Source organism: Anguilla rostrata, chromosome 7 (genome assembly GCF_018555375.3).
Source record: "Anguilla rostrata isolate EN2019 chromosome 7, ASM1855537v3, whole genome shotgun sequence".
NCBI classification, from domain to species: Eukaryota; Metazoa; Chordata; class Actinopteri; order Anguilliformes; family Anguillidae; genus Anguilla; species Anguilla rostrata.
This window is the reverse complement of record NC_057939.1, coordinates 27,715,878-27,990,504: the sequence shown is the minus strand read 5'-3', so window position 1 is coordinate 27,990,504 and position 274,627 is coordinate 27,715,878. Positions and strand designations below refer to the sequence as shown.

Below are 274,627 nucleotides of genomic sequence, written 5' to 3'. Positions count from 1 at the left end.
ATCCCGTGGAACAATGTACAATTGGCCCTAGCATCTCTCAGAAGCCGGAGGGTTTTGGTCGACCCGGGGAGACAGTGTCTCATCTTGCACCACTGACCCCTGCTGGTTGATTTGGTGCTTGTGGTTCCCCTGCTGAACTGCACAGGAGCTGTATTCCTACCCAACTTCCTGACCGTTGTGTGAAAACAAGTGGCAACATCATGTGCTTTGAAGGAAAACATGTTTAATGTGCTGTGCTGAACCTATAGTGGCAGTTGTGATAAGTGTAGTAGTCTGAGCACGATTGGAAATTGCACATTGGTCTCTCAGCGGTATGCACTTTTGAAGCACAGTGAAGGTTTTGGCCCAGAAATCTTTGCATTCCAATAGTGCAAATAGGATCTTCTCTCAATGGGCATGATGTTTGTCTCAGTTCGTGTTTTCATGAGAGATTTGTTGATGAAGTGATCACTGTGGTGCTTTCATGTTGCTGAAACTATTGCTTGTGACCCGAGTTTGCCTGGTTACAGGAAACGTTGGTTTCCTGTGCAAGTTATTTTGCAGTTCTTGCCTGATGGTGTGCTTGATTTAACTAGCTTTTGTGCTTTTATGTAGATCCACTCAGGCTACAGCTGGACTCCAGCGTTATGGAGACCCCCGCGTGGATATCGGCACCTGTTCCGATGATTGGTGGAGAGGAATCCCTCCCATGGTCACGTATGTGTGCTTGTGTGTACACACGTGTGTGTTCCTCAGGCTGGTTTTGTTGCTGTTTGGTTCAGTAATTGCATGTTTTGTGTTGTATTGAAAATGTGTATACATTTGCTAATGAACTTTAAAACAGCATAATTTTCACCAGTGGTTCTCAAACTCGGTCCTGGGGTCTTATCCAGAAAGGGCCAGTGTGGGTGCACACATCTTCATAAGAAAAATAAACAGCTTGCTAAAATTCTGGGAATCCAGTTGAGGTTGATATGAAAACCAGCATACATAGTGGTGCCACAGGACTGTGTTTGAGAACCACTGATTTACACTGATGTGGGTTTCAGGGCCTTTCCTGAAGCTTTTGTGCATCCTGATGATGTCATTGCTCATATTGGTGATGTCATTGCTCATACTGGTGAATAAATTATTCCCATGCAAACTGCGCCTGACCTGATTCTGATGAGCAGTTCTTGTGGTTCGTGCATGCGTGTGTGTGTGTGTGTGTACACACGTGCACTTGTGTTTGCATTAATGTGTGTGTGCATGCATGCATGCATATGTGAGTGCGTTGATTATTGTGTTGCCCCTTTACAAAAGCCAATGAAAGAAAAAAAATAATGTTCCTGTAATATCCTCTAAAGCCCCTTTCCCACTGTTGTGATTATTGGTTTTAATGTAGCCTATAAAAATATGTCTAGCTAAAAATTGACAGATTATTTTTTTCAAAAAATGTAGTAATGCAAGTGACCGTTCAATGAGTGCTTGGACTTCACTTTAAAAATTACAAAATAATTTCCATAAAACACCCATTCCCAAAGGGTTCAGATCTCTGAGGCTGTACTGAAATAAAATATATTAAAAATGTTGTTCTTGGTAAATAAAAAAATTAATTTGGCTTTTCTCATTTTAAAATCTTTTTAAATGGTCTGTGCTTGGTAACGCGTCCAGGTGACTCATCAAAGTTTCTGCCTGGAATGAAACTCTGAACCTGCCCTGCAGTGTGATTTCTTTCTGATATTTTAAAAATTTGTATAATGAAAATGAGGACTTGGAGAGGGTTAGTCATGTCCTAATATGTAAAAACCATAGAACTGAAAGAGGGTGTACTTCTCATCAATGTATAATGTCTTTAGCAGCAGACATGGTATACATGTAGTTTCTAAAGATTGTTAATAAAAGTTAAGGACAAAGTTGTGTGATGGTATTTTGTAGCAAGTCATGATGGTGCATCCAGACTGGAATAAATTTTTCATCGTTTGTGGGGGTGCGTATTAATACCAAAACCTTCCTCCATCACTCATCTGCCCCAATCTGAGGGCTGTGGTCATTACTGGGGAATACCCCTGTAGAGCATGCTCAGATTTCACCCGTGTAAAAGTTTACACAGCAATCATCTTCAAATGCTTATCACACTCACATCCAAAAAAGGAGGTTTGCAATATAAACATTTGACTGTTATGGTTTCCGTAACATCCTTAATGTAAAAAGCAAGAACACCCAATTATGAATTCTTAACATGTTTTTATTCCAGTGCTTCATCCCTGTCAATCTTGTCACAGTCAAAAGCAATGGTAAATAGGTTATAAATAAATAAATAAATAAATAAATAAACAGTTAATTATTTTGGTACTAGTAGAGCTTATGTTAAAACACATTCAAGGAGTAGCTTTCAGGAAAGAGTATTTCAAGAGAATATTTGGGGCATGTGTTGTCTCACAAGATAAAAACAAGCATTCCAACACTGCAGAACTCAACCCTGGAATTTTACTTTATCAATACAAAGCTAAAGTACTTAAAGTTCAGGAATAACAACAAAATAAAAACCAGTTATAAAAAATAAATACAAATTTTTAAAGACAGTGCAGTTAAAATCAACGGGGGCACATGTTATCCAGCCAGCAGTTTGGCATTTCCCTGTCAGTATCATGAATATGAACTCAAAATAAAAGTTAAAGTATTTCAAACAATCATTTGACCCAGGTGTTGTGTGTGTGCCTGTGTGCGTGCGTGTATGTGTATGTGTGTGCAGAACATTGATGTCCAAGGGAATGCTCTTTTCTGGTGATGAAATCAATGGTCCATAACTTCCTGAGATTAGGTTCTGGTTCTGGTTCTAGTGGAATGGACCTCTTTACTGGCTGTTCACCTGCTGTATCAGGCGTATAAGTTGCTCCCTGAAGTCCTGGAAGGGCATCTTTCGGTTCACCTCACAGGCAGACCTACCCGTAGGCTTGCTCGTCTGCTAGAGAGAGAAAGAGATGGAGAGACATGTGTTGGTTACTACAGTAACTGGTTGAGAGGAAGCTCATGAAAGGTTGTTTTTGTGCTGTGGCTTTTTGAGGGCTGTAGGTTTGCAGAAACAAATTTGCACACACTGACAGTAAGCAAGTCTATTACTGCAACAAGGCCTGATTCTATTAATCTTGAGTGTAGTTTGCAAATAATTAAAAAATATGTGTTCTGACCTTTTTTGAAATATAAAACACACATACACACACACTTTTTATAGTGTGAAGATGTACATGGTTTACCCCCTTCAGTCATCGAAATATACACTGTAGTGGGGGGGGGGGCATTTATACACACCATTGGTCCTGCCTCCAAAAACATGTAGAGGGCTTCGATGGTTTTCATGCCATCTCCCTGCTTCAGATCCTCACTGCATTTGTATGAGAGTGTGCGCAGTCCTTCTCGGAAGCTTTCCATAGCATCCCTGCGGCAGTGTTCCTGCAACGGAGAGAGCAAAAAACGATTCAGCACCACCAGAATGCCAGAATGCTCCTGTTTCCCTCAGAGCGGCCAGTGAGCGCCAGCACGTGCACCAGAGAGAAGTCGTGGGCCTTGAGGTTTTTCTCTCTTAGACTGAGATACGCATGGTATGTTTCCTGCGGCACTCTTCTGTTCCACAGAGTTTGCACGTGTGCTGGGCTGAACCAGCCTGTTTGCTGCTGCCGCCGCATGGTTGAAGTTACACCGTAACTGACTTTTTATAATGAACATATACACAAGAAAGAAAAGCAAAGCATACCTCTACATTTACAGGAGTGTACAGCTCCACAGCTTCTTTCTGAAATGAATAAGGAAATAAGTAAAAAATGTGGACACAAAAAAGTATATTTATACACACACACACACACACACAGGCAAGGGTATTACTTACGCAGCTTATGTCATTTAATTTCTTAAACCATATGGAGAGCTCTTTGATTGGCTTCCCTTGCAGGCAGGTTGACAGGGTGAGCAGCAAAATGGCAATCCCTGTGAGGCTCTTCATGGTGTATTCTGGAAGACTAGCTGTTCTCTTCTAGGCGTTGGGAGGGTCACCACTTGGTATTTGTGTTTCTAGAAGGGGAGCAGCCTGTATTTATACACCTGACAGTGGAAAAACAGTGGGATGGGCAGAACTAAAAGTTTAGGTATTACCTAACTGTTAGGTAGGGAGGAGCAAGAAATTTTTGAGGATGGTAAAATCCCTCTTCTGGCCGACTCAGATAGGGCTGTGAGGTTAAAGCGCTCACAGCGTCATCTTCCTGATTTCTCATAGGGAGGGGGGTGGGGGAAACTTTCCGCTCGGCCCAACATTGTCCCACTCTCATTGCACAGAATGCACACATTGTGAAAAAAACATGTGGTTGGTGTTCATCATGAACATTATGAAGCATTCCACTTTCTGACCTGGATGGTTTTTTAATGCATGTGAAATGCTTTTTTCATAGTGGTGAAAGGGCAACCACAGTGGTTCACTTTCGGACCCCGGACTGCTGTGTATCTTCCCCCCCCAAATCACAAAGTTCCTCTCTGTTACTGTTGGGCAGTTTACAGAAGTGTGCCACTTATCAGACCCCAAAAGGAAAACATAGGCTACTCTTTACAGTGCTGAAAGGCAGTCCTCAGGTTTTGATAAAGAGAGAGTTCTCTGTTACAAAATGGTGTTGTCACGATACCAAAATTTTGACTTCGATACCGATACCAGGTTTAGAATCACAATACTCGATACTGAAACAATACTTGAAACTTAAACGATACTGATTCGATACTTGGTACGTAACGATACTGAAATTACCTTAAAGAGCATCTTGCAGGTTACATTTTTTACGAAATGTATACTTAACCTTGTCTGAAAATGACCATTTGACAAGTTAATGCAGGATTGAATCATTTTTACAAAACATAGGCTAAGGGCACAAATTCAGAGGAACTAGTGGCCGTTTTGAGCAACGCCTTTTTTTTCCTCAACATCGCGTCATATTACGTAACAGAAGGGAGTGGCTCACTGGCTCTGCCTTAGCCCAATGTGCAGAAGTAGGTGGTAGTGAGTCTGAGCGGTCGTGATATAGTGAGTTGGTCTTTTTTTCAGTAGTTTTATATTGCATTTCACCGTGTATCATCATGGTAAATGATTGTGTTTGTGCAGGTTGCACAAACTCCATGTCACGGTACGGGGGTTAGGACCCAGGCGCAAAAAGTGGGGTGGGAGTGGGAAAAAACATGAAACTCAAAAATGTTGATACAAATAAAGACTTCACTAACAAAAAATAGAACAAACAAAGAGCCACGAGGGGCATATAACGAAAACAAAAAAAACAGAACTTCACAAGTACAGAAAGAAAACAGCAGAAGCACAAGCGGAGACAAAGGCAGAAACGCACAAGCAGGTCAAAAACACGGGCAGGTACATACGGTCAGAAACAAACACAAGGAACCAGCACCCGAGTCAAGGGGACAAAGAACTTAAATAGACAGGGGTAACAAGACACAGGTGAACTCAAAGAACAATCAAACCAGAAAAGGAGAGGATAACAAGACACAGGTGGGAACAATGATAGAATAACGAGACAATAATGGAAAACAATAATACAATTAACACGGGAAACCAATGAGGGAATGAACAGAAATACAAAAACTGAGAAGAGCCCCCAACTGGCGGCCCAAAAAGGAAAAAAAAGACAGAACCATGACACTCCAGCCTGTGAGGATATCGAGTACACAATGTTCCTAACAGGAAAATGAACGGTGCTAGCGTTTGTGCCTGGTGCGTTTTGTGCAGGTGAAGGGACTTCACTGCTGCATCTGCAAAAAACGCGGTCCATGTGGTGCTCATTTTAGACACCAACCCATGACATAACGGACAATATTGTCTATCTGGGCATTCATGAAAAATATTCTTTCACCACTCAAAAATCATATTCCATCATAGCAACAACATAAACCCGACAAGATACAGCAGTGAAAACGCTGCTCACTGAATAACGAAATAAACAATTTTGAAACATTTTACGAAATGATACCATGTCATTCTACAGTCAATATCTGTGACTAAATATTGAATAAATATACAACCTTACCATTGGTTTTACGCGTAGATGTGTTGCTTTTGAGACTGAGTGGTCATATATGGTCTTGGACAATCCGTTTGTGAAATATATGCACATTTGTGACGCCTGGGTACCTTCCAAAATAGCTGTGCGTAATACCACACGTGTTGATTACGGCGTTGTCGCCCTTTTTAGTACGGTCTGGCTTGATTGACAATTCATTTATTCAGTAGGCGACAGTCGGCCTATAAGCTTTCTGACGATGTATAACATGTCTATTTTTACTTTTGGAATAGTGTTTTATAGGTCAGCGTAACCAAACTTTTTCTCATCATCGCATTCACTTACGCATATTATGTAGCAGTAAAATACGCTGCACCTAACGAAACGTTGTCAACAATTTTTCGGAATTTCTTGGAACATACTATTATTATTAAGGTCACGAAAAACTAGTAGCGTCCTAGAAATGCGGTCCTAGGACTGTGGTCCTGAAACTGCAGCCTCCGCTACATGCTACTCTCTCAATCATAATAATGCGGCAGACACATTTCCCTGGCTTTTACATTCGACCTAAAAGTACTGAACGTCGGAAAATTCTAATACCAAACCATTGTTTTATTTTTTTTTAAGTACCGAAAAAGTAACAAAGTTTTGGTATGAGGTGCAACACTAGTTACAAAACATCATACTGGATCAGCATTATGTAAACCTTATGTTCTCCATAATACTGTGCAATCATGTTTGGTATTGTAGGAAAACCAATGTCATGCGGAATAAGTTGGTGTCTTTGCTGGTGTGGTACAGTGGGTGCTGACTAAAGATCTTGATGGGTCAGCGCAGAGTAATTCCACTCGCTACAGTGTTTAACCCAGTGGGATAGGCTTACAGAGATTGTGCAAGCAATCATTAATATACTCCCGTCCCTGTCCAAATATACTTTTGTTTTTTTTTTTCAATTTTAAGCATTATCTTTCCCAGAAAACACAAGCCCTGTTAACGTGCATATCCAATACAGTTTAAAGTCACAACTGTTAGTTTACACTCGTATTCACTTGTTTACATTCACCTACAATAGTTTATACCCATATACGATGGTTTACACTCATATCTGATAGTTTACACCCATATACGATGGTTTACACCTATATCTGATAGTTTACAACCATGTCCACAAGTGTGCCCTCACATCAGATATTATGCTGACGCGCTAGGTTGCTCAGCCTCAGCATAATAGTGGCATTACATACACATAAATTCACTGTGTGTTGACAATCTTTATAGTGTCTAACATTTCTTCTCTGTTTCTCTTTCCATGGGGCTCCCATCCCTTACCTCGCCCTCACCCTGAGTCCATGGGATTGCTCCAGCCCTGTCCCTCACTCCATGGTCATGGACTGCTTCAGCCCTGTTCCTCTCCTGCCCATTCCTTGACACAGCCTGGAGTTCCAGATCTATCACCCGGCTCCTCTAAACTGCATTATACTGAACGTAACAATTTGGTCTTCGAATATTCCTGTTGGCTATCACCTCAACTGTAAACCTGCTTAATTCATTTTATTTGCTTTGATACATCCCATGTAGCATTTCTGCTACATTCCATTCTCCATGCCAGTGGAGAATGGGCTCCCCCTCTATAGCTGGGTTCCTCTCAAGATTTCTTCCCAACGGGGAGTTTTTTCACACCACTCTTTAAGGGTTTCTCCCAACTGGGAGTTTTTTTTTTACCTCATGTACTTTCTAGTTGGGGGTTCAGGCCTGGTGTTTGCTCTGTTTGCTCTTTTTGCTCTGTCTCTTGTCTTGCTACTTTGTAAAGTGTCTTTGTGACAGTACTCTGTAAAAAGCTCTATACAAATAAAAATGAATTGAATTGAATATTACCCATTGCGTCACCCAGAATATGGAAGAGCTCATTTGGTCAGGGATCTGTGTTCCTTGCTATCCAGTGACCCCCTCAAGCTGCATATGAAAGGTCTCCATGTGACTCCACAGCTGGCGACGCCACGTGTTTCGGAGGGGAGGCGCAGACGTCTACGCAGTCCAGAATTGGCAGTGGGGTTCGCAGCATGAATGCAGCTGTGGTTCAAACGCCTGGCCATTCCAAACTGGGCTGGGAACTGAAGATTCCCAGCCCCATTTTGGGTACCAAATTTAAAGAAAAAATGAAAAGTAGAGCCTGGCAATCTGTGAACATGTTGCTTTATTTTTCCTCAAGTTAAAAAAAGGTGTTTCACCCCACACTTGGCCTTCATCAGATTTGATACAATGAAGAGAGCCTTAGTCTGCATAGGTAAAATAAAAAGGTAAAACAGGGTGGCGTTTTCATCTTGAGTTCACCTATACAAATTTAATATAGTGCCCAAAAGGAAAAGGTCTGGAGCACACAAATGCAAAATGAGCCCTTTATTGGTGCAATCCCAGGGTTCAACCATATTGAGGGTATAAATCCGAAATGGTTTTCTACGGAAAAGATGATTCACAATGTGTCCTCTAAAGGACGGGCTGATTTTTTCATTGCCTCAAAAAAGCAAAGAGGCAACAGAGCTATGATTTGCTTGAACATAATGATGTGCTATGGCATAATCAAAGTTTTTTGTTCCAATGGTTTGTGCTCTGAAATGAAAAACTTTCAGAGATCGTTTGAATTCTATTACAGTTTTAAAAAATATTTTATTATATACTTTTTACCAGTGTGTGGATACGTGAAATGTTTTGTGTTTGTAAAATTGGAGCATTGTGCACAATGACCACAAGGATTAAAAACCAAGGGGTTGGTTCAATAACCATGAGGAACTCATGGACAAGGCAATCACTCAAGTAATGAGAGTGCCTAATTTCAATTAGAGGAGGGATTAAGATAATTTTCTGCAAGGCTGAATCACTTTTAAGTACACTACATGGCCAAAAGTATGTGGACGCCTGACATCCATCATCTCATTCAAAATCATGGGCATTAATATGCAGTTGGTCCACCTTTTGCTGCTAGAACAACCTCCACTTAGGGCTGGCTCGCAGTTGGCTTTCCAATTGGATGTGGTTGAGGTCAGGGCTCTGTGCAGACCAGTGAAGTTCTTCCACCTTGTTCTCAAAAACCATATCTATATGTACCTTGCTATGTGCCCAAGGGGCATTGTCAAACTGTTGGGGAAGCACAGAATCGTCATGAAAGTGATTGTATGGTGCAGCATTATGATTTGTCTTCACTGGAACTAGGGGGCCTAGCCCAAAGCATGAAAAACTGCTCCAGACTAAGGGATGTCCAGATAATTTTGGTCATATAGTGTATATTCCCATGTTTTAAAATAATACACTTGGTATGTGAGAATTCTGTTGAAAAGAATTCAGTGGGTTTGAACTTTATACTGTCTGGCTAATTGGGATTTCCTATCTGTCTGCCTTTCTCTCTGACGACTGTGGAGATGTGTGTCATTGAAATGTTCGAAATGTTCCATTAATTATGTAGATTTAGACTGGAATTCTTTGTTGTTGCTGTAATTTCTGTGCGTTCTTGAAAATTGCTCTACAGGGATATTGCTGTTCAAATCCTTAGGGTGATTACTATTAGCCCTTAACAAGGTATTGCTATTCAACAGTTTACGATAGGTTGTGGTCTCAAGAGACTGGATGCTGTTGCTGTAATCTAGTGAAGGAGAGGTAATTGGTTGTACTGTAGCATTTAGGTAGTCATAAAAGTCTTTCAGTTCACTTGTAGTACCTTTCAATGTACATAGAATATAATTTGTGGATCTTTTCCATAAGTCAGTTTTACAATGAAAAGGATTTGCAGAATGATTTGCAAGTTTATCCTCCCAGAGGCCCATCAAAAGGCATGCACATGAAGGAGCAAAAGCACTACCCATAGCTGTGCCCTTAGATTGAAGGCAGTAGGCATCAGAACATTTGAAAAATTTATTTGAAAGAATAAATTCAGTAAGTGTTATTAAAAACTCTTCGGAAATTCTACACCAAGATAATGTGAGAGCGCTAATGTCATGGGGCATACAAGTCTGCCAAATAAATGTCTGCTAAATAAATGTAATGTAATGTAGTATATACATTTTATACATCCAACGTGACCAATAACTCATCTTGTTCTCAGCAACTATCTTTTAGATAAGATGAAAGATTCAAAACAAATTTTCTGATTAAAAAGACCTGAGTCAGGCTATGCTCAAGGTTTCTCCCCATTACCAGCTGGGGAATTTTTCCTTGCCACTGTCGCCCTAGGTGTGCTCAGGCTTGGATCTCTGCGAAGTCTGTAAAGCTGCTTTGTGGCAATGCCCTTTGTAAAAAGTGCAATACAAATAAAATTGAATTGAATTAAATAAATGTTAATAAATGTAATCTGTTCATATGTACAGGCTTTGGAAATATATCATCACTGTACAAGCTGCATTGGAGTTATGTGAAGTGAAACTTATTGCTTTAGATCAGGAACCCAGAGAGCAGGACTGCAGTGCACCCAAAATTTTTGAGGGAGCACAAACTCAAACGAGCAATATACAGGTGGTTTATGTCCACATTGCAAAAATTATTATTATTTGTTTTGACTTTGTTACTCGAGTGACAGTACTACACTTCCACCAGTAACAATACATGGTCAAATGGGAAAGGGGGGCATGGTTGTTGAGTTGCCAGAAGCAATTGCCGATCAGGAGCGGGGTCAAACAATTTGGAGGGGAGACCCAAGAGTACGCAATATCCTCCATTTCACACATAAACTGTCTGGGCCAATGGAAAACATACACTGAAGCTAAAATAAAATAAACTCCAGAATGTGATCAGTCCATTAATGGAAACTGTCGGAGGCTTGGAAATGGGACAAGTCAGACTTGCTCAGTTTAGTGAAGATGGAGATTTGAGCTCTGTGGCTTTGACAGGACCCCCAGCAGTCAGGTGATCAGTCTTACTATCCCTGGATTCCTGCATGCCAAACACGCTAGGCTTGAGCCTTTGGCATATTTTACTTAGAGCTTGTGGCTGAATTTCAATACTTCAGTTAGAAAAAAACTCTCCTGCCAAAAGAAAATTTTTAGAAACAAAATCCCAGTTTGCATATCTGCACTGGCATTTAAAAAAAAATGCTTTACTTAACCAAGGAACGTTCATTGACAACACGTTTATCTTTTCCAAGGATGCCCATGGAGAAAAAACAGGGGTAAAGCCTCTGGAGCAGCCTTTTGGGTTAAGGGCCTTGCTCAAGGGCCCAATGGCAATTTAGGATATTTTAGTGATCATCCCAGCTGAATTTCCCTAAATTCCAGTTGGCTAATTCTGTGCAGTGGACCACAATGCTTTTGACTACTATTCTTGTTGTGATTTGTGGCTATCTGTGCTTTTAATTGTCTGATTAATCTGTTTATTCAGTGTTTATGTCTTATTCTGTTTTATATGCGTGTTGTACATTAAATGATATTGATTTTGTCCAGCTGCATGAAAGCACCAGAGGTTTTTCATGAGGCTGGAGTCTGAGTAGTCAGAGTAGTGTGTGATGCTTTTAACTACTGAAGAAAGAAAACAGGAAGTTGGTTTTGGTGGGTTGCACTTACAAAAGGGAAAGGGGTTATGCTTCTTTGACAGTCAGTCAGATACCCCTTCACTCGAATTTAGGTTAGCTTTCCCTCAGACAGTATTGGTGAAAGCTTTTTTCTTTTTCTGAAAAGCTATGTGTGATGGAGCTGAAAGCAATGAGGGAAATAGATAGGAAACAAGTGTGTGTGTGCGTGTGCTTATATGTGTGCACATGTGCATGAGTGTGTGCTCGCCCACAGCCTGTGGGAAACAGAACAAGTAACAAGAAAATGGGCTTCAGTGGCCTTTTGGATGATGTGATCTGAGTCACAATCCTACTGAACAGGACTGGTCACTCATTGTGTGTGTGGGCAGGTATCTTTTTGTACTTTCTCATAAAGTTCCACTCATAACTGGGGGAGGTTGGTTATTGACAGAAGCCTTCATAAATGCTTATGTCAATAACTGCATATATTCATAAGGTATATTGTGTCACCGCTGATGCATCAAGTGACGTATCACATGTAACACATACCACCTGAATATTTGTGGCTATTGACATAAGAATTATAAAAATCATATATCGTGCAAATGAAAGTGTCATGTTGAGCATACGAAGGAGTCGTATTGGAAGTCATATTGCTTTTAGGAAGGACTGTTCATAGAAAGTGTTACCTAATTGTTGTTAACAATTCTGTTTTATTACAAATAATTAATCTTTACATTACATTACATTACATTACAGGCATTTAGCAGACGCTTTTATCCAGAGTGACATACACAACTTTTACATTATTTTCAGCATTCCCCTGAGCCTTAAGTTACATTACATTACATAAGTTATAGTGGAATGTGCATGTACATGTGCATGCGTGATGATGGTGGTGGCTTTAGGGCCATGTTGCTCAACAGTTGTTTCACCCTGTCTTGCAGCTTGAATGAAGTTTCAGTGAAAACACCCAGTCCTGTAAAAAAAAACAAGGAAATAAAACAGAATGACCTTACATTCACATAGCAGGTGAATTTGTGAAAAGTGGAAAAAACACATTGAAATGCAGATGGCAGAAATGCACACCGCTAAGTTAGGACTTGGCAGAGGGTATATCTCCTTTTCCTCAGCACTGGGAGTTTGGAGACTGAGTTTAAATGTTTTGTCCTGGCAGTGAAAGTGTGCTTGGGTTTGGCACTGACTGAGCGCTGGTTTTGCCAATTAAATTTCTGAACGCGCTACGCATGTCAAATAAAGAAAAAAAATCACACACTATTGGGAATTCAGTCACATTCAGCTTTTGGTTTAGTCTTGTTCACTAAACCTGTCTTCCATTAGAGACAAAAAACCTACCTGTTTAAACGGTGCTCACCTAGTGCTAATCTCTAAGCCAGTGGTTCTCAAAGTGGGGCCCGCAAAATAATTAGCTATAAATTATAAAATTGTGCTGTATCAAAAGTGCATATCTGCAGATGGGGACCATTTGCGCCAAGCTGCACAATAAAACAAGCATATTGTGTCCATTAAGTTACTCCCACGTTAGCTTTGGGCCAATAGAAACTCTGATGTGATTGTGACACATCACGTCAATCTGTCATGAATCACTCACTTCACTCAGGGCGCAACGAACTGTTCCTGCTGCTGCTTAACTTGGCTTATTAGCTAGCTAGCTAGCTGGCTAGCATGGAGAGATATTTGAGTCAGTCCACATCGTCAAGTGATTCTAAGCCCAAACTAGCTAAATTGAGAAAATATGACGACATATCGAGTTTGGTTTTATTGAGAACAGCGACGGGAGACCAAAATGCGTCATGTGTCTTCAGGTGCTAGCGAACGAAGCTATGAAGCCAGCCAAGTTAAAGCGACATCTGATTACAAAGCACCCTGAATATCAGGGCAAAACTAGTTAAAATACCAATTTCTGATATCATGAATTCAATTTTAACTAGTCAAAATTCCAATTGTTGATATCAGAAATAAAATTTTAACTAGTTGAAAATCCATTTATTGATATCATTAAATTAAATTTTGATATCCGTAATTAAATTTAAATTTTTGATATCAAAAATTGTATGTATGGGCTGTATGTCTTAGCAGTTGGTCAGCACTTGGAATTGGAACACCAGTGGGCATAAACTAAGCAAGGGGACCCCAGCCTTAGTCCTGGAGAACCACTGGCTGCATTTAATTTTTAACTTAAATACTATAATAAACCGATTTAATTGACCAATTGAGTGATGAATTTTAATTCTTTACTTCTTTCGTATGTCATTTTCTTTAGCGTTTATTTGCATTAGTTCATTTTCATTGAGTGCTTCAGTGATATATTTAGTCACATATACACGTTTGTCTGTGAATGTTGTTATTATCTCTGTATAAGAGCATCTGCTGAATTAATATATGATGTGATGCATAGCATAGGGGGACCCTGCTGCTTTACAATCAGTGTCTAATGTCATTATTAACAACAGATATAGTGTGCACACTTTTGGCATCAAACAAAAGAACATTATTGTGTTCATAGTCAGTTCAACTGTAGCTACTATACACTTTTAAACATAATGCTAAATTTTAAAAAAATCTATTGTGTTTTCACTTGCTAAAAACTGTTGAAAATGAAATCACTTCGTTTTCAAAAGAATTGAAATGTACAGTATATTCATTGGTTCTTCAGTGTAGGCTGCTCGAGTCTATCACTACCTCTTGCCCAAACTTGCTCTAGCAACAGCATCCGTCAGCTTCCTCCTGGGAGGGGTACAAGTTGAAGGTCTCTGATTTGCTCAGTTTCTGGTTAGGCCGCCCATGGTGTGGAAAAAGCAATCGCAGTGGTTATATGTGAAAGCGACCTAATTTTCCATGAGGGTATGTGGGAATCGTGACCTGCGGCAAATTGCCACGAAACGGAAACGGTCCAAACCGTCACAATGGCTTTTCTTGAGCATGGAAGGGGAGGGGAGGGTGCCGTTCCGGGCATCAGGTTGAAATGCAAATACCACCTCCTGTTAGAAAAGAAGCGTACTCATTGCTTTGACCAGCAGGCTTATCAGTTAATTAATAAATTTATTAAATAAATGTTGGTAGGCTAATATCATGTATACACAGGAAAGCTTGTAAATTTAGGCAGGAGAATGGTTGGAAGTTGTTGGGTTGCTTTCCAATGAAGAGGTAGGACACCTGTTATGCAACTCTCTCTGCCAGTGAATCTGGGGATTCCCCCTGATGTGTGCCGTGTGATCTGGGAACCCCGTTCACTACCTTCTTATCTGTAATGCTGAAACGGATTCAGTGACGTGAGCTGCTATTCATACGAGCCAGCCGTTGGTCAGCCTTGGTCATGCATAACACCTTTCCGCTGTGCATGTGTCAGCCACACTAAAGGGCAATCAAAGTGTGAGGGAAAATCTCAGGGGAAATTCAGGAATCAATTAAATGACAAGATGGAGACAAGTTATTTTTTTTCTCAAGAATAATTCTAATGATAATAATAATAATAATAATAATAATGGATACCCAACACATAGAACAAACACATACAAACGCACATACACACCATAAAACAGGCAGTATGATGGTCAGTACTACAATCAACATATCAAACATATTGTCTTAAACAGCCTACTCATCCCACCATGAAATTGTTAATCAGAGGATGATTAATCATTGTAAAGTAGGAAAGATCAATTATAAAGTGAGAACCTCTCAGTTACATTTGTGTCCAAATGACTGGAAAATCATTTAATCATGTAATAATACTCAGGTTATGTATTTACATACATCTATGGGTTAGGGTGGGTCCCCTGTACATAAAAATCTTCCCATCCATCCACTGTGAGGTCACATGATGCATCGTGTGAACCAATCAGCTTTTGACAGTGCTCAACCTGACAAGCTTGTAACTTGCCACCACAAGTATTAATGTAACCACCCTATTTCATTATATACTAATTTTCTTCCTTGTGTTTATTGTGTCACTCATACACATATCAGGATTTATTTTCATATGCTTGAAATCAAATGTTTTTACAATTCTGTTGCTTTTTAGCAGGCACTCTTAATCCAGTGTAAGAGACCCAGACTGAGCCCATGCTTAAATCCTTTCAGAAATCTGAGGTATGATCTGAAAATTGCTTCCTGCCAAATGGCATTTGCATTTGGACCTGTGGCAGTTTTTCTGTACGAATTTATGTTTTTGTTCAGCATGATTTCATGCTGGGCTGATGAAGCTCCACCCAGTCTTTCAGAAAGAAAATAATGAAGACAAAGCTGCATTCTCCAGTCCAAAAAGGTTTTGCTCATATTTTGAAATATAAGTCAGTATTAACCCTCTATGGTGTAAGATCAGAAATCATGTGATGTAATAGTCACTACTGGTAATTGAAAGCAGTCGAGTTCTACAACGACTTTGAAAAGACATTGCAAAAAACCTACTCTTCAAAGAGTTATTATACATCCATATAATCTGTGTGAAAATACTTTAAACAAATTCATTTTATTTAAGCAAAATATGCCATCGCATCAAGTTTATTAGTATAAGCCATAACCCCCTGTGAAAGTGTAATCTAAATATAGATCGCGCCAACTCTCATGACCACTTAACCAATAAAAGTAAGTAGACTTTGAAACTTTTCCAATCCTATTGCATCAGGCTGTGAGATGGTGGTGCTGAGTAAACTCTGCCTCGCACCCACGCGCTTGGAGCCTTCCCCTGCAACTTCCTCTATCTCTTTTTCCAATCTCCACTGCTCTCTCAGCTCCGGATCAAGTGGCCAATCACTCAAGTTAAATCTATGAATAAACGACTGAATAAAAAGTTGTTCACCCCCTGCACCTTGCAAGCATCCCTCGGTTCCCACACTATCAGCAGCTTTTGGTGGTTCAGCCCAAAAAAGGAGAGTAGTTTCTGTTCACCTGAATGGTTCCGCTTGAGGGGGGTGGGGTTCATGGTTAAAGCTGAATTAAATTAAAGCTAAAACTTTATAGATACACACACTTGTTTACAGACACACACAGTTGAATGTGCACAGATCTTCAAAAAAAGAAAAGAAAATGTCTTGAACTCATTTTGATACATCATACACAGATATATGAAAGGATAACTTTAGTATTTGTGTATTATACCAATTACATACACACATAACACCACACACATATACATGCATATGTATTATGACTGATCTCAGTAATAATGCAAAATGTGCAGTAAAAAAGAGTCAGAAAAAAACACATTTTTACAATGTTTAACAGAAGATGGTAAATGCTGAGCACACTGTGGTTGACCATTGTGGATTTTGAAAACCATTAATAAATTATTTTGTAATTTTGCAGCAACCAGCCTGCTTGTGTTTAAAATGTTCTGGAATCAGAAGGCCTCGAGGGAGGGGGGGCAGCTGGTTGGGGGTGTTCATATGATACTGTGACCCAGTGACTTGGTTATTTCATTGCCAAAGTGATTTTACATAAATTGTAGACACTGAAATGGATTTTTTTTTAAAACGATTGTTTGTGCTGATTTGCAAAACCTGAGCATATTTGTAATATTCAACTGGGAAACATGGTGGTGGAAACAGATGTGATTCATGTGAACTTATCACAAAATAAGCAATAATATTTTATTGACTATTTTATGACCTAATGCAGACAATTTACCTGTATGTATGGCTAAATCAGGTAGCCTAGGGCACTGTCTTGCTAATAATTGTGCATTCAATTGTACTGCAAATTGGTTTTGTCTGCAAATTTTACTACCCATTGGTTAGCTGGTTGCTGGTAGCAATATTGCCAAAATATCTAGCTTGTTCTGTCTTACATTTGTTAGGTATCTCTTGTTATAGCTATGAGGTTTAATGGAAGTGATGTTACTGTAGCTACCCACTTAGGTATTGCTATTTATCCATGTTTAGCCATCAGTAGCAAAATAGTGAAGAACTGGCAGCATACAACCAGTGCAATTAGACACGTAGAAACAGAATTTGCGACAACAAACTGCTTTACCTAACTTATGCCCCTGCTGGGACCATGGAGCCTATAGTGCCAAAAAAATGACACTAGAGGAAACCAGGGGAAAATATTCATCTCAGGTTTCAGGGCCACAGTTCTTCAGTGGGTTTTCCTGCAAGAGTGGGAGGTTAAAAGTGGCACTTAAAAAAATAAGAATGTTATACATTTGATTTGCATACATTTGGGTGAAAATCTGTGTAACACTTTCCATTGATTTTACTGACATCTGTTGAGACCTTATGGGCAGTGAAACTATAGTTTACATTTGACTTCCTGTTGATGAGTAATGTTCGATTGGTTAACTGCTTCGGTTCTGTGATTCCAGCATGTTGACGGTACTGAACCAAAGAGGACTTAAAATCAGACTGCCTGTACACTGCCCTGCGGGCCAGCCTGTGCATTGTGTTTACAGTAATTAATGACCCACCCAGGTCCCCCCTGAAATGTGACACAGGCCGAAATAATGTCTGGAATGCTCCTCTTAAGGACACCTCCTAACATAACCTTTATCAGGCAAAAAGGAAGTCTAGTTTCATACAAGTTGCTGCTGACTAGAAGAGAATATTTATTTAATATTTATATATTAATTAATATTTATGGAACCCTAAAAAGTTTTTGTGTAACATGAGAGGTCATATTATTTGTTGATGTAGATTTCGTATTACATTTGATGACAATGTAACGTTACTAAATTACATAGCTATTTGCACAGCTAACGCTAGCTACCGGACCATGTCAAGAAAGACATCATTAGTTTAGACAACGTTGCGCACAGTATCCATCTCTCATATCAGGTAATGTTGCGTTAGCTAGCTAGCTAATGTAATTAACACAATCTAATGTCAGCTAACAATTAGAAAAAACGCTAGCTAACGTTACCGACCGGTACCGATCTCGCAAACCGTCTCTCGAATGCAATGCTACCTTGCTGCAACGTTGCAGTGTAGCTAACTAAAGTTCAGATCAATGATTCGCAACGAGACTGGATGCAATTTGCAAAATTCCAAGACGTCTGATTGTAAACGTTCTAACTGCACTTGGCGATTTGACAAGGTGGGTCTTTTGAGACCCCAGGCAACGGCTTCAGACGCTCTGCAACTAACCAGTTCACATCGCTGCAATTTTCTCTGCAACATTCTAAAACCGTTTCGTCTCGTTGCGAATCATTGATCTGAATTGGCCTTAACGTTACCGTTATTTACATTGCCATCAAGTTCATCAATATATTATAATGATCGGAATAAAGCCGTCTTTACTCAGAGCATTAACCAGGGGTATAGGTGGAGCAGAGCCAGGTCTGGTTTCTGTGTAAAGATGTCAAGCCGGAGATAACTAAATAAAAGAATACAGCAGTATAGATTAGCGTTGTTATTATTTTATTACGCTTCCTCACATGTTCCTTCAGCCTTGATTCCCTTTTTTGACGAAATCTCCTTGTTCTGATTGCTAATTTAACACCCAACTCAGCTTTATTCTTGAACAGTTTAGCTAGCAAAACCAGAAACACCAGGGGTAACATTTTGCAAGGCAGTTTTTTCAAAAATATCACGCAACAATCATTCACGAAAAAGACTGTTTATTTTGCACGAGATGCATAATTGCACGAGCCACAGCGAATCCCGCGAATTCTTCTCTGCAGTGTAAAGATGTTCACACCGGGCAAAAGGTGGATAAAGAATGTTTGTGGAAATTGATCATCTCTAATTCTACCCCAGGTCTGCTACAGCATTTTAACCCGGCTCGGCAGTGTAAAGACAGTTTAAGTTAGCCTAATGTTAGACAACGAATGAGTATGTACATAACGTTACTTTCATAACAACCATTTTTTATTCAGTAAATAGTACTATAGTTGGCGTGGCCCAGGTGCCAACTGACTGACGTCACACAGGCGACACTGGTTGGATCCGGTTGCATCTATGGGAAGTGAGGTCCAAAAACATACCTGCAATTACAGCTTCTCGCCATTGGTACTGCCAAAGAGAACGAAATGGAAATCTTCGAGATTGTAACTTTAGCTGTGTATGTAGGCTACCAAACTCAGTGCTTGAAGTAGAACCGGTGTTTTGACATTTCATCCTACCTGTTGAGTTGTCCTACCAAGGTGTATTGCGCACGCACGCATCACAATTATGTAATTTTTCTCGTGTTTACCAGCATGTCCATAAATTTATGCTACCTGTTTTCTTGACCAAAGGTTTTTAATTGCGTGTTTTTCATCATCATTGTGGTATTTTGTAACCTTTAATTCCATTTGTTATGTTAATCAACCTTATTTCAAGTGTATTACATGAAACCACTTCATTTTATCAGTATTGTTATTGTTATCCAAATCGCCAGACATTGATTGTAGTCAGAGAACACAACAATAAGTTCAAGCATGCAGTTTAAGGCATATTTAAAAAGCAATGTTTTTACACTAATTGGCCACTTTATCAGGTATACATGCCACATAGGTGTGCCTATACTTCCATACCAAAAAGATGTTATGGATATAATGTAGGCTAATGTTAGTTCTGAGTCATGATACACCTCTTTTAGCTTTACCATTGCAAGTAGAAGTTAGGTGACCCAGGCGGACACAGGGAGAACATGCAAACTCCACACAGAAAGGCCCAGGTCAGATTCCAAACAAGGACCTGCTTGCTGTGAGGCAACACTGCTACCCACTGCCCGAACGATATATATAATTTGGTTTGATAATGGGAATGGGCTAGGCTGCCATACTAGGACTATGAGATTTTGCTCATATGAGTCATGGCATTTAATGTTAATCATGTAAATTCATCAGTGTATATTTTACAACAAGCTTGTATAATCACTGTAGGCACACACAACTTTTACAGTCTTTAAATATACCAATAGAGCAAAGATATGCCAGTGAGTAATAACTATTTGGATGAAAGGCTAAAGGAGTAATCTTAGAGGCTACTTATGCTAAAATTTGCCAAACAAGCAGCATCTTTAACCACAATGGGAATTCTCGTGCAAAACGGAGAGGGAACTCCCTCTGTCAGAACAGCTGTGCTCAGCTCCATTGCCTAGACCACATTCTTCACCACATTAAGAACCTTCAGTGCCTTTGTACAAACCTGGCTCATGCACTTCAGTCCTCTGAGCATGGCCTCTTGTGTGTGTACGTATGTGTGTGCTGCTGCCAAAGATATGCTTTGTACCTAGAATATAAAACATGTCCAGACATGTTTGTGAAATGGCGGTGTACCAGGGGTTCCAGGGTTGGTGTCCTGTATGTTGTTAGTGCATTTTACTCAGACGACTCGCGAATAACTAAGCAATATTGACTGAGTTGAGTTTAATATCAATGCAACTTTGGCTTCAAGACTCTGCCACTTATCACTCCCTGTTTATAAGCTAGCCAAAATGGTAACAGGGAGTCACCACTGCAAACACCCTTATGGGGATGAGAAGCAGAGCCCACAGGTGGATGCTGGCATGGTGGGGGAGTGCAAAAACTTTGAAGTTTATTTAAATTAGTTTTTATTCCCCATTTTTTCCTCTTTAATCCCAGCTGGGATTTGCCCCCTCTCTCCTCTTTCCCTCCGTCAGGTCAGCTGTGGAGCTGCAGGAATGCACAGCTGGTGGAGGTGGATCACAGGCAACATGGGTCACAACTGTTTCAATGGTGGACTGAAACTGTCCTAGCCCGGCCAAAAGTGAGATGAATTACATGCAAGACTGAAGGACCACCAGTTACAGGTGGCACTGAGGATGTGAGGAATCAACTCCATGCTGTTAGGCTGATAGATCTAGTTGTATGGGGTTTCCCAGTCCTAGTTGCAGGGGTTCCCATTCCTAGTTGCTGGAGTTCTCAGTCCTGGATATGGAGAACAGGTGACCGCCCTTCAAAATGGGAGACTTTGGAGCCAGCAATCCCATACTATTTACTTTTTATTTAGTTCTCTTCATTTTGAGTTCATGTTTTTCCAGTGGAGGTCCTTTAAAAAAATGCCTTTTTTGAACTCCGTAACAAATTTATAAACAAATTAATTCAGCATACAAAATGGACATTACAGTTAGCAGGCATGCCTTTGACCTTACTATGGGGTGGTTTTTAAGCAACACAACATAGGCCTAGGACAAAAATGAAAAGGCAGTGATCTGAAATCCCCAGCGGTGTTGGAATGTACAGATGCAGGTGTGGTTAAGCATGATGAGAGAAAGAGAGAATGTTTACAGGTCTCTGAAAAGTTTTTTAAAAACGTGCACCTGCAAAGGATCGCAATTACAGTGGGGTTACAGCGGTGAACCAGTTCAGTGCATCACTTTGAAAATGCCGTCTCAGCGTTCTTTTATGATCGCCACTTCACACGCATTCCCATGTGTGGTTTGAGGCAGAGGCAAAACCACAAAACAGCTTTTATTCACCTGCTGCAAAACTGATTGAATTTTTGGCAAAAATGAAAATTTTTATTTGGTAGTGCTCCATCCTACTAGACCTTAAATGTTTTTCACTACTAAGAGAAAAAAAATATACAAGATTAGATGACAAAAACAGGAATCAGTATACACACAGAGAAGAATTAAAATATTATACTGCAATATTATAAGTGCAAAGTTGACATGATCTCCTCAAAGTACTTCACAGTCAGTGTACTTTCTTGTGTAATTTCTTGTTACTTGTAAAGTTTATCTGAACAAAAACACATTTTCAATGTACAAAAATGTACAAAAGTTACTCACACATACAAATCACTATAAGTCAAAGCACTACAACACTAAGCAAAATCTAGGCCTGCCATTAAAAGTACTGATAACTAAATTATGCCAAGTTACAATAACAATATTGGCTCTTACCTAACACACATTAAACATGCTGTATTCTAAAGCAATGCTGCTACCCAATGCTAACTAAATTCTTACACGTAACTTGGCCCTGTGTTTTTTAATCTGACCGTGTGAAGAGAATTAGGTCATTTAAAGCATATGTGTCATATCGAAGCGTGAAATGGCAATCAATTATAGTGGGAATAATGTTGCTGAATAATTTCACATTGACAGTGTCAGTAGCTCAGTAGAACAGTCGATCTCTCTTGCCTTTGCAGGAATTTCTTAAGAAAAATGATGGCGTTGAAGATAAAGATACAAACGATAGAGTCAGGAGCTCCTTTTTATACTTTAATAAAAAGACTGGTTGGGAAGAGGTACAAGTGCAGTCTTCAAAAATATTAACTCTAACACATGAGTTTATATAGTTCTCAGAGTCAAAGAGCTGTTGGGACAGCCTATGAGATTCATTCAGTCATCATATGAAAAACTTCCAATTATAGCCAAGTGTAGGTTAGGGAGTCCATTCCAAAACTGACTGTGGGGGCCAGTCACACAGAAATAGAGGTCCTTTAACCTCTTAAGGCACAAGCCAAATCTTGCCAATCCTTGCCTATTTAGGGGGTACCCTATTTAAAGCTTTATAACTCCAGATGTGAACACCACAAAGACTTGAAAAATGGCTTAAAAGAAGCAAGACATTTGTACAATTTACAATACTAACGCAGATTAGTTTATATTCATAATTTTGGAAGAAATAAAGTGCCACAAATGCAATTGTTTTGACAAAAAAACAAAAATAAATTTGCACTTTTTAAGTTTGCAATGAAATACTGAGAGATTGCATATATACAGGAGGTTAAACCATACATGTGCTAGGTCAAAAACTTCTTGACCACAAGTTCATAAAATCTAAGGGTGGATATGTAGAACTACTATAGATGTATGAAGCAAAAACTAAGCAGTGTACCCAGCATCTCCAAATTTATCCAAAATGTCTAAATTATGCATTGCTGTAAATCATAACATATCCACGTATTTCACTACAATTCAACTGTTTTGACTCAAGAAAATCACTGTTGCATAATTTTCAAATGGGAATTACAAGCTTTCAGTCAGTACAGTGGTCTAAAATAGCTAGGTGTCCAGAAACCTATCCAAAATCTCTCCAAAATTGAATTAAATGCTTCTTGTCCATTATAAAGCAAATAAATGAGCCCCTTATGAGGGTTTAAGATGAAACATTGCTATCAGATTAAAAAGATAATGCAAAAATATTGTCACACAATGCGGTACAGTACCTAAATGTGTAATAATTAACTCGTGTGTATTTCTATACTCTGTACTCTCGTATGTTTTCTTGTATGGGGATGAGACAACATGAAAACAATTTTCACCCGTCCACCACGTTTTGGCAATGTTCCAGCTCTGACGTCATCACTATTGCATGCTTCACAAAAACTATTACACTTCCATCTAACGCTTACATTACAGTGTGAAATATTTACATTATATAACACCACTAACCTATTTAAAGATACTCAATTTCAAAAATAACGTATATAACCGAAATATTTTGAGCGGTAATACTTACATAGCAATGATGAAATCTCATCTATGTTCAGTAGATGGAGACAGAGACAGTATCAATGATATTGTTCTATTCGCTTCTGTTTTGCTCCAGAAAACGATGTCAGCTAGGTCTATCAGCAAACATATGGCTTAGCTATGTTCAGAAGTCCTCAATAATAATTGTATTTTCCAAGAAACTACGAAATATCCTTGAACACATTTCGTTAGGTGCATCGTATTTGTCTGCTAACAGAGTGAACGCGTAAGTGAATGCGATGCTAATAATATTTTCTGTTACGCTGACCTATAAAACGCTATTCCAAAGCAGAATTAGACATGTTATACATCGTTAGAAAGCTTATACTCTCGCCTACTGAATAAATGAATTGTCAATCAAGTCAGACTGTACTAAAAAGGGCGACGACGCCGTAAACAACAGGTGTGGTGTTACGCACAGCTATTTTGGAAGATACCCAGGCGTCACAGATGCGCGTATATTTCCCAAACAGATTGTCCAAGACAATATATGACCACGCAGTCTCAAAAGGGACATCTCTACACGTAAAACCAACAGTAAGGTTTTATATTTATTCAATATTTAGTCCCAGATATTGACTGTAGAATGGCATGGTATCATTTCTCGTTTATTTCGTTATTCAGTGAGCAGCGTTTTCACTGCTGTATAGGCATATCTTAGGGCTATTGTCGGGTTTATCTTGTTGCTATGACGGAATACGATTTTTTAGTGGTGAAAGAATATTTTTATGAATACCAAGATAGACAATATTGTCCATTATGTCAAGGGTGGGGGGTGTTTTTTAGATGAGACTGCAGGGAGGGGGTGCGTGTTAAATTAATGACTGGAGCGACAATGGTGGGGCTGCGAAACTCCGTTTTCGGCATAGTTGTCATGTATCGTCTACTAATGAAACTGAAACAACGCGTTTCTGTTTTCATCTCACACGTTGGTTGCAGTAGCACCGAATGTTTGACTTTAGTAATCTAGGCACCACCACTAGGGGCTGTGCGCTAAGAGGTTAATTCCTTAATGCACTGATACATTGTATGGGGTGAAACAGTGTACAATTAGATATTTAGGCTATTAAGTGTAAACATTCAGCCCTTGGTGAACTATATTTATCAAGTTATTGCATTTTATATAATTGCTTATATAGTATAATGCTTTATGGAAGTCAAATTTTTAACATGATCCTTCGCCTTGCTTGAAATGCAGATCATATTTGGTAGAAGGCATGTTCTTTTCTAATTAATGTGAACATTAGAGGTTGGGAATAGAGTTCCAACAGAATTTTCCCCTTGGTGTATCGTCTGGCCACTCGACCGAGACTGCACTCCTCTCGGTCAGTGAGTCACTCCATGCCGCACGAGCAGCCTCCCTCTCCGCTGCATTTGACACTGTGGAGCACTCTATCCTACTGTCCTCCCTGGCAGCAACAGGGATCTGCGGCACAGTCCTTGACTGGATTGAGTCTTACCTCTCTGACCGTTCCTTCCAGGTTGCCTGGGCGGGTAAGGTATCACCACCCCGTCCCCTCGCCACCGGAGTTCCCCAGGGCTGAGTCCTCGGTCCCCTTCTCTTCTCCTTGTACACCAGATCCCTTGGCCCTGTAATATCTGCCCATGGCTTGTCCTATCACTCTTATGCCAACGACTCTTTCTCTCCTTCTCCCCATCGGACACACAGGTCCCTGCCCGCATCTCCACTTGCCTGAGGGACATACAGAGCTGGATGGACAATCACCACCTGAAGCTCAACCCGGGAAAGACGGAGCTAATCTTTATTCCTGCTCTATCCTCTCCCCTCCTCGACTTTTCCATTTCCCTAGGGGACACCTTAGTGACATCATCACCCTGTGCCAAGAATCTCGGAGTGGTGATGGACAACAGGCTGTCCCTCTCCAAGAACATCGCAGCAGTAAGCCGGGCATGCAGATTTTTCCTATATAACATCCGCAGAATCCGCCCCTTTCTCACCACCTACTCAACCCAGCTCCTGGTCCAAGCAATGGTTCTATCCCGCCTGGACTACTGCAACTCTCTTCTGGCTGGACTACCGGCACCTGCCACCAGACCCCTGCAACTCATTCAGAATGCTGCGGCTCGTCTGGTCTTCAACCTCCCCAGACACTCCCACGTCACTCCCCTGCTCACTACCCTCCACTGGCTGCCTGTTATAGCTCGCATCAAATTTAAAACATTGGTCCTAGCATACCAGGCAGTCAAGGGATCAGCCCCAACGACATTTCAGGTTACGGAAAAGGTGGGAAAACACTTCTTGTTCGTGATTGGACAGAACCCAAGTCAATTCAATGTAATTTCCTGTTTCTATTGCGTACTACTCTCAGCAGTGTCCTTGCACAAATTTTAAACCGAGTTTGAAAGGATGGAAGAGGAGATTGAAATCATAAGGGAATATTTTAACAAAGAACATTTGTATGATGTAATTATCTCCGCCAGGCGAGAGCCTATCCGGCCGGTAGGGGCCGCCAGTGATCAACAACTGCTTCCGTTTGGAATGAAAGACCAGCGATGTAAAATGTCAATTTCAACGTTAAAGTTACATTCTCGAAGATTTCAGTTTCGTTCTCTTTGGCGGTACCAATGGCGAGAAGCGGTAATTGCAGGTGTGCTTTTGGACCTCACTTCCCATAGATCCAACCAGATCCAACCAGTGTCGCCTGTGTGACGTCAGTCAGTTGGCACCTGGGCCACGCCAACTATTACACTTATTATTTACTGAATAAAAAATGGTTGTTATACAAGTAACGTTATGTACATACTCATTCATTGTCTAACATTAGGCTAACTTAAGCTGTCTTTACACTGCCGAGCAGGGTTAAAATGCTGTAGCAGACCTGGGGTAGAATTAGTGATGATCAATTTCTACAAACGTTCTTTATCCACCTTTTGCTCGGTATGAACATCTTTACACAGCAGGATTCGCTGTGGCTCGTGCAATTATGTATCTCGTGCATCATCATCGTGAATAATTGTTGTGTGATATTTTAGAAACAACTGCCTTGTTTCTGGTTTTGCTAGTTAAACTGTTCGAAAATAAAGCTGAGCTGGTTAAATTAGCAATCAGAATAAGAAGAATAAAACAAAAACAAAGGAGATTTCATCAAAAATGGGCATCAAGGCTGAAGGAACATATGAGGAAGCGTAATAAAATAACAACGCTAATCCATACTGCCGTATTCTTTTATTTAGTTTTCTCCAGCTTGACATCTTTACACAGAAATCAGACCCGGCTCTGCTCCACCTATACCCTGGCTTTATTCCGATCATTATAATATATTAATGAACTTGATGGCAATGTAAATAACGGTAATGTTAAGGCCAGTTCAGATCAACGATTCGCAACGAGACGAAACGGTTTTAGAATGTTGCAGAGAAAATTGCAGCGATGTGAACTGGTTAGTTGCAGAGCCTCTGAAGCCGTTGCCTAGGGTCTCAAAAGACCCACCTTGTCAAATCGCCAAGTGCAGTTTTAGAACGTTTACAATCAGACGTCTTGGAATTTTGCAAGTTGCAGTCTCGTTGCGAATCATTGAACTGGCTTTAGTTAGCTACATTGCAACACTGCAACAAGGTAGCATTGCATTCGAGAGACGGTTTGCGAGGTCGGTACCGGTCGGCAGCGTTAGCTAGCGTTTTGTTCTAATTGTTAGCTGACATTAGATCGTGTTAATTACATTAGCTAGCTAGCTAACGGAAAATTACCTGATATGAGAGATGGATACTGTGCGCAACGTTGTCTAATGTTGCCTTTATTGACATGGTCCGGTAGCTAGCGTTAGCTGTGCAAATAGCTATGTAATTTAGTAACGTTACATTGTCATCAAATGTAATACGAAATCTACATCAACAAATAATATGGCCTCTCATGTTACACAAAAACTTATTAGGGTTCCATAACCCCCCCCCACCTTTAACGCTAGCAGACACCGGAAAAAACAGTACGCCGCTCACACACAAGTGAGTTGAAGAGCAAGCCTGTTGCGTTAGCTCCGCCTACCCTCTCTGGCGGACCAACCACTGATGGGTGATGGAAAACGCATCACTATCTATGCGCCGCTTGTGATTTTTTCCTGGGAATGTCGCCACAGACACCCAGTTCTTTAATCATAAATTATAATAATAATAATAATATAAATTAATATAATAATATGCTCAATCACCATTGTGTTACCTAATTCAGCGATAGATAGTGACTTAACAGACATTTATTTTAATGAAAATCTTCGAGATTATTACTTTAAAATGCCAACAAAATAATCCGCCATCTAATGGGGTACGTTAATGTTTGAATCTGTGGCAATTATTTTGTTGGCATTTTCACGTTGAAATTGATATTTTACATCGCTGGTCTTTTGGAATTGTTCCTGTCCAGATTTGAAACGAAAGTGCCAGACTATAACGTCAACGTTAGCTCTGTCTAACACATCGTGGCTGATATGAATCAAATTAGCTAACATGTCACCACATGTTTAGCGTTACTTCACTGAATCGGCGTTTTTGGGATTTTCAGTGGCACGTGGTATAAACTTGGAATATGGAATAAAATATTTAAACTGCTTAGAAATCAACTTTAATGTAGGTTGAAAGCAGACGTTGGGATCCTCACTGCCTCTTGTTCACACCCACTCAGACTTTGAATTAATTTATTCAGCCTTAGTCACGCCCCTCCCTTGAAAAACAATGATGCCTTTGACAAGCTGTCAATAGCTGCTGTCCTACTACTCACCAGTGAAAAGAATAGTACTTTACATCATTCTGAAAGTAATTAAGCTACCACGAACTACTGGGAAATGTAGCTACTAGAGTTTAAATAGATACCAAATTACACATAATGCATTGTGGTGGTATATTCTACCTATTTGATGTTGAATGCATGGAATACGTAAGGAATAAACCACGACGGGAAACTAGAAAGGTTACAATTCCTGAAGGAATTGTGTGGGCTTGCTTCAAATTCGAACTGGCCTCAAGCCTCAACGCTGTAGCTGTGTCCGTAGCTTCTCATGCGTGCAGGACAGCATCCGTACGCGCTAACTAACTAAAGTAGGTGAAACGCTAACATGTTAAGATGTAATCTTCTGTACAGATGGGATTTCTGTGAGTTCCCGCATGTTTGATGAATGGTGCTACTCATCTCAAGGCATCAAAACGCCTAGCACACATTCGGAAATAAGAGTACTGGACCCATACCATAACTCAATCAAATTCATCTCCCTAGCTCTGTCTTGCTTTTTAAAATGGTGCGGTCATGCACGGTACAGCGTTTTTCCAAGACCTCCTGAAACTGGGTTTGAATGCCAGCTAGTTTTTATGATAGGTTCGCTGTCACTTGTAACCTAGCCAATATTAAAATTCAGCTGGGTTTTAGCTCAAAATGGTCTCACGGCATGCTTTTTATCCCGGTTAGCTAACTAACTAACTAACTACTGAATTATATTAAAAACAGCAGTTACTATAAACGCAGTCATTAACAAAGATAGAGAAGAAAATGCGTCCCGTAGCCATGAGTTAAATACAGAACGCCTATTCTACCGTCCAAATAAGAGACGATTCAGTATTTCAGTATTCAGTAAAATCAAACAAAATGGCAATACATTTTCACTTAATTTAGTTAATCTCAGTCTAAAGGAACTATATTGTGTCATTCCATCAATTCCAGTTTCACTAGAGAATAAAAATGAGGTAACAAGAATACAAAATCCCTTTGTCATCCATCAGCATGGGAAAAGCCAAAAAACTGTCAATTCAGAAGAGACCAATGGTAATTTACCGTCACAAGTCTGATAATGGGTACAAAAAAAGACATAAACGGTTAAACATACCACTTAGCACTGTAACGGCAATAATCAAAAGGTGTAAAACATATGGAATGGTTGCATATTTGCAAGGAAGAGGAAGCAAGTGATGCATGGTGTTCCCACGGACGGTGAGGAAGATGGTGAGGAAGGCCATTAATAACCCAAGGATCACTGTTTAAGAATTGCAGAGATTGGTTTGTTTCTTGCGGTCAATAAGTAAAAAAAAACATAAAATGGCACCTCCATACCAATGAACTCTTTGGAAGGGTGGCACGAAGACAGCCCTTACTGAGCACAATAAACAAAACCATGAATCTGGAGCTTGCCAAACCTCATTGGAATTATGACTGGAAGAGAGTGCTATTGTCAGATAAGACCAAAATTGAACATCAACATGTTTGGCGGCAAAAGAGGAATGCATTAGTGTTGTAGTACTCGAGACTGGTCTTGGTCTCGAGACCATGTTTTGATGGTCTCGGTCTCGACTACATTTTTACTTGGTCTTGTCGCGGTCTCGGAGAGAGAGGACTCGGAATTTTAGGTCGAGACCGGCCGAGACCACAACTACAGTGACACATCATTACGTGCCTGGGCTTTGTTTTTTGTTTGTTTTTTTTCTGTGATTGGATGTAAAACTTCCCTGTTCAGTTGAAACCAATAACTTGGCTTATTTTAAGTACCGCAGGCACCCACCCCTCCTCCCTGCACGCAGGAGACAGCGAGAGCTGTGAGTGTTACCATCCAAGGACGTGCACAAGGCCAGGCTAAAGTTGCCCGAGCAACAGGAAAATAATAATAATAATACTAATAATAATTTTATTTTTGCTGTTGTGGCTGTGTCATGCCAATTTTTATCTGGGCTGCAAAAATGGTCCAGGTGACGCAATGACATTCTAAAACAGCTGTTATATCCATTGTGACGTAGTTAACGTTTCGTTACAGCATCCGTTTCTGTTGCGATTCTAAGATTCTAAGACAACTCAGCAATTTCTCTTGTTTAACAGGTTATTTTCCAGCCTGAAATGCAATCGTATTAGTAAACGGCTACACATGTGATCTAACTTTCAAGTAGTTGGCTACCTCCCTGGATATGAAGTAAATGTTTTTACCAATAAATAATAATAATAAATGCAATTTCATCCACGGAAATAGCTATACAAAAAAGGCTAAATAAATGTTGTGGTCGCGATTGGCGTTGTAGACGTCAGAAGGAAATGTCACTGACAAAAAAAAAAAAAAAAGTTGGCGCTCTCTCTTTTCCAGCGGAATAAACACCCCGAAGTGACGCACAACATCACCTACTGATCGTAGATAAGATCGCTGTGAGGTTGCTTTCCATAGAGGATTTCAGCTGCATACTCCCGTATTACTGAAAATGCTGTAGAGGTGGCTAGCTATAAATGCACCCAGGTGTATGAGTGCTGTGTGCGTGGTGTTGATGGTAGCGTAGCGCTGGCTAGTGCTAGAAGCTAGCTAATTGTTACAGTTTTGTACGATTGCTATGACCTTTTTATCCATTCTGTAGTCACATTTTCAAAACTCTTAACACAGTTACCACAACATCTGTCAGTGTGGGCTATACCATTATCCCATTTCTTGTTCCTTTGACACAAAATGCATTCAGTGAACACATTTTAAAAATGCTTGAACTTCTTTTACACACAAGCTCAACCAAGACCAAAACTATGGATTTTTACTGCCAATTTTACAAATGCTTGCACACTGTATGTCAGAACAGATAACCTCATGTTCTAAACCAAAGTTACAGGCTAAAGTTGAAGTGAACAGCACTTGTACATCACATTGTATATAAACACAAATATATGTCCTGTATATTTTTCATTGCTATTGAGAAACAGCTGATTGAAGTTATGCAAATAGACCAATCACAGCTGATTCCCGTCTAAGTTGGAGACACACACAGGTGTTGAGGTTCTTTCAGTTGCATAACCATATAAAAAGGGGAGAATGATCTTTGAATGATCTTGCTCAGTGTGGACACAGAACAATAGAGCAGCAAAAAAGAGAGAGAAAGAAAAATGCCTGGACGAGAGAGAGGAAGGGTAAGACGAGGACGGGGGAGAGGAATGGTTGGAGATGGACAAGGGAGAGGAATGGTTGGAGACGGACGAGGGAGAGGAATAGCTGGACGAGGACAAGGTAGACGGAGAGGAGTGAGAATGCGTGGTGACGGTCACAGAAGGGAAAGAGCTAGGGTCACAGATGAAATTAGAGCCACCATCATAGACCATGTCATTAACCATGGGCTATCACTGAGAGAGGCTGGTGAAAGAGTTCAGCCAAATCTCAGACGGGACACAGTGGCATCCATTGTCCGGACTTTCCGACAAACCAACAGGTAGGATATTGTACAAGGGCTTCTTCTATTACTGTATACAGTAAAATAATGTTACCATGTATTTCAGTAAGTGTAGGCCTCCAGCCCCACTGGATCTAAAGATCCAACGTCTACCTCCATCAGGGCGAAGAGGAAGGCTTCTGACTGAAGAACAAGAGCATACTATTGTGAACATGGTCGTCGCTGACAATGGATCAAGCTCAAAGAAATCCAGGCCAGAGTTATAGATGACAACCTTGTCTTTGGCAATATTGCAAGCATCAGCCTGACAACAATTACTCGGACTCTGGCTAAACACAGAGTTCGAATGAAGCAATTGTACAAAGTTCCATTTGAAAGGAACAGTGAGCACATCAAGGAACTCTGGCACCAATATGTCCAGGTAAGGTTATCCAATACAGCAATTACTGTACTATAGTGAGTTTTACATTACAGTAACCTAAACTTAGAGTACAGAGTAGCACATACAGTAGGTATACAGTAAAGCATTTACACACACTGTTTGATTTCTTTCAGAGAGTCATGGAGTTGGAAGCTAATCAGCGCCGACATGAGATAATTTATGTCGACGAGGCTGGGTTCAATCTCACAAAATGCGTCGGGCGGGGACGGAACATCATTGGGAAAAGGGCCACAGTTGACGTGCCTGGCCAGAGAGGGGCAAACATCACCACGTGTGCAGCAATATCCAGCAATGGAGCGGTCCTGCACAGATGTGAAATTGGCCCCTACAACACAGAGCGCCTTCTCTTATTTTTAGAGGACCTGCACAGAAGACTGGTGCCGCAGGCAGAAAGAGGACAAGTGGGAGACAACTTTGGCACATTTGTGATTACATGGGACAATGTGGCATTCCACCGTTCCCGTGTAATCACGGACTGGTTTGCCACCCATCACAGGATGGTGTCCCTTTTCCTTGCTCCAACCTCCCCTTTCCTTAACCCCATCGAAGAGTTCTTTTCAGCCTGGAGATGGAAAGTCTATGATCATCGCCCACACGACCAAATGACCCTCATCGAAGGTGCCTAGCCAGAGAAAATATCAGGAGTGATGTGGACGTGAACATGTGGCCAAATGCAGAAGACCGTGTAGATTAGAAAAGGACTGTGTTTTTTTCTTTTTCCTGTGCCTTATTCTGTTTGTATATTTTACACTACTTTTACACATTGTAACCAGCAGCTATATTGCAGATTTTTGTTGATCTCTTGCAGTAATTTACTATTGCAAATAAAGCCTTTACTGCAGCAATTCTGTCACTTATTTCTTTTTTCATATATATACATTGACACACATGTAAAATAATGCAGTTTCTGTAATACCATCTGCTGTTAGTATTTTGTATGTCATTATGCTGTGATTGAGTAAATGTGCCTGTGGGAAGAGAACATGTGCTAGAGTTTTGACAGAATTATTTGATTTGGAGACACGTTTGCAGTGTTTTGGGAGAGTTAGTATATTTTGTGTGTATGTGTGTGTGTGTGTTAGTGTATTCTTGCATTTTGAAAATTAGTGTTGGTGTTTAGTTTACAATGAGTGATTTTGAGCATAAAATTAACTGTTTTGCCAATTGTGTGTTGTAGGTTAGTTGGTGTGTTAAGAGTTTTGAAAATGTGACTACAGAATGGATAAATTGGTCATAGCAATCGTATAACTGTAAAAAGTCTACTTAGCTACACCACTATATCAATACATATTATATGTATTGATATAGTGGTGTAGATTTCGGGTGGACGCAGGGGATATGTCCCCCTCAATTTTTAGAACTTGTGCATTTGTCCCCACAATAAAAAATATGAAAGAAGCAACGAGGGAAAAAAATCGGTAAGCTGCAATTTAAATATCGTCATTTATATACTGAACCACAGAATCACAATAAAGTCACAATTTGGGTCTACAAATATGCAGCACAAAAACAAGCGCGCATGCAGACCTGTGTCACTATACTCTGGCCCCCGACATAAAATACATTTTTCAAAGTGGCCTTCCTGCCAATAAAGTTGAGTATCCTGTTATACATTATGATTAAGATTGCTCTTTTGATGTGATTGATGTTCATATTACCAACAATCATATAGATTCTTCCTGCCTGTATTTCAGGTTCTTGGAGTACAAGGCAGGACAATGGACAGATGTCACACAGCCAACTGAAAAAAATGTAATCCAGTAAAATCTGTATTTTGGTTGATTAGAGACTCTAAAACTAGTTTACCAAACTAAGTGCTACTTCACAATGGAAAAATAGTTAAACTAAATCTCAACTTTTCACTTAAGCAAGCACCATTACAGACATTGTGCTAAAATATTTTTGATAAATTGTTGTTATATTCTGTTCTGTTGTTAAATTATTTTTAATTTTTTACTGCAGGCCAACATTTTGTTGAAAATTTAAATTTCAAATAAATATATATGTTTAATATAACTACTGTGAATTAATGTTTCTGTTTATTAACAGCATACTCTCACATACAGGTCCAGGGTTCCTCGCTCCCCCTCGGTCTTGGGCTCGGTCTCGCTCCCCCTTGGTCTTGGTCTCGGTCTCGCCCCCCCTCAGTCTTGGTCTTGACTCGGTCTCCGACTAGGTGGTCTCGACTACAACACTAGAATGCATACAGGAGAAGCACCTCATACCTACTGTCAAATATGGAGGTGGGTCATTGATATTTTGGAGATGTTTTGCTGGCAGTGGTCCCGGGGTACTATTTTAGATCAATGGCACAATGAATTCAACAAAGTACCAGGAAATTCTGGCAGAAAATTTGGTTGTCTTTGCTAAGAAGCTAGGACTTGGTCAAAAGTAGATTGTCCAGCAGGACAATGACTCCAAGCATACATCAAAATCTAAACAGAAATGATTAAGTGAAATCAACATCCATGTTTTCCAATGGCCATCTCAGTCTCCAGACTTAAATTCCATCAAAAACCTGTGGTCTGAACTGAAGGGGGGTCCATAAGCGCAAACCCGAAGATATCAGTGTTTCTGAAAGGTTCTACATGGAGCAATGGTCAAAAACCCCTCCAATTGTGTTCTCACAAATTATAGGAAAAGACTAACGGCTGTCATCTTTGCCAAGGGTGTTTTCACAAAGTATTAAATCAGGGGTGCCAATAATTGTGGAACCTATTTTTTGGGGAAATATTTTCTTTAATTTAAAAAATGTAAGACTTTGGTTGATTCCAATGAATCATTAATTAAGCACACTAGTTTACGCATGTTGGAAAATAAAGCTTGTGTCAATAACTATTATTTTTTAGTTTAGCATTTTTTGTGCATATTTATCAAGGGTGCCAATAATTCTGGAGCCCACTGTATATGGATAGAAGAAGGTTCTTGGCATTTATAGCGACAGTGATCAATTGTGCTAGTGAAATAGACAAAATCAGAGAGTATCAAGATGGTGGTGGACACAGCGAAAGAGATTTTGGGAATAACGGATGTGAAGGGGGACGAAATACAGGGAATTTTGGAGAAAGGGTTTGGAGGTAGTCAGACACCAGGGATATAGGGAAATAGTGAAGAATCGCGAGTCAGATATGGGAGGGTTGAGCTGTTGTTTTATTAATTTTTTGAGAGAACTAAACCAGACAGCAATGCATACAATAGGTGGCGGTAATGCACTAATTTTAGTTTGCCAATCGCCATTAAAACCAAAGAAGAAGACTCACCTGAATGTGCGATGCAATGACGTATTTTTTTTCTCGACTTGCAATTTTTACCAATTCCCACAATTTTACCGCAAAAAAAAAAAAAAAACTTTGCAAATTGCATTGCAATTTTGAGAAAAGCCGCTGCAAAAATCAAGCATTTTTGGTCGGAACAATCACAAAAAAATTCTGCGAAATCCTGGAGGGACTACCTTATATAGGCTTGTCCCACTTCCGTCATCTTCGCTAATTATCTACATCACCCATGAAAATAAACGAGAGAGAAGTCACGGCAGGTGTAAGGGTTGGGGGACGGAGACCAAACGCAACCGAACAGGGATCTTAATAAAGCGTCTCACTAAAAGCTGAGCACGCCACAAAATCTCTTCCGAGATTGTGGAAGGGTAAAGATAACCAAACAGAAACGACTACTACTCTACGGGAATATCCCAACTAAATAAGGGAACCTCAAAAGGAGGACTCCGAACCAAGGGGGAGGAGTAGATAGGTTCTCCAAAACTCAGAAAATAAAATAAACAATAGCCCAACGGAGCGTGCTGATGCAGACCCGACCTCTGGGCACTGCACTCAAAAACCTCTGTAGCTCAGAGAGAGAGAGGACTAACTGCACAACTCACAGAACTGATCTCCTCCTAACTCTCTACCCTGTGACAATCCTGACTAAAGGAGTCACAGACATGCTAAACCAGATACCTCCCTTATATAATTTTCATGCAAGAGATGCATGCCTATGGGCATAATTCTTGGACGTGAGCTTTATATAAAGTATGAAGTGCTGAAAAGCACTTCAAAGCAAGTTTGGTTACGAGTACCGGCTCTTGTGTATAGATGACACTACAGCGCTGTCTCTGTGAACCCACACCTTAAGTAACATTAGACAGGTGCCGCAGCGAATGCAATCAACACGCCTGCCGAGCTCTGAACCAATCAGCGCGGAAGGGGTCTGTAGGCAGAGTGAATTCTGCACGCGTACGGACCATTAATCCAAACAACGTGACAAACTCTAATTAGAGAAGCAGGGGTGGAAAGGAATAGAGCAGAATGCTCAAGCCACCCAAAACTATGACAGCAGGAGCATGACAGATATCCCTAAACCTGATGTACTTTTTTCATTAGCTTAATAAGGCCAATAGGAATTGCTTTAATTACAGCTATTCAAAGTCAAGCAGGTTCAAAGTCCTGACCCTGGCCTACACTGCAGCCGGCAGTATTGTACCTTATCGGACCTGTGTTTCGTAGTTTATGACCTTTGGTATGTACTTATTGTATGTCGCTTTGGATAAAGCATATGCAAAATAAATGTCATGTAAAGATCTTGATACCTATGGGTCAGTGCCCAGCCAGAAACAAAGGTTACCCTGGAGTGGTATGCTTACAGAGATAGCACAAGTGTAATAATTAATGTACTGTTGTGTTATGTTTGTGCCTTCATTTGGTGTTTTTCTTCCATCTTTCTGTATATAAGGGGAAACACGCAGTGATTTGGGTAGACTCATCAACAGTCTCCTGCACATCATATATGTATGGCCATTTCACTACAGACACATTTTCCACTATTTGTAATATTGCCATTATTAACATACTGTACAATAAACTGTATGCAATTAAACCTGGTATACCTCTTTGACTGAAACCACTGTACACCTAGCAGTTTTCAGGTCCTAACATACAGATAGAACAGAGGATATTTTCATCCCATAGTCACTCACTTACACACTAGTGTTGTAACAGTATAGACAATTGTATTTATGCAGGCTACCCAAGCCAGAGGCATGTCTAAAATTTCAAAATAGATAGAAAGCTGTATAGAGCCTCACTACTGGAGGAAAGCAGTCTCCTTGTCTATGCATGACTGTTAACATATAGGAAAGGTTAAAATACTATTTTGGAGTCAGATAATCGCAATATTAAATTCACCCTGTTCCAGCGGCAGTGGGAAAGATTACATGCATTCCTTCACTACTTAGATACTTCCTCTGTTTAGTGGAGGGGTTTACAACTGGTTCTCTTGATGTGATAAGTTCTGGTTTCTTACAGTTGGTGACCTCAACGCTGTTTGGTGTATCTGAGGGGTCCTTACAAAGTCTATTCCAGGGAAACTTTCCCTGTGTTTGTCATAAGCGCTTGCAACACTGGTAAGTAGGGTGTTATAAAAAATTGTAATTTCTTTTTCAACAAAATTTTCCTGGATACTGAAGTTACAGGACATTGGTGCAGATTTAAATAGAGGTGCATTGACTTTACAGTTTGTAACATTATTATTGAAAATACAGTAATACAAACAACACTGTTTGAGCTACATAGATTTGGAATCTTCATTTGAATGTAAATTGAGAAGAGTGGAGTGGCTGAATAATTAACACAAATAAATTGGTTCATTGTATTTATTAATCTAAGTGATCACTTACTTCACTTAATACAAAGCCGTAATCAGTAAGTTAGTTGCTCAAAGCCAAAACTGGTCCCAACATAGGAGCACAATAAGGCAATCACCAGCAGCATCAGTGCAGGTCAGTAATAATACTTGTAGTAAATCATACGACCACTAGATGGAAGTCGTGTACAAAGAACAGGTGTCATACATCAGTGGTTCTCAAACTCGATCCTGGGGGACCCCTGTGTATGCTGGTTTTCATTCCAACCTCAACAGCAATCCCAGAATTTTAACAAGCTGTTAATTTTTCTTAATTAGGTGCTTTTCGTGTTTTGAGCTGGGGTCCCCAGTCTTATCCAGAAAGGGTAACACACACCTGATCCTGATTCTACTAATCAAGGTGCTTAGCAATGACTCTAGTGATTGATTGGTAGAATCAGGTGTGTGCACCCACACTGGCCCTTTCTGGATAAGACTGGGGACCCCTGCTTTAAAACATGAAAAGAACATAATTAAGAAAGATTAACAGCTTGTTAAAATTCTGGGATTGCTGTTGAGGTTGGAATGAAAACCAGCATACACAGGGGTCCCCCAGGACTGAGTTTGAGAACCACTGTCATACATGACATGTGCGCTGTTGAGCTGCCTCCCAACTGTGTTCTGAGAGGTGGGGTTGACTGTTGCACAGTGCAACTCCCCAATCCCTTTTGATGTGACCTACATGGTCACATGTAGAGCCCAACCAATGCCAGATTTTTGGGTCCGATGCCGATCCCGATTTTGGAGTCCTAGCCCACCGATTACCGATGTTTTGACCGATATTTTGTCAAAAAGTGCAACATTTTCAAATCAATTTGAAAAACTTATATTTTATTAAAGTTTCTATATTTAAGAACATTTAACTTACAAGCAAACAAATAAAAATAAAAATAAACACACAAAGAACGTTTTAGATCTAAAAGATGATATTAAATTAAATATATATATATATATATTAACACCATCTTTAAGTGTGTGAAATCAAAATAACTCCACACCTTGCTTTTACTCCTTTCTTTTCCAGCCATTTATAGAAAAATGAATTCAGTTTTCCAGTTTCAAACATGTATTTTTATGAATATTATTGTTGTTGTTATTAATTTGTTGTTATTTCTTAGCATCTATTCTCAGTAAATTAATTATATTTCCTTATTTTATTCCTACTACATGCTCTCAAAGAGTAAGACATTATCTAGCGAGCTTCCCTGTCCATAATAATTCGGTGGGGAAAATAACTACAATGCGCTCTGACGCGTGACTAGATGACACACTCGCTCGCAATAACGCATTAGCTATTGACACAGCCTCATTATTTCTTATTATATATTCTCAGTAAATTAAATGAATTATATTTTCTTATTTTATTTCTACTACATGATCTCAAAGAGTAAGACATTATCTAGGGGAATTAAGTGTAACGTTAGATGAAATTAAATTGACTGGATGAAATACGTGAAAAAAACTACAATGCGCTTTCGTGCAGGTTACCCGCGCTAACTGTTGGTTCATTAACTTCTCCAACAGCAATCCTTCTCTCATGTTATCACGACAAAGCTAGATAACATGGCTTAAAATGATCCACGTTAGAAGTGTTTTATCGGCGTTTTGGCTATTGACACAGCATCATATTGTGGCGATCTTGCCTGTGTGTAACTAAATAATTGTTAGCTTGTTAGCGGTTAACTTGTCCCGCTCCGCGATCGTGTAAATACTCGTTATTTTGAATGTGTGTAGCCTGCTAGGAATCGCTTCCGTAGCGCTAGCAGCCCTCGGGTTTATGATTTTCACCGTCATGTTTCTGTCATTAGTCAATTAGCCAATACTGTTGTTGTATTCCCTGCCTGTCTCTGTTTTGCGTGTCTCGTGCTGCTGTTTCCCGCTGTATGTAAATCCGACCTTTGTGTGATGTGCCGTTAAGGCTGTGTGATTGGTTAGTCCCGTTGCGCCGGGGCAGCCAATCACGGCAAACGGGGTTTGACAAAAGCAGGCTTCGCCCAGCTATGATGGTCAGTCTACGAATTACCGTTTTGAGGAGATGTCACAAATAAAGCGAAGCTCCCCGGGAGCGATTCGAAAACAGCCAAGCCAGTCTCCGTCTCTGCTTCCTCGCGAAATCGCCACATTGGTGTCCGGAAGTGGGATTCAGCTAGCTGAAGTGGAGAAGGCGATCCGAGAGCTGGAAGACAGACTGGGGGTACCGAGGCGGCGGAAGACCGAGGCAGCAGAGACGGCGACGGGCGCCGATCTGCAGAGCTCGGTGGCGCAACGACAGAGGGCCCCCAGACAACCAGACGGAGCCAGTGCTGTTCGACCAACGCACCCGAGGGAAGCTAACGTTAGCACGCCAGCCAGCGCCAGCATGACAACCACCACGGCAGCTAGCACACAGCCGAAGCTAGCCCGGTTCAGTGGAGCAGCACAGTGGGAGACGTACCTAGCCCAGCTGCAGCTGGCTGCCCGTCACTGCGGCTGGAGCGAGAGCCAGACGGCGACGCATCTAGCACTCGCCCTGGAGGGTCCAGCGCTGCAGGTCCTGCTAGACCTCGATGCTGCCGAACAGGGCGATCTGAAGGCACTGACGACGGCCTTGGCAAGGCGTTTCGGCCAGAGGCGGTCAATGCAGAGCAGTCGGGAGAAGCTCAACAGCCGCCGCCGCGAAGGAAAAGAGAGCTGGGGGACCGTGGCTGCAGACGTGCGGCTCCACGCTCGGCAGGGCTACCCGTCCCTCGACTCGGCAGGGCAGGACGAGCTCGCGTTGCACGCCTTCCTCCAGACTCTCCCCGGAACGGTTGCGCCAGCACGTCATCCTGACCACGCCCTGCTCCCTAGACGACGCTCTGAAGGAAGTAGAGAGGGCGGAAGACGTTCTCTGCTTGGTTCCAGGGCAGACAACCCGGCCCCGCGTCCGCGAAATCGACTGCTACGAGGAGGAGGAGGAAGTCCGTTGGGCACGCTCCACCCCACAACAGCGGCGACAGCGCCCACCACCAGCACGACGCGGTCGCTGCTATCGCTGCGACGAGCCAGGGCACCTGGCCCGCGACTGCCCAGCACCAGCGCCCAAGCCCCGATCGCCACGGCCGGCGGGAAACGACGCGGGGGCGGCGCTGTGAGGAAACCGCTGCCCCAAGAACCCATCCTCAACCAGGAGCAGCCTGCTGCGCCTGAAACCAGTTCGGTCCCACTCGCAGAAGCAAATGTTTCATCTGCCTTTGTGAAGGCGGGAACTGAGCAAAGTCCTTCTATTATGAGAGCTGAAAGCAAATTCCAGCCCGCCCTTTTCAGGGCAGGAGAGCAGCCTGCCCTTTTGAGGGCGGAAGAGCAATCCATCCACAGCGAGTGGGCCGACTGGGAGAGGCGGGCGGGCTATACCTGCATTGTAGGCTGGATGGGCAAGCCTGCTGGGCACTGGTCGACACGGGGGCCACCATCTCCCTGGTGCGACCAGGAACGCTCCCCAACACTGCCTGGTCCTCAACAACCACTCAGCTGCAGTCAGTGACGGGACAGAGGCTCGCCATGCGGGGCAAGAAGATGGTGAGCGTGGAGGTCGGAAACAGAGGGTGGTGACGCACGAGTTCTGGCTGGCCGACATCAGCGACACGTGCATAATCGGCCTGGATCTGCTGGTCCACTGGGGTGCTACGGTGGACATCGCCAACGCCAGGCTCTCCATCGGTGCCACCACCCTCGCCCTCCACGCCACCCCCAAGAGGAAACGCAGGTCCAGGAGGACCCGTCGCCGAGCAGCCTCAGCCCACCCTCACCAGCCGCCGCCAGCCTCAGCCCACCCTCACCAGCCGCCGCCCCAGCTAACCAACACAGAGCGTGGCTCGCCTGCCCCACTGTCACAACCTGCGCCCCCCTCTGTCGAGACGGTGAGTGCTGTCCGCGAGCTGTGGCGACGCAGCTGCAGCGGCCTCAACCCTCACCAATGCCAACAGCTTGAACGCTTGCTGAAGGACAATGCAGACCTCTTCGCTGCCCGCGATGAGGAATGCACGCAGACCGAGCTAGTGCAGCACGCCATTGACACTGGTGACGCTGCACCGGTTCGTCTGCGCCCTCACCGGTTGTCACTAGCAAAGCGGCTGGGGGCAGAGGAGAAGGTTAGAGAGATGGCCGCTGCAGGCGTCATTGAGCCCTCCAACAGCCCGTGGGCGGCCCCTGCTGTCCTAGTGCGGAAGAAGAACGGAGAGTGGCGTTTTTGCGTGGACTATCGGCGCCTCAACGCCGTAACGCGCAAAGATGCCTACCCTCTCCCCCGCATCGACGAGGCGCTAGACCACATCGCGGGGTCCAGTTGGTTCTGCTCGCTGGACCTCCGGAGTGGCTACTGGCAGGTCAAAATGGCCGAGGATGCGAAGCCTAAGACCGCCTTCACCATCGGGCAAGGGTTGTGGCAGTTCCGCGTGATGCCGTTCGGACTGTGCAATGCCCCTGCCACGTTCGAGCGGCTGATGGAAAGGGTGCTGTCGGCCGTCCCCCGAAGCTGCTGCGTAGTGTACCTGGACGACCTCCTAGTACATGCCAGTAGCTTCGAGCACGCCCTCGCTAACCTCCACAACGTGCTCGCGGCGATTCGCCGGGCTGGGCTACGGTTGAATCCCGGAAGTGCCAGCTGCTCCGGAGGGAGACGGCCTTCCTGGGGCACGTTGTGAGTGAGCGAGGGTAGCCACCGACCCAGCTAAGGTGACTGCTGTGCGGGATTGGCCGACCCCAGCAAATGTAGGCGAGCTGCGCAGCTTCCTGGGGTTGGCGAGCTACTATCGGCGGTTCGTGCGGGGTTTCGCCTCCATTGCCAGTCCCCTCCATCGCCTCACCGACAAGTACCAGCCGTTCATCTGGACCACTGCATGCGCAGAAGCCTTTGCCCGACTCAGAACGGCTCTCACGGAGGCCCCCGTACTGGCGTATCCCGATGTGCACCGCCCATTCATTGTCGACACCGACGCCAGTAACGTGGGGGTGGGAGCCGTCCTCTCTCAGGAGGACAGCGACGGAGAGAGAGCTGTCGCCTACTACAGCGGTGCCCTGAGCCGGGCAGAGCGGAACTACTGCGTGACCCGCCGAGAGCTGCTGGCCGTAGTCAAGGCACTGAGGCACTTCCGACCCTATCTCCAAGGTAGCCACTTCCGCCTCCGCACTGACCACGCTTCGCTCACCTGGCTCCTAAACTTCAAGCACCCGGAGGGCCAAGTCGCACGGTGGTTAGAAGAGCTACAAGAGTGCGATTTCCAGATCGAGCACAGGGCGGGCGACACCACACCAACGCCGACGCTTTGTCCCGCCGTCCCTGTGCTGAGCTGGATTGTCAACACTGCCAGCGACAGGAAGATAAGAGCCAGGTGGAGCTAGCGGTGGCTACCGCTAACATCAGCGAGGCGGGTGGCTGCCAGTGTCGCAGGAGCAGCTGCGGGAAGGCCAGGAGGCTGACAGCACGCTAAGAAAGGTGAGGGGCTGGCTGGAGGCAGAAACACCGCCGCAGTGGGCTGAGGTCTCGGCTGAGGGGCCCGAGCTCAAGACCTACTACGGGCAAAGGAGGAGCCTTGAGCTGCGGGACGGGCTGCTGTATCGGCGGTGGCAGGCACCCGGGCTTGGAAGCGACCTCCTCCAACTCCTCGTTCCCCGAGCGCTCCGGCCCCAAGTCCTCGGGTTGGTGCATGGCTCGGTGGGGGCGGGCCATTTCGGGAACAGTAAGACCCTGCGACGATTGAGGGGGCGCTTCTACTGGCCTGGGTGCCGCCGGGACGTGGAGCTGCACGTCCACTGCTGCGACTCCTGTACGGCATGCAAGGGGCCTACCAGGCGCTCCCGCGCCCCTCTACAACGCTACGTGGTGGGGGCCCCGATGGAGCGAGTGGGGGTGGACGTCCTCGGCCCCTTCCCTGTCACTGAGGCCGGTAACCGCTATGTGCTTGTGGCTATGGACTACTTTACGAAGTGGCCCGAGGCGTACGCGGTGCCGGACCAAAGTGCTGCAACAACAGCGGGGAAGCTAGTCGAGGAGATGTTTGCCCGTTTCGGGGTCCCCGCCCAACTCCACAGTGACCAGGGGCGAAATTTTGAATCGCGGGTGCTGGCTGAGGTCTGCAGTCGGCTCGGGGTAGCGAAGACCCGCACAACTCCACTCCATCCCCAGAGCGACGGACTGGTTGAACGGTTCAACAAGACCCTGACTGCACAACTCGCTATCCTCGCCAGCCAGCACCAACGAGACTGGGACCGCCACCTGCCCCTGGTCCTGTGGTCCTACCGAACTGCCGTACAGGAGTCCAGCCTCTGCACGCTCGCCGCCCTGATGTTCGGACGGGAGCTCCGGACGCCCGTGGATTTGGTGTTCGGGGCCCCGCCTGAAAGCAGGGAACCAGCCCGTACAGAGGCCTGCTACTTCCGCCAGCTGCTGGAACGACTGCGGGTGGCACACGACTTCTCTCGCCAGGCCCAGGACACTGCGGGACTGCGGCAGAAGCGCGCCTACGATCAGCACTGCAAGGGGCAGACCTTCAAGCCAGGTGATAAAGTGTGAGTCCACTGCCCAGTGCGCAAGAAGGGCCTGTCTCCTAAGCTGCAGTCACATTGGCGTGGGCCTGGCGAGATCTTGGAGCGGCTGAGTGAGGTGACGTATCGCCTGCGCATGCCAAATCGAGGGCGCCTGGTGGTGCTCCACCAAGACCGACTCGCACCTTACCAACCACTCGCCACCGAAAACGCAGCTGGCGGACAAGGTAGCAGCCCTGTCCCCTCTACACCACCGGCAGCAGAGGAAATGGCACAGCCCACCACGGGCCGACCTACTCGGAAGCGACGGCTACCGAATTATTTAATCGACTACGAGGTAAATCGCATAGAAATTGTGGGTCGTCGGGGAATAGCGACCCTTTAGGTGGGGGCTGTGTGGCGATCTTGCCTGTGTGTAACTAAATAATTGTTAGCTTGTTAGCGGTTAACTTGTCCCGCTCCGCGATCGTGTAAATACTCGTTATTTTGAATGTGTGTAGCCTGCTAGGAATCGCTTCCGTAGCGCTAGCAGCCCTCGGGTTTATGATTTTCACCGTCATGTTTCTGTCATTAGTCAATTAGCCAATACTGTTGTTGTATTCCCTGCCTGTCTCTGTTTTGCGTGTCTCGTGCTGCTGTTTCCCGCTGTATGTAAATCCGACCTTTGTGTGATGTGCCGTTAAGGCTGTGTGATTGGTTAGTCCCGTTGCGCCGGGGCAGCCAATCACGGCAAACGGGGTTTGACAAAAGCAGGCTTCGCCCAGCTATGATGGTCAGTCTACGAATTACCGTTTTCAGGAGATGTCACAAATAAAGCGAAGCTCCCCGGGAGCGATTCGAAAACAGCCAAGCCAGTCTCCGTCTCTGCTTCCTCGCGAAATCGCCACAATATAGTAGCTAATATCATTATCTCAGATAAAAAAACAAATGTGAGATGAATTCAATCACCATTTTATTTTGGCTGGTTATTTATTTGAGAATACAGCGATGTCCTCTGGAAATGTAGATTCTACGCTGCTTATGTGCTCACTGCCACTTCATAAAGGCTTGCTAGCCAGCTAGCTTGCTAAAGTGAACCAAATATGTTAGCTAGATCGCTCGCTTGATAATGAGGATTCATAACCATAGTGGACGTATAAACGCATTTAATTAAAAACTTTCACTAAATATACATACCTTTACTGCGGCAATCGAATCTGTGCAGGCAAGTCTTGCAGTGGAGAATATTGGATGAGGCACGAGTGACGAACGTCTTATTACAGAAGTAGTGCGTCAGCTGCTGCAGTTCACACTTGTAGTAGAGCTCCCTCTACTGGATAATTATAGTAAATAGCAATTACAACTTTCGAACCAGAGACTGTAAAAAATATGGACAAAGCTACTGTGACGTCACCCATTGACTCTCCGTGGGTCTCCGAAAATACGTTTTGAAGCTCAATGGCGGGCGCGGCCATTTTGGAGTTGGAGCCAAAACCACAGAGTTTAAAAGCCGCTCTGTGAGTTTACAGTGTGATTGACAGCCCGGTGCGGAAAAGCCCATGACCTTCAAGCATGTTTCACTTACCCATCAACCTGAACCTATACGAACCACGAACGAACTCGAGGTAAGCTAACTGTCTGCCGTTATGTTTTAAAATATATTATGAAATGTTTACAGAGTTTAATTTCCATCCGTGACTGTACTGTGTCATGTAATGACGTTATATGTATGACTTTAATAATAAAATTATGTTCAGTTAGCTTCAACTTATGTTTCTCTGCAAAACATCACCGTATATGCTTAGCTAGCATATCAGCTTGCCAGTGAGCTAGGTAGGCTATCCGTGGTTAGCTCACGCATTAGCAATATGAACCACAGGGGAATAACATCGAAGACACTGATGGTCAATAAATCAGAGATGTGTACTGGTGATTTTTGACTAGGCTGATTTTCATATAACTGTCTGGTAGACCTGCTGTTAACCCAGCAAGTTATCATCGTAGGTTTTCGCCACAAGTCAGTTAATGGGCCAATAACTGTTACTCTACCGCCGTTTGTGGTGTTCACTCGCTGGGTGATGCTAGCTGACCGATCGTTCGCAAGTCGCTTTTAAACGAATAAAAATTAACACTGTCAGCGGTGATTAACAAATCTACCAAGTATTTTAATAACTGATCTGCAGCCGTGTAACTATGGCAAAGCACTTTGTAGAGCAAGTTTTCCACCTGGTGCATGAAGACAAGAATAATGTACATTGAATTTCTAATTATTTGGTTTTTTTTCCCGTGTAGATCATCAATGGAGAAAAGCAAACGTCCTAACCGTGAGTTTGTCTGTAACTACCGATCTAAAAAAATGAGCAGGCAGAAAACTCCCGAAATTGATTAACGTTGCTATTGGTGTCAACTTGTTTTTAATTATTGTGCTTTGTCATTTGAATGAGCACAAGTTAGATAGCCTTTTGAGTTTATAATGTTGTTTCGAATTTATTTGATTGGCATAGCATGGCGAAGGACACGGTGTTTATCCTGTCTATACAATACATTAGTCAGATTGTGAGCAGAGGAAAGGAAAATGTCTGAAAGCCAAGACCAATAATCAGTTTAAGGGGTAGTTTTCGGCCTCGTTGATTTTTTAGCTCAGCAGCCACCACTGCTGTGCCTTCAGTTAAACTAGTCAGTACTAGTCAGTTAAGTAATGTATATAATAGAACACACCATGCCACACCACTGTAAAAACTGTGGATGTCTTTAAAATCTTACATCCAGACTATATATGTGTGTATTTATCAGTGTTCGTTTTGAATGAGAAGTATTTCATTGTCTTCCACAGCAAAGAATGTGTGGATTGTGGGAGACAGCTACATCCGGCGTGGGGAGGAGAGAGCACGGAAGACTGTGGGGACCAGCCTGGGTCTGGACACCATTGTCCATTGGTTTGGCTGGGGAGGCCTGAGGTGGGAGAGCCTTCTCCCTTTCATTCACCAGTCCCTGAGAGGAAGAGCAGCTTGTCTTTCAAAGAGGACACTTTTCTCTTCAGTCGCCTGGTCTTTTGCGAGTGTATCCTCAACTTCTTTCGACATCTTTGTAGCCTCTGCTCTACTGCTTCTGCTTTCCGCTTGAGGGTTTTTGGAGACCCCACAACGGCATAACAGTGATCATCAAAACAGCTGGATGTTAAGGTTGAGTAGTCATGATCCTGTAACACCATTGGATCTCTCTTTTCAGTAATCTCCCTTCTGCAAACACCACCTGAAGCACCACTGACCTCCCTACCAACATCTACATGCACATCAGCTGCCACAGAAATGTTGTCATCATTGGAATCATAGATGACACAATCCTCCATGATGACAACACTGTTGTGATCAGCTGCTAATATACCCCCGTTGGATTGTGACACCTTGTCATCACATGAAAAATACTTAACAGAAGGAACTGTAGAGCCACTTGCCTCTGCATTAATACTCACCTTACAGCGCTGCTTCCTTGGTTCTGCAGGCCGTCTCAGCAATCTAGCCGGGTAATCAAAAATGGTTGGCACTGCAGAGATGGTCAAGCAATGCTTTCCCTTGAAGGGGGATAAGGAACCACTGTTAATTACTAGCCACTGAATATTCACAATGAGAACTGGTAATCTCATGACCTATTTTCATATGTGTATATTACCTAGGTATTAAAAAAACAAAAGTAGCCTTCCTCGTCAATTTTGGCATTGCCACTACTGTGTTCACGTGCAGTCTTTTTTTCTGAAATGTGTTTTCTTGATCAACATTAGTATGTGCACAGTCTGCACACACACACACACACACACACACACACACACACAAAAACTGGCTATACAGATTATTAAAGAAAAAAAAAACAATGTCAATAAGTGCCTTTCCTAACCTTGGGGTCCCGGAAAACACATTGCTCCTCAAAGTGGTCGCTGCACAGACGAGATGCCGGGGTGGGTCTCCAGTTCTCCCTTCGGATGTTGGCTAACCACTGCTGCAGTCTGGCCTCATCACCTAAAGGAAAACTATGAAACAATAGACGCAGTAAAATAGACTGCAATTTTTTATAATCTATGGTTGCAATACAGACTGATGTAAACGGTAAATGGACGGCATTTATATAGCGCTTTTATCCAAAGCGCTTTACAATTGAGGCCTCTCATTCACCAGAGCAGTTAGGGGTTAGGTGTCTTGCTCAGGGACACTTCGACACGCCCAGCGCTGGGATCGAACCGGCAACATTTAAAGCAATGTACACTCCTATTCATTGCTAGACGTAAATAATTCCCTCACGACTACATTAGTAGCACTCATAGAGACAATTGTAGAAGTGCCTTAAAACAGTGGTTCTCAAACTCCCCCCGTGTAAATTCATTAATCTCAGTCCTTCATTTGATTTTTAAAAATGTTAAATAGGTAAAGACCCGCACACTCGCTTGATGCTAAAAAAATATAACGGTAGCCTATTTATTTAGCCATAAGCGCGGTTAACGTTTCAACCCCATCGGTATTCACTATTATATATATATAGCATTCATAATAGGCTACTACGATGATATTTTCAGGAGCATAAAGCGAATGTGCGAGTCTTTTCTTTACCTATTTGATGTTTCTATGATCCAGCACCGGGAGTTTATTGGGGTGCGTTTATTTTTTTTCCTACACTGTGATAAATGTTGCACATTTTAATATAATCAGTATATATCAGTATTGCACAACCTGAACATGGAAATTGTATTCTTGACAACATGCATAGCTGTTTCTGGCAGAATGTACCGAAGAGGGTAAGCGATCCCTCTTTTTGCACCGTGTGTACATGTTATTCAAGCATAAACCTTAAGACGTATTGCCCCGGTCTGGCTAAATTGTGAACTCCTGCAGTTTATCCCACAATGTCAGCAAATAAATCGGTATAATAGTTAGATTGTCACATACATGAAACATGGCACAGGTAGACATTTACGGAATGTACACGACTGACAAGCCGTCAAGCACGTTTGACAGGTTGTATATTTGCCGGCTAAGGTTAGCTAGCTAGCTTTGGCTTGCAAGCTAGCTAGCTTGCAAGCCAAATAGCTTGGAAGCCGAAGTTGCTAACTGTTTTAACATGCTAGACTTGCGCTAGCTGATTACGCTTTCTGTCAATTAATGATTTGGTTAGACAAAGTATGTTAAGGATATAGTTAAATGACTTAGCTACCGAAAAAACTTCAGAAAAGGATTCTTTGAAGGTCGATTAGTACAATTGTAAGCAACACACGCCATAATGATACTGATATGAAACTGCTATGAAATGGGACGTTTGTATTTGCCAACTTCACAGTCTCTGCTTCACACAGACAAGAGGTTGACGATCAGTCGGAGTGGCAATGTCAAGGTCATGAGAAGCCACCTCCCACCCAGAGACCCAGTGACCACAGATTGTAGCCCCTGCTGTAGCTCAGTCCGCCGCAGTAATCCGGAAGTGACGCAAGCTGTACCTCATTGGTCCAGAACAAATATTGGCCCTGTGCCCAAATGACGCAATAAATCATAAAATAGACCCATGGACAGTCATAAGACGAATAAAATACACCTATTATGACTATTTGTTCTTGTGAGAAAAAATTAGTGGCTTTGTATTTTTATTGCATTTGTACCGTAGACTTACATGGAAACCGGATATGAAAACACCTATACTGGAGCCATCCGTAGTGGCGCTAGTGAGCAACCAGGAACTACAACACCAGGAAATGAGCTTCAAAAACGAAGTCTGGTTTTGGCCGCTTGTTTCGAACAGACAAGTACAGATAAATAATCAATGTTTTTTGTTGTTTATTATACTTATTTAAAAATCGGGACACATCGGCTGCATAACTGCCGATCCAGATGTCGTCAAAAAAGTCAAATAATGGCCGATATATCGGCCAAACCCATATATCGGTCGGGCTCTAGTTACATGTACATTTTATGAATTGTTACAAAAAAACCAAGTTAACATTTATAGAAATTATTTACCTTATGGACTTGCTTAAGGGTATGTAATAAGTTTGCAGTCCTTCTCCCCACAAATCACACAATTCTACGTTCTCGGACGCACACAGGTTTTATTGCGCCTCCAGTCCGCACATACACAAACCAAACAAACCAAAAAAAAAACCGACACACAATAAGGAAGGGGAATTCGCACACCCATCGCTCTCCTGTGCGTCTCCCATTCCAGCGCCCCGGTCTCACTGCAGGCAGAGCATATAAACAATTAGCAATTAATTGTCATCACCCACACCTGGGTTGTAACGCCAGCAAAACCACTCCCTCTCCGCCCGCAGATGGTGCCCTAACCACGCCACTCCTCACAGGCTACAATAACAGTAACCCATAAAGAATCAAACCTACAATTGCACTGATATTGGTTAAAGGAATTAGCAAATAAAAGATTAGAGTGCACAACCATTCCACGTTGGGTTCAGGTGTAGGAGAAAAAGTTTAACTCCAAAAAGGCAAAAAAATGTTCGCACACTGAAATTAAAAGCTCCAAAGAATTTATTTAATTAACAACTTTAATGCTTTGGTGAAAAAGACCTTCATCAGGTATCAATGCTTGAATGGCAGGAGCACAGCTTACATAGCGTAATACAGGCCCCATTAACCCATCAACACAATGAATACACAGTAATAAAAAATGTACGTTCATCCCACCTAGAAACAGAAATGCCTGTTTAAACACATGTTGTCGATTGGTGGGAAATTATGTGAAATGTTTATTAAAAAGAAGAAGAGTACAAGGTGTATAATAATTTGTCCAAAGCTGAGAGAATGCCCTTATTGGATTTCAGCAAGGACAATACTGTGGTGGAGTGCCCTGCAGACAAAGGGAGGCACTGTTGTTCTCCAGAGGGCAGCAGACTACGAGTCAGAAATTAGGAGGCAACTTGATGATACAGTTTTCTACAAAACCTACCCTCAGACCTTACTCAAAGGTCTACAGTCCATTCTAAATTACAGAGCCACTATGAAAATGCTGAGTTTAGATAAAGTGACAAGTATTTTCTCAAGTTTCTCAAGAGTATCCAGTTACCCCAAGATTGAATATGCAGTTGCCAAAGGTACGTACTCTAAGAGTCTCAGCATGCCTCTTATAGGTAGACCCATTGCTAGCAGCATAGGAAGTCTCACTGAAAGCATTCTCATCCTATGTCGACCATTTTTTAAAACCTTGGGTCGCCATGTTGCCCTCTTATATTTGGGATTCCATGGATTTTATTGAATCATTGAAAGTTTTAGATTAAAGTCTCTGAGGACGTGTTACTGGCCACCATTGATGTTCAAAGTTCACACACTAACATCCCACATGAGAGTGGTCTGGAAGCCCTTCATCGCTTCTTATGCCAAAGACCTGCGACTTGAAGTTCTGACTCTATACATGACCTAGTAAACTCAGTCCTAACCAACAACTACATTTGTTAAATGATTACTTCCTATAATCTAAGGGTACCGCAATGGGTAGTACAATAGATCCTAACTTGCTTGCCTTACAATAGATTTATTTGAGAAGAATTCTGTTTTGAATCCTGTTAACGCAGTTAACAATGTTTTTGTTGTACAAAAGGTTTATCAATGACTTTATCATGGTCACATGGTCACTTCCACACCCAAGAACTAACAGTGTTTCAGGATTACTTGAACTCAAGGACTGAAAATTTGCATTTCATTTTGTTGGTTGACAAAACTTTTCTGGGATTTCTGGATATCAAGGTTTATAAGAAAGATTACATCGCTTATCTAGAGTCTGCCTGTGACAGCCAGTTCAATCAGATTGGCAGAACACAACCTACTTAGTAGGTTGTGTTAGACTGCTGTAGAGGTTCTAAAATGGAGTAGATTCAGATACCAGCCAAATGTATTTAACCGCAGGTGTAAGGGGCCACAACTTTTGACTGATTTAGGTGTTTCTGTTTCTATTACTGACAAAACCTTGTTTCTAACTTTAAAAAAAGTATTTATCGAGAGTAAGAAGAGACAGTACTATAACCACCATAAAGCCAAAATCTGTATTTTGTAAAGCTAACAGCATAGACTGGGGTTAATTTTTTTAAATGACTGCAAATATAAAATACACGGGAATTATATCAAATGCAAGTTGTATTAAATGCCACACCTGGTCAGCTCTTTGTGGGAACCCTATAAGAATTAAAATACAAAAGTAATGCAATTGGCTGGTGAAATTTCCCAAGCAAAAACAGCTTTAGAGCCCATAGTTAGGGATCCTGTGAATCAAGTAAACCACGCCAATGTACAGTAGAAGACTGTTTGAGCCACGTTGTTAAAATAATAAATGTAGATTTAGACCTGTATACGGATGGCTTCTCCTTCATACAGGACAGTAAAAGAGCTTGTAGCTCTCTTAAAGCAGCATATAAACACAAAAGGAAAAATGTCCATTTCTATACAGACAGCAGATATACATTTGGTGTTACATCAGATTATGCAGCGATATGTATAAATCTGGAAGCGCGATTAAAAACAGGTAGAGAGGTTGAGGAATTGATAAGCATACTATATGACTGAAAGTATCTGGACACCCCTTGGTCTGGGACTGTTTTTCATGGTTTGGGCTAGGCCCCTGAGTTCCAGTGAAGGCAAATTTTAATGCTCCCACGTACAATCACATTCTAGACAATTCTGTGCTTCCCCGACAGTTTGGGGAAGACCCTTTCCATGACAGTGCCCCCGGGCACACAGTGAGGTTCATATAGAAATGGTTTTGTCGCGAATGATGTGAAAAACTTGACTGGTCTGCACAGAGCCCTGACCTCAAACAAACACATATTAAACTTCTTCATTTTAATTGCACTTATACAAATAATTTTGCAATTGTAAAATCAAAATTAGCACGAATTACATTATTTAAAAATATTTTTATTGATAAATAATTATGTCACACAATACAGGAATATGAACATAGACATAATGATCCTTAATATTTTTGTATAATGATACAAAACTGCATTTTATCTCCATATGAGATCTTTATCATTCTGAGAAACAAAGCTTTGTAATGGCTTTGTTTATGATCAGCATTTCAATGACACAGCATTGTGTTTCTTTGCAAAACCAATTTCAGCAATATTGTACACACAGAAAGATGAACAAATGAATGAATTACCTGCTCTACTGCAGGTATTCCTGTAGGTGGTGCTAAATAACATTTTGACAAGAGACACTTAAGACTGTCGGCTGGGTTTCATACACACTGTGAAAGAGATGTAAAAAGGCATGCAGTCTATACATGCAATCTGGGAAAAACTAATAGTTTATAATGTTTCAGAATGTTCTATTTAAGCATGGAAAACAAACTCTTCCTCCATCTAGATTACTCTAAAATCCAGTCCTTGGCTGGGTGTTACTGCAAGGGCAATATCTGAATATTTACCCAAATAAACAGAACAGGTGCCCTGAACAGGTCTGTCAGCTCAGACAGATTTAGATTTACTGAAATTGTCAATACCCAGAAAGCAAGTACACAACCGTTCTTTGCACCAGCTGGTTTGCAAATATGCAAGATAGCGGTGCAATAGCGGCAGGACCATTTGCCAACTAGTTCATACTGGTGGCCGGTGCTCCAGCTCAACTGCCCAATAGCGGATTGCCATAGCGCTGATTTGTAAAAACTCTGATGGACTGACAGCTGTGCCAACAGCAGCTCAACAATGTGCAGCTGATAGGCGTTTGTACAGTATAACTCTGTTACATAGTAACGTTAGCAGAAGAAAAGCAAACAGTAAAAATTCGTTTTAACTTTGAAAATACTTCATAAAATCTATTTGATAAATAAATATTAAATAAATAACACAGCTTGAACATTGATTATGCAGAGCAACAATCTCATAATCTCCCATTTTCAGTAGTGTCTTGTGAAGTATCCTGCATCCTTTATCTTCTGGTCTGCTTCCACGTCAGTCTGGCTGTCGCCTGTAAATGATTTTATAACAGTTTTAACTGTTGTGAACTATGTATATATATTGTTTTGATTATACACACATGTAAAATGGGCAAATATTTTAGACCCACTCTTTGAGTTCAATTCCATTTGAATTCATGAAATGAATGGGTTCAAGAATTCATTGAAAATTCCTCATAGAAGATTATGGCATTTTTCCATTTGTGTACCAAAGCTCATTTCATTACCTGAATTGACAGAATTGAAATGTAATTGGTGTGTGCGTGCGTGTGTGCTTACGTGTGTGCATGCATGTCTGTCTGCGTGTGGGAGGAGAAAGTCTTCTGTGGGATTCAAACAATGGCCCTTGAGAAATACTCTGCACAGAAGATACAGTTAGCCCGCTGAGCTAAAGAGAACTAATCCTACTTAAGCAACTGTAAGAAAGTCAATGAAACTCACTTTCTGAAGCAGCAGCCGCAGTTCTTTCACAAACTGCTCGCTGTTTCTCTTTGGATAGGAGTTACAGGGTGGGCAGATGGCTTTCTGCAGATTGTAAAGACACAAACATTAACCACATCACAGCAACAGAACATTATTTCTGTTGTAGCCAAATAAAACCCTCATATGCATGGGTAACTACAGAAGGAACAGTGTTAACTGTTTATTTTATTTGGATCAAATCAAAATTTATCTGTAAATTTGACTTAAATCTTCACAATTGTTGTAAAAACAAAGCAAGACAAAGAAAAACACCAGCCCCTTTCTAACAATGGGTTCATTGGTCTCACAGCTGCAGGGGGCTCTTCCAGATTCCAGAGGTATTTCACATGTAGAAACTAACCTGTGTCTCCTCCAGAGTGCAGAAGTTCATGTTGCTCACCTAGGAAAACAACATGAATAAAATCACAGGTAAGTAACATACGTGCAGTTCATGTGTAGACATACCAGCACTGTACATACATGATCAGGACTCTTTTATAGCCTAACATGCCAAATGCAGACTCCCCTCCACAGCCTAACATGCCAAATGATTCATTATATAATGACTGAGTTCAGATTCTGAATCACTCACAATCATCGGATTCATGAGTTTCTTGAAGAGTTTGTGCTGAAGTTTCTTCTGGGTAGCCTGGAGTAGATTCACGTTCCCCCTGAAGCACTCCAGTACGGACAAAGAACAGCACTCCTAGTGATGAGAGAAAAATGTAAACCAACCAAAAACAATAAATGAAAATATGACCTGTGTGCATGCGTTCAAAGGGAGCATTACGAAAAAATAAAATGATAATAATCCATTGTATGGGGTGAAAATAATTTTCCTAATCATAGCAATTCTCAGCTCTCCCAGGTGGGGTTGCTGTATTTTTAAATTGTGAACTAACATTACATTTTCTACCTACCACTGTCAATATCTAAGGGATTACTATTTCTCATCCATCCATTATCTATACCCGCTTATCCTGGTCAGGTCATGGGGCTATTCTATTCTATTGTATTATAATTGTTTCACTGCATGGTGCTAGAGATAATGTGACGAATTTACCTGTCCTGTCTGATAACTGAGAAGCAGTACAGCAATACTTTTCTTGTCTATTTGTTCCCATAAGCCGGTGTGAGAGCATTTAATTACAAAAACAAATGTAAAATTGAGTGTATAGTAAAATAAGAATGTACCATACATGAGACAAAAGCATTAAAGTGTCATAAATTGGGATTATAAATCATTTTTTAAAAATAATATAAAAAAGATAAATAAAATAGCAACTCTGTCTTTAAACATAATAAGAATTGTGTGACAATCAAAATCAATCATGTAAAAATTGTGTTTTAAATGGAAGATTTAGCTGCTTTGATATCTTCTGCAAAACTGTTCCAGGTTTTGTCTAATGAGAATTAAAACAATTATTTCCAAGGTCATGAAATCTTCACTGTCTGAATGTCTCTCACAGAGAGCTCCTGTTTGTGTCTTTGTTTTTCTCATCTTCCCAGCTGTGACAACACACTTCACAGAACTCACTGGAAAATGTCTGCTATCACACAAACACACATTTTCCAAAGGAAAAAATAAACTATTTCTCAGTTTGCATTACATAGGTAGAGGGATATTCAGTTCTTGCCAATCACACCAACATACTTCAATAAAGCTTTAGTGTCCATCAATCAATTCTGCATGATGTGTGATGTCTTAAAGTGTGTTTGTGACTTGACTTTCACTGAAACCAGTGAAATTACCCGTGAGAATTGTTCAAACAAGGAAGCGGATGTCAACGGATGTACATGGACGCTATGATTTTCAGTCTTTCAGAGAACCATATTAGCTCATTTTAACAGATACCAATAATTAAGACAGTACAAAGCAACATAAAAGTATTATTATTAAAAGACAGATGCAATTGATTAAATCATAGCTTATAAAAAATAAATTGGTTTTATGTAATCTGTGAAATGATCGCTCATATTAATTCACAGACATGCTATGTTAATGACACATTAAGAGTCAACATGGTGTATGTTTTCAGTTTGACATGTTAGTACATCATCTTCAGAAATAGTGCCACTTCCTGTCTGTGTATCCATTTATTGGTCAATATGAAATGTCACACTGTCATAGCTGAATCAGGCCAGTGAACCTATTTTCTTCGAGCCAGAATGAATGTAATTTGTTGAATAGTGCTGCTTTTGAGTCATCATGCTATTCGTGTGCTGTTCACACATTTGTGAATAGCATTTGTATTGTGCATTTATTTTCTTTTTAAAATTGTGTAAAAAAATGTGGATATGCATATGAAAATGACTAGCACTCCATGTGAACTACACTTGATTGGTGAACATGCGAAATGTTACCAGTAAAATTATCAAGCCATTTTATCTCGCACATACACATATTAAACAGTTTCCCAATTAAATGATGAATTACAACAACTCAATACTATGTGTAATTCGGAAATTAAATTTGCCAATCATTACAATTCCAACAGATTATTCAGATCACTTCAGGAATGTTCGTACTTACATCTATATCGTTCGTAGGCGTGTGCAGCATCACCCCCTTCTGTTACAAGAAAGAATACAATGTTAAATGTCTGGTCTATACAGCTCATTTTTGGGTGAGGGAAAATTCAGAAATAAAAGTGTCCAGTAATACAACCTACCTGCAAACTTTTCTCCAGGCGATCCAGATCCATCGCAACTTCTTTCAGCATAAGCACGTTCTGGTCCATTGCTGCGCACATCATTATACTCGATGCAATTGCTAGAAGGCAACATACTATCTGTTTAGTCATTTTCGATCTGATAACTAAAGTGATTTTTCGAAATTGCTTTGCAAAAAGATTTTTTTGTTTTTACTATGCTATGTACAGGTATGACCTACCTTTATATATTTATCCAACAGGACACAAGAAAGCCACTCCTTCAAGATTGGAAAACTGCAAAAAAGAATAAGTGAGTAATTATATTTTCTTTTCCACTGGCCAGGTCGACGTGAACCTGGTCGAGCGTGCGCGGGGGCGCGCGGATGCGGCTATATGAACGAAAACAGGCAACTTTCTGCAAAACCAACAGGAAAGTAGAAACACTTGTGAATTCCGATTTTCAGAATGAATCAGAGAACAAGGTATGCTAGCTCACTCTTTCTAAACAAAATTGAGGTAATTTTTTTGCGGCCTCCCACTCGAACGTAGGTTAGCCTACCTGAAACAACAACCTGTCATTTGAGGATTACAGCAATGACTAAGAAAATGCACCATCAGATTTATTTGTGTAACACCTGCTATTCAAATTGAAATTAATGAAAGTCATACTTTAAGCGATACAAATAAGAATCTGTTTTATTATAGTATTTAATACAAGTCCTGTCACCGTAATAAGCGGTAGCTTTCGATGTGCTATCATTTAAAATATGCGCGGATCTCTTCTGCGTATGAAACCATGAGAGTCTCAGTGACTCTCAACAAAAGTACAGACACGGTAAGAGACAAAAGAGTAACCGTGCATTACATTCAAAGCTGGCGCTTATTTCCTCTGAAAATAACCACAGCCATGCCTTTTACTGCTCTGCACTAGTAACGCTTGTGGTTCAGATATAGCTGCAGTTGAGAGCTATTTTAACTTTTGACCTTATTTTCTGCATCATTCGGTTTTCTCGCTCACACGTAAAGCCAGTCAGGTGGCACGAGGAGACAGAACCATCATGCAAGCAGGAGCTGCAAGAAGAAAAAGAAGCATGCACATCATTGGTTTATTCATTCATTACGTGTGCTGTGTAAGGTCTGTAGTTTTTTTAATGGGTTGTTACTAGCTCGTGATCGTTCGCCTTATCCCTACGACATTCCTTGGTTGCAAAAATAAACTGGACGCAGTGACGCGAAACGCAACAGCACCATCATTCCGATGTCCACAAGTAGAGTTCTTGCATACAGAGCCGGTTTATAACTCGTGCGGACAGACATTTTTCCACACAATCCATTTATGCTGCCAGATATTTACTGAAGCTCCTTCCCGAGTGGTAGGCTATACCTCACCTGGGAGTAGAACTATATCCACTGAGATACAGTAATTCAGATTATGTAATAGCAGCTCATAACCTTGAACTATGCTTCTGAAGTCTATTAAAATGCAGTTACTCATGGATCTGATTGAATATATCGGTGGAATGCAATCAGATTTAACATTTTTTACTATTGTAAAGCTGTATATATTGAGTATCATAGATGTTTAAGTCATGGTCATTTATAGTGTATTGTTATAAAAAAAATGTTAACAGGCAATAATAAAACACAGAAATATTGAAATAAAAACGGAATTGTTTATTGTTTTAATATAATCTATAGAATAAAAGGTTCATATTTCATTTTTGTTTAAAATACATTTTGCTTTGCCTAAAGATGAGCATTTCTCATAAAATGCTTTTGGTGTCGTGATCTTAATGACAGGTAGCAGGGAAATGTGTCAGATTCTTTTCAGGGTTTTTTATTTATTTTTTACTTATGATGTTAATTGACCAATTATCCCCAACCTCACAATAAACATTAAAACTTAATTGAATGTGTAGGGTGGCCAGTCATACAGAGAGCAGATTTTTGGTCCAGTTTTGTTGGCAGATGAACTCCAGGCTCACATGGGCATATTTTTATTCATTTATTTTTTGACAGCAGAATTCCACTGGTAGTGAATACCAAGCATTCGGTGAAAGACACGCTTGACTGTTTCACCACCTGACTTGGAAGCACAGCAGCCCTGGGAGCCAGTCTGCTGCTGCATGGAAGGAAGCCAGCCAATTGCAGTGCAGGAAGTGGCTGAGTGTATGAGGGCTGGGTCACTCGGGGATGTCACTCAGCTTTCAGTGCTACAGAATCAGGGTGGAGGGGGTGGGGCTACCTATGTGACCATAATGTGGAAACGGGAATTTCGTCATGCCATTTTTGGACATTCCACTCTTAGGGAAGACCCTTTTTTTTGGGGGGGCATGAGAACCAGGCATGTGAGAGAACCCTGCCACCCCTGACACCCCACTACTGCAGTACTACTGGGTGACCCCTTACTTTTCAGCCTTCAGGTGCAACACCTTCAGAAATGGATTCCCCAGGTTGTCATTGCATTCATTTGACTTACTTGCTTACATAATGTAATGTAAATAAGCCCAATTGTATAAAAAAGACAATAAACAGTAAAATAAAAAAAGAAGAAACAACAGAGAAGGAAAATTCTGGTTCAGAAAGTAAAAGTCCTCCCCAGTATTAGTCCTCCCTTTTTATGCTTTTTATACCACAGATTTCTTGGAAAGATTCTTTATTAAGATTAAGAGTGTATTGTTAGAAATTGTTCATTTATTCACAACACTATAAATACAAAAGAAGAAAACAAAAAATGAAAATGACAAGATGTGAAATCCTTCCCATTCAATCAAGAAGGACTTGAAATGAGATTTCTGCTTTCTACAACAGATTGTGGTTTATTAGTATATAAAAAAAACAGCATTGATAAAGAATGAAACCATCCCTCAGAAGGGAGACTTGTCTACTAAGGAAATTACCTAATGACGTCAGACGCGTTACGTAGCATCTGCTCCAACACCTTATGAGGAGGAGCACGCTGTCTTTCATCTGACTCAGTGGCTTACGAACAGCGCCGGAGTGGATGTGGCCAATATCTTCGTGTGGCTTTGCACCCGCAGCGGTGAAGATGATCCATTTCTCAGTAGCGACTGTTGTGTGACGCGATCAGTTTAGCGTGAATCAGACACGGAACTCCACGACGTGCAGCGCGCCTTGCGCATGGAATTTGTCGGTCTCATTCCGGCAGGCGGGTATTCTGATGCGGCTCCTACAGTTATAGTCAAGAATTGCTTATCTGAGTGAAATTCAATTAGAAAATTACGTTTATTTATGTTAATTTTCAGTGCCGAGTGCGATGCTAGACATCCATTGCCATTCACACTTTAAGCATGTACCCACGCCGAAATAGTAAGTAATTTCATATCCACTTTAGACCGTGCGCTTAGATCATTAAAATATAGCACATGGTCTCTGTAAGCAAAAAGCAAACAGCTTGCCTGTCTGGATGTCCATTGTGAAACCCTCTGCCTGCTGTGGTGGTCCTTTGTAAAAGAGATTCTATATCCGAATGGGATTTGCTGGTTAAATTAATTATTATTATGTAAAGCTATTTAGACTAATGATGAATGATGAATTTCTCTATGGATATTCATGTTAGTCCATTGTGTTTGCACTGAAATACTCATATTTGAACAAATAATTCAAAGCAATCTATTAAAAAAAAAAAAAAAAAAAATACATATTTAACACCATTGTTTAAATAAAACGTCACAGTAAAATGTCCAGTGTTAATTCAACACTACCTTCAACATTTCTGGATGAATCTCATCCATCCCTGGTGCTCTGCCACTGAGGAGCTCTCCAACCACCTCTCCAACCACCCCAGTGACTTCTGCCACAGAGATTGCTACCCTGTATTTCCTAAATTATTTAAAGTAACTGAGCCTTTTACTGCATGTTTTCCTATTTTTGTCAGGATAAAAAAACTTTAATCACCAGGTTTATACTGTCTGTGATTAATGGTTCTGTTACTAATAAATGATTATTCAAAACTATTTATTCGAATAATCGAATAAATTATTATTCGATTTCAACACTTAACGAGTTAACGGAATGTTTTGCTTCTCGAAGAAGAAGAAAAAACTGGAAACCATACTACTATGTGGACTTGCGCTAAAAAAATAGGTCTTTGTTTAGACATTTAAAATGAAATAACTTATAGAAAAATGAAGGGCGACATATTCATTAGAAGGACAATATCAGTCATGAGAAGCAGAAGTGTTATAAAGTGCAAGCGCCGTTGAGGCTGTGGAGGCCAATGCGTGAGCCACACACTCGTCCACAGGTGGGGCAAGGGAGCCCAGATGTTGGGGTAATGCCGGCAGCCCTCTGGGGTTGTTGGTCATGTCTTTCGGTCTTCCTCTGTTGGATGCTGTGATGTAATTGTTCAGTCAACCTGGCACAGGTGACCTGCCAGGCCGATCTATCAAGTGCAAGAGGTTCCAGATGGGTGGGGTTTATGTTGCAGCGCTTCAGGTCTTTCGTGTAGTCCTTGTAGCGCCTCTTTTGTCCGCCAGCAGCCCGTTTTGCGGCGTTGAGTTGCCCATAGAGGGCTTGGTGGGGTAGGCGGTGGTCAGGTATGCGGACGGTATGCCTATCCAGCAAAGATATTTTTTTTGCCACTGCTGCTTCCATGCAGATGGAGTTGGTCATGGAAAGAATCTCAGTATGGGGGATTCGATCTTCCCAAGACAGGCCGAAGGCATCGGATGTGGAAGGCCTCCAAGTTTGTGATGTCCACGTTTCTGCCCCATAGAGCAGAGTGGAGGCCAAACCGCATTGTATGTGGCAACCTTGGTGCTGATCTTCAGGTTTTTGTTCTCAAAAACCCTTCTGTGGAGGCGCCCAAAGGCTTTGTTGATGTGGCTGCTTATTTCAGTGTCAAGGGAGCAGTCTGAGGAGAGTGTGGTGAACTGGCCCACTACTTTGAGTGGAACACCATTGATTTGGAAGCTGATTTGGGGTGAAGGAGGTTGGATAGTGAATTGTGTCATGACTTCAGTTTTTGAATGTTGACCTGGAGACCAAAGGACTGGTATAGGCCAGAAATTGTATTTAGAGCATGCTGCATGGACTCTGGGCTATGTGCCAAGACAGCGCAGTCATCTGTGTACTGAAGCTCACAGATTTGGCAGGTCTTTGTATTTGTATGGGCCTGGAGCCGTCGGATGTTAAATAGACTTCACTCAAGGCGGTACTCGAAGTGAATTCCATCTCTGTGTCACACACACACACACCTCACAATCACCTGTGATCTACCTGATAGGTAGTTCTGAAACCACTTGTGAGCTGTGGTATCGGGGCCAATTAAGGAGAGTTTGTGTAAAATAATGGGATGATCAACCATATCAAATCTACTAAAAGAGCTGCACAGAATTGATGACTGCCCAAAGCTGATACAATATCATATACGACTAAGGAGGTAGCAGTGATGGTGCTATGTCCAGACATAAAACCAGACTGTTGGTGACATAAAACTGAATAGCTAGCCAGGAAGGCACCATGAACAGGATCACATACAAGATCAAGATGAAGGAAACCGAGAGGGTATTGCTGCTTTTGCAGCCATTTCACCACTGGGGTATTGAAATCTAGCATCTTTCTGGGGTTTGATCTTGAAATTCAGCTTCCACCAAGAGAGATTTAATTGAAAGGACATCGCTCACTAGGCAAGTGGAAAACAATTTATTCTTCCTCTCTCGTAATATAACCACCAGGAAGCCAGGTTTAATTTCCATATTGGAATAGTTCTCACATTTGGATGCAGGTGAATGTCAAGTATAATGATTGAAATACACAATGGCTACTTAATTGGACATTTTTATTTTAAATGCAAACATTTAATAAAGGAAATGATTCATAGCTAAAATAATAATACTTACCATTTATGTCTGCTACAGGTTTAAACATTTTATTTTATTCAAATGTACTCATGACCACCACAATATTTTGTGTCATTGGGAGCTCACAAATTTTACTAAACATTATATTTTCCTTTTCCTTGACTTATAAGAAAGGAACTAGGTTACAATGGTCTTTCAAAATACACTTTCAGTGTTGAGCTAATCTGAACTTAACTATTTGTATCACACTCAGATAAGGTGACATGTACTCCAGAAAAGCAACATTTCACACATCGTGACTGAAGGCAAAAAAGGACTATAAAGAGTGGGTGACAGAATAGAAATATTAGTCACCATTTTCTTGAAATTCAACTTCATTTAAAAAAGAAGAAAAACTGTACCTAGCTGCTTTCAGCATTTGTAATAAACAAGAAAAAATAGCATTCTAACTACCAAAATATTTCCCTTCAAGGGGATAACACCACTGAGTTGTCTTGTATAGCGTTTAATGAGAGTTGTGAAGCTTATAGGGCTTCCAACTCAGCTCTCAAACACATGCATGCTTGCTTTCTTTGGGTCAGCTATGTGTCACATCATTCAGGCACTTTCTTTCCTGAGTTACAGGACAAGAGTGCGACCACCTTGAGGAAGAGGATGAGTTGTGAAGAGTGAAAATTGTAAAGAGGAAGTGAATAGTGTAAAGGTAGGCTAAAAATGAATTCAAATGGATAATCATATCAAGCAGGATTGATCTGTAGTTTGCACAATGATGTTTTTGCTTAAACCTGGCTTACCGGCATTTATATTACGAGAGAGGATGGACACACTGTTATTCACTTTTCTGGTGGTGAAAGGCTACCCAGCAACCCCCTCTCGGTTTCCCTTCTCTTGATCTGTTTATGAGTCCATTCACAGTGCTTATGATGACATGTATCTTTTGTGTGCACTGAGAAAATGAAAGAAAATGCTATGCTATTTCAGCACAATGAATACACAGCACAATGAATACACGTATGCGCAAACCTGTACTCGCACAAACATCCACATTACAGTTTAATGGAGTCAGGAGACACCAGAAATGAAGGATTCAATTATCAAAACAATTTAAAGAAATAAGAAACAGAAAAGTCCAAAACACAAATTATGGGGTGTGTACATCAGTGAACCAGTAATGTGAGTGAGTGGGTGCCATGAAATGTATTGAGCAAAAGTGTTGTAAGGTGCATAGCAAAACAAATACAAAAGAAATGAAACACCATGTCGGCTGGGAGGGGGAGAGAGTGAGAGCCCAGTTGAAACTCATGCTTTTTTGCACCAGGATGCACCGGGGCCAGGTCCAAATAGCACTAACGATTCCCCTGACTCCACCTGCCAACATACAAGACAGGGGGAAGAAAACCACAAAGATCCAGTAGATGGAGTCGGGGGAACGACGAGTAAAGGTAACTTTCCATTAAACTTCCACCTATTGTTGCAGTCCCAATTAGATTTTTTGGTGGGTTTCAATGTGCTCAATATCTCAGAGTCTTTTGGTGTTTCAATGTGCTATGCTAGAAAAAAAAATGTCTAAGTAGTTTGTCACTGTTTAGAATATTTTTTGACTGCACGCATCTCTCCCATCTGCAGTCTGGAGCATTGATCTCAAGCTGCAGTCCTGAAGGGCTGCAGTGTCTGCAGGTTTAACTCCAGTCCTGGATGCCTGCAGTGTCTGCAGGTTTATCTCCAGTCCTAGAAGGCTACATTGCCTGCATAATTTCAAGGTTTTCTTTCAGTCAGGAACTTATATTGCAAGCTCCTCGTGGACTCTTCACTGAGTCACTGACTTGCCTTAAAGCACTGAGCAGAAACACACCAGCAGCCATTCATTGTAACCCTCCAGGAGTGGGGATTCTGATCTCAACCACTGCCACAATACACAGCTGTTTTGCACAGCTAACAGGAAACACAGTCATGGTTTGCAGTTGTTTATTAGATGCGTTTGTGGGTTATAGGCCTACTTCATCATGTCTCATACTAGATTTGAATTGGATAGTAACCTACTCATTTTGTGGGTTCTCAGTAACCTTGTCACGTGTGTGTAGGTGGTTGAATTGCTTTCAGCCCTTTTAATGTGATATCCATGAACTACTACTATACATGAACTTTAAGAAAAATTCATGAGATTTAATGTGGTAAAAAAATTAATTCAAAATTACATTTTGCTTGCACAATGATGACCAGCTGTAGCTGTTCTCTGGATTAATCGAAACAGGAAAGAAATAAAATGGAACAGTTGCTTACGGTACGGTACAGTTGGTTACCCTGGTTACGGTAAGACTCCGTAGGTGGGGGACGGCCATTGTTTTCTATTACAGCAAATGGGATATGTAGATGACAGAGCTTCCACGCGCCGGCTACTTGACCGCCTTCCTCTGTGTTTGTCTCAGAATGGGAAACCATGGCTAACCACCGCGCACCCTGTCCTCAATTTTCTGATCAATAATGGAAGATGTTTTCCAGCATGAATTGCTTGTAACCACAGAGATCGTAATTAGTCAGGTCTGCTTTACTGTGCTTAAATGGTAATCAGTATTTGATAAATCAGCAGTTACTAACTACTAAACGAGCACGGATATTCTTCTGTATTTAGCAGAGGTCAGTTGCAGTAAATCCTGAATACATATGATAAAATTAATGTAATGGCTATGCCAACACGATTACCTTTCCTGGGTATATTCACTTAAACTGTTATTGGGGATGTGTTCCTGCTGCAGACAGAAGACACTTGTTTACATCCTTGCTCAATTAACAGTGAACTCTGAACATCTTTCATGGTTTTATTAGCCTTCACAATTCTGTGCCCTTAAACCCATTTGCTACATAAAGCACTACATTCTCAGTCTCCCTTTTGCACCAGCTGTGGGATCATGTTGAAGCTGCTTGTATTTATGCATTATTGTGCTATTGAAGACTTGGCACTGGCACTGGTTGTTGCTTAAAGCTTCATGGATGTAAAAATTCTGTTAAAAGCCTGGATCCATATTTAGATGTTTTTTTATGATCAAACATTGCCTTGACCTTTTCAAAGAAATAAAAAAGCAGCCATTCTTAATCAGGTTTCTCCGAACTGTGCCCATTATGAATGGCTGAGATCACTGCACAAGATAGCAGTGTCATTTCTGAGCACTTTGGTTTCAGTCACATCTGCATGGCTTTTGACTTCACTACAGTGTTTTCAATTGTGATTTACAATGCAAATATCCTGGCAAGAATAGTCTTTCATAATCTGTTTTGATTTAGATCTGAATCTTAAGATAGCTTTACAGAAAAAATAATGGAACAAGTGTACTGATAACTTATCTGACAGGCACTTTCAACAGGTTGTAAACTGTCTGACTGCTCACGTGCACCATGTTTGTTTTATTAGAGTCAGACATGATCACTTATATTAGGTGTGTGTGTTGTACACTTTAGTTACCCCTTTATTTATGAGCTCTTTCTTACTTTAATCTAAGTGCTTAGTTTTATTCCTAGAGTACAAATGGCTTTTTATAATACACAAAGTACTGTACAGTACAACCACCATTTATAGCCACTTAGCCTCTCGGGTGTGAGATCACAAATATGTGATTAGAACATTCTTAACTGAACATTCTAATGCTGATGTAAAAATCACACTGGAAATTGAAAGCAATGGAGTTCTGCAACACAGAAATTTTTGGGATGGCAGGTATGCCATCCCGCCAAGTTACGCCTTGGCGGGGGCATGCCCCATACCTATACAGCACCAAGAGTTTGGCACTTTTCAGGGTTCCCCACAGAAACAACCACAACAGCCACAGACACTCAGCCCTTAAAAACATTAAATTCTGTACATTCTCACCCCATTTCAACAGACAGAATTCATAAACAACTTCACATGTCCACACAATAAAGCCCCAAACTCAGGGGATTTTGCATTTTCTTCTTCTTCTTCTTCTTCTCATTCTTATTTTTCCTGCCGCCTATCCCACAAACAAAATGTCTCCCCATTGGACATTTTACCAACACCAGCCAAATCTTCACCTGCACTGAATTATGATGTACCGTCTGCACGTTCAGTTATTAACCGGCTACAATATTGCAAAGCCATATGGATTCAACGGGAGCTCTTCTGTGCTTACTGGCCTGTGTTCTTCTTTAAAACCACAGACAGGTTTGCTAATGATATTTCACGCATTGCATAGCTATGTCACGGTGCTGCACTAACAAAGTCACAGACTGGTAAACGTCCGGTTGAAGGACTGAATCCCGCCTCGCCCTCAGGCAGTTTCCTCTTTTACACTAACGTTTTCTTACACTTATATTTTCTTTACCAAAACTCACTCATGGCCACCCATATGCATTTCATGGCGGCAAATGTATTCCTTTTATTAAAAAGTTACACCAGTTCACCACTGTGCCATTTCTACTAACTATATTTCTTCACTTGGCTACCGTACAAAACCTTCTTATCAGCAAACGCCACATTTCTACATTCATGTTACCTCGCCCTGTTCTCTATCTAGCCACATACAAACAATTACTACGTACGTACGTTCTGCAACTCTGCATTAAAACATTACATTTAAAATCATGACTCACTCATAATTATAACTACTACTGAACATGACATAAGCACATCAGTGCAACAGATTACACATGTTACTTAACCCTCCACTTCAATGGTTAATGTTTTATACAGACTGTTATATATACCGTTCGATAAGGAAACTAAGCTCGCTCATGGTCACTTCATTTACTTCGCACTATAGTCTGTGATCATGTCAACCTTCACCTACATGCCCATTCTGCTAAAAACATATTGTTTCAACTACGCAATTTCATAATTTCTCCTAATTTATCTCACACTGTTGTTATTTTCTCATATGCAAAGCCTGCTGGGACATATGCGTCTGCTCTTATTCTCCACTATCAAGTTTTCCGGTTCTAGCTTAGCAAAACAGCGAAGAGGATTCCTACCTGCAGATAAGAAAATATAGGCTATCTTGCCTCACCAAAATTAAATAAGATGTATTCCAAAGCTATGCTACCCAATATTTCCCCAATTCTTTCAAGTCACTTGAAACTTGAAAGAATTGAGGAAATATTGGGTAGCATTGCTTTGGAATACATCTTATTTAATTTCGGTGAGGCAAGATAGCCTATATTGTTTGTAGTAAAGTAACTTGGCGTCATTTTGATATCAATACTTTTAATGGCAGGCCTGGATTTTGTCAGTCTGAATGAATGAGTTATAGATGGTGTATGTCTTGTATGTGTGAGTAACTTGGCATTTTTGTACGTTGAAAATGTGTTTTTTATTAGATAAAATATACAGCAAAAAACTACTCTTCAAAGGGTTAAAATCAAATCAGTATGATTTTCAGGATGAATGCTGTACTGGAGCTGAGCATAAGTTCGACAGATGCTTAACAGAGGAATCACATTCAATTTCACATCAGCTTGGTGCCCTGCCAGAACTCATCATATCATATAAGAAATCACATCATATAAGAAATTGGAAATGTATGTACATTTTTAAATGGCAGGTTTTGTGGTGTTTTTCTAAATCATTTATCCTGTGAGTGAACAAATACAGTTACAAAAAATGCATACATACCATTATGTTGAGACCCATGTCTAAAACTCCAGCGCATTTGTAGTTTATGAATGTGTCTTTAGGACAGCATTGCTCTTTGCTAAGAGTGGCCTGCAAAAGCATTTAGTCAGCGAGCAACACTTCCAAGTAAACAATGTTGTGCTTGCTTCTCTGAAGATGACAAAAATGAAAATGAAACGAAAATGAAAAAAAAAAAAAAACTAGCACACTTGCAGATTTATAGAAAATGGCTCAGAACATTCTGCAACTGTGGAAGTCTTGTTCTTAGCTGACCTCAACTGAATGTCACGAAAGGCCCAGGGGGAATGACAGAAAACACAGAACCAATGAAAAAATCATGCACCGTACATTCAGAAAGATAGTAATAATGTAAAATGAAACTTGTTTGCAAAAAGTGTTGCCTTGACTTGCTAAGGGGTCTGAAGTCTCCAACAATATGGGAGACATGAGTTTGTGTTTAGAAAACGGAAGAAAGTATGGGTCACAAAGAAGACATGGATCCAAAATCCTTTGCTGAAGATGTGTTACATTAGTAACGTCAAGAGTGGAAAGGTCTTGTAGCCACCTTGAGAAGTATGGGGCATGGGTGTACTATGGCCTTGTTGCTGTGTATGCACAGAGACCTTGAATTTTTTTTTTCTAATGTCACATTTTTGACCACAAGTGTGAAAAATCTGAGGGTGATATGCAGAACTACTGAAGATCTATGATTTAAAAAGTATACGGTGTACCCTATTGTCCCTTAGTGTTTTCAAATATATCCAAGATGTCCAAAATATGCATTGCTGTAAATCATAAAATAATCATATATTTCACTACAGATCAACTGTTTTGACTCTCAACACTCCCGTATGATGGTTTAAGATTACACATTGATATCACATTGAAATATCGTGCAAAAATCATGCAAATACACTGTGGTACACATTTCTAAATATGTAATCATTCACTCTTAATATGTTTGTCTGTACTCTACAGTATGCATCTTTTCTTGCATGGGGATGGGACTACATTTTACAAATGTCACTATTTATGATCACTCCAAGGGAAATTTTACTTTCATCTAGCACATATCAGCATACAGTAAATTTGAATGAGTATTTTCCATGTCCAAAGTGACAAGCATGGAGATACAAATAACCCACATAATGTACAATAACATGCCAGCCAGACCCCTCTGTTCCGCTACCTCAGGATGCCTGGCACCTCCCTCTCTTCGCACTTGCGCTTCCCGGTCACGTCTCCTGTTTGTTTTGGCTCCACGATGGTGGAATGACCTTCCCGTGGAAGTCAGAACAGCTGAGACCCTGACCATCTTCAAACGACAACAGAAGACTCACCACTTCAGGCTGCACCTCTCCCCATCCCTCCCTACCTCCCTGTAGTCTCTGATTGACTATGTAATCTTAGGGTAGTAGCTAGGTAAGCTATTTATCCTAGTTGACTTAGTTATTGCACTTGTGCCTACTCAACTATTGCTTGTTTTATTTGCATAGACTGCTTTGTTACTGTTTTTGTTGTGTTAATCAGATTAACCTACAGGGTCCAAGTTAAACTACGCGGTGATTCCCTGCACTTGGAACTGTACTTCCCTCTAGGGTTTTCAACACACTTGTTCCTGGTTTTGGTTATACACTTTGTTGTACGTCGCTCTGGATAAGACATCTGCCAATTGCCTGTAATATAATATAATGTAACAATAAGATTCCAATAAAATAATATTTTACCATAAGAAAAATGTTCTAGCTTCACAGTAAACTAGTGCATCAAACATGACTGCGCCACCTATGAATACTTACACAACAGAATCTGAAATGCTTGCATTACAGAATAGCACAAAACACTTGAAAGACACTCAATTTCATTATGAGTGGTATGAATTCTATCAAAGCAGGCCACTACGAGCCACTATGCTAACACTGCTCAGGGTATGCTAAAAATGCCCCTATACTAATAGCTAGGCTTATACAGTAAGTTAGCCCCCAATACGAATATACTGAACATCATTAGCAGAGGTTAACAGTTGTCTCTTACAACCAATGCAAATATAACAGTATCAAAAAATATGACACATCATAAATAATTGAAATGTTACAAGCAGTAATACACACATCTTCGCCACTTTTTTATAATGTCATCTACATGATAAAAGTTATCAATCAAAGCACAATAAACTGAAAACAGTTACGGCGGCATTAAAAAGCAAGTGGGGCTTGAGCAGGGGTGGACAGTAACGAAGTACATTTACTTGAGTACAGTACTTAAGTACATTTTTCGAGTATCTGTACTTTACTTGAGTATTTATTTGTTTGGAAACTTCTGACTTTTACTCCACTATATTTGAAAGATAAATATTGTACTTTTGACTCCACTACATTTCTATGAATGTTGTCGTTACTCGTTACTTTCAAGCATAGCTTTTAAGTGAACAGTTGAATATTTTTTTTTTTTTTTTTCTAAAATGCGATTGGCCACACGCTGTGTTCCTCACAGGAGAAAAAACAATCACAGTAGCCTACTCCTAATACGCTGTCGGTCAAATTCAAAGTGCTTGCTTGTTGCACCAGTGGTTGAACAGTTCAATTTGAATTTGGCGGCGGTAATTATGGCGACCAACCTGAAAAGGCATGTCGAGGTATGTAAAAGTTAGCTAACGGTAGCCCGTTTGCTAATTATGAAGTTGTCTGAGCTTGTAGTGATTGCAGTTTTTATGCTAGGATTGGTCAGATTGACTGTTTCACATTTCAGGCAATGCTATCTATCATCAGGGGTTAAATTGGGTAAATAATAAATAAATAAATAGCATAAATTTTGACCGGTGGTTTTACAAATAACAATCCAGTCAATTTAGGCTCCAGTCCATGTGTTCCCTCTAGCCAGTTACTCGCTCAACCAATCAAAAATCCGAAGAAAAAAACTCAGGAGGAACAGTCGTTTATATAGACAACACAGAAGGAAAAATATCGTTGATTGTCTTGATTGATTGGAATTGGACGCGGTAGGTGGTTTCATTAACATGTAATTTCATCAATGCAACATTTTAAAGAGAGGTGAATAAACAGCCCCCACAAACGTCGGCTATTATTAACGGCAACTTTGATTGCTTAAGCAAAATCAGCAGGTTGCTGGTCAGCAGCTAAGATAGGATTGAATATTTCCCACATAGCCTACATGACATTTTATTCAGTGGCAAATGGTGAGCTGAAAATTGGTGGGGCGCAAAACTTTACTTTAAACTAATCATTGATCTCAAATTGTTTTCATTAGTAATTTTCCTTTATAATCAAGCACGAACGATCGGATTAATCAAATGACAAGTAGCCTAACACACAGCGGCTTCATACCCTGTTAGGGGGATTAAATCATAAATTCAATTTATCCGTTAAAAATCCGTTTTAATCACCAAGTAGTCTACACTTAACAAATAAGATACACCAGTCTGTTATCTACTGTTAGCTCTCAGAATAACCAGCAAAAACAAAACCTGCACTTCAGTCGCGTTTACAATCTAGCCTACGCATTGCAGATATTTACCATGAATATGAGTGCGGAGAAAGAAGTGTATCCGCAGATAATGTTGATTAAAAATGTGCACAATTTCGAACTGCAATTGAAAATAAATGTAGGCGTATAAATGTATACGGCCTAGGCTACTCGCTAAAACTGCCTATTTGAGGAGAGCTGGCTATATATGATAGTATTGAGTAGCCTATTTTGTGGACTAATTGTATTGATAGGCCCTACTCAAGGAAAATCAGGGGAAGATTCCGCCACTGCTTAGCGATTAAAACTGATTTTTCTAAATCGCATTTATCATTTAATCTCCCTAACACAATGCAAAGAAGCTGTGTCCCTTTCCATTTTATTAGTCAGATGTTTGCGTGCTTGTTAATCACTGAAAATTAATTAAAACAGTTTGAGATCAATGATTAGTTTAAAGGAAAGTTTTGCGCCTCACCAGTTTAAGAAAGATGGATAAAGGAGGAAAAAGTGAGGACAAGAGGAGGATGACCGATTATTTTCGTGGGTAAAAAAAATTCTCAGCATTAATGACAATAAACTTGAAATATAATATGTAAAAGCTTGCATCAATAGTATACAGGGTTTCCCCCAAAAAAGTTTTTAGGCCCGGTGGCAAGTATCTTTTGACGGGGGCCGGCGGCCAAGTGTCTTTTTTGATGGGGGCCCGGCGCGGGCCAGCAACGGACTGATGGCGGCATAAAGGTAGGGCCCTATAGTTTCTGTGATAACAGAATCACAGACGGAATCGCGGAATTGAGAATTTAAAAAAGCTATAACACAGATTCCATAGGGCCCTGCATTAAGTCAGTGCTAAAAGCTGACTGGAGATTTGAAAATATAACTACGTAATGTGAATGTTGTTATAAATAAGTCATTTATTCAACACACATTTAAAAAAATCAACAACTATTTACAGCATAGCATAGTCTTACAAAGAATCTGACAACAATGTACAGACTTGGAATGCTGTGTTTTCACCAATAACAAAAGAAATGAAAATAAATAGGTTTTTGCACTCTACAAAAAACTTGTATTCAAGTCCTGATTGGCTACTGAATCTTACAACAAGCCTTGGAATGCTGGGCACATGTAAGGATGGGAATCGCAAACCGGTTCCAAGTTGTCCTATTCATTGGAATCATATGGCTCCGAACTTATCGATACCGCTTATCGAAGCCAGCATGTTTTTACGACAGCTGCGCATTGCAAAACAAAGACGTAACGCCTTGGGGGAGGCAGGCAGCCTCTCTCAGATGTTTGTTTTGGACTGCAGCTGTCACAACAAATTTGATCCGGGCTGCCAGCCTTGATACATTCTGTTGCGATAAAGATTTTAAGACAACTCAGCAATTTCTCTGGATTAACGGGTTATTTTCTAGCCTGAAATGCAATCATATTACTAAATGGCTACACATGTCATGTAACGTGCAAGTAGTTGGCGATCTCCCTGGATGTGAAGTAAATGTTTTTACCAATAAATAATAATAATAAATGCGATTTTATCCATGGAAATAGCTATACAAAAAGGCAAAATAAATGTTGTGTTTGTGATTACCGTCGTAGATGTCAGAAGGAAATGTCACTGACAAAAAAAGTTTGCTCTTTGCAGCGGTTTGGGCTGGAAACGAGCTGTAAGAGCGGGATATGCGCAACACTGCCTACTTATTGGCTACTGTACAACAATGTACAGCCTTGGAACACTGGGCACATTTCAACAACAAAATGTCTATGGATCTTACTGACTGTTTGGCTAGCTAGCTAAGTTAGCTAAATGACCATGTTGTCGTGCACATCAATGTCACCAAGCTAACGTTATTAATAAACAAGTGAAGTCGTTATTTAGATGGCGATTAATAAATCATGTAATGTTACAATGTATCGAACGTTACATTGATGCTACTAGTTTAACGTTACCTACACACTGCTTAAGTTAATATAAAAAGAATGTGCTTACCGACGAGATGAAGTGATAACACAGTTAAATACAGTAACTGTAGTTTAAAAAACATCTTAAAAATACATTTAAAAAAAAAAAAAAAAATCCCCGATTGGCCCGGCGGCGGGTCAATTTAGGCCCGGCGGGCTGCTGGGCTTACAATACACTGGCGGAAACCCTGACTGGAATGTCAGAGACTTTTTTCACCGTTTGTAGGGTAAGAAGTGGCTGTTTTAGAAAAGCATCACTTTCGCATTCTAAATCTATTTATGTACATAGAAATGCTTGTTTTCAAGTGCTCCTGAGAACAATACACACAAATAATGCTTTGACCTTTCCTAGCCTATGTACAAAGAGTGGATTGATTGTTTATGGCTCAGAAAGGGATTTTGGCGACATCATTTCTATTACTAGTAAAAAGTAGACTTGTTGCAGACAGTTATTGGATTATAAAATATCATAAGTATCAAGTATCAGCCCTTCTTTGGGGAAGGGGACTGCCTTGTTATTTCATTTTTATCTCTAGTGGTTTTACTGATCACAGGGTGTTTCGCATCAAAGTGTGAGTCTAAGCTTTAGATTCAGATTCAGATTCAGACAACTTTATTGATCCCAAGAAGGGCAATTCATTTGCAGCTTACGCAGTCCATGCACACAACTCCAAAACTCACAGACAAGGTAGTTATATGTCAGAGGCAACAGATCAACATAAATGGGTCAATACAAGGAAACAACCAGCAGCAGTAAATAAAATTAAACATTTTGTTATAGTTCATATAAGTCAGTGGTTCTCAAACTCGGTTCTTAACCTAAGAAAACTTAACAACTTGTTAGAATTCTGGGATTGCTGTTGAGGTTGGAATGAAAACCAGCATACACAGGACTGAGTTTGAGAACCACTGTGTGGTGTGGGGATGGCTGGTTTAAGCAGCCACACCTGCCCTGGGTCAAGCTAATTAGACCTGGCCAATTGGATAATTGGTTAAGAATTAGATAATTGGCCAGGCTAATTGGACCCAGGAACAGGAGTGGCTGCACCTGTGCGTAGTGAGGTAATCACTACGCACAGGTTAAATCTGCCATCCCCACCCACACAGGGGAGCTCTCTGTCATGACAGGGTTTTACATCTGCTCATTTGGCTGTACCATCTTGCCAAACCCTCGTAAAATAAATCTGGACTGTTGGAACATCTTCTCCCTGTGTCTCTGTGCTGGAGGGCCCCAAGGAAAGCCACTTCGGTGGCCTGTGGCAGGCGTGTTTTCCACAGTGGCGCCCAACGTGGGGCTGCTCCGGCACAGGAAAGAGGCACAGGAGGGCCAGCCAGGAAGCACACTGGAGGTGGGGCAGCTGAGGTGTTCCCGACAGGGCTTCGGGCAGATCCTCCAGGCCAAAAACAGGGAGCGGGAAATGACAACGGAGGGGAAGGAAGCGATCCTCAGCTGGGATGCTGGGGAGCTGGACCTGGCCAGGAAGGCAGGTCCGCTACAGGCGGCGCACGAGCGGTGGCCGCGCCGTTTTGCTTTCTTTTTTTGTCCGTTTGTTGTTTTAGTTTGTTGTTTTGGCCTGGTTGGTTTGCCCGGAGCCCATGAGGGGGTAAGCCTGCAGCAGCCCGCCAGCAGAGCCGACTGGCGGCCACCACAGCCACGAGTGTTCCTGGTCCCCAGCGCCACAAGAAGGCCAGCCCACCAGCCCAGCCACCCCACCACAGCCCCTGGAACAGCCCAAGCCGGTGACACCCCCACCAGCCAGCCGAGCAGCCCAGGACTCCCCGCGCTCCGAGAGGGAGGAGGGGGGAGGGCTGCCTCATCGTCCGGGGAAGGGTCACGACTGTACTGGACTGTTCCGGGGCCCTTAAAGTGTTAAGGGCGCTTGGAATTTTTTTTTTTTTTTTTTTTTTTTTGCTTTGTTGGAGTGCTGGGGGGGGAGTAGGCTTCGGCCAGGGATTCTCCCTGGCCTCAGTTTGGCGTTGGGGGTATGTGGTGTGGGGATGGCTGGTTTAAGCAGCCACACCTGCCCTGGGTCAAGCTAATTAGACCTGGCCAATTGGATAATTGGTTAAGAATTAGATAATTGGACCCAGGAACAGGAGTGGCTGCACCTGTGCGTAGTGAGGTAATCACTGCGCACAGGTTAAATCTGCCATCCCCACCCACACAGGAGAGCTCTCTGTCATGACAGGGTTTAAGATCTGCTCATTTGGCTGTACCACCTTGCCAAACCCTTGTAAAATAAATCTGGACTGTTGGAACATCATCTCCCTGTGTCTCTGTGCTGGAGGGCCCCAAGGAAAGCCACTTCGGTGGCCTGTGGCAGGCGTGTTTGCCACACACTGATATAAATAACAGAGTTTAAAAATTTAACAGTCATTTAGAATGACTACTGTCGGTGTTTAGTAGCCTGATAGCGGAAGGAATGAAGGGCTTAGAGTAGCGGTTTGTTCTTTTAAGGGGCACATTATAACGCCGGCCTGAGGGCATTACAGTGAATTCGCTGGACAGAACATGGTCAGACTGGCTGATAATTCCTTTTGCTATCTGGGCCACCTGTTTCTCCCAGAAGGAGCACAAGTCTCTTTGCTGGGCTCCAATTATCTTGGAGCAGACTTTTACAATACCATTTAGGCTATTCTTGTCCTTCACAGACAACCCATTAAACCATCAAATAAATTAGAAAGTTAGAAGACTTTCAATGAACGATTGATAAAAATTACATAAAGTAGTATCACAGACACGAAAAGAGTTAAGCTTCCGCATTAAGTGAATTCTTTGTTGTCCACACTTGACAACAGACTCTGTATTTACATCGAACTTGAGTTGAGAGTCGAACACTGTTCCTAGATACTTGTATGTGCCGACAATTTGAACATCCTCGCCATGTATAATGCTAGCTTTTGGTTTGTCACTATTCTGCCTGAAATCAATGATTAATTCCTTAGTTTTTAATACTTTAAGGTCGAGGAAGTTATCATCACACCATTTATCAAAGGCAGGTAGGCCACAACCATGATTTGACTCCGAGCCCTGAAGAAGAGACAATAGGGCGGTGTCATCAGAGAATTCCACAAGATAGCTGCCCTCTTGAGAATTCCTGCAACTGTCTGTATACATAATAAAAAGCAGGGGGAACAGGACACAACACTGGGGTGAGCCTGTATTTGAGACCTTGGTGTTGGACATATATCCATTCACCAAAACCTGCTGGATTCTGTAGAATGGTATGTGGGTTATAGCGCTGCACTTTCAATCATTGATGAAAATTTAAGACAATGTTATTTTTAGACACCTGTGTCTAATTTTATGACCATTGGGCTTTAAGGGTCTACTAACAGCATTTTGTACAAAAACCCTTGCTTTGGATTTTATAACATGGTGTTTATGTGATATGAATGTTATGTTTAATTTTTATTTGTTGTAAACCAAGTGAAAAGTTTGATAACCAAAGCACTAAAAGAAAAGTGAATCTGATGCACTTACTTTGAGCAGCATCATTTCTGAGCTAATATTTCCCTGGCTTTATTATTATTATTTTTTTGCAGTCACCTTTTTATTGCAATAAAAGTGTCCATTAAGCCTTTGGATTAGCTTTTGTCCAAATATTTAAACAGAAAAATAGCATTTACCTTTAACAGTTTTCTTTCAATTTCCAGACCTTTTTCTAGAAATTCAATTTTTTGTTGGTTTAGAAATGCCTGTCATGATCAATTTGCAGAATGTAATGTCACCCTCTGAGTCTTTTGTGATTTATGTAAAGAAAATGTATGTAAATCTTGCTAGGTCCTGACCCGATCCGGCAAACTGGAGGAATGTCTTACATATAAAATCTACTCCTACTCCTGCACATGATGCCAACCAAAACCACTGATTGTTTAAAATGTAATGCCATGTTGATTCTGCAATAAACATGGGGTCTAAATTACCAATACCAAAGTTGGCAGTATGAAATCTTTTAGAATAAAAAATTAATATAATCTCAATGTAAATAAATAGGCTTAATGTCAGAGTATTTGCTTTATGCACATTGTAACTATTTAAACATTTTTGGTTTCACAGAGTTTTAAAGTGTGTGGTCGAGCACATAGATGCAGTGACAGTGATCTGTAGCAGCACAACCACAAGTACATTTAAGCAATATTAGTCACCATTGCATGTCACTTTACCATAATTAGTCAGAATCACAAAGCTAAGCACACAGCCAGCCAGCTTTAGCTATATTTCTCCTTTTCACAGTGAAGGTGGAACCCTGTACACACAATATTCCGTGGGAGATTATGACATCACAAGGGACAGCGATTGCTCCCTCAGATGGGAATATCTGCCTTGACAATCTGCAATGAAACCAACAGACAGTTATGTGTCGAAACCAAGTGGCCAAAATGGGCATTGTTTTTGAAGTTCACTTCCTGGTCTTGTTGAGAGATGTTACTCAATAGCTAGCGCCATTATGATAGGCTCCAGTATAGGTCTTTTAGCCATCTATTTAAATGTAACTAATGGTACCGATAAGGTCAAAATACGAAGTCGATCATTTTTTCCCACAAGCACATGTCACAATATGTGTTTTTTTTTTTCTCTGTCTCCCTGTGTGCCAATTTTAAGTTAATGTGTCATTTTGACAATATTTTAATATTTTGTGGATGAATGAGGGACAGCTTGTGTCACTGGCCAGTCACTTTGTGTCATGGTATCACATAAGCTTAGTGGACTACCTGGACCCAGCCAGGTACCTTTTCCCAACTGCATAGTCTTTGGCTCCAATTTGAACAACATGGCAGGAAAAAAACTGACTTTCAGCAGTTTCAAAATGCTTTTCACAAGCCCACGGAAAGTCAATGTCCATATTTTTCTACAGTCTATGGTCAAAGCTGAGTGCCTACCTAATGTTATGTCAAGTGCCTTAACATAACCGTGAATGATGGTTCATCTAATGCTTCTCTTGTAGATTACAATTAAACTATGATTCAAGCTTGATTCAATCTACATTTCTCCATAACTTTGACTCGAGATTAATTCCAAGGATTTTTCTCCACAAACAGTTTCCCATCACTTCCAAGATGTTAATAAAGAGTTTCTTGCTGTTCTGCACCTTTTCCCTCTGCCTTGTTACCCTTACAAGGTGCGCTTATTGCATCCTGAGTTAACCTGAATAAATTCATCCATACCTAATATGTCAATTAACTTTTTGCACTTGCTCTCATATTAAATGTCCAAATGTTTTCATTAACTTTTACGAACCATTGGAAGCCAGGGGTAACCTGTAATACACTGGTGCTTTGTAGGTCAAAGATTGGCCTCCAGGATTGTGCAAGGATGCAAAATTCACCTTTCCAAAATCTCACGGCAAGTATTAACAGATGCTGCATGCTATCAATGTGTATTCATTCCACACTTGATTCAACTGATCAAAGACCAAAGATTATCGCTTGTTCAAATAAAACATTGTACAACTGAATGTACATCTACAAAGGTGATGTTTATTTTGAAATTTGCTGTCCACCAGTGGAATGTAAGATTATTGTTTGCGTATATACAGTGTGAAGTCTGCTGCTACAGAATTTTCCAGACTCTGACGCATGTACCTCTCTGTCATTTCACATTTTCCGGCCTCGTAATCTCATCGTTTTCATAAACAATCTTCTATGTCTCGCTCTCGCAAACGCGGAAGCAGAAGTGTCCCTTTGCTGTACTAAACCAAAAGGGGCAAAAGGTAGACCTCTGCTATGCAGACCTACTGTATGTCAAAGCCACATCTGAAAAACACTTTTACTGCCAGTTTTCTCTATTACAGTCTGGTCCACTCATTTCTGGCTGTGGGCAGCAGAAAATGCTTCTCTGGGTACTGAGACACCAGACATTATCAGACATTTCTGGTAATGAGACACCCACACGCAGACTCACTGAAAGCCAATGATAGCCCAGTCACTCTCAACTTCAACTTCAGTGAAATCTCAGCACTGACCCAATGGCGCGGTTAATGATTACGATCACAGTCTTTGGCTGGAAAGATCCTGGGCCTATCCACTGGTCCCAGAGCTCCTCACCTCCTCTAAATCTCTTTTTGCTGAACATGTGTTTAACTTCTTTAATCATTTTTTCCTTAAACGTATTAATACAATTCAGGTTTAGCTTATTATCATTTACTTTGTCTTTGAATTCTTAATACCAAAGGGTTAGTTTTACAGGCGAAGTATACACAATTTCACGAAGTAGGAGCCACTTTAGTCTTTAATTTGATTTCATTTTTTTTAGATTTTCATGTAATCGTTTGCACAAAATAAGCAAAATGTGAATATGGGACTTAAATAAAAAGTGCAATTAAGAAAAATTAACATCTTGTTAAAAATCTGGAAATTTAGTTGTGGTTAGAACAAAATCCAGCATACACAGGGATCTCCTAGGACCAATTTTGAGAACCACTGTTCTAGTGCATCTTGATGGTGGCACTAATTTAATTTTAAGTTTTGTGGCTCTAGTGCTGATTGCTTACTATGTTAAGTGAAATTTTTTGTGAGTTACCTTTGGCAAACTTTTGTTTATTATTGTAAAACTGCAGGTGTTTATGCTCTGCTTCAGAAAAAGGTTTTGACCTATAAATATTTTTGCAAAGAGGGGCATAGAGAAGCCCACAAGATGATAAAGAGGGAGTGATGCAGGCAGAGCTTGTTGCTTTCAGGGCTTTCAGTTGGGGGCCCGACTACAGTGGATGCTTAATTTGTTCCTGCTCAACCAGTTGAGCCTGTTTCATGAAGCATGATTTCTGGGTTAACTGGATAATTGCACTGAATAAAACCCAGAACCCTCTCAAGTCTGGAACATGGACTGGAGTAAAATGTGCTGTTCTGGGTTTTACTCAGTGCACTTATCCAGTTAACTCAACAATCCCACTTTGTGATACAGGTCCCCGATCTAGCTATCATAAGCTCTTCAGATGGATTACATTACATTACAGGCGTTTTATGAACAATGTTATCTAGAAAGACACTGGATGCAGCTTTCATATTATTACATAGTATCAATTTATACAGCCGGATATATACTGAAGAAATTCAGGTTAAATTCTTGCTCAAGGGTACAACAGCAGTGTTCTACCTTGGAATCAAACCTACAACCTTTAGGTTACAAGCCCAGTTCCCTACCCATTAAATTACACTGCCAGCATTGGAAGGCCAGATTCTGCCTCCAAGTTAACTTTATGGTCTGTCAAGTAAGATGGTGTGGATGTTATGACTTAAAGCACATCTATAAAAAGATGCTAATTTTATTTAACAGTGCACCTTTAAATAAAATTTCAAGTTGGTTAAAGATAAAATCATATCTTGAAGCATTTCTTTGAAGAATATGAATAGAAGCAATGTCTCAGACATGTGACACATGTCCATTGATTGAAGGACGGAAAACTAACAGAAATTCACACGAAACATCTGGTATAAATAAATATGTTGCACATTATGTGAAAGCAGTTTGGTGTGGCTGGACATGGCAGGGTAAAACCAGGTAACTACTTCCAAGACCAGCGTTTTGCAAACATAAAAGCTACAGCCCGTTTCTGATGAGTGTGAAATGAGATGAACGTGTGAGTGCTCTAAAAGTTTATTGCTTAAGTTTATAGTGGTCTGCTTCCAGAGAGCTGAGGCGAGGATCAGCTTTTAAGAGTCCAAAATAGTCGTTGAAATAGTCCCGCTACTGATGGCTGACATCGGTTCGACAGGTGGGACGGTAGGCTGTCACAGTTTCATCCAGTGATTATAACTGTACTGAGATGTACATCATTAATGCATCATAGAGTGCTTCATACATATTAATCGCACTGCAGAGATGAGGTAAGCCAATTACTAAATTTAGGGAGAAGCTTTTGATTCGTGTGTGAGAAACATATTTGATGACTTCCCTGGACATAGTCTTAGACTGAGACAGGGAAAGGTGGTCTGCTGTTATTCACATTTGCAGTACAACTGGACTTACATGAGAATTGGCAGTACTACTGTATCAAGATGAAGGGGAAGATGGCCACTTAAAAAAAATTGTGAGGAATATAATGGTTAATGTACTTCACAATGAAAGATACTGGCCCCAATAAAAGATCACATCATGGACTCAATTACATTTTTAACTGAATTATTTTAGTTTTTTCATTCTGTAATGTTTGATCACATATATCATCAGCTTGAATTCAGTAACACTTCAGGAAAACATCACCAATAAAAATCATGAATAAATAAAATAACAATGAATTCTACTGTTGTCTTACTGCGTGAAGAAATGTTTTAGAGGAGTCATTTAGTGAACTGACTTTGTACAGTGCGTGTACCTAGATAAGAATGGGGGTAAGATATTGTAGCTGTCCGTGGGAAGGGCTGTGAGTTCCCTGTGAAGTCAGGGTTTGGTAAGTTTTTAAAAAACATTCTTTCCAGGGTAGGGAGATAAAAACAGTGTTCTGTGCAGAAACAAAGGAGCAAAACTTGCAGATAGAGGTGGAATTTCATTTTAGTTTGGAAAGAGAGAACAGGAATCCAAGTTACAAATGGAAACCTATGTTAATGCTTTAAATGACAATTGATGATTAATGCAATGATTATGATGCTAAATGGAAGATGCATCATAGAGGTATGTGAGCCTGGCCCTGTCCTTCCCCACTGCTGATGCACCAGGCCAAGAAGATCAGTTTGGCCTCATCTGACCATAGCATCCAGTTCCAGTCAAAGTTCAGCATTGTAACTTTGACTGGAACTGGGTGTTATAACACTCACAAACACAAAGTCCACCCATCCATCCATTCATTCATTTTCCAAAACACCAATCAATCCATTGCAGGGTATACACAATATTCACTCACACATGCATACCTTTGACCAATTAGCCTAACATGTCTTTTGAACTGTGGGAATAAATGAGAGTACTCAGTGGAAACCCACATGCACATGAGGGGGCACACAAAGTGGGCCAGAAATCTTCTTGGGAAAGAAAACTATTACTTAACATTTTCTCTGGGCAATTGTATTACTATAAAAATATTGAATTTTCCCATTTTTGAGCACACAGTAGAGCTCATTACCACACTTACACAACGTTAAATGAATACTTTAGTAACTGAGTGCTAAAAGCTTTTCAGAATTGAATAGGGCAAACTCGAGCCCGTTAGCACGGCATTACTGCCCCCTATTGCTGAGCATTCAGAGAAACAACCTAATAATATGCAGAGGTTCTGCTTTGATTATCCAAGAATTGTAATAGTTAAAAATCCAGATTTTTTTCCCTTCCTAATCATTAATTACATTCTCACAGATTATGAGCAAACCTTTTATTGTCTTGAAAATTTTACAAAATATAAACATACATTTTTATTTTTTTCAAAAAGAAGAAACAAAAATGTACTTTTGTGGTAAACCTTGAAACGCAACTTCCAGTTCCATAAACGAGTACAAAGCACAAGTTTCGTGGAGAGTTTGTGAGCGAGCTTGATGCTCTGAATGCAGCACTCTAATACAGACTCGTCTTCTTCATTATCCTCAGGAACTCCTGTTCATTTATCTCTCCATCTCCATCCCGGTCTGCCTCATCTATCATTTCCTGTAGGATCAGAATGGCAAATAAATAACTCTCCTACTGAATGTCCACGGACCACTGGTTCTTTGGTAAGTTGTAAGGATCACTGTCGAGTCCAACTGCCTTTAATTTAAGCAGATAATCGTTTGTTTTACTCCCGGTTTTGCTGTTTCCTATACTAAAGACAGCCATGTCTTTAGCATGTTTTGCCACTCAGTCTCGACTGAGGGGGTGTGTTCCGGTGGGAAAGTGACGTCAATGCATACCCTCTATTGAGCATGTTGGTTTTTAACAGCTAGTTGGAAGTGGGTATCCTGCATCTGGGCCTGGCATTCTAAATTCATCTCTGGTCTTTTGAAATGTTCTGCTGTCTTTTAGTTTTTGAATTTCATAACATTACATTTTTGAATGTCTAGGCACATCCTTGGATTATTTTGGGCCAAACACGCTGTGGTTTGGTTATATTCTTTCATACGGTAGTTGAACCTCGTTTTTAGATTAGAGTATTTGTTGTAACTTAAGAAATACATTTCTTCATTTTATTTGGCAATTTAATTGATAAGCGATATCTTTCCCCACCAAATTAAATCAAATAAATACCGGACATTAAAGGGTGTTCTCGGTTAAAACAGCTGGGTTTGGAAAATTGAACATATTTCACTTAATCCTCATCGCTGACCGGGCAATGGCATTAAAATTTATTACATTCAATTTAAATGAACAACAATGACAAAACAAGAGAAATTCACATTGATTTCCCCAATGCCCCTTCTCTTGGACTGAACTGAATGATGCCGAGCCACTTGATGTGTTATTGTATACATTTTTTTTTTTAATTAAGCAAAATAAAGAGTAATGGAAAGGATCTGGTGAGCCTCGAACCAAGGTCGCCAGCAAAAGACTGTCACGCTAACCACCACACTAATTTTAATGAATGGTAAGTACTTGGGTAAACGAGGCTGCTGTCCAGGCATGTTGAATGATGAGCACGCTTCTATTCTGACTGGGTGCCTGATCGAACAAATCACATTTAATGCAGCCCCCAGAAGCAGTGTTGCCAAAAAAATCTCACCAGAAGTCGCTATTGGCTCACTGAAATGTCGCTATAAGCCGCTAGATTGCGTGATGATGTCACACAATACGTAACCACCTGCAGCTCCACAATAGTTACCTGCAGCTCCTCGTCTGTCAGGTTTTCTCCGAGCTCTTTGGCCACTCTTTTGAGATTTTTAAAAGAAATTTTCCCTGTGCCGTCATCATCAAACAACCGGAAAGCCTTCAGAATTTCCTCCTTAGAATCCTTTTCACTCTGAAATCACAAAACAAAAACAAAAACGCAACCATTATGAATCACTGTGGATTCCAATCAAACCTGAGTATAATGAATTATGTGAAGTACTAACCTTTTAGACACCAGTAAGGCTGGCAAAATGCTGAAAATTTTTAAGAATGATCTATCTTCACTAATATTCACTGTTCTTTCTTTCATATAAATACATTTCAGGGATCTGCACAGGAATGTTTTCAAATTTTACTTTTGCCGCAAGAATTACAATATTTTAAATATGTATTTGACACAGGCCTGACCGCTGTTGCAATTTTTTAAGTTTGTATTTTTAACCATGACCTTTTCATTCACCATCTCAGCAGGAAAAGGAGAATCACACGCTCTCCTCCATGGTCCTGCCAGCTGCCGCCACTGTTAAGCTGGAGGGGTATACTTTATGCATGACGGTTGTGGGCAACTTCAACAGCCTGATTGATAATGGTAGAAGCTCTTGTGTGGTGACACTGTGATAGTCCCATTGAATGAAAACCACCCTCCCTGGCTAATGCTGTAGCCAATCAAGCGCCACCCTGTAGGCTGCCTGCTATGATTGGACAGTCCATGGAGCACACTGCAATATATCGGCCAGACCATCCAAGTACCATATGTGCATATATACACATACAGTAAATATATTTATTTATTTAAATTTTTTATTTATTCAAATTTTTAAGGGGAATGAACTCACCATTTTCACCGTCATCATGGACAGAAAGTCGTTGAAATCAATAGTGCCAGAGCCCTCCTTATCAATGTCTGCAATCATCTTCTTTATCTCCTCTTTCTTGGGTTCAAAGCCCAAGGCTCTCATGGCCACCTGCAGCACAAATTGCATCACCCATGAGCAGGGACACCATCAGGGATTTTGGGCTACATGAAAAGACCTCACACTGGCACCTCACACTCCACCCCAGGCAGCCTTCTCCTTGCGTAATTACAACCTTTGGAAATGTCCTAATCCCCCCCATATGGTGCCCATGTCTGTGAGCACTGGTAACTGATATTCACTGAAAGTTGGCTTTCCAAATGCACAAGTAAGAAAGAACACAATTGTATGTGCAGGTAAAAACAACATCTATATGTTCTCAATACAAAACCTGATATATTGTTATGTCATTACAAGTTGGTGGGGCAGCCTGCCCCATATCTATACCGCGCCGAGAGTTTGGCACTTTTCAAGGATTCTACAAAAATGGTTTGTCATGACCGAAGGTAGAGCTGAGTAACGTTCAGGCCGAATGACCAATAGGGGGCGTGGCGATGGGCGTGGCCTATCACAAAAAGGCGCATAACTCCCGAATGGATTTACAAATTTGCACAAGATTTTGTGGAAAGGTTGATCATGAGCCAAAGAAGAGGTCACGTGTTTGTGTGAGGGTGTGTGTGTGGATGCATGCACGTGTGCAGTCGCAGCTATTGCGGATTTGCGCTTGTTTCCTTCTTCTTACTCTTATTGCTGCCAATTAGTACCACAATCAATAATTCACCCCATTGGACATTCAGCTACATCTACCAATAACATTTCATCTTGAAAGTAGCCAGTTGGAAGCAGGACACTTGGATACACGTTGTAAAAACTTTGGGCTTGTCATCTTGGTTTTGTGTGGAAGCTAGCTTACTTGCTAACTTATAATTGGCAAAAAAATGTAAATAGCTTTTACAGCTGTATAATCTTTGTGGGGAAACTTAACTTAACTTATTTAAGTTAAACGCATTCTCAATAATTTCATATGCAAAACCCACATAATATCATTTCATGGCTCAGACAGCTACATGGCTACAGGATAGGCCATAAAAATGAATTTGTAACTGTGGTGTGGGGATGGCTGGTTTAAGCAGCCACACCTGCCCTGGGTCAAGCTAATTAGACCTGGCCAATTGGATAATTGGTTAAGAATTAGATAATTGGCCAGGCTAATTGACCAGGAACAGGAGTGCTGCACTGTGCGTAGTGAGGTAATCACTGCGCACAGGTTAAATCTGCCATCCCCACGCACACGGGGAGCTCTCTGTCATGACAGGGTTTAACATCTGCTCATTTGGCTATACCATCTTGCCAAACCCTCGTGGAATAAATGTGGACTGTTTTAACATCTTCTCCCTGTGTCTCTGTGCTGGAGGGCCCCAAAGAAAGCCACTTCGGTGGCCTGTGGCAGGCGTGTTTGCCACAGTAACCTTTAGACTATCGAGGGCACAGCACTGCTACTTGACCCTGTGCGCTTGTGGCTTTTTGTTAGTTTGTTGGTCTGTTTCATTCAGATGTCTTTTAAGTTAACTAAAGCTAAGCAAATATGGATTTTTTAAAAGCATGGACACTTTTGTTCCTTGTGGCAGTTCTAATTTACAAAACTTGGGCTGAGTAATACTGCAAAACCTCCGACCTATCTGCGCGAACACCTGCTCTCCCTCCGACCCCCGACAACCTGCGGTCTATGCCTACAAATCCTCGATGATTGTAATGAGCTTCGAAGGAGCCATAGGACAAGGATGCAAGTGAAAGCAGTGAAAAAACACAGGGCCAAGTTACTTGAAATAATTCAGGAAACTTTGGGTAGCAGCATTGCATTGGAATACAGAATGTGTAATTAGTGTTAGCTAAGATATCCAATATTGTGTACAGTAACTTGGCCTAATTTTTATATCAGTACTTTTAATGGCCTATATTTTGCAAGTCTCAATGACTCATAATGCTTTGTATGTGTGAGTAACTTGGTATTTTTGTACGTTGAAAATGTGTTTTTTTTTTCCAGATAAAAATGACAGTACTGAGAGTAAAAAGGCTGAATATTGTAATATGCGTGCTAAGGTTAAAAAAGAACTATAGTACTTTATTAGGAAATGGAAATTCAAAGAGGATATCAGGTGCATCAGGAGTATTGTTTGCAGTTCTGGGGACCGTACTAAAAGAAAGGGGCTCTGGAAAAAGTTCAAAGAAGAGCAACAAAATTGATTCCAGGTATGAAAGATAAAAGCAATGAGGAAAGACTTAAGATGATTAACCTCTTCAAGCTTAGTAAAAGGAGACATAGGGGTGATTTGATTGAGGCTTTTGAATTCATAAAGGGGATGAGCAAAGTGAACTACAAGCGATTCTTCAGGTTGAGTTCTGTTAGTAGAACGAGGGGACATAAATGGAAATTAGCAAAAGGTAAATTCCATACAGACATTAGAATTTTTCATGCAGAGAGTAGTCAATGTGTGGAATAGCCTGCCAAGTCACATAGTAGAGGCAGAAACTCTGGGGATTTTCAACACTAGGCTTGATAATATCTAGTCTGTAGGAAATCAGACGTGCATTCACGACGGCAAGCATTAGTTAACGTTCACGAACATATTCAAACATATTCAAACTTTTTTCTGTTCGCCACAAACGTTAGCTAACATTACCAAACAGTCTGAAAAGGTAGTGCGCCGCAAACAAAAATGAAGGCTGATAGGATAGACGCCAAGAGAACAGTCATCATATCGAAGGATGACTTCCTCAGCATATCACTCAATTCTGCAGACCTCTTCATTATTGCACTACATGACAATACAGAGCATACTCGTATAATATCTGTCATGTCAGGACCACTATCAATGAAGTCCTGTAATATCACAAAGGTCACTGCGAAAACAACCCTCCATTTAGTCGCATCCATTTTTATTAAAAACGCATTGGTGGTGAACTAAATGGAATGTTCATTTAAAATCGTTCAGCATTAACTGTTCGCCAAAAACTTCATCATCTTGAACGCATGTCTGAGCACTAATTTAGTCAGGAAATGGCGAGAATTGTTGGGCTAAATGGCCTGCTCCCATCATTATGTTATGTTATGTCACGTGTCAGCACTACCACCTGATGGTCAAAAGACACACTCTACTATTTTTTTCATCTCACTGCCGTCATTGGAAGTGGAATGACTTTTTCTCTGCTGGCTTTGATCACACCTTCAGCTCTTTAACGTCGATGGTCCCCGAGCCGTCCGTGTCGAAGAGATCAAATGCTTCACGGATCTCCTGTTTCTGTTCCTCTGTTAGGTCAGGTTTGGGTCCGGCTTTCTTCCGCAGATTTGAAGAACTGGGCTTTCTGTAGCTAGATGCCTTGGAAGGGGAAAAAAAACATGGTTTTAGCCTAGCCAGCTTCCATAATATACTCAATATTACATTCTGGAACACTACTGGTACCCAATTGGCCAGATTGGTTTCACCCATCTGTACTTATAGGAGGTAAAACTATGCATGTCCTGAATCATAAGCTCCTGGACCTCAAGTATGCAAAATCTAAGGGTGATACACAAAACTACTAAAGATCTATGATGTAAGCAGTAAGCAGTGTCTCCAAATCTATCTAAAATATCAAAATTGTGCATTGCTGTAAATCATAACATAGTATGTTACATAATAGTATATTTCACAACAAATCAACTGTTTTGACTCATAAAACTCACTTTTGCATCATTTTCAAGTGAGAGTTACTATTGTTTAATCAGTGTAGGGGTCTAAGACATATTGGGATCCTAAAACCTATCTAAAAGCACTCACAATGACAATACCCCACAATGACAAAACAAAAACAAATTTTTAGAAATTTTAGAAATTTATTAAAAATAAATAACTGAAATATCACATTTACATAAGTATTCTGACCCTCTGCTATGACACTCAAAATTGAGCTCAGGTGCATCCTGTTTCCATTGATCATACTTGAGATGTTTCTACAACTTGACTGGAGTCCACCTGTGCTAAATTCAATTGATTGGACATGATTTGGAAAGGCACACACCTGTCTATATAAGGTCCAAAAGTTGACAGGCCTTGGTTTTTGCTCTGACATGCAATGAAGTCAAAGAAATTGTCTAGACCCCCAAGACAGAATTGTGTTGAAATACAGATCTGGGGAAGGGTATAAAAAAATTCTGCAGCATTGAAGGTCCCGAAGAACACAGTGGCCTCCATCATTCTTAAAGGGAAGAAGTCTGAAACCACCAGGACTCTTCCTAGAGCCGGCCGCCTGACCAAACTGAGCAATCAGAGGAGAAAGTCCTTGGTCAGGAAAGTTGACTAAGAACCCGATGGCCACTCTGACAGACCTCCAGAGTTCCTCTGTGGAGGTGGGAGAACCTTCCAGAAGGACAACCATCTCTGCAACACTCAACCAATCAGGCCTTTAAGGTAGAGCCGCCAGACGGAAGCCACTCCTCAGTAAAAGGCACCTGACAGCCCACTTGGAGTTTGCCAAAAGGTACTTAAAGGACTTTCAGACCATGAGAAACAAGATTCTCTGGTCTGATGAAACCAAGATTTAACTCTTTGGCCACAAAGTACAGAGAGGTCCTTGATGAAAACCAGAGTGCTCAGGACTTCAGACTGGGACGAAAGTTCACCTTCCAACAGGACAAAGACCCTAAACACACAGCCAAGGCCACGCAGGAGTGGCCTCGGGACAAGTCTGTGAATGTCCTTGAGTGGCCCAGCCAGAGCCTGGATTTGAACTCGATCGAACATCTCTGGAGAGACCTGAAAATAGCTGTGCAGCAACACTCCCCATCCGACCTGACAGACCTTGAGAGAATCTGCAGAGAAATACCCCAAATACAAGTGTGCCAAGCTTGTAGCATCATAAACTGCAATCACTGGCAAAGGTGCCTCAACAAAGTTCTGAGTAAAGGGTCTGAATACTTATGTCAATGTGATCAGCTTTTTATTTTTAATAAATTTGCAAAAATTTTGAAACCAGTTTTCGATTTGTTATTATGGGGTATTGTGTGTAGATTGATGAGAATAAAAATGAATTTAATCAATTTTATAATAAGGCTGTAACATAACAAAATGTGGAAAAAGTGAATGGGTCTGAGTACTTTCCAAAGGCACTGTATATCCTAGCTAGACTTCATAGTTCCTGTTCTTCTGACCACTCCGCAGAGAATTTGCTTTAGCCATGCTGATGAGTTGGCAAAAATAGTCTTTGTAATAAAATTCAAAGGAAACATTCCATATACTGTTAAATGCTTGTACTGTCCTTGACACGAGAGTTGTTAATTATTAATAATAATAACTCTCGTGTAGAGGTCATTGAGTCAACGCTGGAAAAGAGACAAGCAAAGCGGATTCAAAACGCCCGAAGTGCTAGCCTTAAAGCGAGTCTGTTTCAGTCATCTCACGGTCAATCTCCGCAATAGCTCGTAAAATCTGTTTACTTGCTTTAAGGCTAGCATTTCGGGCGTTTTGAATCCACTTTGCTACTACCGCTCATATCTTTTCCAGCGTTGACTCAATGACTCCATTTACAAAGCAGTAAATCACGATCAACAGCAGCACAACTTCAGTCTCCTCCATGCTTACTGTTGTTGCAGTGTCACACAAATAATGATGCCTGTCCGTCGCTTTATATGGCGTCATCATTGTTCTATAGACGCGCGCAAAAATGACGTGTAAAATAGCTGACGATTTTTCATACGTCAGCGGACTAATTTGCCAAATGCTGGCCCCACACTAGAGGATAATTGGGCCGATTTGGTGCCTGATTCGTTTTTCCCGACAATCGCGGGGGCGTTTCCGATCCGAGGTTAATGTGAACCGATTATCTGACCAAATGATCCTGTAGTGTGAGGGGTTTACAGACATAATCTTAATGTTACCGACTGGATCGGAGTCTCCCCGATCTCGAATCGTAAATATCAAACATGTTTGATATTTACGATTTGAAATCCTGTAGTGTGAAAGGAACAGCGTTGGAATATTGAGCAGAAACCCGCAACAGCCAATGACAGCGATCTGACTGGGAAGCCTCACCAACCAAATTTATTTCGGCTTGCCAAAACCGAAGAAGTTCTCTGCGGACGATATTGTTTTATACTCGATGCGGTTAGGCAACTGCACATAGCAACACAAGTATCAATATTATTGTATTATGTATATATGTAATTATTGTAACGTTGTGGTCTCCATGGAGACGGGGAATCACCTTGCGCAAATAAAAAAAAGTCCCTGGAACCGCCACTCAGAAATCGTTTAGTATAAACGCCAAGTGTGTGGTCCTGCGTCTGGACTGAATCATCTGGTGTGTGCCTTCTTACGATTAAAATATTAAAAATCGGTTAAATCTGTCGTTATGTCTGTGGTCTCCCACGTTTTTAAAATCGGTTAAGATTTGAAAATCCTCTAGTGTGCACCAGGCTTAATCTTCGCGGGTCTTTAGACCGCGCTGGAAACGCAGACAAGCTGAAAGAACCTTTTAGTTCCTTGAAAAGCAGTTACTGGGACTAAAAGTTCCGGGTACTTTGGGTGGAAACGTGGCTTTATTGTTCAAAACGGGACCCATCGATGGCAGGCTATCCAGAGGTGGAGCCTCGAGGTGGAGGGCAAAACTTCAAAGAGCAATTGAGCTTGTCAGCAGCAATGCAGGTACTCAATGGTTGACATGAAATTCCCTTAAACTAAAAACAAACAACTCATGTTTTACATATTATTATTATTTTTTTTATTATTATACTCATCATGTACCATTTTCCTGTGGCATAACTGAAGTTTTTTTTTAATCTGAGAGAGGCAGCGACCGCACTACGGTCATCCGCCATTACGTTGTTCTTACAGTTTTTTTCAAATAAAATGATGGGATTTTTTCCGGTCAGAGCATGCACGGATGCACATTTAAAATTTTGATCAAACGGAGTGCGCATCCGGGTACTTTATCCGTGCTCTACACTACCGTACTTCAGTTTGGACTCACACTCCAAGATGGATGCGTGCTCGCCATGCATACTCGGCGCGTGGAAGTATCCGGTTTGGGACACAGACAATGCTATTTGGTTAATAAAGCTAATGCAGGGGTGGCCAACCCCGGTCCTGGGGAGCCGCAGGGTCTGCGGGTTTTTGTTTTGACCTTAAATACAACAACCACTTACACAAAATAAACCAGGTGAGGTGAGTTAACTGTGTAATCAACTGCTTTAATTGATCAATTAAGCGCCGAGTAAAAACAAAAACCAGCAGACCCTGCGGCTCCCCAGGACCTGGGTTGGCCACCCCTGAGCTAATGTCTAAAAGGGTGTGAGCTACACTACTCGATGTAGTCGGAGTGCTTCATGCCCGTCCCCAATTTATTACATAATTCGTGGTAAGAAACTCAGCGGACCTGGGTCTAAAAATGCGAACTAGTCTATCCATTTAAGAGTAAACAAAAAATTAAAAAATACATATGTCTGGGTCTCACTAGGAGATCCAAAATAGGAAATGCACATAAATCTTACCTTGTTAAAAGGACTGCCGGTGATATTAAGGACAAACACGTGGTGAGCAGTATACTGTAATATCCACCGTAAATTTAAATCGTAAATAACATTTTATTCTGTATGGTTGCAGACGCATTGCCTCATGTAACAGTGTCAATGACATCAGAGGCAAGCATTGCAAGCAACACAAATTGTTGTGTGGAAACTGCTTTGTGTAACAAGACCCCCTAGATGGGCAGCAAACGGTGGAAGGTTAACTAGCTAGCTAGCTAGCCACAACCAACGCTCGGGGAAGCTATAGATAGCTATCGATAGCAAGCTAGATTAGATTTTTAATACTAGGTACAGTACGGCTAATAAAGGTAGCTAGCTAACACGTAACGTTAGCTAGAATAAAACAGGACTGACTGACTAGTGTGCAACCAACTTTCCGAGAGATTGACAGCAACTAACGTTAACGTTTGCTGGTTCACGTTAAGCGTGAAGTTCCACAAAACAGTCTGAAACAAAAATACTTTATATATCCAATCTTATTATACAGTTTTATAAGTTGGCTGTATTTCTGGTACTTACCATTTCCAAATACACAGGCTGGGGAGAAGCAGGCTTGCTAACGCTTTATGCAGATAAATGTGTTGCTCAGATGTAAACAAACTGTAGCTAACAACCGTCGTCCAGAAGGTTTAAATGACAATATATTTGACCAATCGGAAAACGATTTTGTCTTGTACGAAAGAATATTAACCTTTTGGCCAATTGTAAACACGCGTAGGCGGGATGAAACGAACATGAAGTGGCTTTTTCCGTCTCCTAGTAACAAACAGGCGGATTCATTGGCGCCGAACAAAAAAAAAAAAAAAGTGCGCATGCCCAGTGAAATCAGTTGTGCCAAAACTAAAAGGGATGTCTGAGTTGTATCGTTGAAGTGCTTGCGAGACGAATCGTAATTTATAAGCGATATCGGGTGTTATATATCGTTCTTTTTGCTTACAGTTATTTTGTTATGTTCTGTTGCAAAAACGTGTAAATAGCTAGATCTGTTAACATGTTTTGATTTCATGCGTTAACTCGTTGGCGAATTACAATGAGCTAACTGGCTGTTTACAGTCTCCTAGCTGTCTAAGGTGAGGAATGATCTCTGCGGCATAGATGTGAACACCTGATACCTTCACTCTTGTTATGATAGTATAGCTATAGAATTTTGATAATACAGACTGTGGATGTAGTGTCTATTTCTGTGAACGTTTATCTTCCTATGTAGTTTATTTAATTTTAATTATTCTTTTAGTTTGTTTAAACTTTGAAGGTGGAAAATTTTACCATTTCTCCTTGGAAAAGTTGCTTCAAGAAACCACCACAGAACATGAATGTACTGCAAAAACACCTATAAAATGAATGATGTATAAAAGCAACAATCATACTAAATTTTACACGTATCTCTGATTTAAGATGTCAATGTTGGGTTGCACAGCAGTAAACCAGGGTCCGCATATTGGACTGCAGCAGCTGGCGGCGTTAGCTGCAGCGGCAAATGCCTTCTTGGGTCCCAATAAAAAGTGCAAAATCGTGGATGGCCAGGAGAGCGGGGAGTCCAGCCTGGTGTGCTCCTCCTTCCGTCTACTGGTGCAGTTGGATCTGAGCTGCGCAGCTGGACAACTGCTCAATGAGACTACACAGGCACACCAGAAGGCGTTTGGCACAGGAACTGGCTGCCTGCTGTTCATGGCGGGAGTCTGGAGCACGACGGCTGTGGAGTGCCTCCAGGAGGGGGTACCTGTTCAGCACATAGTGTCGGCTATGTTGGAGGGGCTGGACTCATGCTTGGAAGCAAGCAGGGGAATCCGCCTGCCAATCAAGGAGGCTGTCCGCCATTTTGGCTCTGGAGGGGATAAACGACTGGACAAGCACAGAGATCCCAAGAGCATTGAAAAAGCGCAGAAGGGCGAGACTTGCGAGCCACAAGCTGTCCTGAGGGGAAAAGCGAACATAAAACTGACGCACAGCAGGCATTTCGGCTTGGGTGAAAGGACAGAGACAGGAAGCTTTGTACCAGGGATGATGTCATCATCATCATCATCACTTTCAGGGAAGCCTGAACCCCTGGATGTTACCCGCCTTGCTGTCTCTGTGAGTCACGGTTGTGAGGATGGGATGAGTCTGGTTGTTGAAGCCTACAGAATTCAGACGGAGAGTAGCAGGGTAGACGGCGACCGTGGGATGTTTGACCTCGACAAACTGGTAACGTGTGTCCTGCCTGGGCTGCCTGAGGGCTGTTCCTGCACCCTCCACGGGTTCCTCACTCTCGTCTCCGAGGAGCAGGCTCCAACCGCTAAAGGCCTAGAGGGCCAAAGTCTGCGTGTGGCTGTCATCAATGGTGACCTTACCAAGAGTTACCACCACCTGGGCTTCAGCAGGCCGACTGATGTTCGGCACATGACCGGAAAGCTAGATTGTCTGGGGTTCCATTCAGAGAGCGATTGGGCCCGGAAAGCATTGGCGACTCTGCAGCGGCTGAAGGTGGATGTGCTCCTGGTTGGTGGAATGGTTGCAGAGGGTCTACGCCAGAGTTGTGTTGAGCAAGGCCTCCTAGTGATCGAGAGGGTGATGCGTGGCGTCTTGCATGACTTCGCTGAAACTACAGGAGTCATGCCGGTCACCTATCTGTCTCAGCTGGATGAGGACTGCATAGGCAAAGGGGCAAGGGCATTCATGTGGCGGGAATGTGGAAAAGCTGTGGCTGTTAACATTCAGGCAAATGCAACCCGGCTTGTGACGGCGGTAATCACTAGCTGTGTTAGCAGTAAGCTACAGATGTTGGAGGACCGATTCTGGGGCTGTGCCCATCGCCTTTATCACGCAATGGAGGATGGCCACGTCCTGCCTGGTGCGGGGGGCACCGAAATTCTCTGCGCCCACCATCTTAGAGAACTCTCAAAACCTGATGGCAACCGGACACACCCACTGGGAGACTCAAACCCGTATAGGGGTGTGGTGCTCCAGTGCATGGCGGAAGGGTGGGTGGAGTATGTGGCTACAGTGATGTGGAACTCCGCAGCGGTTCCCTCAAAGCTGGAAGCCTGGACGGTTATTGACCAGTCTCTGAAGGGCTTGGGGGCTGGGACATTACCATGGACCCGCCTCTCGGAGCATCTCCACGGTGATGGAGGACATCTTGCAGTCGTCTACGACAACGTGGAGGCAAAGTTGGAAGCCTGGAGGAAGGCCTTAGATCTGGTCCTTCTGGTGCTTCAAACTGACACCGAGATCATCACTGGCTTCAGCACCAAAGATGCCAAGCAGGAATCCCATCTCATGTTGCTTTAAGAATATTTTTCAAAAATGCTTATGAATGAATATAGTTTGTCTTTTGTTGGGAGCTTGTTTTTAATACATTGAGTCTTGCTTGCCCATACTTAACATAAAAACACATTTGAAAACGGCAACACAACTGCAGACCACTGGGCCTAGAGCTTTTTGTGTAGTTTATAGATGATAGTGTAGTCTAAAAAGAATTTAGAAAATCTTTTAATTTTTCCAAGATTTATATTTTTCTAGCTCTTTTACTGCACCAAGCGGAGTGCACTGTCTGTAAGAACTGGTGCCACCACAAGATGGAGACAAAAGTTTGTGCACACTAGTGTTGCACAAACTCTTACCCAGTAAACAGATGTTCTGTTTGACATCCCACTGAAGGGAAATTGTCTGAAGAAGTGCAGTTAGTCAGAGGAAGAGGGAAATTTGTTAAGGATATAAACAACCTTACATGACGCAACAAACGGTCTTTCATCCACTAAGTTGTAAGATCCATTGTTCACACTTCGGATCGTTTGTGGTGCTCATTAATACATGGGTGGCAAAACCTGTGGGTGACATTAGTATCATTATTTACCTCCTTTATGAATGTTTGTGCAATTTCTGTTCTTTTTAAAGGATTTATTCACTCCTGCACATAAGTACACTTGTCAAACAAACTGTATTCTCTTAGCCAATGTGCTGTCTCGTCACTTAAACACAAACATGAAGTTTGAAGAAGGGGCGACATTTAAATTTGCACGTCAGCTTTGGCTTTAAAGTGCCTGTGCCCTTCCCGTCAGGTGACAGAATGCTGAGTGATGTAAAAACATACAGCATTCATTAGCTTGCTCACGATCACTCATCAAAAAGGCATAGAGCGTTACCTTCCTCTTCCAATTTATTTAGTTTTGTGTTTCCTGTAAATACTGTAAACTGAAATATTTCTTTGATGAACTTACAAACAGCACATAAAGTTAATCAAAGAAGCAAAAGGAGTAAGCTATCAAACAACTGTGCACAGCCAGACTGCCTATTCACTGAGTTAAGTGGAAATGGTGAATGCGTACTCAAATCCATTTAAGGGTAATGTTTATTAAGTGGCTGTTAAAATTACTGTCATTAGTAATTATAACGTCCACTTAACAAACATTACCCTTAGATAGATTTGAGTACAGCATTCACTATTTCCATTCAACTCAGTGAATAGACAGTCTGGCTGTGCACATTGGTTTGATAGCTTACTCATTTTATAATGGAGCAGGCATTAATAACCTTCTTCAAAGCTTTGCCCTAAGGCCTCAAATCATTCATTGTCCTTGTCTCTTGTAAAAATAAAATCTGTGATGTTGTTGTAAGTTAAGTAGAGGCACCACAGGTGAAAAGGGTGATTTTGAGATATTATCATATTTAGTTCTACGACTATTGTAGTTTCATAAAATATCTGAAAAAAATTTCAGAAACTACTTTAAATAGTTAATTAAAATGTTTTTATACCAGCAGCTTCATGTATACCAAACAATAAATTCGATTTAATAGCCATTTTCTCTAAATGACATATTCCCTGTATTCTTTTCCAACTTGACTTAGATATGCCAATGAAATTTTACATGGTGCTTCTTAACCAAAATAGTTGGTAATTTACAGAAGCTTTTTAAACTATATTTTGTAATTTCTATTGTATGGGGTATTTTATGAGGAAAAATAGCAATAAATAAATGAATTTTTGGGCATATACATAGGATTTTAAAAATAATTCATGAATAAAACAAAAATTTGAAAAACCCCTCTATGAATTACCAGCTATTGAGTTGTTCATCCAATTGAAACATAAAAATGAACTCTGACTTAATCCACTGAAGAAAAAAGTGCTTTAACTAATATGAAAATTTGAGCTTTTAACAATTAATGAGCTGATTTGCATATATTCCTAAAAATAAATGAAAGTCATAATAGAGAAAATGTATTTGTGTCCACGTTCAAAATAGAAAATGTCCTTTTGATTAGAGGAAAGGATTTTTTCCCCCTATTCACCTGTGGTACCTGTCCTTAACCACAGTGTTATGTTTATCTGTTTCATTAGATATTAACTATGATGGTGTAACTTGGCATAAATGATCTTAAATTCCACTTACTCTTCACAGTGCACTGTTTCTGATTGATAGTGCCAACACAGAGGCTACAATTCAGTCTGCCAGCTGAACCCTCCTCTGTTTGCTAATGCCTTTCCTAGCTCTCTTTAATTGCTGATCCACCAGTGGCATACATAGGGGCGACATAGCTCAGGAGGTAAGACCGATTGTCTGGCAGTCGGAGGCTGATAGATTCCCTCATGAGACGAGGCTGGAGTTTAATACACACATTTTAATCATTTAACTTTGATAATATTTCTTTTTTAATGATTTAACTTGGGTAATAAATTGCTTATATTTAATTTCCATGATACAGACCTAACAAAAGTAGGCTAAATAAATCAGCATTGCAAAATATAACATTAAATAAACAAATCAAACCGTATTACAAGACCGTAGCCTATCTATGACAGTACAAAATGATTACTACACAATAGGACAACAATATAATTTACAACTCTGCTAGGCAACTTATAACTATTGTAATCATTATGTGAATTGAGTATAGCTTTCTATTTTCACACTTTGGTGCAAGGTTATTCCAATTAAAAGCTTGGTCTGAAGGTAAGGATATTTGGTTTCCCCCACCAACAGTCCCCTCCCAAACACAGAACAGACACAGTCTTTTTGAGAGATGTTTGTTTGGTTTCCTGTCCCAAATGCAGCTTACCGGCTTACATGGGCCCTTAATGAAGAGGTCTGGAACTGGCCGGATCTCCGAAACGAGAGCCCCGTTTCCTGTGATGAGTCCAGAACTAAGCCACAAACAGTGGTTCTGTTTGTTTGAGGCTTTTTTTTGCACCTCACTCCAAATTTATGCAGCTTGGTCAACACCAATATGGGTACGCATAACAGAGTTCTCGGTGGCATAGGTGAGCCTCAGGTTTTGTGATTAAAATAGCCATGCAGAACAAGCCTGGCACCAAGAATCTTAGCCTGCTAGAAAAGACTAAAGAGTCTTTGTTTTATTTAAACTTTATTTAACAATGAAGGTGAACAGGCAGGTTACTGTAATTCATAGGTTAACAGAATGCAGTTGACCTGTGAATTAAATTCAACTGGGAATCAAAGTGGGTAAGGAATGCAAGGGATTCATGTAGACTCTCAGAAGTAGGGGATAATTAAGTAGGCATGATAAAAGCGTCTGCCAAATAAATGTAATGTACACCATATGACATACACACTTTCTGAAAAAGAACCACCGGTGAACACCATTGCCAGTATATTCAATACACACTATGTGTTCTTCATTTTATGTCACTCCATGCTGCTGGGAGGCAGACAACCTTGTTCAGATGTTTCTAAGTTGCTTGGCACAACTCGGGATCATTGACACACAATTTCATCAAAATTTTGTGCCAGGAATTTGAGCGCATTTCTTTGTCTCTACAACGCATAAAATGCACGATCAATCATAAAAATGACGAAATCCTAGCAAGAGTTCAGCAACTCTTTCAAAAGCATTCATCTCATAAGTACTCCAGTCATGTGGCAGAGGAGAGAGTGACACATTCGATCAACTAACCGAGACAATGCTCCCATAAGACAGTACAATGATGAGATGAACTGAAAAAAAATGAACTCTGTCCCCTGATCAGTGAACTGTGATGCAACCAAACATGTGATATTTGATGGACCAAATGCAGACTGGGGGAGGTCTGTGAATTGGTGGACTGTGAACTGCTTGCAAACAGTTTGCGCTGGGGGCACCACATGTATTTGTCTCTTGTTCAACACTTACTGTTTGGTTCAAAAAAGTTCTGTTCCATACATACAGCACCTTCAGGTTGGCTGTATGTAGAGAGCAAGCATTTCTGATTCATTGCACACCAGCAACCCTTGCTGACTGATCAGGCACCCACAAGTCTGTCTGTAAAGCTGCACATGAAGCATCTTCCTCTGACTGCTGTCTGTGTGAACCTGATGTGTGAGCAGCGGTGCGAAGAGAACTTGGCATTGTATGTTTTGGAGGACAGAATGTGCTTGTTTTCAGGGGATATTGTAGCAAGTATTGATATATACAACTGGGCATTCCAGATTGGGAGAAATGGGGGGCAGGCATTTGAAAAAGGTAGCTTTACAGTGGCGTAACAGACAGGTTTTTTGTGCTCGGCCTCATAGCTATCGGAAAACGTTTGCCTGTCATCAGAAACTAAGTTTTCACCCAGTTTCACCTCTGACCAGTATACCTACATAAAGTTCAGGAGTTGGGTCGACCGTCCCTGACCACAGCTTCCTCTCAAAGATCCAGACATGATGTTCTGCTGGACCGGAGACGCACATGCTCTCCACCCTTTTTTTCTTTTTCCCTGTAGTTTTTTTTCTCTTTTGCTCTCTTGTTCCCTCAATTTCTCATTCTCTCGCTTGCTCTTTCTCTCTCTCTCTCTCTCTCTTTCTGTCACCGTGTCTGCAGCCTCATGTGAAGACTGCTTTATGTCCTATTGCTACTCCAGATATTCAGCAATGAAATGCAATTATTTATGCCTCCTGTTTGGTGGGACAGACATATTTTGTGAGCAGAGTGTAAAGGGGCAAAGGAACTAGCACTCACTGTGTGTGTGTGAGTCTGGGTGAGAGGGTGTCTGGGTGTGAGACTGTGTGTGTGTGTCTGGCTGAGTCTCGGTGAGTGTGTGTTTGGGTGTGTCTGGGTGCATGAAAGTGTGTATTTGTCTGGGTTTGTGTGTGTGTGTGTGTGTGTGTGTGTGCACGCAGTAAATAAATAAAAAACAATGGGTGACATAGTAGAATGTTTGAGCAGGTCAGTGAGGCTGTGCTTAATGAATGAAGCTGCCCAGATGCAGGTGTGCTGTGCCAAGGAAACACTTATACACGCGGAGCACTAGACTATGTCATGATTAAACTCAGTTTCATTCAGTTTCTGTTCAGTTAAGTTTTATTTCAATATAGAAAGTTTCACACCAGTGTATCCCAGGGCAATTAGCAGGTAAAATCAATCTACAATTGATACAGTCTGGTCAATTGCCTGCAAATGAAAGCAGAATCAAAGAGAAGTACTTTCAGTTGTTATACAACAGCCATATTTTGGCATTCCTGTTCTTAGCTGTCAGGGAGTTCCACCAACATATTACAGTACTGTAACTCTGTTATGTCCCAGTGTTTTTTGTGCTTTGTATTTTGTTGCTGCCGTGTTTGTTTCTGTCTCCGCTATAGAGAGAGATAATGACGTCACGGTCCTGTTGTGGAGATGCCAATCCAAAGATATGCCTGAGACAGGATGCTTGCCAGCGCCTGGCAACCAGACTGAGGGATGCCTGTTGAAGACGCCCGGACCATCGTGGAAAAGCGTTATGAGAAAGATGCCGGACTATATTTTGAGAATGTGCATCTTTTCTGTCAGTTCTGAATTTTGCAGTCTATTGCCTACTGTCTGCAGCCTGCTTATCTTGGCAACACTATCTTTGTTTACAACCTTTTCTATAACATGTATATTAAATTGCCACATGTAGCCCTTGTATTACCTTTCAGTTATAGAAAGCCCATTTGAAAGAAGAGTGCAGCTTGTCAAGTTAATCAGCGGTTATATCAATTTCTACTTCGGATATCCAAGAGAAATAGGAGGTTGGATTTATCACTCTGGCGTAGATCACATCTATTCACTGACTGCCCAGTGATTTTCCTAACATTTTTGGGATAGAAGTATCTAGATCCCTGCTTTGCTGTACAATAAATGCCTGCTTGATTTTTATGTATCACTGTGCTTACCTGGGTCTTCTTTTGGGTTGTGGTTATTTTTGAGGTGGCCTCGTGTTACGTCCATTAGTAGTGTACACCTGGTTATTGTAACGCAGGTGGATTTTGGGTTGTAACAAACTTGCTTCAGGTTTGAAAAGACTCATACACAGACACACAAAAAATAGGCATCACAGAATTCTGTAAAAAAAAAAACAATTTTAAAAGCATAAAATTAAAGGTGCGGTTTCCAAATAAATGCCTTATAAACAACTGGAATGTCACATGAGGAATTCTTTGAATGTTTTTAATGTTTACAGATAGCCACCCACAGATAAGAAGGGAGTAAAAGAAATGCTGGAGGGAGGAGGGAATGAAAGAAGGGGTTGATGGAGGAAGAAGGGTGGATGTGGGAGGTGACAGAACTGAGAGGGCAGGATGAGGACATGGCAGCTTCTACCTAGTCATCCTGCCTGCATCCCAACTCCCTCACTACTCAACAGAGTAACTCTGGTATTTTACACAGCCTGGAAAACTTGGAGTGAGACAGCTGCTCTCCAGGGCTCTGATTTTCTCCTGTGAGGTAAACCATCAGTACTGACTCAACGCACACACACACACACACACACACAGGACATACACATGGCTTAGAAGTGAGATCTTGATCTTGGATCTCAGTGTGGCTCAGGTGTCAGTTGGGACTTTAACCAAAGTAATCTCATTAAGAGATTCAGTCTGCACAAATGAGAAACTAAAGAGACACAATCTCATCTTTAAAATGCTTATTTTGATGCTGTACTGCTTTCATTGTTAGCTTGCTTTTTTCCACTCAGTGAGATGCATCTAATATTTCCCCAGCTTCCCAAGTTGTTCATCCCACAGGTTTTATTTAAAGGAGAAGTGCACAGTTGTCAGTACTTGTACCTATACATATATAGATATCCATAGTTAGCTAAACAGTTTATATCCGTCTGTAGGCCCTTGGCAGGTGCACAGAAACAAACATACAATGCTAAAGATATCGGCATGAAAAAAAGAATCTTTAAGAAGATTAAAGGACATTGTGGCTTTATTGGAGGAATGCGGACTCTCCTTGCCTCAGTGAAAGGTTCAGTATTTAAAAATCTAGTGTCAAGTCAAGAGTAAAATTTACTCCTTCAGAGTTTATGTAACTCGGAGAATTTGCACACTTCAAAGTTACTTTAAGGTGGCTTACACCCCCCCACCCCACCCCTTCCGGGTCAAATACATATTTATCTGAACAAGAAGCAAATATACTGTCACTGCAGTCTGCATGGGGGGGCTGTTTCTGTTCATTAAAGGCCCCCCCTAATGGGGGAGGGGTGGGGCAGATATGCTGATTCAAGTGGTTGGGAGGTATGGGCCAGTCACATGACCTGTTTTTGTTGAAAAACCCCCTCCCAACCCCCAGCCTTTTTCTAAGACCAGTACTGCATTAACATTAGGTGGGCTGGCTTACTGAGAGGGAGGTGTGTGTGTGTGTGTGTGTGTGTGTGTGTGTGTTTGGGGGAGTGGTGGGGTTCAGCGCATGTGCAGGGGGGCCAGGGGGAGGTAAGATTACACAGGGTCTGGTCTCCTGCCAGCTACCCTGCTGTAAACACTCCATTACTGCGCCAATAGAGCGAGAGAGAAAGAGAGCATCAGAAAGCGACTGAGAGTAAGAGAGCAAGAGTGAAGGAGGGATAAGCCCCTGATGCAGGTCGGCGGTTGGCAAAACATAAGATCCGGACTCCTCTGGCGCAGCAGCCGTCTGTAGCGCTGGGAGGAGTAGCACTGAGGAATGAAGAGCTGAGTCCGTGTGGGGAGCAGTGGGTGTCTCCGTGCTCTGGAGGGCAGTCCAGAGCCACAACCAGCTGCTCTTCATTTGCTTTCACACCACAGCCCCGTGCATCCGTAGGGCTCCTCGCTCTTGGGAAATTGCCATTGGGGCACTTGTTCATTGGGAAGCAGCATCTCCTTGGGGCACTTGCTCAGTGGGAAGCAGGGATCCTCGTGCATCTCTCAGCTGGGAGAACAGGGGAGCTGGGAGTGGTAATAAGGAACCCGCGGCAGGCGATGGCTACAGGGGAGATCACCACACTACCCCCAATGCCCGAGGATGGGGCCAGTGCCACCTTCCCCCCGGGAAACTTCAAGGACCCCAAGAGACTGTACTGCAAAAACGGGGGATATTTCCTGAGGATCTTGGCCGACGGGCATGTGGACGGCATTCGTGATAAAAACGACCCCCTCAGTAAGTGCTTCCATATGCTTCGTCCTCTGCCTTCATCATCTTCTTTTCCAGGGAAGCAAAGCACTCTGTGCTTAAGAGTCGAGTTAATGCACATGGTGGGGGGGCGGACCTTACTTTTTTTTTTTTACCATTGTGGGTAAACTCCCCCCTGCAAAAATATATATATATATCTATATATATGTATATGTTACTGCAACATTAATGCAACATGGTTTTTCATTGGAAGTGTGTGTTTGCAAGTGCGTTACCTAGGTTAGACATTTTCAAACAGAGAGAGAGAGAGAGAGAATGTTTTCATAAGCACATGTAATCAGTAAACAGAAATAAATGGAGAAGAAATAAGCGGAGAGCAGATCTGAGTTCTTTTCTTGTCCTTTAGTGACCCCTTGCATGTGGGCTCATTCGCGCTGTGTTTCTGCCGTGGTCATGGCCGTGTTGTGGACAGACGTCACAATCAGTCATGGCCAGGAGATGCCAGGAGCTGTGAGAAACTGTGACACGGGCAGCCTGTGCTGTTTGTACACTAACTCCCACAATGCATTCGCATATTGGGCTTTTGAGTCCCTTCCCCCCCCACTAAGCTGTCTTTGGGAAGAGGAGAACAGACTAAACAAAAACATGGTGGCACAACTATTTTTATTTTTTCGTTATTTTAATTCAGATCTTGCCATTACACCTGCCTGTAAACTCCTGCTCTGTTACACCCTGGCTGGTAACTTGCTGCTTTAGGAATGCATCAGAGAAAACCAGTAATCAAAACAAACTTGTCATTTTGCAGCTTGGTATTATGTTGTTGTATGAACCTGGTCTTTCATTTTCTTGTCCTGCTCATAGCCATTATAGCCAGTAATGTATTAATCTGTTTGTTTACACAATTAAAAGCTCAGTGTTAATTTAGTTTTCTCCCAGAGTTCATTTACCACCTGAACATTTTGCTTTGTGGCCTGTATATACCTTACAGGCTTGCAACACTAGAGAAAGATTTGCTGATATCAAGCACATCTGCAGGGTTCAGGAAGCTCATCATAGCCAACATTTACTGTGAGAGGAATAGCTGTGTAGCAGTGATTCACATCCTGGTTGCTATCCATACCACAGTTTTCATGTTAAACACGTAACCAGTGGAGAACATTTAAACTTAAAAATAAAACTATTAAATAGTACATACATACAGTGACAGATCTGTTCATTTCAGAACAAAATGCTGGGAGGCTTAAGAATATTTGAGTGAGTCACAATCAAAGATAAGAAAGTCAGAAGGAAGATATTAATTAACATCACAAAACAGTAAAGCCAATCTGGCCGAAGTCTTGGCTAAATTCAGTTAGCTTACCATCTATACACTGACTAAAAGCATATGCCAAACAAAATGTTCTGTGAGTATTTTTCAAAGCAACTGTTGAATCTGCCCCCCTCAAACCCCCATTACTCCTACTCCCCAGCATTGATACAGTGTCAATTCGCTCTCAGGGACAGCAAAGCTAAAAGGTGTGTGTGTGTGTGTGCATGTTGCATGCATGCATGTGTGGCTGTGTGTAAGCAAGCGACTGATTTTGTGTGTGTGGGGGTCTGTGTTTCTGCACGCATGCGGTTTGTCAGAAATAGAGCAAGACAGGGGGGTGTGAGAGAGGTGTACTGTGTGCAAATGATCAGGGTCAGAGGGCTCTCAGATTTCAACACTGTCTGAGTTTCCCCAACAATTTTTCATGGCCTGAACTAAAACCTCCAATGGCTGTCGACGTAGAGTACATTTAATTCTAATATAGTACATTTACTCACATTTACAAACTCTAGTAAAATTCTAGTAAAATTAACATCGCTGTTGACCCCAACCTTTTTATTTGCACTCGAGCACCATGCATTACGAGCAAATAACTGCATATTTTTCTAATTCAGGTTCGTTTTTGTGCAGGTGTCCCTGCTGCTAAATGGGAAAAATTGTAGGTTACTGTCCTACTTCTATTTTTTATTCTTTTTGAACCAAAGCACTTGTGATAAAAACTACTACTACTTTACACTCAACAGGGACACAATCATATTTTTATTCTTTGGAATCATGCTAAATTCTTACTATGACAAACAATAATATTGACCATAGCACAGTCAAGATTAGGGTTTTTTCAATACATTTTTTACATTGTTACACTTCACATTTTTAGTGCTATTTCTCACTTTTCGCTCCAGTTATGAATGACCAGTCATATAAAAATCAGTGTTTGTTGCAGCAACTTATATTACATATTGTTTACCTTTGCACAGTTTGGAAGATACTTAACCTTTTAAGGTGTAAAATCACATATATGTGATTAGAATGTTCTTAACTGAACGCTCTAATTCTGATGTAACAATTACTATTGATAACTGAAAGCAATGTTCTAGAACACAGACTTAGAATTTTGAAGAACAAAAAAAACATTCCAAAAAACCTACTCTTTAAGGGTGTAAATGACATGCCAAATGGCTAGCGAAGAATTAGACCAACACATTATTTATGTTTCAGGCAAGGAGAGATTAAACCAAATGCATGGCTTCAGGAAACAAATTGGTAATCCAGAAAAGGGATGTAATGGCTCGTTATTAAGTGTGACTGGATGTTCGGCTTCTGAATAGTGTCTTATTAACATGGAGCAGCTATTTACACATTCATTCTGGGGTAAAACAAGGGTTGGTTCCCTCTGATTGGTCAGAGCACAAACCTTTAACTGTCTTAGCGGCCATGTTCCAGCAGGCATGCTTGCCTCCTGCTGTCTACTGCTAGGGTCCTTGCAGACATTTCACGGCTCTCCTCTGCCTTTAATTTAAATTTTAAATATGGGTCTGGCAGCCTTGCCAAAAAATGAGCATGGACACCTGCAGAAACATGCCCTGTATTGTGTGCTCCATGTTGTGTTTATGTTTTGTTTTGGTGATCTGTATATGGGTGTAGGTTTCATACTGTAGTGCTGAAGGGAACAATTCCATTACATGTTTAATAACCAATAGTCTTTATTCTGTTTGCTCTGTTGACATTTTTCTGTAACAGGTTCCACTCTTTATTTTTGTGAAACTCTTAATGGCATCAGTGGAATTGCACAGAAATCAAATAAAGTAAACAAATATGAATTCTGTACACACTGATATAAAATGTATGTTTTTACTTTGACTTAAACCAGTGTGAGGAAACGTGTTTCAGTTTAGAATAAAATGTACACTGCAGTTACATTCTGGTAACTGCGAGCTGTCTGTGCAGCATTAGCCATGTTTGGATGACCAGAATACGCTCCAGGGCTTGGTTTGCAACTTCGGCCTGCATCACCTAGGACCACGAACCCAAACCGGCAACTACTAGTGTTGCAAAGTTACTTGCCCAAAAACAAACTTGTTGCAGAACACAAAACCTCCTGATTGTTTGGTGAACTAAGTCAGTGGTAGATCAGACATACCCTTTCCACCACTGCGGAACCACATGAAAAGCTCAGCAGACACAGATGTGAGCACAGGCTTCCTGTGGAACGGGTAATCAGTGTTCAGTCATTGTCAACACCCGGGAAGTGAGGATGGTTTGGCGTTCCCTGATGTCTCGGAATCCTGCCATGAGCCACTTACATGGCTGTAATCGACCAATGGGTTAAAGTGAAGGGGCTCAGTCTTCAGGCTGTGAATTAAACTTGGAGTCAAAGACTAGGGTGGAATTTTAGGTGTGTGTGTGTGGGGAAAGGGGGGGAGGGGGTATACCCAAAAAAACATAGGGATTCCTACTGTGGCAACCATCCTGGTGACATGAAGAACGCTTTGGTAATATTTCTAAAACATGACTCCAATCATTTATTTCTGCCTGAAAGCTGGTACTATACAGGAGAGAGAGAGTGAGAGAAACATGCCTTTAAGCAATGTGTCTTGTCATTTTCTTTCAAAGTTCCTTGATAGCAATCCTGTTTATTGTCATACCTGTTTGATTATTACAAATTAACTAAAAGAAAGGAGGAAATTAACTGCTGGCGAGCAGATAGGCCAGATGATGCTATAAGCTCTCTGCTCCTTTGAAAGAGATCTAAATTCATCCTTGTAAGATTCTCCTGATTGTTTTTATAAGTATATTGACTTGCACTAATTGATGGCTACACCCAGTAAAAGAGGTCACCCGCATCCAATCGCAAATACTTCTCCCTGAGCAATAAAAATGAAAGGGAAATCTCTGACTGAAGCATTTAGCTTGCCTGAATATTAGCTCTGGAACAGGCCTTGCTAATAAAATTGTCCTAGATTCTGCTACGCAGTTGGCTCTAAAGGACATGATGGCCAAAATTCTAACTGAAGTTAGAGGGGTGAGACTTGGCCTGAAAGAGATAAAGAGCAAGATTTTGCTTTTGGAAGAACAAGGGCGACAACTGGTAGAGACTACAACATCCCTCAATACGCAACATCCCTTAATCCAAATGGTGCAGAGAGATGACTGCAAAAACTCATTGACAGTATGTCTGGTATGGAGGTTAACCTTTCTTGTTTGGAGGACCAGAGTCGCTGGTCCAACCCATGAATTACTGGGCTGAGCACTGGAGCTGAAGGGCCTGTTTGCTTAAATCAGTCAATAATTTTTTCCTTCGTCTGATGCCTCCTTATGTGCTGATTTTTTAAAGTTATTGTGTCATTTGGACAAGACTGTAATATTTTGTGGATGAATCAGGGACGGTTTGCATCACTGCCAAGTCACTGTATCTCACGCACTTAGTGGATGACCTCACTTCATGTCCCTACTGCGCAGCCTTTGGCTCCAATTTGTACAACATGGCGGCGCCCACAAACTACACTTCCCAGGTTTCAAAACCCTTTTTCCCAAGTCCATAGAGAGACATTGGGTGACGTCACAGTGACTATGTCTATATTTTTCAGTTTATTCCAGACCCACAGACCCTCATCTTCGAATTACTCTAGTTTAGCAACAGACAGGCAATTATCCCAAGTTGCCAGGGAAAGGGGAGGCCCGGTACATCATGGCAAGGACATATGTATGTATTAACATAATTTGACCTTGCTGCTCTTTTGTAAGGATGGCCATGAGTTCTCTTTTGACTCGCCTACTGCAGTATAGAGACAGAATCGTCTCAATATTATTGACAAATGATTATGTTTTACTATCCACAAACAAATATTTCAACTTGTGTAAATTGACATTTAAATGAATGTGAAATGCAAAATGTACAAAAGCACTGGCTACATATTTGTGAATACATATTTTCCCTTATACACAAATACCTCATACTTTGTATATGAAATATGAAAACCAAAACATGTTTACAACTTTTGCTTGTATATTTTGCATGAAGGTTCTGGAAGCACATGACCTCTACATCAGGAATGGAAGTGGCTAACCACTTTGGCTAGCTCATAAAACAGTTCTTTAAGAAAACAAAGGATTGATGCAATAACCACTGATTATAAGATGTTGTCACTTGTATGCCATGTAATTTATGATTGTATACCAATTTTAATTAACAGTCAATAATTGTCAGGTTACAAAGTAGCACTTAGGTTAAGAAAAGCCTAGTGCGCTGTACTAGGCCAATAATAGCAGGTCGTAATGCTGGCTCAGTGGGTTTTAATGTATTTCTAATATTTTTCAGTTGCATTCATGCTTATTGAATATAACCCTCTGTTGTCAAAAGGCAGATTACACTTAACCACAGGATATTTTCCACATTCAAACTTCGAGTCATACCGGGGACACTTACATCCAAAATGTAGCTGTACTCAAAGAATTACATTTCCTCAGTAGGTTCTTTATTCAAGCATAAAAAACAAACAATAAATAAATAAATAATCAAGACAATCAATTGCTTGGTTTCTGAAGCTTCTAATGGCAAAACGTCTTCTGGCTGAAACTTTCATTCCTTTCCAGGATTCTGATGATGACCTTTAAAACAGAAAACACAAGTCACTAGTCCCCTTTACACATCAATTATTGTTTATCATGTAACCAATATCAATTAGAACTCAGCACTCACATCTCACCTCTTTAAGTATTACATCAAAGAGGTAGTCCACGTTCAACTCACCTCAGCATTCTATTGGGAATCAGTGATAACGATTTGCCAAATTCGCATATTTAAAGAATTTATAAGAAATAACTTATTTTGTATTGCGATTTTCAAAAGCAAGGTTACAGACTGTTTTACATTTAGATATAACAAGATTAAAGAGATTGTTAAAAGATAAGCTTTAAAAGAACAGATTAATACAAATTTTTGATTCATTTACCTGGTTCTCATCAAAGTGAAGCATATTTGGCTTAAACCTCTGTTTTAGATTCAATATTGCTGAGGAATTTTTTTTATTTATTATCCAATAAGGTGTTGACCGGAACTGACCAGAAGTGGAAGGCAACTGTTATTGCAGCAGGCAAGGTTTTGCAGTGACAGTGGTGGGAAAAAAGAGGAATGGAGTATAACTAGAAAGAATAAAAGTAAAAAGAATCAAAATACTACTTCGGAAGATGAAGAAAGAACAGTTGTAGTGAGAAAGAAAAGAGAGGAATGCAAGGTAATTGTTAAATTGATGCAGGAGGGTACTTCATTCAAGTAATAGGGGAGGTAAAGAGCGCTAGAACTAAGAAATGGATCTTTGCTGATTATATGTAGGGATAAAAGACAACAAGCACCAAGAATGAATAGAATAAATGGCAAGAACTTAACGTGTTCAAAGTTGGGTGAAAGAAAGTGGGTTTGAGGAGTTATTGCAGGAATACCAGTACATATAACAATGGATAAAATTAAAGAAAATCCAATACAAAAGGTTAACAGAGGTTAAATGTCTGATGCCTGAACGTCAAAAATGGAGAGAAATGTGATAGCTTGTCCGTAATGATAAACTTTGATGAGGAAACACTTCCAGCAAAATATACATTGGGTGTGTATGAGCTAAGATGTTAGACCTTATATTCCCCCACCTCTTAGATGTTATAAATGTTAAAAAAAATATGGACATGTAGCGGCAGTATGTAAGGGAAAACAAAGATGTGCAGGTGGTGTGTCTTCTTCTCCGGCCACACCATGTTCTCACCCTTCTCTGTGGCCCATCACATCTGAAATGGCAGGCGTCCTGCCATTAAGCCTGTCCTCTCTGTACTGTCTGTCAGGCATTCATAAGTGTAAAAATAAATGGCTTTTCAATATTGTGTATTATTATTTAGTTTTAGAATTTAACTGTTTATTTTGGGCACAGAATGAACAGTTTTCTTCGTAATCGTTTAATAAGCAATTGTACAAGAGGGAGACATACAAGTACATGTATATAGTGCACTAGTTTACTATACTGGTATTTGATTGAATTTTTTATGTTTTTTTCCAGTCAGGCTGCAGTTGCAGGCCACCTCACTGGGGGAAGTGGTCATTAAAGGAGTCTCATCCAACCGCTATCTTTCCATGAACAAAGACGGGAGACTGCTTGGAGTGGTAAGATCAGCAGTTCCTAAACACTGTGGCCTGGAGGTCTATATGACCTGGTCTAGGGTCAGACCGTAACACGGTAAATGATAAGGGAAATTAGATAGTCTGAAACCAAAAGTCTATATTGCGTGCCCCCAACAGAATGTTAAATCTCCACCCAGGGTGCCCGCAAAAATAATGAAGTACGGAAGAGGATTAGGGCCACGTGCAATTTTTTTTTGAGTTCTGACTTTAAAGTCAGAATTTTGAGATTAAAGTCAGAATTCTGACTTTATTCTCAGAATTCTGACTTTATTCTCAGAATTCTGACTTTCATCTCAGAATTCTGACTTTAAAGTTTTAAAGATTTAAAAATCTTTCACATGTGACCCTAATCCTCTTCCGTAATGAAGGAAAAATAACAAAGCAAAATAACAAATTTGTGTCCCGATGGAAGGATTTGTAGTCCAGCTGGGAACACATTAACTAACTGGAGCACAACACGGCGAGCAGAGGACAAAACGAGAGTCGAGAAGGAGCAAATGGTCAGAAACAAAAAATCATGAGGCACACAATAATCGGAATGGAACGGAATGAGTCAGAGGTCATACATGAGATCTAATCAGCGAACAAACCAAAGGACTAGACAGGAATCGGAATCAAGCAAAAATAAGGTGGTAGCAAACAACGGCTTTTTCAAGTTGGGTAACCGAAGGCAGAAATGGCCATAATTTCTTGGTAAGTACTATTATTATTGAGGGCTTCGGGGCATAGCTAAGCCATATCTTTGCTGAAAGACGTATCTGACATTGTTTTGTGGAGCAAAACAGAAGCGGATAGGACTGTATCATTGCTTTACTGTCTCTGTCTCTATCCACTGAACACATAAAATTTCATCATTGCTATGTAGCCTAAGTATTACTGCTCAAAATATTTCAGTTCGTTCCGTTGCTACCATAATATAACAAACTTTCTTGTGTCTACAGCTGCAGTTTCTCGCTGCAATTACTAATATTGAATATTAAACAAAAGACACAATTTATGCTGTAGTCTGCCAACTTCAAAATAAATAAGGTACTCTGCGCGCAGCATGTAGGTAGCAGGGATGGCGAGTTGATATTTCGTTTTTTGTTTCGTTTTTTTTCAATGTTGTATTTATTATTTGAAATATGTATTATTATTCTATCTGTCTCTGGGGCGCTGTGAAATGTGCATTCTCTGCTAAACTGAGAGCCGTTTGCGTTTTCCCAAAATTCCATCAATGATAAGATCGGGACTCCAACGGCACCGAAAACCGATAGATTTCACTGAACATTCGACTGTTTACATTTATGGGGTTCTGAACCAGTGACATCATAATAACTCTTACTGGTTGATTTTACGCGGTCATTTCTGGCAGTTGGTTCTCTCAGAATTCTGACTGATAGCCCAGGTCAGTATTTTCACTGGACACTTGATACATCCCGCTTTATAACTTCAAAGTCCCACATCATTTGTGAATGGTTTAAATGGATTTTGAAAGTAGACACTTCATGCTACAATCATGGTAACGGAAATGAGTGTGCTGTGAAGTTTAGGTAGCAAACAACAAGGCTAAATCCTTCTGATGCAATTTACATAGCAACTATATGTTCAAATCGCCTAGTTTCACTCAATGTGGCCAAGCAGAATCGATAACGTTTCAGAAAATATAGGGGGGGTTTAACCTAGCAAGTTTTCACCGCAGGTTTTCGGTACAATCAGTTAGTAATGAGCCAATAACTGTTACACCACCGCCGTTTGTGGTGTTCGCTCGCTGGGTGACGCTGTCATAAATTTTCCCCGACAGTGAAGTCAGACTGCCTTACTTGTTTACATTTTGGACAGATGTGGCTCGTGGGTAAATCTATCACTGTTTCCGTCGCAGCACTTTCCTAAAATTTCTTCTTACCGTGAAGAGTGCCTGACCCGCAACCGTAGTAATGTGTTAACACTAAATTTTACGACAACGCTAGCTAACCTTTCGAAAGTCACATTAAACAAGTATAAATTAACGCCATCAGCGGTGATTAACAAATTGGAGAACAGCCAACGTCCTAATTGTCAAATTGTCTGTACCCACCGCTTACAGCAAAGTGCTAGTTATTTTTGGCTGGACCTCAATAGCGGGGCAGTCCTCAAAACCATATACCAGGTTTTGACCTGGTCTTGTTTGAAAGAAAACCACTGGGTGGCCTAGTGACGGGTGCTGAGCTGAAAAATGAGCAGGCAGAAAATCCCTTAAATATTTAGCATATTAAAAACTGAATAAACGTACAGACTCTGAAAATGTTCAATGCAAAGATCTGGAATACGCAGATTTTGTCATTTGAACGAGCACAGGTTAGACGGCATTTTTGAGTTTATCATTTATTTTTAATTTATTTTATCTTCATAGCATGGCGTGACGAAGGAAACTGTTTATCTACAATTGAATTATTCATATTGTGGGCAGACTCGTTAATCAAGGAAAATGACTGAAAGTAGAGACTAATAATCAGGGGAAGTTTTCTGCCTCCTCGATTTTCAGCTCAGCAGCCACCACTGTGCCTTAAAGTTACAATAGGCCTATTTCACAATATGGCGACCAAAACCGGATGTAGGGATACTTTGTTTCCGGTTACCGTTGCTACGGATGCAAGTCCATTTCTGACAGCGAAAAATTTAGCCTAAACAGCGACGTGTTCTCACAGTCTGCCAAAGTTCACTATGTCCGATGTTATCCGCATTGTCGAAGCATTGCCAGTGAATGTTAAGCGGTCTAAACTAGAAAAGGGCTATAAATTCTTTTTTGAGAAGTTTATATTCGGTTATGAAGGTAAGTATAACGTTAGCTCTGGTTTGCCAGAAGGCTAAATAGCTAGCTTGCTAACCACCGCAAGTTAGCCGATTAAAGAGATATTTCACTTCGACATAACATAAATTATTTTCTGGAGGCGACTCCATTGTGTTTTCGTAGCGTGAAGCAACATCTGCTGTCCGTTAACAGGGTCTCTGTTCCTCTCGGTTGTCCCGAAAATGAATTATTAGGGAGCCTGACAACTGTGAGGAAAAGCGATTCTGTTAACGTTGACGGTCAGCAGGGGAGGCGCTATGTAAGTACAATGTGTTAGGCTCCATACAATTACTTATGTTATACCGAAGTGAAATATCTCTGAACTAAGTTTTGTAGCCTACTACCGTTACTATTTTGTGACATGTTGTTTGTGCTGTACTTGTTCTAATAAAGATTTATATTGCTTGTCAAATCGCCTGTGTAATGTTCAGTTCACTACCGAGCTGTTTGTTTTCATCGCTGATAAAAACTACCCACACATTTTTAAATCAGCTGATATATCTTAAGTAGGCTTGTCAATGTCCGTCAATACATTTTGTAATTACAATTAACAACTAAAATAAACGTGCATCTGCAGTTTCAACATTGAATATCCAAATATGTGCTTGCTAACAAGCTAGCCGGCTAAAACGTAATTTGCTAATCATAACATAAAATATAGCTAGCTAACTGATTTTATGACATTCTTGAGTAACAAGTACCACATGGCTGACACTGCGTTAGTTCTCAATGAATGATAAAAAAAAAAAAAAACGAGTTGGTAGGGGACTCAGACATTTAGACTCAAATGTATGTGAGGAGAAAAGTTTAATATCGAGTGTAATCTTATTCACAAAGCAGTACCTAACTAGCTAGCTATCGTAATGAATGAGTTAGTTTATGTTAGTTTGCATGCTACCTAGCAAGTCTTTTTCTTATTTTGGAGTAAATCTGTGGGAAAGCTGTGAAAGGGCAAATACATTCTTTTTCGAACTGGTACACAGGGGAACGCTACAAAACAAAAAGCTCTTCGTGGCTGCCATTGTTTTGGTGGCTGTTAAGATAACCGGAAATGAGAGACCCCTACATTCGGTTTACATACCTGGAAATGTGAAATAGGCCTATCTCCAAGATTTCCATTTCGTTCACTTCGGCGGTACCAATGGCGAGAAGCGGTATTTGCAGGTGTGTTTTTGGACCTCACTTCCCATAGATCCAACCGGATCCAACCAGTGTCGCCTGTGTGACGTCAGTCGGTTGGCACCAGGGCTACGCCAACTATAACACTATTTACTGAATAAAAAATGGTTGTTATAAAAGTAACGTTATGTACATACTCATTCGTTGTCTAACATTAGGCTAACTTAAACTGTCTTTACACTGCCGAGCCGGGTTAAAATGCTGTAGCAGACCTGGGGTAGAATTAGTGATTTCCACAAATTCAAATTCAAATTCAAATTCAAAATGCTTTATTGGCATGAAATACACTTGTACTTATTGCCAAAGCGTACACATAGAAACAGGAACAGGAAACATGAAATACGAACAACATTGTGGAAACGACAACAATGCAATACATTGGCTATACAATAATAACAATAATAAAATCATAACAATAATAATAACAATAATAATAATAATAATAATAATGTAAAAAAAAAAAAAAAATCAAAATTTTTTTTTTTTTTTTTTTTTAAAGATAGAAATTAATAAATAATTAAAATAAATATATTTGTGGTGGTCAACCAGTGTCCCTCAGGTTATGGCAGGCCGAGATGTACTTTGCTGCTAGTGGAGCCGTTGGCCTTTCTCCTAGCAGGATTTGCATTTTTTCCTCATTTGTTTGGGAAAGGAAGTCTTTTATAATTAGAGAAAATTTGTTGAAATAATGTGTCCTAATTTCTGAATATTTTTCACAATGTAGGAGAAAGTGCATCTCTGTTTCCACCTCTCCTGTCTTACAGTGACCACATATACGTTGTTCTTTTGGTAACCATGTATTCCGGTGTCTGCCTTTTTCAATTGCAAGTGCGTGGTCACTGAGCCTGTACTTGGTCAGGATCTGCCTCTGCTTTGTATCTCTGACAGAGAAGAGATATTCAGCCAATTTGTAGTCTCTTTTAGGGTCCGATAGCAATCTAGTTTGTTTTGTGTTTTGGTTACATTATCCCAATATTCCAGATAAGAGATTTTGGTCTGTTTCATTACTTGGTTTACTTTGATTTGTTGGTAAGCAGTGCTGGTATGAAGCCGGTCTGTGATTTGTGTTAGTTGGGTTAATGGGTTAGTCAGCTTCATTACCAGCTGACTGAGGGGACTCTTTTCATGACTGAGCTCTTGGGCTTTCATTGCCTTAAATTGCAATGTGTCTTGAGGACTTGAATTGAGGTGCATCCAGAATTTTAACGCTCTTTTTGGATGTGAATCATTAATGGATAATGGCCTAATTCTGCCCTGCATGCATTATTTGGTGTTTTCCTTTGTACTTGTAGGATGTTTCTACAAAATTCTACATGCAGGGTCTCTATTGGATGCTTGTCCCATTTGGAATAGTTCTGCTGGCTGAGTGGACCCCATACCTCACTTCCATACAGTGCAATGGGCTGAATTACACTATCAAATATTTTTAACCAGATTTTAATTGGTATAACAATTTTTTGAAGTTTTCTTTTATAGCATAGAGGCTCTTCGAGCTTTTTCTTTTAAAGCATTCACTGCCATGTTAAAGCTCCTGATGCTGTAATTGTCAGACCAAGGTACGTATAATTTAAAGTGTGATCTAGGGCGGTGTTGCCTAGAAAAACTGGAACCTGTTTTCCTGACATCTGGCTTTTTCTGGAAGATCATTATTTTTGTCTTTTTTAAGTTTACTGTCAGTGCCCAGTTCTGACAGAAATCCTCTACCAGAGCTAGGTTCTGCTGTAACCCTTCTTCAGTGGGAGACAGCAGAACCAGGTCATCTGCATAGAGTAAGAATTTTACTTCCGTGTCATGTAGGAGGAGGCCCGGGGCTGTAGACTGTTCCAACTGCACCGCTAACTCATTAATGTAAATATTGAACAGTGTTGGACTCAGACTACAGCCCTGCCTTACTCCCTGTTTTGGTGTGAAGAACTCTGTTCTTTGGTCACCAATTTTCACTCCACATTTATTTTCTGAGTACATTGATTTAATTATATCATAAACTTTACCCCCTACACCACTTTGGAGAATTTTGTAGTATAATCCGTCATGCCAAATCGAGTCAAATGCTTTCTTGAAATCAATGAAGCATGCAAAGATTTTACCATTTTTTGTTTTGTGGACGTGTTTATTTATTAGGGTGTGTAGGGTGTAAATATGATCGGTGGTACGATGATTTGGGAGAAATCCAATTTGACTTTTACTCAGGACATTGTGCTCGTTAAGGAAGGTTACAATTCTTGAATTGATGATACTACAAAATACCTTCCCCAGATTACTGCTTACACAAATGCCTCTGTAATTATTGGGGTCTAATTTGTCTCCACTTTTATAAATTGGGGATATAAGCCCCCGGTTCCAAATGTCAGGAAACAAACGTTCTTTATCCTTTCGCCCGGTATGAACATCTTTACACTGCAGAGAAGAATTCGCGGGATTCGCTGTGGCTCGTGCAATTATGTATCTCGTGCACAATAAACAGTCTTTTTCGTGAATGATTGTTGTGTGATATTTTTGAAACAACTGCCTTGCAACAACTGCCCTGGTATTTCTGGTATTGCTAGCTAAACTGTTCGAGAATAAAGCTGGGTGTTAAATTAGCAATCAGAACAAGAACAAAAACAAAGGAGATTTCATCAAAAAGGGCACCAAGGCTGAAGGAACATATGAGGAAGCGTAATAAAATAATAACAACGCTAATCCGTACTGCCGTATTCTTTTATTTAGTTTTCTCCGGCTTGACATCTTTACACATAAATCAGACCCGGCTCTGCTCCACATACCCCGGCTTTATTCCGATCATTATAATATATTGATGAACTCGATGGCAATGTAAATAACGGTAACGTTAAGGCCAGTTCAGATCACTGATTCGCAACGAGACGGTTTTAGAATGTTGCAGAGAAAATTGCAGCAGTGTGAACTGGTTAGTAGCAGAGCCGTTGCCTGTCCTGGGGTCTCAGAAGACTCACCTTGTCAAATTGCCAAGTGCAGTTCTAGAACATTTACAATCAGACGTCTTGGAATTTTGCAAGTTGCATCCAGTCTCGTTGCGAATCATTGATCTGAACTGGCCTTTAGTTAGCTGCACTGCAACGTTGCAGCAAGGAGAGACGGTTTGCGAGGTCGGTACCGGTCGGTAGCGTTAGCTGACATTAGATTGTGTTAATTACATTAGCTAGCTAGCTAACGCAACGTTACCTGATATGAGAGATGGATACTGTGCGTAACGTTGTCTAAACTAATGTTGTCTTTCTTGACATGGTCCGGTAGCTAGCGTTAGCTGTGCAAATAGCTATGTAATTTAGTAACGTTACATTGTCATCAAATGTAATACGAAATCTACATCAACAAATAATATGACCTCTCATGTTACACAAAAACTTTTTAGGGTTCCATAACCACCACCCAGGATCTTTTCGATAGGCTATTGCTTGTGTCGAAAGTGTTGCGACGGAAACAACGATAGATTTACTCTCGAGCCACATCTGTCCAAAATGTAAACAAGTCAGGCAGTTTTCACGGTCGGGAAAATTTTTTATGACAACGTGGTGATTTAGCTAACTTAGGTAGCTAGCCAAACAGCCAGTAACCCATATACTTCCTTTGTGACATTTGGGGATAATGTCAAGGAGGAAAGGTAAAAGCCAAAAAACCTTAGACAGTTTTTTAAAAGTTTAAATGTGCCCAGCATTCCAAGGCTTGTTGTAAGATTCAGTAGCCAATCAGGACTTGAATACAAGTTTTTTGTAGAGTGCAAAAACTTTGATATTATTTATTTAATTTAATTAATTTTGTTGTTGTTGAAAACACAGCATGCCAAGACTGTACGTTGTTGTCAGATTCTTTGTAAGACTCTGCTATGCTGTAAATAGTTGTTGATTTTTTAAAATGTGTGTTGAATAAATGACTTATTTATAACAACATTCCCATTACGTAGTCATATTTTCAAATCTCCAGTCAGCTTTTAGCATTGACTTAATGTAGGGCCCTATGGAATCTGTGTTATAGCTTTTTTAAATTCTCAATTCCGCGATTCCATCCGTGATTCTGTGATCACAGAAACTATAGCCAGGGCCCTACCATGCTGCCATCAGTCTGTCGCTGGCCCGCGCCGGGCCCCCTTCAAAAAAGACACTTGGCCGCCGGCCCACGCCGGGCCGCCAGCCCCCGTAAAAAGATACTTGCCACCGGGCCTAACAACTTTTCTGGGGGAAACCCTGTTTAATATCGTGATTCGTGACAACACTATTTTTTACAGTCTCTGGTTTCATGCCTTTTTTAATTGCGGCGCGGAATCGCTGCAGTGGTGCGTTAAATTTCAGCGAACAGAGGCGAATGTTCGTGGCGAACATGTTTTCTTTGAACAGTTCAATTTGAACGGCATTCCAAATTGTTTGCATTAAACATAAACATACATGGCGACGAGAGTGTTTGTACTCAGCCGCTTGTGATCATCGATGATTTAAAAAAAAGCTAGCTAGCGAACAATAATAACATTGGCTAGCGTTAGCAATAACATTATTGAAAAAACTGATCACACTGTGGAATATTCAATTGAAATACCCGACTTGGAACATTTCCCTCAGTCCAGCGTCCATTTTTGTTCGCCGCAAACTACCTTTTCAGACCGTTCGCTTATGTTTGCAAACGTTCGCGGCAAACACAAAGCTAACGGAAAAAAGTTTGAAATAGTTTACAATCATCATGATATTCAGTAGATATGTTGGGTGAAGGTATATGATCATGAGGACAAAGCCATTTTAAAAATCGCTCCATAGGGGGTGCAATAGTGCCAATGCTTGGACCCCTCCCAACGCTGCTTGCGGCTTTAATTTGATTTAAATTTTGTTGGATGGAAGGTATATTTTTAATTTTGCTTCAGAATAGTCTTTTGTAAGACTTATGACCAGATTCCAAGAGTATGAGCCAAAATGCTCCTCTTATTTACAAGAGTTAATATACATTTTTGTTTGTTTAAATGTAGTTTATTTTGACATTGTTGTCTTCCCAGGTGGTGGCTACATTTGACTTTTCTTTTTGCTTGCTGTTGGTTTTGGATGTGCCAGGAATAATTTTGCACAATCTTTATTTATTTATTCATTTTTAAAAATTGATATGTTTTAGCAATTTGTTCACAACAATTTGTCTATTTGTACCCTTCAGTAGTCAGTATACTCCCAATAACATGCAAACTTTTTGAAAACAAACCATTGGAGAACACGTCTGCAAAAACCGTGTTCAATATGCTTAAAACGGACACTGTGCACTTTGTTTTATGTCAGTCCAGGCCGCTGGGAGGATGCAGTTATTAGCTGAGCCGAATATTACGTATGGAGCCTGCCCTGCCAAAACTATTGAGGGTGCATAAGAACTGGAGAGGGTAGGACCACTGAACTACATAAGATCCAGAAGGGAAATGTGGTCACGTGGTTCCATTCAATACTATTCAATTTGATACTTTCGCATGTGGCACCACCACAAGGTGGCTGCCATGGCTGGGAAATAGAATTATTGATGAGTCTGCCATGTATATCATATGATTGTTGTAGAAATTCATTGAACTTGCTCCAGCGCAAATTATGTGCCAAAAGCTCACATTGTGGTAATCAATAGAAGCAGGCACTAATTTTTTTTTAATTGTTCAGAATATATATATAAATGGCTCAAATGAATAATAAATAAATAAATATAAATACAAGAACAATACAACAAAAATTCATTATTGTACACAGAATCTGCATTTATTTATTTCCATATTTATTTCTTGATTCATTCATTTTTGTATATATTCATTTCCATTTTATTTATTATATTCATATTTATATTTAGCCTTTGTCATAAAGGGGGAAATGTATGAAGGCATATTACAGGCACAATGAGAAAAGCGCTAAAATGTGCAAAACACAAAATTGAAAGAGTAATTAAAGAAATACAAACTGCAGTGCTTTCAGTTAGTAATTTAATCAGACAGGGACCACACACAATTTGGTTACATTTCACGCAGTTGTCATGTTGTCTGTTCAGTTTATTCAAAGTCTGAACTGAAAACGTGTTGGCGGTGTTAACTGTCATTTTATAACTACCATGCCCACAATTATTCATCCCCTCAACTTAAGCAACTTCTTCACACTATTGCAATGAATGAGGTTTGTACGATTATATGTGTAAAATAGATAGTGCTTGATCAAGAAATATCAATGTGTCAGTCATTCAGTTGCTCAGCAGTGCAGCGAGGGATTAAACTCGAGCAGCAAGTGATGGAGCTCCATGAAGTTCCATTTTTATCCACATTTCCTTTCTGGTATTTTTTTTTAACTGCTGCTTTGGTTCTGTGGAGCAATTCAGGGTACCTGATCGTCAGTTCCTAAAAGACGGTGTGGTGGTGTTTTCTCTGTTCGGTTCTGGCGTGGGCAGAACAAGCCTAACAAGACATTACAGACATTTAGCAGATGCTCTTATCCAGAGCGACTTACAGAACTCTTTACATTACATTGCATTGCATCCATTTATACAGCTGGATATATACTGAAGCAATGCAGGTTAAGTAGGGCAGAACGGCAGTGTCCTAGCTAAGAATTGAACCTACAACCTTCAGGTTACAAAGCCAGCACCTTACCCATTACACTACACTGCCACCTCGTAGACTAAGACCCTTGTGGAGTTATGTTGGGTTTCTTAAACCTCTTTACCCCTGGCAACAGAGATCAGTGCAAGTTGTGTTATTAAATCCGCCACACGCGACTTTAGCTACAGGATCCGGTTGTGGTTTTGTCTCTCCCCCATTCATTCACACAGTCACTTGCGTTCTCTTTACTCCCTACGACTGCATGGCCAGTTATAAGACTGCCAATGACAATCATTGTTTGTGTGTGTGTGCATGTGTGTATTTGCGCATGTGTGTAAGCAACTGTTGGCTACTGTACATTGCAGTAGGCAGTGTACTTATGAAATGGAACAGTTTTAAATGTTATAACTGACCATTTCTAACTGAATTCATTACCATGTCCACACCTACAAAATTATCCATATTCTTATTAACATGTTCCTAGCTCAATATGTATTCAGATAAGTTTTGTTCAGAAGTGAATTTTGTCTGCAGTGTTACGAAGTACTGTAGACTGTTTTATAGCTGGCTGTGGGCAGTGGAGAGGATGTGCAAGGCCCCTGTTAAAGTAAACAACGTGAAGTAGAAAACTCCTGTCTCATTCCTTGCTGCTCAGAGACCTTGAGGTAATGAAGAAATGAAATGAAGACCAGATGAAGACCCCTTGTGGTCGGAAAGCCCTCTTCTGTTTTCACTTTCATTTTAAGGAAACTGTACAGCAGGGAAACTTTATTAAAAAAAAAAAGAAAAAAAAAGTGCTATACATAAATAGTCAGTTTACATGCTGAACCCCAATTTAATACAGTGCACTGGTAATATGGTATTGTGCATTAACATAATTGACTATGCAAGGCCATGCTGTAATGGTTTTCATTATATAAAATTATGTAAATTATTATAAAAGATGTAATGTTGCGAGATGACATACCTTTACATCTGGGTATGATAGTGAGCTCCACAATGTTGGGGACAAAGACATATTTTTTCTTCTGGCTCTGCACTCCACAATTTTAGATTTGTAATGAAACAATTTGCATGCAGTTAATGTGGCCATTCTCAGATTCTATTTAAGGGTATTATTCACACTGTGGATTCATCATGTAAAAATGACAGAATTTTTTATATATAGCCCCCCCCCCCCCCCCCCTCCATATATTGTTCATGCTGTTGACAGCATTCACGTTTTTTCTTGTTCAGAACAATGTGCCCTTAAATTCAGAACATGTTTAAAGGCCAAAGACCAAGCCTGGAATTAAACAGACCAAGAATTAGTGCTGTGACTTAGCATCATATGCTGATTTTAATATAATGAAATATGGTGGGCTGTCTTTTTGCCATCATTGACAACTTTTCCTTATTTCAAATATTGATCAGATGTATGCTTCATGAGAAGATTCTAAACTTTAGAATCTAAAGTATTTTTTTCAGACGGAACAATGGCCAACAATATGCTAAATATCCAGTTTTTTATAGCGACCATATTTTTCAAGCTATCAACACCGTTCAAGTTTTATCTTGTTGAGAAATAAATACCCTTCACATCAGAACATGGTTCAAGGAATTAATTAGTGATTTTAATGGGCATGCCCAAATCGGTCAATTTGATTGCCATGTCATTCAGTCATTTTTTGATCCATCAACAATTTAGTTAGGGACTAGTACAAAGATGGTTCACATAGATTCTGACATCAACAATACGTTCGATTCATGAGAAGATTTTTTCATGTTTTTCAGAAAATTCAAAACAGCAGAAAATTTAGTAGGCGATTTTAATCGGCCCTATGTTGTTTGTTCCTTGCAAGCAGGGGCATCTAGCCATCTTGGTTGCGTGTCTGTATGTCAAACGGTTCAAAATATTATGAATTTTCAAAGTTGAACATGCTCTATACCCCCACCACTTGGTCAGTTACTGCTGTGTTCTAGTAGATTTCAATATTACACATCCCTAACAAGCCTACCAAGTTTAAAGAGTTTTCACCATACCATCTGGGAGATATAAGTGTTTTCCGTGGAGGAAAAAAAAGACAAATACAGAACAACTACAATAGGTTTCCAGCAGCTTTAATTTGTTGTCAGTTCTGCGGGTGTCCCTGCCCTGCAGTTTGACCCTAGGTCAGTCCTTTAGTATTTAAATAGATTTGAACTTATTTCACCAGTTCTGCCCCTGAAAGACTTTGGGGGTATCTGTTGAAATAAGTTCCAATCTATTTAAGGTTTTTATAATATTCTCATTTGCATATTAGTAGTTTGCATTGGCTTGGTATTGAATGTAAACTAGGATTTAAAATAACTGTGGGTACTCTCTAGGAAGATAGAAGGCTCGTAGTGACATAGCCAAACGTTTGATGCCTGCACAACATAGTTCTCTCTGATAATAGCTGTGAAGCACCAGCTTTTCACCACCTGCCTCTTGCCTGTACTTAGCTCATACCCCCATTAGAATCCCCTCAGACACACCAGATGGTGGAAATACTGTATCTTAGTGGCATAGGAATGCATGTAGTCTTACCTGGTTCTACTGAAATGGGATTAATTTGATGTTATCTCAGTTATTTGACTACTGCTGTGGTAGGACCAGAAATGAGCAGTTCATGCTCAAAAACCTACCAGTTGTTTGAATTAAAGCAGTTCTGCAAAGAAGAGTGGGCTAAAATTCAGATGTGAAAGACTGATATCAAATTATGGGAAGTGTTTGATTGCAGTTTTTGCTGCTCCCAGTTATTAAGTTTAAGAGGGTAATTTTTCACATGGGTGATATGGGTGTTTGATAATTTTTTTCATTAAATAAATGAAATAATAATTTAACAAATGTGTTTTGAGTTTGCTCAAGTTCCCTTTGTCTCATATGACATTATTTCTTAAATATCTGGAACCATTCAGTGAGAAGAGCATTCAGTGAGACAAAGGCAATAATAGAGGAAATCAGGAAGGTGGAAAATACTCTTTCACGGTACTGTAAGTTCAGTAATCACAACATACAATGGTGCAAAATGTAAGTGTACTGAAATGGCTTCTGTAAACCACCCCTAGACCCACTCACCAGATAGCTCCACTCTGCATTTTCAAAATTGAAATGTTCTACGCTCTACCGCTGAAGTGAAAACATTACAATTTGACACATAATCTAAAAATGTATTGAGGTGTGGCAATGGAAGTTCAGTGTTGTTTTGAGCTCTGGAAATTCCTGTTCCCAACAGTTCTCCTATAGTTGAGAAGCAGAGAGGAGATGAAGGAATGTGTGAGATGAGTATCTGGTAAATGTAGGGAATCTGTGCTGATGGCTGGCTTGCAAACAGTGTGGTGTTTTGTTTCTGATCTATGAGCGATGGTGTTTCTTCACATCTTGTGCTTATTTGAAAGGGAAAAAAGTTTGTATATTAATTAAATGTGGTTCACTGAGAGCTAACCTGGCTCCAGCTCCACAGCTGAAACAATTGTGATATTGTCTGAAGAGCAGGGTTAAATGTCAAACCTGACAGAGAGCTGGATTTCAGCGCTAAAGAAACAGCATTATCTCACCGTAAGAAAGGCATTTTAATGTTTGCATCCTTACTTTTTAAATGTTTTTGAAATTTGAATAGTTTGCCAGTGGTCAGAACTCTGACTTTAACCATCTCTGTTGGCAGTTTCCCCCTTTTCTCCATCTGAAAAGAGTGGTTTGAAGTGTTTTCTTTTTAATAGAAAGAATGTAGAACGTAGCAAGAATTTATAACCTTGTGCAGTGACAACATCTATGGGGATAAATTATGACATTAACTTACCACAAAATAAATTTTAACCTCAAAGTTATTTTGGTATTCAGCCACCTTCTGTGCTAAATGAACACTTGGACATTCCACTTTAGGAAATTATAGATGAGTAAACCATTTCCTGTGGCTACACGCGGGAGGTCAGACAGATTGCAGTATGAATGAGCAGCATATAACAGTTCGGGAGCCACTTTTTAACTTTTCAACATTTGTAATTTTCTGTTGTAGTGACTGTTTAGTTCTTTTGTGTTTTACAAGTGGTTTAATTCCATAACATGTAAATAAACTGTAATTTCTTAAAAAGTAATTATTTGGGCAGCTGAGTGGTTTGTCCTGTTAATGTAGTGTTCCAGTGTGTGGATGGGCCCCAAGGTCTGGTATCTGAAATATGAATACTATAAAACAATACTGAACTCCAGGTCCTGCGGGCTGCCATGTCTGTAGTATTTGCTCCAGCTACTACACCAACTGACTTCACTAATTATTTTACTACCTTGGTTCAGGAAGCAGTGGCTGAGCTGAAAACCAACGGGGTGGAAAACTTTCTCTTACACTGATTATTTGTCTCAATCTGTTTTCAATGATTTTCCTTGGTTAACAATAAAACGATTAATTCACAAAATACTCATACCAATACCATCATAAACCAAGTTCTCCTGAATTAGGCTATTAGGCGAGTAATAAAACTCTTTTTTGCATGGCAAAAATTGGGCAAATTCTATCTACAATATGTAAAATTGTGCATACATGTACTCTTCGTTCTCTGCACCCACAGTCAGAGAATATTCATGACAAAGATCGGCAATTTGGAGGTTTCCTAATTTAAACAATCTCTAAAACATTGGCTTTTAGCCTTTATTGAAGGTTGTGCTGAATGCAAATGTGGTAGTTAAGAGTGGGTATCTTTTTTCGTTACATGCACTTAGTCATTAAAAATGATTTTCCTAAACTGAATTTATCATTTAATCTCCCTAACATGGTGTGGAGAAAGAAGCTGTATGTACCTGCCAATGGATTATTCAGATTGTTGGCACACTTGTAATCAATGAAAAAGAACAGGTTGAGACCAATTAAGGTCCTTCGGGCTCGATCAGAAATTGGAAAGTCAGCATTCCATTTTAGTGCCCATCCTCCTGGAATGAGCTTCAACAATTGCTGAAAGTCAGTCCTCTACCAACTTATGGGCAGTTTAGATTGCTGGTTTTGAACATCCCTGTCTCTGATTGTATCTGTTTTTGATCTTATCTGTGCTTGATTTTATTTATTTTATTTTTTATTATATTTTATTTTATTTTATTTTATTCTAGGTATTTTATTGTATACTATGTTGGTTACTGTTGCTATATTCTGTGATCTTTTATTATAGCCTACTTATTGTGTCTTAAATGTTTTTGTAATCTTGGCTACATTGAAAATGAGGGCCTGGCCCTCAATTGTACCTCCGAGAATTAAATAAAGGTTCTGACTGACAATAATCAGTATAAAGGTTTCTATGCTGTCTGTTTTCAGCTCAGCAAATGGCACTGTCAGGAAGTAAGCTCAGTAGTGAAATCTGGTGGTGTAGTGGATGGTTGGAGCATATTATCAGTTTACAGGACCTGGAGTTAAGTAGCGCTGCTTTAAACAATTGGGATGTCGACATTCCAGCACTAGGTGGCCATAGTCGATAGGGTTAAAGCACAGTGCCTGTGTGTGTATGGGCCCCAGGGTCTGGTATATGTTGAGGCACAGTTCTAGTGCTTGGATGCGCCCCATATTCCAATGTTGAATAGACAGTTCCAATGGTGACTGTGGCTGACAGCCCTACACGGCAATGTACAGTTGGCTGGATCATCCAGGGAGGGGTTTCAGTCGACAGAACGTATGTGCCTCACCATGCAATGATGATTCCCTCTGGCTAATTGGGTGCCAATTCAGTTTCATGTTACTGTTTCGGTCCCAAAATGGGTAACCCCAAACGGGAATTGTGTAGATCTGATGAAAATCTAAAGATGACAAATGGGGTAGGGCATGTCTGTCTCAGAAATGGGGGAAATACTATTCAGTTCAGTAGGAAATACAAACTTCTGCATAATCAACTAATTGAGTCACTTTGGAGCAAATTACCATGGAGTTTGACAGGTTGGCTGCACACCTTCACCTTCCCTCACGTCACAGGTTAAAGTATACTTTTTGTTGCTACTTCAATAAGTCCAAACAAAAAATCTTGAATGCAGTTGAATTAAATTATATTACATACACTACATGTATGTGGGTATGTGGACACCTGACATCCAACATCTCATCCAAAATGATGCTCATTAATAGAATTGGCCCACCCTTTTCTGCTATAACAACCTCCACTCTTCTGGGAAGGTTTCATACTAGTTATTGGAGCATTGCTGCAGGGATTTTCTTCCATTCAGCCAGGAGAGCATTAGTGAGGCCCCGGGCACTGATTGGGCGATTAGGCCTAGTTCGCAGTTGGCTTTCCAGTTTATCCCCCACAGGGGCTGAGGTGAGGGCTGTCCAGGGTGTATTCCTGCCTCTGGCCCAATGCACGCTGGGACAGGCTCCAGCGACCCCCCGCGACCCTGCTCAGGATAAGCGGGTACAGATAATGGATGGATGGATGGATGTAACTGGGGGGCATTTTCATGCTGAAACAGGAAGGGGCCTTCCCCAAATTTTTGGGAAAGCACATAATCTTCTATAATGCGATTGTATGCAGTAGCATTAAGATTCGCCTTCACTGGAACTACGAAGCCTGGCCTAAACCATAAAAAACTGCCCCAGACCAAGGGATGTCCAGATACGTTTGATCATGTAGTGTACTTCTCCACTGAAATAAGCACTTATTAGCCATTTCTAGATTAGGATTATTAGGAACAGTGCTGCTGAAAATGCATTTGATCGTACACAAGATACAAAAATAAATGTGCAATGTAATTGATGTAAACCTTGATCAAAGCTGTCCATAATCTTATATTTTATTACATTATAGAATTTAACTGATATTGTGTAGCATTTATTTCCCACTAAATATGTTTATTCCCTTGGAGAGCAATGCAAATTCTTTTCCAGGCGAGGAAAAAAACCTCACCAACCCTCCCCCTGGTTCAACCCTCTGTGCTTTTTCCTTCTCTCCAGTTATCCCAAATCCATTAGTCGTTTGTTACAATAGCCAAATGTAAATACCTATATATGATGTACATAAATAAATTTGACTTATTGAATAAAGGTGTTTTCAGTCAAAGTATTTTTAGAGTAAAGCTTTTTTCAGTTGATATTCATTGAACCAACAAAATGAAAGTATCCCCTTGTGCCCTGATGAGTTTGCAGGTCTGTGCTTAACAAGCTTGGACAGCTAGCTACTGAGTAGAGAAGCTGTTTGCCTCTGGGAACCTTGTTGTTGAACAGGATTCTGCAGGAATCATGGCATACAGAGAGCCTACACAAGCTGTACAGTATATAAAGGAGAGTGTGTGCTTATCTTGCTGAAGTCATGGCCTTGCGTAAAAAATATGGATAAAAAAACAAAAATAAGTTATATTAATGTGGTTCTTTTTTAAAACCCCTATTCAGAGACGTGTGACGGATGAATGCTTCTTTCTGGAGAGGCTGGAGGCCAACAACTACAACACATATCGCTCACGGAAGTTTCCGGACTGGTATGTGGCACTGAAGCGGAACGGGCAGCACAAACTGGGGCCGAAGACCAGTACAGGCCAGAAGGCTATCCTCTTCCTCCCCATGTCAGCCAAGAGCTGATCCTGCTCCGGACACATGAGGATAGCCTAAGGAGATATGAATACACTGTGTGTCTAGCCAACCGCCAACACCCCCCACCCTCCACCCCCCATCACCTTTCTCAATCCCACAAACTTTCTGGGAACCATCCAGATCGGGAAAAGTAACCAGGAACTTTGTTGGCTCTTCGAATGCCTCGCTGGTTATTTTCCTCTGAATTTAGAGAACTGTGAAGATGGAAGGAGTTACTGACAGAACTCGAACTAAGATGTGGTAATGTTGGTAATGGGAATGCCAACAGCATCTGGGATCTGGGTTTTAGGTTACCATACGGTACGGCGCAGGGCTGACCAGCCACCCTGCACCCTTCTGCCTTTGTGCTCCTTCTGGAATCTTCCTCTAAAAGCATTTCAAACACACCAGCATAATGTGAACTGAAACAGCATAAATGGGAAATTAAATGAATACACATATACCTATCAGGAGGAAACACAGTTACACATAATGTGTGACAGCCAGCAGAAACAAAGGCCCCTCCCATGAGCAGTGAAAGACGCACAAACGCAAGCATTTAGTTGTTGGCTGGTTGATCCAAAGTCTTTATTTAATTGCCAGCGTTTCGTTGGTTACAGTCCAAACACAGGTTATATGCTCAAACCCAACTCCATGATACTTATACCATCTGCACCTCTACTGAAGTCCTTCTAACTTGTGCTGTCGTAATTTAAAAGTCCAACCATTCACATTAAAAGATTATCATTTCCTGTATGCATCTCTACTCGAGAAACCATCTCCATGAATGGCATCATGGCATCCGGTGCTCTCACACAGCTGTAGAGGAGCACAGCACTCATAAATACCCCCAAGACACTGATGTACAGCACAGTATATTAACAGGTCTGAGACTGCAAGCTTCCAGCAGCCAGACCCCTACAGACCAGCCCCTTTAAGCCTGCAGGGAACAGAAAGGGCTGGTGTGGGAAACGGGGAAAGGGGTTTGTGATATCGCCTTAATCAGGCAAACACTCCTCACAGAGATGATCATCGCCTGCTCTCCCCCCACCACCATCCAGCCTCCACATAGCTAACAATATGTTTAATTAATGCATTGCCATGGTGGTAGAGAAAGATATTTCTGTCACTATTGAGTTGGGGAGTTTTGTGTGGGGATGAGGCCACCACAGCGCATTAGAGAGCTGAGGGGAGGGGGGCACATCTCGACCCGTTTTAGAGTTGAGAGTGTGTCCATACTGCTTTTTCTTCAGATCAATTATCCTGTCTTAAATTCCTAAACAGGATTACACAGTAAAACTGTTTTTACCTGAGGATATACATTGGCTCACAAGTTTATGGAAAAATTACAGAAGGCCAAATAAACAATTGGGGCTAAGTAAAAAATGAAGAAGTGGGGCGTGAAATCCTGAGAAAGCTCTCATCGCACGTCCCTGAGTCAGGCCGCAGTCACGGGCAGTGCCCTGTGGTAGAGCTGGTAGAACATTCCAGAGTAGACAGCGGGTAGCTGCTCCACAGGCAGGTCGATGTGGTGGAAGCCGTGGTGCAAGCCGTACAGGAGGAGCCTGGCGACACGGCTGGTGATGGGCGTGGTGGCGTCGGTGTGTGCCAGCTCCTCCAAGGGGAGCCACTCACAGCGCAGGCACTCCTGGGTGCAGAAGTCTATGTGGAACGTCAGTGGCCGCAGGCGGCAGATCAAGTACATGTCGGACATTCCGAACGCTCCGGGGTGGTTGTGCTGTTGCCTGATGCTCAGGAGGGACTGAAATTCCGCCTGCACCCCTGTCTCCTCCAACACCTCGCGGACTGCTGTGTCACCTGCCCAGTCCGGGACAAAGGGGAGAAAAATTGGGGGGATGGGAGGGTACCATTTCGTTGTTGATTTGAATTTGGTCCCAAACAAAACAAATCAATTTCATTTCAATTTGATGCTTTTAGAAACATTTAGAAAGTCTCCCTCCTCTACCCAGGTGGGTCAGGAAGGCAATTATAATAATCAATGGATAATTTTATTTTTATATACAGTAGCACTCTTCACACATAGACTGTCCCAGGACAGTGAACAATAACAAATAATGAGCAAAATCCAAATGGCAAAGACAGGGTACGTTGGGAATTACATACAGACTGCACTTAAAGCTTAAAATGAAATTTTTTTATCGAATTAATTACATGATATGCTGATTAATTAATCAGATTAATCACAATTAATCACATATATCAATATTTGCTTGGAAAAGCCTCCAAATGAATATATTTCAACTCAAAAACATTACATTATTGTGGCACATGAGTAAAACATTTAATATAAATATCAAAAGGGCATTAGAAATCAATATTGTTTTATTTGCAATCATCTTTTTATCAGTCTTTTTATCATTGAACACAAGCCTATCACTTAACCTAAAATGTGGCCATAACAGTTTAAAAAAAAATTATTTAACATAAGCTTATCACTTAATCACCAATGTGGCCATAACAGTCTTTTTCCCAGGCGCGCAGGAACTGGACGTTTTGTGGGATGCATGCGCAGGTGGTGCTTTGTTTAGTAGGACACATTAATGCGTTAATTTGACAGCCCTAGAAATGACTTAATTTGGTTTTTAAATAAAGCTGCCGCTTCAGCATTTCTGCTCTTAGATGGAAGTCAGATCCCCCATCAGGGATCAGGGACAGGGAAGGATCTCCATCCAGCTGACCTGAGGTGATACCTGGGTACTAGCAGAAAATGCCCTGTTCCCTGCTCTCCACTTGCCGTTTCCTGCCCCCTGCCTGACTACCTAATGCAAATAATGGCTCTGCCCATATTTAGGTGATTCACTCAAACCAGCGAGCCACTGATGACATCCGATGGCTTCACCCATGCTTCTTTAACTGATGCTTCATAGGACACAGGAAGTCTCTGTGAAGGTTAAGTTTCTAAGCAGCAGATTTCATTTTTTTATATTACGCTGGCCTATTTAAATTGTTATACTGAAGTGCACCAAACTTGAGAAGGTTTATAAAAATAAAATAAAAAGGCTTTTGAATATGTGTATTTGACAGGAGCTTGACTTTGAACTAACAAAACGTTACCACTAACAGTATGTTAGCATTAAACGGATGTTAGCACAAACAAGATGTTAGCAGTAATGGGGCATTAGCAGAAGACATTATTTACTGTATATTTGCAGATGGTCCCTAACATGGCTGGCGTGGCTCACTATCACTTAGTAGGGAACTATTTTTGTGTGTTTAATTTATTTTCAGCCCTCGGTTGCCATTGAAGTACACTGTACATGTTAGGTATTCTCCAGATTGTAACCACCCGTTTCAAGAATGCTGCTAAACCAAGAAGTGCAACAATGTTAAAACTGAGCTTAATGTAGCCATTTGATATATTGTTTTCATAGGGAAATCACAGGAGCAAATATGATACTGATGTGCCCACCACTTTTATGCCAGACCTTTTGAGAGACATAACAATAAACAGAAGAATGCTGTATTTATGTTGCAATTTTTAAAAAATATGTTTATTGAGACAAAATTGTAACAAAATGTATTGTAAAGCATTGCTAAATTCTCTAGTTTGATCCTTATGGGAGTGTGAATATAAATTCTCTTCAAAAATTTCCATCAGTGTGATTATAGAGAATATGGAGGATAAAAATAATCTCTTTAAACTTTCACACTATTTTAATACTGAGGGAATGGTTTTTATTTAACAGGTATTTATTTTACTTATTAATACATATAAGAGAAACTATCATCACCTCACAGTGCTTGCTTATTTACCTAGATTTAGCACTCACTTTTCATAACAGGAAATTAAAAATTATATAAATTAGTATTTTTTTTGGCATGGTTCATATTAAGAATTTGTCTGAAATTTTAAGACAAAATGCTCCATAGTATGAGAGCATTTTGTAAAAAGTAATGATTTCATCTTAATATTGTACATAAAGTGTTTTGTTTAAAAAAGAGTTGTTGAACATTTCTCGTTTGGTTGTATAGTTTTTCAATCAAATGTCCAGAGCTGCTTCCCTCAGCACTAATCTCGTTATCTGAACGTTATCTTAATGTGTGTGGAGACATAAAAAGCTGCCCTTGTAAAACAATAATTTAATAATCGAATTAGAATGATTTTTGGGTGGCCTATATTTTTTTGTTACGTAATCTCTCAGATGTGTATGTAATTAATCAGGCCAGTATATGAAATGCTTAAAAAAAAAGAGTCCTTGGAATAGAATGTTTAACTTGGGTGTGGGCACAGCAAATTGTGAAATACCTAAGATGCAACATACTGCAAATTAAAGAAACATCGGTGGTACAGTGTTAACTATTCACTATCAGTGAAGGAACGAGTGCAGATACTTGGCTGAATCCTGCAAAACAATATTTTTCACTTACCAATATTTTCTCCTGGGTCTGAGAGACCGCCAGGGAACTTCCATGCATTTTTTGTCTGAAAAAGCAACAGAAAGGATTCTGATTAAACAACATTTTTTGCCTTACTTTCTGAATGTGTTTCTGTGGTTGTGCATAGAAGGAACTATGCATTACATTCCAATCCATGTTTTTGCTGTGTAAATTATTATTTTAAAAAATGTGATAAAGGATTACACTACATCTTTATTCTCAATGTCATCTGAGCTTAAGATCCACGTTTCGGTATTACAGATATCTGGATATTTACATTTCACTTTTTTCAATACAAAATAAAAAAAATACGTAAATGAAATAAATAAATACCCACTCATAAAAATGCTGCTGGAGAGATGATAATGTGTTAATTGTTTTAATGTCCAGTTGTACTAATGAATGGTGTATTGTATGTCCTAGCCTATTGCTTTCCTTCATATTAAGAATTGCACACTTTGTAGTACTGTCAGCCATTGCACTGGGTATAGATGTGTTCCTGTCTCTTACACTTACACTTACACCTATATAAAGTAGTATCAATAAAGTGAAAAAACATTTTCAGAAAGATAAACATGTTTGTTTTTATTTACATCCACACATTGGACCTTTTTCAGTGATGGCTGGAATCATTAACTGCAAGTAAATAGCACATAGACCAGCATAATAAAATAAAGCAGCAATTCACTTTTAAATACCTAGTTAAAATGTGGTGACATTGTTACAATGTGATTGATTTTTCCTATCAGAGTGCACAGCGCTACACTTACAGTGCCATGATTTCCTCGATTATTGCATATTTGTCACGGAATAGTATCATCAGACATGAAACATTAGACAAAAGGGAGACCAGGTAAACACAAAACACATTTTTAAAAATTATTATTTCAAGTATTTAATGAAAAAAGTTATCAAACACTCATATCACCCATGTGAAAAAATAATCCCCCCCTTAGTAACACAATCAATCAATTAACCAAGTTTAATTGATAATTATATTCAGTTGATTAAGAAGAAAATTCAAAAGAAATTCCAGAACAGATGGGGAAAAAACTTGTTGAAATATATCAGTTTGGAAAGGGTGACAAAGCCGTTTCTAAGGCACTGGGACTCTACTGTACCACAGTGAGAGCCATTATCTCCAAATGGAGAACACTTGGAACAGTGGTGAATCTTCCCAGGAGTTGGCAGCCTGCCCAAATTTCTCCAAGGGCACAGCAACAACTCATCCAGGAAATCACAAAGATCTCAGAACATCCAAAGAGCTGCAGGCCTCTCTAGCCTCAGCTAAGGTCAGTGTTCATGACTCCACAATAAAGATACTGGGCAAAAATGGGATTCCTGGGACAGTAACAGTGTGAAAAGCCCTGCTAACCAAGAGGAACATCAATGCTCATCCCACATCAGCAAAAAAGCACCAGGAATATCCCTAAATCTTTTGGAATAATATTCAATGGACAGAGGAGTGAAAAGTGGAACTTTCTGGATGACATAGGTACCATTATGTCTGGCGTAAAGCAGAGAATCAACAAATAAAGAAGGCTCAACACACCAAAATATGCCTCAAATTGAAGCATTACATTTTAATAGAAGATGAAAACAACAAACTTTTCAGCGTTAGCTTTCTTCAGTGTAAAATGAAAATACATAAAGCAAATACGTAGAACATAATACCAACAGTCAAACATGGTGGTGGTAGTGTGATGGTTGAGGATGCTTTGCTGCCACAGAACTTGGATGACTTGCCATTATTGAAGGAACCATGAATTCTGCTCTGTACCAGAAAATTCTTAAAGTGAATGTCCAGTCATCTGTCCGTGAGCTGAAGCTGAAGCGTAACTGGGTTATGCAGAAAAACAATGATCCAAAACACAGAAGCAAGTCCGCATCTGAATGACTGAAAAGAAACAAAGTTCAAGTTTTGGAGTGGCCCAGTGCTTGACTTGAACCCAATAGAGATGCTGTGGCAAAACCTGAAATGATATATCAAATTACAAGAAACATTTGGTTGTCATTATTTCTGCTAAAGGTGGTGCAACAAGTTATTACGTTCAAGGGGGAAATTACTTTTTCAAATGGGTGTTTGACAACTTTTTTCATGAAATAAATGAAATATTGTGTTTACGCAGGTCTAATGTAACATTTTTCTTACTGATCTGAAACCATTCAGTGTCAGTAATATGCAAAAATAGTAAATTCAGGAAGGGAGATAATACTTTTTCATGGCACTGCATAAGATGACCTCCACAGCATTCACAGGGCTACAATGTAATTAGCTGACCCCTACAGAGTGAAAAGAGCTCCACTGATTCGCTGGCTCATACTGAATGCTGAGAACCAAACTATCAGCACAGGGAGGAGTCAGTACCAAATATTTAGTTCACATCACACACAAATTTATTATTATTACTATCTAACAAAAGGAATATACTTCTGTCTCACCAAAAAGGGGAATTAAACCATCTAAAACAATTCCACCTCCCCTCCCCAAATTACTGTACAAATCCTGTCCCTCTCTCTTTCACTGTTGCCATCTCCTTCAGAGAGAGGCTGGGTGCTGAGGGGCCCTTGCGTTTCGTCAGAACATTAAAAACAAGAACAGTGCAGGCCAACAGTGTGGCCCTGCCAAACTGGCACAGGGCCAAAGCTGCACAAACGAGGGCCTCTTTACAGACATGAGGCAGGGGGAGGGGCCCCAAATACTCCCCTCCCCTCACCCAGCCTCACCCACATCACCTAAAGACTCTCATTAACTACATCCCCCACCCCCGACCGCCCCCCCCAAAAAAAGACAACAAAAATAAACACACACAAACAGTGACCCACAGTCTCCTCTCCTAATTGGGCTTGGTTTGGGACACCAGAATAGGGTGGCATGGGGCGGTGCAGTGGTTTCCACACATCTGGCCAAACAGCCTAGCTTTTCTTTCAGAGATAAGTCTCTGCTGACTTCTGGGAGTGGTGGCAGCTATCCGTATTAACTGAGCAGAATGTGGAGGAAAATAAAGAAATGTTTTTCCTGTTTTTAATCAAATTCTTTATGACTTTTTATTACTTTTTTCAATAGACAAAAAAACAATGACATTCCATCTTATAAGATAACAAACCCCCCTCCTCCCACCCAAGGTATCTGCATATAATTCCATTTGTATGCAATTATATACGTACTAAAATACGTGCATACCTTCCTATGCACGCACGTATACATGCATATGAATTCAAGTGGAGCAATTAAACACTGTATATGCAACATTATAAAATTAAGTAGAACTGACATAAATAATAGCAAAAATAAAATAAACGTGCCAGATTTGACTCTAGGAATACATACTTCTCTGCGACAGCTATATGAAGGACTATTCTTGCCTCCTTCATTTTGGTGGAATGGGTATAAATCTCTTGAGGACTGAATCACTGTAACCACCAACTAAAAAAAAGTTAACTTTTTAGGTAAATGTTGCTTTTTAGGTTTAGTAATAAGTTCTTATAGATCAACAAATGGATCACTAGGTTACAGTCCTTCCTGATAAGAAAACAGTCCCATTTCTCACACTTACTGACTGACAAATAACCTTACATATATAAACGTAATCACAAATGCCCTCAAACAGAAATGAGCACACTCCTTAACAGTCTGAGCAGCCTCCGCCAGCCTCCCGTACAGGCGTTGCACAATTCCGGAATGCTACAGCAGTTACTGGAGCTGCTGATGCTGTAACAGTGTGAAAGGAACACTTGGGAAGCACTGATGGGAAGGAGCCTCCCTGCAAGAGCTGGGTACGTTTCCAGGGATACTGCAGGCACGCAAACTGCGTCTTATGAATATGAACAGAAAGAGCGAGGGAGAGGGAGAAAGACAAGAGATAACAAGAGTGAAAAAATAAAAGGGAAAGAAAAAGAAACCCTAAGAATGAAAGAGAGGGTGTGTGTGTGTGTATGAATGGCAGGGTGAGAGTGTGTGTTTGTGTGTGTGAGACAGAGAAAGAGAGCGACAGAGAGAGATGGTCCTGATATTAGGAGAGGGATCCGGGATGTCGACGGTTTCCAGGAAAGGGCTCTTAAATAAAGCATTGTTTGTTTTTAGCAGCGGGAGAGGACAGAGCAGCAGTTCACCTCTGAGGCCTCAGTGGGGTGATCCAGTACAAAGGCTCAGACAGTACCAGGGCTGTTCAGAGGGGAATGTGCGGCCCAAAAACCCCAATATCTCTGACTACAAGCGTTTAACGTTCCATCATAACCCTGCATATCTGCTCTTCTATTTTTTATCTCAACAAAACCGATTACTTTTTCACCATGACAAAATTGTTTTGGTCAGGCTCAGAAACATTGCATGCCTTTGATGTAATTCTTTGTGATGATTTTTTAGAAAGTAATACAATCCCCTTTATTGACCGATTTTTCATTAAAAAAAAAACCTAAACACAGAATCAAAACAGCGCAAAAAATTGTTTTCCTGCAAAGTCCCCCTAATCTTCTTACTATCCGTGTGTTGGCATGCACCCAAAAACCTTCTGATCCCAGCATGGATAGACTGTAAGCTAGAAAATGGGCAGCAGTGGTGCTCTGAAGGGCAATGCAAAGGGTATGTGAAGGGTTTTGGGTCATGGGTCATGCACGTAAGTTGATATCATTGTGTCTCAAGGCATTCCACAATTGTACACTTTTGTGATATTGCAGGGATGAAGGAATTCAGCAGACTGTCAAAATGTTAGAGAAATGCCACTGACACTGAAACGGATGCAAAAGCCATTAAATTATTCCTGAATATTTTCACAGATGAATGTGGGACATGCAGACAGATAGACAGACCTTGTTTTTGTCTTGTACGACCAGAACTTTTCTGCTTGACTCATCGAGGACCGCGCCTAAAGTGAGAAACAGAGCAAAGTGACTACAAAACCTTCACTGAAACAGCCTCTTCAGCTCACTCACTTTATGCTGCCCAAGAGGTTTTGGCCGGCATTCCAGTTGGTTTTAGTGATAGTTAAATTTGCCAAACTCTGTGATGGAAAAAACATTTCTTGCTCTTCATTGTTAGTCAAAATTGAGCAAAAAGTTGGAATCCCAGCCAAATTCACATTTAGATGCAGGCATGTACAGATGCTCTTATAAAGACAGACTTACACAAGAACGTACCTGTACATTCAAGCAACAAAACCAGGGTCATACAGGATGGTAGTAACCAATCCATACTCTCACAACATAACAATAGACGGCATAGTTGGTATAAGAGGGAAATAGAGAATGTTGTGTTATTAAGAAGCAAATTGGTTAGGCATTACTGTTTAAATTTACCATAGCATTATGGCCAGTAAACCTAGAAAAAATGTTCATAGTTCAGAATTAGGCAAGCCAAGGTGAGCTCTTACAGTACAACTGGAGGCTGTTGCTGGAGATTAATGAAAGGTGAATTTTTCCAGGTAAAGAGATTCATGCACTGAATGGCTTAGCAGGACTTTCAGGAGAATCAGATGCTTGCATTGTTCTAGACCAGTCTGGACACACGGCCGACGTGGGAGCAGGTTTTAGTTTCAGCCCAGCACAACGATACCTGATTCAACTAATTAACTAATTATGGCCTTCAAGCAAGACCTTGATAAGTAGAATAAGGTGTCCCCAACCCTGGTCCTGGAGAGCCGCAGGGTTTGGTCCTGGTTTTTGTTCTCACTCAAATATGTGGAATTAATTCTGAACCAAGAGACCAGGTGAGGTTGTTACTGTTAGTATCACTCACGTCGTATGAGGCGTGTGTGTGTGTGTGTGAACCACATTTTGGAAGTGTTGGTCTGGTGAGTCAGATCTCACACACATGCACACACAATGTAATTGGAGTGGGTATAATTTTGGGGAGGGTGTGACTAAGTGGATGAACTATGCAGAGAGGAAGTAAAGCTTTTCTTTTTTTTCCCTTAATCCATCTGCTTGTCTACAGTGCGCCTCCTACACAGGCTGCCTCACAAAGACACAGGAGGGGAGGGGAGCAGGACACTTAACCCCCACCTGCTTTGGCCTTTCCGTGTGGAAACTGACATCATTCCGGCTCTCTGAGCCCTCTGCTCCCCTTTCCGGCAGGGCCACGCTCTCAGAGGCTGTCATTAGACGGCAGCTGCGTGGGGAAAGTGGTTTGCCAGAAAGCGGGGTGCCGCGGCCTGAGGTAAGACAGCGCCTGATCAAAGGAAGGCAGTTACAGGTCACCTGCAGGTCGACCGCCTCGGCTCCACTCACTGCTTGGCAAGGCTTACCATTTGGCCATTGCAGGGGCTCACCGGACAGCCACAGATACAGCACAGGGAGGGACTACAGTGAGCTGCAAATCACTGACTTGACTTCAGGTACATTAAAATGGATTTCTATGCTGTGGACCAGGGTGTCCCACAGCGCTGAACAACTGCAAACACAAGCTGAAAACCGTTAGAAAGGTCCTCTCCTGTTCAAGGCCCTACATGTAGTGACAGCTACTACAGGCTACCACAGGTTTTCTTCACTGTATTTCTGATTATATTAATATGCTATATTAATACACCATTTAATATAAAACCATCAGTGTAAACTTGAACTCAATCAGTGAAAACCAATGAAAAGCGATGTTGCAGACTTCACAGACCAATTGGATACTGGGCTCCAGTTCTTTTCATGCTCTGTGTTTCATAACTGCAGGAGGTTGTGGCTGCAAAAGGGAGTTTGCAGTGCTGTATTACAGTACACAGCATCTAATGTATTATCCTTGGTCACATCCCTTCATAAACTTTTAGGCGATGCATTAGATTGGAATGTTTTGACTTGAACGACAGGGAGATGAGATTTTCAGTGTTACAAATACAGGGCTGAGTAACTGGTGTGGGTGAAAAATCCGAGACCCGGCTGAGCATCGTCTGCTGTTAATCATTAGTAATTAAAATGGAAATGAAAACACAAGAAATTGCAGGCCGACGTGGCTGTACAAAGGCACGTTATACTCCGGCCTTTAGCGATACGACAGCTGTGCTACAGCTGCAGACCTGAGCACAAAGACAGACCTGCAGCCCATTCCCACAGGGTAACATGTGGCTTCTCGATAAAGTGGAAGAAGCTTTTCACCTCTCTCTTCTCAACAAGCACTAAAAGTTCCTTGAAAATTGTGAGCATCTTAAATCAATTGTGTCACAGCAATCAATCAGACCATATTTAGGCTAGTAAAAAGGCAGAAAAAAAAGCCTCCTCACTTCCATTGCATCCAACTACCCCAGCAAGGCGCAAAGCAAACACAATCTATGACCGCACAACGACTAGGTACACTCTTTCCATTGAAAGTTTTGCTTCCCTACTCTTGAAGCCAAAGCATTGTGCACCTTATTAAAAATTCATTCAGGGGCATGACCAAATAGAATATGGACATTCTGTGCTTTAATATAACACCAGCAACTCCTGTTACCAACCTGAACCTCCTGTAATCAAGAAGCAGCAAGGATGGAGCTGAGTACATGGTCATTCTAAAGAATCTAATATGACATCCTGATAAACTTCTAGTAATAATGCTTTAGCAGGCTATGCCACACCACACTGAGAATATCATCTGTTGGTGTGGGTAGTTGCTTTGGATTTTTTAAGCATTTGCAAATCAGAGAGCAGGAATTCCCAAACTTATTCAAAAATGACCATCGTATCACAGAGGACTCTACTTCAAAAAAAAAAAAAGGTTGCCTGATACCTTTATCCAACTACCATAAGCCACAAATGAAGTGGTTATATAGGTACAGGGAAAAGCAAGAGTTCTTTCTGGTTGTTGTTCCATCTGAACTTGATTTTGGGCTGATGGGTAATTAACCCTTCGAACAGTAGGTTTTTTGGAGTGTTTATTCTAATTCAGTGTTCTACAACTCCTTTGCTTTCAATTACCAGCAGTGATCATTACATCAGCATTAAAACATTCAGTTAAGAACATTCTAATCACATAAATGTGATCCTGCACCTTAAAGGGTTGAAGCTCAGAGCCAGAACAGTCAGCATGTGAATGATGAAGTGCTGTGTGGCTCCAGTACTCAGTCATGTGAGGTCCTCCCTTGCAGGTGATGCAATCCCATCATGCCTTTGGAGAGGCTACAAGCGGGCCACCGGAGACAACCTGTTCCCTCCGGTCCCTTGAGAGGACGAAGTGAGCGCTAATTGTTTCCTCTTTCACACCCACCCCTGTTCTTCACTGCTCAATTTTCTCATGAAAAAGGGGTACTTAAAATGCAGAATGCAAATCAGCATTTACTTGTAATTTTCCCTGTTTGTATTTTGGATCTTAAAATGGCATGAGAGGCCTGTTCCAAATGGCTGTGATACAAAAATAAATGCATCTGTTCCTCTGGTCAGGAGCTCTAAAAGGGGAAATACCCACATGGTGAAACCTGTTTTTACAGAGGAGGAAGAGGAAGCTAGGAGATGAAGGTGGGCGGACAGAAAGTGTAATTGTGGCTGCCATCAAGTCTCTGAAGGAATGACAGATGTCCTCAGAGCACTCTGCAGACGTGCAGCAGGACAGCAAATAAGTGTTTGATTAGCCAGACATGTTCTAACATGCCCATGTGTCCAGGTAATGATGGCACAGGGTGCAAGGCTGCCCTCTGGTGGTCAAATATTCTCTCTCACACACACATACATTCTCTGTTCATAAAAACCTGCACTCAGGCTCATCCCACACAGTGCACACTCATGTTTGCTCTCTCACACACTTCAATCATTCACATATTCATGCACACACGCACGCACACACACCATACACAGACAGTTTGATGAGTCTAGAAGGTCTAAATGGCCTGCTCTCCTCATGAACTGTTATGTCCTTTAGACCTTTGTGCACTGCCTAGTTTAATTTTTGTTGCTGTTTTTGTCAACTATCCAGTATTCACCAGTACCCTGTAACTCAGGAAAGCAGTTTTTCCTCTGTTCCAGAGTGATGTCTGCTTCGACCAGTACGCATTTGTTTTTTTTGTTTTGTTTCATTTTTGGATGACTGCTGTTTTTCTTCTCTCCTCTTAATTATCTCAGAAGGGGCCAGCTGACCTTCACCTCATCCCATTCCCAGAGTAAAGGTTGCTTCCAGAGTATTCCAAAAACGTGATGTCATTCGGCAAGTAGCTCACATTGTGTCCAACCATTTTTCATTAACCATTATCCAACCATTTTGAGTCATTTCTAAGTAAATACAAACAAAAATGTGAAATATGTTATTAATCATCAGTATTTTATCCATTTCAAAGTTCGCCACTGAACTCAGATGTGAATGAGTTCAGTGGCTAACTTTGGTACAACTGATTTGCACACGCTCCTTAGTCAAACTAATATAAAAAACTCAAGATTTTTTAAAAAAATAACGTAAATAAATAAGTAAAATTCCAATTAAAATTGGTCATTTGAACCAGAATTCAACAAAAAACTAATGAGGAAATTAATGATTGACAGACACATGACAGGGACAGAAGTTTTTATCCATATAAAGAAATTTAAACTTAAATTTCCAAAACCTATTCAAAAATGACCACAATATCGCAGAGGACTCTACTCCTTCAAAAAAAGGTTGCCTGATACCTTTATCCAACTACCAGAAGCCACAAATGAAGTGATTATATAGGCTAGGTACAGGGAAAAGCAAGAGTTCTTTCTGGTTTTTGTTCCAATTGAACTTGATTTTGGGCTGATGGATAATTAAAACTTTGAACAGTAGGTTTTTTGGAATGTTTATTCAAAATTCAGTGTTATAGAACTCCTTTGCTTTCAATTACCAGGAGTGATCGTTACATCAGCATTAGAACATCCAGTTAAGAACATTCTAATCACATATTTGTGATCTTACACCTTAAAAGGATAAAGGGTTGAAGCAGAGCCTGAACAGTCAGAGTGAGAATGATGAAAAGTTTGAGTGGCTCCAGTACACACGAGGTGACTGTTGAACAAAAAACTAAAGATGAGGAAGTGAACGGTTGACAGACACATGACAGGGACACAAGTTTTTATCCATATGAAACTCAAAACAGTTATTCAAAGCAATTTTTGAACCTGTTATTCCTCCATTTTAAATGAAGAATGAAAGACAAATGTTGAGGTAAAAGGGGCAGAACCTGGCCGTAAAGTGAAGATCTCGTAGCAGGTTACGGTGACAACAGTCTCGGAAGATGCAACCCTCAGATTAAAAAACAACGATGTTTGGGGCGATTTCCCCTTTAGCTGACTGGTAACGTGCTTGCCTCTGAAATCTATGGACGAGTGAGAGGCCCGGATTGAAATCCCACCTTGGACTCAGGCACATCTCTAACTTGTTGGTTACACCAGCTTCACTTATGATGTTGCCCTTTGCTGATAGGGCTTGACTTTAAATTCCACTAATCCTCTATTCCAGTGGTTCCCAACCTCGGTCCTGGAGACTGCCTGTGTGTGCTACTTTTTGTTCCAACCAGTTGCAATCCTAGAATTTAAAAAAGCTGTTAGTTTTTCTTAATGAGGTACTTCTCAAGTCTAGAGGGATTATTTGCCCTCTAAAGCCACATTATGTCAGAAATAAGAGTCTTGGAAAAACCCTATGTCTACACTGCGTGATCGCACCATTTTAAAAAGCAAGACAAGGCTAGGGAGATTAATTTGATTGACTTATGGTTTTGCGTGAATTCCAGCTCATTTTAACCATACAACATACAACTAAAAACATTTAATTGGGCTGTAATTCAGAGTTTAATCTGTTACCTTAGAGACCAACTCATAGACAGAGGATAGTAGTCTATTACGTGTTAGCCAAGCCGAATTTCCAAGATTAGAGACTGAGGTTGGGAACCACTGCTTTATCCCACTGTAATACTCTGGGGCAGACCTGAGTAAAGCACATCTGCATATCAATAGCACTTTGGAAGCATACCTTCAGTTCATATAGGAGATTATGTTATGCTTCAGTCTTGAATTTCATAAGAGTTTAAGTAATCATATTACTTGATACTCAAGCAAACCTCACTCATTATGCTGGCTTGCTGGCTAACTGAAATCAAAATATTTAAACTATCGCTTTTGCATCAGTATAATCTTTGTGGAAAACTCATTTATATTTCTGAAATACAAATAAAATAAACCCACACTTTAAACAGTTCCGCTTTTGGCATTTTGACTGAGTTTAACGTAGCTCCCTTGCTGAAGAGACAACAGACCAAGTGTATAACATTAGTACAGACAGCTCTGAAATTAAGCACCAAAATGTGCATTGTGATCGGTCCAGTAAATAACATTGCTGGTCGTATAGAAATGGGCGCAAGACAATGACTTCTTCATAGCAGGTATATATATAAAACGGGCACATTCACTGCTGTGCCTGCACTAATAATTACTTCTTAACTAAGCTACTGTAGCTACCCTGCAACGTTTCATTTCTAATGTTGTCTAGCCCTATAGATCCTCTACCAACATGCAAACAATTAGTAGGTCTGCCGTGTACAATAGCCCATTAAAAACACTTCCATTTAAAAATATGACATAAACTTTCATTTATTTGTCATGAATGGTAAAGGAAAAATGATTAAATCCATGCCTATGTGTGTCATTCACCTAGAATGTGTGTTTGCATGCATGTTTTTGTATGCATGTCTCTCAGCCTACATTTATATGAATTACTATTATCACAAACTCATAACAAACACAGTACAAAAAGAAATGATATCTGATGAAAATGTTCTCAATGTACAAAAATGCCAAGTAAGTCATTAATTCAAATCTAAGCCTGCCAAAAATGATTTATATCAAAATTGCACCCAGTTACATGAAACAATATTGGTTATCCAGACCTGGGTCAAATACATGTTTGTTGTGGATTAAAATACTTTTCTGTGCCCTATTGATCTTGCCTGGTGTAATTTAATCTGCCAATATGATCAGAAGGTGGGGTTTGCACTTTTTGAGAGTATTTCATCGGTTCCAATGCACCAGACAAGACCAGTAAAGCATAGAAAAGTATTTGAATCCAAAACAAATACGTATTTGACTGCGGCTATCTTAGCTCACACAAATTAAACAAGCTGTATTCCAAAGCAATGCTACCCAATGTTTCCAAAATTATTTCAAGTAACTCAGCCCTGTGTTTTTTTCATCCTACCATCTGAAGAGAACGTGGTCATTGAAACTTTGTGGGTAATTAATGCTTCTGTTTGGAGTTGTGGTATGAATTTCCATCCATCCATTATCTATACCAGCTTATCCTGAGCAGGGTCGCGGAAGGTGCTGGAGACTATCCCAGCATGCATTGGGGCAAGAGGCAGTCAATTTAGAGTCTCCAATAACAGTTGAGGCCAAAAGTTTACATAGACCTAGGCTAAAGATATTCAACCTCAGTTTTTCACAACTCTGCACATTTCATGTTACCATACATTTCTTTTGCCAAGTCAATTAGGGCAATTTGTTCACATCAGAGGTCATTTTAAAACAATTGATTAGACACAAATTTATTTCAGCTTTAATTCACTATATCAGAATTCCGGTGGGTCAAAAGTTTACATTCACCAAGTTGACTGTCTCTTTAATTACTTTTCCTTCTAATTGACTAATTGTTATAATTAGGAGTTAATTTGGAGTTCATTGGCACCTGTGGCTGTATTTAAGGGCCGACCTTTAGAGCCACTGCCTTTTTGCCCTTGATACCATGGGAAAATCCAAGTAACTCAGCCAAGACCTCAGAAAAAAAAAATTGAGGACCTCCACAAGTCCAGTTCCTCCTTAGAAGCAATTTCCAAACAACTGAAGGTGCCACGAGCATCTATACAAACAATTGTATGCAAATATAAAAATCTTGGGACCTCACAGACAATGCATTGTTCAGGAAGAAGGCACAAATTAACTCCCAGGGTTGAACAGACTTTGGTTTGAAAGGTTCAAGTGAACCTCAAGACAACAACAAAGGAACTGGTGAAGGAGTTGGAGGCATCAGGTACCAAAGTATCTACATCCACCATTAAGAGAATCCTACATCGCCATGGGCTTAAAGGCTGTCGCGCAAGGAAGAAGCCCCTACTCCAAGACTGGCATAAAAAAGCCAGATGAAGTTTGCAGGTGATCACCAGGATGAAGACCTAGCCTTTTGGAGGAGACTTCTCTGGTCAGATGAAAACAAAATTGAACTGTTTGGCCATAATGATCAGTGCTATGTATGGAGGAAAAAGGGTGAAGCTTTTAGTTCGAAGAACACCATCCCAACTGTGAAGCATGGGGGTGGCAGCATCATGTTGTGGGGGTATTTTGCTGGAAAAGGGACTGGTGCACTTCAGAAAATATATGGCATCATGAAGAAGGATTATCTAGAAATACTGAAACAACACTTCAAGACATCAGCTAGAAAGTAAAACCTTGGTCGCCACTGGGTCTTCCAGCAGGACAATGATCCTAAGCATACCTCCAAAGTTGTACCAAAATGATTTAAGCCGCTTTTCCACCGCATGGTACTGGCTCAACTCGACTCGCTTTTGGTACCAGGTAGGCTACTTCGTTTTCCAATGCAGGTAGTACCCCTGTCAAAAGTGGCTTTAAAGACAACAAACTGAAAGTATTTGAGTGGCCATCACAAAGCACTGACCTGAATCCCATAGAAAATTTGTGGACTGACCTGAAAAAGCATGTCTGAGCAAGGAGGCCCACAAACCTGACTGAGTTACACCAGTTGTGTCAGGAGGAATGGGCAAAAATTCCGGCAAAGTATTGTGAGAAGCTTGTGGAAGGCTACCCCAAGCATTTGATTCAAGTTAAGCAATTAAAAGGCAATACCACCAAATACTAACAAAGTGTATGTAACCTTTTGACCCACTGAAAATCTGATATAGTACATAAAAGCTGAAATAAATCTGTCTCTTCGCTATTATTTTGAAATTATGTAAATAAAGTAGATACCCTAATTGACTTAACACAGGAAATGTATGGTAACATGAAATGTGTGGAGTTGTGAAAAATGAGTTTTAATGTCTTTAGCCTAGGTGTATGTAAACTTTTTGCCTCAACTGTATCCTACCTGCATGTATTTGAACTGTGCGAGGAAACCGGAGCACCCGGATGAAACCCACTCAGACACGAAACATGCAAACTCCACACAGAAAGGCTCCAAGCTGAGATTCGAACTGACGACCCCCTTGCTGTGAGGCAACAGTGCAAACCTCTGCACCACCGTGCCGCTCGTGGTATTAATCTGATGCAGGCAATAGGACACTTCGCAGAAACCTGTACAAAATTTTCTGAGCCCACAACCTACTTAATAAGCAAACAAACACAAGAAGGGGTAGTCTATTTAAAGACCATTTAATGTGTGTATTAATAGGGGAGCATGCAAGTGGCTTCCAAAGTCTTACCTGCGACTCCGACCTGGTGTGTGGCGAACGCGGGCAGTCTGCTCTTGCCCTCCGAGAGCCACAGGCAGAGGGTGGACCGGTCCTGCCGCGCATGGTGGAAGGTGAAGCCGTGCTCAGCAGCCATGGCAATGTAGCGGCTCTGGGCGATGGGCACGTGCAGCCACACCGCGACACGACCCTCCGCCCTCCATTGGCTGAGAGAGTCTGACACATACAACAGCAAAATAGGTCTACATACCCTCAAAACGACCATTTAGAATGTCATGGCTTTACAAACGCAGAAAGATCATTATTATATGATGCGAGGATATTTAATTCAAACAGGCCCAACTCTGACACTGCTATTGTAGTTTACAATTTACAAGACTGCTACTGTTTAACAAACTAGTAGTAGAAAATGAAATTACTTTCTTCACTAACACATGCCGGTAACACTTTTCATAACTATATTGAGTCTTGCCAACATATGACAGTCTATGGCCAATGCCTTAACGCTGTCATGTATGCAACACATCAACAAAACACATTCAAAACAACTGATTCAAAATGACCGCTTCAGACATTATGCCAGAGTTGTGACATTGGTCATCAGCTATTATGACACTGTCACGGCTGGTTGACAAGGGTTGTCATTCTTATTTATGTCAAGTAAAGTGTTTCCAACATGACATATAACTGGGATTTGTTTAAATCGCCCGGCACCAAACAATAGCGGGTCAACTTGCCTCGCAGTTGAAAACTGAAGGTACGTTCACTGACGTCCGGTGAAAAGTCTCGTTCGTCGAGGTGCACAGTGATTCCACCGAACCTGTCCACTTTCCCGGTCATTACATTTCTGTACGAAACGTTACCCTTCTCACGGTGGAGCTGATTGTTAGTTCCAAAACAGGATAAAAATCTATCTGTCCTCTTTGTTAACCACACAGAATGCACAAATACAGCACTCGGCTTCGTGAGTATTTTATTCAGGATAAGCGACATTCTGCAATTTAGTGCCGCCATAATCATCCGTCAATTATAAAAAGTAGGCCGTATGTCGCCTTTCATTCACAGCACGAAGCACAAAACAACCCGCGTCTTGCATAAACAGTAAGGATTTGTAGGTGCATAAAAACCGTAATGTTCGCAGTGAACAATATTAATTTATTTCTAGTTTAAATCGTGTGCAGGTGTATAATTGCTTATAATAATTACTGTCTTGCTGTTTGACATCGGTTAATTGTATTTTCATGCAGTGTGTACATTTGAATAAGAATTATAAACAAAGTTCAAAACGGAAGACTTTAGGTTAACATTCTCCTTCAGTCATTACGGTAAAGGAGTGGGATCTAGTGAACTTTAACCCGGAAGTTTAAGTAAATACTGCATGGGAAAGACTCGTGCTGCATGTGAAGTTTTGCAGCAGGCAAATCAGTTTTTCGGGATGAGGTTGTAGAGTTAATCCTGCCACAATGTCATCGAAAAAGAAAAATAAGGGAAAATCCGGAAGACCGAATGAAGTTGAGAACAGCAACAGTAACATTGACTGTTCCTTTGACTCTTCCCCACTCGCCCATGGAGATCGACCAAGTACTTCCAATGATGCATTCACAGTAATTGACTTTATTGATAAAGGTAGACTACTTAATAAATACACGACTTTGAATAATGGCTGTACATTACCACTGACAAGCAGTCCATGCTTGAATAGCTTTAAAATATACTTATGTTTTGTTTTTGCATATTGTACGTTAATTGGTCGCCGCAACACTCCATCTAACTGATGTATTTGGTATCCTTTTCGATTCTGTATAGCCTACTGTTCAGCCATTTGGGTGGGATAACAATAGACGTTGATAATATATATTTGATAATATAATGCAGACATTTCCAGAGCACCTTAAACAGCTGACATTCATGCAGCCCCTTGCCTGGGAATCAAATCCAGAAACCTCGCAGTTTCAAGACCGCTTCTCACGATTATGCTACTGCATGTGAAATATAGATATATAATGACGACAATAGGCAACATGCAGTCTGCATCTCTTAACACTGCACTGACACACGCTCCAATGGGTTTTTGAAATTTATGCATACAGCGAATCTATATAAGAGCCCGGTTGAATTATTTTATGGATTGCTTAATTATTTACTGATTTCTTCTAAATCACAGCCGACGATAAGGTTCCGAAGAGGTGCAGGAGATTTCTTGCCCAGTTGAGTCTGAACTCCATGAAGGCTGCAGATATTTGCATCGGACGACCCATCCTGCTCTCTAGTCCTGCAGGCCAGCAGGAGGTTTGTCCAGAGACTATGTAGTGCATTTACTTCGTCACTTGATGTGTGACAAAACAGTATTTAACTTAAACACCTTAAAACGTATTCTCTTATGTATAAATTATTATTAATCCGTTAGTTGGAAGAGTGCAAGTACTCACTTGTCTAAGTAACAATGTAGTGTAGGTTTTAATAATCACATTTTATAGCAAAAAAATAATAAAGGAAAACAGTCTATGGTCTTTTTTTAATCCATGGTTGCTTTAGAATGTGACTATAAATCCTACATTATTATTCAACCAAGTGATCTTTCTGTTGGGTGTGAGGATGTGCCAGACTTATTGATTAAGCACCTATAAATTATAGCATTTACCAAGCATCTTTCATGTTATGACTTTAAAGCCCTAAATACTGATAGGGGGGGAAACTTGTTTCAGCTGGTACTAATGGTGCAGCCCCCACGTGAGTGATATAATACAGCCATGTTGTGTCAGAGCAGCTGAGGTGGAGAGGAATGGAGTTATTGTGATTGTCTGTGTACCTATATGGCAGGTGTGCTTGGCCTGGCCCGTGGCTGCTTTTCCAGGAGGGCGAGTGGGCCTACAGGGTGAAACTCAGCGCAGCCTGAGGGTGAAGTCGGGGGATAGGATCATGGTTCGGCTGCTGACAGGACCTGTGCTGCAAGTGGAGGAACTGCACTTGTCCCTCAGGTAGGCCCTGCCCAAAGCGCAGTGTTCCAGTTGCAGGGAGGGAAGGGGCGAGTGGGTTGATCTCTTTCCCACTCAAAGTTCTGTTGCATCCTTTTCCACTGTTCTTTTCTGGTGTTGTAGTCATAATGATATGATCAATAATAATAATAAATGTCTTATGATATATAATACATCACAGGAAATATAAATACCATTTTTAAACTTCTATTAATAGGCAATAGTGCTATTATTAAATTATTTTCCATTCAAAAAATGAAGAAAAGCATTCAAATAAAAAGGAAACAGATTATAATAGTAATGTCCTGTGTTACAGTCTGCAGTAGTTACAGAGAAATGTAAACCTCCTGGTTGGTAGTATGGAATTTAATGCTTTCCTGTTTAATATTCTATTATCCAAATTACTAAAAAGGTGGCTGCAGGCAGTTAGAAGTTGAAAAAACTCTTGTTACCATTTAATGCATTTCCATAAGAGCATAAGAATACATAATGAGTCATGAGAATGAGAATCATCATTTACCTTCAGACAAGAGAGTATCCAGCATGGCGTCAAGCCTGGAAGCGCACACCATGCTGTAATGTTATCACATTACAAAGCAGTGATGTCTTGTAGCATTTCTTCTACATTCCGTTCTACTGCTACTTTACACCAGGCTGGCCGGTGGAGGATGGACTCCACCTCTATAGCCGGGTTCCTCTCAAGATTTCTTCCCATTGAGTAGTTTTTTCTTGCCACCGTTTGGGAGTTTTTTTTTTTTACCTGTACTTTTTGGGAGTTCACGCCTAGTGTTTGGTCTCTTTTTGGCTTGTGCCTTGTTACTCTGTAAAGTGTCTTTGTGATAGTTCTCTAAAATGCGCTATACGAATAAAATAAAATAGAAAATTGAATTTAATGTCCTGGCCAAGAGAAAATAACATCTAGAAGTGAATTTCAGCTTCCAGGCAAGAACACTGACAGAGATAGCAGCATTCAGATTTAGCATTTTTAAATCAATTTATTGGGTGAACTATCAGATGATTTGATATATCAGCACATTGCACACAATTGCTTTTTTGCTTAGGATATCCAGTTTAACTGGGTCTGGCCATTATGAGCTGTGTGAACTCTGAAGATGGCTCATATGATAGGCCCAATAATGCTTTGAAGCAGAGCTCTGTGTTCAAGTTTTATCTTTTGTGTTCCAAACAGTTTCTCTGTTTTAGTTATTTAATCTGATCCGGTAAGTTGATACAAGAAACCAAGGCTCCTGAAATTAGCAATGAAATGAAGAGATCATAAGGTGACATTCTTGCAGTGTCATATATCAGGGTTTTACAACATCAGGAGCAGCGTGATCTAAATTTATCTTAGGTTTTGCTGTTCGGTTAAGCATGTATATGCTGCCATCTGTCGATTTTTTTGTGTAACTACACTTCACTTGTTGCTTCATTGTGCGATTTTACAAAGTTGCCCAATTAATGGTAGGTTTTTACACTGAGAGCCAGAAGTAGAAATTCCAGGAGTTAGAAAGTAAAGGTCCTGGAATTTGTTTCGTCCATCTGTTAACTCAGCCTGCTGATTTCACTAATTAGTTCTACCTCCTGGCTGAAGAATTGATTGGAACAAATTACTGGGGGTGGGGGGTGGGGTGCTTTCACTATCTGAACCTGGACTTTTCCACCTCTGCTGAGAGCATGTATATTTATTTCTGATTATAGAGAGAAGGATGACACACTCAACATGGAAGAGTTCACTGATTTTATTATCCGATCTCTGGGTGAGTTTGTATGTTGCACGTACTAAGATTTCCTCACATTTTCAACCGATGCAGTATGCTTTTCCGTATGTGGAAAGATTATTTTTTTCTCCTGCAAAACTTAAAATTTTTTCCCTGATAACCAGTTCTAATGAAAAATGTGTCTATAGTCAGTGTCAGTTCTACTTTAGTCAATTCAGGAAAATTGAAGTTCAGTTAATTATTTGAAAAATCAGAACATTTGATACATTAATTTCATTGATTTCAGGATGTAATTTTCTGTGAATTTCTATTGATTTTCTAAAGCGATTGAACTGAAGTGGAATTCAGCTCCTGAAGTGTGGTGTAATGCAGGTGACTTTCACACTATACAGAGCAGGCACTCCCTATATAAACACACTGATATCTGATCGCAACCGCACTGTGTTTCAGATGGAAAAGTGGTTCTCCCTGGGAATGTCCTCTTCCTGACCTTTTACGGGCGTCCCTGCACACTGAGGGTGGAGGGGTTGAAGGGGGTGGACGGGGTGAACCTGGAGAGGCGGGACCCCCCCGCTAATGAGGCGGAACCGGAGCCGTTGGATGTGTCTGCCCTGGACACCACGCCCGTGGACCTGTCCCTCTCCCTGTGGCTTGGTGCACTCGACATTGATGATAAAGAGCCCCTCCCTGCAGCCAGCACCCCCTGCAGACCCTGCAGCCCTGCCCCTGTGCCTGCCCTCCCTCCTCAACCCCACCCCCACCTGCCCGCCGAGCAACCAGATCCTGGTTGCCTGGGCTACCTGAGCACTGGGGGTGAAAAGCAGATAGCTGACTCCGAGCAGGCTCTTACAGCACCCCCTGGTGGCGCCTCGAGCAATGGCACATTCTACAGCGTTTGCTCTCGGACCAAGGTCACAATGGTGGAGAAGGGGGGCAAGGAAAGAGGGGGAGAGGAGGTGGGCGGGGAATCCAGGGTCACGTACGCCATGATAGGTGGCCTCAGCGCCCAGCTGGGGGCAATCCGGGAGACCATTGAACTGCCCCTTAAGCACCCCGAAATCTTCAGGAGCTATGGTATGAGCTCTGTGGCGGATCTGCGGTGTGTGTGTGTGTGTGTGTGTGTGTGTGAGAGACAACACAATTGATGGGGGTGGGTGGATCTACGCACAACATTCCTGACTAATAGAGAAAAAGCAGATACTGAACAGAAGAGCAGATTTAAAGTGAGTGTAAAGGGGCTGAAAACAATTACACATCCACCAAATACGTATTCAGAGTAATGTTGATAACTGTCATAACACACAAGTCAGACTTAAAATCTGCAGTGAGTAAAACCTCGGGTATGGGTGTGGTCAGAACGTGCCTGTGTACCCATAGCTTTTAAAAAAACGGCACCCAGCAACTGCATAACCTACCATGAAGTGAGTTGTGGTAATGTCCCGATTGGTGAGGAAAGCTGCTTTTGTTTGTTTCTTAATGCCCAGGTAAACAAAGTAAATATCTGATCGTACAGACCTATCGGGTGCATGCTTATTATAAATGCCTGTGACCGGGTAGCTGTTTCTTTTTCATTAATCACTTGGAACATCCAGAAGATGTGGCCATGTCAACTCAGCGAGCAAATTAACTGGACACATTTAACATTAAACACTGAGCTAACTTACAAAGTCAAACACGTTGAAAAATCTATCTAGTAAAATCTATTTATTGAATAAATATAAAAATAAATATTTTTTAAAAGACGCTCAATGTAGATGGTTTTCTACACCATGTAATGTCCCAAATCTCCAAATCTGAAGCCCCCTCCATGACCTCGCTGGGTGCGAACTGTCCCTTTTTATCTTTAAATGGCATTCTGCAAACATAACAGCAAATAAAGCATGTTGTTATAGCAACTCAGAGGCGGCATAACTGTAACAGCTGTAACATTTATACAGACCAGGACAACATGTTTTTTTTGGTCACCCAGCATCCAATTTCTATACTCCAAAAACCATGCTAACTTTTTTTAAAATATGTGTAATTTTGTTTATTGCAAATTAAAAAAATAGAAAATTAGTTCTGGAACAGTTTTTTTTACTTTGCTTGCTCAAAGAAGTTTTTGTTCTGAAGATTTTACTAATGATACATAACATTTAAAGCTGCCAGTGCCTATTCATTGTATTCATGGATCCTGACACCTGTCCAAAACCCGACTTCACCAGGAAGCGGTACAACAATGTTGCTTGTAGACGTTGGAGACGCATCTTACATACCAGCTGTGCATTTAAATGAACTTGCTGCGGCTGTACTCATTTACATAACCAGTCTTAGTAAATCATTACAAAAGAGTGACCCTGACTCCGGGCCAGTGCTTGAATTCAGCAGGTAAAGACTTTGTCTGCACTGGTCTCTTCCTCAGGAATTCCACCCCCCAGGGGAGTCCTCCTGTATGGCCCTCCTGGGACAGGGAAGACCATGATTGGCCGAGCTATAGCCAATGAGGTTGGAGCTCACATGATTGTGATCAACGGCCCTGAGATCATGAGCAAGTGAGGAAGTATCTACATTACCCAACATTTACATTACTGTATTGCCTGCACTGTATTGTGTTATATACTGTACATCATACACATTACAATAACAATGCCCAGCGTATATTATTTTATCACTGGATTACTGACTGCATGTCCAGTTAGGTGTGTTTATGCAAAGATATGAAGAGAGTAGAGACAAAATTTGTTTACTCAAAATATAAATGGAGAAATATGTAACATTCCCAGACTACAAAGTAGACTATCGGTGTAAGGTAAAGAGTCACCCCACGGTGTGCCTTTTTTCAGGTTTTACGGAGAGACGGAGGCCCGGCTGAGGCAGATTTTTGCAGAAGCGGCTCAAAGGTAGGAACTGAACAAGGACTTTTTATGAAGTGGTATTTTTCTGTAACTGTAGGCAGACAGGGAAGGGGGTGCATTTGGATGTACCTTGGCAGCTTTTGGGGAGCTGTGTTTCTGTGCCCACTGACAGTTTTTGGGGGATGTGTTTCCTCTGACAGGCAGCCAGCGGTAATCTTCATCGACGAGCTGGATGCGCTATGTCCAAAACGGGAGGGGGCGCAGAACGAGGTGGAGAAGCGTGTGGTTGCCTCCCTCCTCACCCTCATGGACGGGATTGGCTCAGTGAGTACTCCTGAGTGGAAGCCCCGCCTCCGGTAGATCACACGCCGAGCACTGGTGTCATTCGCTGAAGTGACCCAACAGCCAACAGGGGATGGTAGTGGCACACAGTCCACAACGTAGTGAGAAAGGCATTTGTTTATTTAAAAAAGGTGCAGGAAAAAGTTCAACAAAAATCATCAATAGGCTGGACAACAACAGTCAAAAAAAGAAAAGATGTATACAACAACTGTAAAGACACTATTCTGTCTAGATGCTACAATAGCCATAGCGCAGCTAGCTCACAGCAGCCAACTTTCTTAAAACATGCACTTTCTGTGGCTTGAACGACTGGCCTAAAATAGCCTCCTCCCCATCCACCTCACCAATAAGGAAATATTACCTTAAATTATATCAGAGGCGAAGCCTGCTGCAGAAATGGAAAAAAAAAAAAAAAATCTACAGAACCACCCAGTTCCATTGTAAAATTAAGGAAAAAACAGGTTTTCCACAATACCTTAACCTATAAGCAGATTATTGCACTTTGATAAATACATTTTAACAATGAGCCTAGTATATACTGAATACATTACCCCATGCAGAGATATTGGGGTGTCCCTAGGTCTTTAAATGCATGCAGACTTCTTCCGTGGGAACTACAAACAGTACGCCTATGGCTGGTTACCATTCTTACAACAAATAAAATTAGCCCTTTTTTTAACAAATTTTGGGCATCACTACAATGAACATGTTCGCACACACTAAGCAAAGAATGTTGGGAAAAAGATATAAACTAAATAATCAAAATATGCGATGTAAATGTGCACATTTACATTTACTTATTCGGCCAATTTTCAAGTGGGAATGGCTATCTTCTCATTAGTACAGGAGTCTATGATATATCGGCATCCAAATACCAATCCAAAACCTTCTAGGGCGGGCACGGTGGCATAGTGGTTAGCACTGTTGCCTAGCAAGAAGGAGGTTCCGAGTTTGAATCCGGGTCCGACCGGATCCTCTCTGCGTGGAGTTTGCATGTTCTCCCCGTGTTCGCGTGGGTTTACTCAAGGTACTCCGGTTTCCTCCCACACTCAAAGACATGCATGTTAGGTGCGCTCCTGCAGTTGCCCTTGACCAAGGCACTGGCCTCAGAACTGGAGTTGGTCCCTGGGCGCTGCACTGTGGCTGCCCACTGCTCCTAAGTAACTAGGATGGGTCAAATGCAGAGGACAAATTACCCCACGGGGTTCAATAAAAAGTATATCTTATATCTTATCTTATATTATCTCTAAAAATGAATAAAATGGTTTTTGTCTATTATAGCATGTCAACTTTCCCCTCATGATGGTTTAAGATGAAACATTGATATCAAATTTATAAATAATGCAAACACATTGTGACACACTGTGGTACACATACACTACATGGTGTATGTGGATGCCTGACATCCAGCATCACATTCAAAGTAATGGGCATTAATACGGAGTTAGTCCACCCTTTGCTGATATAACAACCTTCTAACAACCTTCTGGGAAGGTTTTATACTAGATGTTGGAGCATTGCTGCAGGGATTTGCTTCTATTTATCCAGACGAGCATTAGTGAGGTTGGGAAATGATTGGGCGATTGGGCCTGGCTCGCAGTTGGCTTTCCAATTGGTCCCAAAGGTGTTGGATGGGGTTGAGGTCAGGGCTCTGTGCAGGCCAGTCACGTTTTTCAAAAGTTTACATACACTTTGTTAGTATTTAGTCGCATTGCCTTTTAATTGCTTAACTTGAAGCTTCTCACAATACTTTTTTACAGAATTGTAAAAGAACTGAAAAGAGTTATAATTATACAGCAAGTGTGGTTTTGCACGTGATTGATGATTATGCCTTCCTCCCCCTGGAGTAGAGCAATCTTTGGATGCTAGCATTTTTGGGGCCATTAGGAGGTTTGCCCATAGGGGCTAAGAGCGTCACTGCACATTAGATTCTTTGTACATCACTAAAGAGATATGCTGAGAGTGACAGAAAACTGTGGCTAAAGGGCTACATACAGATACAGAGAAAATGAATGAATTGAACAGAAATATTTTAAACCTTTCAGTTGGACGAAAAATGAAATTATCGTCTGAAGGAGGTAACTTTAAATATAAAGACTCCAGAATACTAAACTTTTCCAAAATCATGATCATTAGCAGTGGGTTATAACTGAATAAGGTATGACAGCATGAGGTTTTGAGAGACATGTAGGCGTGTAGGTGGACTGGAGAAAACATGTTTGGTGGTAATAGTTCTTTTTGTTTTCTCATGTAATTATCAGTAATCTGCTAGAAGGTTTACTGGTGTCTAAATGGTTATATTCTTTGAAATAATTATCGGCCCCAGGTCTGGTGTGGAGAGGGCGTGCCCGATTTCCCTCAGGCTCAGTGTGATAGGATGCTGTAGTGTAGCATGGCGTAGCATAAATGGGAAGCCACCCGGTACTGTTGGCCACCAAATTGGGGTGTTTCACTGCAAGTAGAAATCCACGCCAGGCCGGAATCCTTTGTGTAACTTCTGGACCGTAAATGGGTAATGGCTTCCTTATGAACCTCCAGGCCACTGCACCGCCGACAGAAAACCTTGCTGAGTTGCTGCACTCCAATTGGCCAGTTTTCTGGGAATGTGATGAATGTGCTTCCTGGTGTGGGGATTGCGGTACTCTACATCAATTTGGTGTACTTTGAGAGGAAAATTAAGTGGCTAGATCTGTGAAGAATTTTGTGCTGTTGTAAACAATTCTATCATAAACTCCATGCAGTTGTGTCAACTTGTAAGATGCTTGAGCCTACACTGGAGCCATCAAATAAAGTATACGCTGTCATGTGTTGTACTGGTTTATTTGAAGTGCTTGGAATCAGATTCCAATGTTCCAGTAAAAATATGTCACCGCCTACTATGTCAGATTTAGGGAACACATTCAACTAAAATCTTGATGGTTAATGTAAGTTAACATATGCTGAAACATTTCCGAAACAACAAAAAAAACCTCCTTTTTTGAAACTTCAAGTAGCTAAAATGCCCTGCAATAAATTGATGACCTGGCCAGGGTATATTCCTGCCTCTCGCCAAATGCATGCTGGGATAGGCTCCAGCAGCCTCTGCGACCCTGACCAGGATAAGCGGGTATAGATAATAGATGAGTGGATGGATGTTTAATCGACAGATTTCAAGCAGAGATTCTCTAGAAGGGAGCTATTCCAACTGCATGAATATCTGGTTGTCAACATTTGGTTTAAAACAGTATTTGAACTTGGTTAACACTCAACAGCTTTGAATGAATTTATGTAATTGACATAACATTACATATCAGAGTTGGATACAGATCTCTTTGCTCTATTGATGCTGAAAATAATGTTTTAAACCGTTTTAACCGCATACATGTCGATGTAGCTAGCAAATAGATAATTAACTCAAACAGTGTTGTTTCCTCAAACTGAGTTCTGGACCGATGGCTTGCGGAGGTTGAGATTCAGAAGAGTCTACAGTCTGTGACAAAGGCCTGCTCTCATCTCGTGTGCACATGTAGAGAGGCGAGGGGAGGAGGGAGCTGACTGGCTGCGAGTGAGAAGAGCTTTGCTGAATCGGCGGTGCAAGGCACATAGCGATCTTTTATGTTTATAATGAGAGTAAAAAAAATGTTTTGGCTTCATTCTGAAACTGGCGGGACAAATTAAACTGTGGGGCGGGCTGCCACAGTTTAGTTGGTTAATGCGAAACACTGCAAATATTGTTTTCAGTAAATACAAAGGGGCATATTGGGCACTTGGGGCAAAAGGGACAGGTGTTTTGGGCACCCGGGGCCACCCCTTCTGCACGTGCCTGTGTGTGTGCTTTGTGTGTGTGTGTGTGTGTGTGTGTGTGTGCGCGCGTGTATGTGTACGTGTGTGTGTACGTGTGTGTGTGTACGTGTGTGTGTGCGTGTGTGTGTGCGTGCGTGCGTGCGTGTGTGTGTGCGTGTGTGTGTGTATGTGTGTGTACGTGTGTGTACATGTGTGTATATGCATGTGTGCGTGTGTGTGCGTGTGTGCGTACGTGTGTGTGTGTGTGTGTATGTGTGTGTGTATGCGTGCGTATGTGTGTGTATGCGTGCGTGTACGTGTGTGTATGCGTGTGTGTGCGTGTGTGTGTGTGCGTGTATGCGTGCGCGTGTGTGTGCGTGTATGCGTGCGTGTGTGTGTGTACATGCGTGCATGTGTGTGTGTGTATGCGTGTGTGTGTGTGTGCGTGTGTGTGTGTTTACGTGTGTGTGTATGCGTGTGTGTGTGTGTGTGTACGTGTGTGTGTGTGTGCGTGCGTGGGCGTGTGTGTGTGTTTACGTGTATGCATGTGTGTGTGTTTGGGTGACTGACCTCTGGCTGTGCCACCTTCCAAGTTCCACTTTTCCCTGAGCTGGAAGAGCGTGGGAAATGAGGGGTTTGCTCAGAATGGAAATCTTGGAATTCCAGCATGGAAGTGCATTCCTTTGGTATTCCCCATGGTTGCTGTGCCATCCACATCAGCTTAAGAGCTTAGAGAGCAGCCATTTCCTGCTGGTCCTAACAGAGCTGCTCCGGGCTGTCTCATCTGGGAAAAGCAGGTTGCTGCTGTCTGGACCACACAGGAAAAGCTGGTGCCCCAGTGCACTGAAAAAGGCCTGTCACACGCTTATTGATAGAGCAATACCCCGTTCCCCAAAACTCCTGCAGCCTCCATGGTTCCCCTCTCACCATGACTGTGGATTGGGTGTACTGTGTAAGAGTGGGACTCTTTAGCCCAAGCATGGGTAACAGCACAGAGGGGCTTGTGGTGGAACAGAGAGGAAAGGCAGAAATCCAGGGATCTGTGATCTGAAAGCACTCTCAGTGTATTCAACTCAACAGTTTAGGTTGTGAATTCATGGTGGAGGGCTACAATGTCATTGTCCTGTGCCATGATTTTATTGTGCTGTGTCATGATTTCATTGTGCTGTGTCATGATGTCATTGTGCTGGGTCATGATGCCATGATGGAGGGCTATAATGTCATTGTCCTGTGCCATGATTTCATTGTGCTGTGTCATGATGTCATTGTGCTGGGTCATGATGCCATGATGGAGGGCTATGATGTCATTGTGTGAGTTGTGATAACATTCCGCTGGGCTTGAGCTTTTATCCCTCTGGTCTTCTTCAGGAGGGCCACAGTGGGCAGCTGATAGTGCTGGGGGCCACCAACCGGCCCCATGCCCTGGACCCCGCCCTGCGGCGGCCTGGCCGCTTTGACAAGGAGCTGGAGGTGGGCGTTCCCAGTGCAGAGGGCCGAGCCGACATCCTACGCAAGCAGCTGAGCGCCATGCCCTGTGAGGTGACCCCAGAACAGCTGATGGCACTCGCCGACGCCGCGCACGGCTATGTGGGTGCGGACCTGGCCGCCATCTGCAAGGAGGCAGGTGAGTGTCACCTGTACCTCGCCTGATCCACGGGTGACCCTGACTTTGAGAAATGTTACCAGTCAATGAGCAGGAAGGGGGATTGTGCTTTGGAGGAAAATTTAATTTTGTTCATGATCTTCTGCAGAATTAGGGCTGGCCTAACTTTTCTTAGTGTATCTCTCGTGTTTTTTGTTTTATTTTTTATTTAACTTAAGTTTGTTTCCCCCACTTGGGGGAAACAAAATCTCTTCCAAGGGTGTGTAGAGATTTTTTATCTCAGTGGTTGTCTCAGCCCCAAGCTGAAATATTGGGAGGATCTGCTGTCCCTTGGAACGTCTTTTAAAAAATAAGTAGGCCTAATTATCAATCATGCGCTTGTCGCCCTGCATATTTTTTGTTTTATTTTTGCTTTTATGTATGTAGCCGTGGGAAAATTTGGGATGTGGGCAGGAAGGAGGAGCCACAGTGGACTGGTTTGCTGCAGCTTGGTGCAGTGTGACTTAGATTAGCGCAGTATGGTGTAGTCCTGCACAGTGTGATGGAGTTTGGCCCAATGTGATGCAGCTTGGCCCAATGTGATGCAGCTTGGTGCAGTTTGGTGCAGTGTGGTGCAGCTTGGTGCAGTTTGGTACAGTGCGGCACAGTGTGCTGCAGTTTTGTGCAATTTGATGCAGTGTGCTGCAGTTTGGTGCGGTGTGGTGCAGTTTGGTGGTGTGTGCTGTAGTTTTGTGTGGTGTGCTGCACTTTGGTGCAGTTTGGTGTGGTGTGCTGCAGTTTGGTGCAGTTTTGTGCAGTGTGCTGCAGTTTGGTGCAGTTTTGTGCAGTGTGCTGCATTTTGGTGCAGTTTTGTGCAGTGTGCTGCAGTTTGGTGCAGTTTTGTGCGGTGTGCTGCATTTTGGTGCAGTTTTGTGCAGTGTGCTGCAGTTTGGTGCAGTTTTGTGCGGTGTGCTGCAGTTTGGTGCAGTTTGGTGCAGTTTAATGCAGTGTGCTGGAGTTTGGTGCAGTTTGATGCAGTGTGCTGCAGTTTGGTGCAGTTTGGTGCAGTGTGGCACAGTTCAGCACAGTGTGTCGCAGAGCGTAGGAGGACTCCTGGGTGGTCTTAGGGGGGATGGGGGACGCAGCATATCGCATTACCAGCTGTGTTCCTGTGGACGCGTTCCGGTGGGGACCCTGATTTACAGCCCTGAAGGGGGCAGGGGGAGGGTGCGGAGGAGGATATGACTTGCGATGTTTGTGGAAGCGCTGTCTCCCTTTTAAAGCTTTTACCAAGACAAACACAAGATTCCTGTCTGTGCCAGAGCCAAAATATCATCCCTCCAAGATGGAGCTTGTTCAGTGTCCCAAAGCTGCTGGGGCACTTGGGGGAAAAAAAAAAATAGAAATTTAAAATTTTTTTTAAATTACGTTTACACTTAGGTATTTTGCAGATGCTCTTGTATTTATAGCCTGCTTTTAGTTATTGTATGCAGCTTATATTTACTGAAGCGGTTCAGATTAAGCATTTGTCTTGGGGTACAGCAGCAGTGCCTCAATTGAGAACCTGAAACCTCAGAGTTACTCAGTTCCCCACTATGCTGCATTGTGGCTGAGACGTTAATCTGAAGTGCTGATTCACTGTGGTCACTAAAGGCCCCAGAGCAATGACTGGAGGAATCACAGTACAGAGTGAGACATGGCAGGGAGCCGAACCCCTGGCCAGTATCGATGCGTGCCTGATTGTAACCTAAGGTCCTGTCAAGTATGCAAGTATTTGGGATTGCATACTTGTGGTATGAAACGCGCTTATGATGGACAACTAGCGTAGCAACTGTTAGCCATGTATATAGAATGCAAGTTTGCACTGCAGAGCACATCCCAATTAGCTACTGGGACTGAGTTGCTTATATGCCAGTTTTTTATATGTCTCCAGAGGAGACTCTCTCAGTGATCATGTGACACCAACAGTGACCCAGGCTTTTTGAAAGTGTGTTATTTCCAGCTATGTTTTCCCCTGACAGGGAATGTTCACTCCAGAAAAGAATTATTCAAAATGACACAGCATGCTGGCAAAACCACATGCAAGTTTGTTCTGCTGTTGTGTGCGTCTATCGAACAAACAATGTCCTGGAATTTCCAGAATATTTTTGGGAAATTTTGTTTGTGAAAGCATTTTGTGTGGCTTTGTTTAAACCTTTTTAAACCTTCAGCGGTTTATTATAGCTTACTATGGGAGTTGGGATGGAGGAAGATGGAGGAAGATGGAGGGGGTTTCTTGAGTTCAGATGGGGTTAACAGGAGTACAGAGTGGGTGAAAACCACTCTCCACCTCCGATTACTTCATTCTTATACTTGTTCCGGGGGAGGCTGTTGTAAATATCATTGCTCGTGTTTCGAGGGTGGAATGTGGAAATTGAAAAGAGGCTTTATCCCCTCTGTTTTTCAGAGCGCGACTGGTCTTGTGCTGTTGAAATTCTGACGCGTGCAAACGGATATGACCTGATAAATGTACGCTGTGCCCTCTTGCGGAGAAGGGTGGTATTTTCTCAGATTGACCCTTTTCCCGCGGAGCAGCTCACAGTTTATCGCATGTAGGAGTTTATTTATTGGAATGCCTTCTGAGGGCAGCGTTACATGCGATTGGTTTTATCAGTCGCCCAATCAAAAAAGGAGACTGTGTGCTCATTATTCAACATGCCTGGACAGCAGCCTCGTATGCCCAAGTGGCGGCTTTAGCTCTCTGCAGGTTTAGTGTTAGTGGTTAGCGTGGTAATCTGTCCTGCTGTAGACCTTGTTTTGAGACTCACCTGATCCTTTCCATTGCCCATTAAATTTCGCACACTCCAAAAAATTAAAAATAAATAAATACAATAATACATAAATATGCTTGATAAGCAAGGCAATATTTGCTTCTCTTGTTTTATCATTTTTGTTAATTAATTTAAATGGTGATGTACCTAGTCAAATGAAACTTAAAAATTGCCCAAACGTAATAGCCTGTATTTACACCTTGATTGGGAGATCAGGCTCAAGTAATCTTGACATTTTTAAGGTTGTGCATATCTCCCTTCGTTGATTTGAATTCTCAGAATTAGGCTACATCATAAAACTGTTGCCCATTGTCTTTTTTCCTTCACGGTGATCAAAGAACTGTTTCCCAGAATGTTGGTCGGTTAGGTTTGTACGGAATTACCTAAATCGAGCGATTTCACAGTAAGACCAATCGCTAGTCATGAATTCAAACTGGCAAAATTTATGATCACAAATTTATAATCACAAAAAATGCAATTCCTGCCTACGCGATCTAAGTGATAAACTTTCCAGTTGCTGATGACCACCCGAATGCAAACACCTCGTTAGCCTATATACGACTTGGTCACCGTGTTATTTTTTCCAACGAGTTTACGAGACCGACCGAATGCAGCATATGTTTTTGACTGATTAGGCCTCTGTGAATTTTGTGGGTTCAAGTGACAGCTAAGGTTCATGGCCTGGCTGTTTCTCTTGGGGGGAGTATCTTTCCGTTGAGGTCGATCCACGGCCCTGTTTAGGAGTCTGGTGAACTGGTTAAGGCAGGGGTCGTGTCTGAGTCTCCCGGTGCAAATGAATCTGTAGGCAGTCTAAACGGTATAAAGGTGCGTTGGCTATGACGTATCCGCGCACGTCCTTAAAAAGGATTCCAAACAGCCCGTAGTTGGGAAACAAGCACGGAACCGTCCAGAACCGTGGCGCAGCTCACTTCCGCAGACACGTTTTCGCTGGCACCACCTGCGCATGCGTCCGACTAAACGTCCGTGAGTGAGTGACCACAATTTGCCATGCATAGCCCACGGCGGCAGTCCTGCCTGTGCGCCGTGGGAAAAATGGTGGTGGCACCAAACCAGGATCAGATTTGAAGCCAAACATTAAAAAAACTTTTTTTTGTTTACGTCATTTTAGACAAATATAAAAAGGGTTTTATTTTTTTATTCCTTTGAGTGAGTTAACTGATATTTTGAATATACCAAATGTTTCTCTTGAATTCCAGACCAGCAAGAAAGGAAAACTATCGTTGGAAATGTACTTTCAGAGTCATAACCAGCAACAGGTTGTTTAGGTAATTAACCACCTGGAGTCCACATCACAGTAGGGTGTCCTGCTGAGGTAGCCTATTTACGGAAGCTTTACTAAGCGCTCGCATTGCGTCTGATATAAATTCTGGCAGGAGTGACGTGAACGATATAAACAGGTCTAAATTGCTAGATGATGTTACAGGCAGCTTCCATATAAAGCGTGTTCTTTTCTCAGTACCTTGAACTGTTGACATTTTGGGCAATACTAAATACTGGCGATCAGTCCGTGCATTTTAGCTGTCTGTTAATCGATTCTTCACCCATACCTCTATCCTTACCGTCGCATAATGACGGCTTGTGTTTTAAGAGGACGCTATTATTTCGCTGTTTCGGCTTGGAACAGCTGTTGGCTATTGTAAATACAGGTGCAAAGAGTCATCCGGAAGCCTGCCGAGTAATGAAAACATTACTGTTTTTTATGGTGTAACGCCAAAACTATTTCACATTTAGCTGAGGACATAGCTGCACAAACCTTTCTGATATCCGGGTAAGTGGTCTTGGGCATTTCTTTTTTCACGTTTTCTTTTTTCCTGTCCTGACTGTTAGTACACCTCACACACCACATGTTATCCATGTGTCTGCCATCTGTCATATTCGCATCTTCGCACCAATTCAGTAAGTCTGGAAAATTAAACCATGATTATGAAGATGTCTTCTAAATAACACAAAATCGAATAAAAAGGCACAACACTAAATTCATTTTTATATGTAGTGATAGGCCCCTTTGAGTTACTTGTAAATTAGAGAGTTTGAAAATATGATATGTGAATCAAATGAATATCAAATGAATGCTTCTAAACATACTCAAACTCAAAAATGGGCTGGCCTGGTGCTCCAAAAAGGGAAACCTTTGGCTTTATGCTCCGATAATAATTGTATGGAGATATCAAATTATGTGTTGGCCTAATCGTGATCCACCCTTATTTTGAGTGCCAGCCCTACCCATTTTTTGAGAACTTTGAGTTTGGGAATGACCTCTCTTGGACTGTACTTAAAATTAAGTAGTGTTCTGCAGAACGTACTTGAGTTAATTAGGCACCCGGAAGGACTTCTGCAGACCTTAAGAGTGTCCAGAGCCTGGAGGATTTTGTATGGATCTAGGACTCTTCATCAGATCCCTGAATAGGCTTCAGTTTTGTGAACTACTCTAGCCTCATCCCTGCAAACGACACATCGAGTTTGGCATCGCAGGACATGAGCTGTCCTGTCACCCTCATATGTGCTGGACAGCATGCTTGTATTTATTATTGTGCTATTTCTTTTGTAGATGCCGGCCTACTCTAATTTCTGGCCGTTAAGTGTGGCTAAAACTTGCTCACAAGCTAACCCCTCTTTCCACCGACTTTATAGAGGTGGGGCTTTGGGGGTGAAGGATAAAGCTGCTGTTTGGGGCAGTAGGGGTGGAGCATAAGGCTGCTGTGTGGGGCAGTAGGGGTGGAGCATAAGGCTGCTGTTGGGGCAGTAGGGGTGGAGTGTAAGGCTGCTGTGTGGGGCAGTAGGGGTGGAGCATAAGGCTGCTGTGTGGGACAGTAGATGTGGAGCATAAGGCTGTTGTTTGGGGCAGTAGGGGTGGAGCATAAAGCTGCTGTTTGGTACAGTAGGGGTGGGTGTAAGGCTGCTATTTGGGGCTGTAGGGGTGTGGTATAAGGCTGCTGTTTGGGGCAGTAGGTGTGGAGTGTAAGGCTGCTATTTGGGGCTGTAGGGGTGAGGTATAAGGCTGCTGTTTGGGGCAGTAGGTGTGGAGTGTAAGGCTGCTATTTGGGGCTGTAGGGGTGGGGTATAAGGCTGCTGTTTGGGGCAGTAGGTGTGGAGTGTAAGGCTGCTATTTGGGGCAGTATGGGTGGGGTATAAGGCTTCTGTTTGGGGCAGTAGGTGTGGAGTGTAAGGCTGCTGTTGGGGCAGTATGGGTGGGTGTAAGGCTGCTGTTGGGGCAGTAGGGGTGGGGTATAAGGCTGCTGTTGGGGCAGTAGGGGTGGGTGTAAGGCTGCTGTTGGGCAGTAGGGGTGGGGTATAAGGCTGCTTTGGGGCAGTATGGGTGGGTGTAAGGCTGCTGTTGGGCAGTAGGGGTGGGGTATAAGGCTGCTGTTGGGCAGTAGGGGTGGGGTATAAGGCTGCTGTTGGGGCAGTAGGTGTGGGTGTAAGGCTGCTGTTGGGGCAGTAGGGGTGGGGTATAAGGCTGCTGTTGGGGCAGTATGGGTGGGTGTAAGGCTGCTGTTGGGGCAGTAGGGGTGGGGTATAAGGCTGCTGTTGGGGCAGTAGGGGTGGGTGTAAGGCTGCTGTTGGGGCAGTAGGGGTGGGGTATAAGGCTGCTGTTGGGGCAGTAGGGGTGGGGTATAAGGCTGCTGTTGGGGCAGTATGGGTGGGTGTAAGGCTGCTGTTGGGGCAGTAGGGGTGGGGTATAAGGCTGCTGTTGGGGCAGTATGGGTGGGTGTAAGGCTGCTATTTGGGGCAGTAGGGGTGGGGTATAAGGCTACTTTTTGGGGCAGTGGGGGGGGAGCGTAAAGCTGCTCTGTGGGGCGATAGCTGTGGAGTGTAAAGCTGCTGTTCAGGCTGATGTAAACACAGCCAGGATTGGGCAAGATGCTCACATTTGTAGCTGAGCCCTACCATGGATGTGCTTATTATTGTTGGGTGGGTTTCTTGGTGTCAACTGACATCCCACAAGGGTCTCATTGCCCATCAAAGTGTAGCGGTTACCAGTGGCGACTGTTGGGAAAGGGCTCAAAGTGGGAGGGTGGTGTTCCGGTTTTGGAGCTGGGAAATTTGGAACGGGGCACGGTGACCACTGAATGGGCCTGACCCCAAGGTCCCTCCACCCCCACCGCTCCACTCAAATAACTTTCTAATGATTAAAAGAACGCCTTGCCTTGTTTTTATTATATTTTAATTTATTTCATTTTTGTCCGTTCAAGACCCACAAATTTTGCTCAGTGTTCTGTTTTACAAATACATTCTTTTTGTAAAAAAAAGAGCCCCCCTCCCCCCAAAAGACCCATTTCCTTGTAAGATTACTGGCAAATTTCAAACATGTTGAAATTAATTTGGTTTGTGGTTGTGTGCGTGAGTTTGTGTGTGTATGAGTTTGTGTGTGCGTGCGTGTGTGTATGCATGTGTTTGTGTGTGCGTGAGAAACATGAGGTTTTCATTTGTCTGTTTTGTGTTGTGTTTTTTCCCTAAATAACGTAACGGATGTTTCATTCACTAACCCAAATGTGGGCAGTGGGGGTCCAGATGGGGTCGGGTAGAGAAGCAGCACTGGGTTCTGTGAGCCCAATGGGACGGGAGCTATCTTACATTTCCGTCCCCACAATTCCTGGGGACAGTGGGTTTTCCATATTTAGGAATTTGGGAATATGGGTAAGACCTCTCTCTTCAGGATAATTTTGTTTCAATACTTCCACATGAAAAGATGTAATGTAATTCTTTTACGCAGACATCTGAAATTAGTTTGAATGTAAACTCATGGTCCAGTGGTCAGAAGCTACGTCTAACATATAAAGCAGGCAAACTTATTTAGACATTCAGCCAAACTGAATGGACTGTGGGATAGTGTAAGGGAAGTATGTTTGCAACCTAATGGTTTGATTCCCAGGTGGGGCAATGCCTTTGTACCGGTCAGCAAGGTTCTTAACCTGCATTGCTTCAGCAAATATCTCTGTATAAATGGACACTAAAATGGGAAAGTTGTGTAGATGTGCTAATTCCAGTAATGTGCTGTAACTTGGTGTTTTATCTATATGGATGTGAGCTCAGACTGGTGATCACTGATCTGGGATTGGTTTGGCTGGATAGCCCTGTACAGTGATGATGAGTTTGGACAAACAGAATGGGCCATGCACACTTCTGGACAGACAGACACGCCCAGGTCTGTGGGCCTACAGACAGAGAGTCTATCAACCACAGCTCTGATCTCAGTGGAAGGCCAATGGGGCAGGAGTATTGTTCAGTCTGCCCGGTTGATGTGTATATGTTCTGGATATACCGTGTGTCTGTTGTGGATGCATTGTGTATATGCTACAATAGATGGCCAAATGTATGTGGACACCTCACATCCAACATCTCATCCAAAATTATGGGCGTTAATATGGATTGGTCCACCCTGCTGCTGCTGCTGCTGCTGTAGCAACCTCCACTCTGCTGGGAAGGTTTTACACTAAGTGTTGAAGCGTTGCTGCAGGTATTTGCTTCCATTTAGCCAGAAGGGCATTAGTGAGGTTGGGCACTTATTGTGAGATAAGCCTGGCTAGCAGTTGGCTTTCCAATTGATCCAAAAGGTGTTGAGGTCAGGGCTCTGCGCAGGCCAATAAAGTTCTTTCACACCATTCTCAAGAAAACCATTTCTATATGGATGTTGCTGTGTACTCGGAGGCATTGTCATGCTGAAACAGGCAACGGCCCTCCCCAAACTGTAGGGAAAGCACAGAATCGTCTAGAATGTGATTTTATGCTGTAGCTTTAAGAGCTGCCTCACTGGAACTAAGCTGCCTAGCCCAAACCACGAAAACAGCCCCAGACCACGGTGTGTCCAGATACTGTTGGTCATATAGTGAATATCTTGCGAATATGTTGTGGATTCATTGTTGTAGATAGTTGGGTATATGTTCTCCTTATGTTGTGCATATATTGTGAATATGTGTTGTGTATCTTGCGGATACATTAAGTTGTGGACACATTGTGTATGTGTTGTGTAGCCTATATGTTGTGGATGTTATGTGTGTTTCCTGAGTTCCTGGCGTGTTTTTGTCAGTATATTTGTATTTGTGGTGTGGGGATGGCTGGTTTAAGCAGCCACACCTGCCCTGGGTCAAGCTAATTAGACCTGGCCAATTGGATAGTTGGTTAAGAATTAGACAATTGGCCAGGTCTAATTAGCTTGACCCAGGGCAGGTGTGGCTGCTTAAACCAGCCATCCCCACACCACATACCCCCAACGCCAAACTGAGGCCAGGGAGAATCCCTGGCCGAAGCCTGCCTACCCCCCCGCACTCCCAACAAACTAAAACAACAAAAGGGACAAAAAAGGAAGCAAAGCGGCACGGCCACCACTCGTGCGCCGCCCGTAGCTGACCCGCCTTCCCGGCCAAGTCCAGCTCACGGCGCGACCACCTCTCGTGCACCGCCTGTAGCTGACCTGCCTTCCCGGCCAGGTCCAGCTCCAGCTCCTCAGCGTCCCAGCTGAGGATCGCTTCCTTCCCCTCCCTGGTCATCTCCCGCTCCCTGTCTTTGGCCTGGAGGATCTGTCTGAAGCCATGTCGGGAACACCTCAGCTGCCCTTCCTCCAGTGTGCTTCCTGGCTGGCCCTCCTGTGCCGGAGCGGCCCCACGTTGGGTGCCACTGTGGCAAACAAGCCTGCCACGGGCCACCGAAGTGGCTTTCCACAGGGCCCTCCAACACAGAGACTCAGGGAGATGATGTTCCAACAGTCCACATTTATTTACAAGGGTTGGCAAGATGTTACAGCCAATTGAGCAGATGTAAAACAGTCATGACAGAGGCTCCCTTCTGTGAGTGGGGATGGCAGATTTAACCTGTGCGCACTGATTACCTCACTACGCACTGGTGCAGCCACTCCTGTTCCCGGGTCCAATTAGCCTGGCCAATTATCTAATTCTTAACCAACTATCCAATTGGCCAGGTCTAATTAGCTTGACCCAGGGCAGGTGTGGCTGCTTAAACCAGCCATCCCCACACCACAGTATTAATCGATCTTCTTGATCAGACTGATGTTATGCCAGTGAATGCGTCCTCGGCCACCTTACCTGGGAAAATAAATTATTAGAATAGTTGCAAGCGGTTGGTTAGTTTGTGTTTGGGTCCCTGTGCTCTCAGGTTGTTTATGTAATGTGCACACTAAGAATTGGAATGAAATTGGCGGTTGTGCAGAATGTTGAATTAAACTAAAAGGCGTGTTCCCCTCCCCCGTTAGACACATCTGCAGTAAGCTTCACAGTATGTCAAATGCGCCATAAATCAAACCTGTGGTAGCCACTCCGTACCTAAAGATGAAATTTTAAGGGCTGTAGGACTGAGATCGTTTCCTAGTGTTGTTTCTCTTATTTTCATATGAGTGGAGGTCCTGTAGCGGTCTCCTGCACAGTCTCTGTGGAGGCGTTTCTCCCTCTCTCATGTGGTCAAACGCTTGAAGTCGAGTGTGGCATGTTTCGCGTGTGTGAGCACGGCTCTGCACACTGCTGAAGGTCATGAACTTCATGAACTTGACTTTATATAGATGTATACGGTGAGCCCCATAATGTTTGGGACAAAGACTTTTTTTTCTGCTTCCTTGGCTCAATTTTAGTTTTATAATCAAACAATTCTCATGTGGTAAAAATTGCGATTCTCAGCTTTTATTTTAAGGGTATTTTTATACATTTTGTTCACCATGTAGAAATGACAGCACTGTTTATTCACAGTCCCCCCCAGTTCATAATGTTTGGGACAAATGGCATCGTAGGTGCTCCTGATTAGTCAGGAAGGTTCACTTGCTTTCTTAGTCCAGGTATAATAGAGATTTCAGAGTCTAATCTTGATTCTAGGCTTTTGATTGCCTTTGGAATTGTTAATGGAATTTGTAAACATGAGGACCAGTGTTGTGCCAATGAAAATCAAGAAAGCATTATGACGTTGAGAAATCAGAAAAAAGACATGCAGACATAGGCCAAACCTTAAGCTTACCAAAATCAATTGATTTTAAACATTATTAAGAAGAAACAGAGCGCTGGTAAGCTCAGTAATCCCAAAGGGCCTGTTAAGGCAAGGAAGATCTCAACAGTTTATGACTGAAGAATTCTAACAATAAATGTACAAAAACCCCCAAACACCTGTCCAACAGATTAGAACCACTCTCCGGGAGGCAGGTGTTGATGTGTCAGTGGCTGCTGTCTGCAGACGACTTCAAGAACTGAATTACTGTGGTTACACTGCAAGTCGCAAACCATTAGTTAACCACAAAAACAGAATGGCCTGGTTAGTTTGTTAAGAAGCACATCTTCATCCTAACAGCAAGACAAACATACTGCTAATGCGAAAAGGAGTTTTTCACTAAACATGGGAAAAGTCATTCACCCGATCTGAATCCAATTGAACATTTGTTTCATATGCTGAAGAGAGCCCTCAAAACAAACAGGAGCTGAAGATTGCTGCAGTACAGGCCTGGCAAAGCATCACCAGAGTAGACACCCAGCACCTGCTGATGTTTATGGGTCACAGCCAGTCATTGCATGCAAATGATTTGCAACAAAGTATTAAACATGACTGATTTCTATTTTAACATAACATTGATGTGTCCCAAATATTATGGTGTCCTGAAATGGGTAGGCTGTGCATAAAAAATGCCATAATTTGTACATGCTGAAACCAAAGTGTATGAAAGTACACAGTGTATGAAAGTTTGGAAATAAAAGTATGGAATGTGCAGTTTAACCTCATTTGAGTTGTTTGATTATAAATCTAAAATTGTGGAGTACAGAGCGAAATTAAGAAAAAAAACAAAAAAAACTCTTTGTCCCAAACATTATGGAACTTCATGTGTGTATAAGTATAAATGCACGTATAGGTGTGTGTGTGTGTTTAAGTCTATATGTACATTTATAGAAGTGTGCGTGTGTATATATATAAGTGTGTGTGCTTTTGAGTATGTATAAGTGTATGTGTGTGTGTGTGTGTGTGTGTGTGTAAGTGTGCATGTGTATAAATGAAAGTGTGTGTTTTGTGAGGCCCCGGATGCATTATGAAACCTGGGCTGTAACATGCTGGCCTTGTGTGTTGGTCGTAGTGAATTGTGTTTGGGGGAAAAAAAGAGGTGGAGGAAGAAGAGAAAAAAGAGATTTGGCCGGATCCTGAACAGTATAAACAGGATACAGGCTTGTCTGCCGGTAAATCCCACTCATCTGCCACGGCCCTGGTCGCACGCGGAAAGCCATGGGGGTGGGGGGGCGGGTGGGTTGAGTGCAGTTCATCCGGAGGAGAGGAGCTGCTCGTAAGCTTGTGCTCTGGCAATGTCCCTCGTTTTAACTGGCCAAATGGAGTACTGCTGGAGGGGGTGTAGAAAATTGTCTGTGTGTAGTCTGTTGATTTTATTTGTGACTCGTGTGTGGATGGTGATCTGTATAACGTGTGGATGGATTTTTGTATAATAGCATCTGGATGGTTGTAAAAAGGCTTAAAAACAACTGAGAAAACAAGACTTGAAAAGACTAATAATTTATTTTAAAAGCACCAGCGGTACAAATGATTGTAGTGGCTCACCTTCCCTCCTCCCTTCCCTACTAACAGACACTTAAATAGGTTGAGCCAATCAGTTGCACCTGGGTTTCAATTACCTCAAATTAACAAATTAAATCAATTAAACAATTAAATACAATCAATTAAACAATTAACGAGCTAGTGAAGGGCTACTCCTTCACAATGGTGTTTTATTTTGTGTGTAGATGGTGTTTTGTATAGTGTATAAATTGTATTTTGCATGGTGTTTTGTTTAGTGTGTGGACTTGTTTTGTATACTGTGTGGATGGGTTTTGTTGTATAGTGTATAAGTGGTGTTTGTACAGTATGTGGATGGTGTTTTGCAGGCATTGTGGGAAATTTTTGAGCAGTTAATCAGATCCATGATCACATTTCTCTTCTTTTCTGCTGTTTTTTAACGCTGTCGTAGTTTTTGCACAGCCAGCGCACTGTTTTGTTCGCCCTCACTGCGTGTCTGTTTACCGCTTCAATTCACAGTTTCAGGAGCACAGCAGCCCTGCCCCCAGCTGGGAATCAAACTTGCAACCTCTCAGCAGCGTTCTCACTCTGATTTGGGACAGTTTTTTTGTTTTCCTTGTCCTTCATGCCCCTCCCCCGCCTGTCTCTGTGTGTCTCCGTTTGTCTCAGGCATAACAGTGTCTCGTTTGTAGCTCATTTATGGCTCAGCCACAAGAAGTGGTGAGAAATGCACTGGTATCTATCTAATTAATAATTGTGTTCACTGTGTGCATAGTACCTGTCCATCTGCCTGAGTTCATCTTTGGCTGATCAGAGGCACAAAATAGGTCAAAACACTTCGGAATCTGATTAATAGTCATGTAAATGCTGCGTTCTGTGTCATTATCTATCTCCTGACTGATCTCACCTGTGTCTCATCTGTAGAAATAAATGGAGAATAAATAAATCAAAGCAGAATAAATGGTATTAAAGATTGATTTCTGATTTCTGTCTCGTTTGGATTCCAGTGGAGAAAGGCATGCATGGTACAGTTCTCAGGAAAGGAACAAACTCTTGTTGTTGCTCATGGGAATTACGCCATAAAGAGTTTTTCTTGCTGCTTTGAAATGGCACAGCGGCTGTGAATAAGACCTAGATATCTACCTGGCCTCTGTGAAGTAAAATCTGTTCAACAAACAAAACAAAGTTTTCCATATCACCAGTCTATGTTCCAGTCTTTGTGTAGGTTATAGGCCGTGGAGCCAAAACACACACAGCGGAGGTATAATTCAGGTGTTTCGTACTTTAAGCCACAAAGGCTGAGTTAAATATTTTAAAAATAGTCTGCAGTCAACAATGCGACTTCATTATTTCTTTTCTAACTCAGGCCTTCATTAGTATTAAAATTGTTTGTCAATTTTTGCAGGGAAGACCTAACCTGAGAAGGCTGTTTTTGCTAGAGATTGTTGATAAACATGGTCATAAAATATTTCTGTGGTTCTTCGGGTTCCTTGTGTGTTTGTGGTTGTATTTGCGGGTGTCTTGCTGTGCATGGATTCTGCTGGTCCTTCCCAGAACATGGAACAGCCATGTTCAGCACAGCGAAAGCCAATCAGACAGTATGGTTTTTTTTTTCAGGATGGGGTTAGTGAGTAGTCCATGGAGTCCTGTGCTGCATGAACTAACACAGCTAAAATTTGTCCCCGTGCATTTTTGTGCAGGGCTCCATGCGCTGAGGAGGGTGCTATCCAGAGACCCCGCTCTCTCGGACCAGCAGGCCATGGGTACGGTAACGGTCACCTTGCAGGACCTCCAGCGGGCCATGTCAGAGGTTAAACCCAGCGCCATGCGGGAGGTGGCTGTGGACGTCCCCAAGGTTTGTTTCCTGCTCAGGGGAGGGGGAATTCCACTGCACTGCTTAGATTTGAGATGGTTTTGATGAAGTTTTGGGGTGTTGATGAAGGTTTGTGGAGGTTTGGGGTGTTGATGAAGGTTTGTGGAGGTTTGGGGTGTTGATGAAGGTTTGTGGAGGTTTGGGGTGTTGATGAAGGTTTGTGGAGGTTTGGGGTGTTGATGAAGGTTTGCAGTGTTGAGGCCTATTCAGTCAATCTTGACTCTTACAAACCCATGGCCTGTTCATGTTCTATATGCTTATACACACAGGGCCAAGTGACAAACAATTTAGAAAACATTGGGTAGCATTGCTTTGGAATACAGCTTCTTTAATTTTGGTGAGGCAAGATAGCCTATTGTTTGTAGTACAGTAACCTGGCATCATTTTGATATCCATACATTTAAAGGCAGGCCTAGATTTTGCCAGTTGAATGAATGAATTCTTGAGAGTGCTTTGTATGTGTGAGTAACTTGGAATTTTTGTACATTGAAAAAATGTTTTTTATGAGATGCTGTAAGCTTTGTAAACACTTATGCAGATCCCTGTGACACGATGCTAATTAAAATGCAGGAATCATAGGAAAGACTCATTTTGTATTGAATTTTACTTAAAATGGATTGTTAAAGTGATCAGTAATCTGCAGAAATTATTTTGGTATCTCAAGGGTTAACTTTTTTTAGCTTCAATTTGTAAAGTTTGACATGATATAAAAGAATCAAGTTGAAGCAAAAAACATTAATCTTTGCTGGACTAGTTCAAACTAAGCTCTTGTACACTCTTCCTCATTGCTGTGACTGATTTATATGGTTTTTAACACTAGAACCACCAAGATTCTATACTACCTTAAAAAGCCAGGACCTGTCAGTTTGACTGACATGTAAATGGTATAAAACATTGCATTTAATATCAACAATTGTGAAATTAATACTTTTAATACTAGTTGAGTTGGCACAGGTCATAAGATGATAATATTCTGTTTTCAATGTCAGTTAACACAGTAATATTTATTTGTTTATTTATTCATAATTTAATAATAGACTCTCTGTTTTTGGTATAATTTGGCATATCTCTAGCTGGAACAGCTATATATAGATAACCTTTACATGACATCTCTCCCTGGCCGGAATCTGATTCAGGCTCACTCCTTGTAACCTTGCTAACACACATTCGCAGTTTGTTTTTGCTTTGTCATTGTAAATCATTGTAAATCTGGTTGACTTGTACAGCTTTATGTGACTGACTTGTAGCTAGCTAACAGAATATACTGTATAGCTAGCAGAAGTCATGCAGTAATAATGATTAGATTTACTATGCTCAAGTGCGTATAGCAGCCTTGTCATTTTGCAGCAGCGTGCCTCAATCAAAATGGTCAAGCATACAGGCAAGATAAATGGTGGTCAGTTTGATCGTTCATGGCCATTTAAGCAAGTGTTTATTTTTATTTTCATATGCAATGTTGATATTCCAATTATATCAGAATTTTCAATACACATTAGCAAAAGATTTAGCAGAAGTCACAAAGAGGGAGGCATGTGGATTTTGTCTTGGCAGTTATTGATTTTCTTCAAGTGACAACCATCAAATGGACCACTGTGGCATTTCTAGTCTTTTAAGGAACAATAACAACAGATATGGTGTGCATTGTATCTTATCCTTTGGGTTGTTTTTGATGTTTGTACTCTGCCCACCTCACATTTTGTCCTGTCCTGATTGGCTCTCACTTGTAAAAAGTGTTTTTTAAATCAAAGTCTGAAAGTATCCAAGATCTATTTACTGAAGCAGTCCAGGTTAAGTACCATGCTCAAGGGCAGTGGTGTCCTTTCTCGGAATGGAACCTGCAATCTCTGGGTTACAAGCCCAATTCCTTACCCATTACTCTGCACTGCTATTATTATTATTATTATTGTTGTTGTTGTTGTTGTTGTTGTTGTTGTTGTTATGATGTAAGTGCATTTATGAAGCTCTTTTCTTAGACCTGAAGGTCAGGATCATGAACTTGGCTGTAAATGATGTGTGTTTATGTGCTCGAGTGGTTGGTTCCTGGGCTGTGCGCTTATAACCTGTCTGAAGGTTTTTGAGCTGTGCACTCATTGCCTGTCTGAATGTGAGAGCTGCAGGTTTCCCTGTCCCTCTTAGTGCTGCTCTCTGGACTGCAGCATGACGTCAGAGAGAGACTAAATCTCCCTAAATCTCCAGAGAGGGGCAGGCTGTGCTTACGGGAGAGCCTGGCTTGGGACGGCTGTTTCTGTGAAGCGTAACGAATGGCTCGGCGAGGGGGTGTTCAGGGGTATGACAGGATGTTTGGAGTTTGCACATGCCAGACATCAACCCTCCCCCCCCCCCACCCCGAGAGGAAGAGCCTCATCACACCATCATCCTCTCCCTGTGTGCTAATTGAAAACAGATGAAAACAGATCGTTGTTTTGGGAATGGGTGGACAAGGGCGGGTTGGGGGAGGGGGGGAGGGGGTTGGGGGGATAAGCGCTGATTTGTGCTAGTAATGGCAAATTTCCTTGTGCTGTGCTGAGATCACCCCAAAAATGTTCCGGCTTCTTTTTTTTCTTTTTTTTGCGGCCAGATGCTTGGGAACAAGGCGGTCTTGAGTTACTTGCCACAGCTGGGAGAGAGGCTTTTTTTGGGGGCTAGGCATGTTGAGGGGGGGGGGCCCACTTGGTTATGTCCACATGAGTGAAACATTTGTTTCTAATCCGTTTATATAAGACGCTTCCAGTGGAGCTGGAGCTGAATAAGCCAGGCCAGCCAAGGCCCTTCCCTCTCTTCCCGAGGGGGTGGGGTTCAGGGCGAGACAGTGAGATGGGGAAATACTGTGCCCTTTGCTCCATCAGAGGAAACACAAAGATAACCCATCCCCCCCCCCCCATAAAAACCTCCCCCTTCCAATAAAGGAAATAAGTGATTTCTGAAAATGTATTTTCAGAAATCACTTATTTCATGGGCACTTGTGTTCATGGGCATTATAGCAGTCCACTGTCCTTTTCCAGATTTAAAAATCCTGTTCGTTTCTGTCTTTCTCCCCTGTTCCGACCAAAACCCTTTTTTAATATTTTGTACACAGAATAGAAATGAAGGACGGTCATATAGGAGGCACTGATCGGGCAGTTTACTCGCACGTGTGCACACGCGGTACTGATCAGAGAGCAGGTACAGATAAGGTAGCAACAAACCCTATTCAATATGGTTCTTCTGCAAGTGGCACCACCACAAGATAGCTGCTGAGGCCCAGAAATAGTATTACTGATGAGCTCTGCCATGCATTTCCTGTGAGTGTTGTGCAAATTCATCAAACGCGCTCCAGAGTGAATTAGGCGCCAAAGGCTCACAGTGTGGTAACAGAAGCAGGCAATAACATTTTACATTTTTCCTGGATCAAAAAATTTTCTAGACTGAACTGAAGAGAGAAACTCAATCGTCTGATTGTGTTGACTATGTGCACTCAACAGTCTGATTGGTGAAGAAAAAGATTGATGAGATTTGTGACAGGGTCATGAGACAACCATTGCAGCTTTACAGCTTCATGATGTGATGAGGCCTAGCTCAGCATCTAGCTTGTTGGCTAAATGGGTTTAAACCTGCTTTGTTTACACAGCCTTACATTTACCAGTGTAATGGCGAGCATTATACTCAAATGTTAAATAACCGAACCACCTGTTCACTCTGAAAGTTAGCCAAATAGCGAATGTAACAATTATTTTGGTAATTATGCACGGCTGATTTCTCTGGTTTTGTAACGGCCTTTTGGAATGAAGGCTACATTGAAAACTGTTGCACCATTCTCTGTGCTGTGATTTAAATGGGTTTTCATGGTTACAGATAATCTCCCTGGCATAAGCTAACAGAAACCAATGTGAAATGGCTAAGTTTAGGCAATTTCAATAGAAACATTTGTTGCAATGTGTGGTTTAGGCTAATGTTATACCAGCAGTGTGTGTCTGTCAAAATTTCATTTAAGGTATTTTTAGGTCTATTTGCCATGCAGGGCTTCACAGAAAGCCCGAGACAGCGGTTGGGACCTTCAGCGATACCCTAGTCCAGAATTTCCCAATGGGTGTGCTGTGTGCAAAATGTTTTTAAAAAGTTAAAAGTTCAAACGAATTTTAAAAACTTAAATAAACAAATTCCATTCACAAAAGATAAAATAAATGTCATTAAAATGCATATTACTTAATCAAAACCCCGAAAAAATTTAGGCCTACTGACACATCACATCCACGTCAGTAGCCTGCGCACCACTTTTGAGAGTGGTGCGCCATGAAATTCTATAAATTTGCAACGTGTGCTGCGGAAGGAAAAAGGTTGAGAAACGCGGCCCGGCGCTACAGTTGATACATTAATACAGTTGATGATATAAAATGAGCCGGTGATGTCTGGCGTAGGCATAGATATAATGAATGGCATTTACAAATGCCACTCAAAAATGATAATTAAACTGGCATATTTAGAAGCATGTCAATTGCCATTAGATTTAACCATAGGGTTTAACATGGCTTTATTTTAAAATTATTTCTTACAGAAATGGAACTGAATGCAATCCAGGAGGTTAAGTTCAAGTTAGGTTTGATGTCAGTTTGTTCTAATCTGAACAAACGGGCAAGAATGAGCGGGTGAAGTCTGGCATAGGCGACCGAGAATGGCATAACAGCGAGTTTTATTAGGCTACTACAACACGATTCATTCAGTGGATAGGACAACAGAGCCAGCCACATACTTTGCACGGCACTAAAAAGTGGATTATAACTACTGCCTTTCATCAAAGATGCCACTCGACATTGGTAATAACATTTTGCTTACAGAATATGAAAAACATGTCAGTTGCAGTTGGTCTTAACACCCAAAAGCTGTTCAAACTGGGATGTGACTGATGACACTGAGAGGGTCACGTTAACGTTAGCCGAATATTGTTTTCTGAAGTATGCATGTGTCAGGCTTATTTTCTTTAAAATGTGCATTGAGCTACCACTGGTATTATAACAGGTGTGCTATCTCACTCCTGGTTGCTGATGATAGCTAAGCTAGCGTAATTTAGCAACTAGCTAAAAATTACAGTGGCAGCCAACACTTTCATGTGTCATGTTGACTAATCAGAGAAAAAAAAACTATGGGCTGTGGAAAAAGTGATGTTTTGAGAAGGCAGTTCCCTCATTGTGATGTACTTCAGAGTTCAGAGTTTTTTCAGAGGTCCCGTCAGTTTGAGGGTGAAAGCATACTTATGGGCATCAGGGTACTTTGTGTAATGTCATTTCCTGTTCCTGCTTTTTGTAGGTGCATTGGAGTGACGTGGGTGGTATGGAGGAGGTGAAGCTGAAGCTGAAGCAAGCTGTGGAGTGGCCTCTGAGGCACCCCGAATCCTTTACCCGAATGGGGATCCAGCCCCCTAAAGGGGTGCTGCTGTATGGCCCCCCCGGCTGCTCCAAAACCATGATCGCCAAAGCCTTAGCCAACGAGAGCGGACTCAACTTCCTCTCTGTCAAGGTTGTGTGTTGTGCGTGTTTGTGGATGCAAATTTCAGTTCTTAAATATTTGCATTTCACTGTAATGCTGAGTACCAGTGTGCTTAACTCCACCCTCAGTGGCTATTTAACTCCACCCCCAGGGGCCCATTAACTCCACCTCACAGTCTCATTAGTCCTAATTAAACACCCTGCACCATCTCTGCTCATCAGAGTCTGTGAACGTCATTGGGATTTTTCTTCTTTTCACAGATTTATTCTGATAATTACACGTGCAGCTGTGTGTGGGACAGTTAGAGGGGCCAGTTATTGAGATAGTTACCCCCGCATCATTGTCTGTTGGCCAGGTATTGTGAAGAAGGTGTAGATTCAGGGCAGGGGGCATGGCGGCTGCTGTGTTTCTCCCGTGGAGGAAGGGAGGGTCTCTGAGGATACTTGCATCCCTCTCTCCCTCCCTCCCTTCTGCTTCTGGCTCAGTCCCTCCTTTCTCTCCCTCCCTCTTCTCCTCCCCTGCCCCACCCTGGTGGGTGAGGTATCAGTCATCCTGTGGGTTCATGAGAAAGCAGGGCTTCTGGTGCTTTTTTTGAGGAAGCACTTTGAGGTAGCAGTGTGACGCTGGTTCTGTGTTAAAACATGAATCCATTTTGTTACCACTGCTGGTCCTAAATGGCCTTTTGTTTGGCTCTCTTCCCTAAAAAATAGTTGTTTAGGTAATATTACATTACCGTATATTACAGGCATTTAGCTCTTATCCCGAGTGACTTACACAACTTTTGACATTGCATTTACATTGTATCCATTTACAAAGCTGGATATACAGTATACTGAAGCAATGCAGGTTAAGTACCTTGCTCAAGGGTACAACGGCTGTGTCCTACTGGGGAATCGAACCTGCGACCTTTAGGTTACAAGACCAATTCCTTAGCATTTTACTACAATGCCGCCGTTTTTTCCAGAACGACTATGCAGTGAATGGAAAGCAAGTGAAATCAGTCTTCGGCCTAACCCTAAATCAATCCTCCTCTACAGGGTCCGGAACTACTGAGCAAATATGTGGGGGAGTCTGAGAGGGCTGTCAGAGAGGTGAGGACACACACGCACATGTACTCAGGCACACACACCATACTAACACACACACACACACACACACACACACACACATGTACTCAGGAACACACACCATACTAACACACACACACACACACACACACACATGTACTCAGGCACACACACCATACTAACACACACACACACACATACATGCGCACATGTACTCAGGCACACACACCATACTAACACACACACAAACAACCAACCACAGTTACGCACACCACACTAACACACACACAAACAACCACAATTACACACACCATACTAACACACACACAGACAACCACAATTACACACACCACACTAACACACACACAGACAACCACAATTACACATACCTGCTGTACACACACACAGACACACACACACACTCCTACGCTTAATAGCAGATCTCTTTCTTTCAATATTGCTAATCATAATAATAAATTATATTAATAATGTGGTCTGTGACTGCAGGTTTTTCGGAAGGCGAGAGCTGTGTCCCCCTCCATTGTGTTCTTCGATGAGATCGACGGACTGGCCATCGAAAGAGGAAGGTGGGTCCTCCAGCTCCCCGCGCCATACATTGTTTTTTTTTTGTTGTTTTTAAAAAACTAGTTCCAAAATAAAACATTTTTGCTCCTTTTTTATGTCTTGGTTGCATCAGTTTTTTTAGGATAAAAATTGTCCCCTAAGTTTTGAATTTAAAAAAAATTTAATTTGTCCTGTGGTTCCACCGTAAATGCTCAGATGTTCTAGTGTGTTCTTTTGCCAGCAGTGCGGGATCAGGTGGGGCCAGTGTAGCGGACCGTGTTCTGGCGCAGTTGCTAACGGAGATGGATGGGGTGGAGCAACTGCATGACGTCACAGTACTGGCCGCCACCAACCGGCCCGACATGATTGACAAGGTAAGGCTCCACCGCGTTACCCCACCACCGGCTCCCTGACAACACTTGCTGTGCTGGTTATCAGAGGTGGTCCCTCACTTTCAGTCAAAACAACTAATGATTATGCAGCACCAGTGCACACACCCCAATGCAAGTCTTGAAGTTGAAGATCACATTATAAGGTCAAATGATTCTTGTCAGAGTGTTTGCGGTTTACACACATACAGGCATGCAGGCACATGCACACACACACACACACGCGCGCACACATACACACACGTGCATACAGACATAGACACACATGCACCAACACGCGTGCACACCCACTCACGCACACATGCTTGCTCACGTATGTAATCATTACACAGCATATGCACTCTGGAAAAAACTCAATATCATGAGTTATTGACCTTGCTGTCTGGGCTTCATAAGGCAGAGGGGGGATTTGTGAGGATCCGTGTGTTTTGGGGTGCTGGTACTCTGACAGCTGTTAGGAACATGGGGGTTGTTTAGGCCGGCTGCTCTAAGAAAACATCCCCTCTGAAGAGGGGTACTTGGAAGGGGGGTGAGGAGGGTTCATCCATCATCCTCATTGCAGATGTCACTCCCTCTGCCAATGCTACACACACACACACATGCACGCACGCGCACGCACACTCACACACACACACACACACACACACAGAACATTTGGGGAATGGGTCTGCTACCTGAGGAAAGAGATTAACCCTTTCCCCCCTCCAGTTGAGGCCACCATTTGAATGTCAAATGCAGGAACACACCCCACCCACCCCCCCCACACACACACACACGCTCCCAAAAAAAAGCAGCCTGTCAGCACACGCAATTTTAGGTCTATGGACTGGGGGGGTCCATCCAGTCCCTGTCCGTAGGAATGGAATGATGTGATGGGGTAAATAATGAGATGTTGGAATGTTGCTGTGACCCTCATGAGCAGATTGATGCCCTGCACACAATGCCCTGTTTGGGTGCCTTGTTTATTTGAGTGATGGATGGAGGGATGGAGGGAGGGAGAGGGTGATGGAGAGAGTACAGGCTGGAGAGTGAATCTCTGTTTACACAGAAGGGGGGTGGTGAAAAAATAACTTTTTACCAGTCCTTATCAGAAGGGCTCACTTCCTGTTAATTATACTTCCTGAAGTATCGGAGACAGAGAGAGAGTGTATGAGAGAGAGAGGGATGGAGAGACAGAGAAAGACAGGGGGAGGGAGAGGGAAAAGGACAACGAGACAGGGAGAGAGGGAAGGAGGCACAGGGAGAGTGAATTTGTGTGATTTCAGCTTTCTGGGATATTTACATTGAATAATTATTTAATTATAATATTGTGACACTTTATTGTTCACTGTAACTATAAACTTACAGATACCCAAAAGAAAAAAATAAAACCATAAAGTTGTTCCTGCTTCTGGAATAACACTCACATTATACCACCTTTTCTATCACCGTTATTATTATTTAAATTAAATAAAACTTGCTTCTATACAGTTTATTTATAATGAATTCTCTCCACACAGCGAAGAATTAGTATGAACACAGAATTCATTATACCACCTTTTCTATCACCATTATTATTATTTAAATTAAATAAAACTTATTCTATGCAGTTTATTTATAATGAATTCTGTGTTCATAATAATTCTTCGCTGTGTGGAGAGAGCTGGTCTTTAAGTACAGCAGAGAAAACTGTGGCACAGGATAGCAGTTCAAGGCAAGAGGGGTCCATTCAATGGGCTCTACACTGATGGTTCCTAATACCTAACAGGAGGGGGTGCCAAACCTAATATGCATCACTTTTATGACATCAATCCTTTGGCTGTAAAACCACATCACCGTCTAGCCGTCTTGACAAATAAATAATTTTAGCGGCATGGCGGACATTTTACCATTGGGCCTGTTCTTGGCCCTAGGAAGCTTCAAAATGCTCGGCCAGTGTGGACTGGAGATAAGACACAGAGCGCAGGAACGGGGCGGGTAGCCGTTTGAGGTGTGAATGTGGACGAGTCGAGGTGGGTACGTGTGTGTATATGTGTGTGTGTGTGCGCGCTCGTGCGTGCGTGTGTGCGTGTCAGGATTCTGTACCTTAAAAAAATATTAAAAATTGGTTAACCCCTTAAACCTCGCTGAAAATTCGGGGCTGTTTATAAGAATCCCATTGTCTTAAAGAAATCCCATTATCTTCAAAATTATATACTGTACAGCCATGGTTCACAGCTTGAAATAAAGAGGGCATTTGCACAAAAATGACCAAATCCCCAGATGCTATGAGCATCTCACTCCGTAAACATACAGGACATATTTATGCTGAAAAACAGTAAAGAATCCAAAAAATGTTTTGTATTTTCTTTATATTTACTTCTGATACTGGACAAAGCCCATTTTTGTTCAAATCATACCCCAGGATGTATACAGTTCAACACCAGGGGAAATGTTTGGAGTAAATTGAACAAAGCAGTAAAATGTGGCATGCGTTTTCCTAAAGGTGGGCCCAATCTCCCAAAAACCTCTCCAAATGGCACCAAACTCCAAATTGGAATATTTTGTATATTTTTTTCAGAGCCAAAAAACAAATATCCTTTTATTTACCCATTCTCTGTTTTTCACTACGCCCTCTGTTTCAGTCGATTTCTGTCCTTTTGGAGACCTTCTATGTACAAAATGTGTTTATAATGTTTGGTTAATACACAAACTAAATTCACTTAGAAACTATTGCTGTGTGCTCAGACCTGCAATGAGCTGCCTGGCTGCTGTAAATCAGGCTTGTCAGCAGTAAACCTGATCACAACAGAGTGAGAGCTCACAAGGAGGAAAATGACAAAAATATAAAGTCGAACCATAAACTATTTACAGTAATATAATTCCCTTCATCACAAAGTCAGTGTCTTTCATGCAAAGCTTTGCCCATTAACAAATAAAGCTCCAATGAAGCATACGCTAAGCTTCCACTCATGTGCTATGCGTAAACGCAATGTGAAAGTAACTTTGAAAGCTATGTAAATGAGCTCAACTGTAACATATACAGGTTTCCAAGCAGGGGAAAAAGTCACGATGGGTAGATCTTAGAGGGATCTTTGTAATAGTAGCTTGCTTTTTGGTAATTTACTCAGGTTTAGAAAGTCTAATTGTGATAATTTTTGCTGTTTGTAAAGGTAGAAGATGCTTCTTTAAAAAAACCGCTGTTTTTGCATTTGACATTCTATTTATGTGCATAGAAATGCTCGGTTTCAAATTCTTATGAAAACACTTTCAGGTCAATGGAAAATAATGCATAATGAATAATGACTTTTGCCAGTTTGTATACAAAGAGCAGATCAATTGCTTAGGGATCGGGGTGGGGGAGGGGGGGTTAGCAATACCATTACTGTAGTATTAGCAGTTTTTTGACAGTTATTGGACTATTATAATCATCAACCTGGGGTGTCAATTTCAGCCCTGCTTTGGAGAAGGGGACTGCTTTGTTATTTCTTTTATCTCTGGTGGTTTTACCGATCAAGACAAGGTTTTTGCGAAGAGTCTACACTTCAGAACTGTGTAGGTGTTACAGCAGTGCACCTTGAATCAGTGAACTATGAAAACAATAATTTAAGTTACTGCTGACTTTGTAACTTTGTTTAGTTGTTGCCTTATCTAGTATCTCCATTTAATAGCCCACAAGCATTCCCAAAATAGCCAAAGCTGTCCCTCCCAGAAAGATTTTAAAATATTCATATTTAGTGTCATCATAATTCTCACTAGGAGAGTGGGTTAGTATTTACCTATAACCTTACAAAGATGTGTTGTATTGTAGATTGACGCGAGCCAATAATGAGAATTAAAAGGAAAGTAATCAGTACTCCTTAAATCCTCCCTGATCATTAAGTGTGCACCAGCCAGGAGAAGAGGGGGTGCCCCCCCCCCCCTTCAGTAGATAAAATGTGCACCTTTCTTTAAAGTTTGTAGTCAGTTTTTAACAGTTAGTTGGAAGTGAACATCTGAATCCAGCATCTAGGTTTGGACTTCTACATTTAATCTCTGGTCTTTTTGGAATATTCGGCTGTCTTTTGGTTTTTTAATTTCGGCACAAATTTAAGATTACTGTGGGAGAAACAGCTGTGATTTGGTATTTTCTTTCATTTGTTAATATTTAAGGCAGTTGAACCTCATTTTTAGATTAGATATGAATATTTGTTGAATCCCTTAATTTTAATCTGGTTGTGAGTTGTACGTTTTGATAACGGTTGATCCAAGAGACTGTCCTGCCTATCAACAAATTTGCCTATTTTAATTTATAATATTCACCAAATTAATTCAAATAAATATATTTAACATTTTGGATGAGGTGTTTTAACTTGATGCGCTTGTGTTTGGTATTCAGAGTGACTGACATTAAACAAAGGGTGCTGGTGGTTAAAACCGATGGATTCTGAAAATGAAAAATATTTGACTGAATCCTCACCTTCCTAACGGGCAACCACGCGCGCACACTCGATGCATCACTGAAACAAAAAGGTGCATTTCCGGTGCAGGAGGCAGCAAATAAGATCGGGAAAATATGATTGTGTAGTTCCCATTTAAACATCCTGGGTTGGAAGGAAGCCATTGTCTGCACACAGGCCGATTGCTGTGCTTTATCCAGATAATTCATCTTTTTATCTGCATTTATTCCATTGCTGGTCAATGGCATTTCTTTTCCCCCCTAATGACTGCTGGTTCCCTCCTAAATGCAGAAATGTTTTAAACCTTGAAAAGGACTACTTCTTTCCTTTTCCTTCTCTCTCCCACCCCCCTCTTTCTCTCTCTCCACTCCAAGAGTCTCCCCAGTAATTTTTAATTTTCCACACATGATTGCAGAAGTTACGGAATCTGACCTCTCTGACCCCTTTCTCTTAGAACTTTCATAATAATTGTTGGGTGGAAAAAATGAAAGTTCCTCTTTAATTGCATACCTTCCAGTGCCATTAAAGGAAGGAAAGAACAGGAGGATAAAGGAGACTGGGAGAGAGAGTGTAAGAAGCTAAAAATAAACAACTAAAATGTACTTTTCACCTACTCAGAAGCTCTGAGTTATGTCCCTGGTGGGTGGGAATTTCACGGTGAACTGGGCTTGTGAATGAAAAACTGCACTGTAAGATTCCTGGACCCATTTCTTTTATTTATATATTTATATACAGAACATTATTACTGCTTTTACAGTAGGTTTGCTGATTTATGGGGAACAGACTGTCATGAATTTGCGGTACTAAACGCTTAGTCCCTATTTTCAAGGAAAATTTATTTGGATGTGCAGTTCTCATGGAATTGTTAATTGATGATTCCTTTGGCATAGCTGCATTACTGAATGAATGTAGTTTAGGTATTATATGTATTTTTCTTCTCTAACCGTGAACGTGTGTATCTGCTCATATTTGCCGTTTAATCAGTGTGGTTTATTTCCCCATCAGAAGTGCTTTGAGGCTGTGGCCAAATAGGTGGCCTCACTGCTGAATTATGGGAAAACCAGACAGATAAAGTGAATGTTGAATTATGGGGGAAAACGGCTAGATGGAAACACAGTAAATCAAGTGTACTTGAGGGCCAGAATAGGTGGGGAGGGGGTAAAGGCTGAGAATTTCAGCTTGGGATTTATTGCCTATCTGCGATGAAATATCGTAACTTTTCCTTTTTTCTGGAAAGGCTGTGAGCAGCAGGCACGCGTCTTCTGAGCGGCAGCGTGCTGCGTCGCTTGTGTGATGATTTTCTTTTTCGTTTCGCCCTTCGTATGATGTGATCTCTCATGTTTCCGGTTTGCTAGCAGCCTTGTGGTACATCAAGGTGTTTTCATTGGCCTGTGGGTGCTATCACTTGGATTTATGGCAGCATTTCATTACTGAACATGAGGAAATAACGATTGATTTCCAGTTTGGATTATGATTTAAAGAAAAAAAAAATCTCTTGCACTGAAAGTCTAGACTTTGGCACATGGTGTGATTTTAGCCCCGTTTCCTGATCCAACCTTGAGGAAGAGAGCCAAAGGCCATTGAAAAAGGATCATTCCTGAAACGGAAGGCTCAAGAACTGATTTCTGTACGGCCATTTCCTGCAGAACCAGGAAGCTGTTTTTTGTTTGTTTTGATCAACAGAGTCCACAGAGTCTCTGATCTTGCAATCCCCTGTTTGCCAAACACATGGCTTCAGCCTGTCTCTGTACCTCTCCTGCAGTCTCACCTGCTCTCAGACCTTACCAATGGGAGTGCAGAATGTTTACCTTCAAAAATAACTACGGTCAAAATTCACAGCATATTTGAGTGTGTCCTGTCCCAGTGGAATTAATAGCACAGTGCAAAGCACTTCCACAGTAATAAATGTTCAGTGCTAACCACTTTAGGCTGGCGAGAAAAGGGGGTCAGAATGTTTTGTGGAAAAAAAAAACAGGCCGATTGGTGTTTGGGTAACCGGGCTGTTGAAGTTGCTGTGTTCTGACATCCCTCTCCAACCCACTCTTCCCAACTTGATTTTGATAGATGAGATCCCTAATGTCTTGCCTACTGTACACGTACACGCACACGCACATGCACACACGCACACACACACACACAAACACACACACACACACAGGGCTCTGCATGGGTGTAGTCAATGGCGCAGCACGTGGCACACTGGGCGTGGCTATTTGTTGGTATTTTTGGACAATAAATTAAGAATCCATGACCTTTCTAATCGGTTGACTCTTTAGAACCAACAGCATTTGGCCCCGTAAATATTGTAGATATTAACAATTTATGCAGTTATTTTTCGTTACCTCGACAATACGCAATTCTGCCAGTTTTCCCCTATACTGTATAACTTTTTGACTATGAGTGGTAATGAAATTCTAAGACCATCAGTGATTTGAAATAAAGTATATAGGCCAAGAAATACATAAGATTTACTGCTCACTTATGTTGGTATGAACTAATACATATAGGAATTTGTAATTATTATTACTTGTTTCACTCAAATGCTAATTATTTCTTCATTTTTCTTTTATGCTGAGGTTACATATACATATGACATTTATTATGCCAAAAAGAGAGATTGTTGCAAAATATTACATTAATCATCAAACTGTTTATAAAGGCGGTCTATCCACAATTTATGCCAGTAATGTTGCTATCATTTTAACTACAGTCAATTAAAATTAAATAGTTCAAGTTGCATTTATTGTCATTCTTCACAAGAAAAAGAACAAAATACAGGACCACAATGCATAAAAGAACAGCCATAAACAATTAAGACTAGAAATTAAGTACAGGAATTAAAATTCTAAAAAAGAAAAAGACAATGTACAACAAATGCAACATATGCATTTTTTATGCTTCTGGAATTTATATCAAAGTCAAATTGGACAGTACATGATCCACGAAAACCGTTGATTGCTTTTTGAATAGACTGTGAAACATGCGCACATTGCATGGGAAAGCCCCGCAATTAGCATTCCACTGGACGATGAACTGCGCCATACGCCGTTGACCTGGTCTGGGCAGGCGGGTGGTGAACTGTGAAAATGACAGATTGGACTGAACCGAAAATTCTGATGAGATGTCAAAATTGCTCTGCGCCATACGATATTGACCGACACACACCCAGCAGCAATTTCCCTCCCACTTCGGCACACAACAAGTCACTTAATAACTAAACCGCTTGGGCGCGTCAAGATATATGGTGAAAATACCATTTCATCAGTGCAACAGCGTGCAACACGCAATGAGCCCATCAGAAAATTGAGCCCTTACACTCACACACACACACTTACTTTTGCACATACACATACAAACACAAACACAGATGGACAGAAACATGCACGCACACACACTCTCTCTCTCTGTCTAGCTCACATTCACACACACATGCAATCACACTCCCTCTCACCTACGCGCACACATACAATCACACACTCTCTCGCTCACTCACACTCACATGCACTCGCACTCTCTGTCTCTCATATACACACACACTCATGTGCTCACAATCACACACTCTCTCTCGCACACGCACACACACGCGCACCCACACTCTTTCTCTTTCTCACACACACACACACACACACACACATACTCTCAATCACTCACTCTCACTCTCTCAGACACACACACATATAAATAGATGTGTGTGTATTTTAAGGCAGAGGCCTTTGTTCTGGTCTCCCTCTTTTTGTTTGTGCCCTTCTCCTCAGCAGACAGGAAGTCTGGGTAAAGGCGGAGGAGTGTGCTAATGAGCCAGATAGTCAAAACAGGATGTTTTATCTTTTGTGTTTGTAATCATGTGGAAAAACAGATCAGGACCCTTGTTTGACAGTATTCATAAGAAACTTTCTTTCTCTGCCTCTTAAAGGATTAGGCTTCACAGCCTCTCACTGACCCTTGCACTGTGCATGTGCGTATTGGTGTGTGTATTTTTCTACCAATTTCAATATTTTGAAAGTTTTTTGTGTCACCGTTGTCTTGGTGTGTGTAACTTCATTGATTATCTCTCTCACGCTTTCGTTCCTTCTTACACACACACACGCACTCCTGCAAACAGGCGCCCATTTGTTTGAATGAAGTGAACGTTAACGTTTCCGGGGGGGTGAAGAATGATGAATGCTGTGGACTGGGTTATTCGCTGCAGAACCACGGTCTGCCAGCTTGCACACAGAGAGCCCAATCACTTCAAACGCAGGTCATGCGTCTCTTCTGCACAGTACAAATACACTGACTGTGCTTCAGACACAAAAGATCCTGAGGCTATCAGCTGAATAGTGCAAGGGGGCGGGGTGGAATAGCCAAAATTGTGAAAAAGTTTTTTAAAAAACCTTTTTATGTATCTTTGACCTCGTGGTTAAACTGAGAACTTGGTTCTGTTTTGCAGTGATGAGTGGGGGAATCAGAGTGGTTTGGGAAGGCAAGAGATTTGTGTAGCCAAGTAGTAGTTGGGTTTTGGTTAGGTTGACTCCAAAGACACACGCTGTCCAGATGATCTCATCGGAGGCACAAACTGATCCAATGAAAAACACAAAAGCTGCCAAGGTTCCCTGAATCCATATTCATTTATCCATACTGCTTATTTGAGCTCTTGGAAAGCACATTTTATTTATTTCAAAAGCAAAACAAAAGACCTTGAGGGCTCTGTTTTCCAGCCAGCGCATGTGAGCAGCCGAATTGGCGAAATGGTACTTCCGGACGTATGTCTCGATGCGCCTGAGTGGTTTGGCCATTGATGTGCAAGGGGAGCTGCTGCTGGGGGTTGCGTCAGTCAGTATCGCATGGCGCAGTGCAATTTTTGCCACGCATTGGAATTCTTGTGTCGTTCCAGTCTGTCATTTGCACTATTCGCCACCCACCTGCCCAGGCCACATTTAAGGCGTATGGCGTGGGCCGTTGTCCAGCGGATTAGTCATTTCCAGCCGATTGACAATTTTAGTGGGGAAATAATATTTGTATGAATTCCTAGATAGACACTATTATCCAGTGTGTCATGGGTGGGGGGTGTAGTGGCAGATGAGACTGCTGGGAGGGGGTGCATTACATTACATTACCGGCATTTAGAAGATGCTCCAGAAGATTATCCAGAGCGACTTACACAACTTTTTTTACATAGCATTTTACATTGTATCCATTTATACAGCTGGATATATACTGAAGCAATTTCGGTTAAGTACCTTGCTCAAGGGTACAACGGCAGTGTCTACCCGGGAATCGAACCTGTGACCTTTCGGTCACAAGTCTAGTTCCTTACCCACTGTGCTACACTCCGTCCGGTGCGTGTTAAATGAACGACCAGAGCGACAATGGTGGGGCTGCAAAACTCTGTATTCGGCATAGTTGTCATGTATTGTCTACTAATGAAACTAGAACACAGAGTTTCTGTTTTCAACTCATGGTATTGTTGCAGGAGCAATGAATGTCTGAGTTGAACAATCTAGGCACACCGGCATGCCGACCACTAGGGGCATTGCGCAAAGGTGTTAAATTGACATCCAAGTATTAATGTATTCTTTCTGGAGTGTACGTTTTAACCAGCTGTTTAAAACATTCATTTAAATGATGCTTTCTTTCTTGAGGCAATTGTTATTATTTGACAGTTTGATGTGTCACAAAGTTTGAATGGCCACATTCTTTTTGGATGGTAAAATGAAAAGGCGCAGGGCCAAGTTACTTGAAATAATTTAGGAAACATTGGGTAGTACTGCTTTGGAATACACCTTTTTTCATTTGTGTGAGCTAAAATAGGCAATATTCTTTCTTGTAACTTGGCCTAATTTTGGCCGAGTACAAAAGCACATTTAATGGCAGGCCTAGATTTTGCAAGTCTGAATTCATGACTTACAGTCAGTGCTTTGTATTTGTGAGTATTTTGTACCTTGAGAATGTGTTTTTCTTCAGATATCATTTCTTTTTGTACTGTTACGAATTTGTGTTTGTTATGAATAAGTGATAATAGTAATGCACATATATGTAGGCTGTGAGAGAGACATGCCTACATTTATATGCATGCAAACACATGTACATTCTAGCTGAGAGAAACACATAAACATGGATTCAGTCATTTTTAAATGGAAGTGTTTTTAATGTGGTATTTTGTACATGACAAACCTACTAATTGTTTGTGTGTCTGAAGAGGATCTATAGGGCTAACATTACATTGATCTAGAATCATGCCATTTGCAGGGTAGCTGCAGCAGCCTATTTAGAAGTAGTTTACACTAGAAACGGCACATCAGTCAATTTGACCGATTTCATTTCAAGAAAATCAATATACCTGCCGCAGAGAAATTCATAGCCTATGGCTTCCCCTTCATGACTTTTCCTAAACATATGTGGGCAATTGAACATTGAGTTATAATTTGAATATCATCATTGCATGAGGAAATAAAGTTATAAACACTCATTTAAATGGCCATGAATGGTGAAATTGATCATCTTGTTTCCTACCAGACCGAATTGCAACACAGATTTCGCTGCTTAATTTCCGAGCCGTCTCTACTAATGTTATACGCTCGCTCTGTTGACTTGATAACAAGCTCACTAACGTTAAACTGTCAAAATGCAGAAAGCGATACTGTCTAAAGTGTGGTTGTATTTTACCCAGAAGTATTGTACTCTCTCTCTCTCACACATCATTTAATTTCCTCCTTGTGCAGCTGTGATCTACCGTAGGTCACTCCTGCCAATAAATGCTTTCAATATGATATATGATATGATATCATATTAATATGATGTATAAAAATCTTAGAAGCATTTCTTTAAATGGATGCATTTGTTTCAAATGAGTGTTGTGCTGAGAGACAGAAACCTGCAGTTTGTGCTTGTGCTCAGGTGGTACAGTGTTTCACTCAATCTGATTGGATAGTGAGTCGAGCGTAAGCCTTGATTTACTGTACACAACAGGTTAATCCCCAGCCTTTCCGTATGGTTTATAGCTCATGTCTCATCTGAACTGTGTTGGGTGAAAGCGAACCTCGATCTGCTCCGACGGAAGTATCCCAGCCTGTTTTTTCCTGTGAAAGGTTACAGCAGGGTTGGGAGAAGCCGCTAAGCTGGCCTGCTTTTGTTTGGCTGGTTTTGTTTCTGTTGTTGGGCTGCGCTTCCTGTCCTGAGATTGGGTTTCCTGTGTTGCCGTGGCTGCCATCCCCTCTGCTGAAGGGGGATTAAAACCTGAGCCGTCTCTAAGCACCTGGCCTGTAAATCTCCCAGCATGCTCCAGCCAGTGGTAACAGTGGAGAGGCAGGAGACTTGGGAGACAAAACTACTCCCACACACCTTACTAGAGCTCCACACATTACTACTCCTTACTGCATCTATACAGCTTCTTAAATTTTACTGTACCTTCACACCTTACTGAACTTACACACCTTACCGCACTTGCACACCACACCTTGCACCTACATGCCTTACTACACCTGCGCCTTAGAACAACTGCACATCTTACTACACATACACACTTTATCATACCTTATTACACTTACACACCTTACTGGACTTATGCACTATACCACTCATGAACACTACACCTTACTACATCTACACACTTCCACCCCTAAACACCACAGCGTACTTCATCTTACTACACCTATGGGTGTACCTGCGTACCTTACTACACTTTGCTACTCCTACGCGTCATACTACACCTTATTACACCTGTATACCTAAGCACCTCAATTTGAACCTGCACACCTTACTACTCCTGCATACTTTACCACACCTAAACACCACAACGTACTTCACCTTACTACACCTACACACCTTACTACAACTGCGTACTTTACTACACTTACACTCCTTACTACACCTTCACACCTTAGTACATCTACGCACCTCAAATCACACCTGCGCAGCTTACTACACCTATACCATCACACCTTAGTACACCTGCACACCTCGCCTAACTGCACCTACACACTCAGCATTCACTGCACCTGTACAACTCGAATGCTGTGCATAGCTCACCTGTGTAGCCAGATAACCTGCACTGCACACCGGGGAGGAGCCTGTGGGACGGGGAAGAATGAGGCCATTGTGTGCACCTGGAGCCCCGGAGAAGCAGGCCTGCAGTGCCACATTAGAGCCACTTACCGCCGGATTACACCTGAGTCCTGCGGTTTACACGGGCGCGGCCGTACCGCTGCGCGGTCTCCCCGCCCCGGCCGCGGCAGGAAGCCTTTTCTAACAAGGCCAATCCTGTTTCCAAAAGAAAACACAAACGACTCATTGTATAGCAGGGGAGCAGCGGGACACTGGAGCCGTAATGGAGCTTGTGTGTGTGTGTCTGCCATCGGCTGAGTCATCTCGGTCCAGATTTAAGTTACCCCCCTTTTTTGAGTGAAATGAAAAGGATCCTCCACCCCTCCCCCCCAGCCACTGAGAGCCCCATTTGGCTACCGGAGTAAATCATCCTAAGTGACAGAGCCCCATGTATGCCTGTGTCCTACAGATGTATCTTATATGGGTTTACAGCATTGTAAATCCATTGAGCTACGCATGGCCAACTCTTTCACGGCTACAGAGCTGACACTAGATTTTAAGTAATGCATTGACTTTATAATTGCATGGTGTGTGTGTGTACTCCAGACAACCTGTTGCTTTCCTTGTGAATGCCGCTGAGCCTTTCGTAAATGCAAAGGTACAAAAGAGGACTGATATTAAATATATGCAAGTTACTGTTGCAGTAATAAGAATTTAGGTTAAGGATGTTTGTATTTGCAATTTTAAAAGCATATTTGAAATACTTTATTGTCACAGTGATTCGTTTTTGGTTTAACATTTTTTTCATTCATTGAGTTTGCACTTTCCATTTACATTTTAGGCATTTCCAGAACATCCTACACGGATTGCCGTTTGATGTACAATCCACTTATACAACTAGATTTTTACTAAAGTGCTTCCGGCTAAGTGCCTTGCTTAATGGTACAACAGCAGCACTCCAGCTGGGGATCAGACCTGCGACCTTAGAGTTAAAAGCCCAGTTCCCAAGCTACGCTACACTGCCACCCCAACGGGCTTGTAGAATGTGCTGTTAAATCTACATGTCCCTATGAGCTACTGTTATCTAATACACCTATCAGCATTCACGATTTATGGAATAGACCATTAAATTTTGTGTGAAGCATTTGAAAGACTTCCTGGGGGTAGTTAAAAAGAGAAGAAGTTGAGTCCGGTACCGCTGTCTCCAGGCAGTTTTTTAATCGTCCCAAAGCCCTGGTCCCCGAGGTTATGGGTTTGGAAGAGTGGGGGTTGGGTGTGTCGCTCCGAGCTGTGTGCACACCTGGAGGAGGTTTGGAAATGAGATCTTCACCTGTGCTTCCTGCTCCATGCTGTAGCCTTCAGGTGTGCATGTATTTATATGTGTGTGCTTTGTGTAGGAGAGGTGTGACGTGTGTGTGCATATGAGTGTGCGTGCATATGGGTGTGCACGCTTTCGTGTGGAAGAAAATCAGTAAGTGAATGAGCAGAGAGACATGGGGAGCAATGGGGAGGGAGAAAGGGAGGGAGGGATAGGAAGTGAGGGAGAGAGGAATAGGGAGAGAGAGAGACAGACAGGGATAGAGGGAGAGAAAGAGGCATAGGCAGAGAGAGAGGTGTTTCAGAGATTACAGAAGGATGGCAGAACTCATCTCTAATATGCCTCATCTCCAGAGACCTGAAACGCAAGAGCGCAGATCCCAAACTGGCCCTGGAAAATGGAACTCCCCCCCCCGAGAGGAGCCGCTGCCCCGTTTCCCTTTCCTTTCCAGGAGCTGGTCTCCCCCTGTTGATGATCAGATCTGTTTGTGGATAAACAAGGCTCTTTCCCCTGCAGACTAACAGCCAATCGCGTTTCTTCTGCCCCGACTCGATCTATGTCCCCAAACAAAAGAAAGGAAGAACAAAAAGAAAAGAAAAGGGACGGAAGATGAAAGGTGCTTTATCTGGCGGCGAGGGGAAGCAATGATGATAACGCTGGCAGGAAGTGAGAGATTAGGAGGGAGGCATTAGCATTCTTGCGTTCCTGTGTTTTTGACACGTGGGAGCAGGATATGGGCGTGTTTACGTGTTGACCGGGCCACCAGAAAGCTCAGTTTAAACCGCGCTGCTCTGGGCAAGGTTACCGCTGAGCTGTGCTGTTTTGTGCACTCGTATATCGCCATTCCCACTACCCTTCACTGCAGATAGTACCAGGTCTTTTTATTTTATTAAAATGTTTCCATTTTAAGGCTGCTGCCCCCACGCTTTCTTGGTGTGAAAATGCGTGCTTTAGAGAGTACTACTACCTCCATGGATAATCAGAGATGCTCCCAGAGGATGTGTTGGGGGCCTGTTTACATAAATTCAATGAAACTGACTATTACGAAATAGTATTTAAAAAAAAATAACTTTCCCTGTCTGCTTTTCTGCATTTGTTTTCTGCATTGCGTAGTCAGAAGCTGCGCCACTTCTTCAATCAATAAGGAATGTATGTCAGTGACTGTGAGGGTCTTGTACCCCATCAATAGCCAGCTAATTTTAGATATACAGTGAGCTCCATAATGTTTGGGACAAAGTCATTTTTTCTTGATTTGGTTTCATTTTGTAACTTTGTAACCACACTATTCACATATGGGCAAAGTCCACATTCTCAGATTTTATTTAATGGTATTTTTACACTTTGGTTTCACCATGTAGAAATTACAGCACTTTAGTCTGTGACCCATAGCCATCACCAGGTGTCGTGTATCTTCTCTGGTGGTGCTCTGCCAGGCCTCTACTGCAGCCATCTTCAACTTCTGCTTATTTCAGGGGGCTAGTTGCCTTACAGTACGTTTTCTCTTCAGAATATGAAACGGATGTTCAGTTGGATTCAGATCAGGTAAATGACTTAGCCAGTCAAGAATTTTCTAGTTTTGCTTTTTGAAAAACTGCTTTGTTATTTTAGCAGTATGTTTGGGATCATTGTCTTGCTGTAGTATGACATGCCATCCAATGAATGAGCAGATAAGATGCTTCTGTACACTTCAGAATTAATTCTGCTGCTGCTATCAGCAGTTACATCATCAATGAAGACAAGTGAGCCCGTACCTCTGGCAGCTATACATGCCCAAACAATGACTCTTTTCACAGGTGAGGGGGGTGCTTTGGATCTTGGGCAGTTCCTCTTGCCCTCCACACTTACCTCTTGCCACTCTGATTCAAGTCAATCTTGGTCTCGTCTGTCTACAAGACATTTTTCCTGAACTCTGCAGGCTTTTTTATGTGCTTTTTTTTAAAGCAAACTTTTAGCTGGCCTCCCTTTTTGCTGCTAGCTAGTGGTTTGTATCTTGCAGTGCAGCTCTGTAGCTCTGTTCATGTAGTCTTTTGCAGACAGTAGTCACTGACACATCAACACCTGCCTCCTGAGGAGTGTTTCTGATCTGTCTGAGAGGAGGGGGTTTAGGGGTTTTTCTTCATTTTGGTGAGAATTGTTCAGTCATCAACTGTCGAGGTCTTCCTTGGCCTACTAGGCGAGGACTCAGCGGTACTCTGTTTCTTCATAATGATGTTCCAAGCATTTTGATTTTAGTATGTCTAAGATTTATTTCTCTGACTGTTTTTTTTTCTTATTTCTCAGCCTCAATATGACTTTTTTGACTTTCATTGGCCCAACTCTGGTCCTTATATTGACAAATGCAGATAACATAATCTAAAGAAAATCAAAAATCTAGAATCAAGTCTACACACTAAAAGCAGTCTTATACCTGCACAAAATAAGCAATTGAAAACACCAATTAGATACATCTGTGAAACCATTTGTCTTGAGCATTATGGTGCCCTGAAATGGGGGGCTATGTATAAAATCTGTTATAATTACAACAGCACATTTGAACCCAAAGTATAAAAATAGCCTTGATTAAAAACCTGAGAATCTGCACTTTAACCTCAGGAGAATTGTTTGATTACAAATCTAAAATTATGGGGAACTAGATATGTCTTTGTCCCAAACATTATGGACCTCACTGTGCACACACACACACACATTTATTTCAGCATTTATCAGAAATTGTAATCCAGAGTAAATTATGTTTTATAAAATGTTCTAATATATAACACATTTTTACCACTGGATATTATTGAAGCTTCTTTTTTCAGATATAGGATGTGGCTAGTAAGATATCTTGACACCCATCATTTTTACCATCCAAAATTGGAGGGATCTGTAAAATTCGGTAAAGAGTGAGTTGGGATTTAGTTGGCCTTTAACATTTTCCTACAAAACAGCTGGTCTCTCTTTCATAAACTGTCTCTCTTCACGGAGGTTAGCCTCGGACCGTGTTTTCCTCTGCGGGATCCTGAAACCCGATAGATTGCTGGGGCTGAATAATGGCTATAGAACGCGCCGGAAGATGCCTGTCGCTGGCTCCAGCCCGAGGCCCGCGTTTGGCTGCCTGATTACGGTGTACGGTTTCTCCCGAAAAACAAACAGCAGCCCCTCCAGCGGGGCAGATTGAAAGGCTGCGTTTGGAGAGCGGAGGGAGAATGAGACCAATTAGGGGATGGAGGGAGGGAGTGAGGGAGTGGAGGAAGGAAGGAAGGGGCTAATTAAAAGCTGCGCTCTCGACAGATTGCATCAGTTTTATTTTCTCTGCGACTGCGCCAGGTGTAATTTCAGCGTGGTTTTGGGGCCTTTCTCTGCTTTCTGGCTGAAGCTCAGGATAGTTTGCCTGGGTGCATAAATCCCGCAGTGGTGCATGCCGAAGTTTTGCTGAATCTTGGTCTCTTTGCAGTGCTATGCAGCTGTTCCTGTCTGCAAACTGCAGCAGGAGAATTAGATTTTGTTTTTTTGTGCTAGTCCAGAACGCAACCAGCACAAGAAGAAAAATGTGCTGGTAATGTGGTCTGTTATTGGAAGAGCCATGCGGAAACCCTTTGGTGTATATGTGGATACGTGCCAGTGTATTGTTGTTAAATACTTATGGAAGCAGATAGCATTATGTGGGATTGGAAGGCTGGTAATTGGTTGCGGTTATGTGAGCTTCAGCTTGTTGCAGCGACCTGTAACCACCTAAGGAGAGCCACAGCTTTTAAAACTGACTAACAACAAGGACAAAAGCACACATCAAACAAACACATCAGGAAATTTTTCGTTTATCAAACTTGTCTCACAATCGTATGGTGCTATTATGGGATAGATTTTGCTAAACAACCAAGCAACTCCTGAAGTGGTGCTAGAAATATCTCATGATATTTCTCATAAAATACATTTTAGTTCTGGATGTGATAGATGGGTTTTCAGTATTGCCAGATATGGGTGAATGATCCTGCCTTCTGAAGAAATCATATTTCACACTGTCCACAAAATATGCTAAATATATTTATGTCTTATTGGTTGTTCAGTCTTTTCCCAAAGAGTATTGAGACGCACAATGTTTTGTGCTGCATTATAGGGGACATACGGCAGTCTGTGCTGTTGGGGAGATTGAGACTCAGGGAAGACTGTGTAGGCTGTGTGGAAGAGTCTGTAAGTTGAGAAAACCGTGTGTACAACAGTGGGTATTGTAGAGTGTGTGCAACATTGTATTATTGTGGAGTGCCTGAGTGTATATGACCATGTTATTGTAGAGTGAGTGTGTGTGTGTGTGCGTGTCTGTGGGTACAACAGTGTGTTCTTGTAGACTGCATGAGTGTGTGCTACAGTGTGCGTATGTGCGTTATTATAAAATGTATGTGTGCGACAGTGTGTTGTAGTGTGAGTGTGTAAGAGTGTTTTATTGTAAAATGTGTATATGACAGTGTGGGGGTGTATATGACAGTGTGTTATTGTAGAATGTATGTGTGCAACCGTGTGTTATTGTCGAGTGTGAGAGTGTGTATGGCAGTGTTTTATTGTACAATGTTTGAGTGTGTACAACAGTGTGTGACAATACGTTATTGTAGAATGAGTGTGTACGACCCTGTGTGAGTGTGTATGAGGGTGCGTTATTGTACAGTTTCAGTTTGTACGACAGTATGTGAGTGTGTGTGACAGTGTGTTATTGTAGAGTGTATGCCAATGTGTCCTGCCTTGCCAACGTAACAACGTGTGGTGGTGGGGGGGGGGGGGGGGCTGTGTCCCCACGACAGAATGGAATGCTTGGTTTGCAGAATGAATTAAAAGATGATAGTGGAGGAGGAGAAGGGTGGGGGTGGGGGGGGGGGGGGGGCAGAGGCCTTGTAACTTTGCTTTCATCCTGGGCTGATGGCTTTTTCAGTCCTGTCTACAGACACGCACACAGACAGACACACACACATTCCAGTTGCAGTTTCCTGTCTGCATTCTACAGGAAGTACACAAAACAGAGAATATTGCTGTATGCTCTGAATTATTAGATTCATATTTATTCATTTATAAATTCATGTTTACCCCATTGCTTGAGTTGCATATGTGTCAATTCTGTAACAAAGCCTGGGGGTAGTGGAGGCAGTATTTTGGGGATAATGAATTGGGGGTGAATTTAAGCACATCCCGTGTTCCGTAGACCTTGCTGCTTTGGGAAGGTAGGGGGAGCGGAGCATGTAGCTTTACTTTAGTTCTTGGCTTTGCTGAATCATTGTTCTTTTGTCCTGCAAATAAGCCATATTTGAGTTTGAAGTTAAATTAGACTTACTGGATCAGTGACTCCATCCCTCCTCTCTCTCTCTCTCTCTCTGTGGGACAGCGTGGTGGCTGGGATTTTAACCAGCAGCCTCCTGGTTCTCTGACAGGGCAGGTCATCACCCTGCACTTGACCAACAGCTACATCATGAGAGCAGAGAGGAAATGGTGGCTCCCGTGAGCAGGTGTGCGGAGGTTGAGCCTGTATTTGAATCTATATTTGAATTCCTGCATTAATGAAACATCAATCACTCTTCTGGCCTGTTGCAGTTTCATATGGACCTACCTGAGTCATTACTGAATCATGAATTCAAAAACATGCTTGAAAAAACAAAAATGGGACAGTTCACTTGAGGGTTAATTTATTTTATTTAGTGGTTACTAGAGACAGAAGCATATTAACATAGATGCATTGTTCAAAACAATCTGATGCATCATAACGTTTTTAGCTCACTCTAGTTTCCTGTTTATAATTCACTGTGGATTTTTCTGTGTTTGCTAGATTCCGCGTTGTTGAATTGAACTGGCTTGCACTTTTGTGGGGTTCTGGACTATGTGGTTCTGATATGTTGGGGCTGCATTACTGTTCGGAATGTGTCCAAAGTCCTGCTGTCATAGCAGGGGCCTGATCCTCTTAAACAGAATGTCTGACGGGCATGCAATATGGTTTTTCCCCTCTCAGACTCAAAATCCCATTTGTTTGCATGTCCTCTCTGCTCTTTCTCCTTTTCCCCCCGCTGCTGTTCAGTAAAATAGATCCTCAGTATCCTGGAATGACACGCAGGGAGATGTTAAATCTGCACTGGGGGGTGGGCACACCAGTAATCTTATCGGCTCCCATCTGCAGATGTTTGACACCTCCCTTGGCCTTCGTATGGGACAGCAGAGAAAGAGGAGGTGGATAGAGGGAAAGGGAGGATGAGAGATTGAGAAAGAGAGGGAAACGGAAAGAAACAACCTCTTCGTACCCCTCCCTCTCCGGCTGTGCACTATGAGGGCATGGGGGCACTCTGCTCAGATAAAGCTGTCATCTCCCCGATCCATCTGGAAAGATCCGCGCTGTTAAAAGGCTAATCAGGACCCCATTGTCCTGGCCCCACCCCAGGCTCATACCTCTCATAGACTCTTCCACTGTTCTTTTTTTACCAAATTTCTTTATTCTTCTTTTTACTTTTTTTTTTGAGGGACTTTGAATTTAGCATTGACCCAAGGATGGCTGCACTCTGAAGACTGATTGAATAAGTGTTCTGTTGGACAAAGGAAGGTATTCTATGAAATTAGGGAACCCCCTCCCTCCTATCCTCCCTCCTCCAATGGAGTTTAATAGAGAATGAAGGAAGGAAAGGATCATTGGTTTATCAGAAAGGGGTTAGTGTGGGACAGGGACCATCTCACCTGTCCCAGGTGAGCACAACTTCTCAATGCACTGGGCTGCTCTCTCCTGAATCGAGGACATAACAGCAATCATTCCTATTATGGGAAAGAACATGTTATAATAATGATTCATGGCTTTTGTATGGTTCCTTTTACAAATTGAATGCGCTAACTGTGATTTTCGGTTTGGAGCCACCTTCCTGAACGATCTTTCCAGCAGAGGCACATTAGCATATATTTTTTTGTTTTTCCACAGTAACTACTTGTTGTTTACCCAACCACCACCAGGTGGCAAATGTGAGCACTCTAATCCACAAGCAGTGAGCAGCACCCACTTGCTGGGGACTGGCATCGCGTCCCCCAGTTGAAATGCCTAGACCCTGATGGGTTTGGCCCAGAGTCAGTTTGAACAGCTTTTATGAAATTATTTTTCTCATTAGCCTGCTATTATTGGGGGGGGGGGGGGGGTGATTTGGCCTGTTTTGTAATATTGGGGGGGGTTGTAACTTTGCCGGGCGGTATGGTAGTGCAGTGCGTAGCACTGTCGCCTCACAGCAAGAAGGTCGTGGGTTTGAATCTCGGCTTGGGACCCTTCTGTGTGGAGTTTGCATGTTCTCCCCATGTCCGCCGATTGGAGACCCTAAATTGCCCATAGGTATGAGTGTGTGAGTGAATGGTGTGTGAGCCCTGCGATAGATTAGCGGCCTGTCCAGGGTGTATTCCTATCTCTCGCCCAATGCACGCTGGGATAGGCTCCAGCACCCCCCGCGACCCTGCTCAGGATAAGCGGGTATAGATAATGGATGGATGGATGGTTGTAACTTAGCCTAACGTTATGAAATTTTACTTTAAACAACTTTGACATGTCAGTAGTCATTAGCCGTTTCAATTACATTCATAACTTAATTGACCGGGCTACAATTAAAACCAAAGTACACACAGTCCAATGTTACATTCATACAACTAAGTCAGTATGGTTGTAACAGAAGTGCGGAATAATAAATGAAAATGTGCGCAAGCAGGTTTTTTCTGCACATAGCCTACTAATGCCAATGTTAAAACATTTCCAGTGGTAACATGAGACCAGCCATATCATCAGATTAGCATGGGGCTTTATTCACGAAAAACACTGTGTAAACATTGATGCACAAGCAACTTCAAACCCTAACTTACTGTGAAGTGAGTTGTGGTAATGCCCAAACCAATGAGGAAAGCTGCTTTTGTTGTTTCTTAACACCCAGGTAAACTTTTTCAATGCAAATAGCCTACTATACAGGATCGATCTGGTGTGTGCTTAATATAAATGCCTGTGACCAGGTGGATGTTTCTTTTCCATTAATCACTTGGAGCATCCAGAAGATGATGCTATGTCAATGCTGCAAGCAAAAAAAAAAAACTAAATGTCTGTCACATTTAAAGTGACTGTAAAGTTATATCCATGAATGGCTTCAGACTGCATTGTCTGGGGTTACTATGGTATGTATTGAGCATCAGCGACTGTACACAAATTCAGTTGCTTTGCAAAATTAACTTTAGGTTAGGTTATATAGAATCGTGTTATTTGCTTTATCACTATTGATAGAATATTCTGCTCTCCTCACTGGGACATTTGTACGAGTTAGCAGATAGAGAACATCCGAACGTTCCCGCGTGTCTCTGCGTAGATCCGGGGAGCGAAAGATCCTGAAAATTTTCTCCTGAGAGTCCAAATTTTGCTGGAGTTTCTTTCTTTTTGTTGCCTTTTCTTTTGCAACCCTGTGGGTATTATCCAGCCAGTGAGCCTGTTTGTTAAATCACTGAGGTATTATCTGCTTTCCGGAGGGGGGAAGAGAGAAGCACTCATTTTTTTTTTTTTTTTTTTTTAAAGGGGGAGGCAGGCACTCATTTTCGGTCAGCCTCTTGGCTGGAGCACCCGCCAAGCCTGGGACGTGTCCCACATCCGCTCTCAAAGCAAGGACGCTAATTCTAACCATAATACCATATGTTTGGCTCCTCCGCGCTACTGATTGGGTGGTTGTAGGCCTGGGTCATGTGACTCTAGCAGTCATGTGACCCCAGGCCTCTCTTGAGGTTTGCTGTGATAATATAGTGCTGTGGCGAGCAGACTTCCCTGTGCCAGTGCTGTGAAGTGTGTTGCCTTTGTTATTATGGGGAGACTTTGTGGTACAGTGGTCATGCAACTTGGCTTGTGACTCTGAGGTTGCAGGTGTGATTCCCATGTGGGGTTCTGCTGTACTCTTCTGTGAGCTACTTAACCTTAACTGCTTTAGTAAATATCCAGCTCTATACATGGGATATGTGTAATAAGTAGTAATATTAATCATAAATGCAAAATGTGTTTTTTAGCAAAAAGAATAGCTGCTGAAATACATAAATGTAAACATTATGTCACGTAATGTGAGCGTCTATTTTAAATGAGTTTTGAAAGAGGAAATTATTATGGATTAGCCTAAATTCATCACATCATAAATACATTTTCAAATCTGAATTTTTCCATAGGTGTCTTTGTTTTTGTTTGTCCAGTCTCCATTCACGTGATATTCTAGATGAAATATCCCAGAAGACATTATATGTTAATCTGCCTAGCTACTGCACTCCACAGTGAGTGATGCACTTTAAATGAAGGAGGTAGTTCAGGTCTACCCACCGGCTGCCATATTTGGCCACTTGTACGTGAGTGTTAGGTACCTGCAGGGTGTTCTAGGAATCCTGCAATGACCATGCTGTAATTTTATGTCATTGCCCGTGGTCACTGGAGCAGCTGTCAGTTGGTTCCAGAACTTCTGGCCATTAAAGGTTCCTTCCAACAAAATGACTGGACAGGCAGGAAATTAGGGGCAATAAAATAATAAAAATGGGGATTGGACATCCGTGCCCTCACCTTTCACATGGAAATCAGAAAGAAGGTGCACCAACCACGTTGCGTATTGGTAATAAAGAAATGGCACAACACCAATAGTGATTGGTGGATGCCTTCTGATCATACTTCTCATCATGAATGTTCATCGTACAGGAGATGTGACATTGATTGTTTTGTAACCTGGAATACAGTTTCTGTGGCTTTAGCAGGATAAAGGAAGAAGGAAGGTATGTATGTGCAAAGTGAAAATGATTTAAAAGCAGGGGGTTATGGGATTTGCGGTCCTGCATCCTGTGCCCACTGTGGAACACATCTGCTGGCTCTCTGCCCAAAGGGGTTACATATCTGACATCCTGTCCTGCAAGGGGCAGTGTAGGGCAGTTGTTCAGGAACTGGGCTCACAACTCTGAGGTTGTGGGTTGCTTTCCCATGTTGGGGCAGTGCGGCACTACATTGAGTTTAAACTGTGTTGTTTTGGACTGCAAGCCAGGCCTTATGCCCAACATCATTGCCCGACCTCACTAATGCTCTTCTGCATGAATGGAAGCAACTCCCTGCAGCCATGTTCCAAAATCTAGTCGAAAGCCTTCCCAGAAAAGTGGAGGTTGCTACAGCAGCAAAGGGGGGTCCAACTCCACATTACCCATGGTTTTGGAATGAGATGTTCAACAAGTGCATATGGGTGATGTTCAGGTGTTCACATACTTTTGGAAATGTAAGTGCTTCAGTTATTTAAGGATAAGGGAGACAGCCTGCAGACTCCTGGTGTTCATTAGTCTCTCATCATTTCTGCTTCCCCCTGGACTGACAAACCTTTGACAGGAAGTAGATTTGTCAAAACATTTATTTTGAAGATGTCCCGTATTGGCTCCCCTTGATGGCTTTCAAACAAACCGAGAGGTTTTTACCACAGCTCACTGGCTAAGCATTCAGCTTGTATTTAGGTTTATGTTATGGTTATATAATCTTTATTTAATGTGATGCATTGTCTGTTATTTATTCTTGAAGTCCTCCGAACGGTCAGCATGTTCTCCCCTATTTTCCTCGACCGTTTCCCTCGCCAGCGGACAGTGTGATAAAAGCCTGCTGATCTTGTGCCAAATCTTTTTACTTTTGACTGATATTGTGCGGTGTTTCCAGTGTTCAAGGAGCTAAGACTGTGTTGTGTGCTGCAAAAGCATGTGTGTGAGTGTGTCTGTGTCTGTCTGCGTATGTGTGTGTGTGTGTGCCTGTGCATATGCATGTCTGTCTGTGTGTGTGTGTGTATGTATGTGTGTGTGTGTGTGTGTGTGTGTGTGTGTGTGTGTGTGTGTGTGTGTGTGTGTGCTTGTGCATGTGCGTGCGTGTATGTGTGTGTGTATCTAGTGCAGTGTCCTTGCCTCTGTTGACGCTAAACGGTGCCAGGAAAAAATGGAGAAAAAAAAAATTTTCCCCCTTGGAACGAAACCAGTGAGGGATCCTTCTCCTCTTCCTCCTCCTTTTCCTCCTCTTCCTGCTGCTAAAGCTGTGCTGTCATGCTGTGCTGTGCTCTGCACAGAGCGCCCAGTGCTGTCTCCTGTGCCAGATGTGTAATTAGTTCCTTGTCTCTGGGACGAGGAAGGGCCCCAAACAAACGCTCATAGCAAATCCGTACCTCTCCAGGGAGAGGAAGTCCCACAGTCCGGAATCTTCCAGACATCCTGTTTTGGAGCCGGCTCAGAGCGGCACTCTGCACCTGCAGATGGGAATCTCATCTGTCTCAGCTCAGGGCTCCACAGTGCCTGGGGGGGGGGGGCAGATAGGAACACCAGAGAGAGCCTGTGTGTTGAGGGGGGGCTGTTGCAGATACCAGAGGCCTGGTGTGTCGTCCAGTCTCCTCTTGCATGTACTATTGGTTGTCTGTACTCATGGAGCAGTCTGTGGTCCTGCCCCTCAGGCCCCTCCTGCTCCTCCCTGTCTCTGTTAAGGGGTGTCAGTGCTCCTCTCTCTTATACCGTGAGGTTCTCAGCCTGGCGGGGCTGAACTGAGGTAAAGCCCACATTTTAAGTGACTGATAAGGACACTATCTGTCTCGCACTATAAAACCAGGAGCCATAGAGGTTTTGGTTGCTACCCAATACCAGCCAGCCTTTAAAGCGCTTTTAAGTGGGTACCAGTCTCAACCGTGCACTCGGCCGGAGGAACTGGCCAATCGTAGCTCAGCTCCGGCATGCTTACCTTCAGAGTGGTCAAGTCCTCTGATCTGCACATACACTCTTATTAGTGGTAGGTGGAGGGGGAGACCCTCCACTCCTTGTGATTCCATTCAAAAGGCCCCCCAAAGGGTGAAAATTTGGTGATGAGTTGTTTATGAATTGTGTCTGAGTCGAGTATGTGTTGGTGTGATGAGATTGTTGGTGTGAGTGGAGAATGGTTGTTTGAGTGAGTTGAGTTGTTTATGAATGGTGTTTTGGTGTGAGTTGATATTGTGTTGGTTGAGTGTTAGAGTTGGATGTGAGTGGAGAATGTGTTGGTGATGAGTTGGTTATGAGTTGGTGATGTGTTGTTTATGAATTGTGTCTTGAGTTGAGTATGTATTAGTTATGAGGTGGGTATGACTTGTGTAGTTGTTCATGATTTGGGTCTGATTTGCTATGTCACAGACGGCTCCAGTGGAGGTCAGCCCTGTTATTCGGCCTCAGTCCCCCTGGGCACTGGCCTGTCTGAGTGGCCTTTTGCCACGCATTCCTCCCCCCCTCTGCAGGCTTTGCCTCAGGAAGTGGCCCAATTAGAGCGTAACACCCCATCCAAGGCCTGCGTGGGGGGAGGGTGGGGGGGGGGGCGTTTGGAAGGGGTGTTGGTGTAGCAGCTACCAGTGCCTTTTGGTAACCCTGTCCGTGCAGAGCCGTGACTGCAGGGAGCTTTTCCGCAATCTGTGTGAAGAGGAACAAAAAACAAACAAATAAATTAGAAGGAAAGTTTATAGCCGAAGCCTTTCAGTAGACAGACACCCATTCAGGCAAAGCCACTGGCTTTAAATTTAACATGGCTGTAAAACCAGCATTACTGCTACAGATAAGCACAGCTGGCATCAAGTCAGGCCCACTGTGGAGCAATAGAATAGCAATATAAAGGTATAAATGAATTATTTGAACGGGCAGAACACAAGATGGGAGTCCCTCAGAGATCAGCTGGTCCCCTATAGCTGCCCGTCTCATGTACTAGACTGTGAGGCTAGTGAATGGGGTCCTGTCCTTGTGTTGTGTCTGTACCAGACACAGACCAGACACGCTTGGTCTGTGCCTGGTAGAGAATAAATTGTATTTTCATGGAAGTTTTTGTGTTGATTTGTGTTTATGTTTTATAAAAATGGTATTATTCATATATCGCCATATTTTAGCATTTATGGACTGAACTTTGGCCATTTTTCAGAAACAGTTATGCTGCCACTGGGCAGTGTGGTTTTAGTGTAGCATCAATAGTTTGGACTGTGACAGTAGAGCTTTTCCTGTCAAATCGTACAGAACTCTGAGTGTGTATCATTTTTTATCACGATAAACATACTCTTGGTAAAGGAATTACATGGATATGAACATTGTACAGGCCTTGAGTGGGGGAGCCTTGCCCCTTTTGGTAGGAGTGGTGTGGATTTGTGTTTGGGGGCAACATGCTTACCTGTGATGTGAGTGACAGAATGAGGTCATATTCTCTGCCTGGCACCTCCCACTGAGCAGAGTTCTCGGGTCTTATAGTGTGTTCGGCCAGTCCTCGTCAACTCACAAATTTCTCTGTTTACTACCAGTAAGATGCATTCGAACGGCTGACAAAGTTGTAATTACCAGTGGTCAACTTGTGCAAGTTTCATGAGACCTGAGTTAACCAGCTGTGACATATCACTGACCTCACCCTGCTGTTAACAGTTGTTGGACACTAGCAACAACGTAGCAGGTAAATATAGCCATTTAACTTTCTGTATCTATCATAATGTGTTTAAGCAGTTTCTAGGTTTGGTAAGGGCATGAGATTTATTTTGTTTTCAGGGGGTTCATGTACATTTTGTATTCCACTAAAGTCAAGACACGGAGTTCATGCCATGCCATTCTTTACATCTTGCAGTGGGCGATCTCATTGGTCCAGCTTCTTGGCATCCCAGCGGACATACTTATTGTTCATGTCTTAGAACCGGTGCAGTCATAGAGAACTGCAGTCATACCAAACAAAAGCTGTTTGGACATACAAACCTTCAGCTACCAGTAGCTTCAGTTCATTGTTTGCAGTGCTTGAAGAAAATAAGTGCCGGTACTCACAGGAGCAAAGCGTAGAAAACCTGGTATGGTACTGTGTACCGGTCGGTTCTGGACCACATCAGGCTTAGGTTGTTAGATTAATACGAGATTATGATGCAAGCTTTGTATAACAAGTTGTATAATAAATTGTATTATTGTTATATCATAACTGAATGCTCCTGTTTGCATTTTAATGGAAAATAACATTAGTAGCCATTTACTGAAATGATCTCAGTTTGCAATGTTTTACATTATTTTTATGGTTACTGTTGTTGTAAAGCCTAGAAATAGAATCAGATGATGACTGCACACTAATTAGCCTCATTAGCTTTTGAGTAACTGTACAGTGCATTTTCTTTCAATGTTGCTTTTGATTTTGAGCCCATTCATATCCCCTGGACCATATGATCAATAATATAATCTGACTTTTTGATTACCTAATTCACATTACCAGTATTTCACATTACCACACAGCAGCATATAAAAGTTAACACATTGCAAACATTTTAAGTTCAGCATTATATTGCAAACATGAAATTACTGGAGCTTTCTTAGTAGAGTCATGACTGTACTTTCTTTATACTGTTGATGGACTTGTCTTTCCTGTTTATTAGGATTTTCTTTGGTTTGATGATACTGATAAAACCAAATTGATGATTGAAACGTGAGTACTAATAAAATAATATGATTCATTGCTCAGAATAAAGCGTGCATTGTAGCCTGCACCTATTGCTCACACTACACGTACCTACTATTGCAGGCTTAGCGAATCCTTAAAGAGCAGATTTAAAAGTAGAAAGGTACACAAACTAAAACATTTGACACAGTTTTGTTGTAATTGTCAAATAAATTCGGAATTTAACGGCAGCATAATATCCAATGTTATTTTAATCAAATTAAGGGACATGGCGCTGGCAAACGCGTGCTCACCCAGAACGACTCTGAGTGGCCTCACTAGCATGAACTACTAAGGGAATATAAGAAACTAAAAGTATGTATAGATGGCCATTATTCATGGCAGATGTAAATAAACCCATTTGTCGCCATTTAGAATCAGGTCCTTGACTTACTACTTTTAAATCAGTATTTCATTCATTTTGACAGATTTTATAATGTTGTTTCATTCTAGATTTATGTATATTACATTTTCAGTTGATCTTAACTCTAGGTATGTATCATGCATTATTCCACAAACCTGATCATATTCATTTGCATTTACATAACTTAGTGTAGTTATGGTAAGTATTGCAAGTGTTGTCTGAGCCCACTGGCCATAATATAATGAGACTGTTGAGGAACCAACAGGGTACTTTGTTCCCTGGCCAAACACTGTCTCATGGATAGAGGCACGCCTAACAGATCTTTTTGTTTTGACATCATGATACAAAGACCATGACTGACCCCTTCAGACTCTGTCCACCCCATCTATCCTTTCCTAGCATTCCCAAATCATCCAGTGTTGTAGTTGCCATGTTGAGCAGATGGATTATGCTGAGTAAGAGTAGATTGAAGTAAACTATGTCAATAAAATAATATTGTAATCTTTTATTTTTTCTATCAAACATCAGGGTGTTAGTAAGGTTGCACCTGAATAATAAGGTACAGCCTAAAATGTACAAATCATGTATATTAATCAACCAACCACTGCCCTGTTTCAGCATCAATGTTTCGGGGGAAGAATTAGAAGAAAGATTCACTTACACATTTCAATGAAAATGAACATGTGTGGAATATAAAATTATAAAGAATAATCAAAACTAAACAAAACAAATTTTGCAGTAGTATGGCTCCATACTTTTTACATCAGTCCATGTTCTATATTCGGGTTTTACTCGGTGCAGTTATCTATCTAACTCAGTAATCCTGCTTTGTGATAAAGACCGCTGATGGTTTCAGCCTCTTCCCACGCTGGGCGAGTGACAGCCTGGCGCTATGAATTCTGTACGAGTAGCTACTCAGAAATTACGGCCACTTTTGTTCAAAGATAGTCCATGGAACAGAAGCCAGGAAGGTCCATCACTGAGTAAAAAACATGTGTTACTCCAGGTGTGCCACCAATTTGTTCCTCTGCTCTGGCTAGGCTAGTCGTTGAATAAAACGGGCAAAGGGTATCACTAAAGCTGAGTTATGTCAAAGGTAACAGGCCTTGACATCAAACTGTGCTTCTATTAAGCTAAATAGCAAAAGTAATGTTTAATGAACAAAAACAACCTTCAATAATTAAAGTTAAATTAAATGACATGCTCCATTTTTCTCTTGCTGATGTATCAATGCTTGTTACATTACATTACAGGCATTTAGGAGACGCTCTTATCCAGAGCGACTTGCATAACTTTTTGCTTAGTATTTACATTGCATCCATTTATATAGCTAGATATATACTGAAGCAATGTAGGTTAAGTACCTTGCTCAAGGGTACAATGGCAGTGTCCTACCCAGGAATCTAACCTATTGCCTTTCGGTTACAAGCCCAGTTCCTTATCCACTATGCTACACTGCCGCCCTGTTAGCCAGCTAGCTCATATTAGTCTGCTGCCGTTAGGTTCTTTTCACCTAAGTTCGTCACCTCACTTTTATTATAGTTTTGACTTTGCTGCAGTGGGTAATAAAACACATGCTGTATCATTTACTGACAATCACACGCCATTTTCAAATAACTAACGCAGCAGTTTGCACAAATTTGTTTGCTTTTGAGCATTATTTACCCACCGACATGTTTGCTGGCTTGCATGACCGACAATAGGAACACAACAGCAGTGCATTTCCACAGTTAAACATCCAAACACTTTTGATATTCCTCTTTCTTAGGAGAATGCTTTTGATTGGATAATGTGTGTAACTGAATTCTCAGTCAATGGAAACATGATTTCGACATGCCCCTTTTGCTTTCAACACACCCCATACTCTGGTCTGCAGATACTGATACTTGTCTACAGGGGGAAAATGAATTGCGTATTTGCAACATTAGTGGCTGCTGTCCATTGTGGCCCTAATGACTTGGTGCCTGCTTGTTGTTGCCTAAACCTTTTTGTGTGCTCTCACGCAGGTCTGCTAAATGCCTAAATGGGAATGTCGCCTACCTCTGAAAGTATTTGCATTTTTATTGAAGTACCAGAGAGAAAACCCTGTTTATCTTTTTTAAACTGATGAGGAGAAAGTGTTTGTGGAATAAAACAGAAAGAGTGTTTTTCCATATGGATGAGAGTGTGTTGAAGTCTGGAGCTTTGTGAGTTAGGAGAGGGTGCACCACTGGGGCTAGAGCTCCCCATTACAGAGTATCTACTGAACAGAGAAAAATCACACACACACACACACACACACACAACCACATGCTCACGCACATACACAAACACACATACACACGCATGCACATGTACACAACCACTCACACAAAAACACTCATAAACGCACTGTCTCTTTCTCACACACACACACACACACACCACTGACTATTACACACTTCATTTTCCCGAAGCAGATAGCAATCAGATAAATTTCCCAAAAACGCATGGTCCTCTCTGAGTATCCTTTCCTAAAGATTTTAAGATGTCCCCAGGTCTCGGGGGATCATATTTGCTTGTATAAACAAGAAATCTGTGGAGCTTGTGAGTAAGAGGTATGAAAGGAGATTATTTTTGTGCAGGTTTATATCGTTTGTGCAGATAAACGGTTTTGTGCAGATAAACTGTGTCTGCTGTTCTGTGCATTCTTTATTGGGTGATTTGTACCGGTCCGTGATCCACGGGATGACAGACGACCATCTGTCCGCTAACCCTAACGTCTCTTTATTGTGCTGAACAGAAATCGCCCCACAATTGCTGCAGGTTAGCGCCGAGCGGAGCATGCATCCGTGTGCTGCAACAGGGAGACCACAGCAGTTTGGGTTTATTTAACTCAGCTTTTCCTTTACATGTTTCCTCTTTTATCGGAGAGGGCAAATTCGTTCTGCTGTTAGCTCACAACACTTAACTCTGAAAAACTCTTGTGCAGTTTGACCACGGTTTACGTTTTTCTTTTTTTAATTTTCCTTTTTCTTTTTTTTTTGTAAAGCGTACTTAAACCCCAGATATTTTTAACAGATCCCCAGTGCTGGGGGCAGTCAGAGCTCCTGGAAGAGGCCTATGTTTCCTCTCGACAGATTTAAAGCGGACGAGCTCAGGGGAGCTGCACGACTGCTTTGGGCCTGCTGGGCGGCTGCTTTGGGGCTGTGCCATTGCAGGCTAGGAACGGCTGCGGGTTATAAATACCCTCAGAGCTGTCCCTTCTGCCCTCTGCAATCAGTGGTGTGCCCTGGAGAGACCGGGGAGCCCCGCCCCCTCACATTTAACCCCCAGGTGGCAGTTTGTGGTCAGGGGCAGTAAACAGGAAGTTGGTTCCTGAAGGATAGGCTGCATCCTTTCATCCTTTGCTGTGGGGCAATCAGTGTGTGCGCATGAGCGTGTGCGCGTGTGTGCGTGTGCGCGCACGTGTGTGTGTGTGTCTGTGTTTCTGTGTGTGTGTGTGTTCCCTGTGGGGACTTCCTGAGTGCCAGGCTGTGCTCAGCATGGTCTCAGGAGTTAAATAAAGAGGTGGTGGTGGGGAGGAGGGGGGGGATTTCCTCCTCAGGGCAGATTTAGCTCAGCACTGTAGACAGACCTCCCCCAGGAAGAGTCCCTGTGGAGGGGAATGTGTGAGCAGCCTGTCAATCAGGACAGCGCCATGGTGACGCCTCTCTTGCAGTAGACCCAGTTTCAGTACACATGGAAGCCGGTCTAAATTATGCCAGTTCACAGACTGACCAGTCAGCTCAACAGGGTCTGAACCTGGATGAAGACGGAGAAATTCTGCCTTTCCATATGCAGTATATAGAATACAGATCGTTATTATACAGCACATAGAAACTTTCCATTCTTGTTACTGTTGCAAAAAGAATGAGCATTAAATAGAATGGAGTCACACTTTCTCCTGATTAAAAATGCAAATATGCCATCCCCTGTTAGATCCATCTGAAATCAACGAGTTTGGAAAAAGTTTGTGGGAGTGGTGTAATGAATCGAGCGCAACTGTGTACATTCTTGTGGATGTTTTATCAATTCAAAGAGCGATGAGACATTTTGGTTACGCGGCGTGGCTAAAAGCATCCTCCTCTTCAGCTGATGCCGTTTCCTCTGCGCTCCCTCCCTTGTTGATGCTGTGTGTTTTACGATATGGCTGCAGTCATGCCTCACTTGCTTTGTGCTCTCAGTCTAGTCCGGATACACATGTACTCTTCTAGCTCTTTATTTGTACAGTAGTTTTCAACTTCTTGGTAATGAACAAATATGTTACATTCTCACACTCACAATGATAAATGCTGCTTTTAATAAGGTAGCATTTTTATGACTGTTGTGAATCACAAAGTGATGTGCTCAATTTTATTATGTTGCGTCTATCAGAAAGTGAGTGTAAATAATGTTGTCGTGCTGTCCCACTCATATTTTGTGACTATTTCAACTTGTTTGTCAAGTGAATGGAATAAGCTGAAACAGTACTATTTTACCTTGCTGCTAGTCTTTCAAAGTTATTAACATTTCTGAAGCACCCTCATTCCCGAAGGGTTCTTAACTGCCTGTGCCTTTGCACACAAACATAATAACTAGACTAGCTAGACAAGGCTTATTTTGTGTGAAGGTATAAAATGTGTATTAATATAGAAATATGAATTACATGGATACATGCAAGAACAAGGACTTAAGTCATGAGAGGCATATTTGTTCTTTTACTCATGTAACGACCATTTTCTTTGCTGCTGCCTTCTGAAGTATGCCTTAAGTGGAACTGGATGCAAACTATTCTTTGAGGGGCCATTTTTATAGAGGATATATATTTTGAGAGGCCATTTTTATAGAGGACCCCTGAGACTCCTTTCGGGACCCCAGTTCGAGACCCCTTCTCCTGAAGGCCGATGGTATTGGCATTGTTTAAAAAAAAAAAAAAAAAAAAGCAACCCGTGCAGCTCTGTGGTGCTGTCATGTGACTACATCTGATGTAACAGTGATCCTGCATGGTTTCCACGGAGGTCTGGTGGGTTTATCTCTGCCGGGCCATAAACAAACTGTTTCCTTTTCCTAGAAAGGCTTGCGGCCTCCGGCGGGCTTGCTGGCAGCAAGCTGGTGATGCGCTGGTCTGACAAATCGCCCTCTCATCGGGCCGGGTCACATGGGCTCACAGCAGAACCCTGCTCCTCTTCGCTCTCTCAGGCTCAAGAGCAGGATTCAGCTCCTGCATAACTGAGTGTGAAAGGGCCAGTCTTCCACTCTGCTAAGTGTCTTTTAGCTATTTTTCTGTCTTCTTTTCTTCCTTTTTCCCCCTTGTACTCCCAGCATCTGTCAAAGGCAGACGCTGCAAATGCTGCAAACGCCATGCTGACAAGAACGGTACTAGTAGCTGGAGTTTACGTTTGTGCGATTCTGGAAACTGGCTCTAGACTGGCCATGATTCACCCAGTGAGCTCTCTATCTCTCTCATTTTCCCTCTCTGTCATTCTCTGTCTTTCCTTCTGCCAACCCAGCTCTCTCTCTTTCTCTCTGTCACTCTCTCTCACACTGACACTCACACACACACACACACACAGTGTCCCCCGCCCATCCATGTGTTGTCAGTACTTTCCCTGGGGTCATTGCTATGGCAACAGCCCATCTGACCCGGAATGGAGTTCTGCCCTACAAAACTGAGTGTGCTGGTCTAGCCACGGAAGTCCAGAGGGTTTTTGTCTGACCCCACCCCCCCAACCTCTGTGGATATGCTTTTCCACTGACCTGAGATTCCTCCCCCAGGCCTGAGCTGGTGCCAAATACACCAACATACAAAAAATAGCAAAAAAGAAAAGAAAAGCAAGATTCACAGGCCTAGAACCTAAAACTATTTTTTTAAAAGAATAAAAAATGCACGCAGTCACTATAAAGGTTAGGGAATACACGAGAAAGAGTGACTGGTAGGGAGAGAGAGACAGGTACAAATCATTCTGACTGACAGGACACAATTAGGAGACAGCTGCTTCTGTACACCTAGAGAGAAGCGTTTTCACTGCTTCCATCCTCCTGCCATAAATCAGCCCAGTGTCACTGGCAAAGTAGGTGTGGGGCGGGGCCTGGCATTGAGCATTGCTGCAGTGTTCTAAATAAGGGGGGGGGGTGTCCAACCCCCTCAACAGCTTTCACACCACCTGTAATCTCACGTTCAGGTAAGAGTTTGAATGCTGGTGATGCATTGTGGTGTACGCAGTAAATTAATCTTGTTCACAGCTATGGTTCCTGTGCCTCATTAATTCAGCGAAGGATGGTGTCATAGGGGGGTAGACCCGGGAGGGGGCATGCCCGGGGCAGGTGGAGATGGCGACTCTGGTTTTCGGTGTGTTTCATCATTGATTGTAGTCACTATTTGGCTAGAGGTCCACATGCCTTTTTTCCAGGGTGTGAACTGGCTGCTAGTATGTTGAACCGTGGAGCTTCATCACAGTTATGTGACATGACATCACAGGGTCTCTCTGTGGTCTGCCAGTAGTCCCTCCCACATTTACCTTGCTGCTCTGTATAATTTTTAATGAATGGCCACAAAGCATAGATTTTCTTACTTTTTGGAAAGCTGGAAAAATCAGTTTTTTTCCCTCACTTCCTTAAATGCCTGTGTTCTGGTATTCAGGCTGCAGGTCAGTCAAATGCTAATTCGAGCAGCTATGGCAATGGAAACCAGAAAGAGCACTCATTACACACACACATGCTCGCACACACACACACACGCACATGTGCATGCACACACACACACACACACACACATACATAAACACACACACAAACACAGACACGTACATATATGCACACGCGCATACACACACACACACACATATACAAACAAACCCCTACACTCATACACACACACACCCACCATTGTCAGTCTGACCTACTGTAAAGATTGACAGTTAAGCCATTGTGGTTTTTTTGGGGCGGTATCCCACCATATACGGGCCCTATCCTGCTGTAGCGCCTTTTATTTGATGGTCATTGAGAGGGCTGTGGGCGTCTCAGGGTAATGGGAAGGGGGAGCACTTGTAACTACACACAGCTGTGCGCTCATATCATCTCCACCCACTCCTGCCCCTATCCTATCCCCCCTCCTGCCCCCGGCCAGATCAGCTCTGTTTGTTGTCGCAGGACTTCCGCTCGCTAAATCAAACGTGGGGCCCGTTATTCCCCCTGGAAAGATGGCTATTACCATTAGAGACCAGGGGATTGTGTGTGTGCGTGTGTTTTTTTGTATTTGTTGGGGGGCTTTCCATGAGGGATTTCACTGCAATCATTTCCTGTGTTCACAAACTAGGGAGAGAACAGTGAGTGGGAGAAAGAGTGAATAAACACAAACACACACATATACACAAACAAACACACACACACACACACACAGTTATGTACATACCCTGCTATGAATAAATGAGATGGAGAGAGAGAGAAGCGGATAAGCAGAAAGATGAGGGAGAGAAAATGAGAGAGGGACAGGGAAGCAGCGGCTGAATTCCTGGCATTTCTTTTGTTTCCATGGCATTTGGGCCCCAGCTCTCCACACCGGCTCCGTGGGGGCCCATCCTGTTGAAGGCCCCATGTGCTAATCAAACCTGATGGATGAAGGAAAGTGGACATGCAGGGTTTACACTCACACACTCGGCAGGAAGGGGAAGTCTGTAAAACTGTGTGTGTGTGTTTATTTGTGTATGTGTGTGTATATGTGTATTGTTTGTGTGTACGTTATATCCTTTTTGCCTCTTGATTGGAAGTGAGCTTTTCTGTGTTGCAAAATTGTAGCATCACTAATTTTCTCTTGCTTTTCCACGCAAGTTCTAACAGCCAATAATATAGCCTGTTCTAATAACCAATATCTTTTTTCAGCTGTACTGAATGACTTTCTGTCAGCATCTGTGTGTGGGACACACATGCTGCACAGAGCCTGGCAGGCTCAACTCTCACCTGAGCTCCCTTACCTTGCCTGTGTCACATCAGAGCTCTCTTACCTGGGTTCTGTCTCACCTGAGCGCTCTTACCTGAGCTCTTTTTCCTGGGTTCTGTCTTAGCTATAAATAGCTGTACAAAATGAATATTGTACCTTATCGAACTTGTGTTTTGTAGTTGTTCCAATGACCGTGATGTGCACTTTTGTACGTTGCTTTGGATAAAAGCGTCTGCTAAATAAATGTATGTAACTGAGCTCTCTTACCTGGGCCTCCCTTTTACTGCCCCCCTGTTAGGGGTGCTGACTCAGGGAGGGGCAGAACATGCTGTGGTGCTGAAAACCTTTTATTCCAGATAATTTTTACACATTCGGGAATGTTAAGGCTGCTCGTCCACACTCACACACACGTGTACACACACATGCACACACGCGTATCCATACATACACCCATGCGCGTGCACACGCATGCACACTCACGCAGACAGACACGGGCACGCACACATGCACACACAGAAAACAGAGAATAATGCTGAAAGCAAATTTAAATGCTATGAAATCTCGCAAAGCAGGGAACGCAAAGCGGGGAACTGGAGAGGCGGGTGTGGTCAGGAACAGAATAGATCGTAAGAATGAAGAGGACTGTTAAAGAAGGACCGTTGGGTCCTGGGCGGAAGGCTCCTCAACCATAATTTCATAAATAAATACGTCATCAGAAATGTTTTCACTGGGGGGGCGGGGACTTGGGTAGGCTGCTGTTGGAGATAGGTAGCCAATCGACAGTCTCTAATGTTTAAGAGCCTCTGGTACTTCGTTCCGCGAGCTGATGCATCATTTCTTTCGGGAGCAACTTTGTTTTCCTTAATGAGCTTTTTATTTAGCGTGAGATGCATTCAAGTGGCGTGAGAGTGCAAGAATGAGCCCGCAAGCCTGTGTTTGATGCCAACAGCGTGAGTTCGCAACCTTGTTGCTCTCCACCTGGGGAGGGAACCTGCATTTCAGATTTCATAATTTTTGTCCTAATACTCTAGCTTATTCTTCTGCCTAGTTTGGCTTTGCAGATGTTAGACCAGGATAGTGTTCTTTGTTCTCGGCTAGAAATAGCTTTACAAAATAAGTAATTGTACCTTACTGAACCCGTGTTCAGCAGTTGTCTACGATCATGAAAATGCACTTTTGTACGTCGCTTTGGATAAAAGCGTCTGCTAAATGAATGTAATGTAATGTAATGTAAAGCGCAACGCCGACCTCCCCTCCTTCGAGGACCAGCCTAGCTGTTATTCAGACTCCCAGCATGGCTCACTGGTCTGCTGCCCTGAGAGAGGTTATATGATCACACTTCAGGCTCAGATACCATGTGCTTATCTTGGGTCAGCACGGGCATCCCTCATTTCCTCTCCAAGTTGAATTTTTTAATCTGATCGGATGATGTGAGAGAGATTCCCAAAATATCCGGCTTTTCCTGCTGTCCCTCTGCCGCCAGATTGCTGCCCGCTAGAAAGGAAAATGTTTTTCTTTTTTTGTGGTTATTGAAAACAGTTTGCCTCTGCTTGGAGAGTGTTGGAGAGCAGGAGTTTTGTATTGGATGGGTGGATGATGGATGATAGATGTAGGGCTAGATGATAGATGATAGATGTAGATGATAGATGTATCCTGGTCCGGGATGGTCCTGGTTTTATGGGGTGAAGTCTTTTTGTGTCCTGACTCTTTGCCCAGCGCAGAAGTTGCGCTGTACCAAACCGACAGAAATCTCTGTACTAATGTTTCAAATCACACGTGAGTCAGTTGCTCTCCATGATATGGATATACAGCTCAACGATGCGAAGTGTCCTTACTTAATGCTGTCCTCGAAACCTGAAAGACATAATCACCAGAAAGAACATTCCCAGTTGAGTCTGAAGATGCGCATTCACAAAGGCCACGTGTGGAGTGTATTTGGAAAGCACATTTGCCAACGGAAAACGTATGTGGCAGGGTTCAGTTTTGCACAGCAATATACTTGTAATCATAATTTTTAAAAAATGTATTATAGTTATTTATAATGCCTCCTTCATTCAAAATTGCGCAACATGTAAGAATGTTTTTTTAAGTGCTATCCATTTTGTTTATTTGGGATACTGAAGCTGGGTGTAGTTTTAGACCAGTCCCCAGCCCTGCCCCTCCCCCATCCCCACCCCTCCCCCACCGCACTAAGACGTCAGGTGGAGCGAGCCGCTCAGAAATGCGTCTGTCATCGAAGGCCTTGCTCGCCAAGCCAAGTATTTAAGTTGGAAGTTCCTGCCTCCTGGACTGCTTGAAAACAGGAAGTATCTCTTCTAGTGATGGATGACCTGCTTCTCAGAGAGGAAGAAAAGGCTTTCTCAGCCTCAGGCTACTTGAATGACTAATGCAGTTCGGAGAGGGAGGGAGGGAGGAAGAGAGAGAGAGAGAGAAAGAGAGTGAGAGAGTGAGAGAAAGAGGTGTGCACTTGTCTGTGACTGTGTGCGTGTACGCATGTGTGTGGTGCTTGTGTGTGCTTACGTGCATACACTAATCTTTATCTCTAAGCTTATGTGTGTGTGATTTGGTCATTAGATTTAAACATTTAAGAATTATTATTATTATTACTATTATTATTATTATTATTATACTGATTCAGCGCCTTCCTTGCAGGCGCTCTTTGCAGATATTTTAAAACAAAGTAATCAGATTTTTGCTCATTTTTAATGTAAATCTGTGAGGTTGAGCTCCTGTGCTCCTTCATCTGTAAGCCTGCCCTCCAGAGGATGCTTGAGCCCTGTATGCTCTTTAACTCAGGCCTGGCCTGCATCAGCAGTAGTGTATCACTGCAGTAATACGCACTGATGTGATTGTTGCGAACCAAAGAAATTTCACTCTGATCATTTGTTGTTCATCATTGAAGTTTATCATTAGTGTTGGCTCCGGCTTGACCTGAAACATTAGAAGAAGGTTTGTGGGAAATGCGCAGGGTGGCATTTGGACTGACGCAGTGAGAGCAGTTTGCTGGCGGTGACTCCAGAACAGGGCAGCTGGTGACGTGTGGAGCAGTGACACTGCGCTCTTTGTTTTCCAGTGTTGACTGAGCTGGGTAGGGCCACGCCCAGGACTGCATCCTTACAGGGAAGCTTTGGGCGGAGCTGAATGGCCTGCTGTTTATCCTGGGGATGGGAGAGGAAACAACACTGGCACAGACAGACAGACAAACGCACACGCACACACACACACACACACACACACACACGTATGCGCACACACTCACCCAACACTTGCATACACTGGCACACAAATGCATGCTTACGTGTTCTCTCTCATGCACACACATGCGTACACACACAGTCACAGTCACACGCGCACACACCCGCTTGCCCCGCCTGGTCTCTGTTGGGGACAGGTCAAGGGAAAGGGCAGGTTCTCAGAGTTTGTGCCCCTCGCTGGGCCCTGTTTTTGCAGAACCGTTTTCCTCAATCAACGGAGTCATTTTCCCTGAGGTGGTCACCGCTGCTGGGATCCTCAGGATGTTACTTGGCCAACTGGGGCGCGATAGTGACATCATCACAGTAGCAAATACAGTGGCTGGGGGGGGGTGGGGGGGTGGGCATGGAGGGGTATGAAAAACATGTACTCCCTCACTTTCCCACGGCAGAATTTTCATCAGGGATATATCAGGGCCACATCAGGTCAGCGGGTCGCTGTTTTGGCAGTTTTTTTTTTTAAGCTGGCCTTGGAGCCTTCCGGAAGGTGTGAAAACTGACAGTCCAGTAAACAAATTCCAGAGGGCAGCCGCCATGTCGAAACCCACTCACCCCCACTCCCCTCGGTTCCATGGTTACGGAGCATATACGCCTGTGTCAGTTGTCCAGTTCTACATCACTATTCCTCTGTTGCCATGGAACACCCCCCCCCCCCACCGCCCACCCCCGCTGCTGTCTCAGCTATCTGGCGGTGATCTCTGCTCTTCCGGTGAATCTGTTGAGTCGCTGAGCCCAACCCCCATAAGCTTTGTCAGTCTGGAGTGGTGTAGATATGGAATTTTTTAGGCTTCATTTTCAGTTCAGTGAACATCCTACTGACTGTCAGTACTCCTCTGAGTAGATATAGTACTGACCAGTGTCGGTACTCCTCTGAGGAGATATGGTACTTACTGGTGTCTGTACCACTTGGAGTAGATATGGTACTGACCGGTGTAAGTACTTCTCTGAGTAGATATGCAGGATTCTGCATTTTTTTTTTCTGCAGAATGAGATGGCCAAAACGCTGGCCAAAACATATACTGCATTCTATAAACACAAATGTTCCGAGGTCTTTTTGAAGATTACAACGGGCGATGACCCACACTTGAACCACAACAAAATAATTACTCCTGTTTCTTTGAGCCAATTGTGTTGTTTATGGATCGCGATATTTCCACAGCAGTTTTAGCATTGCAGAGAAAAGTAGAAAACAAGGAGTCACACTTTTGACAATTTTTTTTATTTTTAAATAATGCATTTGAATCGTTTTAGGTGCTTGTCATCCTTGTACTGTAGCCCATTAGAACTCTGGAACATCAAAAGAGTTACTGCACGCAATAAAAAAAGATGGCTAGTAGTACTATGTTAAGGTTGTCCTCCATAAAGAAGCGCATTCCGAATTAGTTATACGTTACCTCCTCTGCATCATGCCTGCTGAGGCAATGTTACTATAATGTGATCACTGAAGGTGTTGTCTTGTTTGTTAACAGGTTGTTAATGTTTGTCACTAGAGATGTCCGAAGTAAAAAAATCTTGTTTGTATAGAAACATTGTTGGCCTTTTAAAGTTGTATAGCTGATGATTTTCTGCCAGTGTGAAGGTATGTAATGCTATAATGCAAAGCATGCTTGATGGGTATGGGTTTTTAAGTGTGCTGGCTTTGTTTTCACCTCAACTTTGTTGCGTACATCTCAGCAGTCCGAATTTAATTCTGTTATTTCCTATTAATTAGGGCTAATAAGTTGTTCCTGTCAAGAGCGGACGCACACTTTATAGGGAGGGTGTTGCATTGTTGGTTTGGGTTTATGTGAAACCTGTGCACTCATTTTTGTGTACTTAGTCTTGCTATAATATTGATATATAAAAGAAAAACATATTTACATAATTGTGTTTTTGTACTACCAAAAGGCAGAATAGGACGATGACCGTATTGCCGTTAGGAATTCAGTAGTGTCATAGGATTAGCTCCACGGAGCGCTGGAGCGAAGAATAGCGCGTGTGTGAAATGCGCTCCTAAAAATCGTACCCAGTCGGCCTACTCGCTTTTTCACAGAGCTCCCCAAAAATTAATTTCTGCCTACGCCACTGTAGCACCACTGTAACTTGCTTCATTTGAGTAAATGAATGCGTAAATCGCTCCTAGGGTTTTTAGAAATTATTATTAGCCTGTGTGGGGAAAAAATATTTTTGATCCAAATATTAGATTATTTTATGCCACTTCTGTTACAAGTTTCATCTGCATGTATTGCACCATTATTGAGAGTTTGCATATTATGGCAAAATTGTTATTTTTATCATAAGGGAATTTGTGTGAAACATGGATTTTGAAATGTGCTGCGGTCCAAAGACGCAGCATTCCATTGGCTGGGGCAATCGCTGGATATGGTCCTGGCCTTGTCTGTAACCCTCAGAGTAGATATGGTACTGACCTTGTCTGTACCCCTCAGAGTAGATATGGTACTGACCGGTGTCAGTACTCCTCAGAGTAGATATGGTACAGACTGGTGTCTGTACCCCTCAGAGTAGATATGGTACTGACCTGGTGTCAGTACTCCTCAGAGTAAGTATTGTACTGACCGCTGTCTGTACTTAGTGGAGTTGATATGGTATTTACCGGTGTCTGTACCCCTCAGAGTATGGTGATTGCCGGTGTTTTTACTCCTTAGACTAGACATGGTACTGAGCATGTCTGTACCCCTCACTGTAGTAGCAGTACTGCTCGGTGTCTGTAGCCCTCATTATGGTAGCAGTACTGACGTGTCTGTCCTCGTAGTCAGCTGTTCTGTAGCCTTATTAGCAGTACTGACGTGTCTGTGCCCCTGTCCCACAGGCCCTTATGCGGCCCGGTCGGCTGGACCGTATCGTGTATGTGCCTCTGCCAGACGACGCCACCAGGCGGGAGATCCTGGCCCTCCAGTTCCGCAACATGCCCGTGGCCCCCGACGTGAGCCTGGACGAACTGGTGAGCAGGACAGAGAAGTACTCCGGAGCAGAGGTGAGCGTTGCCGTGCGGGCATGACGGGGCGGGGCGGGGCGGGGCGGGGCAGGGTGGGGCCGGGGTTGCGGGGGTTGGCTCTGACTGCGATGCACACAGTCCATCATGTTTGAGACTTCTAGGAGGAATAAAACACCCCTTAAAACTGTATTTATAATATGCCGAAGCTGGGGAAAAGTCTTTGGTTGGCTGGCCACCAAAATCATGCTCATGGTGACCAACCAGCCAACCAGCCAATTAGGAACTGACCCTGGCTTTGTCCTCTCCAATGGGGTGTTCGGGAAACACCAGTTAAAACCACATTTAAGGCGAGCAAAAATCACAGGTAATTTTCCATTCATTTTTGAAAAGAAAATATGGTTTTCTGCCTTTCATGAGTGTTTTGTCTATAATAGCTGACCAAAGCCTGACCCTGGGTTTATCTTGTTATTTACATAGGCTGGTTGCTGCTCTTCCTGCTGATCTGCTGCACATTGTCCAGTAAAAACATTTAGAATTTTACTGTTTTTAATATTTCTGGCAGCTTGTTTTGATTTTTTTTCTGTGGAAGGCAGTGTTTCATGGAGAAATAAACATGTGTGCTACCCACTTATACTTCTTTATTGATACTGGGGATTATGTGTGGATGGTTTACTTTTGACGGTTATGAAACAGAGTCGGGCAGAGCCTGTGCTTGTCTTGGCAGCTGATACAGCGTCTGTGCTGCGTCAGTACCTCTCAGCTTACAGTGCCGTAGTCCTTCCCTATGTAACACAGAGTCTGGAATGTGCCAATCTCGCCGTGCTGTTTTGGCATTGGATATGCCCTGACAACCTGGAATGTTGGCAGATTCCAACCGTGCCAAAAGGTTCACTTTGCTCCAGAACTCAATACCTGCAGGAGTTACTAGGTTACTCTTGGTGATTGTCATGGGGACATTGGGATGTACAGCCATTGAGAAGAGTGAAGTACACAGGATACCATCCTTCCATGAGTTCACAGCCATTTTAAGATCCTCTTAAAAATCTGCACATTTAGAGCCACAGTCTCTCACACAGTAGAGATCAGCACATTAAGAGGAACAGTCTCTCACAGTATAGAGGTCAGTACATTACGAGGAACAGTCTCTCACAGTGCAGAGATCAGCACATTAAGAGGAACAGTCTCTCACAGTGTACGGATCAGCACGTTAAGAGGAACAGTCTCTCACAGTACAGATTAGCACATTAAGAGGAACAGTCTCTCACAGTGTAGAGATCAGCACATTAAGAGGAACAGTCTCTCACAGTGTAGAGATCACCACATTAAGACAAACACTGTAGAGATCAGCATATTAAGAGGACCCATCTCTCACTGTGTAGAGATCAGCACATTAAGAGGAACAGTCTCTCACACAGTAGAGATCAGCACATTAAGACAAACACTGTAGAGATCTGCACATTTAGAGCCACAGTCTCTCACACAGTAGAGATCAGCACATTAAGAGGAACAGTCTCTCACAGTATAGAGGTCAGTACATTACGAGGAACAGTCTCTCACAGTGCAGAGATCAGCACATTAAGAGGAACAGTCTCTCACAGTGTACGGATCAGCACGTTAAGAGGAACAGTCTCTCACAGTACAGATTAGCACATTAAGAGGAACAGTCTCTCACAGTGTAGAGATCAGCACATTAAGAGGAACAGTCTCTCACAGTGTAGGGATCAGCACATTAAGATGAATAGTATCTCACTGTGTAGAGATTGTACTTTCAGAGATATGGTCTCAGTGTGCGCAGTGAAAATCTGTAGGCCCCTTCCTGTGTAAAAACATAAATCCGCCCTGTCCCTCCCCTAAAAGCAGCTTAGAGCAAGTTTACACCTGGCGCAGGTATGTAGGGGTAAGCAATCTACTGCCACTGTGTTTCGCAGAGGGGCCAGTTTTGGGTTTCACATCATCGCCCCCGAGCGGAGCGTCTAATTCTGTTATAACTGGACACAGCTGATTCTCTTACATGTTGACCCCTTCCAACCAGTTAAAATAATCTTCTGTCATTCTGAAATCTGACAGGGGTGGGGGGTGCAGGGTTAAATTGGCTTGACTGATAGGTTTATAATGCTGACTGGAATCCACTGACTGTCAAAAGAATTCCTTTTTTTAGCACTGGCTGACTTATTTCCACTCAAGCCCGAGGGTTCACACAGTTATTATTCCTCTTTGAATTTGTCTCCGGAAGTTGCTTTAGTTTTAACCATCATTCATGAGGTGTTCTATATTCTTTGGCACTTTTTTCTGAATTATTTACAATGATACAGATATGAAGGGCTGACAGACAGGCATTTGAGTGGAATGATTGTCAAGGAGACAAAGCATGCATTGTCCTCCCTCAGTGCAGGTTCTTGAATCTGTTTGCTCATGTGACAGTCATATTATGTCACCTTGCTGTATATTATGGCCTGGAAATGGAAGTTGAAAACAATGTGGAAAAACCTGCAATGATGTCCTGAGTATTTAACCTTTTGAGTTGTAAATATTTTTGGAATGTTTTTTTATTTTATTCTAAGTCAGTGTTCCAGAACTCTTTTGCTTTCAATTACCAGCAGTGATACATCAGCATTAGAATGTGCGATTAAGAACATTCTTAGCAAATATTTGGTGATCTTGGTGTAAGGTCACAAATATGTCACAGTCTATAAATCTTAATGGGTTTATAAACTGTAGAAAAGTATAAACTATATACAGTATAGGCCTCTGTACGCATTTCAGGTTTCCATTTACATTTCAGGTATTTAGCTTACGCTTTTAGCCACTGCAACGTGCCCTTTTTTTTTTTTTTTTTTTTTTTTACACACCAATCAAGTTATACAGCTGGTTAGGTACCTTGCTTGAGGATACAATGGTAATCTCATACCTGGGAATTGAACCTGTAACCTTTTGGTTACAAGCCCAGTTCCCTAACTTTTATACTGCTTAACCGTACAACGTCAGTGTCCTACCTGGTGGGAATGAAACTTGCAACCTCTGGATTGCAAGGTTAAAAGTTTTATTAGCATTGCTCACATGTTCATTTGCAATACTTAGTCAGACTGTGATACCTAGCAATTTTTTTCTAATCCATACCCTTATCAGTTTCCTGGATGGCTGGCATCCCTGGTCCATGCTGTGGCAGTCAGGTGGAGCAGTGCCCGTCCGTAGGAGAAGTGGTTAAACGGCGGTATTAGCCGTGATGGTGGCCTGCGGCACGTTGAGAGTGGGCTGTCGCCACACGCCAGCGTCAGCCGTATATCATCCCGCTGTGCTTATAGGAAGCAAACGCCATGAGTGGCTGCCGTAAATCTCTGTGCTCTTATTGAAATGGGAGGCCTGTCCACAGGCCTCAGGAGCTGCCGTCATATTTCAGTCAACAACAGGGCTGGCTTTCACACTTACAGCATGCCCCTCAATACGTCCATACCAGACCTGGGTCAAATACGTGTTTGTTTTGGATTAAAATACTTCTCTGTGCTCTATTGGTCTTGCTTGGTGTAATTGAGCATGCCAATATGATCAGAAAGCAGGGTTAGCACTTTTTGAGAGTATTTCATTGGTTCCAATACACCAGACAAGATCAGTAAAGCGTAGAAAAGCATTTGAATCCAAAACAAATACGCATTTGTCCCTGGTCTGATCCATACATGATAGGAGTCACAATCACACTCAATAATAAGACTCAATCATACTAATTATAATATTATTATTATTATTGTTATTAATAATAATAATAATAATAATAATAATAATAATAGGCTAATTTTATATAGTGCATTTCATGGATCCCAAAGCATGTCAGTGTTAAAGCAAGGTAATTTACTGTGTTACCAACCATCTGCTGATATATTATGGATTGCATTTTGAACATTTTGGCCAACATGCAGAGGCTTCCCAGTTAAATTTTTTTTTTTGTTTTTTTTAATTTTTAAAAATATTTTTTTTTTCTTGGCATCTGTTAGGCTACTTGTCATTTAAAAAAAATGTTTTTAGTTCTGGACTTCACTATGACAGTGTGATAACAGGCACTTCCAGGGTCAGCCGTGGTAGGTCCTTACGGGGTCCTACCTGGGGCAGAAGGGAGACTTTAATTGCATTCCTGAGAACATGACCCCCTCGGTGGGTGTGCCTGCTGTCAGCTCAGGGCCAAAAGCCTGTTAAAATCCGCTCCCCTCGGTAGCAGACAAGCCCCCGCCTGCCCCAAACCCACCTGCCCACCCACCTGTCCAAAACACATAACATGGGATACTGCAATTGTGCAGCGTTGTCACGGGGGCGGCTGGCCGCCGGGGTGGATGGGAGGGCGCTGCTCTTCGCTCGCTGCTCTGCAGTCAGGTTCTGACAGGCCTCTCCGCCAGGATTTACAGGCTGTGCGCGGAGAGAGGAGATGAGAGTGGCCCTTTGCTCTCTGGCTTCCAGCAGAGAAGCTAATTGCTGGGATCCGGCAGCTTTCCACTGTGATGACACTCGTGCGAAATGATATACTTGCCTTTGCATCTGCACATTTTATCACTTCCTGCTGAGATTTTTATGCACTAGAATCCAGACGTTGGGCCGGTTTTGGATATTTACTGCAGTGTAAAGCTGATCAGACGCATCCCCTTACACAGGTTAAAGAAAGAACATATTAAGTGCACTTTTGATGTATTAAGTGCATGGAAACCAGCGTGGTCAATATCTGTGTGACAGCTGCTATCGTATATAACCACTTCCTGCCCTGCAGCTGACACAGAAACAGCGGAGTGAAACACCGCCATGTCCTCAGGGAGGCCTGGAGTGGCTCCTCTCCTATTTCTGTGTGTTATTGCAGTACTCCCCTGCACACACAGTACCTCTCTGCACACACAGTACCACTCTACACACAGTACCGCTCTGCACACACAGTACCGCTCTACACACACAGTACCGCTCTACACACACAGTACCGCTCTGCACACACAGTACCGCTCTGCACACACAGTACCGCTCTACACACACAGTACCACTCTACACACACAGTACCACTCTACAAACACAGTACCACTCTGCACACACAGTACCACTCTACCAATCTACAGTACCACTCTGCACACACAGTACCACTCTACACACACAGTACCACTTTGTATGCACTGTACCACTCTACCAATCTACAGTACCACTCTGTATGCACAGTACCACTCTGCACACACAGTACCACTCTACACACTCAGAACCACTCTGCACACACAGTACCACTCTACACACAGTACCACTCTGCACGCACAGTACCACTCTACACACAGTACCACTCTACACACACAGTACCACTCTGCACACATAGTACCACTCAACACACACAGTACCGCTCTGCACACACAGTACACAGTACCACTCTGCACGCACAGTACCGCTCTACACACAGTACCACTCTACACACAATACCACTCTGCACACACAGTACCACTCTACACACAGTACCACTCTGCACACACAGTACCGCTATGCACACACAGTACCACTCTACACACACAGTACCACTCTGCACACACAGTACCACTCAACACACACAGTACCACTCTACACACACAGTACACAGTACCACTCTACACAGACAGTACCACTCTACACACACAGTACCGCTCTACACAGACAGTACCACTCTACACACACAGTACCGCTCTACAAACAGTATCACTCTGCACACACAGTACCACTTTACGCACAGTACCACTCTACCCACAGTACCACTCTACACACACAGTACCACTCTACACACACAGTACCGCTCTGCACACACAGTACCGCTCTGCCCACACAGTACCACTCTGCACACACAGTACCACTTTACGCACAGTACCACTCTACCCACAGTACCACTCTACACACACAGTACCACTCTACACACACAGTACCGCTCTGCACACACAGTACCACTCTACCCACAGTACCACTCTACACACACAGTACCGCTCTGCACACAGTACCACTCTACACACTCAGAACCACTCTGCACACACAGTACCACTCTACACACACAGTACCACTTTGTATGCACTGTACCACTCTACCAATCTACAGTACCACTCTGTATGCACAGTACCACTCTACCAATCTACAGTACCACTCTGCACACAGTACCACTCTACCAATCTACAGGAGCACTCTGCACACACAGTACCACTCTACACACACAGTACCGCTCTGTATGCACAGTACCACTCTACACACACAGTACCACTCTACCAATCTACAGTACCACTCTGCACACACAGTACCACTCTACCAATCTACAGTGCCACTCTGCACACACAGTACCACTCTACACACACAGTACCACTCTACCAATCTACAGTACCACTCTGCACACACAGTACCACTCTACCAATCTACAGTACCACTCTGTATGCACAGTACCACTCTACCAATCTACAGTACCACTCTGCACACACAGTACCACTCTACACACTCAGAACCACTCTGCACACACAGTACCACTCTACACACAGTACCACTCTGCACGCACAGTACCACTCTACACACAGTACCACTCTACACACACAGTACCACTCTGCACACATAGTACCACTCAACACACACAGTACCGCTCTGCACACACAGTACACAGTACCACTCTGCACGCACAGTACCGCTCTACACACAGTACCACTCTACACACAATACCACTCTGCACACACAGTACCACTCTACACACAGTACCACTCTGCACACACAGTACCGCTCTGCACACACAGTACCACTCTACACACAGTACCACTCTACACACACAGTACCACTCTGCACACATAGTACCACTCAACACACACAGTACCACTCTACACACACAGTACACAGTACCACTCTACACAGACAGTACCACTCTACACACACAGTACCGCTCTACACAGACAGTACCACTCTACACACACAGTACCGCTCTACAAACAGTATCACTCTGCACACACAGTACCACTTTACGCACAGTACCACTCTACCCACAGTACCACTCTACACACACAGTACCACTCTACACACACAGTACCACTCTACAAACACAGTACCACTCTGCACACACAGTACCACTCTACCAATCTACAGTACCACTCTGCACACACAGTACCACTCTACACACACAGTACCACTTTGTATGCACTGTACCACTCTACCAATCTACAGTACCACTCTGTATGCACAGTACCACTCTACCAATCTACAGTACCACTCTGCACACACAGTACCACTCTACACACTCAGAACCACTCTGCACACACAGTACCACTCTACACACAGTACCACTCTACACACTCAAAACCACTCTGCACACACAGTACCACTCTACACACAGTATCACTCTGCACACACAGTACCACTTTACACACACGGTACCACTCTACACACAGTACCACTCTGCACACATAGTACCACTCTGCACACACAGTACACAGTACCACTCTACACAGACAGTACCACTCTACACACACAGTACCACTCTACACACACAGTACCACTCTACGCACAGTACCACTCTACCCACAGTACCACTCTGTACACACAGACTAATTTCTTCATAAACATAATGTTATTCATCAAATGGGATGCTGTTTCATTCTGAATTGACCTTTCTTTATGCATCTTTGTAAATAACGGCAAACACACACACACACACATGTGCACACACACACGTGCATACGCGTGCACACCACACACGCATGCGCATGCACACACCACATGCACACACACACACACAATTAATTTCCATTGCTATATCCTGGCATTTTTTAAATGTTTCTTCAGGAGAACCCTGAAATATCACAATTTTCTTTTTTATTACGTGTGTGAAGTAACGCGTCTTGTTCTTCTGCACTTGTATGAAAGGTGCTTGTCTGGTTTTTTCCTGTCTGGGCGAGCTGTGTTTTTCCTGTTTGTGGGCACGAGTCAAAATTCACATTCCACTCATCTGCTCTTCCTCTGTCAGCATCCCTGCCTCATGCTACATTCATATTTATGAAGTCATTATTGGAATTGTACTATTATCAGTATTTTCTCCAAAACATTATTTTAAGTAAGCGTGTGTGCATATTCTACGGCAGTTTATAGCTAATATTTTTGATGACTGGAAATCCAGTGAGCTCTAATCGGGCTGATTGGTAGTTCAGCACTCTGTCCAATGTCTGTGGTGCTTTTAGTGAAACACCTTTCGGCTGCTTTACTCTTGTGCCGACTGCACGCAAAAATGGGTTTGCATAAGTGCTGTGTGGCATATGCAAAGGCTGCAGACCACGTCCGCATAGTAACATTTACATTACATACATACAGGCATTAGCTGACCTTATCAGAGCGAAACTACACAATTTTTTTTTTTTTTTTTTTTGACATAGCACTTCATGTATCCATTTATACAGCTGGAAATCTGAATATGCAGGTTAGTAACCTTGCTCAAGGGTACAACGGCAGTGTCCTTACCCGGGATTCGAACCTGCGACCTTTCGGTTACAAGCGCAGTTCCTTACCCACTGTGCCACACTCCGAACCATGAAGTAACCACTGCCCGCATGCGCCGGACAGATGATGATTGGTTGACTGGTGATATGAGGTGGTATAACTCACTCGTATAGTTAACTTCCTGTTGTGAATTTTAAACAACAAATATGGAGCAGATTAGAGGCTAGCCGAAGAGGTTTGACAATACCGGCATACTTCATCGTTAAATAAATACAAAAAAACACTTTAAGAAATGTGTGAAATGTGATTATGCAGTCTGTGCAACATACCGCACACAATGCAAATCACGCATTCTATGCCAAGTAAAAACAGCTTTCAGAAGAAGTGACCTGAAAAAAGAGGTAGCACGTTTTTCAGCCGAAGTGTGTGTGTGTGTTTGGGGGGGGGGGGGGGGTGTTTTGATAACTGGCTGTTGTCTGTTTTATGTTGAGGGACCTGACGCATTCGTTTTTTTGGTTTTCTTTGGGAGGGGGTAAGCTGTGCTCAGTGTTAAATCGGCTTGGATAGAGTAAGCTGTGCTCAGTGTTAAATTGGCTTGGATAGAGTAAGCTGTGCTCAGTGTTAAATTGGCTTGGATAGAGCAAGCTGTGCTCAGTGTTAAATCGGCTTGGATGAGTACGTTCTAGTGTTAAACGCTTGATAGAGGCAAGCTGTGCTCAGTTTTAAATTTGGCTTGGATGAGTAAGCTGTGCTCAGTGTTAATTGTTTGATAGAGTGACTGGCTCGTGTTAAATTGGCTTGGATAGAGCAAGCTGTGCTCAGTGTTAAATCGGCTTGGATAGAGCAAGCTGTGCTCAGTGTTAAATTGGCTTGGATAGAGCAAGCTGTGCTCAGTGTTAATTTGGCTTGGATAGAGTAAAGTAGGCAGTATACTTCGTACGAAGTAGAATTTTTGAGCAAAACGAAGCAATCAGAACAACTGACGAACAAAAAGACGCGGTGTTTCGTGTTCGTACGGTGCAGTGTGCGATGGCCTCCAGGGAGAACTTTTCGAAAAGTTCTTTCTTGTTCTCCGACCTCCCCCTCTCAGCTATTGGTCCAAATATCACATAGTTGGTTACATCACGGTTGAGAGATCAGAGGGCTGAATTCACATGCTAATGTACGGAGAGTCAACGCCAATCTCTCTTCTGTAGAGATGGGAATTCTGTGAGTTCCCGCATGTTTGATGAATGGTGCTACTCGTTTCAGCAAGTCATCAAAACGCCTAGCACACATTCAGAAATAAGAGAAAGTGGACCCCCTCATCTAAACTCGCATTTGCCGAATGTACAGACAAAACTCTCCATTCTCCGTCCTACTCTGATTTAGAGGGCGAACGTACGATCTCCTTCGCCTTTTTTCTTCTTTTGCATAGCCAGATAAACTAAAGCCACTTTAAACACTTTAAACTTTTTGTTTTGTGTTGTGATCTCGCGTAGCCCTTCTCTTTATACATCCATGGTGTAGCCACGAGACGGAGGTCTGGTTGGGATTCCAGCCCCGGTTACTGCCTCGTAATTATTCACGCCCCAGCGGCGTGGAGTGACTTTAAACGGTGCGGTGTTCTCACTGAGTATACCGACAACAGTGTTCATGGACATGTTCGCCGGTGGTTCTCAATCCTGAAGTTCTTTCTTCTTACTGAGTATACTGCCAGCTTAAGCTGTGCTCAGTGTTAATTTGGCTTGGATATAGTATGTTGTGCTCAGTGTTAAATCAACTCTGGTATATTGTGCTCTTAGGGCACTTAATTCCAACTGGACACTTATAAGCTCAGATTTACACTAAAAATGTAAATGTAAAAGATTTTTCAATAGATGATGTACTTTTTTTTGTTTGTCCTGATTTGGAATGAACAGACTGGTGTCATTGTGTCTTAGGTGCTGTGTGTGTTGTCATTGTGGTAATAGTTGTGATTGTTAAATAATTATTATAATAGTTTTTATTATTATTATTATTATTATTATTATAAAAGTAAATAATAATAATAATAAACAGTACATCTGATGGACATGTGAATGCCTGGGGAAGTGGATGCTTTGAGTGGACATGAAGGGAAGTGGTTGAGGAACATATCATGCATTTATTCTACCTCATCAACTTTTATCCTTTTTTTATCCTGGTTTTATGCGCAGATATGATTATTGCCCTCCAGACATACTCATTTTGGAGGGCCGTGGTTTCAGTTGGTTTTGGCACTCCCTCAGCCCTAATGAAAATATTTATACGGAAGACATTTATGCTTCCCTCTCGTGTTTGTACTGACGCACGGACTGCGTGGAGCGATAGTTTGGAGGGAGAAGCCAAATGCCGAGCCGGTCTGTGTTTCAGTAAGAAAAAATAAATGGTGGCAGCACGGAGAGGCACGTTGAGTGGGTGGAGTGGGAAAGCCAGTGGTTGTGTGATGGAATTTGGGGTGAAGGGTGATGCCCTGCTTTTGGAGTGAGTGCTCAGTCCAGCCGAAAGTATTTTTCTGTTTTCTCTGTTTTTTTTTCACTCCTCTTGATCTTGATCTTTCAAAAGTTTCCCTTGAATTCCTGGATTTAATTGAACACTTTTTCTTTGATAATCAAATGATAGGCAAGCAATTCTTTTTTCTTTCTTCACACAACACAATTTGGCGAGTTAATTTTGATGTTTGCGGAACTCATCAAACTGTGTTAGCGATGGAAAACAGAGTGAACACTGGTGTTTAATTGCGACTCACAGTTAAGGGTATGTTGATTGAATCCAGACCCATTGTGTGAGACCAATCTCCTTGGTTTATTACGCAATTTTATGAGTTTCACCTGCTTCCAGGTATTGCGTCACTTGGCATAATGCCGGTCTCTGTAAAAATCACCGATTCTTTTAACTCTGCACTGCCTCTAATTTCTGCCCCTCTTCAGCTCATTCCATTCTCTCTCCCTCTCTGTCTTGCTATTTTCCTCTCTTTTTCTCTCATTCTATTTCTCTCTTGCTCTCTCACTCTTTCTTTCTTGCTCTGTTTATCTTTCTTACTTTCTTGCTCTCTTTCTTTTTGTCTATCCAGCACTGAGGTTTTCCCTCAATTATACTCCAAGAAGGATTGGCATTGGCATAGAATAGCTGTAATATTTTAATACTAATTGGCTCATGAACGGTTTTAAAATTTGCTTAGCTACTGTTTTGAAATGTTTTTTTTTTCCTCTTTGTGCTAGAGGTGCTATATTTGTACCATATTGGTAAGGAATCGAAAGCATTAGGAGCTTCTTTACCCAAAGGATTATGGGTAATATAATGTCGTCTTCGGCCTTGCTGTGCTCAGCCCACCATAGAGTGGGCTGCTGGTCCACTGATGGTGCTTCCATGTTGCTGACGTGCAAATTTTGCACGTTAGTCGACCATTTCACCAGTCAGCTGTAAAATATCTGCTGTTCTCTGTACACTGTCCCTGGTTCTTCTATTTTTAAAAAAAGTTTTTTCCCTCCACTTCTGGAATATTTAACAGGGTCTTCAGATTAACTGGTATGAAGGGAGCAAGAGTGAGGAAAGGGAAGGAAAAAAATCCTGGCAGCGGAAACAGGCGATCTTTTAACTTGTTAACACCTTCTGAGATAAGTCAGCAGGGAATTCTCATGGACAGACTAGGTTGTTTTTTTTTTCTGTAAAGACATGACAGGGAAATGTCCTCAATCACCAATGTTTTTACTCTTTTTATTTTTTCTGTTTAAACAAATGTAAGCATTGGCTCTGGTTTTCAGGCACGAATGCAAGGGAAGCCACCATCTTTATGAGGATTGTTTATCTTTGGACTTTTTCAAAATGACTGTCAGGAGATTTATAGTTTAATTAAAAAAAACTAAGATATAATCTGGCTTGGCCGGTTTAAAACAGGTGTCAGTGTCACAGGGACAAAGGTAAGCATTTCTAACCTCAGTTGGAGAGTCAACACAAAAGAGTCTCCAGGAGTGATCCATTACCTTGAAGAAGTGGGGGTCTCTTCTAATAACAGTAATTAAGTGCCCAACTTAAAATGGACTTTTCCCCTTGGCTTTCCTCCTCTTTTTTCATGATAAGACAAACAGCCAGCTTTTCCAGCACCCTCTCCTGGCTGATCAATCCCTAATTTAGGTTCCTTTCTTCATCGCTGATTTATGGCGTCTTACTGCGCTGCCCCAAATAGGTGCATTTTTTATCTCTAGAAGACACAAGCAGGAAAAGGCTGAACAGGCTAAAGCTGTTGCCGTTTGAATGACAGGGAGTTTAGACACACCCGTTTGAGGCGGAGGTGAACCGCTGGGTTTGCCTGAATCCCCTGGCACTCTCCACACCTGATTCCGTGCTAAGGTTGCCAGATCATTGCGGTTTTAAATCCCCCAAAGTGGATTCCACACATCCTCCATCTACCATGTAAACCCCCCCCCCCACCAGCCTACCTCCTTTTATGAATGAAATGTCTCCCATTACGTTTTTCCATCCAGCCATTTTGGCTCCACACACTGGAAAGGTTGCTTATGTGTGAGCATGCACAGCTTCCAAAGGCTCCTGATTCCACAGGAGAGGCAGGATGTGGTGGGAGGAGGGTTTGGGGGCTCTGCCATTGGCTAGTGCTAGTGGCCCGCCTTTAGCACTTTGCGCCTCCGTGAAACACCTTTTGTTAAGCAATCACCAAACAGGAAATGCAATTTCCCTCCCATCAGTGGCCATGGGGTGGGGGGGGGGGGTTGTTGTTGTTTGTTGTTGTCTTTGTAAGCGTTAGTTCCTCTCCTGTAACTTTCTCTCACTTACCAACAGGCAAGTCTGAATCCACTTCTCAAACACCTGCCCCCCAGCAAATTCCTCTTGTGCCAATGTGTATTTGTAGTGCATGTGTGTTCCGAAGGGCATACCGACACCTCACGTCCTGACATCTGTATACAATAGGAATTAGCACACTCAGCAGACAGATTCATTTAATCAGCTTTTATTTACTGAAGCGCTTTGCTGTGTTACAGTGTATTCATATGCATTTTGGAGTTATTTTGAAGTTACTTTATTTGCTTTGTAAGTGTGTGCATGTATGTGGTGTTACCAGTTTGTTATTTTCACACTGAGCGTGTCTAATACACTACCTTTTTTAATTAATTCTTTGGTTTTACATTTTTTAACAAGGTGTTGCATATATTTTTGACCGATTTCCCTGCCCTGCAGTAATGTGTATGTGTTTGTGTGTGTCTGTGTGTGTTAACTGAACATTCAAATGCTGATGTAATGATCACTACAGGTAATTGAAAGCAATGGAGAGTTCTATTACTCAGATTTAGATTTTTGAAGAGAAAAAACTCCTCTTCAGAGGGATAAGCTTGAAACACAAACTGAGCCTCTGCCACTGCTGTTTACGCTACTGCCATTCCCCTGTCTGCCTTAAGACCCTTACCTCTCCCACCAAGAGAACACCTAGCATCCCTGAATGGCCATGAAGAACCAGGATTTGGGTTCTGTTTTATTCATTTATTTGTTTTACTGATAGACATCTTTATCCAGCATGACTTCCAAAACCATTTTTAAACATATTGTCTGTTTATGCAGGTGCTGATAGATTTTTGGTTGAAGGTGAGGAGGGAGAGAGAATGAGAGTAGAATAAGGCAGGGAGAGAGAGAGAGGTAGGAGGGGGAAAGAGAGGGAGGAGGGAGACAGAAAGAGGGAGATTTCTCGGTGAGCAGGTGAAGCCGTTTTCTTTCACACACAGTGGTGCAGAAACATCACTTTTATGGAGGGGGAGGGGGTTATGTGAGAGAACTGACTGTTCTACCGAGGGGGGGTGCTGGTATTCATAGGAGGGGAGGGGAGGGGAGGAGATGAGGCGCTGAGAGAGAGGGGGCTGATCCAGTGTGGGCATGTTTGGTAAATATGGCATCTGTACCCCCAGGCCAGTGTGAGTGTGTGGCTTTCAGTTCTTAGATTAATGGGTGAGAACAAACATGCCCCAAACACAGCCACCCCCTCAACACACACACACACACACACACACTCCTCCCCCCTTCATAAAACACAAGAGCCTGGCCCACAGGTGTTACCTCGAGCAGGGGTTGGGGTCGGGGTGGGTGGGGGGGGGGGGTGCATCACTGTTTTCCATTTTCAAGTTTCATACTTGACTGTAATTTCTTAATTTGCCCATATTAGTGTTACAAAATATTTTCCATTATCTACAATGTCTTTTTGTGATATATTTGAGTTATAGGTTCATTTTGTTTTTGATATTTCAATTCAGTGTGAAAATAGAAATTATATGTACATACATATTCCCTCCACAGCCTCTCAGATGACAAATAAAATAATTATCATAACCTGACTTGGTATCGAAGGTGAGAGTGCAATGGGGTGAGGAGGGGAGGGATCCAGAAGCATCCTGAAGAGGGGGGGGGGGCATCTTTTGTGTGTGTTGGAAGATGGCTGGCAGTTCTTCTGTCTTGACCATCATGAGAAGATCAGTGGCCAGTCTTTATATCACACTGACTGTGCATAGCTTTAGTCGTAGCCATTGATTGTTAGTTAGTTTGTTTTACATTTCTTTGGAGGGCCAATTGTGCATTTTGTGTCATATGTAACAGTATGACAGAAAACAGAAAGTGGAACCAGTTACTAACAAAAAAAAAAAAAAGATATGGCAACAGGGAGGGAGCGATCAAGATGGATATGGACAAATAGGAAGAGAAGATGTATTTTTTTAAGCCACTCCAACTTCCTTTTTTTACCCTCCGCCCACTCAAACCCAGCCCGCCCCCATTTCCTTGTGTGTTACTGGTGGTGTGTAACCCCAGGCCGGCCCCCCGATTACCCTAAACGGGTTCTGCGTGGGACGGGCTGAGGTCAGTCCCTATTTCTCTTGGCTAGTCCCTTCCTGTTCTCTGCTATTCAGAGGATGAAATGTTTTTCTCTTCCACCTCCCCACCCCGCGCCCCTGCCCCTGTGGCAGTATTGCTGTTTGATTTATACATTATTTCATTTCCTCCCTGACAATTGAAAGCAGGGTTTTTTAGGAACTGGGAGTCAATATTTTTCAATTTGCTTAAGGACTCTTTTCAGGGGGCCTGTTTAATCGTGGGGGATGGGGGGCATGTCCCACTGATTAGCCTGCATGTGAGTGAGGGGTGGGGGGCAGTGAAAATAATAACAGAATAGTTTCCATAATACTGAATGTTGGGGATTGCTGTGCTAAATGGGCTCTGTGTTTCTGAGTGGGATGCTGTGTTTGTGACTGCAGCTCTGTGTGAATGGGGCTCTGTGTTTGTGAGTGGAGCTGTATGTTTTTGAGTGGGAGTCTGTGCGTAGGGCTCTATATTTGAGTGGGGCTTGGTGTTTGTGAGCGGAGCTCTGTGTGTGTGAGTGGGGCTCTGTGTTTGTGAGTGGAGCTCTGTGTTTGTGAGTGGGGCTCTGTGTTTGTGAGTGGAGCTCTGTGTGTGAGTGGAGCTCTGTGTTTGTGAGTGGAGCTCTATATTTGAGTGGGGCTTGGTGTTTGTGAGCGGAGCTCTGTGTGTGTGAGTGGGGCTCTGTGTTTGTGAGTGGGGCTCTGTGTTTGTGAGTGGGGCTCTGTGTTTATGAGTGGGGCTCTATGTTTGTGAGTGGGGCTCTGTGTTTGTGAGTGGGGCTCTGTGTTTGTGAGTGGGGCTCTGTGTTTATGAGTGGGGCTCTGTGTTTGTGAGTGGGGCTCTGTGTTTATGAGTGGAGCTCTGTGTTTATGAGTGGGGCTCTGTGTGTGTGAGTGGGGCTCTGTGTTTATGAGTGGGGCTCTGTGTTTATGAGTGGAGCTCTGTGTTTATGAGTGGGGCTCTGTGTTTGTGAGTGGGGCTCTGTGTTTATGAGTGGAGCTGTATGTTTGTTTGTTTGTGAGTGGGAGTCTGTGCATAGGGCTCTATATTTGAGTGGGGCTTAGTGTTTGTGAGTGGAGCTGTATGTTTGTGAGTTGGAGTCTGTGCATAGGGCTCTATATTTGAGTGGGGCTTGGTGTTTGTGAGTGGAGCTGTATGTTTGTGAGTGGTAGTCTGTGCATAGGGCTCTATATTTGAGTGGGGCTTGGTGTTTGTGAGTGGAGCTGTATGTTTGTGAGTGGGAGTCTGTGCGTAGGGCTCTATATTTGAGTGGGGCTTGGTGTTTGTGAGCGGAGCTCTGTGTGTGTGAGTGGGGCTCTGTGTTTGTGAGTGGGGCTCTGTGTTTGTGAGTGGAGCTCTGTGTGTGAGTGGAGCTCTGTGTTTGTGAGTGGAGCTCTATATTTGAGTGGGGCTTGGTGTTTGTGAGCGGAGCTCTGTGTGTGTGAGTGGGGCTCTGTGTTTGTGAGTGGGGCTCTGTGTTTATGAGTGGGGCTCTATGTTTGTGAGTGGGGCTCTGTGTTTGTGAGTGGGGCTCTGTGTTTATGAGTGGGGCTCTGTGTTTGTGAGTGGGGCTCTGTGTTTATGAGTGGAGCTCTGTGTTTATGAGTGGGGCTCTGTGTGTGTGAGTGGGGCTCTGTGTTTATGAGTGGGGCTCTGTGTTTATGAGTGGAGCTCTGTGTTTATGAGTGGGGCTCTGTGTTTGTGAGTGGGGCTCTGTGTTTATGAGTGGAGCTGTATGTTTGTTTGTTTGTGAGTGGGAGTCTGTGCATAGGGCTCTATATTTGAGTGGGGCTTAGTGTTTGTGAGCGGAGCTCTGTGTGTGTGAGTGGGGCTCTGTGTTTGTGAGTGGAGCTCTGTGTTTGTGAGTGGGGCTCTGTGTTTGTGAGTGGAGCTCTGTGTGTGAGTGGAGCTCTGTGTTTGTGAGTGGAGCTCTATATTTGAGTGGGGCTTGGTGTTTGTGAGCGGAGCTCTGTGTGTGTGAGTGGGGCTCTGTGTTTGTGAGTGGGGCTCTGTGTTTATGAGTGGGGCTCTGTGTTTGTGAGTGGGGCTCTGTGTTTGTGAGTGGGGCTCTGTGTTTATGAGTGGGGCTCTGTGTTTGTGAGTGGGGCTCTGTGTTTATGAGTGGAGCTCTGTGTTTATGAGTGGGGCTCTGTGTGTGTGAGTGGGGCTCTGTGTTTATGAGTGGGGCTCTGTGTTTATGAGTGGAGCTCTGTGTTTATGAGTGGGGCTCTGTGTTTGTGAGTGGGGCTCTGTGTTTATGAGTGGAGCTGTATGTTTGTTTGTTTGTGAGTGGGAGTCTGTGCATAGGGCTCTATATTTGAGTGGGGCTTAGTGTTTGTGAGTGGAGCTGTATGTTTGTGAGTGGGAGTCTGTGCATAGGGCTCTATATTTGAGTGGGGCTTGGTGTTTGTGAGTGGAGCTGTATGTTTGTGAGTGGGAGTCTGTGCATAGGGCTCTATATTTGAGTGGGGCTTGGTGTTTGTGAGTGGAGCTGTATGTTTGTGAGTGGGAGTCTGTGCATAGGGCTCTATATTTGAGTGGGGCTTGGTGTTTGTGAGTGGAGCTGTATGTTTGTGACTGGGAGTCTGTGCATAGGGCTCTATATTTGAGTGGGGCTTGGTGTTTGTGAGTGGAGCACTGCGTGTGTGAGTGGGGCTTTTTGTTTGTGAGTGGAGCTCTGTGTTTTGAGTGGTGCTTTGTGTTTGTGAGTGGAGCGCTATGTTTTGAGTGGGGCACTGTATGTGTGATATATATATATATTTAAAAATATATCCTATTTTTGGGTGTGCCCCACATTAATTTCTGCTGATTAAAAATACACTGAGAGAAATAGTGTGACTTGAGCAAGGTACTTAACCTGAACTACTTCATAAATATTCAGCTGTATAAGTGGGTTGTGCGTGGAAATGTAGTCTGTAATTGGCTGCATGCAGTGTGACACCGTGGCGCGGTCGAGCCTGTCAAGTCGTCAGCACCGTGCCGTCATGGCTTTCACAGACCTGGGCTCGCGCACTCTCAGGTAAACGCCTCGGCAGGTATGGAATGCTGCGCGTCTGTTCCAGGTGCGACCGGCACGGTGTCACTCCACCTGTCAATCAGTCTGTCCGTCAACCTGTCAGTCGATTAGTCTTTTACGTTGGCTGTGTTCTACAGACACGTCCAAGCCCGGGCCGGGCTTCAGACCGTTCCCACACCTCCTGTTTCCATTTCTGCGCCGCCATTGTGACGTGGCTGTGAACGCCGTTGGAATTTAAAGGTTATGTTGAGCACGCGGTCTGGGGCTTTCGTCATTAAACACGTTGAGCAGATTGTTGCTGCTACAGGTTATTCTCTTGTATAAGGCTGTCAGTTCTCATAACCAGGCCTTTTCCCAAGGAGGTGAGAGATTATGTTTTTTGATACCTTAAAATAATAACACTTAAGTTTGTACATGTCTTGTTCTTTTATTTGGAAATCACTTTATAGAAAGTAGTCCGCTTATTATTATTATTATTATTATTATTATTATTATTATTAATAATAATAATGCTATATGTGGGTAGAATGGAAAGTGTTTGGTGGGAGTAAACTGTATAATAGTGTGGTGTTTTTGGGAGCCCTGGTCTGTGCTGAACAGGCCAAATCCGTGTCCTCCTCTGACTGCAGACACGACACACTAATTACTTCCTGTGCTTCATATGTGACATGTATTCAGGTCACCGCTTGGTGTGGCACAAGCGTGTGTGATGCCAAACACTGAGACAGGGGGTGGCTGAGGGGTGTCCTTGGGTGGGGGGGGTGGGGGTTTGGTGATTAGCGATGTCACAGCTGGGGAAAACAGGGACTGTCGAAACCTTGAAAAGAACACCCCCCACGCACACCCTGACAGCACCCCCCCTCACACAGGCGCCAGGCGTGACATGACGGAATTTCAGAACACCATCGCCGGAATCTGGCCAATCAAGGGAACGTACACACGCCCCATCGGCTGTTTCGCTGAAGAGCAGATGACTCTGCCTGTGTACACCAATTAAATTATCAACCAAGAGCCCAAATAAAGAGCTCCAAACCTGCTGAAAGGCATCATTACAGCCGCGGAAGGGTAGCGCTTCTTCTCTCTTCTCCCATCTCACGAGTGGGAACAATGAAGGACAGTAAATTGTAAATTTTCGTTTCTCCTGATCTTAATTTTTTCCTTGAAGGGCGACATTTCAGCCGTGCTGGAGGCACAGCATGTCCAACCAAGAAGGTTGGAAAAGAGAATCCTGTGGTTTGAGTCAGTTAAGACCTCAGTTAGTGTGTGTGTGTGTCTGTGTGTGTGCACGTGCATGTGTGCGTACATGTGTGTGTGTGCATGTGGGTGTCCGTGGTGCAGTCCCTTCCTGCCTGTCTCTAATTCCGTTCAGTCCCACCAGTCTCCCAGAATAGAGAAACCGCTCCATTCTATAAAACCCAACTGGCCTCTTCTGCTGCTGTAAAACCTCTGCAGCCTCTCTCTCACTCTCTCTGTATTTCTGAATGGTAATAAATAATGAGGGGGAAAAAAGAGAAATGGAAGGCAGTTTTCTGTTTATTGAGGGAGATTACAACTTACGTTTCCAGAAAATGAAACTGAAGCTTTACCATCGCCTGGATTTTAACAAGCATCAGCATTTTATATGGAGTTAATGTCCCTGTGGAAAAATGCACAGTTTTTGTAATTTCAACAATAGTTGAAGCACAGGTTTTGTAGCCTTTGTTGAAGGTTGTGCTGTAATCAAACCACAGTAGTTAACAGACTGGGTATCTTTTTTCTTTATGTGAACTTGTGAGTAAAACTGATTTTCCTAAATTTCCTAAATTTAATTTATCATTTGATCTCCCAAACATGAAGCTATGTGTTTACCTGCAGATGGATTATTCAGATTGTTGGCACACTTGTTAATCAATGAAAATGAATGAAAACAGGTTGAGACTAATGATCAGTTTAAAGGGAGGGTTTCTGTCCTGTCTATTTTCAGCTCAGCAACATCCACTGTCAGAAAGTAAGGTCATTTGTGAAATCTGGTGCATGGTTGGAGCAAACTTGTAGACACTGCTGCCTGCAGGACCTGAAGTTGAGTACCAATGATATTTCTCTGAAGTTGGCCAAAGTAAATAGGGGTTAAACCCATTCAAAACGACGAGATTCAAACATATTCCATCTTGGACACTAAATTGGCTGTCGTTTCTTCATTTTGTTAACCAATCGACACTGTTCAGAACAAGTCTAGAATCAACAAAATTTGCATTTTTATGGATGAAAACACTGTAGTCATAATTTTTCAGATAGAAACTTTCTTCACCGAATCTAGAGTTAAGAGTCCGGTGACCATATTAGTGCAAATTTCATGTAAATAGCCTAATCGTTGAAGTAGGAGATGTTGAAGACTGTTCCTGTGTCCCAAATGAAAAATCTTGCTGTTTACTAGCATTTAATGCATTCAGGTAATTAGCTAATATGTCTCATATAGTTGCTGAAAACAAAAACCTGCAGACACAACAGCCTTGCAGGAATGGATTTGGCCACCCATGGTGCTGATTGTTTGCTTGGACCCCGTGTATTGCTGCTTGCAGCTATATTTTGGAGTTCAAGCAAGAAGTACTGGAACCCTATTATTTTTGTTATGATTTTTTGGGGTCCAAACATGAAGTGCTGAAAGTGTTGAGTGTAAGACAGTAGAATATTTTTGGCCAAGGTAAAGGCATAACAGTAAAAAAAAAAAAAGAATGTACAAGTTTCAGTTTATCTGTATTTCATGTCTATTTTTTTAATCTTTTCATACAGAATTATTTATAGTCTGTTCTGCCTCTATCAATATCAGTATTATTAGAGGTGCACCGATCATGAACCTTTATGGTCGATTCCGGTTGCTGATTTTTTAAGCCAAATGCAGCTGATTCTGAATTTTTAAAGTTTTTTTGTTTATTTACGATTTTTAAAAGCAACAGGTAACAAAAAAAAAAAACATTGGTTACCAATACATTCAGATACTTTCTTTATTATTATTATTATTATTATTATTATTAACAGCATTATTGTTATACAGTGAAGGAGCTCTGATTCAGTGTGGCTGAATCTTTTCTCAACTGCTTCCAGAAGAATGTATTTTGATGGCTTCGTACCATAATTGGTGCCAGTGCTTCATTTTAGGAGATGTATCAGTGCAACGATGGATGGAATGACATTTGCCACTGTCGCTGCGGAAGAGTCCATTTCTCTAATAAGCTCCTCTCAAGGTCCAAGTAGAGTCAACGTGTTTTACCTTTAACATGGATTACTTTTATAAGATAATGTTGAAAGACCAGATCTTGAACATGTTGCACTCGCTAGTTATCCATCAGACTATTAGAAGTATGTTCACTTTGATGGCCGACTATATTTTTTTGAATCGGAGTACACAGACGAAGAGCTGGATGTGCGCACAGAATAGTGTAGTTTATGGTCAAGTAAGACAGAATTATTTTTAATTTTGACAAATTTATAATTCACATTCATTTTAACTTCCCAATAAACAGTTTTGGTTCATCAGACTGTACAAAACAAAATTTGACCGTTGTCGATCGTTTCAAAAATGTTGAAACTACAGCTAATTCTGTGCCCAAGCTGGAAAACTAAGTGAATCTTATTGTTTGGAAATGGACTTAATTGCTCTTATGCCATGTCATGATGTATTCCTCATTCTTGGGATCGTGCTGTTCAAATTTGATAATACTCAAGAGTACTTTTGGAGCCGATTTGCCACTTGGTGGTGCTATAATAGTCAGTTGAAATTGCAGTTATTAAACAATCATAACTCCTGAACTGTTTTACCTGGAGACTTTAAAACAGTGTCTAGTTGTCCCTCCTCACAAAGAACAATTTGCTCAAGGCCATAAGAAAACCATATTTTATTTTCTGCCATTTTTAATTTCATGAAAACAAAAATTCTACAAAAATTGACTGATTTCTACAAAATGTGTTATTTTGGCTCATCTCACAAACCTACTTTTCCAGTGGTTATGTCAAAATATGGCCAAATGACAAACCAATTAATTTGTAGTGAGCATGGCTTTTCACAAAAATGCTAATATTTCCAAAACGATTTGGCATAGTATTATGAAACTTCGTATGTGTAAGACTCCAGTCCTAAAGTCTTAGCCCGATCTAACCAAATGGTGCTGTTGTACTGGTTAAAATATTTTTTTAATTCCAAAATTTTATTAAAATCACTGTTGCATCAGACAGGTGCCTAAGTTGATGGTTGAAGATGAAAATATCAGTCAGTTGTCTTGCATGCATGGCGACCCAGCAATGGCTGATTATAATGAAACTTGTTTGTATGTTTACCATCTAGGCAATACCATGTCAAATTTTGGGACAAAGACTGAACATTTTTTACCATTCAGCCAATGTGTCCTTACAGCAAAAACCATAATTGACGCATTCTGCTTGAACCCGGTGAATTACCGCATACAGTTCTATTTATTATTATTACAAATATTAACAGACAATTATTGAATTAGTATCCCCACACCTAAGTAAATATGAGCCTTATCATCCATCATCATATAGTTTTTATTTAAATGTTTCATTAACATATTAAAGTGTGATAACTGCAAAATGGAGTGTGTCTTTTCAGCTTTCCTCCATTGCAGTAAATGGTCACTAAGAAAATTTGGGTGTTAGAAGTTAATCAGTCTTTGGCAGCACCCAGGCAATTGCAATATCTTGGTTTTGGGATTTTAGTTAAGATAGTGCCTATGTAAGTTATGAAGGGTGTGACAAACAAGGCTAGTATTGCAATAAGATCCATAATTTTACAGAGCTGCCAGGCGTCTGTCTGTACATTTATATATGCTTATGTATACCTCCCCGCCCTCCCCAGCCCTGTTCTGATGGCCTCATCTCAGGATGCCTTGGCTCCAATATGGACTATATTAAGCAATACAGTCTCCTGGGTAATACGGCCATCCTGTCCGGGTCAGTGTAGTCCTGCCTTCCTCTCTGTGTTTATAAACAGCAAGCATTCCACTTTCTCCTACAGAAAAAAAAAAAAAAACTTAAAGCGTGTGTGTACTCTGTAACCAGCATTCCTAGCTCTAACACCACCCCCACACACAGATACACACACACACACAGGCTGTCAGGATGCGATTTTTCCTTATTAATCAGCCTATACCGATTTTCACACCCTAAGTATATTTTGCCTTTACTTCTGAATATCCTAGCCTGCTGTCAGCTGAGTGTAGAGGTTTGTATGCCTCGCAATAACCTGGGGACTTGGGTCTGGCACATGTTCACCACAGGTCTGATGTTCACCTAAAGGTCACCCAAAATCATCATATTTTCCATAATAAAGAGGCAGATCCCCTGCCTCTGGTTGAGACATTTGGCATCCGAAAATGGATTAATCTAGAAAAAAATCAAGGAAAATCACATCCATCTGGCAGTGAAGGAAGTGATTTTCCTATTATGCTCCTATGTTGTTTAATATCTTATATTAAAGATAACATGCGCAGTTCCCTCACTGAGGGGAACTGTAAGGGGAAACAAACTGTCCCCACTGTTTACTGCTTCAGTGGCTCTTCTTTGGCTGCTTGAAAGAAATAAGGAAAAAAAAAGTCCACTTCCTGACATCTGGCCCGCACCTGTCTGCCTTAAAATGATTATTATTTTTTTAAACCCTTTGTTTGACAGTGACCTGGTTCGTTCTGCATCTACTGGTTTGGAAAAAGGTCACATTTGGAAAAGTAGAGTGGGGGGGGGGGGTTGCAGCCCAGATGTGCATACACGAGCAGCACCTTTTCATCTCATCTGGACGAATGGAAACCCAACACCCCCCCCCATGAGAAGGAGTCACAGACCTCGCTGCAAGTCTATGAGAGGGAGTCACAGACCTCACAGCAGGTCTATGAGAGGGAGTCACAGACACCACTGTAGGTCTATGAGACGGAGTTGTCACTGGTGTCAGTTCAGTTGTCTCTGTGTGGCTGTTGTTTTCCGCAAGCCCGACAGTTCCAAAAGCAACACCTGCAGGTGGAGGAGACACACCTGTTCTTTTTATGTTGCTTTGATTTTGTTTTTTTAGGGGGTGGCGGTTGTGAGAGATTTTTTTTTTTTTTGCGTGTGTGTTTTATAATACTCAAATTTATTATGCAACCACAACATCAAATGTTGGCCACAGCCATTTTAAGGAAATTCCCCACGCGCCTGGTGGCTAAGTCACTTCCGAAGCGAGCAGCGTGATGAACACCAGGCGCGCGCTGAGCCATGCCACCGCCTTCCAGAGCACGCCGGCCGCTTCCAAAAACCGCACGCTCATTGCAAACGACAGCTTACGCAATATCACCCCCTTTTTTCTATACAGGGAGCCAAAGGAACGGGCCCGGAGTTAAGCCGAGAACACTGCCGCATTGAAGCCGCTGAAGCGCGCAGTGGCTGTTTATGCTGAGCCGAGCTTGTCTGCTTGTTCTTTCTTTGCCTGAGGCCTGTTGTCAGGCCTCGGAAATTGCCCGAATAAAACTTCAGTCTTCGCAATTTTAAATGCTGCATGCACACGCACACGCACACCTAGCTGGTGTATCAATCCAAATTAATGTTTTTTTTTTGTTCGTTTTTTTTTTTTGAAAGTGAGATAATGAGGGGTTCTGAATGAATCGTGCTTATTCATGCTATGCCCTGAAATTAGATAGTTTAATCATGCTGCACATTATAAAGCAAGAATAAATACATTTTTTAAATGAGATACTTTACAGTAAATGACCCAAATGCAATAATCTCATTTATGTGTGACTCTGGTATCCTGTAACCCCCATCGCCATCTTGTTTTGTGGGAAAAAAATCTTCCTTCCAATCTTACCCTCATAAAATGGATGTATTTTTAGGTGTTAGGTGTTGCCCGCATGAATGCACGTAAGCCTGCAGTTTCTTCTCTGTGGCGGTATTTGTCTTAACACGCCACATATGGGGCTGCGTGTCCCCGCCAAAAACTCCCATTGGCTTATCAGCCAATAGATGACAGGGAACTTCAGTATTAAGTGCTGGACATATATAGTAATGTAGGCCTTTTGATAGCAAGTGTGTGTGAGAGAGAGAGAAGGCGAGAGGATTTATGTTGGAGTGTCAGCTTCTCGACTTTGTTCCTAATCTGAGTGATGCATCGTCTCATTTTAGTGGCTGTCATACATTGCTACTGTGCTGCTCTCAGATTACAGATTCAGATTCCTCTTTATAGATAATTTTGGTAACTAATTGGGAGCTTAAATTCAGTAACACTTTTTTATAGGAGTGTTCAAAATGTACATTTCGGTGAGTCCTGCCAAGATTATTCATTGAAATTGCCCAGGTTGACATTCCACATATGTTGTTCTCACTGCAGTAATGTTCTGTTCCTAACCCTGGTGAAGCACACCACATCATCTGGCCCACCGCAGAATACATGTCCATACAAGCATGGGCATATTCCCACACCAGTCCAACCATTAAAGTGTAGGCATGAATGGTCCCAAGCGTGTAATAGCCTAGTCGCAAGCCAATCCACACCTCAAGCCCCCTGACCAAACCAGTTTCTGTTGAGAACATTTTGATTTATTGACGCAAGTTAATGGTTGACAGTGTGCAGCTAGCTCAGTCCATTATGGGGTTTCATAAAGCCTCACTCTCTTCATCTCTTGTCCTTTTTTTCCCTGTACCACATGTAGATAACCGCTGTGTGCAGGGAGGCTGCCCTCTTGGCCCTGCAGGAGGACATTGGAGCCCAAAGCATCATGAGAAGGCACTTTGAGGGCGCCCTGAAGTTGGTGCAGCCCAGGATTCCCGAATCCCTAATTCAGTCCTACATCAGCTTCCAGCAGAAAAGTGGTCTGCACATTCTCTGAGGCGGCCTGGTGGAGCTTGTCCATGGCTGAGAGTAGGGCTTCAGAACTGGAACCAGTAGAACACGCGTCACCTCACGTGCACACTCTTCCTCTGGGTACAGAGTCCCCTGATCCCAAGGGCGCAGAGCTGGCCGGAAGCGGCGGCGCGGAGACGGGTCTGACGACCTCACTGTTTTCGCCTGGTATTTGCATTGCTACCAGGAAATCGCACAGCCGAACACAGAAGTCTGCGTTTTCATTCAGACCACACAGGAAAATGCATTTGCAGGAAAAACATGTACTATTGAAGAAAACTGAATAAATATCATATAGTTGTTTGTTTTCTTTGAACAGTACAACTGGATGAGTCATGATCTTGAGATTTTAATGTAGGATCGCTTTAGTTCTGTTTCATTTTATAAAGTACAATGCGGCTACAGTAGCTATTTCATGTTTATTTGTGGAATTCAGTGCTCTATCATGTCCCAAAGGAACCGACCAATGTGATGACCTTTGCAGGAAATATAACTTTTTGAGTGAGTGGAGTAAAAATCTGTTCCGGAAGTAATTTTCAGGTATAAGGCTTTACTCTTATTTACTGTAAATCAAATCATACATATTTAAACAGGTGTCTGTCCTTGAAAATTTAGTATGGTTTCCGGAATGTAATCTAGTGGGAATTGGGTGTTAGATGACCAAAAAACACGATGTGCTGTATAAATGTAACGGCTGTTACAGTTATGCTGCCTCTATAGTCGCTATTACAAACAATGTGCATCTTTGCTATTATTTGTTTACAGAATGCTATCTAAAGAGAAAACGAGAGGGTTGGTACCCGGGGAGTTCACAGAGACGCCTTCAGATTTAGGGAGTTGGGACACTACATGGTGTTGAAAACCATCTACATGTAATGTCCTTTTTGGGAAACTAGTCAAAATTCGCATTTTAAATGGTGTTTAATATTTATTTATTTAGAAATTAATCATTACTCATCAACGTGTTTGACTTTTTAAAGTTAGTTCAGAGTTTAATGTTCAATGTGTTCCGCTAATTTGCTTGCTGGGTTGACTTAGCCTCATCTTCTGGGTGTTCCGAATGGTTAATGGGAAAGAAACAGACGACTGGTCGCAGGCGTTTATAATAAGCACACACCAAATCGTTCTGTATGGTAAGCTATTTATTTTGTAAAAGCTTACCTGTGTGTTAAGAAACAAACAAAAGCAGCTTTCCTCAGATCTGGACGGTACCAAAACTCACATTGCGGTAAATTACGAAGTTGCTTGCGTGTCAATGCTTAGCACAGTCCTTTAGTGAAGCCCCATGCTAGATGATCTGATACTTTTGGCTGCTGTTGTGTTACCATTGGAAATGTGTTTCCTTGATTAACATTAGTATGTGCAGGGGGAAAAAAACAAGAACGCACATTATAGGGCGCTTTCATTTACTGTTACAATTATTACGCAACTATATTCCCCTATATATATATACGGGGAATATAGGCTAGAATTATGTGCATTACGTATATTTTTTGTTATGTATTTATTATCAAATATTCACATGAGAGCCGTTCCTACAGTACAGTTACTGGAGTTTCAGCAGTAAATTAAACAATAAGAATACTTTTTTTTTTTTTTTTTTTTAATAAAGGGGGGGGGGGGCAGGCAGTCACAAGTAAATAGTAACTGAAATAATCATAAAAATAAACCCAACAACACAAAGTCCAATGATAATAGTTAATAAATTAATAGATAATAACGAAGCAGAAAGTATATATATGAAAAGGAATATACGTTTATCTTTTCACATAAACAAAACTAACCTCGGGCACATGAAAAAGCATCAAATCTATCTTGTATGTTAGATAAAATTACAACTCCACAGTACCCCCAAAAAACGTGTAAGTTTCCACCGTTTGATCATTCGGCGGGTAAGATTGCATTCACTGTGAAGAAATACGGGGTAGACGAATCATAATTTTTTTTTTTTTTTATCTCTTGAAGTCGCTAATTGCTGCAATCAATGAACGACTTCCTTCCGCTCCTTTGAACAGTAGGGCGCCTGCTGTGCAATACTTTGCAACGCGGTGTTTAAATAATGCATTTCAAATGGCGAAAATAAATATATATATATATATATATATATATGTATGTTTTAAAAAGTAACCAAAGACGAAAATGTAGTGCAACTGCTGCACTTGTTTCTTCTATTTTTAAAAAGCTATTCACTTTGCAGACTTCCGCACACGGAAGGTTGCCGTAAAGGTCAGCTATCTGCGGACTTTCCATTTGAATAGGATAGATTGACTTTGTATTGAACTTCCTATTCTCATGGGTCCGGATGTAAGGCATCCTCGACACCAATCAAACCAGACAGTCAAGAACTGAGCGGGGCATCTTATCTTTTCATTTTCTCCCTCGCGGGACGCTTCTCTTTTAAGGTGGCTGTGCAATGTTCGTCGAAAAGAGAGCTCCTAAGCGAATTGAACGGGCTATCCCCTTTTTTATATTTGAACAGTCATCCATCCAAGTCGGTTTTCAACAACTCCTTCTTTCAGTTGCTTTCTGTCGCGTTATTAGTCCGTTTTACGTTACGCATGTTTTCTTACAAGATCTGTGTTAGACTTCGTTGTTGTCGTCAATACAGTAAGATAGTTAGTTAAAGCCTAAAACGCGGTTTGTTTGTTTGCCCAAATAAATTAGTGATCGGCTGGAGACGTATGCCTAGACAACGAAAACTGCTTGCAGCTTTTGCATTTCCTGCTGGTGTATGTGAAGTTTATTAGTAACTTTGCAAAAAAAAAAAAAGTTTCTCGTGTTTATTGGAAGCTTGTTAAACGGGTCCACCTTAAAGGCTGCACACATCTCTCCATCGCCCAGCCCCCCACAGCTGTCCAATGAATTAAGAGCGGATGCGATGTATCCTTTTTCAGTGGGGTGAATGACCAATGGGATTTGGCCAGTCGAACAAACACAGAACTCTACATTCTCATTCATTCAGTGTTAAAGACAGCCTCGAGGAGTGCTGATGAGCTCGCGTCACATTTCAGTGGGTTTTCAGCTTTTGATGGAAAATTGCACGCGAGGAAATAACTTCATTCTCTCCCAAGTGCAAATCCAACAATCGGATGTGTTTTTTATATATTTTTCTTCCTTTGAAGTAAATTCAAAACACGTTTTTGTATCCTGTTTGTTGGTTACTGCTCATTTTGTTGGGCAAAACAGCACTGGCTGATTTGACGTCGGCAACCTTTCCGCTGCACTGGGCGCGTGTTTCTGCAAGCATTTACTGTGGATTTACCCCCTTTCTGGAACGCATTGGTATGTTTTTGTACGTGTTCAAAAGCGAGAAGCTCGAGTTAACGTCCGAACTTCTGTTTGTGGAATTACAGTCGTTTTGTAATGTGTGATATGGACCTTAATACTTTCGGACAAGTTCACTGGACGGGTCCTTCTTGGTATATTCTTTGATGGATTCGATAACATGGATGGTTGCATATAGGTGAGTGTTTCCCTCTTGTGCCGTGCAGATTTGTGCTTTCATTCTGGCTCCTGGTGCCGTCTTTTTTTCTTTTCTTTTTTTAAGTATCCTATTACTGTTGCACGTCCGCTTGCTTTCATAGTTACCATTAAAGCTCGCTATTATCATTTTGTATCATCAGGGAAAAAACAGCCTCGGGATGATTAAAACACTTAACATCGTGGGTAGTTTTGTGAATTTCGCTTTTCGGTTTCACGCTACAGTATGCGGATTAGAAATCCCTGAGGTTAGTCGTATAACATTTGTTGCATTCTGCTACTGTTGCCGTTCTTTTGCGTCGCTCAGCGTGAGCCGAGAACACGCCATTTGTGCTTGGCAAGAAAACAGACCGGTCATACTTTAATAGTGGGAGAATTCGCCCTCCTGCGGCAACCAACAAACACCCCTCCCCCATCGGTGGTTGTTTTCATTCATAAGTTTTTCCTTCCGCCCTGCTCGTCTCCGGGATCTGTTTATCAATCACTTCTTCAATTGCATTCACAGAGGGCGCAGCTCTCCCGTTTTAACTTGGAGTACGGCTGCATGTAGGCGAATATAGTGGAGAAGAGTAGGCTGCTTACAGCATGCGGTATCATCTACACATTATCGAGAGATACTCAAGGGGAATTGACGTTTTTTCCCAACAAGACAATAGTGTTCGTTTTGCTTTTTGCCGTAAGAGACGAATGCCATGGACTTTAAAAACCGCCCCGAGACTATACCGAATTTTTGTTTAGTTTTTGTTTTACCGAGGGTTCATAAATCAAGGTAAGAGTCGTGTCTTTTTCTCCCCACAGCCCGGCCATTTCTCATCTTGAAAGACTATACTTTGTTGTCGGTGTAACCCACTAAGTTGTGTTTCGGGGAGAGGTTCTGTACATACGCGTACGCGAAATCATTAAGCGAATCGTATTGTGTAATGACTTTATTGTTTACAATACCCAGGATCGATTTTCCGAATTGCGTCGCGGAATTGGTTTGCTGTGGGTTCGTGATAGTTAAAGATTTTTATCGAAAGCCAGTATGTATAGCCTACAGAAAGCACATAATGATTCGGTTATTTTTAAATCATATTTCATGCGTTTCATATAGGCCTACACACACACACACACACACACACACACATGTTTTTCCACACAATAAATTAATCTGTAGTATATTCCATCTAATTGTTAGATTCAGGGGAAGAGCATATAGTCTGCATGTGTCCTCGTTTCGCCGCTGTGGTGCATTTTAATGTTAACTAGCTATACAAATGTAAATGAGGAAGGGAAGTGTTTGTACTGAAGTTCAGTGTGTGCGTATTGAGGAAGCTTGTTTAAAGTCTTGTTAATAGTCAACCTTCTTGCAGCTTTACTTCGCTTTCCAGGTTTTTAATGCAGTTTGAGTAGTTGTGCAATAGCACACATCGTTTATGGGGAGCAATATTGTGCTCGGCCAGTCATTTTTTGATGTGTAAATGCACTACTTTGCTGCTTAAAGCGTGAGTTTAAACTCCGTTTACTTCCTGAATGATGCAGGTAATGTTTTATTATTCTATTAGTATGTTTATTAAAACAGGCCATCAGTTGGTTTATAAAATTTTTTTTAAAGGCCAAGCTTTTCTGAAATGAGGCCTATGTGGGCTTCTCAATAGGTGAAATGTGCAATTAATTCCCAAGATAAAGGATCTTTAAGAGCGTATTAAACATTCTGAATGTGTAGCGTGCGGCTGTGACAATAACTCGCGTGCCCTGCCTGCCCCAGTTCTTCCTCTGTTGTAATTGTGGAGAGGCAATGCTTTAATTTTGGTTCTCCTTGTTTTTTTTTTGTTTTTTTTTTTCTCGTTCCTCTTGGTGGTTCCTGGTTCCTGTTCTGGTGGTTCCTGGCGCTCAGCAGGATTTCAGATGCATGCCAAGTCCGCGGTGAACGTCGGAAGTGGTGATCGCCCCAGATGGAGCACCAGAGTCAGCGCGGTGGCGGTGCGCTAGCTTCCCTACAGCAACCCTCGCCAGAGGGGCGGCCCCGGCTCGAGTTCGAGAGGGACCTCCAGCGCACCGCCATCCTCTCGCTGGACCAGATCAGGGCCATCCGCTCCTGCAACAACTACACTGAGGGCCCCACTGCCCCCCGGAGGGCAATCCCCCCAAGGGCCGCGCCCCGGTCTGACAAGCAGGAAAGAACTCACGAGGTCATCAACATCAACAACAACTACGAGCACCAGGCCCCCGGCCACACTGGGACCCAGTACGGGCCCAGGGCCCCAGTCCTGAGCCGGTCCACAAGCACGGGGAGTGCGGCCAGCTCGGGGAGCAACAGCAGTGTCTCTTCGGAACAGGGCCTCCTGGGCCGCCCCCAGCCTGGCCGCGTGAGCTCGCCGCACCGGCCGGACCGCGCCGTCCGGACTCAGCCCAAAGCTCGGGCCCCACCTCCCCCAGAGGAGGTGCTGAAGCCCCCCGCTACGTGGAAGGAGGAGGAGGACTGTGCTTCAGGGCACCGGTTTGTGTGCGAGCAGTGCGGGAGGTGCAAGTGCGTGGAGTGTACGGCCCCCAGGACGCTCCCCTCCTGCTTGGCCTGCGGGGGGCAGTGTCTGTGCTCCGCCGAGACCCTGCTGGAGCACGGCACTTGCATGTGCCTGGTCAAGGGCCTCTTCTACCACTGCTCCAATGATGACGAGGGAGACTCGTGCGCCGACAGCCCCTGCTCCCTCTCGCGCTCTCACTGCTGCTCACGCTTCCTCTGCATGGGATTAATGTCGGCCCTCTTCCCCTGTTTACTGTGCTACCCGCCCGCCAAGGGCTGTGTCAAGGCCTGCCAGCGCTGCTACGACCGGGTCAAGCGGCCCGGCTGCCGCTGCAAGAACTCCAACACTGTCTACTGCAAGCTGGAGAACTGGTCACCTCCAAGGGCACCAGGAAAGCCTTCTTGATTCTCCCTGTTGCAGATTGGACAACTGGTCACCCATGAAGGCCCAGGGAAGCCTTTCTTATTCTCTCTGTTGGAGAAAGAAAGGGGTGGTTTCGTTTGTGTGATTATAATGATGATAATAATAATAATTATTGATGTTTATCAAAATGTTTAAGCACCTCCCATCCCAATCTCTCACCCCCTCTCCTATTTTCTTCACTGCAAAACTCTTTTTGGCCCAAACTTGGAGTTTGGGGGGAAAATAACCACTTCTCCACCCCCTCACCTCCCTATCCCCTTTTTCAAATTTTGCAACAGGCCCCTCTAAAAACCAGTGTTTGCCTTGTCGTGTCATCCTCAGATACTTATTAACACTCTTGTCTCCTTGTAAAGACTTTTTTTCAGCTAGGAAGTTCTCTTGTTTCTTCCAGCTTTGTGTCAGAGTAGCCTCTTGCCAAATCTGTGAAGGACTATCTGGAAAATATGTCACTGTTACCGGATATCCATAGCAACCAAGGTTGATTTCTCTCACTCTCCCTCCCCACTTCCTACTTTAACCTCATCACTGGCTGCCACATTTAAGCCATGATATTCTCGTGCTCTAGTGGCATTTTTGGAAGTACATTTTTCTTGTAGAAATATCTGAATTTTTTTTTATTCCCCCCCTCCCCTCCCATCGCGCTCCCAACTTTTTCATTCAGTCTGTGGCATTTTTTGTTGTAAATTGTATGTATAAATCTTAAAGATGAAAATCTGGCTATTTTTTAAAGAAAAATGTCTGTCAAAACATTTTTGTTGTAAAGAATATTTATTATGTCAAGCGCTATTATTTTATGATATTTATTGCAAAAGACAGTCTTGAAAATTTACTCATGTCTGAATATAACAAAATATCAATACATACTGAAAAATTAAAGGGTGGCACAAAGAAACTATGTTAACTGTAATGCAGAAAATATATTAACTAATGAAAAATACTGCCTTTGTGTCTTGATTTTTAATTCTGGTTCCCATTAGCCTTGTGTCCCTTGAAACATTTTTCTGTGGTCTCTAATATCAGGAATGTTTAAGGTTACCTCAATTATTTTACTTAGGTGTCCAGTCCCAAGATCGTGGTGTAAGAATTCACTATTCAGCTTTGAGAATTAGGAGGTTTCTGATGGTTAGTGTTGAGGACTATAGTTTTGCATCATAGCTGCTTAGTTGTCAATCAGACTGGATTGATGTCATGACCAGCCAGCACACATTTTTCAAGGGTTTTTTCAAAGGAATTTGCAGTTGAGCTTTAAGCATCGTGCAAGAGGAACGGAAGTGATTTGCTTAGCTTAGGCCAAACTTCTGCCGGACGACTAAACCAACACCTCCAAAGGTCAATGCAAAGGCTGGAGAAAAGAGGCCCAGACATCTCTATGGTTTTCCTGGCATTATTTAGGGAGTTCTCTGTTGCCAACAGCCACACTAAAACTGCATTCCCAGTCTAAATGGCTGTAAGAAATAAAGGCTGCTCTATCAGCCGGTGGACACCTGTTTAAAGATAATAAACCGCTAGTGGAGCAGGGTTTTTATTGTGCAGCTTTTGCGCTGCAGGAAGTGACATGGCAGGAACCTTTCCCTTTGGTTGCCTTTTTTCCAAGGGATTTTGTCAATTGCAGGAGAAGCTTGGTGACCCGCCCCGGAGGGGCCGCACTTGTCTGTCCCCGACTACATCTGACAGACGCCTCCTATGGTTTTGACTGAGAAGAAAGGCGCAAACCCTCCCTAAATACCACAGGGTTTTTGTCTTTGAAAACCCAGAGCGAGTAATTAACCACAAGGTATTTTTAGATTTGCTATGGTAGTGCCCTCGGGCCTCTGTAACGGGTTGCTGTTTCTTGGATTGTGCGATTGCGGTATTTTGTGTAATTGCTGCTCTGGTTTCTTAAGGTAAACATAAATACAAAGGGGAAGAATTGCATTTCAACCCCCCCTCACCCCCCCAAGTATTTTTTTCTGTCTTAATAAGCTGCTTGGAGTCATTGGAAACAAGAGCACTGCAGAGCCTTGTGATTGTTTCACACATTGGCGAATAGGGACCTGGCTGTAATGGTGTCATGATATTTTAATGACTATCAGGTGCACCTGGGCATTATTACATTCCATTCTGCAGCACTGAAAAATACCAGGTGTGTGTGTGTGTGTGCATACGTATGTGTATTTGCGTGTGTGTGTATAGCGTGCTTATGTGTCTGTGTGTGTGTGTGTGTGTGTGTGAGCATGTGTATCATTTTGTGAGGGTCAGCAGTCTGTGGTAACAGAACCTGCCCTAAATGGGCCTTTCTAGAATTATTCTTCTCCTTTTCATTCTCTTCCTCACCCCCCTTTCTCCCTCCTCTCTCAGGGAGGAATGTACCTTTTGTTACTATGAATAGTTTAGCGCAGATTAGCGGTTTGCCAATTTCCTGTTGCCTTTCAGGGCTGCCATTCGAGACCCGTTTGCCTCTGGCCCCTGGACAATCACAGACAATGAGGGGCTGTTCAGGTTTCACAGCAGAGCCCTGGGATGGAGAGGAAGTGGCAGGGGTGAAATGTTACTGCTGATTAACAGTAGGTAATGTTTGCTGGGAAATTTGAAAGCTTGGTGGAGGGTAAAGAGAGCATAATGTACGCAAATTCGGATCTGCCAAAATTGCACAGACTTTTTCCTGATAAATGCATTTTAGCATATACTTTGATTGTCATCAAAGTAATCAAGGATTGCTGTGTTTTTATTATTTTATTTTTATGACATCGCTCAATTAGTGCATGTCAGTTTAAAGCTTTTCTTTTGCAGTTTTTTTTTCGTCTGTGGATCACATCTTGACCCAAGATATTACGGTAGTTGAAGGTTTATATTTGGCCAAACTACATCATGCAAGGTATTTATTTTCCCCTCCAGTCTCACTGTGCTGTAGGGCCGCTCGGGTTTAGACCTGTCAGCACGTCGTTTCCGCTCTCAGCAGATTGCTTACATTTTCGGCCGTTTCCACGGCAGAGGTAGGCGCGTATGGTTCCCTCCTTCGCAATAGTTATCGGTTTAAATTTAGCGACTTACCCCAAACCCACACTGGCAGAGGGCATTTCAGGGGCAAGTGGAACGACTCGCTCTTCTAAAACGTGACGCAGGTTTGTCCGTAAACGCAAACTTTTTAAAAAAGGTTTTTATTTTTTAATTTTATTTTTTACAGCGGTTATTAGTGAGACAGCACAGAACCTCCATCTCGAACACTGACGCGCCGCGTGCGTGCTGAACGAGACAGTCTGACTGCTTTTAATAAACACTCGAGGGATTCACAAATCTGAGAACTGACTTTGTCTTCCTACCCTAAATCCGCGTTAGTGTAAAAAAAATGTATGACGTTAGTAGGTTACAGGAGATTGGGTCAATAATAATAATAATAATAATAATAATAATAATAATAATAGCTTTTTGTTGTTGTTCGGGAGTGAGTTATTAGTCGTGAAGTATACACAGTTTTAAAGGTTTTGGATACCAGATATCGTTGGTACATATGATTTAAGAAGGGATGTGCACTTAACTAATTTAAATTTTTCATGAATGTGTTTGAGAACTTTACGATGGTTCATTTGACACCACCATGTATAACCCATGGAATATGTCTTATGCTCCAAAGGTTAAACTGAATGCATTTATTTTCAATACAGTACACAAAACTGAATGTCATGATCATCTACTTTTAAATAGCTATTTTTGAAACTGCAGTAAGTTTATCTTGTGATCATACAAGCTCTTCTATTCATGGAAAATGTGATTGCAGCCATTTTAAAATGTGGATTTTAATTATTGCCAAACTCAAAAAAAAAAAAAAAAATGGAGTAAACAAATGTACAAAGACATATAAAAAACTTGTGCATGCTGGGACCTGTAGCCTACATGTCACAGGCTTGGACCTGCCCTCTGTGTCACGAACATATGATGATGACCAAGAGTTCACAGGAGTAGAACCCATTTAGCTTTATCCCACTGGGTCTAGAGTAAACTAACAATGTTCTTTTGACTCACATTGCATTAGTGAACTCCTGACAGCTCTGTGTCCATTTTGTGAGATTATTGTTCTGCAGTGTGGTTCTACCAAGCATCTTTCCCAGCATTGTGGTCATGATTCACCAGAATTAACTGTCCAATGGTGTTATTAGCAAGGCACTTCCCTGGTGTTTTGGAAGGACCGAGTGAGGATGTGCGCCACCCTGCTGGATTTTTTTGGTAAGAGAGAGGGCAACGTGGTTTGTCTGGGAGTATAAGAAAAACAATGTGTATAATACACTTTCATGCTGTATAAATTATACATTTTTGGTTTATGTTCAAAGCAGTTAGATGAAACGCAGCACTAGTAACAGTGTTTATTTTATTTATGCAGTGAATTGATCGGATGTTATGTTTACGTAGCACAGCACACTCAGTTTGGCAGTAGTGCATAGGCTGTTGTGGATGACGTCACTCTGTGAGATGTGAAAAGTGATCTTTGGTTCCGTAGTTACGGCCTGTGCACTTTTCAGGAGTGCGGTTTGGTGTGCAGGGAGATTGCAGGTAAATCTCCCATACTAGGTGACCTCTGTTACATTTACAGGGTTGCCAAGTCTCACAATTTTGGAATGGGACACACACTGCCCAAGCATATTTCACGACAAATAAAAACAACGCAAGTAAGAACAACGTCGCTGTCGATTGGCTACCTGCATTTACATTTAACTCCATATTTGGACACATATTTGGCTGTATGTTAATAAGATATGGGAGGCTGAAAATATGTTCACTTGTTACGGGCTCAGAAAGTTTGGACACCGGAGCTTTCACTTGCATGTACATCCTAAAACAGGGGTGGGGAATTCCGGCCCTGGAGGACTGTGTGTACGCTGATTTTTATTTCCACCATTTACCCTGGTTAAATTAGCTATTTGGCTGTATAAACCAACACCGATTCACTCGTAAATTAGCTTTAAAAATTTATATAGGGACACGAGAACTGTCTTTGGCCGTCATTCATGCACTTATCAAGAAATGTAGCTAAAATGTCAGATGGTGTAAATGTTGGGGCCAATTAAGTAATAAAGGCCAGAAGTTGGCATGAAAACAGGAAATTGTTATGGCCCTTGTTGCCCACCTTTGTCCTGAGCACTCTCTCTCTAATAACTAGAGCAAGGGTGCTGCATCCAGTCCCGGAGGGTTGCAGTGTCTGTAGGTTACAGTTCAATTAAATTTTATTGTTTTAACACTTTTTACAGAGACACTGTCACAAGGATGCTTTGCAGTGGAAATAAAGAAGATTAGGAAAAAAACTAGGTCTGATCTCCCAAAAAGAAAACAACTGAGGAGAAAAAAACTTCCCAGAGGGAAGAAGAACACTCAAATGGTGGTGAGAAAAAACTCCCCAATGGGAAGAAATCCTGGGAGAACATGGCAATAGAGGGGGAACCCATTCTCTACTGGCTGACCCAGTGTAACAGTTAAGATAGAAGAATGATAACAGAAATATAATTAGGGATCTAGCAAAGCAAACAATAAAATGAGTTGGGCAGGTTACAGTTAGAAGTAGAGGTAGTTGGTGTGCTTCAGTGTCAGTGATTGAGTTAAGTAATTAGCCAGCTACAGACTCCACACACCTTGTCCACAAGGTCTTAATTGGCTGCTGACTGAAAGGAAACCACAAAAATCTGCAGACACTGCGGCTGTCCTGGGCTGGAGTTGAACCTGCAGACACTGCGGCCCTCCAGGACTGGAGTTAAACCTGCAGACACTGCAGCCCTCCAGGGCTGGAGTTAAACCTGCAGACACTGTGGCCTTCCAGGGCTGGAGTTAAACCTGCAGACACTCCAAATCTTGAGTTGGACACTCCTTCCAAGATACTGAAATATGCTCCTCGAGGTCAGTAGCACTGCTGGTTTTCTTTTCTACCTAATAGCTAATTGGTTGATGAATGCCATTGATTGGTCAGAGATCCCACTTACCTGATTGTCCCAGGTCTAAATTAGAGACTGATTTGAAGTGGAAGAATGAAAATCAGAAACACTATGGCCTGGAGTGCCAGATTTTTGGTATATCTGTTCAAGAACCTGTGTGTGTGTGTGTGTGTGCATTGCTTATTTTTACTACCAATTATTCTTATTCTCATTTTCTAATGACAGCTTCAGGCCTGAAACAGGACTACATATAAACACACAGTGTTCAGCTTCAGGCCTGAAAAAGGACCACATATAAACACAGTGTTCAGCTTCAGGCCTGAATCAGGATCACATATAAACACACAGTGTTCAGCTTCAGGCCTGAAACAGGACCATATATAAACACAGTGTTCAGCTTCAGGCCTGAATCAGGACCACATATAAAAACACAGTGTTCAGCTTCAGGCCTGAAAAAGGACCACATATAAACACAGTGTTCAGCTTCAGGCCTGAATCAGGATCACATATAAACACACAGTGTTCAGCTTCAGGCCTGAATCAGGATCACATATAAACACACAGTGTTCAGCTTCAGGCCTGAATCTGGACCACGTATAAACATGCAGTGTTCAGCTTCTGTTCTGAGTCAGGAGCATATAAAAACAGGCAGTGTTCAGCTACAGTCCTGAATCAGGCTCAATAACTAATTAACAGCAGAAGCTGGGATCCCAAAAATGCAGGAAAATGCAACACCAAATTTTGACTTTTGGTTCCAGGACAGCGTAACCTATACAATCGCTTGCCCATTACACACAGTTTTGAACCATTCCATTACCTCCTAATCGTAAAGAAACAAAAAAGAGTAATCAAGGAACTCCACATGGGATCAGGCTGTGAATTGGCTCTGTGCATAGACACAACCCCTCACCCCCCCCCCCCAGCTTGTGAATTTGTTTAAAAAGTCAAATAAATTGGTAAATATATCTAAAAATGTTATGTGATGTCTTTTGATGGTGAGATTATGTTCTTAGTTATTCTACTTGGCCCTACATGTGAGGTGTGGGGGGCGGGGGGGGGGCGCTATGAGTGAGGCCCTGTTAAACACCCCTCCTTGCTCCACCACCTTCTCCTGTGATATCTCGACCAGGGAAAAAAATTCACCATGAAACCTAAAGACTTCCAAAACATAAAGGACTGAAATTCATTCCAGGGAAGCAACAGCCCTTATCAGTGTGTGGGAAGGGGGTTTTTCTCTTTTCAAAATGTTTTCCTCCCCCCTTTCAAGATTAGGCCATGCAATCCTGCCAGATGGTTCTCGTCTGCTGCCTTTTTTCAATTCACTTCCTCCTACCCTCCTGCCCCCCCAAACCCTAACCCTCCCACACAGACAGAAACCCCCCTGCCCCCCTGCCCCTCATCCCGCCTAACCCTAACCCTCCCTCACAAACAGAACCCCCCCCACCACACCCCCCCCCCCCCCCTTGGCTGGAAATAATCTTTTATTGGCCAGTTGTTGGGAAGTGACCTCTTGGCCTTGATTAGGTAGGGCGAAGTCCCCATCGCTCGGCTGGGAACATGGCCGTGTGTCAGTCCTGTGTTAAAACAGGAAGAACAAAAGGGGGCTTTGGAGACTTTGGGGTATCCAGCCCTTTGCCCCTGCTCCAGGGGCCGGGAAGGCGGGGGCCAGGGGTTGGGGGGGGGGGGGTGGTCATGTTAGAGGCAGTCCCCTGGCCTGGGGTCACCTCTGCACCGTGCCCTGACCACTACAATGGGGTGGGTGCACGGGTGACTGGGATGGGGGGAGTCCCTGTAATGTTGGCTTTCAGCAGATCATCATCACTTTTCCACAGGTATGGCCAACTGTTTCCGACCGCCCCAAGGTTTCACTGGAGCTGCTGCCACCCTAGCCCACACTATTGAAACGTCTTGTTGGCTTCTGAGGTTACTAAGCCAGGAGCGTGAGCTGTGTGTATGGGGAACAGTAAAACCCCATCCTAGATCACTACAGGTTAAAGATTGTTACGCATGTAATAATGCCCTGGAAGTAGTTCTGAGACTATGGATGCTTTGATAAAAAGAGCAGAAGTAAACTTTCCTGGTTTATGTCTTCAAAAAAAGCATACATACATACGTACATACGTACATACGTACGTACGTACGTACGTACGTACATACGTACATACGTACATACGTACATACATACATACATACATACATACATACATACATACATACATATGCACGCATGCAGCTCACGCACACACTAATATAGAATGCGAGCCTGAGCACAGTGCAGCTCAGAGGACTGGGTCGCAGTGAATGACCTCCTGGCTGTGCTGAGCCCAGTGAAATCCTTTTGTTCCTCTGTTTCTATGGTCCTGTAAACGGCAACAAAGGGGCCGGTCTCAGGTTACGGCTGGGGAACTGGGCCAGGAGCCTGAATATGTGAGAATAGACAGGACAGCCCGCCTGATTCCAGCTGATGAGAGACTTCACTGAAACCATCCTTTCCTTACTGGCCTTCATTAACACTGACAAGCATTATTCACACACATGCACATGCACAAGCTCATAGATACATAGCAGACCTGGGTCAAACACATATTTAACATATTTTAATTGCATTGAAATACTTAAAAAAATTTTTTTTTAGAAATTATTTGAAATACAGCATTTAAATACAGAGTATTTAAATTACCAAATGTATTTGAAAATACATTTTTGGAGCATTTGCATGTATTTTCAATTACTTTCAAGTATTCATTTTCTAATACAAAGTGTTTGATTTAATGGAACTTAAGGCCAGTGGTGTAATATGTGCAATTGCACCAAGCTGTTGAAAGACTTGCACTGAAAAAAGCACTGAATATACGGGAACCTCTGCAGCTCTGAAAGTTCAGCCTTTTTTTCTTATTAGAGGACAATATTTTGATGAGAATGCATCAAGTGACTATTGACGGCCCCAGTCGAATGGTACCAATTTCCATTGTTAATTGGTAGCGAATATGCATGTCTGAATTCTATTTTATCAGTGTCTAACCTTACAAAATGTAAAGGATGGCACTGTACATATGGCTGTTGAATGCTCTGACAACAGAAAAAGAGGAAATACAGAAAAAGGCCACTAACTTTAAAAATATTGCATGGGTACAAATAAACTGGCAAGTAGCTTATCAAGAAGTCTGAGTTTGCCATCCCCCCATGCAAAGACATGTACGGGAATTTAGGCTAATGTCTGTTAGAGGCAGCGCATGGGTTGTTTAAAATTACCAATGTAGGCTACCCATGTCCAAAAGCCAAATTCAACCCCTAGCCCTTCGTAGTTCCCCTGGAGTCCTCTCAGCATTATAGCTCGCTGACATTGTGCAAAGAACTCTGGGATACCCCCTTCAGCATGAAGTCTACATTGTTGGCTGGTAATTTCTGTTGTCTATCACTTAAATATTTCAAAATATTTTAAAATTGTATTTGCATTTAAATGTATTTTAAAAAAAGGCTCTAAATACCATTTGAGATGTATTTGGTTTCCCAGGAAAGTATTTATTTAAAGGAATGCATTTTTTAAATAGTAGAAAGTATTTGGTTTTTCCATTAAAATAATTGAAATATAACAAATACAAAGTATTTGTAAATGTATTTGAACATACTGCAAATTTGTATTAAACTACATTTTCAAATACAAATACGTATTTGTATTTGACCCATGTCTGATACATACACACATACACTCATAGATACATACACGCACACGTGCGCACCCACATAAGTGCACACAAACACATACTCAGATTCATACACACACACACACACACTTATAGATACATACACACATACATTCATAGATACATGCACACACACACACACTCATAGGTATACACACACTTGCATGCACACATTCATACACAACCACACTCATAGATACATAATCACACACATACGCACACTCATTGATCAGCACACACGCACACACAAACTCACGCATTGAAAAGCACACACATGCACACACACTCATAGATGCATATACATTCACACTGCTACTGGTCGATCTGGCACCTGCAAGTCTGTCTGTTCAGCTGCACACAAATAGTCTTCCTCTGACTCATGTCAGCGCAAGCCTGATTGTGCGTTGTCTCACAGGATGGCACGTGCTTGTTTGTGTGCCCTCTGGAGTCGACAGCTGGGGCCGTGAAGAACTTTGCGACCTGAGCGTGATTGGCCATTCCAATTCGGGGAGAAAAATGCGGGAAAAGTATTTTAAAAAGGGAAAAACTTTGTTTGAACACCTTCAATGACACCTTCTTCAGCTGTTCAGCACCACGGTTCCCCAAATCTCAGTGTGATGAATAATGGGGTGAATGTGTATTGTGAAGAGGCCTGCACCCCATCCCCAAAAAATCTCTGCCGGAAACACAGTACTCTGGCCTGCCATGAGTTTTTTTTTTTTTTTTTTTTTAAGGGGGGGGGGGGGACTTGCTCTTGTTCCCTTGTTTTTGAAGCCTACAGGGGTCCAGGAGATCAAAGGCGACACTCAGAGGCGACTTATCTGCTGTTTATTTGGAGATCATGCTAAAGCTAAGCACTACAAAAATGCTTGAGGGAATTACAGAGGGAGACATTCTGACTTTTCATCCGGCTGCTTAAAAAAAAATTTCCTTATTTGTTAAAGCCCTTTAATAAGCACAGGTTCTACAGCTCAATGTTTCTGAATCTTTTTAAAAAAAATTATGAATCACATAGTTAATATATGCATATGAGACAAACAAAAATAAACTTCTTTCCTTCTTTCAATCGTATGTGTTTGTAGAATGACAGTTTATACGAAACAAATAAATCTGTAGCAACAAGCTAGGAACAAAAAGGAAAGACAGGCAAGTGTTTGCATATTTAAAGTATATAAAAGCGCTAACCTGGTTAATGGTATTTGTGCAGCACTTTTTGTAGAGGTGCTGTCACAAAGACACTTTTCTGTGTAGTCCTGAAAAAAAACTCCTCAGTTAGAGGAAAAACATTCAAACCACATATAGTCCATGATTTTGGGGCAGGGCTCCTGATTAATACAAAGTCATCAAGCTGTGTGAGGCAGTGGTAAGGAGAAGATCACATTGGTGATCACATTAAGTGCAACGTGGAAGATATCGCGTGATAGCTATATATTTTTCTTCCTGGATTCACAGTTTCACTGGTGCCAAATGTTCAGTTGTTTTGGGCATGATAACTGATACTCTCAGCTGTTCAATCTAGTGTTGCAGCAGTGTAACATAATGGTAAAGGAACTGGGCTGGTAACTGAAAGGTTGTGGGTTTGATTCCCAGTTTGGGTACTGCCATTGCACCCTTGAAGCAGATATTTAACCAAGACTGCTTCAGTAAGCTTGCAGCTGTATAAATAGATTATATGAAAAAATGTATTCTGTGTAATGTACACTGTGGATAAAACGTGACTGAAAATACAGCACTTCATGATCAACTTTATCAAAGGACCAAGTTCATAGACTGTAATACTTAATAACATATTCAAAACAAATTAAGGGCCAGTGCACATAATGATGGGGATTTGAATGTGTTATCTGAGATCTACCATTTTGCCGAAAGGCCATTTCACTATTAGTATTTTACTACATTGCGATATGCTGTTAATCAGAGGAGCGCAGATACAATGTCTCATATGTCCATGGATTTTTTTTTCACTGTCCAGAGTCGATCGTGGTTTATGCATTCTCTAATATATCATCTCATGTTCGATCACCACTCCACTAAATTATAGTATCATTTTTTTCAATTTCCAACTCAGCTGGTGTCCAGAATAGATTTTTGATTCAATTTAGAGGTTGGGAGTAATCCACAATAACCTGGCCACCACTTCTGACTCTTATTTTTTATTTTATGTCTCCATAGCAACCATGGCTCACTTTGGCTAGCCAAGGCCATATCCTCCTGTCAGTCAATACTGAGCCATGGGGGGTCAGAAGAGGCCTACGTGATTTACACAGAATTATTTTGGAGGGGGTGGGTCAGTAGCAACTGACATTACTGCCAGGGGTGCCACCAAGGATTTTGAGCCCCATGAAAAGATCTCACATTGGGCCTCACCACCCCAGAAAGTCCTGTGTTCTAATATTCTTTGAGGGCCCCTGTCAGTCAGGGCCCTTGGAATCGAGGGGTGGGGTAGTAGTTTTGGTGGGCATGATACAGTGATTATGTAAAATGCAGAAAAAAATTGCATCAGCTCTTTGGCATCCAGTTAAAATCACCATTACTTATTATTCAGACATCATCTGAACTCAAACACTTTGAAGAGAGAGAGAGAGAGAGAGAGAGAGAGAGAATGAGAGAGAGAGAGAAAGAGAGAGAGAGCATAAAAGTGAAGCCAGCTGTACAGAAATGCCTTTTCTTCACAAAATTTCTACAGCACGTGCTAATAATGAGTCCAAATTCTTTGCTTCAATCAAACGCTTCATTTACTTTAACATGAATATCAGAAAGACCATTTTGAAGAGCAGAAAATAGCGGTATGTGAGTGTGTGCCACTTTGTGGTGAGAGAAACACATAGGGAATGAATTCTGCTCCAGGTTTGACAATGTTATCAACACCCCTACCCAACCAATCCTCATCTAGGCAGTTGTGTTTGGCCAAACCTGTTCTTGTCCTGGATTCTCATTGTCTGTAGCCTGTCACAGTTATAACTTCTCTGAACCTATGGCAAGTCAGTAGAATTGCAGCTTATAATTCCAATTGAGGACTTAAAGGGGGTGCCAAGTTGCTGTGGCTGGTGAATCACCTGTTGCACATTATTCATAACAGATTCAGAGCTTGTTTTGGGCCCTTGGAGAACAGAATGTTTTTTTTCCTGATGTGTGGAGCCTAACTGTCAACACCTCTGTTTTTATCAGGACAACAGTGATATTTTCATAATCAAATAGTGGATCAGAGAACATTAGGGAACATCAGATCATGGCAAAATTTAATGACTAAAACAGCTAATTCTATAGTCACTAATTTTCCTAGAAGTTGCAGTCACTCTTTCCTTTACTGCAGGATGTGCAGGTATTTATTTTTACTAAGCACTGCATTAATTAATGAAACCTGTTGATTGTACAGTCAGCTCTTCTCACTTTTTTTACATTTGATTCTGTTGCTGAATTGTAAGGAGAAAACAACCACCCAGCAGATCCTGGGGTTCTCCAAGGGCAAGACTTGCACAGAGTTCATCCAGCATGGTGCCACTTTTGTCATTCCAAAAGATTCTGCTTCTTCTACGAGAATTGTTAATTTATTTGTGTATATTGGACAGCAAGTCTTTCTGAAGTAAAAAAAAAAGCCACTTTTTAAATTCTGTTTAAAAACTAAAACCTCAATCAAATCTCCCTTATTCTCCCTTTACTGAGATTACTGAGACGCTGATGCCTAAAAACAGTTTATCTGTACTGGAACTAGAGGAGAAAAATACAATTTCATGAACAAGAAATATGACCAGCACATGTTGTATATATTTCTTTGAAGGAATACATTTCAGGTTGAGCTATTTCAAATCTTTCTTCGGCCAAAATTCTCCCATTTCCTAACCATAGAAGGCAAAAGAGTGTGTTCGGCACGACATCAGCAATCAGCACACAGTCAGCCTGCAGTAACCTGTGGAAAAGCATGTGTAAGTATTTGAGAGGAGGAATATTTTACTGTCATACTGTTGTAAGCTGCAATAAATCATAATTACATCTTGTGTATAATATATTAATTTTTTCAGTTCAGAAAGTATTTGTTTTCTCCCTTGAAAAAGCCTCTAACAAATATATAAATAATATCATTCAATTTGAGCTTCTTTTTGTCAATGTGGAACATTTATTAAAATAGAGGAGAAATTAAATAAAAAATAAAAAAACTGATTACATTGTAAGGAAATATTCATTAAAGCCTGAACTGTTAAAAACAACTGTTCATGCAAGAACATATGTAACATATGTCAAACAACAACAATAAGATTTTTGGTTAAAAAAATACTATAGTTTGCCCATGTATATCATTTTTCAATGTTGCATGTACACTGTCTTTAGTAAAGTTTTAGTCTTCACCAGATCTAGAACCAAGACATACTGAATGGCGAGGTGGCTTTAAGTTCCTTTGGTCTCTCAAACAGCCTACCAAAAATAAACAAGGATGGCCAAAACAGTTGGTAATTTAAATTAAGACATAAAACATGCCTTTTAAGTTTTTTTTACATTTTGTATGTTTGGTTTAATCTTTCTTCTTCTATTTTTCCCTTTTCACTTTTTAAAAATTCTATTACTGTCACCGTTTTCATGTAGCCTATGTTTTACTGATATTGTGTTTATGGCCTGTCTTTTACTATTTTGTTATTGTCCATGAAATGCATTTCATTGCAACTTCTGTATGAAATGTGCTATACAAATATAATGTATACTTTGTACTAATCAGATATGTTAGGACAGGGTACTATAGTCTGTGCAGTCTGTCTCACAGGCCAGACCCCTGATGGTCTTTACTGTGATGTTGAAAAGTGTGTGGTTGGCACCAGCCTGGTGAAACACGCTTGTAAAAAGCCAAGGGGTTGGGGAGAGTGTGGTGGTGGGAGTTCAAAAGTTTAGAACACTGTAGGTGCTGTTGTGGACAGTTTTCCTCATTTGCATTTCAATGCGAAACCTGCTTGTTGACTTGGTGCTCAGCGACTACAGCTGCAACACCCCCACCCAACCTCACTCCCAACTTGCCCCCCAGCAAAATCCCTCAAACACCCTCCACACACAACCTCCCCCCAGTCTTTGTTTTGTTTTTTTTCTCAACTCAAGTTGAGTCCACTGAGTACTTGGTGTGCGTGTGGGGTGGTGGTGGTGGTGGTGTCGACTGGGGGAGGGGGAGAGGGACAGAGAGCTAGGGGGTTTCAGTAAGGGGGAAGGGGGGAGCGAGGGGGCAGAGGGAGCCATTCAGTTTGTGAAGCCAGGCAGAACACTCAACAGGAAGGAAGGAGAGCGGATCTCTTTGCTGCCATTGTCTAGGTGACAGGGCTTCAGCAGCCAAAATGACCGCTTAGTCTATAGGGTGCACTCTGCCGTCCTCCAGAGAAGGCGGGCCCCAAAGGGGGGGCGGGGGGGGCGGGGTGCATTCAGACAACACTGTGTCTGAATGAGGATTTATGCTAATAACCTCCCTTTATTATGATCATTATTTTATTTTTGCAAGGCATGTAGCAAACATTCTAATCCAGAGTCATTTCAACAGTTTACTTCTTGTTTTTCTTTCTTTCTTTTTTACATTTTTTACATAAAATCCATTCGTACAGCTGCATATATGCTGGAACTATTCAGTTTAAATACCATTAACTGAAGAACATCAGCAGTGCCCCACATGGGATTCAATCCTGCATCTTAAGTATAAACCCATTTGCCATCACACTACAACCATCACACTACATAAACACCCCATTCTTCATTTTTTAACTG

At 42.0% G+C, this 274,627-nt stretch overlaps 7 protein-coding genes and 2 long non-coding RNA genes across 20 annotated transcripts; 5 read left to right on the top strand and 4 right to left on the bottom strand.

Annotated features, from left to right (window-relative positions):
* The first annotated feature begins 46,204 nt into the window (after window positions 1–46,204).
* On the top strand, window positions 46,205–47,604 carry LOC135258601 (uncharacterized). Its single transcript, XR_010331031.1, has 3 exons — window positions 46,205–46,227; window positions 46,895–46,926; window positions 47,436–47,604. It is a non-coding gene; the product is annotated as an uncharacterized LOC135258601 (long non-coding RNA).
* Window positions 47,605–53,523: 5,919 nt separating this feature from the next.
* Window positions 53,524–58,650, bottom strand: il21 (interleukin 21). Of its 2 annotated transcripts, XM_064342062.1 has the most exons (7): window positions 57,897–58,650; window positions 57,676–57,776; window positions 57,537–57,575; window positions 55,596–55,709; window positions 55,365–55,403; window positions 54,983–55,066; window positions 53,524–54,552 (listed from the first exon to the last, which is right to left on the bottom strand). In XM_064342062.1, exons 2-7 carry the CDS (start codon window positions 57,757–57,759, stop codon window positions 54,514–54,516), a joined length of 399 nt encoding a protein of 132 aa, XP_064198132.1. In that variant the 5' UTR covers window positions 57,760–57,776; window positions 57,897–58,650; the 3' UTR covers window positions 53,524–54,513. The 2 variants fall into 2 exon arrangements, with proteins under 2 accessions (XP_064198132.1, XP_064198131.1); XM_064342061.1 differs by lacking the exon at window positions 57,897–58,650 and having other exon boundaries at window positions 57,676–57,863.
* Window positions 58,651–83,840: 25,190 nt separating this feature from the next.
* On the bottom strand, window positions 83,841–94,389 carry cetn4 (centrin 4). Of its 2 annotated transcripts, XM_064344008.1 has the most exons (6): window positions 94,214–94,389; window positions 93,659–93,712; window positions 89,358–89,510; window positions 86,116–86,244; window positions 85,272–85,409; window positions 83,841–84,124 (listed from the first exon to the last, which is right to left on the bottom strand). In XM_064344008.1, the coding sequence occupies exons 1-6, from the start codon at window positions 94,214–94,216 to the stop codon at window positions 84,035–84,037; spliced, it is 567 nt and encodes a 188-aa protein (XP_064200078.1). In that variant the 5' UTR covers window positions 94,217–94,389; the 3' UTR covers window positions 83,841–84,034. The 2 variants fall into 2 exon arrangements, with proteins under 2 accessions (XP_064200078.1, XP_064200079.1); XM_064344009.1 differs by lacking the exon at window positions 93,659–93,712 and having other exon boundaries at window positions 94,214–94,363.
* On the top strand, window positions 93,337–102,769 carry bbs12 (Bardet-Biedl syndrome 12). 3 transcript variants are annotated; one of them, XM_064344006.1, is made up of 2 exons: window positions 93,337–93,525; window positions 95,090–102,769. In XM_064344006.1, exon 2 carries the CDS (start codon window positions 95,090–95,092, stop codon window positions 96,962–96,964), a length of 1,875 nt encoding a protein of 624 aa, XP_064200076.1. In that variant the 5' UTR covers window positions 93,337–93,525; the 3' UTR covers window positions 96,965–102,769. The 3 variants fall into 3 exon arrangements, with proteins under 3 accessions (XP_064200076.1, XP_064200077.1, XP_064200075.1); XM_064344007.1 differs by lacking the exon at window positions 93,337–93,525 and adding an exon at window positions 93,532–93,700; XM_064344005.1 differs by lacking the exon at window positions 93,337–93,525 and adding an exon at window positions 94,476–94,764.
* A 1,547-nt stretch (window positions 102,770–104,316) lies between these two features.
* On the top strand, window positions 104,317–136,307 carry fgf2 (fibroblast growth factor 2). Its single transcript, XM_064344004.1, has 3 exons — window positions 104,317–105,007; window positions 112,331–112,434; window positions 130,343–136,307. The coding sequence occupies exons 1-3, from the start codon at window positions 104,830–104,832 to the stop codon at window positions 130,526–130,528; spliced, it is 468 nt and encodes a 155-aa protein (XP_064200074.1). The 5' UTR covers window positions 104,317–104,829; the 3' UTR covers window positions 130,529–136,307.
* LOC135259511 (uncharacterized) lies at window positions 110,174–116,674 on the bottom strand. The gene is made up of 3 exons (XR_010331291.1): window positions 116,343–116,674; window positions 111,930–112,064; window positions 110,174–110,897 (listed from the first exon to the last, which is right to left on the bottom strand). It is a non-coding gene; the product is annotated as an uncharacterized LOC135259511 (long non-coding RNA).
* On the bottom strand, window positions 131,078–150,438 carry nudt6 (nudix (nucleoside diphosphate linked moiety X)-type motif 6). Of its 2 annotated transcripts, XM_064343997.1 has the most exons (5): window positions 149,967–150,438; window positions 149,242–149,445; window positions 139,727–139,782; window positions 134,909–134,963; window positions 131,078–132,337 (listed from the first exon to the last, which is right to left on the bottom strand). In XM_064343997.1, exons 1-5 carry the CDS (start codon window positions 150,247–150,249, stop codon window positions 131,958–131,960), a joined length of 978 nt encoding a protein of 325 aa, XP_064200067.1. In that variant the 5' UTR covers window positions 150,250–150,438; the 3' UTR covers window positions 131,078–131,957. The 2 variants fall into 2 exon arrangements, with proteins under 2 accessions (XP_064200067.1, XP_064200068.1); XM_064343998.1 differs by lacking the exon at window positions 139,727–139,782.
* A 139-nt stretch (window positions 150,439–150,577) lies between these two features.
* afg2a (AFG2 AAA ATPase homolog A) lies at window positions 150,578–253,208 on the top strand. Of its 4 annotated transcripts, none has more exons than XM_064343995.1 (16): window positions 150,579–150,855; window positions 151,394–151,518; window positions 152,050–152,207; window positions 153,903–153,961; window positions 154,373–154,996; window positions 156,324–156,453; window positions 156,745–156,801; window positions 156,957–157,080; window positions 162,229–162,484; window positions 176,457–176,611; window positions 181,910–182,119; window positions 183,127–183,180; window positions 183,664–183,743; window positions 183,962–184,094; window positions 226,620–226,784; window positions 227,223–227,372. In XM_064343995.1, exons 1-16 carry the CDS (start codon window positions 150,693–150,695, stop codon window positions 227,244–227,246), a joined length of 2,517 nt encoding a protein of 838 aa, XP_064200065.1. In that variant the 5' UTR covers window positions 150,579–150,692; the 3' UTR covers window positions 227,247–227,372. The 4 variants fall into 4 exon arrangements, with proteins under 4 accessions (XP_064200066.1, XP_064200065.1, XP_064200064.1 ...); XM_064343994.1 differs by lacking the exon at window positions 227,223–227,372 and adding an exon at window positions 252,702–253,208 and having other exon boundaries at window positions 150,580–150,855; window positions 183,965–184,094; XM_064343993.1 differs by lacking the exon at window positions 227,223–227,372 and adding an exon at window positions 252,702–253,208 and having other exon boundaries at window positions 150,580–150,855.
* A 2,013-nt stretch (window positions 253,209–255,221) lies between these two features.
* On the top strand, window positions 255,222–260,234 carry spry1 (sprouty homolog 1, antagonist of FGF signaling (Drosophila)). 4 transcript variants are annotated; one of them, XM_064343999.1, is made up of 3 exons: window positions 255,222–255,772; window positions 256,290–256,355; window positions 258,252–260,234. In XM_064343999.1, the coding sequence occupies exon 3, from the start codon at window positions 258,307–258,309 to the stop codon at window positions 259,279–259,281; it is 975 nt and encodes a 324-aa protein (XP_064200069.1). In that variant the 5' UTR covers window positions 255,222–255,772; window positions 256,290–256,355; window positions 258,252–258,306; the 3' UTR covers window positions 259,282–260,234. The 4 variants fall into 4 exon arrangements, with proteins under 4 accessions (XP_064200069.1, XP_064200070.1, XP_064200071.1 ...); XM_064344000.1 differs by having other exon boundaries at window positions 258,249–260,234; XM_064344001.1 differs by lacking the exons at window positions 255,222–255,772; window positions 256,290–256,355 and adding an exon at window positions 256,368–257,141.
* The last annotated feature ends 14,393 nt before the right edge of the window (window positions 260,235–274,627 follow it).

Bases quoted from the DNA above. Each gene is read 5' to 3' on its own strand.
- nudt6 (XM_064343997.1), bottom strand. From the start codon at position 150,249: ATGATTATGGCGGCACTAAATTGCAGAATGTCGCTTATCCTGAATAAA. The intron at 139,783-149,241 runs GTAAGACTTTGG...TTCTCACTTTAG, and splicing joins ACACCAGGTCGGAGTCGCAG to GCGCGGTCCTCGATGAGTCA. The intron at 134,964-139,726 runs GTCTGTCTATCT...TTGCTTTTTCAG, and splicing joins TCGTACAAGACAAAAACAAG to ACAAAAAATGCATGGAAGTT.
- il21 (XM_064342061.1), bottom strand. From the start codon at position 57,807: ATGACTAAACAGATAGTATGTTGCCTTCTAGCAATTGCATCGAGTATA. The intron at 55,710-57,536 runs GTAAGTACGAAC...TCTCATCACTAG, and splicing joins CGCCTACGAACGATATAGAT to GAGTGCTGTTCTTTGTCCGT. The intron at 55,404-55,595 runs GTGAGTGATTCA...TTGTTTTCCTAG, and splicing joins AACTCATGAATCCGATGATT to GTGAGCAACATGAACTTCTG.
- afg2a (XM_064343993.1), top strand. From the start codon at position 150,693: ATGTCATCGAAAAAGAAAAATAAGGGAAAATCCGGAAGACCGAATGAA. The intron at 152,208-153,902 runs GTAGGCCCTGCC...TTCTGATTATAG, and splicing joins GAACTGCACTTGTCCCTCAG to AGAGAAGGATGACACACTCA. The intron at 153,962-154,372 runs GTGAGTTTGTAT...ACTGTGTTTCAG, and splicing joins TTTTATTATCCGATCTCTGG to ATGGAAAAGTGGTTCTCCCT.
- cetn4 (XM_064344008.1), bottom strand. The intron at 86,245-89,357 runs GTGTGATCAAAG...TTTGTGCTGCAG, and splicing joins TCGACGTTAAAGAGCTGAAG to GTGGCCATGAGAGCCTTGGG. The intron at 84,125-85,271 runs GTAACTATTGTG...CTGATCCTACAG, and splicing joins TGACAGACGAGGAGCTGCAG to GAAATGATAGATGAGGCAGA.
- bbs12 (XM_064344006.1), top strand. From the start codon at position 95,090: ATGTCAATGTTGGGTTGCACAGCAGTAAACCAGGGTCCGCATATTGGA.
- fgf2 (XM_064344004.1), top strand. From the start codon at position 104,830: ATGGCTACAGGGGAGATCACCACACTACCCCCAATGCCCGAGGATGGG. The intron at 105,008-112,330 runs GTAAGTGCTTCC...GTTTTTTTCCAG, and splicing joins TGATAAAAACGACCCCCTCA to TCAGGCTGCAGTTGCAGGCC. The intron at 112,435-130,342 runs GTAAGATCAGCA...ACCCCTATTCAG, and splicing joins ACGGGAGACTGCTTGGAGTG to AGACGTGTGACGGATGAATG.
- spry1 (XM_064343999.1), top strand. From the start codon at position 258,307: ATGGAGCACCAGAGTCAGCGCGGTGGCGGTGCGCTAGCTTCCCTACAG.